At 42.3% G+C, this 270,457-nt stretch overlaps 2 protein-coding genes and 1 pseudogene across 3 annotated transcripts; 2 read left to right on the plus strand and 1 right to left on the minus strand.

The window, feature by feature from the left end:
- The first annotated feature begins 51,540 nt into the window (after positions 1–51,540).
- Positions 51,541–196,116, plus strand: ACER3 (alkaline ceramidase 3). 2 transcript variants are annotated; one of them, XM_068988722.1, is made up of 11 exons: positions 51,541–51,643; positions 107,949–108,059; positions 119,871–119,923; positions 137,982–138,034; positions 141,024–141,105; positions 143,853–143,888; positions 159,106–159,164; positions 179,988–180,089; positions 184,835–184,939; positions 194,173–194,218; positions 194,705–196,116. In XM_068988722.1, exons 1-11 carry the CDS (start codon positions 51,541–51,543, stop codon positions 194,756–194,758), a joined length of 804 nt encoding a protein of 267 aa, XP_068844823.1. In that variant the 3' UTR covers positions 194,759–196,116. The 2 variants fall into 2 exon arrangements, with proteins under 2 accessions (XP_068844823.1, XP_068844824.1); XM_068988723.1 differs by lacking the exon at positions 107,949–108,059.
- Positions 196,117–213,950: 17,834 nt separating this feature from the next.
- LOC138092218 (bcl-2-like protein 1) lies at positions 213,951–214,640 on the minus strand (annotated as a pseudogene).
- Positions 214,641–235,504: 20,864 nt separating this feature from the next.
- B3GNT6 (UDP-GlcNAc:betaGal beta-1,3-N-acetylglucosaminyltransferase 6) lies at positions 235,505–236,644 on the plus strand. The gene has a single exon (XM_068989412.1). The coding sequence runs from the start codon at positions 235,505–235,507 to the stop codon at positions 236,642–236,644; it is 1,140 nt and encodes a 379-aa protein (XP_068845513.1).
- Positions 236,645–270,457: the final 33,813 nt, after the last annotated feature.

Below are 270,457 nucleotides of genomic sequence, written 5' to 3' on the forward strand. Positions count from 1 at the left end.
TGGTGTACATGCGATCCTTTCCTCCTCATAACTGCCCTGGGCCTTACTGTCACCATACACAGCTGAGGAAACTATCCTGTTCCTGGCTTCATCTGTCAGATGGTGAGTCTGGCATTCCTGGCTGTCCCCCCTCAGTGTCCAGGTCAACTGTGCAGGTCACACGTGTCAGAGAGGGCAGAGGTGTTCTGAGAAACCAATAAACACTAGGACTCCATTTTTTTTTCTGCTAGAAGAAAAAGAGGGGGTGGAGTTATGCAACTCTAAGTATCTCCAATCAGACCATGGACTCTAGAGCATGAAAATGTTAGTCACTCCAACTCTTTGCGACCTCATGGACTGTAGCCCACCGGCCTCCTATGTCCATGGGATTCTCTAGGCAAGAATACTGGAGTGGGTAGCCATGCTCTTATCCAGGGAATCTTCCCGACCTAGATATTGAACTTGGGTCTCCTGCACTGCAGAGCATGAAAAGCAAAAGATAAAATCCTTCCCCTCCTGGCCCCATTTTACAGATAGAAAATGGAGGCTCAGAGAGGAGCAGCCCAAGGTTACATGACAGGTGACAGGGCCACCTGGCCAGAATTCTGTGCTTCAGGACTGGCTATATACTTGGTGGCTGCTGCTGCTGCTAAGTTGCTTTCAGTCGTGTCTGACTCTGTGCGACCCCATAAATGGCAGCCCACCAGGCTCCCCCATCTCTGGGATTCTCCAGGCAAGAACACTGGAGTGGGTTGCCATTTCCTCCTCCAATGCATGAAAGTGAAAAGTGAAAGTGAAGTCGCTCAGTCATGTCCAACTCGTCGTGACCCCATGGATTGCAGCCTATCAGGCTCCTCCATCCATGGGATTTTCCAGGCAAGAGTACTGGAGTGGGTTGCCATTGCCTTCTCCATACTTGGTGAAACCTAGGGTAAAATGAAAATGTAGGGTCTTGTGTTCAAAATTATTAAGAATTCAAGATGGCAAGAGCAGAGTCTTAAACCAAGCATGGGGCCCTTCTAAGTTCCCGTTGCCCATTGAAGCCAGTCCTGCTGTGCTTAGATCTTGAAAATCCAGTAATTTCCCTCCATGAGTGTTATCATACCACCACCTGATTTCCCCAAATTGTCATGGCCAAGCGGTTGACCCCTCAGAGAGGGTATGGAGATACCATCACCTGTCAACTGCCTCCAAACCAGCTCATAGGATGTGTCTCTGGACGAGAGTGCCAGGCATGTGGGGAGCAGAGACCTACCTCTGCTTGTTCCTAATGTCCACCAAGACATTAGACATCATCATAGGCTAACAAGGTCTTGCCCACTGATGCTCAATGTTCTATGACAGCTAATTTCACCAGGGGGCAAATGTCCGGTTGATAACTGACATTTATCAGCACCTAATGTTCATCCATGACAGCCCTCACCAGTGGCTGATATTCACAAAGGGCAAATGCCCACTACTGCCCAATATACCCAGTGTCAGTGCTCACAGGTAGCTCACTGCATTGATCATTGCTCTGCATGTCAGTACCTCATGTCGGTCCATAGCTCAACATCTGGCAACAGCAAATAGCCATCTGGTTAAGTCACATGCCCTGTGTTTATTCTTCTATTTATTTAAGTCCCAGTGGTTGTATTTATGGAGATTATTGTGTTTACTGAGCTGGGTGGGAAGTTCTTCCTGTGTTTACAATATAATTCCAGAAGCTATTTATTATTTTATTTGGCATACCCATCAGTCAACATATTTTGAATTAGGAATGCAAGCATACATTTATGTTTCTTGATGCATACACATTCGTATATGTAACATATATATATAGTTATTAAATATAGGAAGGGTACAGAAGGACAGAAAAAGAGAAACTGCTTTAAGGACAGAAGTGTCAAGACAAGAAAAATTTTCTAATTATTTGATTCTTAGAGGCAGCAACTTTTCCAAAACGGAGTTAATAATTCCAGACATCAGCCCCCTTGCTCTGGCAAAGAAGGACACAGAGCCCTACTTTGGGCTGAAAAAAGCTAAGATCTCAAATGAAGTTAAGTCAGTGGCGCAAGTGTTCCTTTGGGCAGCATAACAAGTGGTTACGGCACAGGCTCTAAAAAGAGGCTGCCTGCGATCAAGGACGGCTCTGTTATGTACAGCTAAGTGAGCTGGATCAAGCCACTCAGCTTCTCTCTGAGCCTCAGTTTCCACATTTCCCATATTTCCATAAAATGGAGATAGTAGTCACCTCAAAGGGTTGATATGGGAAATAAGTCAGTCAATGTACATAGAATACTTAGAATAGTGTCTGGCATATAATAAGTTCCATATAATAAGTGATATGAAATGCAATTGACTGCTGTGCTGAGCCATTATACTCTGGAGTGGTTTCTTACATGGCAGGGAAAGTGAAAGTCGCTCAGTCATGTTTGACTCTTTGCCACCCCATGAACTATACAGTGCATGGAATTCTCCAGGCCAGAATACTGGAGTGGGTTGCCATTCCCTTCTCCAGGGGATCTTCCCTACCCAGGGATTGAACCCAGATCTCCTGCATTGCAGGCAGATTCTTTACCAGCTGAGCCACCAGGGAAAACCAAGAATATTGGAGTGGGTAGCCTATCCCTTCTCCAGGGAATCTTCCCAACCCAGGAATCAAACCAGGGTCTCCTGCATTGCAGGCAGAGTCTTTACCAGCTGAGCTTCCAGGGAAGCCCTACATGGCAGTAGATAACCAAAACAAGCAAGTCACAGGCTGGGTTCCACCGCACCGCCCCCCACCCCCCGCCACACATACACACACACACCAGCCCTGTGGTCCCTCCTCCACCCCTCTGGCATTCCTAGTGGAAGAATGGCTAACCTAGCCATGGTACCTGAGCAACCGAAGAGGCAAAGACACCGAATGACAAAGCCAGACATCCAGAGCCTCCTTTAGGGACCAGGCAGAGAGGCACAGCTGAAAGGAAACACGTGTGCCCCCTATTTTAAAGTTCATGAGGCCTGCACATGAGCTCATCATCTCTTGTTATATTTTTGCCTCACAGCCACCCAGCAGGCTTGGCCTGTCTCCCCTCGGCCTTGCACTCCCCTCAGAGCCCATACAAGTGACCTGCAGGTCCCCAGACAGACCTACCGCTCACCCTCATCTCTCCACAGCTGCAGCTGGGAACTGGGACGTAAAGACCTAGACCCACCCTCCTGCAAAGGGACCATCTCCTTCCCTCAGGGCCTTTCCTCCAGACCCAGGGGCTTACAAGCAGGGGACTGAGGAGGCTGGGGGGCGGACAGGCACTGGGTGGGGACAGGTGAGAGCAGTCTGATGAGAACAGGCAAGGGAGAACCCAGTCTGGAACACAGGGGGCCTGGGAAAGGCGAAGCTTTTTAGCGCTTCCCGCAGGCTGTGGACAAAGTATACTTAGCTCAAGCTTTAAAAATAGTCTCCCCACACACAAACACTGTAATTCTCCTGACTGGCCCCACCTGCCGGTAAAATCTGCGTCTGTGCAGACACGTAGGGCGTGGAGACCAAGGGCAGTGCTTGGAGGAGTGTGGTTTAGGTTTGGAACAGACTCCTCAGGAGTGACTATGGAGAACTTCCCTTTGCCTACATGTTCTACAGGAAGACGATGCCTGAAGGAACAGGGGAAGGGGCTTGAATGCTCCCCTGCTTTCACACCTGTCAGCCCGATTTCCTCCCCCTATCCTTCCCCTCTCAGGGTCCCTGCCGCCTCCTCTGGGATGCCTCCCTTGGCCACCTCGCCATCCCACTCTAGGTAAGGTTAGGTGCACCTCCTCCATGCTCACCCCATCTTCCCTCCAGAGTGACACTCAGCGCGTTGATTTTCTGTTTATTTTTCCAGCTTCCACTTTACACTGAGGGCAAGAACTGTGCCTACATTTGCTCTCCAAAGGGTCCCTAGCACCTAAGCTGGGTGCCTGGCACATAACTTGTTACCAACACATATTCAAAAAATAAAAAATATGTCCATTTTATTGATGGTTAAGTGGAGGCTCAGAGAGGTTAAGGGATTTTTTTCCCTAAGGCTGCACAACAAATTCAGCAAGAAACCAACTCTTGAGTCTTTCAGTTGTGAAACAGGACCCTCCCTCCCCCTGCTTCCCTCCCCATCCCTCAAGTGGCAGGTGTGTGCACTGGTAGGCCTGAACGGGCAGGAGTCCACAGTGAGGATCCACCTCTTCCTCTCCGGCACCCTGACAGGGACACACCTGACTTCCACCGGGTGGCTAAGTCTGTGCCCTGCCTCACCCACCCCAACAGCAGCCCCACTGGCTATGGGAGGGCAAGTCCCACCTCTCTGAGCCTGCTTTCCCAGCAGAAACGTGAGTCGGAGATCTGGAGGCTCCTTCTAACTGAGGGTCTGGGAACCTGTAGGAAAGAGGCTGAAGAAGGCTAGCTGGCCAGCTTTCTGTGTGGCATCAGGCACAAACCTTCACCAAGCACCAAAAAGCCCCAGAAATCTTGTTTTTTTCAAACATACCAGAGTTTTGAAGTGAAGAGAAAGTCTTTCACTCGTGTCCTACTCTCTGAGACCCCATGGACTATAGCCCTCCAGGCTCCTCTGTCTTCGGAATTTCTCCAGGCAAGAATACTGGAGTAGTTTGCCATTTCCTTCTCCAGGGGATCTTCATGACCTGGAAGGGGATTGAACCTGGGTCTCTTTACTAGCTGAGCCAGCAGGGAAGGTTCCACAGTTTTACTTTAGTATTTTACATAAGTTTCTAACGTTCACTATATATATATATTGTGTGTGTGTGATGGTAGTTTTCAAGGTTTAAAAACAAACAAACAAAAAATCCAGAGGATTCTACTGCATAATCAGGTCTAGGCAACACTTTAAAGTTTACACAAAACTTTCCTCTCACACCCATACCTCGTGTCCTCTTCACAACCTTCTCGTGAGGAAAGTCTATCAGGAACCCACTTCACAGGTGGGGAAAATGATGCCCAGAGAGTGGGTGGCAGAATCTGGAACTTAAAGTCAAAAGACCTGTTCCAAACTCTCCTCCCACTTCTCCGGAGTGATTGAACCAGAGTGATTCTGGTTCAAACAAAAAAGAAAGAAAGAAAAAGGAAAAAAAAAAAAGAAAGAAGAATTACTTGATAGACCTGCCCAAATAGCTTGCTGAGCCCTGGCAGAGAGCTAAATCATTTGGTAGGAAGCCCATTCTCTAGGAGGTGGGAGTGAGAGATGACAGGAATAATAAAACTCGGGGACAAAGGCAACAGGATGCTGAGAAACTGACTCAAACGATTAGGGCAGCCCAAGGGTTGAGCCCCAGGCCTCAGAGCTCAGAATCCGCCCACGCGCACTTTCAAGCCAGCGTTTGTTAGAAAGAAACCACAGTCCTGGCCACAGGGCACCCAGAGGCGGACCAAACCCAGCCCTGGTCCCGGGGGATCCCTGTCGACTGCAATACAAGGTGGCAAGTGACTAAATAGGCGGGGCTGGAATGTGCATTCCCATCTAGGGAGATCTGCCCACCCCTCTGGTCCCGGCCAGAACTGAGCTGCCGGCCGAGCTCCGGGCTGAGTCCAGTTCTCTGATCCGCCACCAGAGGGCGCTGCCTGGGACTCTCCCCCGCCCTTTCTCCGCGCCTTTTTTCCTGGAGTTGCTGTTGCCCAGGCCTAGGCTGGAAAGGGAGTAGGGGCATTCCTAGAGGGAAGCTGAGTACGGACAGCAGAAATTGAAAGGAACAGTGGTTTTTGGCAGTCTGCAAGGACTCCATTACCTTCACGTCTTCCCCTGGATGAAATAACTTCCAGCCTTGTGTTTTCCAGAATTTTAAAACGAACATGTATTCGGGGGGGGTTATTTATTTATTTTTCCAATTTAACAAATAGTTGATGTTTATATTAACTATTTATATAAGAATCCGCCTGCAGTGCAGGAGACTGCTTGCAGTACAGGAGACATGAGTTCTGTCTCTGGGTGGGGAAGATCCCCTGGAGAAGGAAATGGCAACCCACTCCAGTATTCTTGCCGGGAGAATTCCATGGACAGAGGAGCCTGTTGGGCTACAGTGCATGGGGTCGCAAGAGTTGGACACAACTTAGCAACTAAACCAATGCTTATACATTGACTTATTTTATTCTTACTATACAAAATGGGCTTCCTGGGTGACTCAGTGGTAAAGAACCTACCTGCCAATGCAGGAGACATAAGAGATGCGGGTTCAATCCCTGGGTCAGGAAGATCCCCTGGAGAAGGAAATGGCAAACCACTCCAGTATTCTTGCCTGGAAAATCCCAGGGACAGAGGAGCCTGGTGGGCTATGGTCCATGGGGTCACAAAGAGCTGGCCACCACTGACCACACACATATACACATCATGCAAAAAAGGTGTTTGAGAGTTGAAAACACTGAAGCTCAAAGAGGTTAAATAATTTACCCAAGGTCACACAGCAAGAAAGTGACGGATTACAGATTTTAAAAGTAAATATCTCTGATTCTGGAGCCCAGAAATAAAATAAGTGCATAAAATGCAAAACTAGAATACTAACCTTACATAATCAGGAACAGAGGATCCCAGAGAGTCAGTCTCCTTGGCTCTTTCCTTAACAAAAGCCAAGATGGGCTTGGTGGGGACTTCAGAAGGGACTCTGGGTCCTGCAGGCCAGTGATCCATCTGCTTTGATCCAGGCTCCAGCCCAATGCTACAGCCTCTAAGCAGTGTCAATCGGAAGCAGCATCTGCTCACTGCTGGGTGGTGTTTTCCTGGCCAAGGGCAGTTACTCTGGGAGGCTCCTCAGTTTGCATTCTTCCCCTCCTTAGGTAACCTTCTCAAAGCTGGTCAGCCATGTGGTCATGGATTTGAACCTGAGTCCTCTGACCTTCCTATCCAGGCGGGTCCTCCCTTTCACTCACAGGGCCCTGCTCAGCACAGCGTAAGCCCAAAAACGTCTCGTGGGCCACTGCTCATGGCAGATGAGGACACGGCCTAGTCTCTGTCCTAGTCCATGGCTTTCTAATAGGGACTTTAGAGATTTGCTAAAAATATTTGGTTATGTGAGGATTCTCAGACACTAAGGTAGGTCAACGGGGGAAGGAAATGTTTTGCGTCTCAAATTAGGCTGGCAGGGGGAACTTCCATGGTGTTCAGATGGCTAAGACTCCATGTTCCCAATGCAGAGGGCCCAGGTTCAATCCCTGGTCAGGGAACCAGATCCCAAATGCCACAACTAAGAGCTGGCATGCCGCAGCTAAAGATTCCACGTGCTGCAACTCAGAGGTCCCACATGCACAACTGACGATTGAAGATCCCATGTGCTACAGCTATGACCCAGAGCAGCCAGATAAAATAATTGATATTTTTAAAAACTCAGAGTGGCAGAGAAAGCTGTGGGCACCTTGCATCCCAGTTTCTCCTGCCACTTTTCTAGTTGCATCACCCCAGCCAAGGCATTTTACCCTCTGAGCTCCAGTTACCTGGCAGGAAAGTGGTGACCTTAACAGTGTTTACAGCCCATTCTCACCACGCTCAGAGCCCCATCACATGCCTGACCCACTGAGGGACTTAGGTAGCATCATCTCCTTCCTCTCCTTCCCAAGGCTGAGGTTCAGGGTGAATATCCCAGGACAGGGCCCCACGTCGGTTTTGACTAGTGCCATGTTGAGTAGATACATCCTGTGACTCTCTTCTGCTGCTGTCCTTACATCGTTAGGTCTAATCTGGAAAGTGAGGATTGGGTCATTATCTCATTGACTACTCAATTGGGGGCACGGATAAAACAAATGACACTAATGCAAAGTTTAGCCAGAAAATACTCAGAAAGAAGAACTAAAAGGAACAGTAAAATGAGTAATGCCCTACAGCCTGAACAGCACGTAACATTTCAAAGCCATTGCATGTCCATGACGTATGTTGATCTTAACAAAAATCTGTGAGGAGCTAGGATGGCATTGTGAGCTCCCTTTACAAAAGAGGAGACCAACGGTCAGAGAAGAGAATGGGGTTTGTCCAGGCCATATATCCAATGATAGGAGAGAAAACTCCAGTACTGGTCCCCCGACCTGCTGAGAACACGTACGTAGAAAGACAAGGAAGAAGGAAGCAACACGGGAGCTCAGAATCCCCTATGTCTGCCTCCCAGGTTGCCTTTAGTCATGAAAGAATTACAAACTAAAACGCAGTGGAAAAAAAAAAAAAAAACACAGTGGAGAGCTCATGTGAAGTTTTGGTTTGTTTCCAGGAGGTGGGCCCTCTTGGGAGAAAGGAGGTGGCAGGAAGAGTAGGCTGTCTCATGCCATACTCGAAAGAGACAGCATATTGGCACCAACTTTGCTGAAGAGCAATTTGGTAGTATGCACCCAATACCCTAAAAATTGCCTGGGTGATGCCACTTTAAAAATGTTCTTAGAAAACAATCATGGAGAAGTATACAATTTAGCTACAAGGATATTCATCACCTACTGATAATGGCAAAAATACTGAAAACAATCTGAAGATTCATCCACAGGGTGGCTGTGTAAGTAACTTATGTCTAAGGATAGAACATTGTCCACTCAATGAAAATTAAGCTGTGCATAGACAAACCCGAAAAGTCAACCCTAATCCAAATTTCATACTTTATACAATATTAATTCAAAATGGATCACAGGCCTAAATGAAAAACATAAACATATGCAAACTTCAGGGGGGTGGGGAAGAGAAAAGCTTCAAGCCTAAGATCTAGCCAAAAAGATTTTTAGACTTGATAACAAAAGCATAATCCATAAAATAAAAATGGATAATTTAAACCTCATTAGAATTTTAATTTTTTGCTCCATGAAAGACCCCATGAAGAGGACAAGAAGATAAATTATAGATTGGGAGAAAATAGCTGGACACCACATATCTGACAAAGGACTTGTATTAAGAATACCAAAAAAAATCTCAAATCTCAACAGCAAAAGAACACCCCAAGTAGAAAATGGGCAAAAAAACAAGAACAGAGATTGCACTGAAGATGATGTACAGATGGTAAATAAATGTGAAAAGATGTTCAACTTCATTGGTCATCAGTAAAATGTAGATTAAAACCACAGTCAGATACCTCAACACACCTCTCAGAATAGCTAAAATTAAAAAATAGTGATGATACCAAATACTGACAACGATGTAGAGAAATCGGATCACTTGTGCATTGCTGGTGGGAATGCAAAGGGAATGGTCATTCTGGAAAACAGTTTGTTATAAAACTAAACAACACACTCACCATGTGCCCCAGCAATCACTCTCTTCTGCATTTATCCCAGACAGATGAATGCTCACGTTCACACACAAATATTCATAAAGGTGATTCACAATAGTCGAGAAAGGGAAACAAGTTTTCCGGGCTGTCCATTGGTCTTAACCACTGTAAGGGACACAGGTTCAATCCCTGGTTGGGGAACTAAGATCCTGCATGCCTTGAGATGCAGCTAAATAAATAAATACACACGTAGAAATCTCACACTTTGGGTTGGAACATTCAGTATTTAAAAAAAAAAAAGGAAAGAAATGGGAACAGATGTTCTTCAACAGATAAATGGTTAAACAAATGTGATATATCCACACTATGGAATACTGCATAGCAATATAAAGGAATGAACTATTGGTATATGCAACAACTTGGATGGATTTCAAGGGAATTGTGCTATGTTATGGGCTTCCCTGGTTGGCTCAGCAGTGAAAGAATTCACCTGCTATACAGGAGCTGCAGGAGACTTGGGTTCAGTCCCTGGGTCAGGAAGATCCCCCGGAGGAGGGCATGGCAACCCACTCCAGTATTCTTGGCTGGAGAATCCCATGGACAGAGGAGCCTGGTGGGCTTTGGTCCATAGGGTTGCAAAAAGTCAGACAGGACTCAAGCAATTTAGCACTCATGCACAATGCTGTGTTATAAAAGGTAATCCCAAAGGTTATGTGCTGTATGATTCTATTTATTTAATATTCTTGAAGTAACAAAATTAATGGAGGACACATGAGCAGTTGCCAGGGTTTAGGAATAGGGGAGTGGATATGGTTATAATGGGGAGAGCAGGAGGGAGCCTTGTGGAAATGAGACAATTATGTATTTTTATTGTAATGATGGTTACATGAATCTGTACCAGTGACAACATTGCATAGAAGTAAACACAAAGAATGAGGGCATATAAAACTGGTGAAATGTGAGTACTCAGTAGATGATACCAATGTCTATGTCTTGGTTTTGATATTGTGCTATGCTGCTGCTGCTAAATCACTTCAGTCGTGTCTGACTCTGTGCGACCCCATAGACGGCTGCCCACCAGACTTCCCTGTCCCTGGGATTCTCCAGGCAAGAATACTGGAGTGGGTTGCCATTTCCTTCTCCAATGTATGAAAGTGAAAAGTGAAAGTGAAGTTGCTCAGTCGTGTCCGACTTCTAGCAACCCCATGGACTGCAGCCTACCAGGCTCCTGCACGTGGGATTTTCCAGGCAAGCATACTGGAGTGGGTTGCCATTGCCTTTTTGGATATTGTGCTATGTTGCTGCTAAGTCGCTTCAATCGTGTCCGACTCTGCAACCCCATAGATGGCAGCCCACCAGGCTCCCCCATCCATGAGATTCTCCAGGCAAGAACACTGGAGTGGGTTGCCATTTCCTTCTCCAATTGTGCTATAGTTGTGCAAAAATATTGCCGTTGGAGGAAATTGGGTGAAAGATTCACTGGACCTCCCTGTACATCTCTTCTGCCAACTTCCTCTGAATCTATAATTATTTCAAAATAAAAATGTTGTATGAAGTTACAACCCCAGGAGTGAGAGGTGGTGGCTGGCAGGGAGCCTGAGGGAACCCCCTGGGGAGCTGGTAATATTCTGTTCTCTTGATCTGGGTGCTGGATACACAGATGAGTTTGGCTTGTGAAAATTCAAAGAGCTGTACATTTATAATCCATGAACTTTTCTGTATCTATATTATACTTCAATAAAGTGTTTCCTTAAAAGTTAAACCTACAGAAGAATATTTAAGGATGTGAGAAAATATTCATGTGTATATAGCTATCTTAAGTAGAAATAAAAGCAGAGGACAAAATAGTATCTATTATTTGATATGATATTTAGTTTAAAAATTATATGAATATATACACACAGAGAAAAGTGAATAAAGGAAGACATGTCCAAATGTTCACATTGGTAGTCTCTGGATGGTGGAATAATGACTAATTCTAAATTTTCTTCATTGGTGTTATCCATATTTGCCGTGATAAACATGTTTTACTTTTGAAAAAACACACACAAAAAGTTGTTTTATATGCTAATCTTTGATATTTGTATGGAATTTCTTAGCTTGCAAGTATTATTGTTAATAACCATGTTCTTGCGTTATTCTGGTTTAAGATCAGGCAGGGACTTTCCTGGTGGTACAATGGGTACGAATCCACCTGCCAGTGTGAAGGACACAGGTTGGATCACTGGTCCAGGAAGAGTCCACGTGCCTCTAAGCCCTGGAGCCACAACTCCTGAGCCTGCATGATGCAACAACTGAAGCCTGTGGGCCTAGAATCTGCGCTCCGCAACAAGAGAAGCCACCCCAGTGAGAAGCCTGTGCACTGAAACAAAGACCCCGCATACCTAAAAATTCATTAATTCATTAATTAATTTGAGAAAAGTAAAACTGTAAAGAGATTAAGCAGTTGTAGTGCAGGGCAGAGGAGTCACTTATCCAAAGTCTGCAGACATTTACAAATCTGAATGAAGACTAGCTTTAGTCTGCCAGCGTTGATCCTGAGCTTTCACTTTCACTACCCTGCTGACATGGGTGAAAGACTATGCTGGGCACAAAGGGGACTTCCTAGGGAGACTGAAATCAGAGCTCTCTGAGTCAGACCTCACGTGTCATTCAGTCCGGTACTACCATCCTCTACATCGTGTCCCCAAATTCCCACCTGGTCCCTACTTGCCTACCTCCAGTCAGGGGGGCTGCTTCCATTCTAGAGCTGCTCTAGTGCCCAGTGAATCACCTAGTGTTTCCACTAACCCCAAATCTACACCCACTCCTCCACTTTCCTTCATCCACCTTCATCCTGCCCCTTGGGCTGTACGAAGAAGCACGATCCCCTTTCCTTGTGCAGTCCTATAGAATTTGGGAGATGACAATCTGTCCCTGTCCCTATTTCCTGAGGACAAGGCTCCAAGCTTCTAAATATTCTAGATCCAGACTCTGAGGCCCAGAGACACTGGGTGACTTGCTGAAGGTCACACAGCAATTTTGATAGGTGATTAATCAGTGGCTGTCATGGCACAGCATTCTGTTGACTCAACTGACATGGCTGGAGCTCTCTGGACACTGGGGGGCCATCTGGGATTCCCCTTTGAGGAGCAGGGGGTAGAAAGGGGACCTGGGAGATATCTTGGTGCCAGACCTCATCTGGGGTCCTGTGGGAGCCAGCATCACCCTTCCCCCACAAACACCCCGGGGAGCCTGCATGCACGCCATCCACACACTTCACTGCCCGGAACTACTTCCAGGCCTTTGAAATCCCTCAGGTCTCACGGAACCCGGCTCTGCTCTAGCAGTCCTGAGGGACCGGAATCAGGTGAGAGAAGCTGAGGAAAAGAAGGTGAGGAAGGAAGGAAGCAGTTCCTGGTCTCCCGCAAGGCATTCTGAAGTGACCTTGAACAGTCACTTCTCCCCTTGGACCTCAGCTTCCTTGTTTGCCAACCAGGACACCATCAACCACTTCAGGGCTGCCGTGAGGATCCAGTAAGACCAGGAATAAGGGAGGGAGTCCCTTGGACTGCAAGGAGATCAAACCAGCCAATCTTAAAGGAAATCAACCCTGAATATTCATTGGAAGGACTGATGTTGAAGCTAAAACTTCAATACTTTGGCCACCCAATGTGAAGAGTCGACTCATTGGAAATACCCTGATGCTGGGAAAGACTGAAGGCAAAAGGAAAAGAGGGCTGCAGAGGATGAGATGGTTGGATGGCATCAGTGACTCAGTAGATATGAATTTGAGCAAACTCTGGCAGATAGTGAAGGACAGGGAAGCCTGATGTGCTGCAGTCCATGGGGTCACAAAGAGTCAGACACGACTTACAAGAACAAAAACAATCAGGGACCTGGGATAACAAAGGTGATCCAGGAGCTCTTGCTGTTTAGAGTTCTGGGACCCTCCTTTCTTCCCTTTTCATCCACTCATTCAGGCCTTCTTTCTTGGCCAAGCCCTGGGCCAGGCACTGGTGATAAATGAATCAGCCAGGGTACCACCCTCAGAAGTGTCCATGGTGGCAGGAGGGGCTAGGGGAGAACAGGGATGAATGTAGAAGAGTAAACTAACAATTGCCAATGATAACCAGACACTCGGGGAACTGTGAGAGAATCCAGAGAAAGAACTCAGTCTGTGAGATACAAGGAAGGTGGAAGTGACCTTAGGTTAGGATTTGAAGAAGGAATGGGAGTTTGCCCTGGTGAACAAGATGGGAAAGGACAGAGCCAACTTACAAAGCAAAGGCAAGGACGTGAGAAAGGGCCTCCCCGTCGTGGTCCAAGAAGAGCTTTCTAAAGATCCATGTGAAGACTGAAAAGCCTTCCTTCCTTGGAAGGAAGGGCCTGGAAGGAGCTGGCTGTGTTTGGAATACTCTGGGGAGACAACATTAGTAGGCGACAGAGAGGCTGGAATAAAAGGCCTTTCATGTTTTTCTAAAGTCTGAGATTCCAAGTTGACCCTGATTAAAAGGAGAACATAAGGTTATTTTCCCTCTGCACCCAAGAGGCAGTGTCATGTCTCTGGACTAAAGAAGTGTCTGGAGCCAAAGTTACAGGATTACCCAACTCCCAGTGGGATCTGTATCCCGCAGCAGCCAGCCTTCAACACGCACAGTCTCTCCTGCCCGGAGGGCCTTCATCTTCCCAGAATTGAGTTTTGGCTTCCCCTTAGCTTCTCCAAGGAGGGGCTGGGCGCTCCTGCCAGAGTGAGGACTTATGAAAGCAGAGGGGAAGGGCCCAGAAGGGCTCCAGCCAGCGGCCCAAGGTTGAGCTCCCAGCCAGCACCCTGACTGACCCCAGAGATACCAGAGATTCAGAACTGTCTCCTTCTGACACCCCTTCACCAATTTCTCCCCTGTCCCCTGGAGGCTGGCATCCTCAAAACATGAGTATGGCTATCCCCATTAAACACAGTTCTCTTCTGCCAAGACTAGGAGCTTTTGGCTGCATTCTCTGCCCCCAATGACATTAGATGAGCAAACTGAATATCACCCTGGTTCCAAAATGATTCAGAGTGGGGAGGAGGAGGAATTGAGGGGTGTCTCCAGGAGACCAGAACTTTGTGATAACTCCAGAAAGAACGGACAAGGTCTGAGCTAGGGCTGAGGCCCAACAGTCTCTTCTGGTGACTAATTGGATGCGGGGCGGTGGGGGGGTGGGGGTGAGAGGCAGGGAGGGGATAGGATTGATTCCAGAGTTCTGGCTTGGCTGACAAGCTGGTGGAGGAAACAGAAGGAAAAACCAAGGGAGAGGGATGCATAGTGAGTTATTAATAATAAGAAATGCCCATCATCTCTTTAAAAAATTTATTTTTTGCCCAGTAGGAAAAACACTGTAAATAACTTAGATGTCAATAGAGAGGAAGTTAAATAAACTGTTATATCCATACTAAGCAATATTATGAAATATGAAATATGAGGAAATAGTCGCAATAATTTATGCTTTGGAAGGGAGTTATAAAAAAGTGTTACAGAGTAATTCTGTTTTTGTAAAACTACTGTTAGTGTTTATGTATGAATTTAAAAAACAATTGAAATAGTAAACATCAAAATATTAAAAACAATTATCTCTTAATGATGAGTCACAGGGGATTTTTACCATCTTTATGTATTTCCCTCATTCCTTCTCTAGGAACAAAATCAAAGGTTACTAATCCATGTCCTCTGCTGTAAAGAAACAGAGTCTGAACTGACAGTCCCTTAGAGCCATGCCAAAGGGTCTGAAGGTGCTTCTGCCCCACACCCTGCGTGTTTTGTCACATGGAAAAGCAGCCCCTTGGGCCCAGGCAGCAGCTGGGCGGCTACTTCTCTGGGTTGTGAATGATGCAATCCTTCTGGAGTTTAGACCCTAGTCTAGGTGGGACAGAAGCCACTAATGAATTGCATCAGGATCTCTGGCTTAAGAGGGTGCTGGGGGTGTTCTTTCCAAGTGGATGAGGAGGACAGGGGTAAGATGCTGTTGGGCTGGCCCACAAGTTCATAACAGACATGCAAGAAAACCACATTGAATGAATTGATGAAGGGGCGAGAGCAACTTTGTGAATCTTTTGGATACATTGGAAATTCTTTTTATCAATTGATGAGTGAATTAAACAGAATTATAAAGAGATTAAATCACCAAATACAAGTCACTATATGTTAGCTGCCCCAGATTAGTAGAGCTCAGTGCTAGTAAAATCTAAAGGTGAGAGACACCCCTGAGCCCTCAAGATCCCCCTGAGTTCTGGAGTGAGAAGGCCTGTTCTTCTCTAATGGTGGGGCCCAGCCCACATGGGGTTCAGTTTCATTCCACTAAGTGCAGAGAAGCGGGTAGAACCGGCTGGTGGGGGGGGGGGGGCGGTCTCACTAGCTGTGTCTTGTCACGCCCCGGAGCTCACTAATCTCTCACTATTCCCCCCAAATTTCTACATGCCCAGGATGTCCTTGGATACTTGGCTGAAATTGACAAAAAGCCCCTGACCTTTTTCTAGTAAAAGCATTATCAATGTTCTCTGATTAGAATGACAGCCCATTGTGTTTTTCTTCCTTTCCTGAAAACCTATTCATGGAGGAGCGTGAGGATTTCAGAGTTGGTGATGACCTTGACAGCTTCTCCGACCACCCTGCCTGGGGAGGCCTCAGGCATTCAGTGGTATTTCCTGTGAGCCTCCTAAGAAGCTTCATGATTTCTAGACCCACTTCCGTCTAATCACTCTAGCATCTTCTAAGCAGATGTAATTGCCGTTTCCTGGCAATTACTCTTTATCCTGCCTCCCTCTGCTCTGCATGGCTGTGATTTCTGGCTCCCAGTGTTGGCAGAGGTTTAGAATCAAACACTCAGTCAAGCGCTTGTGAAGGTCAGAGCTGCAGTGGTCCTGGGAGGGCACGGTGTCCAATCCCCTCGCAGGAGAGCTCATTTCAGTTCTTTTCATTTATCATCACCGAGCTGCTCCTCTGCCCTGGGCTCAGTGCCAGGCTCTGGGGGCTCAGAGCTGGCACTTCTCAGTCTCCCCAACAGCCCTTGAAGAGTTTGCTCACAGTCTCAGAGGAAAGACAGACAGTAAACTCACCGAATTCACTCAGTATGATGAGGCTTCAGTAGACAGACAGATAAAGTCCAAGAGCAGGGATCAGAGGACTGAATGGCCAACTGGACATGGTGAGGTCAAAGAAGGCTGCCTAAAGGGAAGTGGTACTTGAAATGTAAAAATTGACATTTTTAAGGATAATAGTTAAGGTATTTTCAAGGAGATGAGGGAGTAACATGTATTTCCAGTAGAAACAGTGGCCTGATGGTGCAGAGCCTGGGCACTGGAGTCAGACTAGCTGGGTTTGAATCCATCTCTAACCAGCCATGTGACCCTGGTCAAATTACCTATTCATCCTCTCTCAGCTCAGCTTCTTATTCTGTACAATTCTTAGACCCCTTAGGCAAGTCTGACCCATGCAATCATGGGGCACGTCAGGGTGCCCTTCCCCACTGAGAGGTGCATGTTTATTGCAACAGTTTTCCAGTAGATAGCAGTCTAGTGCTTGCTCCCTCATAATATTATGTCGGTTTGTCAGATGGAAGTTGAGGGTCCTGAGGGAGGGCCTTTTTTCTAATTTGCACAGAGGTACCAAGTGGGCTACAGGTGGTCCAATACTCATGGTATTTTTCTTTCTCCTTTCAAAAATGAAACCATTTCTAACAAGCAGGGGTCAGAAGCACTTCAGTCTTCTTGCCTCTCTTAAACTGTCCACTCTGGAGCACTCTTGGCAGTTTGGGCCACTATCCACTGGGACCTGGGCTGTAGCCCCTAAGTGAGATGTGAACACCTTTCTCCATAGAAGTCCTGGGGGAGATGGAAAGGAACAAGGCCCCTTTTTCCCCCACTTCCCTGCCCCTTCATTCTCTCTGCAGAGAGAAAGGTTTATGCAGAATAAACCTTTCTGCATAGAAGAATTGGACAATTCTAAAAGGTGCTACAGTATCCAAGGGGAAGGCTAAGGCTCTCCCTCTCTTGACATTTCCCAGCATATGGAAGGGAAACCCTTAGGATTTTTCATAAAAGGAGAGGTCCCCACACAGCATACCCGTTTCTAACCTCCCCTCACTTGCTGGCAACCCACTCCAGTATTCTTGCCATGGACAGAGGAGCCTGGCAGGCTACAGTCCACAGGGTCACAAAGAGTGGGACATGACTGAACAACTAACACACTTGCTCTGAGATCCACACCTCTCTTTCTCCAAAAGCCTCGTCACAAGCCTCTCATCTGCTTCCATTCCAGTCCCACAGAAATCCAGTGCCCACCACAGGAGGGAGGTCTCACTGTTTGGATCTACCCACTCAGCCCACCCTGACCCGAGATGTGCAGAATCAGAATCCTGGGGGTGAGACCAGAAATCTGTGCCTTCAACGTGTCTCTGGGTAGTTTTCAGACCCATCGAGGCTTGCAACTTCTGCCCCTTGGTTCTCTCCCTCAGATGAAGGAGGTGTTCAGATTGATCATTCCCTTTTTAAACATTGATTTAGCTGTGTTGGATCTTAGTTGCATCATGTGGGGTTTTTTGTTGCAGTGCACAGACTCTGGTTGTGGTGCGTGGGCTTAGTAGTTGAGGCACGAGAGCTCAGCTACCCCATGGCCTGTGGGAACTTAGTTCCCTGCCGAGGGATCGAGCCTGCCTCCCCCGCATTGCCTTCTGAACCACTGGACCACTAGGGAAGTCCCCAGACTGACCATTCTAATAAGGATTTTTATCAAATGCTTTAGTTCTCTTCTTGATGTACGTGCAGTGAGCATGTATGTGTGATGTGCATGCATGTGTGTGTTGTGGAGGTGTGTGAGAAGGTGGATATGTGAGTGTGATATACGTGAGTGTGATGCGTGTGTGTTGAGGGCAGCAGGCAAGCCGGGGGAAGGTGGGTCAGTTTTCCACACTACACACCAAAATGATAAAAGTGGGTCATGATAGCTATTTTTCTTTTGCCTCCTCTGTATTTTTCAAATTTTCAACAAGGAAAAGCTTATTATGTAATAATGTGCTAAGTCACTTAAGCTGTCCCTGACTCTTTGCAACCCTGTGGACTGTAGCCCACCAGGCTCCTCTGTCCGTGGGATTCTCCAGGCAATAATACTGGAGTGAGTTGCCGTGTCCTCTTCCAGGAGATCTTCCCAACCCAGGGATCAAACCCATATGTCTTACATCTCCTACTTTGGCAGGTGAGTTCTTTACTGCTAGTGCCCCATGGGAAGTGTTTTTAAGAAATTCACTCTATTTCATTGTCATCCATCTTGAATCTCTTAGTCCCATTAAATCCTTTGTGTACCCTGCTCTCCCAGCCTGATGTGTCAGTGAGAGCTGATCAACTGTTTTCAAAAACCAAGCTGTTCCTAGGCGCCATCTGGAAACACGGCCCTGCCCTGTTCTGTCATCCAGGGTTTGCCCAGATGGCGTCGTAGGGCCTTGGCAGGGTCCTGAGTGAGTCCCAGGGTTCCTGGCAGCTTTGGAGCTGGATTCAGGCCAGGGTTGGGGAAGAAGGTGCAGGCTCTGGAGAGAGGCCTGGTGAGAGTCAGGATGGCCCAAAGCAGTCCCATCCAAGAGTCTTGCTGTAGCTCCTCACCTCCAAGACATGCCTTATTCTCCTTGGATTGTTTTTTTAATTCGTGATGTGTCTGAAAATTTGTATGTACATTTAGTGAAGTGATGTTTCTTGTTTTCCTTAAAGGTTCTGATTAAATCTGGGAGTTATACACAGAATGGAGCACAGTGCCTAGTTCATAATAAAATGTCTGTTAATAACTGAATACATATATGAAACAGAAAAAATAATATCTATCTTCTTATAATAAGAGTAAAATGCCTGCCACTCACTCCAAAGTTAGTGATGATTGTTTTGGGCTTGGTTAGCTTGGCACAGTCTCCCTGGGGGACAGACATTTACCTTCATGTCTTTAAAAAAATTTTTTTATCTATTTATGTTTATTTGGCTTCACCAGGTCTTAGTTGGAGCATGTGGGATCTAGTTACCCAACCAGGGATTGAACCCAGGTTCCCAGCACTGGGAACACAGAGTCATAGCCACTGGACCACCAGGGAAGCCCCTCCATGTTTTTACACAAACAACGATCCTCAGTTATCTCCCCGGAAGCACTGAGGAAGTTCCTGGTACAAAGTAGCAGCTCAGTACTGGGTTCCACCATATCCTGGAACTCCTCCCATCTATGGCATGTGGAATTCCTGTCCAGAGCAGGCCTTTTCCTTCAGAAACATCTTTGCTTACAGAAGGTAAGAGATGGAACTGAGCGGCCACAGTGTAGCCAGATGTCAATTTAAAAGAACAGGCACAAAAATAATGATAATAATTTTTTAAAAGCAACAGGTGGGACTTCCCTGGTGGTCCAGTGGTTAAGACCACGTACCTCCATTGCAGGGGGCACAGGTTTGATCCCTGGATCCCTGGTCGGGGAACTTAGATCCCACATGCTGCAGTGCAGCCCCTCCAAAGAAAGCAGCAGACACTTCCCACTCCTATTCCAGGGCAAAGGAGTGGCAGTGTTTAAAGGGATACTAAAAAAGAAAATGGTGATTTATTCCAGATGTGGAATATTTCATCACTACAAGGAAATGAACTATCTTGAATGATTATCCCTTTGGCTTCAGAAGGAAATGACTGAATCCAATGGTCTCTAAGTCGGTGCCCTTGGTGGGCTGGGTATCTCCACACCCAGCTGTTCTGGCTGCTGTTCACCCCAACCCTCCCGGACACATTCCAACCCCCCCTTAGGTGGAAGTGGAGGGGAGTTGAGATCAGAACAGCCGAAGTCTGAATTTACAGGTGCAGACATAACACTGGACTCTTCTTGAAGGTAGCTGTGTGATCACTGGCATTTGCCTTGTGGAAGGGTGCCTGAGTGCCTCATGGCCCTTCCCCATCCCTAGGGATCTCCCACCTTCGGCACCTTGACATGGTTTTGCCTCTTTTGCCTGAAATCTATGTATTTTCCCTCAGTTCAGCTCCCATTCAGGCCCTCTGGGGGTCACTTGCCCTTCTAGAGGGTCCTCTTAACCCCGCTCCTCTCCATGGAGACACACCTGGCTGTGAGAAACACCCTGCATCCCAAAGCATGCCATGTCATGACTCGGCCACCAGTGGGCGCTCTAGCCAAGGCTGTCACCCATATACATGTTCAGGTGTGGTTCTACACCCATGAAATGTCAAGACACACACACACAAAACATTCTCTGGGTGGTTCCCTGGAAGCTTCCCTCAGTTGGTTTAAGAAAGGAAGAAGCTCCTTTTTACCCTTCTCACATGGGGGTCTGTACAGGCGGGGATGGAGAGGAACAAAACTGTCCACTCTCCAATGAAACCTTCTTTTTCGATCAAAGTCTCAGCTTCCCTGTATCTTCAAGGTGAGGATTTTATCTCTCAGCTTGTCCCATGTAGGTTGTCTTGCCTATGGTCGTTGGTGCCTCCAGAGATTCTTCCAGACACAGGAAGCTCTCAGCCCTGTGAGGCTCCATTGATTCCATCAGCACTTAGATTCACCCGTAGCCAGTAGAATATGGATTCAGATCCCAGCCCCTTCCTCAACAAGCCTTTCAGGCAAATTGCTTAACTCCTGGCTTCAAGTTCCTCACTTGAGAATTGGGTTTTAGAAATCCTTAGTTCACAGGGCTTGGGAGATGTTTAGGCAAAGTATATTGCAAGGCATTTTGCACAGAGCCTGGCTTCTGAGAAATGCTCACTTAAATAGGAGTCGATATTCACACAGTCCTGCTGAGACGTGAGCTTCCTGCTCTCAGCCTGGGAGGCACTCAGGCTTTCAAGAGCTGCTCTGCAGCGGGGGTAGGTATGTATGTGTGTGCGCTCAGTCATGTCCAACTCTTTGCAGCTCTACGGACTGTACCCAATCAGGCTCCTCTGTCCGTGGGATTTTTCAGGCAAGAATACTGGAAATGGCAAATTTCCTCCTCCAGGGGATCTTCCGGACCCAGGGATCAGACCTGCAGCGGGGATAACCTCATCCGTTTTGCTGCCAGTTGCTAGTTTGGCTCCCTGAGATGGTAGGGAAAGACCACAGGGGTTATCTTCATACAAGACCTGGTTCCCATTCTGCCCTGTCACTTCTCAGATGGATGACCTTAATATACCCAGACTCCAGGTTCTTCCCCTGGAAAGTGAAGATGACTTCGAACTGTCTTGGAAGTAAACTCTCCTTGGCCTCACTGGGCTGCCATAAGGACGAAATTAGGTGGCATATGGCAGGTGTCTGGCACAAGGCTTGTAGCCTGCGGGCCCTCAGCAGTGGATAATTCCATCGCCCTTCCCACTGAGAGGGAGCAGTGGGTGTGGTGTGTGTCACCTATGTGTCTTAATCCATGAAACTGTTGTGACTTTTAAAGAAAACAGTGTACGTTATAAAGGGTCGCAGGCATTGTAAAGGATGAGTGGGCTCAGAGGCCCAGAGGGTCTTTGAAACCTTCCTAAAGAAGAAACCACTTTAAATGTCATCCCTCAAGGAAGATTCAAAACTGTCTGTTCTTAGGGACTTCCCTGGTGGTCCAGTGGTTAAGACTTCGCACTTTCAATGCAGGGGGCGCGGGTTCATCCTGAACGCCAGTGTGGCAGAAATAAAACAAAGCAAAAAACCAGTCTGTTCTGCTGAAATGTGTTTCTTTTATAGGAAGAGCGCACACCCGTAAACATGATTGATGGCAGTGGGGAACACTGTCCATACTATGTGGAACTTATACTGATTCCCATGCAGTATATTCCAGCACATGCTTGTTTTGAAGCAGTTAGGAGCAGGCCTTCTCACCACTAAAGAGGAAGCTGTAACGTTTTGTGAAGACCTTACAAAAATGCGGAAAACCCTGCAGAAGTGCTTTGTTCTGGTGCACATCATCACCGGTTTAGTGGCTCCGGGAAATACCATCCTTTCCAATGTGAGACTCTCTGGGGAAGTGGAGAGTGCTGATACTTCCTGTGGTATCTAAGGAAAAAAAAATAGTATTCCTTTTGAAAAAAATCAAAACGTTAGATTTTTCACTCTGGTGATCCTAGTCTCTGTCAGAGACAAATGCCATAAAGATCCTACCTCCGGGGGAAACACAAAACCTGAGGTTCAAGGCTGCTAGGATGAAGTGACCATGAAAAGTGTGTTAGTCGCTCAGTCGTGTCCAACTCTTTGTGACCCTACAGACTGTAGACCTCCAGGCCCCACTATCCAAGGGATTTCCCAGGCAAGAATACTGGAGTGGTTTGCCATTTCTTTCTCCAGCGGATCTTCCTGACCCAGGGATCAAACCCATGTCTCTCACATCTCCTGCACTGGTGCACAGGTTCTTTACCATATCGTCTGAGCCATCAGGGAAGCCCAAAGTGACCATGAGTGGGTGCAAATGCTGGTGGTGATTAGCCCTGCTGATGTTTTATTGGGACCAGTACTGTTTTCGTTAGTGCTCCACTTACAAAGATCCACAGATTTAAATGATCTGCCCCAAACTATTGTGTTTACACCATGTGACTTTGCAAAAGGATTATGTTTTACTTTGTTTTGTTTCAGGCATTATGGCAAAAATGTTCACATCAGGATCCAATCAGCAAATCAGAATTATTTAAACCTCCAAGAAGCAAAAACTAAAGTGTTTCAGGGGTAATTCATTTCTCCTCAACCATACATTTTCCAGGTTTGAGGAAAGCCATGTTACTAGGGCAAGAGAACATTCTTCCCAGAGAAAAAAGTGAAGCTGAGATGTCACCTCCTCCAGGAAGCCCTTCCTATCTACCAAGTTGGTCTAGGGACTCCTCCTCTGGGCTCCCCCAGCTTCCTGTATTTTTCTGTCTCTGCTCAGAGTACATCGTGAGGTCAGTGCCTACGTCCACGCCTGTTCCCACCCCTTGATCTGATGTCATTGGTCTTCCAGGGCTCAGCATGAGGCCAGCCTATGGGGTGATCAGGAAGCATTATGAATTGAGCAGAATGACAGAGAATCACAGCTGAGGGCTGGTGAACATTACTGTGTGACTCTACCTGTACTTACGGTCACTGAGAATTTATTTCAGAGTTTACCACTGCAATCCTATTGGAACACTTTTTATAAAGCTTGTGAAGTATTTCCATTTTGTTCACCAGCTCTGGCACAGGCTTCCTCTGAGCCTAAATAGCCCCCTGGGCTGCAGAGAGCTATGTGGATGCATACAAAACCCAGGACAGGCCCCAGAATGTTGCGTGTGAACAATGAATAAAACCAGAGCAGTGGAGAATGGAGGAAGGGGGGAATAAAAAAGCATTGGGCTCTAAGTTAAGCCGGGCTCTCAGCCACTCTCTGCCGTTCATACCCTGTGTGACAGTCACTCTGCCTCACTGGGCTATAGTTTCCTCCTCTGTGGAATGAGGTTCCACTATTGCACAATCTATACAAGTCTTTAGGACCTGCACAGACGCACAGAGGAGATATTGAAGATAAGACTGCCCTTGGAGGTCACATCCTGCAGAGTGAGATGGGCTTATGCCCACAGGGTCTCCATGGAGGTAGGAGGAATTAACGACTTACTGAGCACCAGCTATGTCCTCGGCACTTTATATCTAATGTCTAATTGAATGCCCCCTCTAAGGTAGGCATTATTACCCCCATTTTATAGCTGGGGAGACTGAGGCTCAGGAGGTTAAGTGACACGTGTGTGCTAGCAAACAACAGATCTGGCATTTGAACCCAGGTCTTCCTGGGCTCCCCTGGTGGCTCAGATGGTAAAGAATCGCCTGCCAGTGCAGGAGACTTGGGTTCAATCCCTAGGTCAGGAAGATCCTTTGGAGGAGGATATGCAAAACCACACCAGCATTCTTGCCTGGAGAATCCCATGGACAGAGCAGCCTGATGGGCCACAGTCCATGGAGTCTCAAAGAGTCAGACACAACTAGCGACTAACACATTCACTTTCACTGCCTGACTCTAAAGATCAAGATAGTTTCCACCCAATTTGAACAGTCTATGATACCACGATTTAAAAAAACCAATTCAGGAGAATGCATATTCACTTCCTTCTTCAAATCCAGACTTTTAATTTTTTAATTCAAAAAAAAAAACTTTTCTGATTCAGGAAATGGATAATATCATGTTTTAGAATATTCGTTACAGAAAGCTGAAAGATGGCTCATTCATTCATTCACTCAGTCATTCAACAAATACTTACCAATTGTTTACTATGTGCCAAATATGTGCTGTTCTAAGCACTGGATATATCCTAATGAGCAAAGACAGACTAGGTCTCTGTTCTCAGGGAACCGATTTTGTATTGAGAAGACAGATGACAAAGATGAAAACAATTAAGGAAGATGATTTTGGTTTGTACTAAGTTCTAGGAGAAATGTAATCTGCTACTGCTACTGCTGCTAAGTCACTTCAGTTGTGTCCGACTCTGTGTGACCCCATAGATGGCAGCGCACCAGGCTCCCCCATCCCTGGGATTCTCCAGGCAAGAACACTGGAGTGGGTTGCCATTTCCTTCTCCAGTGCATGAAAGTGAAAAGTGAAAGTGAAGTCGCTCAGTCGTGTCCACCAGTCCGTGACCCCATGGACCGCAGCCCACCAGGCTCCTCTGTCCATGGGATTTTCCAGGCAAGAGTACTGGAGTGGGGTGCCATCGCCTTCTCCCGAAATGTAATCTAGGAGAATTGATATGGTAAACTGGGATTCCATCTAATTTAAGATGGAAATAGTCTCTTTGAGGAGATGAACTTTGAGCTGAGATCAGGTTGCGAAAGACCTAGCCAGATAATGATCTAGAGAAAGTGCTTCCTAGGCTGAGGGACAGCAGGTGAGAAGCACTGAGGTAGGGCCAAGCGAGACTCCCTGAGGAACAGAAAAGAAGCCGGTGGGGCTGGATTAGATTAATGATAGGGAAAGTGGCAGAAAATGACATGGGAGGGTGATGGGATCATATGGGGCCATGGCATGGAGTTTAGACATCTAGAGAAAGTAAGGTAAGCAGGGTGGTGATATTTAGCCTTAGGAATGGCAGGAATAGTAGAGTCATTCTGACCCAAGCACCTAACCTCACATTGGTCCAGAGGAAGAGACCTGTTCAGAGACCACCAGGGTCCTCAGTGGTGGAGCCAGGAGTTGGTGGGAGATTTCATTCAAGCAGAGCTCTCAGCCAGGCCACTGACACCCAGGCTATAACACAACTGCCCAGCCACCATCCTGGCCCAGGCCACCAATGTGTCTTTCTCTTGATCAATTGCACCAGTCTTCACTGTCTTCTGACTCTCATCCTTACCCTCCTAGCGCTTGTTGTCTACAAAACAGGCAGAATGAACATGGTACACCTTACTTTAGATAGTGTCTTACCTCTGCCCAATCCCTCTGACATCTTCCCTGTTCCTCACTGTACCTGTTCACTTGTCTCTCTGCCAGCCCTGAGAGCAGGCCCTGGTCTTAAATATCCTTGGATTTCCTTGGTGTACTGGAGAGAGGACCTGGCAGATAAAAGGCACTCAATAACTGCTGAATGAATAAATTGTTATTGTTGTTCAGCTACTCAGTCATGTCCTACTCTTTGCAACCCCTGGTGTGGTTGCAAATGAATGGTTACCAACAGAATGACTCTACCATTCCTGTCATCCCTAAGGCTAAATATCACCACCCTGCTTACCTTACTTTCTCTAGATGTCTAAACTCCATGCCATGGCCCCCCATATGATCCCATCACCCTCCCACGTCATTTTCTGCCACTTTCCCTATCATTAATCTAATCCAGCCCCACCAGCTTCCTTTCTGTTCCTCAGGGAGTCTCACTTGGCCCTAGCTCAGTGCTTCTCACTGCAAAGCCTGGTGTGGATTGCAGCACGCCAGGCTTCCCTGTCCTTCACTGTCTCCTGGAGTTTGTTCAAACTCATGTCCACTGAATTGGTGATGCCATCCAATCATCTCATCCTCTGTCATCCCCTTCTCCTCCTGCTTTCAATCCTTCCCAGCATCGGGGTCTTTCCCAATGAGTTGGCTCTCCGCATAGGCTCTTTGAATGAATAAATAAACGTGTAAATATAAAATCTGCAAATGGGCTTCCCTGGTGGTACAGTGGATGGGAATCTGCTAGTCAATGCAGGGGTTCAGTCCCTGGTCGGGGAGGATTCCATATACCTCAGAGCAAGTACTCTTGCCTGGAGGATCCCAGGGACGGGGGAGCCTGATGGGCTGCCATCTCTGGGGTCACACAGAGTCGGACACGACTGAAGCGACTTAGCAGCAGCAGCAGCAACTAAGCCCTTCGCCACAACTACTGAGGCTGTTGCCCTAGGGCCTGCAAGCCACACTGCTGAGCCCTTGTGTCACAACTGCTGAACCTGAGTGCTGCAACTACTGAAGCCTGAGCTCTGAGAGCCCGTGCTTTCAACAGGACAAGTTACCACAATAAGAAGTCCAGGCACCACAACAAAGAGTAGCCCCCGCTCACTGAAACTAGAGAAAGCCTCTGCAGTAACGGAGACCCAGTACAGTCAAAAATAAATAAATAAATAAAATCTGAAAACAAGCACACTAGGTAATTTAATTTACGTCTACATAGGAGAATCTAGCTGGTTATTACTTATGGATAACACATTGATTAAGAGCATGGGCTTTGAACTGGACCCCCTAGGTTCAAATCCTATCTCTTCCATTTACCAGTGGTTTGACCTTGGATAAATCATCAACCTCTTTGAGTTTTAAGAATCCTTGTCTATCTCAAGGGGATAATAATAGTATCCCACTCACAGCACTACTGCAAGTATTAAATTTGTTGATATACATGAGAAACAATTCTTGGTCCCTCTCAACTATTAGTCATCTATATCATCGCTGTTATCTCCATATGCAGTGAAGGACATGTACACCAGAGAGGTCTGGATGGCTTCAGTGGAAGCTCCCAGTATGGGAGACAAGGTGCTGTCTTTGGAAGTTTCTCCTAATTTGCTTCTGCAACCTGGGACAAGTCACTTCATATTTCAGAATCTGTTTCCGCATCTGGAAAAAAAAAATGGAGATAATCTTACTCCTGCTATCGTTTTGAGATTATGTATATCAAGTTCCTGGCACAGCACCTGGCTCCTAATTGCAAGACAATGACTGTTTCCCTTCTCTCTTCTCTCCCCTTGGCCTGTGAGCTCGCCAACCACGGGTTCCTTGTTAACTGTGCTTGAATAACTGCCCACACCCTCATGCCTAGCACAAAGTCTGGCCTTGTGAACTGAGAATAAGCAGTAAGAAGAGAGTTAATACTTGTGGAATCCTGAGTAGGCTGCCTTTGCCTCCTTCACACATCTGTCCCCTCAGTTTCACTATTTCTGCCAGAAATCTGGTCCAGAGAACCTCACGGTGGCTATGCCAACAACCGCCTACTGATCTCCCCATTCAGGGAAGGGCTTGTCCCTCCAGCTTAGTGAACATGGTACCAAATTTGTCATCTTACACTTTTATTAATTTATTTATTTTTGGCTCTTCTGGGTCTTCATTGCTGCGAGGGCTTTTCTCTAGTTGCCGCGAGTGGGGACTACTCTCTACTTGTGGGGCGCGGGCTCCTCATTGCGGTGGCTTCTCTTGGTGCAGAGCACGGGCTCTAGGGCATGTGGGCTCAGGAGTTGCAGTTTGCAGCTCTAGAGCACAAGCTCAGTGGTTGTGGCACATGGACTCAGTAGCTCTGCAGTGTGTGGGATCTTCCCAGACCAGGGATCAAACTCACGCCTCCTACATTGGCAGGTGGATTTTTCTCCACTGAGCCACCAGGGAAGCCCCAGATTTGTCCTTCTTTCTTAAGCCCAGACCACGTCCCTAGTCTTGCACAGAAGCCTCTGTGGCCTCCAGAGTTGCTCCACCCACCCCTGCTCCTTAGGCTGGTGTTTAGCGCTCACCATGGACCACCCCCGGCTGGCCTTGCCATGTCCTGTCTCTTTCCCTGTAGCCACACACACACACACACACACACACCAGACTGAATCATCCTTGGACCTCGGCATCACTGTGCTTTGCTCACATTGTGCCCCCTGCCCAGAGTGGCTTCCCAAAGCATCAAACCCCTATGTCCCAAGGTCCTACTCTACGGCCTCCTCTTCACCTGACCCCACGCATCTGCATGAGCTAGAAGTGACTCTCTGGCACCTAAGTTCCCGCAGGGCTTCAGGGTCTGGCTCCTCGCCCACTTGCCACTGCAGACGGTGTATGGTGTATACTTCTGGTCCTGGGCTAAGCAGGCCCTCAGTCAATGTGATGGATTAATGTGGGTTGGCCTCCCCTCTGTAAGGGGAGAGAAGTGTCTTCTTCATCTCTGCACTTCTCCCCTCTCACACGCGTACATGTTTTCCTGAACACAGCCGGAGTATAATGTATATTTAATAGAGGAGCCACCTGCCCTTACCATTCTGATGAGAAAGGATGTCTTGAATCGGTCTCTTGCTCTTCAGTCTGCTGCCGGCCTTCAGTCAGACCACACCATCTTTCACTTGGATTGTTACAATAGGCTCTAGAAGTCTCTCCTCTTGCCTTCTAGCCCTTGCACAGACTATCAGAGTAATCTTTTGCAAACAGCAATTTCATCATGCCTTTCCCCTGGTAAACATCTTGCTTTAGCCCCCCCAGTGCCACAGGACAAAGCCTCAGTCACCTTTCTCTTCAGCCTAATCTTCTGCTCCCATGCCTGTTCCTCCGAAACGTCTACACTTCCTTGCTCTACTCCAGAACTACTGTAATACCACCGCAATCCTGTGTCATTTCAGGTCTGTGTGTCCGGACCTATGCTATTTCCTCTTCTTCAAATAATCCCCCAACATCTGAGAAACAGCTGCTGCTGCTGCTGCTGCTAAGTCGCTTCAGTCATGTCCGACTCTGTGCGACCTCATAGACGGCAGCCCACCAGGCTCCTCTGTCCCTGGGATTCTCCAGGCAAGAACACTGGAGTGGGTTGCCATGTCCTTCTCCAATGAATGAAGGTGAAGAGTGAAAGTGCCATGCCTCAAAACCCAGTGCTGACGAACACCTTCTCTGTGAGGGAGGAGATGGCTGACTGAATGAACACTCCCCATACTAGCCATACATCCACCCCACAATACTGGGCATTCACTGAGCACCAGAAACTCCCTCTAGGCAGCTGCTGCCCCAGCCAGATTCCTGAGGTTTCAGTCACCACTGTTGACATGCACTGTGTACATACCTTCCTCGTCTCCTAGCCCAGACCCCCCAAGGCCTGGGCTGCTGCTGATTGTCATCACTGAGTGCCCCTTCTCCCGTGCTCACACGTGGGAGCCCTGTAAATAAGCTGTGCTGTGTGCAGGGGAGAAGTCAAGTGAGAAATAGGGCCGGACAAGCGTGAAGGGCCGACCCAAGGCTGCCAGAGCCTCTTGCATCATATTTCAGAGTCCAAGGTCCTGCTGGTTAACAGCAAGAGATGTTTCAGCTTTGGTTATCCTGGGGCTCCTGCTCAGGCTTTGAGCGAGTGGTTCTCAGTGGGAAAGTCCTCAGGAAACTCCCTGCAGCCCCCCCAAATGCTGGGCTAATGAACAGGTCCTCCAGGCTGCTGACCGCCCAGCGCACGCAACATGCAGCTTTGTCATCATCAGAGTGGCAGGAAGTCAGTCAGTGCTGGCCCTGCTGTCAACTGTTCAGACCCTCAGTGTGCCCTTCTTCTCTTTAACAAAGCTTGCCAGTACCCGCTTTGTGCTTGGCACTGAGGAAAGAGAAATTAGTTGGTTCCTGCCCAGGAAAAGTGGCTTGTCTAGGGTAAAGGTAGTGGGCTCTGAGACAGTTCCCAGAACAAGAACATGTGCCTAAGACCCAAAGAACAGGTTCCTAAAGGAAGAAGGAGTCTGGTGCACTTCAGGAACTGAGAAGACAAGTGGGAAGTACTTGGAGATTATTTACAAGATCCCAAGGTGAACCTGGAGAGGCCATGCAAGGTGGAGGTAAGGGGAGGGGCACAGCCTTTTAAGCATAATAACAGCTCTGGTGGCTCAGGGTTAAAGAATTCGCCTGCCAATGCAGGAGAAGTGGGTTAGATCCCAGGGTCGGGCAGGTTTTGCTGGAGAAGGAAATGGCAACCCACTCAGCACTCCTGCCTGGGAAATGCTATGGACAGGGAAGCCTGGAGGCTACAGTCCAGGGCTACATGCAGTAACTCCTTTAATTGTCTCAACCACTTTAATCACTGTGATGATTATCCTGTGAGCCCGTGGAGCCAGGGTGTCTAACAGGGCAAAGAGATCAGATCTATATATGAGACATTGCTCTCTGGATCTGCTTTGGAGCACTGAAGCGGAGGTAGATATCAAGAGTAGATGTCAGAGTAGATATCAAGAGACCCATCAGGAGGCCCACACTGTTGGTCCTGGGGGTGGCTGTCAGGGTGGGGAGAAGGGGGCACACCTGAGAGCTGTTAAGGGGGGGGGACTGGTTAGCACTTACTCATTATCAGGACTCAGCCATGGCCTCCAACAAAGCTCCCCTCTTCCTCTAGGAGGGTTAGGGGCCGCCCCCTCCAGCTGGCCCATGCCTTACTTCCTGCTGATAGTCCCAATCTTAGGCAACACCAGACTCCAGGTCAATTTTACAAGCAGATCACAAATCACCAAACCATCTCGCTGCCACATGGCTAACAAGCCAACAAATTAATTCATCAAAAGCTGGGTCGTTCAAAGTTAATTCTCTAAATTTCCTGGCTTCTTTTAAAAACTATTTGTAGTTTTTATAGCCCTATTTATAGTTTTTAAAAACTATTTATAGTTTTTTTTGTAGCCCTATTTATATCAGTTAGTATTAGGTGGGATACACTTTTTGTTTGTATTAAGGAAAAAAATACTTATAAAATATGCAAAAGGTCTTCAAAAATGATACAACAAAACTTCTACACTCAAAAGCAGTTTTTAAAAATGAACGCTACCAAAAACAATTTTTATGTAAAAAAATGAACAACCCCCTGAGTGCCTCATCCCACCACCTTCCCTTTCATCCAGAGATAATCACATCCCCGAATGTTCTGCCTTTCTCCCTTGCTTTTCTTTACAACTAACTACATAATTGTATTTTTAAGAGTTTTCTTTCTCAGTTTTTTTGTGTGTTTTTTTAACTTTATATAAAAGGAATTAGGGTGCATATGTTTTCCTGTGACTTTTTTCATTCAATATTATGTTCCTGAGATTCATGCTTATTGATCCATAGAGTTCTAACTCATCATTTTCTTGGCTATGTCGCATTCTGTTTTCTGAATACATTATAATGTATGTATCCAGTGCATTGAAGGATACTTAAGATGGTTCCAATGTTTTCCCGATACACACAATGCTGCTAGGAACATCCTTGGGTGTGTCTCCTAGGGCACGTATGCTGTGGAATTGATGGAGTTCATTCTTTACACAATCTTACAAGGCATGTATAATTAGCCTCATTTTATAAAGTCATTGAGGTTCAGAAAATTTAAATGACTAAAGATAGGGCTCTAATAAGAGGTTCGAGGCTTGTACATGGTGACCCTCCTGTCTCTGAGAGGAGAAACCCAACCTCCCATTTCCTTAGCAAAGAGCTCCTCTCTGGTCAGCTTCTACTCCCTGCCCCTTCCCCCCACCCCCACCCCTTTCCTCACAGTATCCAATCAGTCCCTCCCTCCCAGCCTCATTCCTCCTTGTCCCCTTCCTGTCCTCCCCACTACAGTCCAGGTTTCAAACTGATGCTGACCATCCCCTGAATTAGAAACAAGAGCCAAGGACCTTATTTCCCACCTACTCTTCCCACCTTCCCTATCTCTCTGCCTCTTGCCCCCAAGCAGGCATCTCCCCTCCCGTTCTGACCACCCGCACCTCTGCCCTACTCTGAGAACCCTGAATACCCGGCCTAGGATGCAGCAGATTCCTCTACCAGATGGAGCTCTTTGAGTAAGGGCCTGGGTCTTTCATGTCTATTTCCACAGCACCTCCAGAGGATTTCTCTGAGCGATGTTTATTTAGCACCTTCTATTTCATGTTACTAGGGTTTCCCTGGTGGCTCAGACGGTAAAGAGTCTGCCTAAAATGTGGGAGGCCCAGGTTCGATCCCTGGGTCGGAAAGACCCCCTGGAGAAGGAAATGGCAACCCACTCCAGTCCTCTTGCCTGGAAAATCCCATGGGCAGAGGAGCCTGGTAGGCTACAGTCCATGGGGTCTCAAAGAGTCGGACACGACTGAAGGACTTCACTTCATGTTACTAAGGACCTGTTTTATTCTACTTTATCTTCTCTGGACCTTGTACAGAGTGAGAAACAAATATTTAATGAAAGGATTGATTTTCACTCAAAGCACTTCCTGTGCACTGCCTGGATTAATTTCAGTTAATGTTTACCGACCCGTTTTAAAGTACCAAATGCTGTGCAAAGCCCTCCTGCTCTGGGTGAGTCGAGCCATTCTCTTCATCTCATCTTTCCAGGCTCAAGCAGAAGTTCCTACCCTGCATCTGTATCAACCCTGCCTTGCTGGGAACAGTCTCCTCTGAGATATCCTCAAATTCTTTGTTGTTGATTAGTTGCTAAGGCCTGACTCTCTTGCAACACCATGGACTATATCCAACCAGGTTCCTCTGTCCATGGGATTTCCCAGGCAAGAATCCTGGAGTGTTGCCATTTCCTTTTCCAAGGGATCTTCCTGATCCAGGGATCAAACTCACATCTCCTGCTTTGCAGGTGGATCCTTTACCAGCTGAGCCACCTAGAAAGCCCATCCTAAAATTCCAGCCTCTAACCAAAAGCACTAACATTCCCACAACTTTTTCAAGTTTAAGCAGCCCTGTCAGCCCCATTTGGTCTGCTCAGCCATTCAGCGCTACAGGTTTCATGATCTCCATTTTGCAGATAAGAAAACCAAAGTTAAGAAATATCAAGTGACTCATCCTGGTCCACACAGAAAGTCTCCAGAATTGAATCCAGTTTTTCTAACTTGAGAGCCCTTGCCTTTCCACTATATTTAGCCATCTTTGCTATGAAACCTTCATCGAGGCAATGGAAAGTTGACATGATGGAGAGGTGTGATGGAAAAGATGCCAGCGTGGGGTAGGTCAGCCTTCGAGTTTGAGTTTGCGTTTGAGTTCCCTTGGTGGCTCAGCTGGTAAAGAATCTCCCTGCAATGCAGGAGATCTGGGTTGGATACCTGGGTTGGGAAGATCCCCTGGAGGAGGGACCAGCTACTCACTCCAGTATTCTGACTGGAGAATTCCATGGACTTACAGTCCGTGAGGTCACAAAGAGCTGGACATGACTGAGGCCACTTTCACTTTTCCATCATTTAGTAACTGTGTAATCTTAATCAAGTCACCAACCTCCCTAATTCTGACTGCATCATCTGCAAATGGGGCAGTAGCACCTACCTCACAAAATTACAAGGATTCAGTGAAAAAAAATGTGTATAAATTGGCTTACATGTAGCCAGGCTCAGTAAACCTTAGTCCCTTACCCGGCCCTTCCCCCAGTCTCTGTGACAAGTGAGCCAATACTCCAAGTTCTGAGGTCTTTAGTATGACTGCTCACCCACAGAAGATGGGGACACTGAGTTCAACACAAAGGACAAGTGCATATTAACTTCCTCACCCTTAGGTCCAGCTCTTTATGTTCTTCTGGTTGGTTGGTTGCCTTTTGAGACTTTTGAGAGCATACACGTTTGGGTTTGCCCACGGCTTTATGCATTGTGGTTTTGCTACAGTGCACAGTCTTAGCATTCCTCCTCCTATAATGAATACTTCACCCCACCCACCAGCTACCAAGCTACAAAGGAGTCTGTGGTTCCTTGAAGCCCACATCACCTTCAGGGGATTTATTTTGCAGCTGCTTTTCATCTCAGAAATTATTCCCTGCATCAGTCCATTTCTGAAGACTTTATCTAAGTGCCAGTTCATGTACCACACACCAGAAATAATGAGTATAATGAGTGAGGTTGGCAGACTAGGCATTTATATGTATGCAATGGCACTAAGTGCTTTATACACGTGATCTCATCTAATCTTGATAAAATGTTGGATGGGTAGTTACTCCATTTCAAAGATGAGAAAACCAAGGGTTATAAAGCCTTGGTGACCTGCTCAAGACTGCACTAGTTGCAGAACTATGGTTCAAAACCTTGTTTGATTTTGAAGCTCAGAGTTCTTTCCCAGCCTGAAGAATCTCCCAAGTCTCTTAGAAACTCAGAAACAAGCACCTCATTCATTGCAAATGTCCCTTTGGTTTTGATTATAAAAATTACTTCTGGGTGTTTCCCTGGTGGCATTTTGGCTATGGGTTGTTTTAAACTGAAGGCAATCAAGACCCAGCACTTAAGAAAAGCTTTTCACCTCTCCCTTACCTGCATAAAACCCTTTAGAAAGCAGGCATGTACTAAGAAGAGAGCTATTATCAGAGACAAGTATTTCATCTACAAGACATATCTGCATGGTAAAGCAAGCATTTGTTTGTTAAATATTTGCTCTCCTTACCTCTGTGAATTGCTTCTACCTGCCCCCACCACCACTTCTTTGAAGACCCAGATTCCTGTCCCTTTCCTTAGCTCAGGATGGTGGATATACCTCAATTGCCTAACTGCCTTTGAGTCCCATATATTTGCAAACATTTGTTTTTATTCCATTAATCTGCCTTTTTATTGTGGGGTTCTCAGCCAAGAACCTAGAAGGATAGAAGGAAATTTATTTTTCCTCCCCTACACCAGTTTTTTAAACCAATCAAAACGGGTGTTAATTGTTCAGTCATGTCCAACTCTTTGCTACATCCATGGGGTGTAGCCCTCCAGGCTCCTCTGTCCACAGAATTCTCCAGGCAAGAATACTGGAGTGGGTTGCCATTTCCTTCTTTCTCCAGGGAATCTTCCTGACCCAGGGATTGAACCCAGGTCTCCTGGATTGCAGGCGGATTCTTTGCCATCGAGCAACCAGGGAACATAGTGGAACATTTAGAAAATATAGCCAGTCATAAAAATCATTTCTAATCCCACTTTACACAGATACTTGTATCTGCCTTCCCCGCCCCACCTCCCCTGACCCACAGTCTAAGAATGGGCTTTTATTTACACAGACCATTTTTGTAACGTGCTCTTTTTCTCATATTACAATCTTAGGACACATTACTTTTCATGTCTATGAATATAGCTCTGATAATACTGTTTGAAGCTCAGATGGTTTCCAAGCCCTTTATATTTGGAGAATGCTGAGATGAACTTTCCTGAACTAGGATCTGCAGCATCCTGTCACAGCGGGAGGCAGCGACAGTGAAGGGCTCACTGCAGCACATGCTGGGCCCTGGGCTGCGGGCGCTGGGAACCTAGAGGCCAGGGGAGAGCCCCGTGCCGGAGGCGGGCCCGAGGCTGGGCCTGGGCCGGGGAGGCGTTGGTGTCCTCTGGTCTCCCTACCACCAGCAGTCTGGCATGGCTAGAGCTTCGGCGGTTCGTGGCTTGGACGGGTACCTGGTGGGGAATTTTGGTTCTCCTCTGGCTCTAAACTCCGTGGCACCAGCAGGCAGGTGTCCCCACTTGGGAGAGTTGCAAGACTATCCCAAGAGTGACCAGAGCTTGCTAGACTTCAGACGTCGGGCGCCCATGGCGTAGGTTAGTCACTTTGACGCTGAGGCCCCGAGGCTTACCAAGAGGCCTGGGGAGGCAGCCCTCATCAGTGAAGGTGGTGGATTGATCCAAGGGGACAGTTAGGATGTTTTGGACCCCACGGTCTCTATTCTCCGTGTTCTTGATGAAACCTTTAAAAAATATTGTAAAACAAGGCACTCACAAAAATAGAATCATATAACCAAGTACCAGTCACAGCTTAGAACTTTCCTGCATTTGTTTCAGCTGTCTTGTTCTTTAGGCAATGAAGCAATAATATATATAGCTAAATGTCTCTGTTCAATCCTGCCTGATTCCATTCTCTTCTCTCCCAACAGGTCACTGCCATCTTGAATTTGAGACTCACCAATTTATCAGCTCAATGTGTGTTTTTACACTTCTAGTACATATGTATTTATCCACAAAAACAGATGGCTTGTTTTGCATGTTTTAAGCTTTATATAAATGGTATTTTCCTGTAACTATTCCTGAATTTCCGATTTTCCCCCTTCAATTTTATGCTTTGAGATTCATTCAGTAGGACTCATGTATAATATTTCATTTTGTGATAATATTCCAATTCATTTAAATATCCTTCTGTTCAATAAACAATCACACAATGAACATTCTTGAATATGCCTCCTAATACCCAGGTGTGCTAATTTTTTAGGATATAGTCCTAGCAGTGCATTTGCTGAATCATGGTGTATGCACAGCTTCACTTTTGCTCTACCATACTCTCCAAAGTGGTAATAAATCATTTTACATTCTTACTAGCAACTGAACTGAACTAGCAATGTAAAGTTCATATTGTTCTATGTGGTTGCCAAACTTGATTTATTTTAATAAAGTCTTAAAAAGTTTCTTTTTTTTAACCAGGTTCAAATTTCACCTATTCCATTTTCTCTCAATACACCTAGTATGAATTATTTTGCCTCTCTAAGCCTGGATTTTCTTATCTGTAAAATGAGGATAATGATACTCATCTTGTTATAATGAGTAGGAGGACTGAATTAAAAAATGCATACTCAAATGCCTGGCTAAAATTTGATAGGTACTCTGCAAAGAACAGTAGTAGTAATAATAATATATGGTAAATTTGTATTGAGTTCTTGCTATGAATCAGGCATTGTCCTAAGTGCTTGAAGTTCATTATCTCAATTACTTGTAATAGCAACCATATGAGGTTGGTATAAGTACTAGCATAGTTTTTCAAGTGAGGGAGCCAAAGCGTATATAGTTAAAGCAAATATCTCAAAATCACAGAGATAGTAAGAGGCACTGCTGAGAATCACTGAAGGGGAATCATTCATTCATTTGCCTGACAGCAGTTTGTGCTACCCTGTAAATAGTAGTTGCTATTATTATTATTATGGCTTCCCTGGTCATTCAGATGATAAAGAATCTGCCTGCAATACAAGAGACCTGGGTTCAATCCCTGGGTAGGGAAGATCCCCTGGAGGAGGGCATGGCTACCCACTCCAGTATTCTTGCCTAGAGAATTCCATGGACAGAGGAGCCTGGTGGGCTGTAGTCCAGGGGGTTGCAAAGAGTCAGATAAGACTGAGCAACGTGACTAACACATGCGTACATTATATCCGTAAGTCAATGTAGGGGAGACAAAGGAGAAAAGGTTGGAGTGAGGTGACCTGCTTTGTTCCTGGCCCCATGCTCGGCACTAGGGATGCACTTTACTTGAGGTTGCCTGGAATGTGGTTCAGTGTTTCTTAAGATTTGGTTTCTGGACCATTTGTCTAACAATAATGCTTGCTGCTTCTTCAACATGCATATTCCCAGCTCTCTCCTCCTCAGAAATTTTGATTCTCTAAGTTTCTGGAAGAGCATTATGAGCAAAGAATTCTGACTTTCTTGTGAGTTTGAGAGCCACTGATCTTGCTAGTGAAAAAGACAAGTAATAAATGGCTACAATATAGAAAAATAATAGTTAAAAAGGGAGATCCTGCAAGATTTTCTGGAGGAAGTTTGATCTAAGCTGAGATCTCTTAGATAAGAAAAATTTAGTCATGGGCAGAAACGAAAGGGGAGATTCAAGCTGAAAGGAAAATGAGAGAAGTGGCTCTCTTAAAGAGTGCTGTATGCTGTGCTTTGTCATGTCCTACTCTTTGCCACCCCATGGACTATAGCCCGCCAGGCTTCTCTGTCCATGGGGATTCTTCAGGCAAGAATACTGGATTGGGTTGCTATGCCCCCCTCCGGGGGATCTTCCCAACCCAGGGACTGAACCCACGTCTCCCACATTGCAGGTGCATTCTTTACCTCTGAGCCACCAGGCAAGCTCAAGAATACTGGAGTGGGTAGTCCATCCCTTCTCCAAGGGATATTCCCGACCCAGGAACAAACCAGTGTCTCCTGCATTACAGGCAGATTCTTTACCAGCTCATTTAAAGTATTTTAGTGTGAGTGGGGTTCATAATGAAGCAATGAGGCTGCAGAAATGGGTAGAACAGCCCCAAAGGTCACAAAAAACCTTGTTGGTCACATCAGGGAGTTTAGATATTACCCTACAGGTAATGGGAAATTTATTTTTTAAGGAGAGGGCATCCATAGTTTTGAATTTAAGAAAGAACCCTATGGCAGACACCGTGTAAAGAATAGGCTGTGGGACTGGAACAGAGCAAGACTTTGCTCAGGGCAATCAGGAAAGGCACAGGCAGTAATAACTAGGACTGAAATAATGGCAGGGAGAGAAGGTGGGAAGTGGACAGACAGAAGAATCCATATTCTTCTGTCAATCCATCAAAACAAGATTTGATATGTCTGGATGGGGTTAAGAAGGAGTTAAGGGTTAGGAAGGGCTTCCCTTGTGGCTCAGAGGTTAAAGCGTCTGCCTACAATGTGGGAGACCTGGGTTCGATCCCTGGGTCGGGAAGATTCCCTGGAGAAGGAAATGGCAACCCACTCCGGTATTCTTGCCTGGAGGATCCCATTGATGGAGGAGCCTGGTGGGCTGCAGTCCACGGGGTTGCAAAGAGTCGGACACGACTGAGCAACTTCACATTCTTTCACTTTCACTAAGGGTTAGGAAAGAGTTAAGACTTTCTTTAGCAAACTGGGTCAATGGTTGTGAATTTCACCAAAGAAAAAGAAACGACGACAAGAAAAGAAACCAGTGTGGAGGGAAAATGACAAGATGGCTTCAGCACATAACGATTTTGAGATCCTTATGAAATCGTCCAGAAAATAGGTGAAAATCCTGCTAGTTACTCACTCAATATCCTCCTCTCCTTCTTCTCTCCTAACAAAAGCCAGCTTTGTTTGGGACAGTGAAGTGCCCAGTTAAAACATCCACCCTCCTAGACTCTTGCTAGTCTTCCTAGACTCTTTATGGTTGGTCATGTGATTCAGGTTTGACCAAAAAGCTCTAAGTGAACATTGTTGAGTGAAGGTTCTGGAAAAACTATTGTTTTCTTGATAACAGTGTATGGGCCAAGCTGATATTTGCCTTTCACCCTCGTCCTTCCTTCTCCCTGCCTAAACCGACTGTGATGCTTGGACAAGATACAACCACTTTGTGACCACGGTGATGAAGGCTCTGTGCTAAGGGAGACAGAGGAGAAAGACAGGAGGGTTTGGACTTTGTAGAGCTATTGTATGGCCCTGGGCTGTATACCATCTGAGAAAAATAAACCCTAACTTAGTTAAGCCCCCAGGATTGGTTTTTTGTCACCTGCAGCAAAACATGAATCTTAATATGATTCAAGGACTAAGGCTCTGGAGATAGATCTGGGTCAGCATCTGGATGGTAACTGACAGTATTTGGGTAGATACAAGAAAATTAGGCGCCCAGGTAGGCACAAATGTAAAAGAGATTCTTATAAGTTAAAGGACTGAGAGAGCTCAGTTTGTGGGCAATGTTGAAAGGAGGCATTCCTGTTCACAGTTCATACCCTCATTCAAAACAAAACAATCAATTTAGGGCTATTCAATTCTTCTCAATCCAACTACTAAGTATTATCAATACTTCCTGATGGCTCAGAGGTTAAAGTGTCTGCCTGGAATGCGGGAGACCCAGGTTTGATCCCTGGGTCAGGAAGATCCCCTGGAGAAGGAAATGGCAACCCACTCCAGTACTCTTGCCTGGAGAATCCCATGAAGGGAGGAGCCTGGTAGGCTACTAGTCCATGGGGTTGCAAAGAGTTGGACACGACTGAGCAACTTCACTCACTTCACTCACTCACTCAATAATAGTATTAAGAAATTCTATTCTGTAACAACTTTCAAGGTGCTTAAGCAAAGGCTGATGACGCTGGTCATAAGTGTGGTGACTTCCTTCCCTGGGAGTGGCATGTTTGGGGCTCAGGAATGGACTTGGGTAGATACAAGAAACCTCCATTGTCCTGTTTTCCCTGGAGCAAGTCCCCCTGGAATTCCTTCTGGGAAGGTTGGAGCGAGGATGGCTGGCCCAGGGGCTGTGTTGCAATTTAACTGGATTGTCCTATCTTTGGTCAAGATTATTTGCCACAGCCTCCTAATTGATTTTGAGGCCAAACAGGTTAATTTCCTGATTTCTCTCTTCTCCCCACCCTGCCCCAAACAGCAACAGCAAAATCCCCAAACCAAAAATCTATTCTCCCTAATACATGCAAACATGTTATTCTCTCTCTTGAATACTTTTATGGTCTCTAGAATAAAGCCTGAATGTCTTATCACAGCATGCTGCTGCTGCTGCTGCTAAGTCGCTTCAGTCGTGTCCGGCTCTGTGCGACCCCATAGATGGCAGCCCACCAGGCTCCCCCATCCCTGGGATTCTCCAGGCAAGAACACTGGAGTGGGTTGCCATTTCCTTCTCCAATGCATGAAAGTGAAAAGTGAAAGTGAAGTCACTCAGTTGTGTCTGACTCTTTGCGACCCCATGGACTGCAGCCTCGTAGTAAACTCCAATCTCTCCTTCTTCAGTCCATGATAATTGCTTCCACCATTCCTCCATCTCTGCACACATGGGCAGCCACCATGAATGTCACATTCTGCCCACATTCCTCTTGCCCTTTCAAGCCTTGGCAGGCTATTTTCTTGCCCAATAATGCTTTCTCCATCTCCTGCACTCCATCTCCCACACATACTCACTGTAACCAGAATAATTTGCTGGTCTTTCAGCAGCCACAAATGGCCGGAAACCCAGGAGCAGGCTACTTCCTACTTCTCCCTCTATGCCTCCTCCCCAGCCCCAGCTGCTCTTCAAATCCTGTTGATTCTATCCCCTAAACATCTGTAAATTTGTCCTCTCTTCTCTATCACTCCTGCTACTAACCAAATCACTGTAAATCTCTTAGGAGCCTCGGTGTCTTCAGTCTTTCCCAAGTCAATCAATCCATCCTCCCCTTTGCACATTTACTCATGTTGATGTCTTCCTTAAAACCTTCTTGGTCACTAAGGAAATCATCCCTAGAGAACTCTCAATCCTCATTTTCTACATTCCAGGAGCAGAGAGAATTCAAATCCAGTGTTGGCCCATACCCCTCTCTGCTGAGCACCTGCAGGACCAGCCTGGCATGATATTTAAGAACATGGCCTCTGGCACCAGAGTGTCTAGATCCCAGCCTTTCCTCAGGTGATATAGCTGGGTGACCTTGGGTGAAACAAAATTTTCAGATGTTTAGGGGATAGAAGTCACAGATGTTTAGGGGATGGAATCAGTAGGATTTGAAGACAGTGTCCATTTCATTACTGGTGAATGAGAACTAAAAGTTTTCATTCATGGGGTTGTTAGATTTTAGAAGGTAATACTGAAAAGTACTCAGAACAGTGTCAGGGAGAGAATAAACCTTATACGTGTTAACTATTATAACTGTTACACTTCATTTTGATGCTTTAAATGTGTCTGTTTTGTCCTCTTCTGTTGTCTGGAATAGTGCAGGAGATAGGGCAGCAGATGGCTGTGGCTAGGGTATGGGAGCAGGCGACAGACTGTGAGAGGAAATACTGGGAGATTAGGGGCCAAGGGAGTTTAGCTACTCAAGGAGTATGAAACTGACTTTTTGTCCACTGTAATCCAAGTTTTGTTTTAGTGTTATGGGGAAATTGAGCCCAAATGTTCCCATCTCCCCTGTGCATGGTGGGCACTATACTGTGCTTCACCAAGGAGGCGTCTCCCACCCTTCAGAGTAATACGCTGAGATGTATTGATCTCATTCCATTTCCGGATACTGTATTTAACAACTATTTTTTGAATTTAATCTAAATGTGAAGTGGGTACTATTGCCTCTCCATTTGATAGATGAGGAAACTGAGGCTTAGAGGGTTAATAGGACCAAAATCACAGCTTTTTAAGAGATGAGTTTGAGATACAAAATCATGTTTGCCACGTTGCAGAACCAATATCCTTGACAGCTATGCCAGATTGCTTCATAAAAGTGGATTTTTTACTTAATCTGAGACACATCTACAAATTTGCTCACATGCTAGGCCCAGTAATTGAGAATCCCTTGGACTGCAAGGAGATCCAACCTGCCAATCCTAAAGGAAATCAGTCCTGAATATTAATTGGAAGAACTGACGCTGAAGCTGAAACAGCAATAGTTTGGGCACCTGATGAGAAGAACTGACTCATTTGAAAAGACCCTGATGCTGGGAAAGATTGAGGCTGGAGGAGAAGGGGATGACAGAGGATGAGATGATTGGATGGCATCACCGACTCAATGGACATGAGTTTGAGCAAGCTCCAGGAGTTGGTGATAGACAGGAAAGCCTGGTGTGCTGCAGTCCTGGGGTCACAAAGAGCTGACATGACTGAGTGACTGAACTGAACTGATGGCCCAGTAATGGGCACTGGGAACCTAAGTTGAATATAAATGATCCTTTCTTTCCTTTGTTTAGTCGCTAAATCATGTCTGACTCTTTTGCAACCCCATGGACTGTAGCCTGCCAGGCTCCTCTGTCCATGGGACTTCCCAGGCCAGAATACTGGAGTGGGTTGCCATTTCCTCTTCCAGGGTATCATCCCAACCCAGAGATTGGACCCATGTCTCCTGCATTGCAGGTGGATTCTTTCCCACTGAGCCACCTGGGAAGCCCAGGGAACTCACAACTGCCTTGTGGGTACTAACCAATCAATAGGCAAAGAGATCAAGTGTGGGAAATGCACCAGAAGGCAGAAAGCAAGGGAAGCACTAACTTTGCCTGAAGAGTGGGGCCTGGGGTTCCCACAAAAGTGTCAGTTAAGTCTCAGTGTCTAGGATTGGGTGTGATGATTACAGTAATGATGCTCCTGGAAGCATAAGCATCAGCATGTACATAAAGCATTTATTCTTTAACTCTTATCATGTATTGTAACTGACAACAGGAAGCTCCAAAGTTATCTGCATTTTAAAATTCTATTTTGACAAAATATATATATGTCTGTGGTGTAATAAAACATATACACACATGGCCACACAGAGGAAAATGTTTGGTCATTTATATACTAAAATATTATTAGTGGTTGCTACTAAGTGATGAAATTTCAAGTGATTCTTTATATTTTTTGTTATTTACCATTTTTATTGTGGATTTTATTTGTATTTGTATAAAAACATTTTATATTATTAAACATAATTTTATTGTAGAAATGTACATTGGTACAACCACTTTGGTAAACTATTTGGTGTTATCTGAGAAATTTGAAGATGCAAAGACACTTCCATTCATAGGTAATATATTAAAGAAATTTTTGCACACGTGTCAGATTTAGAAAAATGAATGTTCAGGGTAGAATTGATTATAATAGCCAAAATAGGAAACAACTTATATTCATCTCAGGAAAATGGATAAATTCACTGTGTTACTGTCATATAAGAGAAGACTTTAAAATTTTTTTTAAATTTTATTTCTGCTACCCACTAGTCATGTATATTCAGGCAAGTAATTCAACTTTCTTATACTTCAATTTCCCTAACTAAGAAATGAGGGAGAGAATAGTATCTAGAGTTGTATCATAGCATCACAGGGTTGTTGTAAGGTTTCAGTTCAGCTCAGTCTTTAACTAAGTTAATATATATAAGGACTCAACAGAACCTGGCCCATGTAAATGTTTAATAAATGTTACCTTATTATTATAGTTCTTATGCTTTATTATTGTTATGATATTACTATAAATATTCCCTGAACATCAATTTTGTATCAGGCCCAAGTGAGAAATTGGAGACACAGAAATAGAATGAGACAGGTTCTGTCTGGAAGATCAGCTCCTAAGCAGACTACCCTGAAGTGTGAGAAGAGCTATGGTGGAAGGAAACCCAGGGGCTGCAGGAATATAGAGGACCCAACCCAGGCTGGGTGTCTGGGGACTCTTCCCAGGGAAGCCTAGGGCTGTGTCCCCAGGTTGTGGTTTGTTGCACCTGGGCAATGCTCTAATATCCCCTAGAGATGGGGGCTAGGAAGTGTTGGTAGACAGCCATGCCTGCACCTCACTGTAAGAGAGGCTAAGGGGTAACTTGTAGGTCATAAGATCACTTAATCTGGTGAGCCTATACACTCAGTCTTTGTAGATTCAAATTTTCCTTTGCAGTTATGAAGTTATGGCACAAGTTGTATCTCATGTGGAAAAAATGGATTACAGTTGAGATTTCTTTGTCTTAGGAACTAGTATAAAGGTTTCTAGTAGGAATCTGGTTAAAGCTTTCAAAATTAGGATTCTCATTTGCTAGTTGAAAAATAAATATAGGCATTGGAAATAACCTAAATACCCAGTAGTAAGGGACTAGTAACATGGGTATTTAATAATTAAGTAAATTGTGGTATATCAATGAAATTGAATATAACTTTTATATTTGATGAAGGAAATGGCAGTCCACTCCATTATTCTTGCCTGGCAAATCCCATGGACAGAAGAGCTTGGCAGGCTAGAGTCCATGGGGTCTCAAAAGAGACACACAGGATTTAGCGACTGAATGATCATAACATTTACAAGGGTTTTAGTGGCATGAGAAATGCTTTTGAAAAAAATATGATGTATAAAGTCATTGTTAGCACCAAGTGAAAAAAATCCATACATAAAATGCTTAAAGAAAATATACTTCAATGTTGACAATGGTTATTGCTAGTTTATGAGATTATAATGATTTCCTTTTTTTAACACTTTTTTTGTATAGTTTCTAAATTTTTCAACATTAGAATGTATTTTACAGAAAGGTGTATTAACATATAACTCACATATCACACAGTTCAGCTACTTGAAAATTTAGTGTGCAATTTAAAATATACAACTCAACGCTGGTTTTTTTTTGCATATTTACTGAGTCGTGCAACCATTACCACAAACTAATTTTAGGACACTTTCATCATCCCCAAAGAAAACCAATGTGTACCGCTAGCAGTTACTCTGCATTCCGACCCACTCTCTGCCAACAACTAATTTATTTTCTATCACTAATAGATTTGCTTACCCTGGATGTTTTGTATGAACAGAATCATACAATATGGACCCTTTAGTGTTTGACTTCTTTGGTGCAGTGTGTTTTCAAGGCTCATCCACATTGTATCACGTATTAGTGTTTCATTTCTTTTCATTGACAAATAATATTCCACTATATGGAATAATATTCCATTATATGGGTATTCTGTACCCATAGGATAGCTAGCAGTTCCAAGAACCATCCCTTCAAGTTCAATCTGTAGAAAACAAGAGAAATGGGTAGATGTGCCATATATGTTGCTTGTTGTCTCTATGTGAGACAGGCCAGACTTGTGTCCTAAGGGTGCAGATCTGGGTGTGAAACCTTCAGTTCCCTCCTGTCCTCTTACTTTGCTCCTGTATCTGGGGCTCCCAACTGAATAGGCTGAGTCAGAGCACCCTTCCAGGAGGGGTTGCCTCAGTCTTGGTAGAAATTCAAACAGTACTGATTGCAGTTGAGACTATTTAGAGGATCCAAAAAGTACATGAAGCCTTTATGGGACTAACTTTCCTTTATGACCTTACTTGGAGAGATGTAATGTACATCTTTGGACAGACGCTGACTCCTGACTCGAAAACTCTTTAGAGATGAATGGCTTGAACGTGAGACAAGGGGAAAGAGGGAACGTGAAATAGCCCTCCTCCCTACTGAGAGCCAAACAGTTCCCACAACAGAGACACTTTGCCAGATGTATTTTTGAAGGACTCAAGCGAGCGCATGCTAAGACTTTAGACTATACTAAGTTGGCTGACACTGGAGGAGGAAATGGCAACCCACTCCAATATTTTTGCTTGGAGAATCTCATGGACAGAGGAGCCTGGTGGGCTACGGTCCATAGGATCGCAGAGTTGGTCACGACTGAGTGACTGACACACATATGGGTAGTCAACACTTTATTATTTTATTCACCAGTTAATGGAACTTGCTTTGTTCCTACTTTTTGGTTATTGTGAATAATGCTGCTATGAACATCTTTGTACATTTTTTGGACATGTGTTTTCAATTCTCTTGATATATACCTAGAAGTAGAATTGTTAGGTTCATATGGTAACTCTGCTTAGCATTTTAAGGAACTTTTTTTCAAAGTGGCTGCATTATTTTACATAGCAGCAATGCATGACGGTTCCAGTTTCTCTACATCTTTCTTTAATATTGGTTTTCTTAGTGTGTGTAAAGTAGTATCTGATTGTGGTTTTTTTATTTGCATTTCTAGTATGGCAAACATGAACATCTATACATGTGACTATTGGCCACTTGTACTTTCAGTGCACAGACATGGTTGCTCTGTAGCGTGTGGGATCTTCCTGGACCAGGGATCAAATCTGCATCCCCTGCATTGGCAAGGGGATTCTAATCCATTGGGCCACCAGGGAAGTCACAACAAAGATTTACTTTTATGTATATTCCTAAGAGTTTATCATTTTCAGTTCAGTTCAGTCGCTCAGTCATGCCTGACTCTTTGCGACCGCATGGTCTGCAGCGTGCCAGGCTTCTTTTCTATCACCAATTCCCAGAGCTTGCTCAAACTCATGTCCACAGAGTCAGTGATGCCATCCAGCCATCTCATCCTCTGTTGTCCTTTTCTCCTGCCTTTAATCTTTCTCAGTATCAGAGTCTTTTCCAATGAGTCAGTTTTTCACATCATGTGCCCAAACTATTGCAGTTTCAGCTTCAGCATCAGTGCTTCCAATGAATATCCAGGACTGATTTCCTTTAGAATGGACTGGTTGGATCTCCTTGCAGTCCAAGGGACCCTCAAGAGTCTTCTTCAACACCACAGTTTAAAAGCATCAATTCTTTGGTGCTCAGCTTTTTTTTATAGTCCAGCTCTCACATTCATACATGACTACTGGAAAAACCACAGCTTTGACCAGATGGACCTTTCTCTTGTGGCTCAGCTGGTTAAGAATCCGCAGACCTCAGTTCGATCCCTGGGTTGGGAAGATCCCTTGGAGAAGGGAATGGCTACCCACTCCAGTATTCTGGCCTGGAGAATTGATAATCCATTTATAGTTTTAGCTCTTACATGTAAGTCTGTGATCCATTTAAATTAATTTTTAAGGGCATCTATAAAAAAGGATTTTTAAGAAGGAACCTCATTTCATTTAGAAGGAATTAGAAGGAATCTCATTTCATTCTTTTGCATATGGATATCCAGTTGCTGGGCTTCTCTGGTGGCTCAGGGGTAAAGAGTCCGCCTGCCAATGCAGGAGACATGGATTCAATTCCTGGGTGGAGGAAAAGGTAACCTACTCCAGTATTCTTGCCTAGGAAATCCCATGGACAGAGCAGCTTGGTGGGCTACAGTCCATGGGGTCACAAAAAAGTTGGACACAACTTAGGACCAAGCAACAACATCCAGTTGTTACAACACCAGTTGAAAAGACTATTCCTTCCCTTAGCATCCTTGTGAAAATCAACTGACCATAAATTTATAGTTTATTTCTGGAGTCTCAATTCTGTTCCACTGATCTACAGGTTTATCCATATTACAGTACTACACTGTTTTGATTGGCGTAGGTTTGTAGTAAGTGTTGAAATCGGGAAGTGTAAATCCTCCTTCTTCTTTTTCGAGATCGTTTTGGTTGCTCTGCTTCCTTATATTTTCATGCATTGCATTAATACTGGGTTGGGGGTAAAGTTTTTTAGAAAAGAGAGAAAGGAAGACAGATATTGCTGAAGGACCTATGAAATCCACTTTGTGTTTTCTCAGTGATACTACTGTAGTTTACCTTTTCTCTTTATTGATTAGTTAATATTTCTTTTGGGGTTCCCTGGTGGCTCAGCGGTAAAGAATTCTGCAATGCAGGAAACATGGGTTCAATCCCTGGGTCTAGAAGATCCCCTGGAGAAGGAAATGGCAAACTAGTATTCTTGCCTGGGAAATTCCATGGACAGAGGAGCCTGGTGGGCTACAGTCCATTGGGCTGCAAAAGAGTTGGGCAGGATTTATTGACTAAATAGCAACAACAACAAATAATTCTCTTAATTGATTTTTCTCTCCGAAGTTTTATCCTGATCATTGTAGGTCCCCTCTGCCCGCAACTGTTAATGTGCTAGGTATTGATGTAGCCAAGCCCTCATCTTCTGCTTTGGGTCACTTGGCTGAGTTAGAGATTCTTTCCACTTAATGGCTCCCACAACACCCTAATTTTCGCCTTACTTCTAGCAACAAGTATTATCACAGTCTACAGTTGTGGTCTCTACAGTTTTTATTGAAATCTCATCAACAAATCACTTGTAGTATGTATTTTTGCATATTCATTTTGAATATACAAATATATATTCATTTATAAATTATATATACTTATGATTATTATATATATTAAGAACATACCTGAGACAGAAATTTTAAAGGACAAGATAAAACATGACTAGAAATAAAAGTTTTCCCACTCTTCAGTATTATTTCTCTCTTTAGAGACTGCCATCTTGGATGTCTTCTATTTATCTCCATGTGTTCCTGCTGTTGTTAAGTCCTGTCCGACTCTTTACAACTCCATGGACTGTAGTCTATGTGGCTCCTCTATCCGTGGTATTTCCCAGGCAAGAATACTGGAGTGAGTTGCCATTTCCTCCTCGGGGAAATCTTCCTGACCCAGGGATCAAACCTGCGACTCCTGCATTGGCAGGCAGATTCTTTAACATTGAGCCAGGAGGGAAGTTCCCATGTGTTCCTAGCATTCAGCCAAAGGTTGAGTACATAGCAGCTCAATGTCTGCTGTTCAAAAGAAAACTTTTGATATCCTACTATTTCTAGTAAACACTCAGCCTCTATTCCTAGGTTTGTACACTGCCAATAAAGGTTCTGCATCTACTATCTGCTATAGATATTTTGTAGAGAGGCTGTGGGTTGGCTCATCTCTCCTTGTTTTCTCTTTTACCTTTTATTACATCTTACCTGACTTATTTCTTTAGAAAATATTAAATTGCAGTTGTGTCATCCTTAACTATACTCTGTGTTGCAAAGTGCATGGTCAGGCAGAATCCTGGATGTTAGGAGATAAAGATGGAAATGAGACTTTCAGATCAGGATGTATCTTTCACTGGAGGATATGAACAAAGGTCAAAAGAGCTACTCGGGGTAAGAGTCAGGAGGGTTTCAGGAAGCCAGATTCTAAAGGACCAGTGGAAATTAGTCAATGGAGAAGAGAGGAAGGCCAGCAGTCCCAGCTGAAAGGCAGGTGCAAAGGCAGGAAGATGGGAATGGACCCTGTACATTCTGCGCTAGGGAAGAGTTTGATGTAGCTGATCAGACTCTAGGGGCAGGGGGCATGCATTTGTGTTTTTAAAAGATCCCTCCAACAGCTCTGTGAAGTATTAAGGTCTTGAAGCTGGTAGTAGGGGAGGCTGTGGGTTGCCTGAAGAACAGGGCACAATTATAGATTGCTAGACGGTTTTAGAAAAGGCAGAGGAACCAGAGATCAAATTGCCAACATCTGCTGGATCATGGAAAAAGCAAGAGTTCCAGAAAAACATTGATTTCTGCTTTATTGACTATGCCAAAGCCTTTGACTGTGTGGATCACAATAAACTGTGAAAAATTCTGAAAGAGATGGGAACACCAGACCACCTGACCTACCTCCTGAGAAATCTGTATGCAGATCAGGAAGCAACAGTTAGAATTGGACATGGAACAACAGACTGGTTCCAAATAGGAAAAGGAGTACATCAAGGCTGTATATTGTCACCCTGCTTATTTAACTTATATGCAGAGTACATCATGAGAAACGCTGGACTGGAAGAAACACAATCTGGAATCAATATTGCTGGGAGAAATATCAATAACCTCAGATATGCAGATGACACCACTCTTATGGCAGAAAGTGAAGAAGGAACTAAAAAGCCTCTTGATGAAAGTGAAAGTGGAGAGTGAAAAAGTTGGGGTAAAGCTCAACATTCAGAAAACGAAGATTATGGCATCTGGTCCCATCACTTCATGGGAAACAGATGGGGAAACAGTGGAAACAGGGTCAGACTTTATCGTTTTGGGCTCCAAAATCACTGCAGATGGTGACTGCAGCCATGAAATTAGCTTACTCCTTGGAAGAAAAGTTATGACCAACCTAGATAGCATATTCAAGAGCAGAGACATTACTTTGCCGACTAAGGTCCGTCTAGTCAAGGCTATGGTTTTTCCAGTAGTCATGTATGGGTGTGAGAGTTGGACTGTAAAGAAGGCTGAGTGCTGAAGAATTGATGCTTTTGAACTGTGTTGTTGGAGAAGACTCTTGAGAGTCCCTTGGAGTGCAAGGAGATCCAACCAGTCCATTCTGAAGGAGATCAGCCCTGGGATTTCTTTGGAAGGAATGATGCTAAAGCTGAAACTCCAGTACTTTGGCCACCTCATGCGAAGAGTTGACTCATTGGAAAAGACTCTGATGCTAGAAGGGATTGGGGGCAAGAGGAGAAAGGGACGACAGAGGATGAGATGGCTGGATGGCATCACTGACTCGATGGACAGGAGTCTGAGTGAACTCCAGGAGTTGGTGGTGGACAGGGAGGCCTGGCGTGCAGCGATTCATGGGGTCGCAAAGAGTCGGACACGGCTGAGCAACTGAACTGAACTGAGACGGTGGAAACTTCTCGGCTTGGAAGCCCAAAGGGAAGCAGGCTTTAGCGTTCTGACTGCACTGTTGTTTTAGGCTCTCAAAATGCCCTCTCCCCCTTCTTTTTTCTCGGACCAGGATTTGTTGTTCCGCAGTGGCTCAAATGGTAAAGAATCTGCCTGAGATGCAAGAGACCTGGGTTCGATTCCTGGGTGGGGAAGATACCCTGGAGGAGGAAATGGAAACCCACTCCAGTATTCTTGCCTGGGAAATCCCATGGACAGAGGAATCTGGCGGGCGACAGTCCATGGGGTCGCAAAGCGTCGGACACAACTGAGCGACTGAACTGACACTTATACCTTTATCAGAAAATTATTGTTTGTTTCCCAGGAGTTCCCGGCGGGGCTGGAGTAGTCGGTTTCTGGGCTTGTCTGGAGGCCTGTGACCAAGTAAAAACTGAGGCGCATCCGTGCACAGGTTTTATCAAGCCAGGGCTTGATTGCAGCCTTCATCCCACCCCCGCCTCAATAAAATTAACCGCCCCTCCTACAGAAACTCAGAGGTTCAGATAGAAAACTGCCTCGGGGATGTCAGGAACGTCTAACCCACAGCCAAGGGCGTGTCTAGGCGGGGCCGGCGGCCCAGGTCACACCCCTTCCCGAGGAAGGAGGGGGCAGGGCGGTCCCCGGCCCTCGGCCTGGGCTCTGCGCCGGCCGCGGTGGGCGGGGTCTCTGGCCCGGCGGGTCGCTGACGGCGCCGGGCCCCGCCCCTCGGGGACGGAGGGCGGGCGGGACGCTAGACTAGCGCGCCAGCAGGGCCAGAGCCGGCCTGGGAGCCCGCTGAGCCGATCGCAGCCAGTGGAGCGCTTGGGCAGCGGCGGCGCGCGCGATGGCTCCCGCCGGGGACCGCGAGGGCTACTGGGGTCCAACGACCTCCACGCTGGACTGGTGCGAGGAGAACTACGCGGTGACCTGGTACATCGCAGAGTTCTGTGAGTGCGGGTGCCGGCCTGAGGCGGGAGCGAGGGAGGGAGGGCGGGCGCCGGTCTGAGGGCGAGACGCCGCGTGAGGAAGGCAGAGGGCGGACCTGGCCGCCGGGGGAGGCACCGGGCCTGGCCGAGGAAGGTGGCGTAGGGGAGCCCGGGCCAGGGGACTGGAATGGGAATGTTGCGGAGGAAGGCAGCAGCTAGAGCGATCCAAGGTGGCGAGTGAGGAGGGCCAGTCTGGACGCGTTGAGGGGGGCCTTTAGATTGGGGGGCGGAAGAGAAGTGGAGAGCCCCTGCTGGACCCAAGGGGAAAGCCCGAGGGGCAGGGTTGGGAATGGGATTCCGCTGCCTGAGGGGCGAGTGGGGGCAGCCTGAGAAGAGCTCGGGACAGTGGGGACTCTGCTCGTTTGAATGAGGGCCCGGGACACCTGCTCCCACTGTTGCTGTCACCACCTTCGTCATAAGGGCGCAGGAGAAGGGAACAGGTCCTGGCTCAGTCTTCCCCCAAATACGTGAAAATACGGTCTTTCCCTTCCTCTTTCTCTGTTCCTGTGAGACCTCTTCGGTCACTTTACAGGGAACGGTTTTCCCAGTGTCAGATCCCTACCCCTGTCCGTACCCCCAGCCCCCTCCCACCCGGGATATCTTCGGGTACCAGAGATCACCTTCTCTCGGAGTACGATCGTTCGGCTGTGTCTTTGCGTCCGAAGGTAGACGGCAGCATCTAGTCAGTACCTTCCGGCTCGTGCCAGGCCTCAGGGCACAAGGGTTCCAGTCCCTACTCCACCCTGCCTCCTCTCCGACTACCTGACAAAGGTAGAGGTTCTTCTGAGGACAGTACTTGCACTGACTGCACCTAGTGAGGACTTGGGGAAGAAGCCTCTTCCAGTTGCTGCCTCTGACTGGTCCCTTGGGGCTCTGCGTGTGTATTTCCCCAGATGGACGTTCTTGCCAGGCGAGGAGAGCTCAGGAAAAACCTGCCACTTCTTTTTTGTAGTTTACTTTGGTCAAGTTTTAAGAGCACAATATTTGATCCTTCAGGTACCTGCTTCTGGCAAGGTACAGAGGATATTTTTTGGCTCACTATTACTGCCTTCTTTAAATTGGCTCAACTTTCTCAGGACAGGAAGCAAAACCCTTTTTTAGCTAACCTTCCCATTGTTGGGTCTTTTTCCCTCAGACCTGTGTTTGGTTTTGTGCGAAAGAGACAAGACTTTCATGCCTGCTGATCCTCCTTTATTGTGTTCCCCGGTAATTGACTAGGATTTAAAAAAAAAACAACCCAACAAAAACTGGTTGTTTTCAAGACTTTTAGTACCATTTTTTTTTAAATTTTTTAAAATATAAATTATTTTAATTAGAGATTAATTACTTAGTACCATTTTCTTTAAACTGTGATTTAGGCTGAGAGTTACTTTTTCTGAACAACTAGTTAAATTAATAATTTTTACATAGTAATGGATGGATATGGACAAAGGGATATTTGTAGTGTAATTATTTGGCAGCTCAAATGTTGGAAAAGGAAGTGCTTTACATGTTTGTTGTTAGATCACTTTGACAAGCCCATACAAAGGTCCAGAGGAGGTCCATGAGAGAAGGGGCTTAAAATTGTGCTTTCTGAACTAGAAATGTGTAATGTGGAAAAGTGAAGCTCAGGAATCTTCAAATGTTGATTGGGCTGTAGTATAGAATAGATAAACTGTGTTTTTCTAGAATGCGAAATTAGAGCCTATGGGTGGAAACTACTTGTAAGGGGAGAGATTTTGGTTTAACGTAAGGAAAATTAAAAAGTTATAATCATTGAATGGATTGATTCGAGAGGTAGAGGGCTTTCTGTCACTAAAAGTGTTAAAGCAGACCTTGCTAGGCTAACTCACATAGAATAGTTTAGAGGGAATTAATTGTTTGGTGGGCTTTGCTGGTGGCTCAGTGGTAAAGAATTTGCCTGCCAGTGCAGGAGACCTGGGTTTGGTCTATGGGTCAGGAAGATCTAGGGAGGAGAAACTGGCAGCACACTCCACTTTCTTGCCTGGAAAATTCCATGGACAGAGGAGCCTGGTGGGCTACAGTCCATGGGGCCACAGAAGAGTCAGACATGACTTAGCAACTAAACGATTGTTTGATCGAGAAAAGGGATGGCTTCAGTTGGACTTTAGGTCCTTTGCAGCTTTATGGGTCAATATAGGTAATAATGACTGTTAGTTTAGAGTCAAGGATTAGAATCAAAAGAGAAAACTGACAGTTAAGTCATGTGAGATATGAGAGAGCAAGATACTATTGTTCTGACAGATAGCTCTGAGAAATGGGAAATGGCTTTGGTTCTTAATGTCCTCAGAAGAGGAAACTCTGAGCAGACTAGGTATCAGGGAGTGCAAGAAGAGGATGAGTGAGTGTTGGCTGCCCTTGGCACATGTACCGTGGAAGAAAATGATCTTCCATGGTAGAAAAAGAATTTAAGGGCAGCCTTCTTACCCAGTAAGTAGTGTGTGTCTATTCATATCTGAATATGAGACTTTATTTTTGAAAAATAGGCAAATTAATAATGTGTTTGGGCTCCCCAGGTGGTGCAGTGGTAAAGAATCTGCGTGCCAATGCAGGAGACATGAGTTTTGATCCCTGGGATTAGGAAGATCCCATGGAGTAGGAAATAGCAACCCACTTCAGTAGTCTTGCCCTGAGAATCCCATGGACAGAGGAGCCTGGTGGGCTACAGTCCATGGGTTAGGAAAGAGGTGGACATGACTGAAGCAACTAGCATGCGTGCACAATAATGTGCTTAAAGCAAAGCAACTTTATCATGATTAAAAGATTTACAATAATGATAGAAATATTAAGGATAATGATAATGGTGATAATAGCTATATGTAAGTGCTTACTATGTATCACAGTTTGCTAAGCACTTCATATCTTATCTTTTTTGACATTTACTGTAATTCCAAAAAGAAGGCATTATTATCCTTATTTCACAGATTAAGAAATTGAAACCCTAATAAGTAATTTAAGGTTGCAGAAGAGTCGGGTAAAGATAATATTCAAGTTGCGGTCTGACTCTAAAGTTACTATACCATATTATTTCTATCACGTGTTCATTGTTTTGCCCAGCATGCAAGGGATGAGGACAAGCATGAAGTAGTATACTATCACAGATGACAAATTAAATAACTCTTCAGGAAGCCTGTCTCTCAGCATTGGGTGTGTGTATTTTGGGTAATTTAAAAACACTTTTGGGGAATTGCATGTAAAGATGGCAGCAGTTCTCAGTCACCATAAACCTTAAACACAGTCTTCTTAACATCATCCAATTTGAGTTCATATTCCTTTTTTGTTTAAGCAGATTTTAACAAACAAAGGAAAAGGTAGTTTCTTTCTCTTTTTTTTTTAATAGTTTTTTTTTTAAGTGGATTAATTTGGGAGGGCTGGGTCTTAGTTGCTGTATGTGAACTCTTAGTTGAAGCATGTGGAATCTAGTTCCCTGACCTGGGAGCAGACCCAGGCCCCCCACATTGGGAGTGCAGAATCTTAGCCACTGGACCACTAAGGAAGTCTCTTTGATGGTTTCTCTTTAGTTGTGAAATACTAAATACCTTGATGTGTTGGAACATACAAGTACAGACAGTCCTCACTTTGCTTAGTAGGGTGGGACAATACAAATGACTATGCAAGTTAAAACCTAGCTAATCAGTCTTAATACTCAATGAGAAAAGTTATGAGTGTTCTGTGAGTTTTACATGTTTTTGTCAAACATTGTAAATCCTCATTGTTAGTCATAAATATATGAAAAAATTTAAAAATGTTAAAACATACTTTTTTTTCAGTCACTAAATTGTGTCCAACTGTTTGCGATCCCATGGCCTCATGGACTGCAGCACGCAAGGCTTCCCTGTCCTTTACTATCTCCCAGAGTTTGCCCAAACTCATGTCTATTAAGTTATTGATGCCATCCAACCATCTCATCCTGTTTCAGTTCAGTTCAGTCGCTCAGTCATGTCCAAGACTCTTGGCAGATGTGCAGTGACTAAACACCAACAGACTTTGCCTTGGGCTAGGATTGTTCAAGCTAGATAGGTGTTGGCTCTTCTTACAGATTTGCTCCCCTCTCCCCATCCTGTTCACAGGAGTTGGGCAGAAGGGAAGCAGGGCAACCCTCAAGTCTTTCACTGTTATGATGGGATTCTCTTAGATCGGATAAAGGAATAAACTATCCTTTGTTGCCAGTGCAGCAGGAGACTAGAGAGGCTTTAACCAGCTACCTCTGCCATACACATGTGCTACTTGTGTCTTATTGCACACTTTTCCTTCCTTTTTCCAGGCCCTTTCCTACTGTCTTCTCTGAATAGTGGCCTCTAGGAATTGAGCATACTTCAGGCTTCTTTTGGCCCTGGGGTTCTGTGGGCTTGGTGGAGGTGGTATCCCTGTCACCTTAAGGAAGACAGTCTTTTTTCTGAGAGTTACTGACACACAAACAGCATTGCCTCTGACTCATGGCTCAGAAATACCACTGAAGAATGAAGGCCAAATGGAAGGCCAAATTCATGGTACCAAAGGGTTTGGATTTAATGTATACAAGTCAGAGATGGCCAGTAAATTGTTTCAGTTGCTGTGATGAGTATATGCATACATTGGAATACAAGGAAGGGGGGTACTTATTAAAAACTTAATGCATAAGGGCTTTACAGTGTTAGTGCTGGAAGAACAGCTAGCTATTTGTATACTTATTTATTAATCATTGTGGAAAAACACACATAACATAAAATTTACCATTGTAACCATTTTTCACTGTACAGTTCTGTAGTGTTAAGTACATTGACATCATTGCACAACCAATCTCTGTAACTCTTTTCATCTTGCAGAACTGAAACTCCAAATCCATTTAACAACTCCATTTCTCTCCTTCCTCCCTACCCCTAGACCCTGGCAACCAGTCTACTGCTTTCTGTCTTTATGAATTTATATAAGTGGGATCAGCAGTGGGTTTTTTTTTTTTTTTTTTTGCTATTGGCTTATTTCATTTAGCATAATGCCCTTATGTAGCATTTTGTACCATGTATTAGAATTTCCTTCTTTCCAAAGGCTAAATAGTATTTCATTATATGTATACACTGCATTTTGCTTATCCATTCATCTACTGATGGACACATGGGTTACTTCCACCTCTTGGCTCTAGTGAATAGTGAAGCTGTGACATGGGTGTACAAATATCTCTTTGACTCAAAAGTGGAATTTCTGGTTCATATGGTGATATTGCAGCTATTTTAACCTTTTCATTAGGAAAAAAGCATTTTATATTTTATTATTTTCTTTTTTGGGCAATTTATTATTTTTCTTATATAAATTATAACTTAATATTCTACAGAAATTATAATTATTAATATACTTTATCCCTATTTAAAATAATCAAAAGCACATGTGACTGTCGATATGTTACTACACTGTATTGATTCATATGAGATATGTAAGATAATATATTATCTTAATGTATTGATATAATTCTAGTCCAAAGAAAAGCAGCATAATATTTTCTTTGCAGCATTATTTCAGATAAATTTGACTTTTGAGATATTGAAAAATAGCCAATAGAAATAATAAAAGCTAACAGGAATGATGCTAAAGCTGAAACTCCAGTACTTTGGCCACCTCATGCAAAGAGTTGACTCATTGGAAAAGACTTTGATGCTGGGAGGGATTGGGGGCAGGAGGAGAAGAGGACGACCGAGGATGAGATGGCTGGATGGCATTACTGACTCGATGGACACGAGTCTGAGTGAACTCTGGGAATTGGTGATGGACAGGGAGGCCTGGCGTGCTGCGATTCATGGGGTCGCAAAGAGTCGGACACGACTAAGCGACTGAACTGAACTGAACTGAACTGAACATTGTAGGACACTTAATATGCAAAACTCTGTGTGTTTATTATCTTATAAGAATGATTATTATAATCCTTCTAACTCTTTTAAAGTTTAGGAAGGTTAAGTAACTTGCCCTAGGTCACAGACTATTAAATGGCAGAGCTTAAGTGACCCGAGGGCCATCTAATTCTAAAGCTATCCTCTTAACTCATACTATCTTGCCTCTTCCACTACTACTTTGAAAGACTCCAGTGAGTCCAGGGACCTCAGGTTCATAACTAGTGGTCTAACCTCATTTTACATATAAAGAGAAGAACCTTGAGAGTTAACATGATTTGCCCAAGATTATATTGCAAATTAGTTATGAAACCTAGACCAGAATCCACATTCAGTTGTTTCTCAGCATGGGAAATGGTAGAGCTGAGGAGGATGATGTCATATCTTGTTGACGTCATCTTGTTAATGAGTTACCAGGTCATAGGACTTCCTCAGAACAAAAAGCATGCCTAATGAACTATTTTTTTGTGGTGAAAATACCTAACAACTATAGAGTGCTTTACAGTAGTGCTGCTCAGATTTTCATGTGCGTGTGAATTACCTAAAGGTCTTGTTAAAATGCATATTCCAGTGCAGTAAGTCTGGAATGTAGCCTTAGATTCTGCATCTCTTATAAGCTATCAAGTCATTACTATCAAGTCTTATAAGCTATCAAGTCTGGAGATTATACTTGGAGAAGCAAGACTTTATAGTTCACAAAGCACTATTAATTTTTTTTTTTTTCCTATGGGATGTAAGTGTTATCCCTGTTTGTAGGTAAGAAATCAAGTTCAAAAGGACAAATGACTTGTTCAGGATCATAGGGGTGGTACTGGAATCTAGGATTCTAACTTGAAAATCAAGTTAGGTATTGCTCACCACCCTCTTCCGCAACCCTACCCCAAGGAGTAACAGGCCAAAAACACTGCATGTGAAGAAAAGTTTGAAAATGATTGCCCTGGGTCATGAGCCAAATTGAATTTAAAATTGAACGTATTACATTTTCATTTTGGAAACAATTTTCATTTGTTTCTGATACCTAAGCCAAGCTCAAGCCAAACTATCTTTTAGACTTTGGTCTATATTTAGAAAGCCTTCTTAAATGAACAATGCAAAGAAATAGAGGAAAACAACAGAATGAGAAAGACTAGAAATCTCTTCAAGAAAATTGAAGATACCAAGGAAATGCTTCATGCAAGGATGGGCACAATAAAGACAGAAATAAATGGTAAGGACCTAACAGAAACAGTAGAGATTAAGACGAGGTGGCAAGAATACACAGAAGAACAATATAAAAAAAAGTCTTAATGACCCAGATAACCATGATGATGTGGTCACTCACCTAGAGACAAACATCCTGGAGTGTGAAGTCAAGTGGGCCTTAGGAAGCGTTACTACGAACAAAGCTAGTGGAGGTGATGGAATTCCAACTGAGCTATTTCAAATCCTAAAAGATGATGCTATTAAAGTGCTGCAGTCAATATGCCAGCAAGTTGGAAAACTCAACAGTGGCCACTGGACTTGGAAAGGTCAGTTTTCATTCCAATTCCAAAGAAAGATGATGCCAAAGAATGTTCAAACTACCATACAGCTATTCTCATTTCACAAACTATTAAGGTTATGCTCAAAATCCTTCAAGCTAGGCTTCAGCAGTTAGGTGATCCAAGAAATTCCAGAGAAATTCCAAGAAATTCCCAGTACAAGCTAGGTTTTGAAGAGGCAGAGGTACCAGAGATCAAATTGCCAACATTTGTTGTATCATGGAGAAAGCAAGGGAATTCTAGAAAATCATCTACTTCCACTCCATTGACCGGGTGAAAACCTTTGACTGTATGGATCACAACAAACTGTGGAAAATTCTTAAGAGGTGAAAGTACCAGACCACCTTACTTGACTCTTGAGAAACCTATATGCAGGTCAAAAAGCAGCAGTTAGAACCACTCATGGAACAACTGACTGTTCCAAATTGGGAAAGGAGTATGACAAGGCTGTATATTGTCACCCTGCTTATTTAACTTATATGTGGAGTGGTGGTGGTTTAGTCGCTAAGTCATATCTGACTCTTGCGACCCTGTTGACTGTAGCCTGCCAGGCTCCTCTGTCTATGGGATTCTCTAGGCAAGAATACTGGAGTGGGTTGCCATTTCCTTCTTCAGGGGATCTTCCCAACCCAGGGATTGAACCCAGGTCTCCTGCATTGCAGGCAGATTTTTACCAACTGAGCTACAAAGGAAGCTCATATGTGGGGCATGTCATGTGAAATGTCACGTTGGATGAATCACAAGCTGGAATCAAGACTGCTGAAGAATGGCAACAACCTCAGATACACAGATGATACCACTCTAATGGCAGAAAGTGAAGAGGAACTAAAGATCCTCTTGATGAGAGTGAAAGAGGAGAGTGAAAAAGCTGGCTTGAAACTCAACATTCAAAAAACTGAAATCATGGCATCTGGTTCTATCACTTCATGGCAAAATAGAAGGGGAGAAAGTGGAAACAGTGACAGAATTTATTTTCTTGGGCTCTAAAATCACTGTGGACAGTGACTGCAGCCATGAAATTAAAAGATGCTTGCTGCTTGGAAGGAAAGCTATGACAAACCTAGACAAAGTATTAAAAAGCAAAGATATCACTTTGCTGACACAGGTCTGTATAGTCAAAGCTAAGGTATTTCTAGTAGTCTTGTATGGATGTGAAAATTGGACCATAGAGAAGGCTGAATGCCAAAGAATTAATACTTTTGAAGTGCGGTGCTGGAGAAGACTCTTGAGTCCCTTGGACAGCAAGGAGATCAAACCAGTCATTCCTAAAGGAAATCAACTGGTATATTCATTGGAAGGATTGTTGCTGAAGCTGAAGCTCCAATACGGTGGCTATGTGATGCAAAGAGCCAACTTATTGGGAAAGATTCTAATGTTGGGAAAGATTGAAGGCAAAAGCAGAAGGGGATGGCAGAGGATGAGATAGATAGATAGCATCACCAACTCAGTGAACATGAATTTGAGCAAACTCTGGGCAATAGTGGAAGACAGAAGAACCTGGTGTGCTACAGTCCACAGGGTCTCAAAAAGTTGGATACAACTTAGGCACTGGACGACAACTATATTTAGTAATTAGTTGTAATATAGTAGACCTTCCGTATGTTCCAAGACCCTCAAGTAATGCCTGAAATAGCCGTATATGGTAGACCCTTGAACAACCGCAGTCCTCTATATAGTTGAAAATCCACATACTGATTTACAGTTAGCCCTCTATATCCCTGGTTCTGCATCTGTGGTTTCAGCCAACTGTGAAATGTGTAGTATTGTAGTATGTATTTATTGGAAAAAATCCACATATAGTGGATTTGCACCATTCTAGCCTGTTTTTGTTCAAGGGTCAACTGTATGTACTGTTTTTTCTTATACACACTTAAGATAAAATCTAATTTATAAATTAAGCTCAATAAGAGATGAATAACAGCTAATAATAGAACACTTATGACAATATACTGTAATAAAAGTTATGTGACTGTGGTCTCTCAGAATATCTTATTGTACAGTTCAGTTCAGTTCAGTCACTCAGTCGTGTCCAACTCTTTGCGACCCCATGAATCGCAGCACGCCAGGCCTCCCTGTCCATCACCAACTCCTGGAGTTTACCCAAACTCATGTGCATCGAGTCGGCGATGCCATCCACCCATCTCATCCTCTGTCGTCCCCTTCTCCTCCTGCCCCAATCCCTCCCAGCATCGGAGTCTTTTCCAATGAGTCAACTCTTTGCATCAGGTGGCCAAAGTATTGGAGTTTCAGCCTCAGCATCAGTCCTTCCAATGAACACCCAGGGCTGATCTCCTTTAGAATGGACTGGTTGGATCTCCTTACAGTCCAAGGGCCTCTCAAGAGTCTTCTCCAACACCACAGTTCAAAAGCATCAATTCTTCGGCGCTCAGCTTTCTTCACAGTCCAACTCTCACATCCATACATGACCACTGGAAAAACCATAGCCTTGACTAGACAGACCTTTGTTGACAAAGTAATGTCTCTGCTTTTCAATATGCTGTCTAGGTTGGTCATAACTTTCCTTCCAAGGAATAAGCGTCTTTTAATTTCATGGCTTCAGTCACCATCTGCAGTGATTTTGGAGCCCCCCCCAAATAAGTCTGACACTGTTTCCACTGTTTCCCCATCTCGCTACTGTAGGAATGCCCAATTTAGAGCTTGCCAGTTGAAGAGAATTATGACCTTGATAAAGGATGACTATTCTTTGGTTAAGAGCAGCCATAATTAGGTAAACATTTGGCCCTTTTTTGCCCTTCCCTCAGCTTGTCTTCTTTTTCTTCAGAAGTAACCACTATCTTAATTCAGTGTTTCATTTCCTAGCCTTTTACCACTCATGCATTCCTAAAAAACAGTTTGTTTGCTTGTTTTACTTTTTATGTGAGTGAAATTTTGCTTTTATATATGTTCTTCTGCAACTTTTTTTTTCACTCAAATTGTGGTCCTTAGTATCATCCATGTTCCTGAGAATTACTTACATTGGAAGTTAGTTGATTTTTCTCTTAGCTATTGTTTAGAATTTCACTGTATGTGCACAAATCCTTGACTACTTCTCTGTTTAAGAGATAAAATTTAATTATAATACCTTCTCCTGAGTGTGGGCCAAATTTAGTGCCTTGTTTCTAAATAAATTAGAAGTAATGTGATGAAACTTTGCATACTAGATTATAAAAGGCATGACTACTTCCCTTTTGTTCTCTTTCTTGGATCACTCATTCTGGGGGAAGCAAGCCCTCATGTCTTGAAAAGTCTATGTAGTGAGGAGCTGAGGCCTCCAGCCAATAGCCAGGAGAATTAACTGTCTTGAAAGTTGATCTTCCATGTCCATTTAGGCCTTCAGAAGACTTTGGAGCTGGCCAGCATTTTGACTGTGCCCCCAGGAAAGATCCTGAGTCTGAACTGCTTCCATATTTTTGAAGCAAATTATGTGATGTAAAATTGTTTGATGTTTTAAGCTGCTTAGTTTTGAGGTAATCTGTTAAATAAAATAGATAATGCATCAGTTTTTATTTTAAAACCCTACTGGAATTGTGTTATATCTATAAATCAGTTTGGGGAAAACAGACATCTTAAAAATGTGAGTCTTATAATCCACCATCTTTTATTTCTTCATGTATGTAGGTCTCCTTTAATTTCTCTCAATAGTTTACATTGTGGAGGTCTTAAACATCTTGTTAAATTTATTTCTAAGTGTTTTATATTTTTTGATGTTCTTATAAATTATATTTTTGAGATTTTATGTTTCTCATTGTTTGTTGCTGGCATAAAGACTTAAAATTGATTTTTGTTTATCATCCTTCTATCTTCTACCTTGCTGAACTTGCTTATTAATTATTTGTCACTAAGTAAACAATCATGTAATCTGTGAATAGAAAGTTTCACTTCCTTCTTTTCAATCTTTTTGCATTTTTTTCTTGCCTTATTACATGGGCTAGGTCCTTCCAGGACATTGTTGAGTAGAAGTGACATGAGCAGAAAGCTTTGTCTTTCCTCCTTTAAGGAGGAAAGCCTTAAATGTTTCATTATTAGATATGATGGGTTTTTTGTTGTTGTTGTTATTATTAGATAAACTCTAGGTTTTTTTTTAGACCTCTTGTTGAGGAAATTCTTTTCTTTTCCTGACTTGCTTGCTTGAGTTTTATCATGAGTGGGTTTTGAATTTTGTCAAATAGTATTCTATATCTATTGAAGTGATTTTGTCCTTTATGATGATGAATGAAATTGATTTTTTTTTTCACTGATGGACCAACTTTGCATCTCTGGCCCATTTGGATATGATGTATTATCATCTACATCTATGTCTGAGTTTGATTTGCCAGTACAGTTGCCCCTTAAACAACATGGATTTGAACTGTGTGGGTCTACTTTTATGGGGATTTTTTTTCCAGTGAATATGTGTTACAGTACTGCATGGCCTGTGGTTGGTTGAATCTGCCAATATGGAATCCATGGGCACAGAGCCCATCAGTGGAGTGTGACTGTAAAGTTCTCAGATTTTTGACTGCTTGGAGGGTTGGTGCCCCTAACCCTGTGTTGTTCAATGATCAGCTGTGTTTTTGGTAAGGATTTTATGGCTTTGTGAGAGATAATGGTGTATAATTTTGTTTTTTGTTATGCTTCTTTTGTCAGTTTTTTGTAGATTGTATTTTTCAAGAAATTAAGTTTATGTAAATTGTTGAATTTTCTGGTATTCTCATTGCTCTTTTAATGTCTGTAGAATATAAGGTGATCTCTGCTCTTTCATTCTTCATATTGGTAACCTGTATATCCTCTCTTTCTTGTTGATTAATTATCCTAGTGGTTTATTAAATGTTGTTTATCATGGCAGATATACAACCTCTTGCTACTAATATGTTAATTTTCTCCATTTTTAAATTCTGTTCTCTTTTTGCCTTCTTCTTTCTTATTCAGTGGTTTTTTTTTTTTTTTAGTTTCATGAGATATAAGCTTAGAATACTAATTGTCGACCTTATTTTTCAAAACAGAATCATTTATAGTTACAAATTTTTCTTAGTATACTGTAACTGTATATAACACATTTTTATATGCTTCTTTTCTATTCTTCCTATGATTTGTTTTAAGTGACTCATAGGTTAAAGAAGAAATCACATGGGATGTAGAAATAAACTATTGATTATTTTGTCTAATTTCTGAATATTTGAAATTTGCAAGTTTTTTTTTTTGTTACTGATTTCTGGTTTAATTTCATTATGTTCAGAAAACATTATTAAATTATTCTAAACTTTTTGGCTTGTTTTATGGCTCTTCATAGCCCACTCCAGTGTTCTTGCCTGGAGAATCCCAGGGGTGGCGGAGCCTGGTGGGCTGCCATCTGTGGGGTCGCACAGAGTCGGACATGACTGAAGCGACTTAGCAGCAGCAGCAGCAGCAGCACTGGCTCTTCATATTGTATACTTGGTGAATGTTCCACATGAATTTGAAAATAATTTATATTCAGCTCTTTATGCATGTAGTAATTCTATAAATGTCAGGTCAAATTGGTTGATAGTGTTGTTTAAGTCTTCTGTATGAGTTCAGTTCAGTTCAGTCTCTCAGTCGTGTCTGACTCTTTGTGACCTCATGAACTGCAGCACACCAGGCCTCCTTGTCCATCACCAACTCCTGGAGCTTACTCAAACTCATGTCCATTGAGTTGGTGATGCCATCCAACCATCTCATCCTCTGTCATCTCCTTCTCCTTCTGCCCTCAATCTTTCCCAGCATCAGGGTCTTTCCTAATGAGTCAGTTCTTCACATCAGGTGGCCAGAGTATTGGAGATTCAGCTTCAGCATCAGTCCTTCCAGTGAATATTCAGGACTGATTTCCTGTATATTTACTGATATATCTGTGTACCTCTATTAATTATTAAGAATCACAAGTACTATACTACAACTATAGTAGTGTATTTTCCTATATCTCCTTTCTGTTCTTATATGCTTTGATGCTACATTTTTAGGCATATACACTTCAGAATGTATATCTTGAGGTGTACTCACCTTTTATCATTATGTAATGTACTCTTTTTTCTCTGGGAATATTCTAATATTCTGAAGTCTATTTGTCTAATATTAATGTAGCCATTTATCTTTCTTATAACTTGTATTGGTATGGTACTTTTCTATCCTTTTAATTTTATCCTCTCTATCTATTTACTTTAATTAATTAATGTGGCTATGCTGGGTCTTTGTTGCTGTGCTCAGACTTTCTCTAGTTGTGGTAAGTGGGAGCTACTTTCTAGTTGCAGTTGGGCTTCTAATTACAGTGGCTTCTTTTATTGTGGAACATGGGCTCTAGGTGCTCAGTAGTTGTGGCCCACAGGCTTAGTTCCCTCATAGCAGGTGGAAACTTCCTGGATCAGGGATCCAACACATGTTCTTGTATTGGCAGGTGGATTCTTAACCACTGGACCACTAGGGAAGTCCCCTAAAGTGCTTTGCTTATAGTCACTTATAGTTGGCTCTCTCCCTCTCTCCTTTTTTTTTTTTTTGTCTAGTCTGATGTTTTTGTTTGTTTGTTTGCCAGGGCAGGGGAGGGGGACATGCTGTGCAGCTTGCAAAATCTCAGTTTTTTCCACCAATCGGGGGGGCTGAACTCTAACCATTAGGCCACCAGGAAACTCTGATGATTTCTGTTTCTTAATTAGTTCATATAGTTAACTGACATTTAATGTAATCATCACTGTGATTAAGTTAACATCTTGCTATTTATTTTGTATTTTTTCATCTCTGTTTTGGGACTTGTTTTCCCTCACACTTTACCTGACTTCTTTTAAATTAACTTAGGGGAGTGTGTGTGTTTAGTTGTTTTATTTCATCCTGATTGCTAGCTTCTCTGCTACTTCTCTCCTTAATTTCATTGCAGTTTGCTGTGGAGTTTACAGTATATATCTTTATTATAGTTTACCCTCAAATAATATACCACTTAATGTATAATGTAATGTATGCTGCTGCTGCTGCTAAGTCGTTTCAGTCGTGTCCGACTCCTAGCGACCCCATAGACAGCAGCCTACCAGGTTCCTCTGTCCATGGGATTTTCCAGGCAAGAGTACTGGAATGGGTTGCCATTGCCTTCTCTGTTGTAATGTATGAGTTGGCTTAAAACTCAGCATTCAGAAAACTAAGATCATGGCATCTGGTCCCATCACTTCATGGCAAATAGATGGGGAAACAGTGGAAACAGTGACAGACTTTATTTTTTTGGGCTACAAAATCACTGCAGATGGTGACTGCAGCCGTGAAATTAAAAGATGCTTACTCCTTGGAAGAAAAGCTATGACCAACCTAGACAGCTTATTAAAAAGCAGAGACAAAATAAAATAAAATAAAAAGCAGAGACATTACTTTGCCAACAATGGTCCATCTAGTCAAGGCTATAGTTTTTCCAGTAGTCATGTATGGCTGAGAGAGTTAGACTATAAAGAAAGCTGAGCACCGAAGAATTGATGTCTTTGAACTGTGGTGTTGAAGAAGACTCTTGAGAGTCCTTTGGACTGCAAGGAGATCCAACTAGTCCATCCTAAAGGAGACCAGTCCTGGATATTCATTGGAAGGACTGATGCTGAAGCTGAAACTGCAATACTTTGGCCACCTGATGTGAAGAACTGACTCATTGTAAAAGACCCTGATGCTGGGAAAGATTGAGGGCGGGAGGAGAAGGGGATAACAGGGGATGAGATGGTTGGATGGCATCACTGACTCAATGGACATGAGTTTGAGTAAACTCCAAGAGTTGGTGATGGACAGGGAGGCCTGGCATGCTGCAGTTTACTGGGTTGCAAAGAGTTGGACACGGCTGAGCAACTGACCTGAACTGAATGTAGAATGTGATAACCTTAAATTGTATACTTTAACTTGTCATATAGTAGTACACTTCTCTTGGTCATAAATTTTGTCAGTTTACATTTGTCTGAAAATGTCTTTTTTCCACCTTCCTATTTGAAACATTTTTGCTGGGTGTAGAATTCTTGTTGAATAGTTACTTTCTTTCAGCAGCTAACAACTTGTTAGATTGTCTTCTAGTTTGGCTTTTATTTATTTGTTTGTTTAGGGAGTCATCATTTATTACTATCTTTATTCCCTTTGCCATTTTTCTTTATCTGCTTTTGGAGTTTTCTCTTTTTTCTTTGATCTCAGTAGTTTATTGTTATGTTCCTTAGTGATAATGTGGTGATGTTAATGGTGGTTTGTGTGGGGTAATCTTGCTTGAAGTTTATCTTCTTAGGCCTGTGGATTGATTTTTTAAAAAATAAAATTTGGCGTATTTTAAGTCAGTATAGCTTTAATATTTTCCTACTTTGTTTTCTGTTTTCTCCTTTTTCTAGTACTTCAATTATACGTGTGTTTTTTAGTAATCTTTTACAAATTTATTTATTTAAATATTTTAATTTATTTATTTGGCTGCACTGGGTCTTACTTGCAGCATGCAGGATCTCTGGTTGTGGCACATGGGATTGTACCCAGGCCCCCCTGGGTTGGGAGTGTGGTACTGGACCAACAGGCAAGTCCTATACACGTGTTAAATAGTTATTATCTTACTTGTCCTTTGATTCTTTTTTTTTTCTTGCCTGTTTCTCTTTGTGCTTCAATTTGTATAGGTTCTATTTCCTCAGTTTCAGGTTCACTCATCCTTCTGTTAAGCTCATACAATGAATTTTAAAATTTCAGATACTGCATTTTTCAGCTATAAAAGTTCCATTTAATTTTTAAAATAGTTTATGTATTTCTCTTTGTTGTATTCATGTTTGTTTGTTTTTTTTTAATCCTTGAACACATTCATAATAGGTGTTTTAAATCCTCATTTACTAGTTCCACTGTTCATTATTTCTAGGTCTGATGTTTTCCCCCCGGTGTTGGGTCACATTTTCCTGATTCTTTGCATGAAAAATAATTATATAAATATGTTAATCTATAGCTGTATCTGCTTAGGGAAAAAAAAATACCTTGAGAGCAATCTCCAATGTAAAGAATAGTTTCAAATACCGTGCAAATAACTTTTTTTTGAGCCATTTGAAGGTATGTCACCAACATAATCCTCTGTTACCCCTCATACTTTATTGAATATTTCCTTCAAAGGAGGATGTTGTGCTACAATAACCATAATACAGCCATTACAATCAGACAGTGAACATTGATGTATTATTGCCATCTAATCCTATAATCCCATTTAACTTTTATTTTTAGTTTTCCCAAAAACACCCTTACTAGCAAGAGTATCTAGTCCAGAATCACATGTTACATTTAGATCTCACATCTATTTAGTTTCATTCTGTCTGGAATAGTTTCTGAAGTTTTTTTACTTTTAAAGATGATATACCAGTTTCCTTATAGAATGTTTGCTAATTTGCTTACAGTCTAAGAACACCTCCCCTCACCAGCATAGTTGCAATTCTTGCAAAGGAAAAAACTTTCCGCAGATCAGGTTAAGATTTTCACCTGATCAGACTCTCAAAACCAGAACCCTTGAATTCTAGGTAGAAATTAACTCAGCACACATACTATGCATCTTAATAATCAATAGAACCTCAGAGTAACTGCAAGAGGAAAGAAATCCTTACAGTTCTGTTATACAGTTGTCTTGCATGCCTTCTAATAACCTGAAGATTCTCTCAGTATAAACAGTTTGAATTACATAGTTCTGAACAGTGTAGAAACAGGCAGGCTCCTCAGAGGGACCCTGGTGAAGGTCATTTTTACCTTTCTCTGCTTGCTGTTATCTCAGTCCCACCTTGAGCCATTATTATTCTTCAGTTGCTGCTCTCATATTGGTTGATCTAAACACTAATTGTTGAATTAAAAAACAGCAACCCTCAAAACTTTTTAAGTAAGAAATCCATTAGAAATCAGTTTTACTTTTAAGTGTGAAGGGAGAAGGAGAATCCCAAAGCTCTTCTAACAGAGAAATATCGCAAGTATTTCTCTTTTAAAAACAATACTCTGAACAAGTAACAAAAAATATTATCAACAGGACAGCAGACCAGCAGGTTTATCTCTGATGGTTGGTTATGGGTCTACCGTTTTATTATTTTTATGTTAGTTTTCTCTGTTCTTTCTTATTTTAGTTTTTTTTTTCTTTACTTTTTGAGAATTTTATTATAACTTTCCATTTCCTGTTGGCATTTCATCTGTAGTATTTATTTAGTGGTTTCTTGAGGGATACATGAACCGTGAACTTCCAGATGTTCAAGCTGATTTTAGAAAAGGCAGAAGAACCAGAGATCAAATTGCCAACATCCGCTGGATCATGGAAAAAGCAAGAGAGTTCCAGAAAAGCATCTATTTCTGCTTTATTGACTATGCCAAAGCCTTTGACTGTGTGGATCACAATAAACTGTGGAAAATTCTGAAAGAGATGGGAATACCAGACCACCTGACTGGCCTCTTGAGAAACCTGTATGCAGGCCAGGAAGCAACAGTTAGAACTGGACATGGAACAACAGACTGGTTCCAAATAGGAAAAGGAGTATGTAAAGGCTGTATATTGTCACCCTGCTTATTTAACTTATATGCAGAGTACATCATGAGAAACGCTGGACTGGAAGAAACACAAGCTGGCATCAAGATTGCCAGGAGAAATATCAATAAGCTCAGATATGCAGATGACACCACCCTTAAGGCAGAAAGTAAAGAGGAACTAAAAAGCCTCTTGATGAAAGTGAAAGAGGAGACTGAAAAAGTTGGCTTAAAAAAAACAACAAAAAAAGTTGGCTTAAAGCTCAACATTCTGAAAACGAAGATCATGGCATCTGGTCCCATCACTCCGTGGGAAATAGATGGAGAAACAGTGGAAACCGTGTCAGACTTTATTTTTTGGGCTCCAAAATCACTGCAGATAGTGATTGCAGCCATGAAATTAAAAGACGCTTACTCCTTGGAAGAAAAGTTATGACCAACCTAGATAGCATATTCAAGAGCAGAGACATTACTTTGCTGACTAAGGTCCGTCTAGTCAAGGCTATGGTTTTTCCAGTAGTCATGTATGGATGTGAGAGTTGGACTGTAAAGAAGGCTGAGCGCTGAAGAATTGATGCTTTTGAACTGTGGTGTTGGAGAAGACTCTTGAGAGTCCCTTGGACTGCAAGGAGATCCAACCAGTCCATTCTGAAGGAGATCAGCCCTGGGATTTCTTTGGAAGGAATGATGCTAAAGCTGAAGCTCTAGTACTTTGACTACCTCATGCGAAGAGTTGACTCATTGGAAAAGACTTTGATGCTGGGAGGGATTGGGGGCAGGAGGAGAAGGGGACAACAGAGGATGAGATGGCTGGATGGCATCCCTGACTCGATGGAGGTGAGTCTGAGTGAACTCTGGGAGTTGGTGATGGACAGGGAGGCCTGGCGTGCTGCGATTCATGGGGTTGCAAAGAGTCAGATATGACTGAGAGACTGAACTGAACTGAGGGATGCAGTGTATATCCTTAACTTTTCACTGCCCACTTCATGAATAATTTAGAAATGTATAGAATAAACAGTTGTATAGGTCCATATCCTACTTTCCTTGTTTTTATGCTGCAGGTTTTTTTTTTTTAAATATCTGTTGTATTATGGGCTTTGCTTGTGGCTCAGCTGGTAAAGAATCCGCCTTCTATGTGGGAGACCTGGGTTTGACCCCTGGGTTGGGAAGATCCACTGGAGAAGGGAAAGGCTGCCCACTCCAATATTCTGGCTTGGGGAATTCCATGGACTGTGTAGTCCATAGGGTCACAAAGAGTCAGACACGACTGAACGACTTTCACTTTCACGTGTGTTATGAACGTCACAACAACTATATGGTAATAGTAAGAAAGTTACAAGTAAATTGAAAGAAAAAGGCATAATATTAACTTTTGTACTTAGCTAGGGGTTTACCGTTTCTAATGTTTTTCTTTCCTGTCTGAGGATCTGTATTTCCTTCTGGTATCATTTCCCTTCAGCAAGTCTAGCATCTTATGCCTATAAGCTTCTATCTTTAAGCATATTTTAGAAAAGTTTGGTCAGTCTTTACATATTCTCTTCTGCCTCAGTCTCTCTCTCCTACCATTTGTTTCTAGTTCAAGTATGTTGGACTGTTTGATGTCATCTAACAGGCCTTTCAAGGTGAGTTCATTTTACAAAAAATATTGTAAAAAAAGTATTTTTGTCTCTCTATGCATGTGCAGATTGGATAATTTTGATTAATCTGTCTTCAGGTTCACTTTTTTTCCTGTCATTTTTTCAGTGAATAATTTATTTCACATACTGCATTTTTTCAGTTTTAGAACTTCCATTTAGTGCTTTTTAAAATCATTTCTATTTTTCTCCATGAATTCCCTCTTTTTATTGTTGTTAGCATATTTTGTCTTGTCATTGGTTTAATTTATTGAAGATTGGTATTAGGTCTGCTTTAAAGCCATTGTCTGCCTGGGTGATCTGGGGATTCATCAGTTGATACTCTTTTCTCTTAAGAATGGGTTTCATTTTCCTGGTTCTTCCTATGTTAAATAATTTTAGATTTTATTTTGGATAGTAAGAATGTTAAACTGTGGAGATTCTGGTTTTTTTGTTGGTTTTTTTCCTGGTGAGTGTTGTTTCTTTGGTTTTAATTGACAGTTATCCTGACTGACTTGAGTTGAACTGTAAGTTCTCATTTTGGGGCCATTGTCTCTTTTGCCTTTAGCTGAGCTTCTTTCAATCTGTCACGCACATGTGGGGTTCTCTAATGGTACAAATATAAGCAGACAGAATTTGGAGATAGCCTTCTTAGTGTTGTTGCCTTTAAGGATTTCTCCATTCTCTTAGTGGTCATGTTTCTTCTGACTTCAGTTTCTTGGTTTCCCAGGCTAGGAAGCCTGTAGTGTTGTATTCTACTGCTCTTTGTGTGGTGTACTTTGCCCAAGGCCGAAAGCTGGGTAAATAGGAACTGGCTTTGTACAACTCCCCTTCTTCAAGTATATAGTCTCCATTAGAGTCTGCTTCTCTTATACTCTCCAGTGCTTTCATGTAAAGTCTCTCTTAGTATTATTCCAGATTGTGCCATTTTTATGAAGAAGAATTAGACAGTAAGATCTTACTTTGTCATTACTGAAAACAAACTTGTTATTACATTTCTCTCCTCTTTATTTTCGTGTTTTTCTATAGGTTCTTGAACATAGTTATAATAGCTGGTGCAAACTTTTTGCCAGTTTCAAGGGACTTCTCTGGTGGCCCAATGGTTAAGAATCCACCTTGCATTGTAGGGGACGTGGGTTTGGTCCCTGGTTCAATTCAGTTCAGTCGCTCGGTCATGTCTGACTCTTTGCAACCCCATGGACTGCAGCACACCAGGCTTCGCTGTCCATCACCAACTCACGGAGCTTGCTCAACCGCATGTGCATTGAGTTGGATGATCCCTGGTGGGGGAACTAAAATCCCATATGCCATGGGGCAGCTCCTCCTGTGCACTGAAGCTACTGACCCTGTCTGCTCTAGAGTCCGTAACTCAAGCTCATGTGCCGTGACAGAAATTCCTATGTGACCTGATGCAGCCAAATATAAATAAATATTAAAAAAAAAAATCTTTGCCACTTTCGTTATCACTGTCATTTCTAGGTAGTTTCTTTTGACTGATTTTCTTGCTTTTTAAACTTAAATAGCAATTTTTTTTTGGATATTGGAATTGTAATGTGATGTTGAACAACTAGACTGTTTTTGTTGTCTTCTTTAAAAGGGTGTTTGGCTTCTTTTTGGCCAGTGATTAAATTTCTGGTCAGCTTGTCCTTTCATGGCTTGTTTTAAAACATGTTTTGGGGTGGGTTTAGAGCTGTTGTCTTTACTCTTTTGCTAGTTTTGCTTCCTCACTGAAAGCAGGACATTTCTGGGATCCCTGTCACATGCCTTAGGGATTGAATGCCTGCTGTGATCTCTCTTCGGTCTGTCTGCTTTGTTAGCTGTTCTTTACAGCTCTATAGTAGTTTTCCCCCAGTTGTTCTTTCCTCTGCCTAGTGGAGTCTCACTGTGTGCATGTGCTGCGTAGTATTCAACAGTAGACTCAAGAGGATCCCTTGTAGAGTTTTGGACCTCTTGCTCTGCAGAGTTACCTCTCTCCTCTGGTATTCTGTCCTCTAAATCTTAATGTCTCTGTCTTTCTAAAGTCTAATCTCTGTCTCCTCAGTTTAATGAGATGGCTGTACTGTGCTTGAATTTCCTTTTCTTACACCATGTTGTGGAAAGTGTGTCCTCCAAAACATTGGGGTAAGCTTATCACTCACCTCATTTGCTTCTCTTTTCTCAAAGGTCACATTTCTGCACTACCTTGTTGTTCAGTGACTGAAAGAGTTTTTTTCCTATCTTCTGACCTCTTTTCTAGTTGTTGACAGCAAGAGAAAGTCCAGTCCCAGTTACTCTATAATGGCTAGATGTGACAGACCCTCAAATTATTGTCGTGTCCTTACATCAGTTAGTGCTAATGTTTACTTGTTTAAACCACTTGTGGTATTAAAATGTTCTGGAACCCTGCTGATTTGGGGGGTGAGGGTGGTGTGGAGAGTAGGATGAGAAAAATTGTTTTATTTTTCGAACATTGAGATGGGTAGGTTGATGGGTTTGATAATTTCCCCTATATTATTCTGTTAGTTTTTGTTTTAAGTGTTTTGAAGCTATGCAGTTAAATTAGACACATATGTGATTAGGGTTATGATATCTTTCTGGTATACTGGATCCCTATTTTTATAGTACTTTTTATTTTAAAGTTCTATTTGTCTGATATTATGATAGCAATACCAGCTTTTTCTTTCCCTGTAGTAGTTATAAATTATCTTTTTCATCCTTTTATTTATCAACTTTTCTGCATTCTTATTTGAAACTCTTATGGACAGAGCATACCTGATTTTTATTCATCCCTGTATCTTTAGTACTTAACATGATACCTATCTTTTATTGGGCAAAGAATACATGTTTTATAAATGATTCAATTGTTAAAGCGTATTAAAGAATGATGTGAGTAAACTCGGTCATGCTAGGAACTGAAGGGAAACAAAGGAATTTATTCTTAAGGTGATACATTCAACAAATATTTGTCGAGCATGTACTTCATGTCAGATTATTTAAAGGTACACATTTATTTAATTAGGGCTTCCCTGGTAGCTCAGATGGTAAAGAATCTGCCTGTAATGTAGGAGACGTGGGTTTGATCCCTGGGCTGGGAAGATCCCCTGGAGAAGGAAATGGAAACCCACTCCAGTATTCTGCCTGGAGAATTCCATGGACAGAAAAGCCTAGCAGGCTACAGTCCGTGGAGTCGCAGAGTTAGACACAACTGAGCAACTAAGCACAAATAAGGTATTATAAGACACAAACATGAAAATGATTGCCAAGAAGGAGGGATTTTTTTTTATTACTCACAGTCGCCTAGAAGCTGAAGACATAACACATTGTGCAGTACCACATGGGGAAGCACCAGGGTCAGTCAGGGCAAGGGAGGTTGTGGAGGAGGGGTGTGGGTGAGAGCCTTTATTGTGGTTTAATTTTGTTGGAATATTGTGGAAAGGAGCAGGCAAGGTAGGGTAAGCAGGTCTGGGATAGGTAGGTTTGAATAATTTCAATAGGCTCTGGGACTTAGGGACTGTTTTTAGTTGTCTGGTACATGGCCCTGAAGCGATTAAGGCTGGGGAACAGTGGCCTGGAGTCTGATAAAGAAGGTAGTTGGGGTTATGGGCTCTGGATTGTTTGCTTTTCATATAAAAGGTATGCTTACAGGCAAATAGTGTGCCAACTAGCTAGCCCTGTGGAGAAGGCAATGGCAACCTACTCCAGTACTCTTGCCTGGAAAATCCCATGGACGGAGGAGCCTGGTGGGCTGCAGTCCATGGGGTTGCTGAGTCAGACACGACTGAGCGACTCCACTTTTACTTTTCACTTTCATGAGTTGGAGAAGGAAATGGCAACCCACTTCAGTGTTCTTGCCTGGAGAATCCCAGGGACGGGGGAACCTGGTGGGCTGCCGTCTATGGGGTCGCACAGAGTCAGACACGACTGAAGTGACTTAGCAGCAGCAGCAGCAGCTAGCCCTGGGAAGAACAGTCCTACCAAGGTCAGCAAAACCCCACATATCAAAGCAGAAATTACAAAACCCAGAAAACATGGCTATTACAAGTACTAATGTGTTCTAATGAGGGAAGATGACAAATACATAAATGAGTATATTTTAATAAATGGTTTCTAATGGTGATAAATGCTATTAAGAAATAAAACAAGGTGATAGGCATGCTGCAGTCCATGGGGTCGCAGAGTTGGACACAACTGAGCGACTGAACAACAGTATGACAGAGAATGGCTAGAGGACTTCTTTAGAGAGGGTTATTAAGGAAGGGTTCCCTGTGTTGGTAATATTGGACATAATACCTAAAGAATAAGAAGGAATGTGAGGTTGTCTGGGGTAGTGATGTTCAAGGCAGTTTTGTTTATGGCCCTGAGACTGGAATAATAGACTTGGTTTGTTTTGGAAGCTAGGAAGCATTAGGAAGGCTAGTGTTGTTGGAACAGATGGGCAAGAAGAATAATTAGAAGAGGTAGGCAGGGTTTTGACTTTGTACTGCTGACTTTGTAGTCCACAGTAAGGTGTTCAGCTTTTATTCTATTTGTGATCAAAACCCTTCAGAAGGTTTTAGCCAGAGAAGTAAATCTTTCTACACTCAATTCAGAGCAAATCTGTGCAGTACCATGACAATGACAGTGTGACGTGTGGGAGATATATTAACATGTTACAGTTACGTGATTAAAAGTGAAGATGTTATTAAGTTGGGAAGGTTTTCATGAAACAGTTACCTTCTAAAGAGAATATCGATTATGGAGGGGAGACTAAGATTGGTGAAGAATGAGGATGAAATTAGAAAGGAGAAGAATCCAACAAAGCAGGCCTATGTGCTGTGGTACCCCCACTTTTTAAACATAAGACTTGTTGTCAAGAACAATATACAGATAAAGTTTAAATTTTAAGAACAGTCAGAATAAACAATGAGAGAAAGGAGATATAAAATAGCTATAAAAGTCAGAGAAGGTCATTGTCCTCAACTTTCTTTGAAATATTTTCAGTAAGAGATTGGAGGACTAAAGCTAAATTAGTTTTAAGAAAGTATAAACATTATGAGTAGGTGATGAGAAAGCAAAGGAAAACTCAAACTGAGGTACAAAGGTAGCTTGAAATAAATTTATATTCCTTGTATTAGATGCATCAAGAAAATCATAAAAAGTCATATAATTGGTTGCCAACATTGCATTTTTAAATATTTCACATTCTATAGGCAGTATGTGTTTTTGTTGGTTTCTTAAAATTAAATTTCAGTAAAAGAAATGATTTTTAGGATACAGATGGCCACATGTATTTCAGATTAAGCTATTTCTAGGAAAAGATATTCTACTCAGTGCCTTTAAAGACTAAGAGAAAAGTAATAAGCAAATTCAAAGGCATGACAGTAAGCATAAGAATAAATCCTCCTTATATGAAATCCTCTGTGTCTTGTCTCAAAAGCTTTTTAAAGGGTTGAAACCTTTTGATTAGTTGCACACTTAAGAAAAAGAAAGAATTAGTTAATGGGATTTTGAGTCACTTTTTAAGCATTCCGAGTCATTACTCTTCACTAACTTTCATGAAGGGAATTTCCTGGTCGTCCAATGGTTAGGACCCAGTGCTTCCTCTGCAGGGGGCTCAGGTTCCATCCCTGTCATGTATACTGCCTGTCTTGCTTGTTAGTGTCTTCTGTTAGAATGGTCTTTCTTAATTATATGGTAAGCATGCTGTGTAGGTGGTATTTTCATGAAATTTTACTATATCAGCTGTGAGATTGGTACAGTGGTTTGTTTCTTTAAGAGGTAAGATCAAAAGGGTACTAATTCAAGAGATGACTTGAAACTTAAGCTGTATATTGAATTTATGCTTTAGAGAGAGAGAGAGAGAGTTTCTTTTGCCTGGCATATTTTTCCCCCAGGTTTTTACTTTCAGCTGTTCTGTGTGTTTTAGGTGTTTGTAATGTAAATAGCAGGTAACTATTTCTGTTATTTTAAAAATTCAGTCTCATTCTTTTCCTACTGTATTTACTCTGATTACTGATACATTTTTTTATTTTCACCATTTTAATGCTGTTTATTTATCCTACATTTATAAGAATTTTTTCTTCCCTATATTTTTAAACTTATCTTGGCATTGATAGGCTTTTAAAAAAAAATTATTATTCCCTTCTTCCCTCTACTGTTTTGAGAGTTAATGGTTTGTCCTAGTTCTATTCTGAAAAGAAAGAAAGAACAATAGCACTAAGTCATGTCTGACTCTTGCAGCCCTATGGAGTGTAACCTGCCAGGCTCCTCTGTCCAAGAGGGTTTCTCCAGGCATGAATACTGGAGTGGGTTGCCATTTCCTTCTCCAGGGAATCTTCCTGAACCAGGTCTCCAGCATTGCAGGCAGATTCTTTACCAACTGAGCTATGCGGGAAGTTTGTTTTAATGCATATTTGACTTAAAGGCAAACTTATCTCTTCTTTTCAGAGAACCTCCTTTCACTTTCAATATGCTCCTCTTAACTTATAGTCTGTTGTCTTGCAGTATTTAGCTCCACTTTGTATTAGTCTTCTTTGCTGCATAACAAATTACCCACAAGTTAGTAGCTTAAACAAACGCATGTTTATCATCTCACAGTTGCTCTAGGTTAGTTGGGGCTGTAGTCTCACCTGAGGCTTGAATAGGGAGGACTCCATTTAGAATAATCCGCTCCCTGTGGTTTTAGAAATGAAGTATCAGTTTCTTACTGGATTTTGAATAGTGGCTACCCTTAGCTCCTAGAGGCCATCCTCAGTAATTTGTCAGATTGTTGTTGTTCAATTGCTAAGTCATGTCCATCTGTTTGAGACTCCATGGAATGCAGCATGCCAGGCTTCCCTGTCCTTCACCATCTCTCAGAGTTTGCTCAAACTCGTGTCCATTGAGTCAATGATGCCATCCAACCATCTCATCCTCTGCTGTCCCTTTTTCCTCCTGTCTTCAATCTTTCCCAGCATCAAAGTCTTTTCCAGTGAGTTGGTTCTTCACATCAGGTGGCTAAAGTATTGGAGCTTCAGCATCACTCCTTTCAGTGAATATTCAGGGTTGATTTCCTTTATGATTGACTGGTTTTATCTCCTTGCTGTCTTAAGAGTCTTCTCCAGCACCACATGGGACCCCTTAAGATAAGCAACCCCCTAAATAGTATAGTAGCTTGCTTCTTCAAAAGCAGCAAGGGAAAGAGAGCCTCTAGCAAAATGGGTGCTACAATCTTATACAGTGTTATCACATATACATAATCACATCTATCTTGTCACCTTACTGTATTCTGTTGGTTAAAAGCAGTTCACAGTTTCTGTCCACTTGCAGGGTTACACAGGGTATGTATGCCAGGGGTGAGGATCATGGGACTGAGTTTCAAGTGATTGTCACACATCTTGTTTTTATATTTCCAAGTGTGGTAATTCTTTTTATTGTTTTATTTATCTTTTTTCTACGTAGAAGAGCTTTCTTGTTTCTCTATGATAGTGGGTAGTTAATTTTCTACTTCACTTAGCTACTGTGTGGATTGTCTCTCAAGCATCTCAGCTTTACGCAGATGATCTCAGATCCAGTTCCCACACGTGTGTGGTCCAGTGCTTCATCTTTTATTCCTGTGTGATCATTAAATTCAGCCTCCTATGGTATGAGTCAGGCATTTCACTGCCTTACCTTTTTCCCTTGGTAGGAGAGTCATACCCAAATACCATATTGATTTTCAATTTATTCTCATTTTTCCTCCTCTCTGAATTATCTTTTTATCTCTTGGGAGCTCAGCTGTGCATTTAAAAATACCCCTATTAAATATTATTCAGCCTATCTAGGTGTTTGTAAAATTTTGGGGTTGTCTGCCAAATTGCCTAATAGCTATTTATTTTCTTTTAACTAAGGATTTATATATTTAAAAACTGGAAATATTATTTACTGTATATGCATATAAATTTGTATATAAAATAAGAACTTCAGGTATCAGTACAGGCACACATAGACTATAGAGCTGAGAAATATAGAGCATGAAGACTTTCACAGTCTAGCCCTGGATGACTTTTCTGATGTAATCTCTTGCCTTTTTAAACACTTGCACATTATGCTTCAGCAATATAATTCAGCTTTTATTTCCTCAAACACAGAATTCAGCTTCATGGTTTCATGTTTTTGCATACACTGTCTTTTCTGTCTGGAATGTCCTGCTTTATCCCTCTCATCTCTCTTTACTTGGTTAATTCAGCCTTATTTTTTTTTCTTCTAAATTCACTTTTTTTCTTTAATATTTTTAATTGCTATATATTTTCATTTTTAAAGGTTCTCTTATTTCTTTTTCAAATCTGTGTGGCAATTTTTGATGATTTTTTTCCCCTTGGTTCTTTTTGTTGCTTTTATTTCTCTAAACATACTAAATGTACTTATTAAATATTCTATGTCCATTAATTTCAGTATCTTTCATCTCTGCTTATTTGTTTTTGTTGCTTCTTCTTTTACTCATTGATTTCTTTATGGGTACATTCCTTCATGTGTTCTTGTGATATTTGACTATGAGTTTATTTTTCTGGAGACTTGGGAAGTCTTTGAAGCCATGTTAAGTTATAAAGTTTGTGAGAGCAGGGACCCTATAACCTTGTTCATTGCTGTATCCCAGGCCTTGTTACAATGTTTGTTGTATGAGGTTTTCAATAAATATTTATTGAATTATGTGTGTACACTTCACACAGTATTGTGATTATTTATTTATATGTCTATATCCTCTTCTGTTTTGATAATGCCTCAGGTTAAAAAGTTTTTTAACTCTAACCTTGTATCCACAGCACTTAACATAGTGTCTAATATAGATTAAATCTGCAGTAAATGTTTATTAAACAAGTATGGAATTGTTTGGCATATTCTGCCCATTGTAATCTACAGAATAAAAAAGATTTGCTTTGCCCGGTTGTCATTCTGAAGCCATTTTGATAAAATGAAGAATACTAGAGAAATGATAAATCAAGTCAGATAACCAGTAATGTGTCATGATCAATTAAGATAGAACCCTTTTTCAAACTGAATTGCAAAACCGGAACTTTAAGACCAGAGTCACTGACGGCTAAACATATCATCAGCTATTCAGATACTTACTGATTTCAAGGCATTATGAATATACAAGTATTCAACCAACAAATATTTACTAAGTACCTACTATATGTGTATTTCTTTGCAATGTCATATGATGGATTTTTTTCCCAATAGGTTATGTGTTAGCTAGAATATAAGTTTTAAAATGTGAAAAGATAAATAGCAAAAAAGATAAATGATTCGTTACACCAGTGAAGGAATTGTTTTTAAGATAGCATCATTTCTTTATTTTTATGGAGTACAAATGAATAAATTCTATACAGGTTCAGATGAATCTAAGATAGTTGCCAGAATTAATGTGGTTTGCTTCCCTCTTAAAAATTGTTCGAGTAGACCAGTGCTCATGATTGTGTCTTATTTAAATCTTTTTCCTTCTCTTTTTCTTTTTGCATGATGTGGTAGGAGAAACAGCTTTTGTTAAAGAGAAATGCCAGGAGATTTAATCTAGATATTCCTATTTAGGAATACACTGGGCGAGTTCTTATTCTTACTGTGTCGCAGTTTTCTGATATGTAAAATAAGAATGATAACACCCAGCTCACAAGGTGATAGTTTATATTAAAAGAGATTATGTAAAATCACCAGGATAATTCTGGACATACAAGTTCAATAGATTTTGGTACGCTGTTTTATTCTTTTTCTTTTATTACCTAATTTGTGTGAATTTTTTTCACTATTTCATTATCTTTTTTTCATATAAAATCAAAACCAAGTTTAAAAAAATTAGTGTTTAGATTAAAGGTTATTGGGAAAAACCTTAGAAATATTACAGTTATATGTGTGTATGGGTATAACAGCACTGCTATTTTAGTTGGATCACAGAGAAACCTCTATTTGCTACATGGCACACTTGTCTTGGCTGACCTATCTCATTTTCTCTGGTTTTCTTTAAAGCAGGTTTTTTCAGACCTTTAAAAGCTGACACTTGGGCAGTGAATACCCTGGAAAAAAGTCTAGTTTCAGTGGAACTTGGCCCAAAGGATTCAGATAGAACTAGAACAGTTCATTTGCGAGATTTGGGATTTAAAAAAGTTTTGAAAGTTGTGTTTTACAGTGTTTATAATTTTTTCCTTACTGCTTAGGAATTTAGCTCAAACACTGAGAATTTAAGTTAAATGAATTGAATTCATAAACTTACACTTTTAATGTATTCTTTAAAAATTTGTATTTTATTTATTTTTGGCTGTGCTGGGTCTTTGTTGCTGCTTGGGCTTTTCTCTAGTTGCAGCAGGCGAGGGCTACTCTCTAGTTGTGATGTGCAGGCTTCTCATTGCTTCTTTTTGTTGCAGAGACAAGCTCTAGGTCCCCTGGAGGAGGAAATGGCAACCCACTCCAGTATTCTTGCCAGAAAAATCGCACGGACAGAGGAGCCCGGTGGGCTATAGTCCATGGAGTCGCAAAGAGTCGAACATTGCTGAGTGACTGAACGTGCATGCATGCACAGGCTCTAGGGCGTTGGACTTCAGTAGTTGTGCTGGTGCTGCTGCTGCTAAGTCGCTTCAGTCGTATCCGACTCTGTGCGACCCCATAGACGGCAGCTCACCAGGCTCCCCGTCCCTGGGATTCTCCAGGCAAGAATACTGGAGTAGGTTGCCATTTCCTTCTCCAATGCATGAAAGTGAAAAGTGAAAGTGGAGTTGCTCAGTCGTGTCAGACTCTTAGCGACCCCATGGACTGCAGCCCACCAGGCTCCTCCGCCCATGGGATTTTCCAGGCAAGAGTGCTGGAGTGGGGTGCCATTGCCTTCTCTGCAGTTGTTGTGCTACATGGGCTCAGTAGTTGTGGCTCCTTGGGCTCTAGAGCGCAGGCTCAATAGTTGTGTTGCAGGAGCTTAATTACGCCAGGCATGTGAGATCTTCCTGGATCAGAGATCCAGGAAGCAACCTGTGTCTCCTCCATTGGCAGGTAGATTCCTTATCACTGAGCCACCAGGGAAGCCCTACGTACTGTATTCTTTTGGGGGAAAAAAAAGTTTGTTACACTGTTCGTGATTGAGATGCTGTGAAACATTAACAACTAATTATACATTTTCAAAAAATTCCACAACTCAGATAGCTTTTCATGTTTAGAAAATACTAAGTTTAATTACTTGTTTCCATTATATTGATCCACAAGCTGACTGAAAGAAATGAATGATTTTTGTTTCATTTGCCCAAAAACTGTTTAAAATTACCCAGAGGTTAAAGATATGTCATTCAATAAATATTTAAGAATATTTATTTATAACCATCAGTTAGGAAGAGAAGTAGATCAACTATATTTCAATTTTAAAAAGAGAGAGGGAGAAAAGACAAAACCTAGGACATTTAAATTATTTTACTTTAAGTGATAATTATTAATAATTATTATGATACCCAAATAATTATTATGATACCCAAATATCAAATAATTATTATGATACCTTTATGTAATGATTTTCATCTTGTGGATTTTTAAAACAAAAGGTGAAATAGCATGTGTAAATCCAAATCAATATAAGAATAAGAAAAATATAAAGTAGAAAGAAAATAAGTTACTAGTACCCTTGCATTTAGTACTGACTGCCTTATTATACAAGCTGCATGATTTTATACACATATTAGGACAAATTACTTAATTAAAATTTTTACTTTCCTAAGCTGGAATCAAGATTGTGGGGAGAAATATCAATAACCTCAGATATGCAGGTGACACCAACCTTATGGCAGAAAGTGAAGAGGAACTAAAAAGCCTCTTGATGAAAGTGAAAGAGGAGACTGAAAAAGTTGGCTTAAAGCTCAACATTCAGAAAACGAAGATCGTGGCATCTGGCCCCATCACTTCATGGCAAATAGATGGGGAAACAGTGTCAGACTTTACTTTTTGGGGCTCCAAAATCACTGCAGATGGTGACTGCAGCCATGAAATTAAAAGACGCTTATACCTTGGAAGGAAAGTTATGACCAACCTAGATAGCATATTCAAAAGCAGAGACATTACTTTGCCAACAAAGGTCCATCTAGTCAAGGCTATGGTTTTTCCAGTGGTCGTGTATGGATGTGAGAGTTGGACTGTAAAGAAAGCTGAGTGTCGAAGAATTGATGCTTTTGAACTGTGTTGTTGGAGAAGACTCTTGAGAGTCCCTTGAACTGCAAGGAGGTCCAACCAGTCCATCCTAAAGGAGATCAGTCCTGGGTGTTCATTGGAAGGACTGATGCTGAGGCTGAAACTCCAATACTTTGGCCACCTCATGCGGAGAGTTGATTCATTGGAAAAGACCCTGATACTGGGAGGGATTGGGGGCAGGAGGAGAAGGGGATGACAGAGGATGAGATGGCTGGATGGCATCACTGACTTGATGGACATGAGTTTGGGTGAACTCCGGGAGTTGGTGATGGATAGGGAGGCCTGGCGTGGTGCGGTTCGTGGGATTGCAAAGAGCTGGACACAACTGAGCGACTGAACTTAACTAGCTGTCAAACTGAATTACGAATATCTCATAACTTTGTTTTGAGGATCAGATTAGGCAAAGTAATAAATGACTTTATACATGCTAAAGTACTATTTAAACACTGTTTAATGGCTTTCTTAAGAATTTAGAATATCAAATTATGCACTTATTCAAGCTTTCTTTTAATCCATGAACTGAAAAAGTATTCATTTCTCTCCTTTAAAATGTGTCACTTTTTCACTAAAACTGTAAACTCTACCTAACACAGTGCCTAAGCCCTATAATAGGTGCTCATATATTTATGGAATGAAGGGGTAAATATGTTCAACTTCTTGTTATCAACATTGTTTGTTACTATTAGCCTCTTTAATAAATTAATGCTGATGTCTTTGTGACTTGTTTCAGGAAACTTTTATCAGGATACAGAGATATTACCTTAAATCCTCAAGTTACAGCATCATTCATGTACAATTGACCCTTGAACAACATAGGGGTTAGGGCTGCTGAGCCCAGCATAGTTGAAAATCCCTGTATAACTTTACATGTGACCCTCCTTATGCAGAGTTCCTCATCCACAGATTCAAATGACCATGCATTATATAATACTGTTCAGTTCAGTCACTCAGTTTTGTCCAACTCTTTGCGACCCCATGAATCGCAGCACATCAAGCCTCCCTGTCCATCACCAACTCCCGGAGTTCACTCAGACTCATGTCCATCGAGTCAGTGATGCTATCCAGCCATCTTATCCTCTGTCATCCCCTTCTCCTCCTGCCCCCAACCCCTCCCAGCATCAGAGTCTTTTCCAATGAGTCAATTCTTTGCATGAGGTGGCCAAAATACTGGAGTTTCAGCTTTAGCATCATTCCCTCCAAAGAAATCTCAGGGCTGATCCACACCTCTATAGGGTCTCTTTGGGAATTTAGTGTTAGTGGATGTGAAAGTATTTATAAAATGTAGAAATTTTTGTTTTATAATATGTTGACATGGATATAAGCTGGGTCCTGTGGCTTGTTTTTATATACACAAAAGTGTGTAGAAAGTATTATTGCAGAATTTCACAAGTTTGGATAGCTGAAGGGGTCACAGGCCTCCATAGAGCATATTTACCTAAGGCTTTTATTTAAAGGCAATGGATATGGTGCAGCAAGAGAAAGACAGCAGACAAGCACTGAAGATGTAGGGAATATCAAAGGAAAACTCAAGATCCTGATTTATACACATGTCTATTTCATCTCTGGATTGAACCACCAAGATCTGTGTGATAAGTTTTGGGTTCAGGAGCACTCAAGGTAGAAGATCCCAGTGGGATATTTTTATGTCACTCTGATCATATAGTCAAGGTAGGCAGACTAATGAGTTCTATCAGGTAAAAACCATCAGTGAACACTGATTCAGAGGCCACCAGGGCAGTTTTAGACTCTAAGCAGCACATCATTAAATCCAACTGATCTTACCTTGTCCAAGATCCAAACATCCAGGTGTTTCCAGCGATAAGGACAGAGCTTTCCTAGTCCTGCTATAAATGACTCTGCCCTACACAGTTATGTTGGAGCACCTACTGTGCACAAGGCATACGCTTTGGCGCACCAGGAAGAGTAAGACGACTAGAGAGGTCAGAGATTAGTGAAGGAAACAAAAAAATCAACAAAGTGATACTGGCATTTAGAGGAACAAGCAGCTGATGCTGTTAGGGTGTCTGGTGAAGATGTATTGAAGGCTTCACAAAGGAAATAACAATTTAGATAGTTTTAAATGATGAATAGGATTTTTTACCCAAAAATGAATAATCATAGTTTACCTGTCAGTTCTTTTTTTTTTTTTTAATTTTTACTTTATTTTACTTTACAATGCTGTATTGGTTTTGCCATACATTGAGATGAATCCACCACGGGTGTACATGCGTTCCCAAACATGAACCCCCCTCCCACCTCCCTCCCCATAACATCTCTCTGGGTCATCACCGTGCACCAGCCCCAAGCATGCTGTATCCTGCATCAGACATAGACTGGCGAACCTGTCAGTTCTTATAAATAGACGTTTCATGGAAAAATTAATATCACAACTCAAAATAGTGACACATATTTTTTCTTGAAATGACCATCATGCTTTAAAATCTTTAGTTCTTTATGCAGATTCCCATTTCACTACAGAGAATATTAAAAATTGCATGTTAGATTTAATGCAATTAGTAATTTTTCTTATTTTTATCAAAGTAAAAAGCATTAAAGTCTTCATCTAAATGAAAGTCTTCATCAAAGACATTGCTGATTGAAACTGCTTTTTTAACACTCACCCCCCTGATTTATTGAGGTATACTCGACAGATTGTATATATTTAAAGAAGTTCCTGATTCAAATCTGGGTTCCCCGTTGCCTACTTTTGGCCTTCCCAGATGGCTCAGTGGTAAAGAATTCCCCTGCTAATGTAGGAGACCCAGGAAACATGGGTTGGATCCCTGGGTTGGGAAGATCCGCAGGAGAAGGAAATGGCAACCCGCTCCTGTATTCTTGCCTAGGAAATCCCATGAACAGAGGAGCCTGGTGGGCTACAGTCCATGGGATTGCGAAGAGTCAGACATGACTGAGCATGCACACATATATTTAAAGTTCAACATGATGATTTGATTCCCATGTATATTGTGAAATGGTTACTGTGGTCAAGTTAATTAACACAGTCATTACTTCACATGAAACTGCCTGTTTTGCAAAACTGAATGTTCAGTGGTGGGAAAGAATACATATGTGGTTGGGAAGAACATATAGTTTGGTTGCTACTGCCCTGAATTGAGCAAAGGTGCCAGCAGGTGTACCAAGCATTGCCTTTGTGCCATCAGTGCAAATGTCAATACAGTGAATAAAGTAAATAACTCTCAGTATTATGAAAACATTCATGATCACTTATTTAGACTATTGCTAAAGTGTCCTCTTTGTCCCCTTCCAGTCTGTCAGGCGTCTCTTAAACTTACTTGTCTTTTTGTCATTCTTCTTCATCATTTGTTCTCCATTTGCCCCCTCTGGGATACAGTTCAAATTTTTAACAGTTCTATACAGAGATCACAAACATGTTACCTGTGTTTATATTATGCTGTGCTTAGTCACTCAGTCATGTCTGATTCTTTGCGACCCCATGGACTGCAGCCCGCCAGGCTCCTCTGTCCATGGGGATTCTCCAGGCAAGAATACTGGAGTGGGTTGCCATGCCGTCCTAGTAGCTTTTTCTCCTTACCCAACTTGCTCCCTGAACATAAGTTATTTTTCATGGTTTCGTAGACGTACTGTGTTCTTTCTTCCTTTTGCACATCCCTATATTTCTGCCCTGAATACTGTTTTCTGCATGTGTCTAACTCTTATTCACCCTTTAAGGCACACTCAAATGTTTCTTCCTTGAATTTTTCATCAATTATACCAGGTCAAGGTTTAAGTGATAGCATTCTTATCAACCTCCATTATGGTATGTTACATTTTAAAAATTGATGCTTTGTTCATATGAATTTTCTTTATGAAAACAACTTTTCTTGTTTTTCTTATTAGAAGAAATTATTTTCCTATTTTACTTTGCCAACAAAGGTCCATCTAGTCAAGGCTATGGTTTTTCCAGTGGTCATGTATGGATGTGAGAGTTGGACTGTGAAGAAAGCTGAGTGCCGAAGAATTGATGCTTTTGAATTGTGGTGTTATAGAAGACTCTTGAGAGTCCCTTGGACTGCAAGGAGATCCAACCAGTCCATTCTGAAGGAGATCGACCCTGGGATTTCTTTGGAGGGAATGATGCTGAAACTGAAACTCCAGTACTTTGGCCACCTCATGTGAAGAGTTGACTCATTGGAAAAGACTCTGATGCTGGGAGGGATTGGGGGCAGGAGAAGAAGGGGACGACAGAGGATGAGATGGCTGGATGGACTCACCGACTTGATGGACGTGAGTCTGAGTGAACTCTGGGAGTTGGTGATGGACAGGGAGGCCTGGTATGCTGCATTTCATGGGATTGCAAAGAGTCGGACACAACTGAGTGACTGAATTGAACTGAGAACATTTTTAATAGGTCAGTAGATATTAATTGATTACTTTCAATATGCCCTACACAATGCTAAGCCTGAGAGAAACAATAGTAAAGTCTTTTTTAAAAATTATTTACTTATTTATTTATTTGTGTTGGGTCTTAGTTGTCACACTTGGGGTCTTCGATCTTCATTACAGTATATGGGATCTTTGGTTGCAGCATGCAAACTCTTAGTTGCAACATGTGGGATCTAGTTCCCTGACCGAGATTGCATCTGGGCCCCTGCATTGGGAGCTCGGAGTCTTAGCCAGTGAACCACCAGAGAAGCTCCCAGCAGTGGTAAAGTCTTTGTGGAGCTCATAGTAGACATGGGGAAGTATTCAAACACATTAACTCTTCAAAATATTGTGAAGGAAAAAATAAAATACAAAGAAGCTGAAAAAAGAAAATGAAAAGCACCAGTAATCATTGTAACCAGCATCATGTTATAAAATGCAATTCAGGGCTTTTCTGGTGGTTCAGTGGTTGAGCATCCCTGCTCCTGCTCCCAATGCAGTGGGCCTGGATTTAATTGCTGGTCAGGGAACTGATAAATTCTGCTGCAACTAAGAGCCCACATGCTGCAACTAAAGATTCTGCATGCCATAACTAAGTAAGACCAGGCACAGCCAGATAAATTAATTAAAAAAAAAAAAGAAATTGGTAAAAATGAGACCTTACTCAAGCAGGTCTATGATGCACAATTTCACTGCACAAGCAGGTGGCTTACATTCCATGGTACTAGCTCCTGCTGCTTCCCCACATCACCCTCACCCCATACCTGTGGCCTTAGAGAAAGTTTAAGACCAGTCAATTATTCGTTATATATTCTCCAGACTGTTCTATTTCTGTATGTGTGTGCATATATATATATATATATATATATATGTACACATTTTAAAAATAAAAATGTGAATATACATGATGTAATATTTTTGATGTGATTATCTCACTTAACGAATTTATTGAATACTTCTTGTCATCGCTCAGTCGTGTCCGAATCTTTGTGACCCCGTGGATTGTAACACAGCAGGCTTCCCTGTCCTTCACTGTCTCCTGGAGTTTGTTCAAACTTGTGTCCATTGAGTCGGTGATGCCATCCAACCATCTGATCCTTTGTCATCCCCTTCTCCTGCCTTCAGTCCTTCCCAGCATCAGGGTCTTTTCTGATGAGTTGGCTCTTCACATCTGGTGGCTGAAGTATTGGAGCTTCAGCTTCAGCATCAGTCCTTCCAATGAATATACAGGATTGATTTCCTTTAGGATTGACTGGTTGGATCTCCTTGCAGTCCAAGGGACTCTCAAGAGTCTTCAACACCACAGTTAGAAAGCATCAGTTCTTCGACACTCAGCCTTCTTTATGGTCTAACTCTCATATCTGCGCATGACTACTGGAAAAACCATAGCTGGACACTTACATGTCTTTAAAAAGTAATTTAGAAGATACACTTTTCTCATTCTATAGGAGCTTACCTTTAAATTAAAAAAAAATGTTGAACCTGCATTTCTCTATCAAAAGTGAAACAGTATCTATTGACTTACTGCTTATGAAATTGGAGAAGGAAATGGTAACCCACTCTAGTGTTCTTGCCTGGAGAATCCCAGGGACGGGGGAGCCTGGAGGGCTGCCATCTATAGGGTTGCACAGAGTTGGACACAACCGAAGCAACTTAGCAGCAGCTTGTGAAATAATACTCTCAGCATGCATTGCTCTTTAACTTTTCACTTAATATACTTTTAATCATACAAGTCAAGGTAAGAGCCTGAAATCTGGCAGTGATAGTGAGGATGGATGTAAGGGAACTGTACTCCAGTGAGCATTCCCATTCTTTGTCCATTGGCCTTCTGCTTCTGTGATAGCTAGGATGCTTCTCCACCCCTTTCATCTTTTCCTTTCCTTCTACCCCAACTAGAAAGACTCTTTTATATATATGAAGCATGTATACAAACACCTGTATCAGTTCAGTTCAGTTCAGTTGCTCAGTCGTGTCCAACTCTTTGCGACCCCATGAATCGCAGCACGCCAGGCCTCCCTGTCCATCACCAACTCCCAGAGTTCACTCAGACTCACGTCCATCGAGTCAGTGATGCCATCCAGCCATCTCATCCACTGTTGTCCCCTTCTCCTCCTGCCCACAATCCCTCCCAGCATCAGAGTCTTTTCCAATGAGTCAACTCTTCGCATGAGGTGGCCAAAGTACTGGAGTTTCAGTTTCAGCATCATTCCTTCCAAAGAAATTCCAGGGCTGATCTCCTTCAGAATGGACTGGTTGGATCTCCTTGCAGTCCAAGGGACTCTCAAGAGTCTTCTCGAACACCACAGTTCAAAAGCATCAATTCTTTGGCGTTCAGCCTTCTTCACAGTCCAACTCTCACACCCATACATGACCACAGGAAAAACCATAGCCTTGACTAGACGGAGCTTAGTTGGCAAAGTAATGTCTCTGCTCTTGAATATGCTATCTAGGTTGGTCATAACTTTTCTTCCAAGGAGTAAGCGTCTTTTAATTTCATGGCTGCACTCACTATTTGCAGTGATTTTGGAGCCCCCCAAAATAAAGTCTGACATTGTTTCCACTGTTTCCCCATCTATTTCCCATGAAGTGATGGGACCAGATGCCATGATCTTCGTTTTCTGAATGTTGACCTTTAGGCCAACTTTTTCACTCTCCACTTTCACTTTCATCAAGGCTTTTTAGTTCCTCTTCACTTTCTGCCATAAGGGTGGTGTCATCTGCTTATCTGAGGTTATTGATATTTCTCCCAGCAATCTTGATGCCAGCTTGTGTTTCTTCCAGTTCAGCGTTTCTCATGATGTACTCTGCATATAAGTTAAATAAGCAGGGTGACAGTATACAGCCTTGACGTACTCCTTTTCCTATTTGGAACCAGTCTGTTGTTCCATGTCCAGTTCTAACTGTTGCTTCCTGACCTGCATACAGATTTCTCAAGAGGCAGGTCAGGTGGTCTGGTATTCCCAACTCTTGAAGAATTTTTCAGTTTATTGTGATCAACACAGTCAAAGGCTTTAGCATAGTCATTAAAGCAGAAATAGATGTTTTTCTGGAACTCTCTTGCTTTTTCCATGATCCAGCAGATGTTGGCAATTTGATCTCTGGTTCCTCTGCCTTTTCTAAAACCAGCTTGAACACCTGTATACATGTACATAAATAAGGATTTCACTGAAACACTGTTTAATAGAAAAAATAAGAAACAGCCTAGAATGTCCCTTAAAATGAGAATAGCTATGTAAAATTTAGTATATTCCTACAATAGCATACTATACAGTAATTTAAAGAAATGAACTAGAGCATCCTTCAAACTATCTAATGGATCTCTCAATTATAATTTTTATTAATAAAAACTATTGGTGGGAGGCTTCCCTGTTGCTTCAGCAGTAAAAAATCTGCTGCCAATACAGGAGACACTGGTTTGACCTCTGATCCAGGAAGATCCCACATGCAGCAGAGCAACACAACTCCTGAGCCTGTGCTCTAGAGCCCGTGCTCTGCATCGAGAGGAGCGCTACAGTGAGAAGCCCACACGCTGCAACTGGAGAGCAGCCTCTGCTCACCACAGTAGAGTAAAGCCCGTCAGCAGCAAAGACCCAGCGCAGCCAGAAATAACGGACTAACTAAAAACTGTGTAAAGCAAAACAAAAGCTATTGGTGGAATGATATATACAGAGTTATTCTATTTAGGTAAATGTCAAAAACACAAAGCTAAACTGTATGTTTATGGACACATGTAAAATAATTTTAAAATGAATTTCAATAATGCATACCAAAGTAAGACCAGTCATTACCTCTGGAAGTCTGTAAAGGGAAATTGAACTGGAGAGATGGGTGACTTTGACTTTATCTGTAATATTAATAGTTTATCCCCTTTATTAAAATAAAAACCTTGAGGCATTCAAGACAAAATATGAGCAGCGATCAGCTCTAGGCAGTAGATGTGTTGGTGCCATTATTCTTTTTTCTACATTTTAAAGTTTCTGAAATTAAAGTTCATGTTGTGTAGCATGACTCCTTTTCTTCACCCATCCCTAGAGAAGGAGTGGATCAGTAATAATGTTTTTTATGATATAGATTGGGCCAGGAACCAGTTCTTATAAGAAATACCAGTACTTGCTGTTTAGCAATTTTTATGCTTTTACCCAGTGATTGCTTCTGCATTTGAAAGTCTTCTATAAACTACAACTCACCAGATATGATTTCAAATGAATCTATTGTGAAACCTGTGGTATTTATCTGCTGCTGCTACTGCTAAGTCGCTTCAGTCGTGTCCGACTCTGTGCGACCCCATGGACTGCAGCCTACCAGGCTCCTCCGTCCATGGGATTTTCCAGGCAAGAGTACTGGAGTGGGGTTGCCATTGCCTTCTCGGAGAAAGAGGCACAGAGTTGTTGGTTTAACACAATGAGGTGCGGGTGAACTTTTAGGATCTAATACATAGGGTAAAGGAGTGACCTAATGATATGCAAGTTAAAAAGTTCACTCTTAAAGTCTGAGAAATTGACAGAAGCAGCCCGTGTGTGCATCTGCTGTTGTCGCGTCAGTTGTATCTGACTCTGTGCAACCCCATAGACGGCAGCCCACCAGGCTCCTCTGTCCCTGGGATTCTCCAGGCAAGAATACTGGAGTGGGTTGCCATTTCCTTCTCCAGGTATTTATCTAACTTGTTCTTAGTGGACTTGCTGCTGGTATGATTTTATCTGTTTCTGTGGTTACGTCTTTCATATTGTTGGCAACAAGGATAACAATCTCATGTGGTGACTTTGAGTGCTTTCATGTTTTTTTTTCCTTCTTCCTTTTTAACTGTTCAGATTTACAAGACTATTTTCAAAGAAAATAAGCCAACAGTGTCCAGGTTTATGAAATTATTGTTGCTTGTCATGATACTGTTGTTGTTTAGTAACAAAGTCCAACTGTTTTGTAACCTCATGGACTGTAGCCCACCAGGCTCCTCTGATCATGGGATTTCCCAGGCAGGAAGACTGGAGTGGGTTGCCATTTCCTTTTCCAGGGGATCTTCCTGACCCAGGGATTGAACCCGAGTCTCTTGTGTCTCTGCATTGGCAGGCAGATTCTTTATCATGCATCATCAAGGAAGCCTTTAACCATGATATACCAACTATAATTTTTGCAATAAATATTAGAATAACCATTTCTTATTCTTTTTTTTTTAAAGATTATATATAGATTCCAAGGAATCTATTACTGTTTTTTCTAAGAAATGATTATAGGTGTATATTTTTCTAAATTTTTTCACATTATTAGAATAAAACTGTTATATCTTATTATAAAATAAAATCTTAGGAGAAGAGGTAACATTTGTTGTGTACCAACTCAGTGTATTTTTGCAGCATTTTATCATAACGATAGGTATTATGCCTAATGTACATATGAGGAGATTAAGCCTTAAGGTTGTTAGATGGCCTGAATAAGCTTTTCATAAAATATACTATTAATAAACAAAAAGAAAAATGTATACACAAAAATAGTTCAGTAATCCAAAGAAATAAATGATATATAGTTTTTCATCTCTTAAATAAGACATTGTATTGTTCAGTTTTAGGGTTATAGTGTGATCACTCATCCTTACATACTACTAATAGGAGAATACTTGTTCCAGTCATTCTGGAAAGCGGCTTGGATTTACTCTGTTAACAACATATATAACATACAACAGTGCTAATTATGTTTATCATATATATATTATGTTCCTATATGATCTCGTGCTAGTGGTAAAGAACCTGCCTGCCAACGCAAGAGACGTAAGAGACTCAGGTTGATTCCCTGGGCTGGGAAGATCCCCTGGAGAAGGGCAGGGCAACCGACTCCAGTATTCTTGCCTGGAGCATCCCATGGACAGAGGAGCCTGGTGGGCTACAGTCCATGGGTTCTCACAGCATTGGAGATGACTGAAGCAACTTAGCACACACATTGTAGAACAGTCATCTTATAATGAAGTTTGTACCTTTTCCATTAATTTATTTTTATTTATTTTTCCATTAATTTATTTTTAAACTATAATTGATCTACAATGCTGTGTTAGTTCCTGGTATACGAACAACATAGTGATTTGATTACTTCTAGACATTTCAAAATGATAAATCTAGTTACCATCTGTTACCATACAAAGATATTAAGTAATTACTGGCTATAATAATCACCACACTGTACATTTCATACCTGTCACCTATTTATTTTGTAACTGGAACTTTGGACCTCTTGATCTCCCTCACCTATCCACTCCCCACCCTGCCCCATCCTTATTCCTTCTGCCAACCAACTGTTCTTTTATCTATGAGTCTGTTTTTGTTCCGTTATGTTTATTCATTTGTTTTGTTTTTTCAGATTCCACATATAAGTGAAATCATATAGTATTTGTCTTTCTCTCTCTGACATATTTCACTTAGCATAGTACCCTCCAAGTCCATCCTTGTTGCACATGTCAAAATTGCAGTTCTTAATTACTGTGTAGCAGTTCATTGTGTTTTTGTGTATGCGAGCATATGTGTATTTCACGTCTTTTTCTTTTTTTTTTAACTTTTATTTATTTTGGCCACATCATTCAGCTTGCCAGGATCTCAGTTCTCCACCCAGAGACTGAACCTGGGCTACAAAAGTCAGAGCCAAGAATCTTAACCACCAGCCACCAGAGAACTCCCACATCTTTTTATTCATTTGTTGATAGACACTCAGGTTGTTTCCATATCTTTTCTGTTGTAAATAAGGCTTCTATGAACACTGGGGTGCCTGTATCTTTTTGAATTAGTGTTTCATTTTTTCAGATATATACCCAGGAGTGGAATTGCTGGGTCATAAGGTGGGTTCTATTTTTAGTTTTTTGAAGAACCACCATAATGTTTTCCACAGTGGCTGCACCGATTTACATTTCCACCAACAGTGTATGGGGGTTACCTTTTTTCCACATCCTTGATAACATTTGTTTTTTTTTTGTGTGTGTGTGTTTTTAATAATTGTAGCCATTCTGCTGGTGTGGGGTGATATCTCCTTTTTGTTGGTTTTAATTTGCACTTCTCTGATGATTAAGGATGTTCAGCATCTTTTTCTGTGCCTATTGGCATCTGTATGTTTTCCTTGGATAAATGTCTGATCAGGTCGTCTTTCCACCTTTTAAATGGGTTTTTTGGTTTTTAATATTTTATTTATTTTTTTGACTACATTTGGTGTTAGTTGTGGCATGTAAGATCTTTGTTGCAGCATGCAGAATCTTTCTTTGCAGTGCTAGGCTCCAGAGTTCTTGGGCTCAGTAGCTGTGGCTCACTGGCTTAGTTGCCCTATGGTGTGTAGGATCTTAGTTCCCTAACCAAGGCTTGAACCCACTTCCTCTGTATTGAAAGGCATATTCTTAACCACTGGACCACCATGGAATTCCCTGTTTGTTTCTTATGTTGAGTTGTATGAACTGTTTACGTATTTTTTGTGTTAACCCTTTATCAGTCATATTGTGTGTTAATATCTTCTTCCATTTGGTAGGTGCCCCTTTCTTTTGTTGATGATTTATTTCACTGTGCAAAAGCTTTTTAGTTTGATATTGTCCCATTTGTTTATTTTTTTTCTTTTTGTTATCCTTGCCTGAAGAGACACATCCAAAAAATATTGCTAAGACTAATGTCAAAGAGTAAAGAGCGTGCTGCCTATCATTTTTTCTAGAAGTTTTATGGTTTCAGATCTTACATTTAAGTCTTTAATCCATTTTGAGTTTATTTTTATATGGTTTGATTGTTTTGCATGTATTAATAGCAGTCCAGTTTTCCCCAATACCATTTGAGAGGCTGTCTTTTCCCCATTATATAGTTTTGCCTCCTTGTCATAGATGGGTTGTCTACATAAGTAAGGATTCATTTCTGGGCTCTGTTCTGTCCCGTTGGTCTATGTGCCTGTTTTTGTGCTAGTACCATGCTGACTTGATTACTGTAGCTTTGTAATATAGTTTAAATCAGGGAGCATGATAGTTCCAGCTTTGTTCTTCTTTCTGAAGATTGTTTTGGCTATTCAGAGTTTTTGTGTTTCCATACAAATTTTAGAATTATGTGTTCTAGCTTTGCGACAGATGCCATTATTATTTTGATGGGTGTTGCCCTACATCTGTAGATTGCCTTAAGCAGAATGGTTACTTTAACAATATTAATTCTTCCAACCCATGAGCATGGTGTATCTTTCCATCTATGTTGTCTTTAATTTCTTTCATCAGTATCTTATAGTTTTCCAAGTACAGTTCTTCCTTAGTTAGATTTATTCCCAGGTATTTTATTCTTTTTGATCTGGTTGTAAATGAGATTGTTTTCTTAATTTAACTTTCTGGTAGTTCATTGTTAGTGTATAGAAATGCAACAAATTTCTATTTATTAAGTTTGTATCCTACAACTTTATCAAATTCATTAATGAATTCCAGTAGTTTTCTGGTGCTGTCATTAGGATTTTGTGTATGGTATTATGTCATTTGCTAACAGTGACAGTTTTACTTCTTCTTTTTCAGCTTTGATTCTTTTTATTTCCTTTTCTTGTCTTGATTGCTGTGGTTAGGACTTTAAAAACTATGTTGAATAAAAATGGTGAGAGTGGGCATCCTTGTCTTGTTCTTGATCTCAAAGGAAATGCTTTCAGATTTTCACCCTTAAGTAAGATGTTAGCTGTGGGCTAATCATATATGGCCTTTATCACTTTCCTTTAGGGCAGTTAAAGAAAAAGGTTATAGAACCCTAATCACTCAAATTTGGTGGAAGAAATCCCTGAGTCTTGTTCAGAGTAACTTGGAGGTAGTGTAACAGCCATTTTTTCCCCTTGTGCCTAATATAAATGAGAATAAGTTATTTTAAAAACAATTGTTTGCATGTTTTAAGTCAGCTTAGGAAATTTTTATACCATTGTAAAAAATTTAATGAAAATAAATCATAAAATATGGATGGGTGTCCTTGGTGAGATTTTAATAGTAATAAGTAGCTTGCATTTTAATTAAGTTAGTCTAAAGTTTTAATTGCATTTTATAGGACTTGTACATTCATGATTTTTAAGAGATGCATTTCAACTCTAAGTAAATGAAAAATTATAGTGAAATTAGCCATGAAGAATGAATGTTAAATTAATTTGCGGGTAAAGAATGGCTCCATTATATCATAATTGAATTGCATCTAAAATAATGTCACTTTGGTTTTAAGCACCTTTACTATTTTGTGAATTTGTTACTAGTTTGATCTGTGTGAGGGCAGTCTATCTGGTTTTCCTTTGTATTCTCTTACAGTGCCTTTCAGAGTAGATGCTCAGTAAGTATTTGCTATTGAATGAATGGGTAAATGTAAGGCAACTGCTCTTAAGAAATTTAACTTAAAGAGATAATACATAAATATCTGTATTCTGATTTAGTGAAAAGAGCTATCTGTGGAAGACAGTCTATGCTAAGTGCCAGATGAGAGATTAGAACAGTAAGTGCTGTAAGAAGAGAACGATCATTTTCAGTAGGATGATTAGGTAGGCAAAACCGACTCTATTGAGTTGAGCCCTGCAAAGAAACTTTTAATCAAAATGGAGAGGAAGTGGGGATTATAAAAAATCTTGATTTCATCAAATGTTTCTCCAATGAGTTTAAGACTGTCTTATTTCCCTTGTTTTCCTGACTCTCTTCTTCTCCACCATGCTTATCTGTTAACTATTAATTCTCACTGTTTGGCTCTCATCTTTGATCCTTCTTGAAAGCAGTTATTATATACAGGTAAGCCTCTTTTTGAGCTTCCCTCATGGCTTAGTGGGCTTCCCAGGTGGTGCTAATGGTAAAGAACCCACCTGCCAATACAAGAGACGTAAGAGACACAGTTTTGATCCTTGGGCCGGGAAGATTCCCCTGGAGGAGGACACGGCAACCCACTCTAGTATTCATACTTGGAGAATCCCATGGACAGAGCAGCCTGGTGGGCTATATATAGTCTATAGCGTCACAAAGAGTCAGAGAGACTGAAGCAATTTAGTATGCACTCACGGTGGCTTAGTGGTAAAAAATCTGCTTGCAGTGCAGGGGACATGGGTTCAATCCCTGAGTTTGAAGAGCCCCTGCAGAAGGAAATGGCAACCCACTCGAGTGTTTTTGTTTGGGAAATCCCATGGACAGAGGAGTATAGTGGGTGACAGTCCATGGGGTCACAAGAGTTGAGCACAACTTGCCGACTAAACTACCACCAGTGCTCCTTTTGCTATTCTTTCCCACCCTACTACCTCTGTCTTGTTAGGCAAGAGTTTACCTGAGCTATAATTGATAGGAGCTCCCCAGTTCTCTCATGTCTTTACCCCTATGTTTTTGGCCTTTCTTCCCAAATCTAAAATGTACTTCTTCTTGAATTTAATGTGATTATTTCCATTTTTACGATATGTAATTTTAAAATATTTTTGTTATAACTTAAATGCAGTAAAGTGAAAGTGTAACTGAGATGTTTTTAAAAAATAATGTGAAAAAACAGTTTTCATAAATTAAATAATGTTTTGAAGCTATTGTATGTGCTGCAGAGAAAATAAGGTGCTTCTTGTATTGATAGTGATAGATACTTACCTTTCCTTGTTTCAAGACAGGTCAAGTGCTACCTCCTTACTGAAGCCCTTCTTGGGTTCCCTCTGTATACTGTTTGTGCTGTTTCATCCTGCCGTTCTCCGTTATTGGTTGCTTATCTGTTTGTCTTTCCTACTAAATTGTGTGTGTATGTATATGTATGTGTGTGTGTGTATATATATATATACATTTTCTCAGGACAGGAACCAGGGTTGTTAACCTTTCTTCCTATCTCCTGATTCAGTGCTTTGCCCATAAAAAATTCTTAGTGAATGTTTGTCAAATTGAACTTGCTTTGTGTTTATCACTTTTTAAAGTAAGACAGACCTGTATTGGTTTTTTGTTTTTATTCTGATATTTGTCTTAATTAAAAGCTGCTAAGGAGGGACTTCTGGTGCTCCAGTGGTTAAGACTTCACCTTCCAATGCAGGAGGTACAGGTTCTATCCCTGGTCAGGGAGCTAAGATCCCATATACCTTGTGGCCAAAAAACCAAAACATAAAACAGAAGCAGTACTGTAACAAATTTAGCAAAGACTTAAAAAAAAAAAAGCTGCTAAGGAGTACCTGTAACACACACACACACACACACACACATATACATATATGTATATTTTAAACTTGGTGAATCAGAGTACTCAACTTTCCTTGTCTGGATTGGAAGACAGACTTTCTCCCTTGTGACAACTGTTCTGGAGCTGAGTTAAGTACTAAGACAATTCCCAGGCAGCACTTAATTTTTAGCACAGCAAGATTGTAGAAGATCCTACATAATGTTCCATGGATCTTTCTCATATCAGAAATAATCTTTATAATGTGTTATTTGGCTGTATTTATTTTCATTATTTTAATTATTTAAATAGTATTTTCCTGTGTTTTATAGGTCAAGAAACTAAGACTTAAGCATAAATAAATTGCCAAGTTCACACAGAAAGTGGTAATAAGTATGAACAGAATGTTGCCTTCCTTAATTGAGATTAAATGAGTTGATCTCCCCTTTCCCAGCTCCAAAGACTCTGAAGCTCTGAGAGTCTTTAATATTATTTGAACACTTGGATAGGCAGTAAAATATTTGACAAAATGAACTTGCTTTGAGGAAGGTACCAGGTTGCTTTCAGGCTCAAACCGGTACCTGATTTCATCTAGCTCATTTGCTGACTGCTTGGGAGGGCTCCTTGGCAGTGGCAGTGAAGCAGTATAGATCACTTTTTCAGCTTCACCAGGTTTTAATGGTTCTATTTTTTCACCCTTAGCTCTGGGTGGTGGTTATACAATTGTAAATAAAGCTGAGCTCTAAATTGTCTACTCTGTTGTCCCAGGACTCATGTCTTTTGCCCAGTTTAGGAGCCGTTTTAAGACTGCTGAGCACACTGCAGGCTCCACCTGCGGTCATGCTGAAGCTACTGCATCTTTGTTCAGCATTATTCCAAACTTAACTCTTTCGCACATTTCCTATTTCCCCTGACCTTCTTTCTTATGCTTTAGATACTTGAGTTTTCTTATCATTTGCTAAAAGATGACTTTACCAATTAATAAATTTTGAAATTACTGAAATGTTGTCAGCCTCACCCATAATTTGTATTGAGAGGAGAATTCAAAGATACTGTGTTTCAGAGTATAAAAATACCATAGTTTTAGAGTTTAAAAAATCCCTTTTGTCCATATCCAAACAGGATTCCCTCTAGAAAAAAAAAGATTTTTCTTACTTTAATGTTTTAGTACACTATTGTGTGGTATATGAATGAATCTCTGTTTTTATTTCTGGGGGAAAAACCCTGTTTTAATTGAATTTTCTGGAAGCAGCTCAAGCTCAATTAAACTCTTAGTAGAAGAAATTTAGTCTTTATTTTCTATCATTTATTTATATTATTAATATTTTAATTTTAAATTATAAAAACAGGATAACCACATTGTAGAAAAAAAAAAAAAAACATTGCTTTACTATCTTAAAACTCTCTTACTTTGGTGCTTGGGGAACCATCACCAAGCATAGTTTGGCCCAGCAATAATAAACATATGTTTCGGTAAAAACATAGTTTTATAATTGTTATCAATAATAATTATCAGTATATTACCTCTTAGATCTAAATTCATCATTCATTGCGTGCTCTGTGGAAATGGACCTGTGCTGTTTAAATTTGTTTCCTTTGCCGACTAGCCAGATGTTAAATTTTGTCAGTAGAGGGCGCTGGAGAGATATTGCAAGAGGAAGAGTTTCCCTTCCTGGTTCTGGTGTGCTGGCTTGGTGGCTTCTGAAGTGCCTGACCCTTGCAGTGTAAGTGTTCATCCGTGCAGTGCCCAGATCCTGAAGCTTCCGTGGCTTCTCCAGTGCCAGCTCATTCACTACTGCAGTCAGCAGCTCCAGTGGCCATTAGTTTCCCACTCCAGGTGATCACTTTTCCCTGGCATCCTAGAGGGCAGATTAAGGACAAGTTCCTAAGGGTGTTTGATATTTACTCTTGCCATCTCCTGTTTGACCACTTCCAATTTACCTTGATTCATGGCCCTAACATTCCAGTTTCCTATGCAAAATTCAGACTTAAATTGAGGAAAGGAGGGAAAACCACTAGACCATTTAGGTGTGACCGAAATCAAATCCCTTACTATTATACAGTAGAAGTGACAGAATCAGAGGATTAGATCTGATAGACAAAGTGCCTGAAGAACTATGGATAGAGGTTCCTAACATTGTATAGGAGGTTGTGATCAGAACCATCCCCAAGAAGAAGATATGCAAAAAGGCAAAATGGTTGTCTCAGGAGGCCTTACAAATAGCTGAGAAAAGAAGAGAAGTGAAAGACAAAGGAGAAAAAGAAAGATATATCCATCTGAAGAATAGCAAGGAGAGATAAGAAGGCCTTCCTAAGTGATCAGTGCAAAGAAATAGAGGAAAACAATAGAATGGGAAAGACTAGAGATCTCTTCAAGATAATTAGAGATACCAAGGAAAAAAGATAGGCATGATAAAGGACAGAAATGGTATGGACCTAACAGAAGCAGAAGATATTAAGAAGAGTTGGCAAGAATATACAGAAGAACAATACAAAAAAAGATCTTAATGACCCAGATAACTACAATGTGATCACTCACCTAGAGCCAGACATCCTGGAATGTGAAGTCAAGTGGGCCTTAGGAAGCATCACTATGAACAAAGCTAGTGGAGGTGATAGAATTCCAGTTGAGCTATTTCAAATCCTAAAAGATGATGCTGTGAAAGTGCTGCACTCAATATGCCAGCAAATTTGGAAAACTCAGCAGTGGCCACAGGACTGGAAAAGGTCCGTTTTCATTCCAATCCCAAAGAAAGGCAATGTCAAAGAAAGCTCAAACTGCTGCACAGTTGCATTCATCTCACACTCTAGTTAAGTAATGCTCAAAATTCTCCAAGCTAGGCTTCAACAGTACGTTAACCAAGAACCTCCAGATGTTCAAGCTAGATTTAGAAAAGGCAGAGGAACCAGAGGTCAGATTGCTAACGTCCATTGAATCATTGAAAAAGGAAGAGAGTTGTGGAAAAACATCTACTTCTGCTTTATTGGCTACACTAAAGCCTTTGATTGTATGGATCACAACAGACTGTGGAAAATTCTTCAAGAGATGGGGAATACCAGACCACCTTACCTGCCTTCTGAGAAACTTGTATTGCAGGTCAAGAAGTAGCAGAACCAGACATGGAACAGCAAACTGGTTCCAAACTGGGAAAGGAGTATATTAAGGCGTATATTGTCACCATGTTAACTTACATGTAGAGTGCATCATGCAGAATCCTGGGCTGGATGAAGCACAAGCTGGGATCAAGATTGTTGGGAGAAATATCAATAACCTCAGATATGGAGATGGCATTGCCCTTACAGCAGAAAGTGAAGAGCAACTGAAGAGTCTCCTGATGAAAGTGAAAGCAGAGAGTGAAAAAGCTGGTTTAAAACTCAACATTCAAAAAGCACAGATCACAGCATCTGGTCCCATCACTTTGTGGCGAATAGATGGGTAAACAATGGAAACAGTGACAGACTTTATTTTTTTGGAGCTCCAAAATCACTGCAGTTGGTGACTGCAGCCATGAAATTAAAAGACGGTTGCTCCTTGGAAGAAAAGCTATAACCAACCTAGACAGCATATTAAAAAGCATAGATATTACTTTGCTGACCAAGGTCCATCTAGTCAAAGCTATGGTTTTTCCAGTAGTTGTGTATGGATTTGAGAGTTGGACTGTAAAGAAAGCTGAGTGTTGAATAATTGATGCTTTTGAACTGTGGTGTTGGAGATGACTCTTAAGCATCCCTTGGACTGCAAGGAGATCAAACCAGTCAATCCTAAAGAAAATCAATCCTGAATATTCACTGGAAGGATTGATGCTGAAGCTGAATCTTTGGCCACCTGATGCAAAGAGCTGACTCATTAGGGAAGACCTTGATGCTGGAAAAGATTGAAGGCAGGAGGAAAAGGGAATGATAGAGGATGAGATGGTTGAATGGCATCACTGACTCAATGGACATGAATTTGAGAAAGCTCCAGGAGTTGCTGATGGACAGGGAAGTCTGGCATGCTGTAGTCCATGGGGTCGCAAAGAGCTGGACACAGCTGAGTGATTGAACTGAACTGAGCCAATCTTTTGGGCTTCTCAGGTGGGACTAGTGGTAAAGAACCTGCTTGCTGATGCAAGAAACACAGGCTCAATCCCTGGGTCAGGAAGATCCCCTGGAGAACTGCATGGCAACCCGCTTCAATATTCTTGGCCTAGAGAATCCCATGGACAGAGGATCCTGGTGGGCTACATTCCATAGCATTGCAAAGAGTCGGATGACTGAAGTGACTTAGTACTTAGTATATCTCTCATTACTACAATTCCCTCTTATAGTTAATGACTCTTTATAGTAAACTTTTCCTATTCAAATAATTGTGACTTGTCTCTCCTGATTGGACCCAGACTAATAGCATTTTTAACCAAACATTTGCAGCCTGAGATAAGTTTTTGAACATTCTTTTTGTTCAGTAAATTTAAATTAGCTAGTATGTATTTATCCTCTTGTTTACAAAGTCATTTCATATCTCTTATTTTTTAAATTATCTTTTTAAAAGCAATCTTTTATTCTTTATTTAAAGTCTTAGCTTCTTGACTGTTTAATCTTTTTGGTTTTGTGGTTAATTGTTTTTGTGTCCTATTGAAAAACTCTTCGCTACTCCAAGGTCATGAGATGTTCTCCTATGTTTTCTTCTAAAAATTATACTGTTCTGCCTTTCACATTTAGATCTGCAGTACATCTGGAATTTATTTTTTGTATAAGAAGTGTGAGGTTGGGGTCAAGGTTCATTTTTTTTCCCATAGATTAAATATCCAGTTGATCCATTTACCTTTATTGAAAAGACTGTCTTTTTCATACTGTATTCAGGGTCGTGTTTGTCATAAATCAAGTGGCTAAATGTTAGTTTGTTCTTAGAATCTTATTTGTTCTACTTCTTTATCTTCTTCTTAATAGGCCTTGATATCTAGTTGTATAAATATTTTAGTTTTGTTGGTACACAAGATGTCTTGACTCTTTTTGGCCTTTTAAATTTTCATATAAAGTTTAGAATCAGGTTATCAATTTGTCCCCAGAAAACCTGCTGGGAGTTTTGTTAGTATTATATCTTGCACACCTTTTGTTAGATTTGTACCTAGGTATATGACATGTGCTGAGGTTATTGTAAGTTATATCTGTAGCACCACAGCTGTAGTTAGATTGTCAGTCTAACTAGAGTCAACAATGTCTTTAATACTGTATTTACTTAGCTGTATATAGAGATAGGGTAGGTATAAAATCTGTCTTCTCTAGATGCCCTGTTCGGTTCAGTCGCTCAGTTGTGTCCAACTCTTTGCAACCCCATGAATAGCAGCATGTCAGGCCTCCCTGTCCATCACCAACTCCCAGAGTTCACTCAGACTCACCTCCATCAAGTCAGTGATGCCATCCAGCCATATCATCCTCAGTCGTCCCCTTCTCCTCCTGCCCCCAGTCCCTCCCAGCATCAGAGTCTTTTCCAATGAGTCACCTCTTCACATGAGGTGGCCAAAGTACTGGAGTTTCAGCTTTAGCATCATTCCTTCCAAAGAAATCTGCTGATCTGCTGATTTCCTTCAGAATGGACTGGTTGGATCTCCTTGCAGTTCAAGGGACTCTCAAGAGTCTTCTCCAACAACACAGTTCAAAAGCATCAATTCTTCGGCGCTCAGCCTTCTTCACAGTCCAACTCTCACATCCATACATGACCACAGGAAAAACCATAGCCTTGACTAGACGGACCTTAGTCGGCAAAGTAATGCCTCTGCTTTTGAATATGCTATCTAGGTTGGTCATAACTTTTCTTCCAAGGGGTAAGCGTCTTTTAATTTCATGGCTGCACTCACCATCTGCAGTGATTTTGGAGCCCAGAAAAATAAAGTCTGACACTGTTTCCACTGTTTCCCCATCTATTTCCCATGAAGTGATGGGACCGGATGCCATGATCTCCGTTTTCTGAATGTTGACATTTAGGCCAACTTTTTCACTGTCCACTTTCACTTTCATCAAGAGGCTTTTTAGTTCCTCTTCACTTTCTGCCATAAGGGTGGTGTCATCTGCATATCTGAGGTTATTGATATTTCTCCCGGCAATCTTGATACCAGCTTGTGTTTCTTCCAGTCCAGCATTTCTCATGATGTACTCTGCATATAAGTTAAATAAGCAGGGTGACAATGTACAGCCTTGACGTACTCCTTTTCCTAATTGGAACCAGTCTCTTGTTCCATGTCCAGTTCTAACTGCTTCTTCCTGACCTGCATACAGATTTCTTAAGAGGCAGGTTAGGTGGTCTGGTATTCCCATCTCTTGAAGAATTCTCCACAGTTTATTGTGATCCACACAGTCAAAGGCTTTGGCATAGTCAATAAAGCAGAAATAGATGTTTTTCTGGAACTCTCTTGCTTTTTCCATGATCCAGCGGATGTTGGCAATTGGTTCCTCTGCCTTTTCTAAAACCAACTTGAACGTCAGGGAGTTCACGGTTCACGTATTGCTGAAGCCTGGCTTGGAGAATTTTGAGCATTACTTTACTAGCATGTGAGATGAGTGCAATTGTGCAGTAGTTTGAGCATTCTTTGGCATTGCCTTTCTTTGAAATTGGAATGAAAACTGACCTTTTCCAGTCCTGTGGCCACTGCTGAGTCTTCCAAATTTGCTGGCATATTGAGTGCAGCACTTTCACAGCATCATCTTTCAGGATTTGAAATAGCTCAACTGGAATTCCATCACCTCCACTAGCTTTGTTCATAGTGATGCTTCCTAAGGCCCACTTGACTTCACATTCCAGGATGTCTGGCTCTAGATTAGTGATCACACCATCATGATTATCTGTGTCGTGAAGATCTTTTTTGTACAGTTCTTCCATGTATTCTTGCCATCTCTTCTTAATATCTTCTGCTTCTGTTAGGTCCAGACCATTTCTGTCCTTTATTGAGCCCATCTTTGCATGAAATGTTCCCTTGGTATCTCTAATTTTCTTGAAGAGATCTCTAGTCTTTCCCATTCTGTTCTTTTCCTCTATCTCTTTGCATTGATCGCTGAAGGCTTTCTTATCTCTTCTTGCTATTCTTTGGAACTCTGCATTCAGATGCTTATACCTTTCCTTTTCTCCTTTGCTTTTCACCTCTCTTCTTTTCACAGCTATTTGTAAGGCCTCCCCAGACAGCCATTTTGCTTTTTTGCATTTCTTTTCCATGGGGATGGTCTTGATCCCTGTCTCCCGTACAGTGTCACGAACCTCATTCCATAGTTCATCAGCCACTCTATCTATCAGATCTAGTCCCTTAAACCTATTTCTCACTTCCACTGTATAATCATAAGGGATTTGATTTAGGTCATACCTGAATGGTCTAGCGGTTTTCCCTACTTTCTTCAATTTGAGTCTGATTTTGGCAGTAAGGAGTTCATGATCTGAGCCACAGTCAGCTCCTGGTCTTGTTTTTGTTGACTGTATAGAGCTTCTCCATCTTTGGCTGCAAAGAATATAATCAATCTGATTTCGGTGTTGACCATCCATGTGTAGAGTCTTCTCTTGTGTTGTTGGAAGGTGTTTGCTCTGACCAGTGCATTTTGTTGGCAAAACTCTGTATTAGTCTTTGCCCTGCTTCATTCCGCATTCCAAGGCCAAGTTTGCCTGTTACTCCAGGTGTTTCTTGACTTCCTACTTTTGCATTCCAGTCCTCTATAATGAAAAGGACATCTTTTTTGGGTGTTAGTTCTAAAAGGTCTTGTAGGTCTTCATAAAACCGTTCAACTTCAGTTTCTTCAGCGTTACTGGTTGGGGCATAGACTTGGATAACTGTGATATTGAATGGTTTGCCTTGGAGACGAACAGAGATCATTCTGTCATTTTTGAGATTGCATCCAAGTACTGCATTTTGGACTCTTTTGTTGACCATGATGGCTACTCCATTTCTTCTGAGGGATTCCTGCCCGCAGTAGTAGATATAATGGTCATCTGAGTTAAATTCACCCATTCCAGTCCATTTTAGTTCTCTGATTCCTAGAATGTCGACGTTCACTCTTGCCATCTCTTGTTTGACCACTTCCAATTTGCCTTGATTCATGGACCTGACATTCCAGGTTCCTGTGCAATATTGCTCTTTACAGCATCGGATCTTGCTTCTATCACCAGTCACATCCACAGCTGGGTATTGTTTTTGCTTTGGCTCCATCCCTTCATTCTTTCTGGAGTTATTTCTCCACTGATCTCCAGTAGCATATTGGGCACCTACTGACCTGGGGAACTCCTCTTTCAGTATCCTATCGTTTTGCCTTTTCATACTGTTCATGGGGTTCTCAAGGCAAGAATACTGGATGCCCAGTTGTACTCAAATACACAGTCAAGTAGAAAGAAAGAATTCATCAGGAGTACAGACAAAAAAGGAAGTCACATAGAAAAAATTCAGACTAGCTTTAAACTTCTTCATAGTAATATTCAGTCTGGAAGACAGTATAATAGTACTTCCAACTTTTGAAAAAAAGACCCCAAAAGTTTATAACTAAGTTATCTTTTGAGTATAAAGGCAAAAGACAATATTCTCAAGCACTTAGGAAGTCAAGGAATACAGTACCTATAAATCCTTGAAGAAACTTCATGAAGATGAATGATGAAATCTAAACAAGTAAAATGTTTTTTTTTATAAAGGCAAATGGAGCACTCTTTCAGAAGCATTGGTATAAGCTGCTTTTTCCAACTCAATTTTTGCTGTTATCTTTGAGGTTTATTCTGAGGTACTTTTGCTTTTTACCTTGAGAATTTAGATCCTCTAGTGGATGTTCTGGTTGAAAATTTCTTAGTTTCATTTGTTTGAAAGTATCTTTATTTTGCTTCAATTTCTGTAAGAATTTTTTGTTGAGAAAATTATTTTCCTTTAGCACCTTTTAAGTATCTCTCCATCATCTTTCTAAGAAGTCACCTGCTTTATTTTTGCTAAAGGCTAACTGTGTATCTTTAAGTGCATGTCTGTGCTTGCTCACTCAGTGGTGTCCAGCTCTTTGTGACCCCACCGACTGTAGCCCACCGGGCTCCTCTGCCCCTGGGAGTTTCTAAACAAGGGTACTGCAGTGACTTGCCATTTCCTTCTCCAGAGGATCTTCCCAACCGAGGGACCGAACCCATGTCTCTTGCGTCTTCTGCATTGGCAGGCAAAATCTGTAGCACTGAGCCACCTCCTTTTAATTTAAATTAATATTGATTAATCTCATTATCTTCTTGTGCTTTTCTTTTCCTATAGGGAATACAGTGAGTAACCTGATTATGATTTTACCTCCAATTTTTGGTGCGATGCAGAGTGTTAGAAGTGGACTGGAAAAGCGGTACACTGCTTCCTATTTAGCACTCACAGGTATGTACAACACTTCATCTAAGAATGATGTAAAAAAATGTACAGTATTCAGACAGTCGGTTTTTCTTATTCATTCCTAAAATTGTTTCTTGATTTTGTGTTGTTTATTATACAACCTGAGGATATTCTGAAAGTTCTGAATTAAATTACACAAATCTTGCCAGTATTTGAACTATATTTTGAGTAAATTAAAAAAAAAATGACAAGATATTTCAAGCATCCAGAAAAGAACAAGGATAATATAGCAAATATACCTATGTATCCTACCATCCTGCTTTGTCAGATCTTAATATTTTGCAATATTTGTTTCAGATTTTACTTTTTCCTTTTTAAAGAAATAAACTTACAGAGTTAATGCTCCGTTTGTACTCCTGCCTGATTTTATTCCCGTCTTCCTCCCTGCTCACCCTGCTAGAGTTATAAAACTTTTTCTAAAGACTATTCTATTGTATCTAACTTTTTACAGCTTATTGCTGTTCTTCTACTTGTCTATGAGACAGGGACTGCATCTTAATTATATTTGTATACTGATTGTCTGGCAAGTTAGTGGTCCTCAATAAATGTGACATGGAAGATAAGTCAACTTTATCAGAGTCTAAGATGGGAAAATCATTCTTTCATGTTGTTGCATTATCATCATAAAAACAAAACTAGCAAAGAAAGTAGGTTCTAGTCTGTTTTTTATATAACTTTCTAAGCTAAACAGTTTCTTTTGTTTTAATTCAAGGTGGATGTTATTTACACAATAATATTTATCTAATTACCACAAAACTGTAAGATATAGTGTATCATATCTGATTCTATATAATTATATTTGTCACTGTGTATGAGAGAGTTTTTCCAATAGTCATGTATGGATGTGAGAGATGGACTTTAAAGAAAGCTGAGAGCCGAAGAATCGATGCTTTTGAATTGTGGTGTTGGGAGAAGACTCTTGAGAGTCCCTTGGACTGCAAGAAGATCCAACCAGTCCATCCTAAAGGAAATCAGTCCTGACTTTTCACTGGAAGGACTGATGCTGAAGCTGAAATTCCAATACTTTGGCCACCTCATGAGAAGAACTGACTCATTGGAAAAGACCCTGATGCTGGGAAAGATTGAAGGTGGGAGAAGGGGATGACAGAGGATGAGACAGTTGGATGGCATCATCAACTCAATGGACATGAATTTGGGTAAACTCCTGGAGTTGGTGATGGACAGGGAATCCTGGTGTGCTGCAGTCCATGGGGTCACAAAGAGTGGACACAACTGAGCAACTGAACTGAACTGATGAGAGAGTTTAATTTTTGTATCTCATATATGTGGTGTTTTGAGAAAGTTACTTGATTGATCTTCAGTAGGAAGACTTATTCACAAACTTAACCCTTTGCTTTATTTCCTGGGGTGTTTTAAGAATGTTTGTAAAATACTGACAAATCACAATCGGTAATAACAGAATAAAAAGATTTGAGGGACTTCCAAGTTGCCCTAGAATAATACTGACCTTCTCAGAATTTGTCCTCTCATCCTTGTAGACAACTATACAGATTAAGAAGGAAAGTAAATAAGCCACTCTTAGCTCACACTTTCGGAGAAGGCAATGGCACCCTACTCCAGTACTCTTGCCTGGAAAATCCCATGGACAGAGGAGCCTGGTAGGCTGCAGTCCTTGGGGTCGCTGAGAGTTGGACATGACTCAGTGACTTCACTTTCACGCATTGGAGAAGGAAATGGCAACCCATTCCAGTGTTCTTCCCTGGAGAATCCCAGGGACGGCAGAGCCTGGTGGGCTGCCATCTATGGGGTCGCACGGAGTCAGACATGACTAAAGAAGTGACTTAGCAGCAGCAGCAGCTCACACTTTCAGTCTTCCTACTGCTAAGTCACTTCAGTCATGTCCAACTCTGTGCGACCCCATAGACAGCAGCCTACCAGGCTCCCCCATCCCTGTGATTCTCCAGGCAAGAACACTAGAGTGGGTTGCCATTTCCTTCTCCAATACGTGAAATTGAAAAGTGAAAGTGAAGTCACTCAGTTGTGTCTGACACTCCGTGACCCCATGGACTGCAGCCTACCAGGCTCCTCTGCCCATGGGATTTTCCAGGCAAGAGTACTGGAGTGGGGTGCCAAAGAATACTATGAGCTTCAAATAATTTTTAAACAAGAAATAAATATCAAATTCTAACAGAACTGTCTTTAATGTTTTAGACTTTGGGAGGTTTGAAAAACTATGTGGAAAAGAGGAGAGAAGAGTTGAGGACTTAATCTGACAAAACACCAAGAGAAAGGGAAAGCTTCATGATAAATGCAAAACTTCTGAAAACATTCTAAGACCTGGTAAATCATAGTAGTGGCAAGTACACAGTAAAAGACTTGAAAGTATGCAAGGTCTCATGTGGCAGTTTTGAAAAGGTATTGCTTCTGGGAAAGAAGTAACTAGAAAGAGGGAAGATAGCCTTTGGAGATGTGTTGGAAAAGAATGAAGTTAGAGGCAGGAATTAAGATCCTACTGAAACAAAACAGCTAAAATATAGTAGACCCTTCTCCCTGCTTGGCCCTCCCCCCCTGCCCCCAAAACAAACAAATATATATGGAAAGGGAATGTAACCTTCTTTATTCAGAAGGGGGCAGTCTCAAACTAGGAATCTTTTAAGCCACCCCAAACCTTCACTCTTTCCACAAAATAGACCCCACCAAAGTCAGTCTGCATCTATGCAGTTACTGTAATAAGAAAACAGGAAATGAGAATCAATATCTTTTGATTCGTGGTTATTCTTTTCCCACTGCTGCTGCTGCTGCTGCTGCTAAGTCACTTCAGTTGTGTCCGACTCTGTGCGACCCCATAGACGGCAGCCCACCAGGCTCCGCCGCCCCTGGGATTCTCCAGGCAAGAACACTGGAATGGGTTCCCATTTCCTTCTCCAATGCATGAAAGTGAAAAGTGAAAGGAAAGTCGCTCAGTCGTGTCCAACTCTCAGCGACCCCATGGACTGCAGTCTACTAGGCTCCTCCGTCCATGGGATTTTCCAGGCAAGAGTACCGGAGTGGGGTGCCGTACTAATTATAAAGCAGAAAGAAACTGCAGCACAATATTCCTAACTGAATTAGCCTCAAACCAAAAAATAGATAAAAATTTAAAAACTAATAACACCAATAAAAATTAATTAAAAAATATTAACAGAAATAGCTTCCTCTCCTCCCAAAAGAAATAAAATTAAATTGATTAAACTTAGGAAAGAAATGAATCCTGAATTACAATGTGTTGAGTATTTAATAAAGACTGTTTAAGAAAGGAAAAAGAAAGAGACACACAGCAAGAGAATGAAAATGAGATAAAGAAATAAAGAGTGAGAGAAAAAGTGATTGAAATGGAAGACAGGCAAAGAAGATTCAATATAATTGTAATTAAAGTTCCTGAAAAAGGAAAATAAAACAATGATACAGATCTTATATTTAAAACTATAGTTTTAAAATTAATTAGAAAAATGACTTTTTGAAAATGGAAGAAGACCTGACTCTAGATTTTGAAAGGTGCATTTTTGTATTGTAAAACTGACTCGGAATGGTCACTCTGAAAAAGACTAGTAAAATTACTGGATTTTAAAAATGAAAAAAAAAAAATAATTCTCACAGCTCTAGGGAAAAAGACCAGATTACTCATAAGGGCAAGAAAATTAGGCTGGCACTAGACCTCAGCAACATAAAAAAGAAAAGCATCAGTGTGACTGCATTTTTAGGGCAAACCAAGGATTTTATATTCTAACCAAATTGTTTTTCAGATATCCAGGTTGTGGAAAAACAGTTTTAAACATACAAGTACTCATTGAAAACTACACACGTGACTCCTTCCAGATGAATCCATGAGTATTGCTCTGTCTAATTTAGTAGCTGCTAGCCACATGTGGCAGTTTAAATTTAAATAAATGAAAGTTAAATAAAATGTAAATTTCAGTTCCTCCATCACATTAGCCATGTTTCAAGTGCTCAGTACCCAAATGTGGCTTATGGCTGCCACGTTGGGCAGTGCAGACATAGAACATCACCTTCAGTACAGAAAGCTCTACTGACTGCATTGTCTGGAGAATTATGTTCATTCAACTAGGAGAAAACTAGGCAGACTTGGGCAAATGTCTGATAATGAACTTTTAATACATTTAACTATAAATCTAAGATTAAAACAATGATAGGATAAGGACTGAAGAATAGTGTATGGACATTATATGGTCTAGTTAAATAGAATAACAGAAGATTTTAATATGCCGCAATTAGGTACAAGACAAATGGGGTGAACAAAATATATCAACCAATATCTGGAAGACCTAAAGAGCATAACCAATAAAATAGATCTTATGGCTTTATTGACTATGCCAAAGCCTTTGACTGTGTGGATCACATAAACTGTGGAAAATTCTGAAAGATGTGGGAATACCAGACCGCCTGACCTGCCTCTTGAGAAATCTGTGTGCAGGTCAGGAAGCAACAGTTAGAACTGGACATGGAACAACAGACTGGTTTCAAATAGGAAAAGGAGTACGTCAAGGCTGTATATTGTCACCCTGCTTATTTAACTTATATGCAGAATACATCATGAGAAATGCTGGACTGGAAGAAACACAAGCTGGTATCAAGATTGCCGGGAGAAATGTCAATAACCTCAGATATGCAGATGACACCACCCTTATGGCAGAAAGTGAAGAGGAACTAAAAAGCCTCTTGATGAAAGTGAAAGAGGAGAGTGAAAAAGTTGGCTTAAAGCTCAACATTCAGAAAACGAAGATCATGGGATCCAGTCCCATCACTTCATGGGAAATAGATGGGGAAACTGGAAACAGTGTCAGACTTTATTTTTCTGGGCTCCAAAATCACTGCAGATGGTGACTGCAGCCATGAAATTAAAAGATGCTTACTCCTTGGAAGGAAAGTTATGACCCAGCTAGATAGCATATTCAAAAGCAGAGACATTACTTTGCCAACTAAGGTCCACCACAGAGACATTACTTTGCCGACTAAGGTCCGTCTAGTCAAGGCTATGGTTTTTCCAGTGGTCATGTATGGATGTGAGAGTTGGACTGTGAAGAAAGCTGAGCGCCGAAGAATTGATGCTTTTGAACTGTGGTGTTGGAGAAGACTCTTGAGAGTCCCTTGAACTGCAAGGAGATCCAACCAGTCCATTCTGAAGGAGATCAGCCCTGGGATTTCTTTGGAAGGAATGATGCTAAAGCTGAAACTCCAGTACTTTGGCCACCTCATGCGAAGAGGCGACTCATTGGAAAAGACTCTGATGCTGGGAGGGATTAGGGGCAGGAGGAGAAGGGGATGACAGAGGATGAGATGGCTGGATGGCATCATTGACTTGATGGACGTGAGTCTGAGTGAACTCTGGGAGATGGTGATGGACAGGGAGGCCTGGCGTGCTGCGATTCATGGGGTTGCAAAGAGTTGGACACGACTGAGCAACTGAACTGAACTGAGTATCTTAACATAGCAGTGTGTATACAATTTATAAATAAATACACATATATGGAGTTCCTAAACAATTTTTTTTGCTATCAAAGTTAGGAAACTACTCCTGTAAACATTTTCCTGCCTTGTAACCACAGTGATATTTTTTTAATACAAAAGTTAGTCCTGTTAATCTGTGTGTACTTATGTATTCATGTATGTGAATGTAGTTTTTCAACAACTTTGTGTTTAGAATGAAGTTCAAATCATAGCATGACTTTAAAAGCTCTTCTCAGTTTACTGCCTGCAAATCATGGCAATCTTCTCACTTGATGCAACAATGTTTATAGTTGAAGCCAAGCTCTTTTACTTCTTTAAGTGCATTGTCATTCCTTTATGTTGAATGATCCTTCTACATAGAATGATCTCATTTTAAAAAGTTCTTTTCACCTATTTAACTCCATGTGTTACTTCCCCTGGTATCCCTCTTCTGACTCACTAGACAAGGTAGTAACCCCCTGCGTAGACTCCCTTAGCTTTGAAATGGCCTCTCTCATATTTTTAGTGGCTTCCTAACAGTTCTTAGGACAGGAAACATATATCTCTTATTCACTCCTTTATCCCAATGGAAATGCTTGGTATGTTGGTAAGTGTTAGTTGCTCAGTCGTGCCCAACTCTTTGTGACCCCATGGACTGCAGCCCACCAGGCTGCTCTGTCCATGAGATTTTCCAGGCAAGGATACTGGAGTGGGTTGCCATCTCCTTCTCCAGGGGATCTTCCCAACCCAGGGATCGAACCCAGGTCTCCTGCACTGCAGGCAGATTTCTTTACTAACTGAGCTACAACTGCCATTGAATGTTGGTAGTTCAGTTTAATTGAGTTCAGTCGCTCATTCATGTCCGACCCTTTGTGACCCCATGGGCTGCAATATGCCAGGCTTTCCCTGTCCATCACCAACTGCCAGAGCTTGCTGAAACTCATGTCCATTGAGTCAGTGGTGCCATCCAGCCATCTCATCCTCTTGTCCCCTTCTCCGCCTGCCTTCAATCTTTCCCAGCATTAGGGTCTTTTCCAGTGAGTCAGTTCTTCCCATCAGGTGGCCAACGTATGGAGCTTCAGCTTCAGCATCCGTCCTTTCAGTGAATATTCAGGGTTGATTTCCTTTAGGATTGACTGGTTTGATCTCCTTGCAAGGGACTCTCAAGAGTCTTCTCCAACACCACAGTTCAAAATCAGTTCTTCAGCTCTCAGCTTTCTTAATGTTCCAACTCTCACATCCATACATGACTATTGGAAAAACCATAGCTTTGACTGGATGGACCTGTGTTGGCAAAGTAATGTCTCTGCTTTTTCGTATGGTCTCTAGGTTGGTCATAACTTTTCTTCCAAGGAGCAAATGTCTTTTAATTTCATGGTTGCAGTCACCATCTTCAGTGATTTTGGAGCCCAAGAAAAGAAAGTCTGTCATTGTTTCAACTGTTTCCCCATCTATTTGCCATGAAGTGCTAGGGCCAGATGCCATGATCTTAGTTTTCTGAATTTTCTGAGATTTAAGCCAACTTTTTTACTCTCCGCTTTTACTTTCATCAAGAGGCTCTTTAGTTCCTCTTCATTTTCTGCCATAAGGGTGGTGTCATCTGCATATATGAAGTTATTGATATTTCTCCTGGCAATCTTGATTCCAACTTGTGCTTCATCTAGCCCTGGCATTTCACATGATGTACTCTGCATATAAGTTAAATAAGCAGGGTGACAATATACAGCCTTGATGTGCTACTCCTTTCCCAGTTTGGAACCAGTCCATTGTTCCATGTCCTGTTCTAATTGTTGCTTCTTGACCTGCATACAGATTTCTCAGGAGGCAGGTAAGGTGGTCTGGTATTCACATCTCCTCTACTAGCTTTGGTCGTAGTGATGCTTCCTAAGACCCACTGATTTTGCACTCCAAGATGTCTGATTTTGGTATTGTCCATCTGGTGATGTCTATATGTAGAGTTGTCTCTTGTGTTGTTGAGAAAGGGTGTTTGCTATGACCAGTGTGTTCTCTTGGCAAAAATCTGTTAGCCTTTGCCCTGCTTCCTTTTGTACTCCAAGGCTAAACTTGCCTGTTATTCCAGGTACCTCTTGACTTCCTACTTTTGCATTCCAGCCCCCTTATGTCAGGATATCTTTTTTGGTGTTCTGGAAGGTCTTGTAGAACTGTTCCACGTCAGCTTCTTTGGCATTAGTGGTTGGGGCATACACTTGGATTACTGTGATATTGAATGGTTTGCCTTGGAAACAAACAGAGATCATTCTGTTATTTTTGAGATTGCACCCAAGAACTGCATTTCGGACTGTTTTGTTGACTATGAGGGCTACTCCATTTCTTCTAAGGGATTCTTGCCTACAGTAGTAAATATAATGGTCATCTGAATTAAATATGCCCATTCTGGTCCATTTTAGTTCATTGATTCCTAAAATATCAATGTTCACTCTTGCCATCTCCTTTTTGACCACTTCCAATTTACCTTGACTCATGGACCTAACATTCCAGGTTCCTATACAATATTGTTCTTTACAACATTGGACTTTACTTCCATTACCAGTCACATCCACATCTGGGTGTTGTTTTCACTTTGGCTCCATCTCTTTATTTTTTCTGGAGTTATTTCTCCACTGATCTCCAGGAGCATATTGGGCACCTACCGACCTGGGAAGTTCATTTTTCAGTGTCCTATCTTTTTGCCTTTTGATGCTGTTCATGGGGTTCTCAAGGCAAGAATACTGAAGTGGTTTGCCATTCCCTTCTCCAGTGGCCCACGTTTTGTCAGAACTCTCCACCGTGACCCATTCATTTTGGCTGGCCCTACCAGCATGGCACCTAGTTTCACTGAGTTAGATAAGGCTGTGATCCATGGAACATTAAGTGCCCAGTAAATATTTGTTGAAAAGGAACTGAGGTTTTGAAGCAACGGGAACTTTCATTCATTGCTGGTAGGGATGCAGAATGGCACAGCCACTTTGAAGCAGTTTGGCAGTTTCTCACAAGAAATACTCTCACCATATAATCGAATTTTCCCTGGCATTTACCCGATAGAGATGAAAACTGTTGTTTACACAGAAACCTGCACACAGATAGCAGGTTTATTCATAAAGCCATACCTGAAAGGAGCTAATCTGCCCTTTAATAGGTGAATGGAGAAATAAACTGCGGGACCTCCAGACAATGGAATATTATTCAGCGCTAGAAAGAACTGTGCTATATAAATAAGGCCATGGACAGCCATGGAAGAACCATAAATGCATATTACTAAGTGAAAAGCCAGTCTGAAAAGGCTACTTACTGTATGAGTCCAACTGTATGACAGTTTGGAAAAGGCAAAACTGTAGACAGTAGAGAGATCAGTGGAGTAGAGATCAGTAGAAAGATCTCTTGCCTGGAGAGACCCATGGGCAGAGGGGCCTGGCGGACTATAGTCCATGGGGTTGCAAAGAGTCAGACATGACTGAGCATGCACACACACATGTGAATTGCATCTCAATAAAGCCAATACATTTTAGCAAAAATTGGTGGTTTGCTTTATAGTGGCAAAATACAAAATATTGTAAGGAGAAAGGTGATATTCTATTTCTTTGCACTCTAAATGGAGTTTCGAAAGGGAATAAACTGTAGCAGTTTTTTAAAAGATCAGGCTTTAATGTGATATAGTAAACAGTGACAAGAGAATATTTGGAAACGTTTGGATAAAAACAGCCCTTGAGTGAGACATAGATTAAGTGGCCAGTCTGCCTTTCAGGATAAACAGTCATTCACCTCATTTTTATCTTTTTACTTTATAATATATTGTATGAGTTTAAATAGCTCACAAGGTTTGGTTTTTTTCTCCTGCCATTAATTTATCTAATTTTCTGGTTTCTCCTTTGAAAAAGGACAGCCACCATCCCACTTCCTCATTTCCTTAGTAAGATGAGTTCAGTAACTCTTTACTTCTCTCATCTTCTTTTGAGCACTAAAAAAATGTGATAATATCAGTACTGATTTTTTTTTAACCAAGAGTAACAAAGGGTTTGAAATCTTTCTCTCATGGCTTTGTTCAAATGATTTGATAACATCCACATTTACTGTGTTTGTTGGGCTAACTGTTATATCCTTGAGACAGACTCCTCTGGCATCATTCTTGCCTTCTCTGGCTTCCTTCGTAAGTCTCATCTTCTGTGCTCCTATGGTAGAGTGTGTGTGTGTGTGTGTGTGTGTGTGTGTTACTCTCAGTCGTGTCCAACTCTTCCCAAGGACTGTGCTCCTATGGCAGTGTGTAGTGTGTGTATTGCTCTCAGTCATGTCCGACTCTTCCCAAGGACTGTGCTCCTATGGCAGTGTGTAGTGTGTGTGTGTGTGTGTGTGTTGCTCTCAGTCATGTCCAGCTATTCCCAAGGACCGTGCTCCTATGGTAGTGTGTAGTGTGTGTGTGTATGTGTGTTGCTCTCAGTTGTGTCCAACTCTTCCCAAGGACCGTGCTTCTACAGTAGTGTAGTGTGTGTGTTGCTCTCAGTTGTGTCCAACTCTTCCCAAGGACCGTGCTTCTACAGTAGTGTCGTGTGTGTGTTGCTCTCAGTCATGTCCAACTATTCCCAAGGACCGTGCTCCTATGGTAGTGTGTAGTGTGTGTGTGTATGTGTATGTGTGTTGCTCTCAGTCGTGTCCAACTCTTCCCAAGGACCGTGCTCCTATGGTAGTGTGTAGTGTGTGTGTGTGTGTGTGTGTCTGTATGTGTGTGTGTTGCTCTCAGTCATGTCCAACTCTTCCCAAGGACCGTGTTTCTACGGTAGTGTGTAGCGTGTGTGTTGTTCTCAGTCATGTCCAACTCTTCCCAAGGACTGTGCTTCTATGGTAGTGTGTAGTGTGTGTGTGTGTGTGTGTGTGTGTGTGTGTGTTTGTTGCTCTCAGTCGTGTCCAACTCTTCCCAAGGACCGTGCTCCTATGGTAGTGTGTAGTGTGTGTGTGTGTCTGTAGTGTGTGTGTGTGTGTGTGTCTGTCTGTGTGTGTGTTGCTCTCAGTCGTGTCCAACTCTTCCCAAGGGCTGTGCTTCTATGGTAGTGTGTGTGTAGTGTGTGTGTGCATGTGCATGCGTGCGCTCTCGGTCATGTCCACTCCCATGGACTGTAGCTCCTCTGTCAGTGAAATTTTCCAGGCAAGAATACTGGAGCAGGTTGCCTTTTCTATCTTAAGGGGATCTTCCCTACCCAGGGATCAAATCCATGTCTCCTGCATCAAGAGGCGGGTTCTTTACTAGCAGAACCACCAAGGAAGTTCACTCTATGCATATCTTTTTTTTTCTCCCCGTTTCTCCATGTACTGGTATCTTCTGTTTATTGGCCTGTCTCTTCGATTAGTCTGTATGCTTCATAAAGGCCAATGACTGGATCTTATCTTTGTACCTCAGCATCTGTAGTTAAATTTGGCAAATAGGAAGTACTCAATAAAGGCTTATTGAACTGAGCTTCATCACAGTAGAAGCTGTATTATCAGATGTGATTGGGAGTGATATTTATTCTGTTAATTTTTAAAGAGTCAAAGCTATAATTATTGAAAAATATATATAGCCATCTTTAAGTTTTATTTTAATTGAAGCATAGTGGTATAATCTTTGACAATGATTTGATGCAGAGCATGGCCTTTGAATATAGTACCCTAATTATAGTTCTGATTAGTCTTTTTTGCATTGAAAAACAAACAGAAAATTTTAAACCTTAGAATAAAAACGATTTATTTAAAATAGAAGCACTTGGAAAGAACTTCAAGACATGAATACAGAATTTTCCCTAATTTGTAACATATATATACAGATATCAAGAGCAATTTTTATTAGCAACTCAATTTTATTAAGTGTGTTTTAAACATTTCTTGAAATATTTTAAGTAGTTTTTATAGAAACAGTAGCTGTCTTTTTGCAGTCATATTTCTGTTAACTAAATGCAGTGGCATTAACAACTTTGGGAACAAACAAACATAACTGATTGGTTCTTATTAAGCATATACTTCAACTATTTGGATTAGAAACACAAAGAAGTACTGAAGAGTAGCTAGCCAGCTCTGAGCATTAAAGCTTACCCCTAGCATCCATAATACATTTTATGCAAAAAAATGGAGAATATTGATTAATCTAGTAAATCACTTAGTGGAGGGAATTTACGAGAATTTATGCTTTTTTTTTTTCTGTTCCAAAATTTCATCAATTATAGATAGAGCTTAGGCAGGGTCTGGTATATCTTGCCACAATTTCACAAATTTGTTCTTAAAACTCAGTGCTTTTAAAATGTCTTATTGTTTTTTCAAATCACTCTGGCCCCCTACAAAGAATTTCATGCTAATTGTTTTTTTTTGTTTGTTTTTTTGTTTTAATTTCAGTGGTAGGAATGGGATCCTGGTGCTTCCACATGACTCTGAAATATGAAATGCAGGTCAGTAATGACAAAATTTACTAAATGCTTATTTCTCTTAATCCAGAGACGCTTCATATTTGAGGAAAGAGCAAATTTCTAGAGGCTGATATTGAGACAAGAGAAAAAAGATGAGATCTATAATCCCTGGAGTTTTTACTTCAGGCCAAAGGATTCAGGTTGAATAAGTGAAGTAAAGAGGCAAGCAAAGAAGTGGTCCAGAGAGAAACTAAACAAGAGCAGTATGAGTTTTTGACCACCTCTCTTAAGGCATGTATGGCTTTAGAGCAGGATTAGAAAGTGAAATGCCATACAGACATCCTGGTAAGATAAAATCAGTTCACCGAAACAATGTATTCTTATTCTTAGCTGCTATATTCCTTTATGTCTCTTTTATGGTGTCCAGTTGAATGGTCTGGTTCCTTTAACTAGCAGGGTTTTAGAGCTATGCTAGGATTTATATTTACTGTCCTTGCTCTAAGGGGGTCATATAGGTTGTCCTGAATCTTTTAACCTCTTTGTTCCCCATTTCTAACCCAGAATCTTCTAGAATGACACCGTCCGATAGAAATATAATGTTGAGGTTCGTGTTGAGGTTTGACAGAAAACAAAACAATTCTGTAAAGCAATTATCCTTCAATTAAAAAATAGATTTGAAAAAAAATATAATGTGAACTACTTGTATAATTTCCAGTAGTCTCCAGTAGTCACATTTTAAAAAGCCACATTAAAAAGAAATAGGTGTAATTAATTTTAATAATATATTTTAACTCAGTATATCCAAAGTATTGCTATTATTTCAACATATAAATATAAAAATCTATAAATGAAATGTCTCACAGCCTAAAATTGGGTATATATTTCACACTTGCCGTGTATTTCAGTTTAGATTACTCCAAATGCTCAATAACCACATACGCCTAGTGCCTACTGTATTGGATAGCGCTAATCTGGAAGGATCTGTTTATATAACAGTCTATGAATTATAAGTTACAGCTATATTAAAATGTAAGAGTGACATTCTATAAAACAAGTGGCCTGTAATCTTCAAAAGTGTCCATGATCATAAAGTGAAAAGACCAAGGAACTGTTCAAGATTGAAGGAGACTAAAAAGACATGAGAAGTAAATACACTGTATAATTCTGGACTGGGTCCTGTGAATGTATATGTGTGTGCATGTATGTGTGTGTGTGCATGTGCTTATACTTATGATATTATTGGGACACTTAGAAAAATTTAATGGGGTCGGAGGATTATGTAGTAGTAATTAATCTATGTTAATTTCTTGATTTTGTTGGTGGTATTGTGGATATGTAGGTTCTTTCCCCACCGAAATATCATGGTACCTCTATAGAAATCAATCAATTATAAATTTATGAGTTTATTTCTTGACTCTTGATTCAACTCTTGATTCAATTCCACTGACCTCTATGTACCTTGATTCAGGTAGGTTTGTAGTAAATTTTGAAATTGGGAGCTGTGAATCCTCCAAATTTATTCTTCTTTTTAAAAATTGTTTAATCTATTTTGAGTCCCTGGCATTTATCAATTTCTGCAACGTTAGTTGGGATCTTGAAAGTCAGTCAGTCAGTTCAGTCGTTCAGTCGTGTCTGACTCTTTGCAACCCCATGGACTGCAGCACACCAAGCCTCCCTGTCTTGTCACTAACTCCCAGAGTTTACTCAAACTCATGTCCATTGAGTCAGTAATGCCATCCAACCATCTCATCCTCTGTTGTTCCCTTCTCCTGTTGTCCTCAATGTTTCCCAGCGTTAGGGTCTTTTTCAATGAGTCAGTTCTTAGCATCAAGTTGCCAAAGTATTGGAGTTTCAGCTTTAGCATCAGTCCTTCCAATGAATATTCAGGACTGATTTCCTTTAGGATGGACTGGTTGGATCTCCTTGCAGTCCAGGGGACTCTCAAAGGTCTTCTCCAACACCACAGTTCAAAAGCATCAATTCTTCTGCACTCAGCTTTCTTTATAGTGCAACTCTCACATCCATACATGACTACTAGAAAAACCATAGCTTTGACTAGATGGACCTTTGTTGGCAAAGTAATGTCTCTGGTTTTTAATATGCTGTCTAGATTGCTCATAGCTTTTCTTCCAAGGAGCAAGTGTCTTTTAATTACATGGCTGCAGTCACCATCTGCAATGATTTTGGAGCCCCCCAAAATAAAGTCTGTCACTGTTTCCACTGTTTCCCCATCTATTTGCCATGAAGTGATAGGACTGGATGCCATGATCTTAGTTTTCTGAATGCTGAATTTTAAGCCAACTTTTTCATTCTCCTCTTTGACTTTCATCAAGAGGCTCTTTAGTTCTTCTTCACTGTCTCTGGTGGAGGTGTGGGTTGTTGATGGCCTCCTGCTTTGTTGGGGGCACTGAGTGTAGCAGTATGTGCATGGGACCTTTTGAAGGAGGTTGCCATTATCTTCTTTACCTCCACCATAGTTTGGCCCCAGGTAAATAACAGGGAGGGAACACAGCCCCACCTATCAACAGAAAATTGGATTAAAGATTTACTGAGCATGGGGGCCATCAGAACAAGACCCAGTATCCCTCTCAGTCAGTCTCTCCCATCAGGAAGCTTCCATAAGCCTCTTATCCTTCTCCATCAGAGGACAGACAGACTGAAAACCACAATCACAGAAAACTAACCAATCTGATCACATGGACCACAGCCTTGTCTAATTCAATGAAACTATGCACCATGCCATGTAGGGCCACCCAAGATGGACGGGTCATGGTGGAGAGTTCTGACAAAACGTGGTCCACTGGAGAAGGGAATGGCAAACCACTTCAGTATTCTTGCCTAGAGAACCCCATGAACAGTATGAAAAGGGATTTTGAAAGAGATTGCATTAAATCCATACTTTGGAAAGTATTGCCATCTCTATATTAGGGCTTCCAGTATTTGAACACAGGATGTCTTCCCAATTGTTTAAGTCTTTTAAATTTCTTTCAACGATGTTTCATAGTTTATGTGCAAGTCTTGACTTCTTTTGTATAGGTATTATATTCTTTTTGATGCTATAAATGAAATTGTTTTCTTAATTTCATTTTCTGATTTCTGATCCCTATTGTATAGAAATAAAATTATTTTTGCCTATTGCTCCTATTCCTGCAGCCTTCTTGAACTTGTTTTTACCTCTTATAGTTTTATGTGTGTATGTATATGGATTCGTTAGGGTTTTTTGTATGTATAAGATCATGTCATATGTAAATAGAGATCCTTTTACCTCTTCTTTAGCAATTAAATGCCTTTCACTTATTTTTCTTGCCTAACTGCCCTGACTAGGACTTCTTGCACAGTGTTTTATTTTTGATTGAAATATAGTTAATTTACATTATTGTATTAGTTTCAAATGTACAACATAATGATTTCCATATTTTTACAGATTATATTCCATTATAAATTACTACAAGATAATGGCTGTGGTATGCTATGTATCTTTGTTGCTTATCTATTTTATATGTAGTAATTTGTATCTATTAATTCCACACTCTAATTGTCCTTCCCCTCTTCCTCTTCTCTTTGGTAACCACAAGTTTGTTTTCTGTATTTGCGAATATGTTTCTGTTTTGCGTATATATTCATTTGTATCCTAGACACTGTTGAATAGAAGTGGAGAGAACAGACATCCTTGTTTTCTTCCTGATCTTAAGAAGAAAGCTTTCAGGTTTTCACCACTAATTATAGTATTAACTTTATTAGGCTGACAAAGTTCCCTTCTATTCCTCGTTTGTGTCTTTTTATCAAGAAAAAGTGTTGGAATTTTCAGATTTTTTTCTGTATCTCTTGAAATAATTGTGTGGTTTTTCTTCTTTATTATATTAGTATGGTCTAGTATGTTGATTTATTTTCACATATCTAACCAACCTTGCATTCCTGTGCTAAATTTCACTTAATCAAGGCATATAATCTTGAGTGAATATCCTTGTAGGAAATGTGCACTAAACTACTTTGGAGTTCTGGAACCTCATGTCACTGGCTGACTCAAATGGTTCAGGGAGAAGAAAATTACTTTTATTGTACTTTAAACAGAAAAACAATGGACATATACTTTGATCCAGTAATTGCATTCCTAGGATTGCTTCCTAAGAAAGTAATCAGAGATACAGAAAAGATGTTTCACAAAGATATTTATCACAGCATCATGTGTGATAAAGAATTTTAAATGATCTAAATGTTTAACAGTAGGAAGATTTTTTGGAATTCCCTGGCGGCCCAGTGGTTATAGGGCTCAGCACTTTCACTGCTGACACCTGGGTTAATCCCTGGTTGGGGAACTAAGACCCCGCAGGCTATGAGATGTAGCCAAACAAAAAGAAAACAACAATTTAACAGTTGCTAAATATGCTGTGATATACCTAAACTAAAGTAATATTTTTGAAGACTGTTTACATGGGAAAATATTATAAAGATGTAAAACTTTGTGTAATATGATATCAATTTTATAAATAATAATGAAAAGACTAGGAGGAAGTACATTTTGCCTCTCTTCTTTCCCCTTTTTACAAAGTTTATAAACTGTGGTCCTCAATTATAATAATTCTCACCCATCCATATAGATACCCTTAAAGCCCTTACCTGTTGCTTTTTGAGTAATATTTAGCCCAGATCAAGCTCAGTTACCTGCCTACTATGTGCCTGAACTGAGTAGCTAAGTATTTCTCATAGAAGTCACATCCCTTTGTTGAGTGACCTCACTTTTAAGTTATTAAACAGAAATTGCAAATAAGCACTGAATGCCACAAAGCAGTGCAATTACATTTCCCTCATAATTTCACTTCCCAGAACCATTATTTTACACCTGTTTCTTTTTTCAGATTTCTTTTTATATCTCTTTTGGCCTCATACCCTGTGCTCCTTGCTGATATCTTCTTCAGTATTTCATTGAGAATATAGACAGAATCAGTCAAGAATTCCCTCATCTTTCTATCATCACCTTCTTCCTCCTATTACTATGGAAGAACTATACCAAACCTGTTAAAGGCCAGTGTCACCTTCCTGGGGCTCTGAATTTATCCCCTCCCACTCAAAGACTTCACTCCTGTAGTTCCATACCCTACCCCAGTCTCTTGCTCTGCCACAGTCTTTAGAAAGTCACTACATTCAGTCACTGCCATCTGCATCAAACATGCTCAAATAGTTCCTGTGTTTTTAAAAATTACTCCTCCATTGACCGTGTGTAAAACTCAAGATTTTAGCTACTGAGTCAGTGTTCAGTTCCTTATCACATCAACACCACTTGATTTTCTCCTCTGTCTACTCAGTTCAGTTCAGTCGCTCAGTCATGTCTGACTCTTTGCGACCCCATGGACTGCAGCAAACCAGGCTTCCCTCTCCATCACCAACTCCCAGAGTTTAGGCAAACTCATGTCCATCAAGTCAGTGATGCCATCAAACCATCTCATCCTCTGTCATCCTCTTCTCCTGCCTTCAAATTTCCCCAGCATCAGGATCTTTTTTTCTCTCTACTCACCTCTCTCTATTTCCCTCCCATCCCAGTTAGGCATCTCTTCCCTTCACTTCACAGAAATTGCTGTTGCCAAGGTCAACAATGACCTTCATCTTGCCAGATTCAATATACATTTTTATCACCTTATTTGACCTCTCAGTAGCATTCTATACAGGAGATGGTAATCAAAGCCATCCCCAAGAAGAAGAAATGCAAAAGAGCAAAATTGTTGTTTGAGGAGGCCACACAAATAGCTGAGGAAAGAGAAGAAGCTAAAGGCAAAGGAGAAAAGTAAAGATATACCCATCTGAGTGCAGAGTTCCAGAGAATAGCATGGAGAGGTAAGAAAGCCTTCTTCAGTGATCAGTGCAAAGAAAACAACGATAGAATGGGAAAGCCTAGAGATCTCTTCAAGGAAATTAGAGATACCAAGGGAACATTTCATGCAAAGATTGGTACAATAAAGGACAGAAATGGTATGCACCTAACAGAAGCAGAAGATATTAAGTAGAGGTGGCAAGAATATACAGAAGAACCATACAAAAATGATCTTCATGACCCAGATAACCACAATGGTGTGATCACTCACTTAGAGCCAGACATGCTGGAGTGTGAAGGCAAGTGGGCCTTAGGAATCATCACTATGAACAAAGCCAGCGGAGGTGATGGAATTCCAGCTGAGCTATTTCAAATCCTAAAAGATTATGCTATGAAAGTACTGCACTTAGTATGCCAGCAAATTTGGAAAACTCAGCAGTGGCCACAGGACTGGAAAAGATCAGTTTTCATTCTGATCCCAAGGAAAGGCAATGCCAAAGATTGTTCAAACTACTACACAATTGCACTCATCTCACATGCTAACAAAGTATTGTTCAAAATTCTCCAAACTAGGCTTCAACAGCATGTGAACTGAGAACTTTCAGATGTTCAAGCTAGATTTAGAAAGGGGAGAGGAACCAGAGATCAAATTCCCATCATCCGTTGGATCATCAAAAAAGCAAGAGAGTTCCTGAAAAACATCTACTTCTGTTTCATTAACTACTCTAAAGCCTTTGACTGTGTGGATCACAACAAACTGTGGAAAATTCTTCAAGAGATGGGAATACCAGACCACCTTACCTGCCTCCTGAGAAATCTGTATGCAGGTCAAGAAGCCACAGTTAGAACCGGACGTGGAATAACGGACTGGTTCCAAATCGGGAAAGGAGTCCATCAAGGCTGTATATTCTCACCCTGCTTATTTAACTTAAATGTAGAGTACATCATGTGAAATGCCAGACTGGATGAAACACAAGCTGGAATCAAGATTACAGGAGGAAATATCAATAACCTCAGATATACAGATGACACTACCCTTATGGCAGAAAGAGAAGAGGAACTAAAGAGCCTCTTGATGAGAGTGAAGGAGTAGAGTGGAAAAGTTGGCTTAAAGCTTAACATTCAAAAAACAGATCATGTCATCCGGTCCCATCACTTGATGGCAAATAGATGGGGAAACAATGGAAACAGTGACAGACTTTCTTTCCTTGGGCTCCAAAATCACTGCAGATGGTGACTGCAGCCATGAAATTAAAAGACACTTGCTCCTTGGTAGAAAAGCTATGACAAACCTAGACAGCATACGAAAAAGCAGAGACATTACTTTGCCTACAGAGGTCCATCTAGTCAAAGCTATAGTTTTTCCAGTAGTCACGTATGAATGTGAGAGCTGGACTGTAAAGAAAGCTGAGTGCCAAAGAACTGATCCTTTTGAACTGTGTGGAGAAGACTCTTGAGCATCCCTTGGACAGCAAGGAGATCAAACCAGTCAGTCCTAAAGGAAATCATTGGAAGGACTGATGCTGAAGCTCCAATACTTTGGCCACCTCGTGGGAAGTACTGGCTCATTGGAAAAGACCCTGATGCTGGGGAAAATTGAAGGTAGGAGGAGAAGGGGCGACAGAGGATGAGATGGTTGGATGGCATCACTGACTCAATGGACATGAATTTGAGCAAGCTCTGGGAGTTGGTGACCGACAGGGAAGCCTAGCGTGCTGCAGTCCACGGTGTTGCAGTGCGAGTCAGATACGACTGAGCGGCTGAACTGAACTGAACTGAGCATTCCATACAGTGTTTACTTTTTCTTCGTGAAACAGTTATCTTGACTTCCTGGTTTTCCTTGTCTAATGGAAAATGAAATTCACCCAGGTTTCTTCCTTACTCTACTGGCCACTCTTTTGCCCAGAGCCACTTTGCCGACTAAGGTCCGTCTAGTCAAGGCTAGGGTTTTTCCTGTGGTCATGTATGGGTGTGAGAGTTGGACTGTGAAAAAGGCTGAGCGCCAAAGAATTGATGCTTTTGAACTGTGGTGTTGGAGAAGACTCTTGAGAGTCCCTTGGACTGCAAGGAGATCCAACCAATCCATTCTGAAGGAGATCAGCCCTGGGATTTCTTTGGAGGGAATGATGCTGAAGCTGAAACTCTAGTACTTGGGCCACCTCATGCAAAGAGTTGACTCATTGGAAAAGACTCTGATGCTGGGAGGGATTGTGGGCAGGAGGAGAAGGGGACGACCAAGGATGAGATGGCTGGATGGCATCACTGACTCGATGGAGGTGAGTCTGAGTGAACTCCAGGAGTTGGTGATGGACAGGGAAGTTGGTGTGCTGCGATTCATGGGGTCACAAAGAGTTGGACACGACTGAGCTACTGAACTGAACTGAACGTTCTCTGTGGGCTTCCCTGGTGTTTCAGAATTAAAGAATCTGCCTGCAATGCAGGAGACGTGGGTTCGATCCCTGGTTTGGAAAAATGCCCAGGAGAAGGAAATAGCAACCCAGTCCAGCATTCTTGCCTGGTAAATCCCATGGACAGAGGAGTCTGGAATGCTACAGTCTATGGGGTCACAAAGAGTTGGACATTACTCAGCAACTGAACAGCAGCAATCTTCTCTGTATTCCCTCCTAGGTGATCTTATATAATCTCATAACTTTGAATGTGACCTATACAGTGATGATTCAAAACATCTCTATTCAGTTTTGATCTTACCTCTTAGCTATAGATTTGTGTATCCAAGCATGTTTGACATATCATAGTTATTTCAACCTTTAACATGAGCAATACATAATTCTTTATTTCTTTTCCCATAACTGTTCCTCCCTGGTGTTCCCCTGTGATGCCCTCACCCACCCATCTGCTGAATGGAAATGGGAATGGAAACATCCAAAAACCTGGAGCCATCCCTGATTTCTTTCTTTTCCTAATCCCTCATATTTAATTTGTCCTTCTGATTTTATTTTTAACATATATCTAGGTCTACCTACTCTCCCTGTTTTACTGCTTCTACCTTAGTTTAAGAAATCACCATCCCATTTAGTTAATCACACAAGTGAATGATAAAAGAGTTATATTGAAATATTAAATTATAGAAACTCCTGGTCTGTGGGTTTACATGCAGCTATATTTCTTTCTGCATTTCTGCATTTAGCAAATTTCCTGCAGTAAATATGAAGTACTTTTGTGATAAGAAAAATTCATGTTTATGTTTGTTTTAAAGAAGAGACTTTAAAGACGCCAGAGGTGCTTTGGTGGAATAATAAAACTAACAAACCAGTCAGAATACCTTTCATCCTAAAGCAGACTGCCTCCTAATATTAGGGATATTTAACTCAGCATTGAGTTTTATTTACGTGGTAAGATTATCATATTTTCTAAGGATGTTCACACCCACATATCCCATCCCACCTGCTTTTCTTGCAAGGTAACATTGACTCTCCTCAAGAGATGGAATATTTGTTGCCCTTGAATACTGGGCAAGACTGTGGCTATAGCAGATTCAAAGCTGTGTGACATCCAAATCTGAATCACAGAAAGCAATACAGCTTCTGCCTAGTCTTCCTGGGATGCTTACTCTTAGAAACCAGCATCATATTGTAAAGAAACCACTTGCAAGGGCCAAACATAGATGTCTTTGCTGTACCTCACGCGTAATCCCCAGACTTTAGCCCACATTAACTGCCAGAAAATTGAGTGAGCAAGTCTTTGGGTGATTCCAGCTCCCAGCCTTTCGGCTATCCCAGCTCACACTGAGTGAAGTAGAGATGGACTGTCCTCTCTCAACTCTGCTTTCAATGGGTATGAATGAGCAAAGTAAACACTGCTATTTTAAGCTGCTGAGTTTTGAGGTGTTTTTTTAATACAGTGACATATGACCAGAACAATGTAAAAACTTAGAGTCTAAATCTTTGCATGCAGTATTCTCTGACATTTCCTTAACACATGTTTTCTAAGACTTAGATAACTTTTAAAATTTCAAGGATCATTCCTGCTGTCCACTGTTCCTAAAATGTTTACCCTGGAAGTTAGTGTGTGTGTCTTCCACACATGAGGAAACTGGGCCAGTGTGCTTAGACAGGATATCAGACAGGACTAGGTATTTGAGCTGGGGTGGTGATGTAGAGGCTCCCCAGCTGCAACCTGGCTGTGTATTCAAATGAGAGACCTCAGAATGGTGAACGAACTGAAAATCTAGTCATGATGCCTGAGGAAGGAACTGGGAATGTTTAGCCTGAAGAAGAGAAGATATGCTCAGTTACCCCCTCTCAGCTGTATGCACCAGGCTTTCTCTTTGCATTTGTTTATGTCTGGCCTCTCTCTTGTGGACTATTCCAGTTTGTCTTTTAAACTCTCAGGTGAAGTGGTAGCTCCTCTAGGAAGCCTTCCATGGCCTCAGGGTGAGATTTGTACCCCTCATATGTTCTTTCATAACACGCTTTATGCATCTGTATTATTGCCCTTATCCATGTTATTTTATTTATATTTATGTGTCTGACTTCTGTATCAGAATGTGAGTTACCGAGGACCAAGGATTGTCTAGTTGACCTTGGTATACTTATCCCTTGGGTCTTGCATGTACCACAACATAAATGTTTTACAAATCAGTATTTAAGGTTGACACCAGGAGGACCAGGTTTATTCTACGTGGTTCTAGTGGGGTTAAAGATTGAGCCATCTTGCTCAACATAAGGAAGAATTTTCTTAGCCAGTAGATAGTAAGGGCTACCTTAGAAGATCTTGAGTCCTCTGTCTTTAGAGGTTCTCAAGCATAGGCTGGACAGATATTTTCATTAGTTAAAAAAATTTTTTTTGATACCTAGCTAATAGGTATGCACAGGTAAAGATTATATATAATCCCTCTTTCAAGAAATCTGTGTTCTAGGATTGAAGATAATATGCTAGTGAATTCAATGATGGAGGTATATACAGAGTGCTATAGAAAGCAATTGTTAGGGTAGGGAGGTCAGAAAAGGGATTTCACACAAATTCACATTTGTTTGAGTTAAATTGTCAAAGATGAACAGGAATTTGCCTGGCCAACTGGAACCCACATTTGTGAGTAGGTAGGTTTGGCCTCTTGGGGCACTGACAGCAGTACTGATACATTATGGTTGTAGCTGTACAGCGGGAGGATGGATGTGGTGACAACGGTGACAGCGCTACCAGTAATAACAGCTAGCATTTGTTACATTATTGAGCACCTGCTCAGAGCAGGCATTGAACGAAGTGGAAGGAGATGTGGTTTAGGGAACTAACCACAGGCCCGTTAAAGCCTCAGGGACTTTATCCTCTTTGAGCCATTATTTTAACTTGCATTTTGAGTAGAGGTGGGACACACTTTGATTTGCTGATAAACTTAGTTGTTAGCAAGATTGTCACCAAGATAACATCACATTTGGATGGACAAAATGGCCTTTGATCCTGAGATCTTTGGCACTATGTTTTTGTCATTATTATTGTACTGTTTTATCAACTTTGTGGACACATTTTACATATGCCTTATTTCATTTTCCCTTTTTCTACACTATTGTGATTTTATGTGCTTGTGTAACTGGACAGAAATGAAATATGACCCATTTTACCAATGATTGAGGAGGAAGGAGGAGTCATCAATATTGAAGGATTTGTTTTAATAGCTTCTCCATTTTCTTAATGTAAACATAAAATGATCATAAATATTCACTGCAAGTTCTCCCTGTCTTGTCTCCTTCCAGGATAAATTTGGCTCCACAGTGATAGGCTGTTATTTGTTAGGCACAATCGCTGAAGCAAAGTGAAAAATGGCAGAGTTGCCACATATCTGCCTCTGGTGGTCAGCAAACCATTTCACCAGCCTGAACTTAGTTTGTTGTAGCTATAGAGAAAGTGGAGGCCTGTTTTTTTTCCTGCCCACACTGAGCACAAGCAATTATTGACTGTTCTGTATTAAGAATGATTTAGAGCTAGAGTGCAGAGAAGGCAATGGCACCCCACTCCAGTACTCTTGCCTGGAAAATCCCATGGACGGAGAACCCTGCTAGGCTGCAGTCCATGGGGTTGCTAAGAGTCAGACACGACTGAGCGACTTCACTTTCACTTTTCACTTTCATGCATTGGAGAAGGAAATGGCAACCCGCTCCAGTGTTCTTGCCTGAAGAATCCCAGGGATGGGGGAGCCTGATGGGCTGCCGTCTGTGGGGTCGCACAGGGTCGGACACGACTGAAGTGACTTAGCAGCAGCAGCAGCAGAGCTACAGTGATATTTTCTTTAGATTTATTGTTCCTAGGTAGCTGCTACATGAGTTCCAGTTCTGATTCAACCATTTTATTGGCTATTTAAGCGTAGTCATGCCACTTAATCTTGCTGAGCCTTAATTTTTTCATTTATCTAATAAGTCTAATAATACCTGTAGGAGTATTATGAGGATCAGTTGATTGATATATGAAAGGACCATCATAGGATCTGTTAATTAAGTGTCTAATAAATGTTAATTTCCTTCCTTTTTCTTCAGTCAGTCAGAATGTTTGAACCACCATTACTGATCCATGGTTAGTGATTCATTCCTGTAAATAGTATTGAGTTGTGTGTGCCCTTATGGAGGCTTTTCCTGACTCCTTCCTCGTGATCATTGTGTCACGTTTTTGTGGCAGCCAGTCAGGAGCAGTACATTTGGGAGTAGGATTAAGGACACAGCATTATAGAGATAATTGGTGTGGGCAGATGGCCTTCACATAAGGGGTGAAAAGTACCAACCAAAGGACAATTTAGAATCATAGAACCTTAATATTAAAAGAGATTTTTAAAATTTAGTCCAAATTAGTAAATTTTAGAAATGGAAGAATAGCCCAAGAGAGGGAAAGTTATCTGACTGGAGGTTAGGGACAAGATTAGGATGCACATTTGTTTTGTTTTGTTTCATTTTAGGACTTTATCTTGCATTGATGATTATAGGAGCTTTAAGTTTTTAGGAGACTTCGCCCAGATTTTCTTTTCATCTATTCACTCATTCAGTTCATTCTTTTATGCATTCACTAACTGATATATACAGTTACTGATAATCCTGGGAGGGTAAAAATTGAAGAAATTTTTTTTCTTTGTGTTCTTCTGCTATTTCTATGTATTCTGTAATGAGAATGAAATATGTTTGATGTTAGTGGAAAAATGCTAGTAAAAGAATATTCATGTATTTCAACTAAGTAAAAATAATTATATTTATCCTAGAAACTAAAACCAAAGAAAAATGTTTGTTCACTTATAACTTTGTTTATAATACAAAAATAAAAATAGCTTAAATGTTAGGTAGTAATATAAGCAATATCAGACTTTATAATGTCAACAGCAGATGTTCTGGTTATAAATAAATACTACCCTTATTTCTCCTTTGCTCCCTATCTCAGTGAATGAAACCACCTTACATCCAAAACCCAAACCAAAACCTGTGATCCATTTCTAATTTTTCCTGCTTTTCTCACTTCTAGAAACTCTAAAACCTCTTGATTGAACTTCTGTATAATAACTCTTGAGTGCATCTACCTCTGGCGCTCTCCATCTGCCTCTGCCTTAATACATTATCTCCAACCCAGACTCCTATAACTGGTTCCTAACTGATGTCCCTGCCTCCCCCATCAGCCTTTTGTCACTGAAATAGAACTACTCTTATCTTTTTCCCTTCAGAGCATTCTCCACACATATCTGACCGGACACCACATATTTACTACTGTACTAGGCATCTCAGGCTGTATATTGTCACCCTGCTTATTTAACTTCTATGCAGAGAACATCATGAGAAACGCTGGGCTGGAAGAAGCATAAGCTGGAATCAAGATTGCCGGGAGAAATATCAATAACCTCAGATATGCACATGACACCACCCTTATGGCAGAAAGTGAAGAGGAACTAAAAAGCCTCTTGATGAAAGTGAAAGAGGAGAGCGAAAAAGTTGGCTTAAAGCTCAACATTCAGAAAATGAAGATCATGGCCTCTGGTCCCATCACTTCATGGGAAATAGATGGGGAAACAGTGGAAACACTGGCTGACTTTATTTTTTGGGGCTCCAGAATCACTGCAGATGGTGATTGCAGCCATGAAATTAAAAGACACTTACTCTTTGGAAGGAAAGTTATGACCAACATAGATATCATATTCAAAAGCAGAGACATTACTTTGCCAACAAAGGTCCGTCTAGTCAAGGCTAGGGTTTTTCCAGTGGTCATGTATGGATGTGAGAGTTGGACTGTGAAGAAGGCTGAGTGCTGAAGAATTGATGCTTTTGAACTGTGGTGTTGGAGAAGACTCTTGAGAGTCCCTTGGACTGCAAGGAGATCCAACCAGTCCATCCTAAAGGAGATCAGTCCCTGGTGTTCATTGGAAGGACTGATGCTAAAGCTGAAACTCCAATACTTTGCCTACCTGACGCGAAGAGTTGACTCATTGGAAAAGACTCTGATGCTGGGAGGGATTGGGGGCAGGAGGAGAAGGGGATGACAGAGGATGAGATGGCTGGATGGTGTCACCGACTCGATGGACATGAGTTTGAGTGAACTCTGGGAGTTGGTGATGGACAGGGAGGCCTGGCGTGCTGCAATTCATGGGGTCGCAGAGAGTCGGACACAACTGAGCGACTGAACTGGACTGAGTCATCTCAGGCTGCCATTACAAAATACCATAGACTAGATGGTTTAAACAATCGATTTTTATCAGGGTATCACCATTATCAGATCTGGTGAGACAGCTTTCTTGCTGGCTTGGAGTCAGCCACCTTCTTGCTAGTTTTCTAGTGTCTCTTCTTAGAATGGCATTAATTCCATCATGAGGGCCCTGCCCTCATGACCTCATCTCAACCTGATTACCTCCCAAAAGACTCATCTCCAAATACCATCAGATTGGAGGTTAGACCTTCAGCATATGAATTTGTGTTTGACACAAACATTCAGTTTGTAACAACTCTATTATCTTCTGAATTCTTGACGCTCTGGCACATAAATATATGAGGGATAGCCAGTTCTTAGATATAGCAACACTACTCAGCCTGAACTGTGCCTTTTATATGTAAACTAACCAATTCAGAACCCATTCTCTAAACTACCTCTTACACTCCAGGAGGCTGTATTTCTCTGCCCTAATCATTTTAGTGCCAGATACCTGGTAGTCCCAGCCATGAAATCAGAAGACAGTTGCTTCTTGGCAGGAAAGTGATGACAAACCTAGACATTGTGTTGAAAAGCAGAGACATTACTCTGCTGAGAAAGGTCCATGTAGTCTTTACAGTGGTTGCATACGGTTGTGAGAGCTGGACTGTAAGGAAGGCAGAACACCAAAGAATTGATGCCTTCCAACTGGTGTGGGAGAAGACTCCTGAAAGTCCCTTGGACAGCAGGGAGATCAAACCAGTCAATCTTAAGGGAGATCAACCCTGAATATTCACTGGAAGGACTGATGCTGAAGCTGAAGCTCCAGTATTTTGGTTATCTGGGCACACAGCCGACTCATTGGAAAAGTCCCTGATGCTGGGAAAGATTGAGGGCAGAAGGAGAAGAGGGTGTCAGAGGATGAGATGGCTGGATGATATCACTGATGTAATGAACATGAACTTGGGCAAACTCTGGTAGATGGTGAGGTACAGGGAGGCCTGGTATGCTGCAGTCCTTGGTGTTGGAAAGAGTTGGACTAGGCGCTTGAACAGTAGTAGCAACAACCAGATAATTAGAGATAACGCCTATATCCTAGAGCCCCTTGAAGTTATTCAAATTAGTCAATTCTAAACCTGCTTACCTTCCCTTGCCTTGCATTTCTTAGGGAAACAGCTATAAAGGCTCTTGCCCATACCTTCCTCTTGCTCTTTCTGCCTCCTGACTGACCCTGGTGCTTTCCTGTGCTGTTCTGCATGGCAAGTTCTTCCTTGGGAACTGTGAATAGCAAACTATCTTTTCCTTCTTTTTCTTTTTGAAGGGGGAAAGTTCCCCCTTAATTTTCACCTCCTATTTTGTTTGTTTGCTTGTTTTTGACCTTGCCACAGAGCTTGCAGAATCTTAGCTCCCCAACCAGGGAGTTAACTCGGGCCCCAGCACTGGTAGTGCAGAGTCGTAACCAGTGGACCACCAGGGAATTCCTTTTCACTGGCAGTCATCTCCTGATCTATTGGCTTCACCATAGCTGAATAATATTAAAATTTATATTACAAAACATACTACTACAGTGCTGTGAACTGAATTGTGTCCCCTTAAAAATCACATGTTGACTGTTTGCAGATAATAGGATACTTACATAGAAAATCCTAAAGCAACATCAGGAAACTCTCAGAGCTCATCAATGAGTCTGATAAAGTTGCAGGATACAGAATTAATATATATAAGTCTGCTGCATTTCTGTGCACTAACAAAGAAATACCAGAAAGAGAAATTGAGATAATCCCATTTACTATCACAACAAAAAGAATAAAATACCTAGGAATAAACCTACCTATGGAGGCAAAGCTTCCCTGGTGACTCAGCTGGTAAAGAATCTGCCTGCAATGCTGGAGACCTGGGTTCGATCCCTGGGTTGGGGAGATCCTCTAGAGAAGGGAATGGTTACCCACTCCAGTGTTCTGGCCTGGAGGACTCTATGGACCATATAGTCCGTGGGGTTGCAAAGAGTCGGACACGACCGAGTGACTTTCACTTGACTTCACAGAGGCAAAAGACCTGTACTCGAAAACTATAAAACCATGATGAAAGAAACTGAAGATGACTCAAGCATGTAGAAAAATATGTCATGTTCTTAGATTGGAAGAAACAGTATTGTTAAAATGACCATACTGCCCAAGGTGACCTATATATTCAGTGCAATCCCTAATAATACATTTTTCACAGACTTGGAATGAAAAGTTTAACATTTTAAATGGAAATACAAAAGACCCATTTAGATGTTTAATGTAAAGTCAGTAGATCCTGGTACAAAACTTTAAATAAAGGAATCTTCATAAAACTGGTGGTTGATTTACCTGCAGCTTGTCGTTGTGTTATACCAGTGGTTTTGAACATTTAAAGGTGACTCAAGTGAAAGGTTTTGGAGGCAACATAATATAAAAGAGTCCCTTCACAATCTGGCTCTGTTACTTATTAGCATTGTGATCTTCGAAATGTTACTTAAACCATCTAAGCTTCAGTGTTTTTATCTTGGAATGTAGATAATAGTTCCTACCTTAGGATTGTGCAGATTAAATGAGATAATGAATGTGAAACATTTAATCATAATACCTTGCACGAATGCTGTCATTTTCATTATTCCAGTAATTTACTAGACTATATCGCTTTGCATAAATTCTCTTCCTTCTCCCTAGAATGCCTTTCTTTGCCATCTCACTTCATTTCCTGCCACTACCTTTTCTGGCTTCTTTTGCTTCTTTTTTGGGAATACTTGCTGTGTATTTAATCACTTATTTTTCATTCCCTCTACCTCAATAGACTGAATTCCCTGAGGGCAATTGTGTGATTATGTCTTGTTTTCTTCATATCCTCAGCTCCTAACATGTTGCCTAGCATATAATATTATTAAAGAATTCATTAAATGCATATCTAGTGAATAAACTCTATAGGATTGGTTTAAGGATTAGAAATATACCGTCCCCCCCAAAAAAAGAAATAACTATCATAACACTTAGCTGGACACTGTCCAGCTTGTCGTTTAATATATAGTAGCTATAGTTGTTATTATTGCTAATAATAATATTATTTTTCAGAGACATACTTTGACATCACTTACATTAACTGACTTCCCCAGCTATTACTATCTCTTCTTATATATATGAGTGGTTGTTCAGTTGCTCAGTCTTGTCTGACTCTTTGCAACACTGTGGACTGTAGTACACCAGGCTTCCCTGTCCTTCACCATCTCCTGGAGCTTGCTCAAACTCATATCCATTGAGTCAGTGATGCCATCCAACCATTTTATTTATCTTAGGTGCTATAGGATGAAGAAAAAAATGCAAAAGAATACTAATAGGACCTATTGCCTATATACAGTGGACATCATTCCTTGATGGAGGCATGTTATCATAGTTTATGATGCTGAATGATCCAAGCTGAGCAGTGAGTCAGGCATCCTACTTAAATATGTACATTAAGACAGATAGATGGCTAGAAAAGTTCATTGTTCAAAAACAATAATCTAAATATACACACTGAGAATAAATTAGATGATATATATATATGAGAATTAGTAAAATGTATTAGATAATAAGAGGTGACACTCTTAGTCATTCTGATTTTTTTTTTGGATTTGAATAATAATTGCAGCTCTACAGTATTCAAGTCCTATTACCTGTCTGTTTCTTTTAGCTATTGGATGAACTCCCAATGATCTACAGCTGTTGTATATTTGTATACTGCATGTAAGTATTTACATTTAAAATTCATTTACTTGATATATTTTAAAATTCGTGTTTCATAGGGAATTAACTAATGCAGTTATAGTAGTGGGAGATTAAAACAGTGTAGAAGATTGTAACTTTTGTGATTTTAATACAGAGTATAATCTTTTGGAAGTTATACTAACAATGTTTATGAATTTGTGTGATCTCAAATATATTATCCAAAATCCATAACATTTTTCTACTTTGTACCTTGAATTATGCAGGGCAGCAAGTCATCTCTAAATTTTCACAGTTGTACAAGATAAATGGATATTGTCCCCATTTTATCTAAGAATACAAGCAGAGCTTATGCTGAGATGACTTGCTTAAGGTCATACAGTTAATAACCTACAAGTTTAATAAACTTAACTTTTAAACTATACCTTCTGTTCCCTAGTATTAATACTTCAAACTTGTCTGAACTTCTTATGTGATGGTTATCTGATTCTTTTCAACCAGATCATCATTGCTAGCTCAAGAATATCTTCTTCTAAAGATATATAAAAATAAAAAGAGTTTTCATATGTATACTATGGTTAATTCATGTTGACATTTGACAGAATACAGCAAAATTCTGTAAAGCAACTATGACCAACCTAGACAGCATATTAAAAAGCACAGACATGACTTTGCTGACAAAGGTCTGTCTAGTCAAAGCTATGGTTTTTCCAGTAGTCATGTATGGATGTGAGAGTTGGACTGTAAAGAAAGCTGAGCACGAGGAACTGATGCTTTTGAACTGTGGTGTTGGAAAAGACTCTTGAGCATCACTTGGATTGCAAGGAGATCCAGCCAGTCAATCCTAAAGGGAATCAGCCCTGAATATTCACTGGAAGGACTGATGCTAAAGCTGAAGCGCCAATACTTTGGCCACCTGATGTGAAGAACTGACTCATTGGAAAAGACCCTGATGCTGGGAAAGATTGAAGGCAGGGGAAGAAGGGAACAACAGAGGATGAGATGGCTGGATGGCATCACTGACTTGATGGACATGAGTTTGAGCCAGCTCCAGGACTTGGTGATGGACAGGGAAGCCTGGCGTGTTGCAGTCAATGGGGTCACAAAGAGTCGGACATGACTGAGTGACTGAAATGAACTGAAAAAATAAATAACTTTTAAAAAAATTAAAAATAATTTGAAAAAATATATTATTAGAAAGAACTCATCAGAAACTGTTTCTGTAAATAACCAGAAGTAATTATTTTAGGCTCTCTGGGCCTGTGGTCTCTGTTGCAAGTCTTCAGCCTCTGTTGCTCCTGCTGCTGCTGCTAAGTCGCTTCAGTCGTGTCCGACTCTGTGTGACCCCATAGAAGGCAGCCCACCAGGCTCCCCTGTCCCTGGGATTCTCCAGGCAAGAACACTGGAGCAGGTTGCCATTTCTTTCTCCAGTGCATGAAAGTGAAAAGTGAAAGTGAAGTTGCTCAGTTGTGTCCAACTCTTCATGACCCCATGGACTGCAGCCCACTAGGCTCCTCCGTCCATGGGATTTTCCAGGTAAGAGTACTGGAGTGGGGTGCCATTGCCTTCTCCTCTGCTATTATAGCATAAAAGCAGCCACAGATAAGCTATAAACCAATGGGTGTGACAGTGTTCCAGTACATTTTATTTACAAAGTCAGGCTTAGGTTGAGAAACTGGTTTTTGTGCTGTGGCTTAAATATCAATAACCTTAGATATGCAGATGACACCACCCTTATGGCAGAAAGTGAAGAGGAACACAGAAGTGATGAAAATGAAAGCAGAGAGTGAAAAAGTTGGCTTAAAGCTCAACATTCAGAAAACGAAGATCATGGCCTCTAGTCCCATCACTTCATGGGAAATAGATGGGGAAACAGTGGCTGACTATTTTGGGGGGCTCCAAAATCACTGCAGATGGTGATTGCAGCCATGAAATTAAAAGATGCTTACTCCTTGGAAGGAAAGTTATGACCAACCTAGATAGCATATTCAAAAGCAGAGACATTACTTTGCCAACAAAGGTCCGTCTAGTCAAGGCTATGGTTTTCCAGTGGTCATGTATGGATGTGAGAGTTGGACTGGGAAGAAAGCTGAGCGCCGAAGAATTGATGCTTTTGAACTGTGGTGTTGGAGAAGACTCTTGAGAGTCCCTTGGACTGCAAGGAGATCCAACCAGTCTGTTCTAAAAGAGATCAGTCCTGTTCATTGGAAGGACTGATGCTGAAGCTGAAACTCCAGTACTTTGGCCACCTCATGCGAAGAGTTGACTCCTTGGAAAAGACTCTGATGCTGAAAGGGGTTGAGGGCAGGAGGAGAAGGGGACGACAGACCATGAGATGGCTGGATGGCATCACGGACTCGATGGACATGAGTTTGAGTGAACTCCAGGAGCTGGTGATGGACAGGGAGGCCTGGTGTGCTGCAGTTCATGGGGTTGCAAAGAGTCAGACACAACTGAGCAACTGAACTGAACCCCAATCTAGAAAAATAGCCCATCTGTGACAGTGCAGATTTGGGCACTTAGAAAACCTAAGATCAAAAACAAGGAAATTCTAGCTACTGTTTTCTGAAACCTATTCTTAAGATTGAGACTAGGGTCTGTGCCCTCCTTGACATTGTTTGTTGATCTATATTTTCTGTCAAAAATATATTTATTGAAAGAAAAAGTAACAGTGAGCATTGATAAAACTAATATCCTGATACAACTGTACCTGCGTGAGACAAAGTTGAGAGCAGATAATTTAAAGTATCCAGATGAAGTACTGTAAGAAAGGGAGAGCTTAAGATGACTGCTTTCTTCCCTTATTTGAAATCAGGTATCTACTCCTGATCCCCACAGCCTGCTGAAGGCTGTCAGCAGTGTGGGTTTTCTAAGATGAGTGTGTGGTTGCAAGGAAATGATGGGCACTGGTGTATACAGGGCATGTATACACATGGCAAAACAGCATTGTTTGTTTTCCTAGTTTTATATTCTAAAACAAGTTTCTCTCTTTTTTTTTTTTCTTTTTAAGGTTTGAATGTTTTAAGATGAAGAACTCTGTAAACTACCATCTGCTTTTTACCTTAGTTCTTTTCAGTTTAATAGTAACCATGGTAAGTCATATTTTATTTCTAACAAATTAAGCATGTGAACTGCCATTTATGGAGTTTGGTACATTTTGCTTCTAGTGTTTGCTTCATGCTGTTGAAACTGAAATATTTCTAAAGGAAACTCCCTTATAGATATTGCTTCTTTGTTTTCTATTTAGGTGTTATTTCTCTGCAAAAAGTTAAAACAATTTTTTTAAACCTGTTTTTTTTTTTTTAAACAGGAAGTGGAAAAAGTCAAAAGGCAGATACTCAGTAGCAAAAGAAAGCAATTAACGATTAACTTTTCCTCATGGATGAACATATTACCTCCTATTTGTTAAAAAAAGAAATTGGCTCTAATCTTTAGGGCCTCCTGTGACTATTTTAATGCCTAAACTTTTCCAAATAGGTTGAGATAGCTGATCACTTCTGTGTGCCAGTTCATTTGTTCCCACATTTCTAGTACTACCTATGACCTGACAACTACCAAATCCGCATCTTAAGCCTTCAATATCACTAATATCAGGAACCTCAATCTCAGCACATTCCAAGTTGAACTTATTTACCCCTGCCCTGTGATACAAACCTACTCATTATCTTTCCTACAAAATCTGCTTATGCTCTAAGTTGCTTGTCTTGGTTAAGGACCTACTAAATACTCTGTTACTTAATAACTATGGGACTTTGGGCAAGTTACTTAACCTCTTGAAATTTCCTCATTCGTAAAATGAAAATAGTAGTAAACATACATTTAATATTAGTTGTAAAAATTAATCCCTGGTACACAGTAAGGACTCCATAATTCTTTTGCCTTAAAAAAAAAAAAAAAAAGCCTTTTAAGAGCCTTGCCCTTCTGTATTTCTTCTGTTAACTAGCAAATTAGGTAAAGGGAAATTAGTATTTTGAAATAGCAAATTTTGGAGTTTAAAAACATTCTGCCTTATTGAATTTAGAGTTATACATATATAAATATTTCGTATACATCTTACTATTAAAGCTTTCTGGTTGCTTGAAGGAAATGATCTACTCTTGTAATGCAGGAACTTCCTCCAGGAATAAGAAGTTCTGTAGCAAATTTTAAAATTCACTAAATGAGGCTATAGAGATGTATGAAAATGGTCCTTTCTGCCGAAAAGATAATTGCCTTGGAGGGGAGAGAAGCAAATTAATAAATGCCATAACGTTTATACATTGACAGTCTGGTAGAAAGAGGAAGTGGTGAATTCTGCTAAGCAGGAAAAAAACCTCAGAAAAGACTTCAAGAAAGAAGTATATTTTGAGCTGAATCTTAAAAGATGAGTGTTTACCAGCAGGGGCATTTGCTAACATAGTGAAGCATGGCATGTTTAAAGATACAGAAGCATGAAACTAGCCTCTTTGGGGTAGCAGTATACTTTTTGGAGCCTAGGATGAGAGACAGGAAGATACGAATAAGGCCAAACAGAAAGGCTAGAGCAATGTCATGGGAAGGCTTTGAAATTTGGACTTTGTCTTGTAAGTGATAGAAGTCATTTCAGATTTGTGATTTAACTTTTGACTCCTCTCTACCATGTCTTTTTAAAGGTATACTCTTTCAGGGCAATAAATGCATGTAATAAGTGGGCATTGAACTTAATCACCCACATGACATTGGAGCCTGAAACTAGAGTTTGTGTAACTGAAAATGTTTCTCAGTGAATGCATTAGAGATTTTTGGAAGCAGAAGAAAGAACAAGAAATTTATTTTAAATGTTTTCACTTATTAGCATACATTATGTGCTAGAGACTTGCGCATATTTTGGCTAATTATTGCTAACTATTATTATTCCCATTATCCAGATAAGGAAAAATGAGTCTTTTGGTTAAATGACTTGCTCAGACATGTAGCAAGTAAGTGGCAGTTTGAAATTTTACTGCTAAGCCCAGTGTTCTTGCTATTGTGAAACAGATCTGCTGCAGGGATTGTCAGCGTAACCTCTTCAGCTCTGATGAGTATTCACGCATCTGTGCTTCTCCCTGATGCTCATGCATCAAGGAGAGGCCAAGAGGCCAGGGTAATCCACAACAGCTGTGAAACATTTAGTTTACCTTGAAGAAGCTCGGTCTTCCCTAGTGACTCAGCAGTAAAGAATCTGCCTGAGGTGCAGGAGACATAGGTTCAGTCCCTGAGTCGGAAAGATCCCTTGGAGAAGGAAATGGCAACCCACTCCAGTATTCTTGCCTGAGAAATCTCATAGACAGAGGAGCCTGGCAGGCTACAGTTCCTGGGGTCGCAACAGTCAGACACAACTTAGCAACTAAATGACAACAACATGATGAAGCTAGCACTGGCGCAGACACACCTTAGGTAGTAGCCCTTTTGTGGCAAGCCATGTAATCTGATTGGTTTTACATGGCTGGAGTCAGTTCTAGGAAGCAAGATGAGGGAAGCTGGAGACCTATGAGATTTGCAAGGTAGTAAGTATAGGTTTTGGAGAAGGCAGTGGCACCCCACTCCAGTACTCTTGCCTGGAAAATCCCATGGCTGGAGGAGCCTGGTAGGCTGAAGTCCACAGGGTCGCTAACGACTTCACTTTCACTTTCATGCATTGGAGAAGGAAATGGCAACCCACTCCAGTGTTCTTGCCTGGAGAATCCCAGGGACGGCGGAGCCTGGTGGACTGCCGTCTATGGGGTTGCACAGAGTCGGACACAACTGAAGCAACGCAGCAGCAGCTGCAGCAGCAGGTATAGGTTTTCTTCCCCCTTCATAAGGCACTTCTTTCACATCTATTTCTTTTAATCTTTTTTAGGTTTACCTTAAGGTAAAGGAGCCTATATTCCATCAGGTAATTTTTGAAAATTATTACACATTTTATTACTTAACCTGCTTTGTATTTTCCTTTTCTAGTATATTTTATGCATATACAACTTATGAAAATGAAATGGTGGATGCTCTAGGAAAGAACAGCATTTAAGACAGATTGCAGACAAGTTCCTATAGGAGGTGTAAGCAAAACAGAAATACCAAGAACATTCAATGCCAAGGGTCTACTAGCTGTTGGTAGACAATTATGCAGGTGCAGCATTGCTCTTATAAGTGCAAAAAAACAGGACATATTATTCACATGTACATGTAAACAGTCTTTTTTATGACATTATCTTTTTAAAAAGATATAGGGAAAATACTCAAGAAATTTTCAGTGTAACATATATGAGTTGGGAGGTTATATATATCAAAAGAAACAAACATAAGAAACTTTGGTATAAGAAATAGTAACTTATGTGCATCCTAGAAAGAAACTAGAGTAAAATGAATATGAGACCCTTAATAAAGAGAGCTATTGTTTTTTGAGTGGTGTGATGTGCCTGTCACTATGCTCATTACTACATAGACTTTAATCTCCACAGCAGTCCTAAAAATTATGGATTATTGTCTACATTTTAAGGGAAATGAGCTCAGAGATATTAGGTAATTTGGCCCATGGTTACACAGTTATTAAGGGGCAGAGCCAGGATTCTAACTAAATTTGTTTGACTCCTTGTCACTGTTCTTTTAACAAAGCAGGATAGATAGAAATACATACATAAGCGAGGAAACACATATTCCAGGAGGATTAGAGGTCTTATACTCTTAGAATATTTTGTGTTTATATTAAAAAGTAAATGTTCCTGTAGCCTTTTAAACTAAAACTAGACAATAATCATCTGAAATATGTTTTTTAAAGAAATAAATTCCATATCCACATTATTGTGCCTAGGTTTTTTCCATAGGCCAGCTGAAAGTAGATGTACTAAATAACATAGAGACTATTGGGAGGGGGCATTCTCACTTTCCTGTTTGTTATAACTTGAAGTGATGTCATTGTGTATTTATCCTTTTATTAGAAATATTTATTAACACAGTATAAAAATAAAGTAAGTTTATGTGAAGAATACTTCAGTTTTTATAAACTTCTTACTTGAAAAATTTGAGTGGATTTTTCTAAGTTTATGACCACTCAGTTTTCTCTTTTGTGTTTTTTACTTATTTGGTACTGTGTTTTGTAATAAAAGGTACAAACTATTCATGTCACTTTCCATGCTGTAATTTCCTGCGTTTTTCCAATAATATTTTCTTCTCTGTGTATAGGGAAGATAAATAGATATCTGTGTATGCTGATAGGGGGGATGAAAACTTATAATTATTACTAATATCCTAGGCTTCAGTTCAGTTCAGTTGCTCAGTCGTGTCCAACTCTTTGCGATCCCATGAACTGCAGCACGCCAGGCCTCCCTGTCCATCACCAACTCCCGGAGTCCACCCAAACCCATGTCCATCAAGTCGGTGATGCCATCCAACCATCTCACCCTCTGTCGTCCACTTCTTCTCCTGCCCTCAATCTTTCCCAGCATCAGGGTCTTTTCAAAAGAGTCAGCTCTTTGCATCTAGGCTTAGAGATTAAAAGTCAGGATAGGGAAATGAAGAAGTAGAGGAATGCTAGATGAAGTGGATAAGCAATCTGAAGGTAGGGATTTGTTCATTCGTTTATTTGTTAGATGTTTGCTGTATACTTTCTAAGTACCAAATTCTGAGCCTGATGTTGAAAATAAAGAGGCAATAGAGCACAGACTTAAGATCTAAAGTCAGGCATAACTGAATTCAAGCTAGTCTTTCCACTTACTGTATAAGTTACTTTTTTGAGCTTTGGTTTCCTTATTATTCAACAAACACTTTTAAAAGTACCTTTAGTATACCAGGTCCTGTACTAGGCACAGGAGATATACTCAATTCAGTTCAGTTCAGTCGCTCAGTTGTGTCTGACTCTCTGCGACCCCATGAATCACAGCATGCCAGGCCTCCCTGTCCATCACCAGCTCCTGGAGTTCACTCACACTCATGTCCCTCGAGTCGGTGATGCCATCCAGCCATCTCACCCTCTGTCGTCCCCTTTTCCTCCTGCCCCCAATCCCTCCCAGCATCAGCGTCTTTTCGAATGAGTTAACTCTTCACATCAGGTGGCCAAAGTATTAGAGTTTCAGCTTTAGCATCAGTCCTTCCAATGAACACCCAGGACTGATCTCCTTTAGGATGGACTGGTTGGACCTCCTTGCAATCCAAGGGACTCTCAAGAATATTCTCCAACACCACGGTTCAAAAGCATCAATTCTTCAGTGCTCAGCCTTCTTCACAGTCCAAATCTCACATCCATACATGACCACTGGAAAAACCAGTCTTGACTAGACAGACCTTTGTTGGCAAAGTAATGTCTCTGCTTTTGAATATAATATCTAGGTTGGTCATAACTTTTCCTCCAAGGAGTAAGCATCTTTTAATTTCATGGCTGCAGTCACCATCTGCCGTGATTTTGGAGCCCCCAAAAATAAAGTCTGACACTGTTTCCCCATCTATTTCCCATGAAGTGATGGGGCCAGCGGCCATGATCTTCATTTTCTGAATGTTGAGCTTTAAGCCAACTTTTTCAGTCTCCTCTTTCACTTTCATCAAGAGGCTTTTTAGTTCCTCTTCACTTTCTGCCATAAGGGTGGTGTCACCTGCATATCTGAGGTTATTGATATTTCTCCCGGTGATCTTGATTCCAGCTTGTGCTTCTTCAAGCCCAGCGTTTCTCATGATGTACTCTGCGTAAAGCGTCTGCCTACAATATGGGAGACCCAGGTTCAATCCCTGGGTTGGGAAGATCTCCTGGAAAAGGGAATGGCAACCCACTCCAGTGTTCTTACCACTCTCCCCAAGAAAAGCAGAGATATACTAGTGAGTGAAATAATGAGGTCTCTGCTCTTATAGAGCTCAATAGACTGCATCTTTAAAGTTGGTGTAATAATCTCCTAAAGTTGTCTAAGTTTAAATGAAATAATGCATTTAAACCTAGCATGTAAAGAAAGTAAAAGAAAGTGAAGTCATTCAGTCGTGCCCGACCCTTTGCGATCCCATGGATAGTAGCCTGCACCAAGCTCCTCCGTCCATGGGATTTTGAAGACAAGAGTACTGGAGTGGGTTGCCGTTTCCTTCTCCAGGGAATCTTCCCAACCCAGGGATCGAACCCAAGTCTCTCAGATTGTAGAGAGACGCTTTACTGTCTGAGCCACAAGGGAAGTCCAGAGTAAATGTTAACTATTATTAATATACTACATGGCTGTTGGTCTCAGAACTCACTATCTGATCAGGATGATTAACTTGTAAAAATGTATTTGTAGTATATGCATTTTATAATAAACATCTAAAAGAAGTACTAGTGCAGGCAAGGACACAGTCTATCTACCTAGATGACTCAAAATGCAATTAAAAATATACTTATTGTATGTAGCTGAATAATTGCTTTCTTTGGTACAGAAGAGCAATAGTAAGGAAAATGGCTCACTGTTTTGATACAGTAGTATTCCTTGCTACTTTGTTAAGTTTTATTTAAAGAGAATTTAGCCTTAGATGTCTGATCTAGAGTATCCTATGCTGATCTGTTAAGTAATTATAATTGATACTTTCTATTTATGGCTTAAAAAAAAAACCTATCCCTAATTATCTTCTGAGTATCATTTTTAAGAAAAGAGACCTTATTCTGAGAATCTTCTAATTGTCAAAGTTTAGAGTATTTTTCTTTTGTATAACTGTTGATGTTTTTATTTGTAGAAACTTAGAAAAATTGCTTTGGAATTTGTAAGTGGAAAAATTGTTTTGGAGTTTGTGACAAGATTTTTCAAAATCTTAAAAATAATGAAAAAGGAAAGCAGAGCAATGTGGTTTAATCTAAAGGAACTCTGACTTAAGGCTGGAATCTTTATTTCTTACCGCTTTGATTTCTTAAAGTTCAGAGTCTCAGTATCTTGCTATTTTATTATCCATCAACAAATTTCTTGCTGTACTCTCCAATATTGTATTCTCCAATATCTTTATCTGTAAAATGTTCAAAACAAGGATATGTACTATTTTATAAAGATTATATAAAAATAATTAATATAAGATAATGCAAAGCACAAGGCAATAAGCATAATAATACTGTGTAATGCTAAAATTACTTATTAAGGTGTAAGACAACATGCATAAATTTCTGCCTATGATGATCATGGAAAGCTTCTGAAAGAGATATTTGAGTTGAGCTAGAGAAGAAGTAATGATAGTAGTGATGTGTGTTTCCTTATTCGCTCAGTCGTGTCCGACTCTTACGACCCCATAGACTGTAGCCCACTAGGCTCTTCTGTCCATGGGATTCTCCAGCCAAGAATCCTGGGGTGGGTTGCCATTTCCCTCTCCAGGGGATTTCCCTGACCCAGGAATCAAACCCAGGTCTCCTGCATTGCAGGCAGATTCATTACCTACTGAGTTACAAGGGAAGCCCCTAGAGTAGTGATAGTAGAATTAAAAGTACCTGTCACAACAAGGATGATTGTCTTGCTAACCAGATTAGCTTCCCTGAGGAAGAATATACTGATAACAGTTCTACTTTATTGAGTCCAAGATGATCCAGACATCTGAAAGGGAGCCAAATGCTATTTATTTAACTTGATGGCCTTGCAAAAGATAATATTCAAATCACATAGCTGTCACATTGAATAGAAACACCAACAGGTCTTAAGCAGGAAAACAAAAACAAAAGCATACATGAGAATAGATTAAATGGACATTTAAGAAATAATTTAACCCTATTAAAGAAGCTAATTGAACAATCAGTAGTTGAGTATCTCAGATGAGATCTCATCTAATGTCTCAAAGAGTACTGTTGCTTAAAATCTTGCCAAAGTAGATGTCTCCTAAAGATTGTTTCTAGACATGGCATATCAGTATTTTATTACTGTGCCTTCTAATTTGACACTCAAGGTTTGCAGGAAAGGACACACTATGTAAACAATTTGAAAAACAAAAACTTGGATTTTTAACACTTAAAAATTTTTATTCTATCATGTTTAGTTTGTACCATTTTATTACAAATTAGAGTAGAAGGATATATAAGCACACTGGAAAAGAAGCTGACTTTTTTAGTGTCTACTAAATATTGTGCTAAATATTATATATTCTTTCATATAGTTTATATAGATTGACTCACTCATTATCTTATTAAAATATCAGCAAATCTGTTTAGGAATTGGGATTATCTTCATTTTATAGATGAGATAACCGAGAGTCAGAAAGGTTAAATAATTTGCCCAGTGTTCAACTCGTTGCTTGCAGAACTGGAAATTGAACCCAGATCCTTTTTTTCCCCAAAACCCATATTACTTTTATGATACGTCCCTATAGCTAATTACTTTGGAATCTATTATCCAAAAGATCTGTTTTTCAAAAGAATGAAAAGTACTATTTACATTTTTGTGCAATAGTGAACTTGGAAGAATGTGAAGACCAAATATATAAAACTTATGATAACTGTGCTTTACTTTAAGCCTCAGTTTAGTTATCAATATAAAAAACTGCTCAAAGTCAAATATAAGTGAAGTACTTTGGGAATAAAAAGAGATTAAGTAATTTTTATAGAAGGATATTAGGAAGACTTCACACAGGAAATGACATTTGAGGAGGATTTATTTGACCATAGAACTCTTTTTTTTTTCTTTTTATTGAATATCTCTTAATATCCCTCAGCACAGTGGTATTCTGGGGTCTTATTTGGGAAATCTTACGCTAAATACAAGATCATGTAGAACATGAGAAGAGAAAGAAGAATGGAACCGAATTGTGAATCATTGACTGTCATGCTAGAGTTTAGAACTTACTTTGCCATTAACAGAGACATAACATTATAAGATCTGTTTCAGATAATTCTGGCAGTTGTATGTAGGCTGGATTAGAAGGCTGTATAGTTTGGGCAGAATTAAGATTTTAAACTAGTTCTGAATACCTACAAAAACTATGTTTTTACAAAGTCTCATTGCCTTATGAGTCTTATGAAATTATGTTACAATTAAAAAGTAGCATCTGCATTTAGCTTTCTACTATTTAAACTATCATCTAATTATGTAGGAAGCACCAGCCTTTTAGCCTTATCATATGAGAATTGTTGTTCAGTCACTAAGTCATGTCCTACTCTTTGCAACCTCATGAACTGCAACACGCCAGAGAATAATTTATACTATTAACTCCCAAAATAAAATGCCTCTTACATCAGTATTTTGACTATGATTATAAAAATATGAAACAACAGTCACCTAGTTCAGTGTCTTCATTTTACAAATGGGAATCCAAGAGTAAGATGGGTGAACTGACTTATTCAAGTGACTTACGTATTGAAACAGTAATCAGGTGGTAGAAAAATCTGGATTCCCCTCACTGTAGCCCTTGGCTTTTTCTGTTAGAGGTTCTCTTTACTGTGTTTGGGCAATTGAGTGAGTTCATTACAAACTGCAAATGCCTAAATCCCATTACCTGTTACCACCATCTGTTCCCACTCACTGGTACTTTATCCACAAATCCCTACTGATCTCCCACCCTTATAAATGTTTCTTGACCACAGATGAGCTGAATGCCTTTCTCCGAGAGTGAAAGACTTGAACCCACTCTGGGCATTTAATGTGATAATGTGTTCATTATTCCAGTGGGTTAGTATGGAATTCTTTATTGTCTAAATGTCTTTTACTTTTAAGCAATATCAGAATTACAGAAAAGCTGCAAGGAAGATAAAAAGAACTTTTTCCCCAAACCATGTTGAAAGTTTATTGTCAACACGTTGGAACATGATGACTTATGATAGTGTCTACTAGATATCTCCATTGTGTAATTGTTCTCTGTCCTTTCATAATTAATAAGAACTTGGTAGTAGAGTACTTTGAGATTTATGAAAATACTCTTAATTATTAAACTTTGAATTTATTTATTTTTATCTGTTTGGACTCTATATTCCTACTTTATGCAGTATTCACTGATTTGTAACTATCATGATTTATTTTGGTATATCATGATTTCTTTGATATGAAGAAAAGGTGGCAAGGATACACAGAAAAAATGTACAAAAAAGATCTTCATGATCCAGATAATCATGATGGTGTGATCACTCACCTAGAGCCAGACATCCTGGAGTACGAAGTCAAGTGGGCCTTAGGAAGCATCACTACAAACAAAGCTAGTGGAGGTGATGGCGTTCCAGTTGAGCTATTTCAAATCCTAAAAGATGATGCTGTGAAAGTGCTGTACTCAATATACCAGCAAATTTGGAAAATTCAGCAGTGGCCACAGGACTGGAAAAGGTCAGTTTTCATTCTAGTCCCAAAGAAGGGCAATGCCAAAGAATGTTCAAACTATCACACAATTGCACTCATCTCACACGCTAGCAAAGCAATGCTCAAAATTCTCCAATCCAGGCTTCAACAGTATGTGAACTGTGAACTTCCAGGTGTTCAAGCTGGATTTAGAAAGGGCAGAGGAACCAGAGACCAAATTGCCAACATCCGCTGGATCATCAAAAAAGCAAGAGAGTTCCAGAAAAACAACTACTTCTACTTTATTGACTATGCCAAAGCCTTTGATGGTGGGGATCACAACAATCGGTGGAAAATTCTGAAAGAGATGGGAATACCAGGTCACCTGACTTGCCTCCTGAGAAATCTGTAAGCAGGTCAGGAAGCAACAGTGAGAACTGGACATGAAACAATAGACTGGTACCAAATTGGGAAAGGAGTATGTCAAGGCTGTATATTGTCACCTTGCTTATTTAGCTTATATATAGAGTACAGTATGTGAAATACCAGACTGGATGAAACAAGCTGGAATCAAGATTGCTGGGAGAAATATCAATAATCTGAGATATGCAGATGACACCACCTTTATGGCAAAAAGCTAAGAAGAACTAAAGAACCTCTTGATGAAAGTAAAACAGTAGAGTGAAAGGCTGGCTAAAAACTCAACATTCAGAAAACTAAGATCATGACATCCAGTCCCATCATTCCATGGCAAATAGATGGGGTAACAATGGAAACAGTAGCAGACTTTATTTTGGGGGGCTCCAAAATCACTGAAGATGGTGACTGCAGCCTTGAAATTAAAAGATGCTTGCTCCTTGGAAGAAAAGCTCTGACCAACCTAGACAGCCTATTAAAAAGCAGAGACAAGGTCCCTCTAGTCAAAGCTGTGGTTTTTCTAGTAGTCATATATAGATGTGAAAGTTGGGCTATAAAGAAAGCTAAGCTCTGAAGAATTGATGCTTTTGAACTGTGTTTTTGGAGAAGACTCTTGAGAGTCCCTTGAACTGCAAAGAGATCCAATCAGTCCATCCTAAAGGAAGTCAGTCCTGAATATTCACTCGAAGGACTGATGCTGAAGCTGAATCTCTAATACTTTGGGCCACCTGATGCGAAGAACTGACTCATTGGAAAAGACCCTGATGTTGGGAAAGATTGAAGGCAGGAGGAGAAAGGTAAGACAGAGGATGAGATGGTTGGATGGCATCATTGACTTGATGGACATGAGTTTGAGCCAGCTCCAGGAGTTGGCGATGGACAGGGAAGCCTGGTGTGCTGCAGTCCATGGGGTTGCAAAGAGTCAGACACGACTGAGCAACCAGACTGAACTGAACTATCACATATTTTGGTATACAAATTGTCTCAGATTTCACCAGTGGAGCACTTTCAGGCTGGTATCTGTGTCCTTTTGACCTGTTGCCGTCACTCTTTGAATATGTTTTACTTTTTGGCACAAGAAGATGTTCTTGACTCATCTTGTTCTTTCCCTGCTCCAGGCCTGATCTCCATGGAGCCTTGGTTTCTTTTATTGGAGAATGGAATTTAGAAACCAGATCCAAGTGCTAGATATGTGGTTACATATGTCTCTCCTCTTATTAGACTGAGCTGTTTGAGGTCGGAAATAGGGTATCTTTCCATCTTTGAATGATGAATGCCTAGTCCAATGTCTGTCACAGTCTGTGTTCAATAACTTGTGGTTGTTTAGTTGCTCAGTTGTGTCTGATTCTTTTGTGGACTATAGCTCACCAGGCTCCTCTGTCCATGGGATTTCACAGGCAAGAATACTGGAGTGGGTTGCCAGTTCCTTCTTCAGGAGATCTTCCTGACCCAGGAGTAAAACCTGTGTCTCTTGCATCCCAGGCAGTTTCTTTACTGCTGAGTCACTCAGAATTCTCATTCAGTAAGTACTTGGTAGAAAATAAAGTGGCCAGTTATTTGGAACTCCTCTCCATGTTTTTGCTTGATCCACGGAATAGACCATCATGAATAAGTCATGGAGAATGTAGCTCTGAAGAAATATTGAAAGTCAGTCTCCCTCATTATCAAACTAATTACTGTATAACTACAGTTTTTTACTTCCCTGGTGGCTCAGATGGTAAAGCATCTGCCTGCATTGTGGGGACCTGGGTTCAATCCCTGAGTTGGAAAGATCCCCTGGAGAAGTAAATGGCAACCCACTCCAGTACTCATGCTTGGAAAATCCCATGGATGGAGGAGCCTGGTAGGCTACAGTCTACAGGGTCACAAAGAGTCAGACATGACTGAGTAACTTCACTTCATTTCACTTCACTTCACAGTTTTTAAGGTCCCACACTACAGCCTCAGCCTACTTAATTTGCCCTCTTTTACCTCTCTGTTTCATCTGTCTTCAAATCTTTCCACATAGGCATCTTAATGCCAAATCACAGAAGAAAAAAATTGTTTTTCTGCCTTGCTCAAGAAATCTTTCTTTTTACTGATAAGCAAAATCACAACATGCTTTTTTCCTAGGCTTCTTAGGGATAAGTACCAGGTCTCAGCTTACACACAGTATATTTCTATGATGCTTTAGCAGTGAGAAAATGGAAATATTATTTTTATTATATTCTTTGGAGTTTGGAGATTGAAAAAATTATTAAATATGGAGAGATATGAAAATTCCTTATAGAAATCTTTTTAAAAGAATATTGTAGAGAATGGAGAATTATGTTCTGTTATCTTTTTATTTAAAAATGAATAATTTTAGAAGACTCTTGAGAGTCCCTTGGACAGCAAGGAGATCAAGCCAGTCAATCCTAAAGGAAGTCAACCCTGACTATTCATTGGAAGGACTGTGGCTAGAGCTGCAGCTCCAATACTTTGGTCACCTGATGCAAAGAGCCAACTCATTGGGAAAGAGCCTGATGCTGGGGAAAATTGAGGGCAAGAGGAGAATGGGTTGACAGAGGTTGAGATGGTTGGATAACATCCCTGACTCAATGGACATGAGTTTGAGCAAACTCTGGGAGATAAGTGAAGGATAGGGAAGCCTGGCGTGCTGCAGGTCATGGGGTTGCAAAGAGTCAGACATGACTTAGTAACTGAACAACAACAACAGTCTTTGAATATGCATAAAAAGAAACGTTATGTGGACACTCCTAGCTCTAGGAAAGCCTAGGAAATCAAGCTTTTATAGCTGGACATATAACCATCCTAATAAAATCAGTCTTTTATAAAGACAGAGGCAGCAGTAGGTACTGAGTAGGCCACTTCAGGGTCTGCCTCAGGTTCCTAGGGGAGAATAAAAATATATAGGATAGCCAGGCCATGGAAGCAACCTAGATGTCCATCTGCAGATGAATGGATAAGAAAGCTGTGGTACATATACACAATGGAGTATTACTCAGCTATTAAAAAGAATGCATTTGAATCAGTTCTAATGAGATGGATGAAACTGGAGCCTATTATACAGAGTGAAGTAAGTCAGAAAGAAAAACACCAATGCAGTATATTAACACATATATATGGAATTTAGAAAGATGGTAATGATGACCCTATATGCGAGACAGCGAAAGAGACAGAGGTAAAGAACAGACTTTTGGACTCTGTGGGTGAAGGCAAGGGTAGGATGATTTGAGAGAATAGCACTGAATCATGTATATTATCATATGTGAAATAGATCACCAGTCCAGGTTCGATGCATGAGACAGGGTGCTCAGAGCTGGTGCACCGGGATGACCCTGAGGAATGGAATGAGGAGGGAGGTGGGGAGGGGTTCAGAGTGGGAAACACATGTACACCCATGGCTGATTCATGTCAGTGTATGGCAAAAACCACTACAATATTGTAAAGTAATTAGCCTCCAACTAAAATAAATAAATTAAAATTATGTATATAGGATAGAGATGTTTGTGAAGAAAAGAAAATTTATTTGGAAAATCCCCATTGTATTTCCAGGGTATGGGTTTTTATCCACCATTAGATATGTTTAACATGCTCTCTGAATAATCCATTTCTTTTGACTTCTCTATGCTAATGATTTGTAAATCTGTTAATTATGCTCAGTTTTTTCTTCTAAGGTTTAGATCCAAATATCCAACTCCTGTTACAGATCTCCACTTGGCTATCTAACTGACGCCTCAAAGTCTGAACATAACACAAAAATAAAATAAACATTTTCATCCCTTGTCTTTGTTTTCATATTATTCTTTAACCCAATAAACAGTTTAACTGTGCACTCAACTGCCCAAGTCATAAACCAGGCCATCATAGATGTTCCCAACTTTTACTTACTCCCATATCAAATTGATTATCAGTCAGTTTGACACTTTTAGTAATTTTGATAAACCTTAAACAATTTATACCATACCTTAAAGTTGTTCTAAACCTTATTTATCTCCCTAATCTATCCATTTTTTTTCCTTTCCCATTGATACTACCCTAATTCAGGCCCCGTGTCTCACCTAGGCCACTACAATATCTTGTCAATGGTCAGTTTTCCATTAGTCTCACCTCCTAATTCATTCTCTGTCTAACATGACAGGGACATCTTTCTAATACATGAGTGATCATACTGAGCTACTGCTGAAACTTTTATTGACTTTGCATTCTTCTTTACATAAAGTCCCAACTCCTTAACATGACTTGTAAAACAGATTTGATTTCTGCTTACCTTCTGACTTCATTTTCCTTGCTCTTCTCTCCAATAAGTATGTCCTAGACAGTATTACTTTTTTCTAGTCCCCACAGTGTAAGCTATGCCATTTACTCTCTTCCACCTTTTTAAAATAATGTTTGTGATTACTAATAATTCTTATCTTACTAATACTTCTGTTATAAAAGTAAACATAGTATCCTCCAAAAAGTCTTTCTTTTCTTTCAGTTTTATTGAGACATAAATTACATACAACACTGTATAATTTTAAAGTGTATAACATAATGATTTGACTTACATCATGAAATGATTGTGACAGTAGGTTTAATGAACATCTATCATCTCATAGAGATACAGTATATTAATGAAATTAAAATCATTTTTCCTTGTGATAAGAATTCTTAGAATTTACTCTTACCAACTTTTATATATAACATATAGCAATGTTAATTACATCTCATGTTATACATTACATCCCTAGTCCATGGAAGAATCTTTGATCTGCATAAGTTTAGATTAGGTGGCCTTCCTATGTGCTTACAAAATGCTCTGTTCAGCCCCTGTCACAGAGTTAAAATACTACATTTTAACTGCATGGTTACTTATCCCTCTCCTCACCAGGTTGTAATTTCAGGGATCATGACTTTTCTATTCACTGTTATAGCAGCATAGCTGCAATTACTGATTCAGGTGGGCAATCAGTCTCTGAAATGAAAAGAAGTGAAAGTTGCTCAGTCGTGTCCAACTCTTTGCAACCCCATATACAGTCCATGGAATTCTCCAGGCCAGAATACTGGAATGGGTAGCCTTTCCCTTCTCCAGGGGATCTTCCCAACCCAGGGATCAAACCCAAGTCTCCCACATTGCAGGCAGATTCTTTACCAGCTGAGCCACAAGGAAAGCCCAAGAACACGGAGCAGGTAGCCTATCCCTTCTCCAGAAGATCTTCCCGACCGAAGAATTGAACTGGGGTCTCCTGCATTGCAGGCAGATTCTTTACCTACTGAGCTGTCAGGGAAGCCCAGGAATCAGTCTGTAATAGACTTTAATCTAATACTGTGTTTATTTATTTTTATTGTAAAATACATGGTAGAGGATACAACAAGTATAACATTTTCATCTTATCAAGAAATTCAGAGCTAGCCTTATACACATACGTTGTGTATAAGATACACACTTTGCCCTCTCATTCATGTATGTGTGTACATCTGCCAGGTTTGAAAGCTAAGAGTAATGGAAGTCACTGTAATGTGTAGAAGCAACAGCCGCTTTTTTCTTTCTTCCCCCACCCCCACCATTCTTTATCAGGGGCATCTTTTATACTGTTCTCGTGTAGGCACCAAGCCTGCAACATGTGCAGTCCTTGACAACGACAAAAGCAGACACAACACTCCTCATTTATCTTACCTGTTGTTTTCAAGGCTGGGAGACTTGAGGTCATTCTCAACCAAGCCCACACCATCCCAGACTGTTTATTAACCCTTGACTCATACCATTATCTCCCCAGGGACTAGTGCAATGCTCAGTAGATACAGTTGGATTCTATGTAGTAAAACACAACTAATAGGCAAGAATCATAGCAGGGCCTTATAAGAGAGTCCAAAATAGAAAGGTTGAAAGTGAAAGTGGAAAATATATATCATGCAAATGCTAAGCAAAAGAATATCATATAGTTATAATATCAGACAAAACAGGCTTTAAGAGGGGAAAATATTTCTGTTGATAGAAAAGGATTACTTTGTAGTAGTAAAAGTGTTCAATTTGGAAAACTATAATTTAAAATTTGTATGTACCTTTAATATGTGTAATACCTCAAAATATATAATGAAAAAATGGACTAAACTAGAAGAAAAACTAGAGAAATCTATAATCTTAGGTTACTTTAGTACACAATTATCAGTACCTTATAGAAGATACAGAAGACAATATGATTAAAAAATTTGACCTATAGAGCAAATATAAAATATTGCACCCAACAATTGCAGAAACACTTTTTGTTCCACATTTACAGAAATTGACCATATACTTGCTCATACAGTAAGTCTTAACAAAAGCAGTTATATTAGAATTTAAGTAATATAGTTTTAAATAACATGGATCAAAGAAATCCTAGAAATTGGAATTGAATTGAATCAATGGAAAACAGTTTGACACTTACAGTAATTTTGATAATAATATGCCCTCTGATCCAGCAACTACATCCCTAGGTACATACTCTGGAGAAATTTTTGTATGTGTGCAGTAGAATGTGTGAATAAGAATATTCGTAGCGTTGAAAACTAGAAATAACCCAAAAATGTCCATCAGCACAGCAATGGGTAAATAAGTTGTGATATTTATTTATGTAATGTCAAAAGTGATTGAACCATGGCAACATATAACTTTATCTTAAAAGACAAAAACAAAGGTATGTAATGTTATTCAACTGTAAATTAAAATTAAAAATTTAAAAACCTATTATTTAGGAGTGCATATTTAGGAGACCAGTTTAATTTAGTAAATATGTAAGGAAAAGCAGGAAAATGTTTATTTAAAAAGTCAGAGTGGTTTTCTCTAAGGAGTAGGGGAGAGAGTTGGACTGGGAAGATACAACATATGTCTTGACCTGAATGGTACCCATCTATAAAGTTTTCTTGTATTTAATAATTCACACTTTTAAAAGTTAAATTTTCCCACTAGTTTCAGGTTTCTAGTTGGTAATACCTATCCAGTGCTCAGCGTAGAAGAGAAAGGTTAGTTGTTGGAGCCAAGTCTGAGAAGATGTGGGAACATATAGAGTAAAGAATACAGGGAAGTGGACTAACCTCAGTCAAGAAGAAATGGGCATCTCTTTCTTTGAAAACTAGGAATGGGAGAAAGAATACAGGGAGAGGATGCAGAAGCACTTAGGAGGAGAGTTTAAAAGAGTTCAGATACATTAGATAGGAAACAGAAGCATTTGCTAAAAGTGAACCTAACAAAAAGGGAGGGGCATCAAGGGAGTATGAAGCAGAAATACAGCATTTGCTCAGGTTTCAGCAGATATTTAAAATTTCATTCAGAATTAAAATTAAACCATTCAGAATTAAAATTAATGCAGGACTTCTGATGTTGGTTATTCACAAGCAGGATCTTTCCGCAAAGGTTAGAATGACTCTTAATTATTTAATTATATTAATACATAAGTTCTTTAAAATGTAATGAAAGATAATGTTTACATTTAACTGGGAGGGCTGTTTTTGTAGGCAAAATATACTTCCATTACCAAAGAATAAGGATCTTACGAACTTCATTTTTCCTTTCTTCTTCAGGTTATGTATGGAATGTTGGTCTTCACTTTAGTGGTTCGATCTATTTATATTGTTACATGGTAAGTAGTTTGGATCATCAAAAGAGTATATACTTAGGTGGTAAATCTATAGCCTAAATTGAAATAACTCATAAAATCCAACTCCAGAAGGGATATTGATAGAAAAATTATAACCCAACATTTATTATGGTATATTGCAAGGAATACTAATTCTTTAAGCAAGTTGTTAATAGGCATCATGTGAAAACAAGAATTTTAAATTAAAGAAATTCGAGGAAAGCTGTGTATGATGGCCTCCTTTTGACTATTTATAATGTACATGAGTATATTAAAAGCCTTGAAAACTCCTACAGTAGAAAGGAAAATAATTGTTTTTATGTTTCTCAAACTATTTAACTAAGAAACCTTTTTTGCAGAATATGTCTCAAGAAAGGCTGTGTCACAGAGAAACAGTGTTCCAGAATGATCATTTAGGAAGTAGGCATAAACTTTATAGAGTTTGTGAAAAATAAATATCTCATGTGAGTACCTGACATAGGGCCTCACCATATAGCAGATGCTCAGTAAGTAAATAGTATATGGTTTATGGGGGTTTTTTTTCTCTCTTTTATTTAAACTTTTAATTTTGAGATAATTGTAGAAACAAATGCATTTATAAGAAATTAAATAGAGATCATCTATACTCTTTACCAATTTCCTCAAGTGATAATGTCTTACAAAACTATTCTGCAATATCATAACAGGATTTGATGTTGACAGAGTCAAGATACAGAACAATTCTATCACCTGGTGTTGTCTTTCTGTAGCCACATCCACTTTTGCTCCTACCCCATCCCCTCACTACCTATCCTTAAACCTCTAGCAACCACTAATCTGCCCTTCGTTTCTCTAATTTTTTCATTTTAAGAGTGTTATATAAATGGAATCATATAGTATATATAACCAGTGGAATTGACCTTTTGCATTCAGCATAATTCACTGGAGATTGATACAAGTGATTGAATATATCAGTAGTTCGTCCCTTTTTATTGTGGATAATATTTCATGATATGGGTGTACCACAGGTTAATCATTCACCTGTTGAATGACATCTGAGTTTATAGTTTTTTATTTCTAGTCTCTTACTATTACAAATAAGTCTGCTATGAAAACTTGTTTACAGATAAGTTTTCATTTCTCTGGAATAAATGCCCAGAATGCAATTACTTGGTTGTATGATAGTTGTATATTTAATTCTTTTTAAACCTCCCAGACTGTTTTCCAGAGTGGCTGTTCCATTTTGCATTCCCACCAGCACTGTATGTGTGACCCATTTTCTCTGCATCCTTGCCAACGTTTGGTATTGTCACTATTTTTAATTTTAGCCATTCTTATAGATACGTACTGATATCTTATTGTGGTTTTAATTTTCATTTCCTTAGTGGGTATTGATGTTGAACATATTTTCATGTGCCTACTTGCCATCTATATATCCTTTTTGGTGAAATGTCTGTTCATGTCTTTGTCTATTTTCTAATGAGATTGTTTCTCTCTTTTTCCAGTTGAGTTTTGAGCATTCTTTGTATATTGTAGATACTAATCCTTCCTCAAATATGTGGCTCACAAATATTTTCTCACAATCTGTACTTACTCTTTCCATGCTCTTCACGTGGTCTTTCACAGAGCAAAAGTTTTTAATTTTTATGAAGTCAGTTTATCAATTTTCCTTTTATATATGACACTTGGGTGTCCAGTCTAAGGACTCTATGCCTAACCCTAGGTTTTCCCTTGTCTTTTGCTAAAAGTTTTGTATGGTTTTACATTTTACATGTTACTTTATATTTATTTTGAGTTAATTTTTATATAAGGGTAAGGATTAGGTTGAGGTCCATTTTTTAGCCTTTAGATATCCAACTACTCCAGGACCACTGGTTGAAATGGCCATTTTTTCAATGAATTGCTTTTGCACCTTCCTCAAAAATTATTTGAATATATTTATGTGGATGTATTTCTGAGTTTTTAAATTCTATTCTACTGATTTTGGTGTCTATTCTTCTACCAATCCTACACTCTATTGATTACTGTACCTGTAGAATAACTCTTCAAATCATATATTGATATCTCTCACTTTTCTTTCAAAATTGTTTTTGCTATTTGGATTTCTTTGCCTTTACATACAAGTTATAGAATAATAATGTCTATATTTAAAATCTTATTGGGATTTTGATAGGAATTGCATATTGCATTAAACCATCATATCAATTTATGAAGAACTGACATCTTTACTATGTTGCGTCTTCCAGTCTATGAACACTATGTATCTTATGTGTCTCTTCATTTATTTGGATAATCTTTGATTTCTTCCATCAGCATTTTGGAGTTTTGATTTTTTTTTTAACAATGGTATTGTATTTTAAAATGTTACTGTCCAAACATTTATTATGTATAAATGCAGCATATTAATAATAGTACCAGAGAGATCAAGATGGCAGAATAGAAGGACATGGAGCTCACCTCCTCCCATAGATACATCTCACAGAACAGTTCTCATAATGACTACTGAACACTGCAAAAGATCTCATACAACAGCTGCAAGAAAGTTCACCATGTAACTGCATAAAACAAAAGAAAAAAAAATACAGAATTGGGCTTTGACCTACACCCTGGGAGGGAACTATGAAATAGGAAAGATTCCCTCATCCTGGGAATGCCCTTCATCAGCTGGGAGATCAGTCAGGACAGAAAGGGAGCATCAGAGCTTCAAAGGAGTGTACAACAATTGGCTTGTGGCAGGCAAAGCAGAGAGAGACCAGTACAGAAGATCTGACCACCGTGCTGCACTCCCTAGCCTGAGTCATGCATCTGCTGTTACATGCAGGGGCTGAGTGCTGAAATTCGGGCTTCAGCAGACAAACCTGGGGAGAGGACTGGACTGGGGGTGTGTACAAGATGGAGCCCATGTCCACCATAGAAGCCCCATTGTTAATGCACACACAAACAGAGGGGAGGGGCCCTGCCATAGAAAACTTATTTTCCTCCTTGCTCACAGCAGTCACAGCTCCCCTTCTATGAGCTCTGGGAGCTTGCAAGCCCTGGCAGTTGGCCATACACTGAGTCAGGGCTGAAATCTGGGCTTGCAGCTTTGTGACTGATGGATTTACAACACTGGTGCCTTTGTAAGTTCAGTGCCTGCTGGACATCTCAGTGGATTACTTGTGCTCCTGAGCCTGGAGTGGGTCCAGATTTAGTAGCTATTGGCTTTGCGGGCATGTAAATGCAGAGATGGGCCAGGATCTACACGGATTCCATAGCTCCCATGGCAGTTCCAGGGGAGCATTACGGCAAGTCCCAGTGCCTGACTTTGGCAGATCTGGGCCAGTGGCTTTTGAGCACAGCAGCTGAGGGACATTCATACTGATTGCCTGCATTCCCATGACTGAAGGGGGGCCGAGGGTACTGCCAACAATGGAGTACTTTGTGAGCCCACACAGTGAGTGGCAGATGACACCACAGAGCTCACATTCTGGTGGACAGCTCCTGCGGAAGAATACTCAGTGGTTCCTCTCCCAGCAGAAGCATGCCAGTTCCATGTACCCCACACTGAGTTTTGGATTGGATCTGGAGGTTTCTACTGCAACAACTGGGAAGCAGATCCTGTCCTTGACAGGGCTGTGACAGCCACAGAGTAAAGAGGAGGCCCCAGTCAACATACAGTGCAGGCTCTGGTCATCACAGCACCAACCCCTATGAAGGGAATAAGAGCCAGCATATACTGAGGAAAGACATGGCTGGCATCCATACTAAAAAACAAACTTTGCAACAAAAATATTAGTCTCATACAGGCTCCACAGGAGTGTGAAAGTTGCTCAGTTGTGTGTGACTCTTTGTGACCCCATGGACTATATAGTCTATGGAATTCTCCAAACCAGAATACTGGAGTGGGTAGCCTTTCCCTTGTCCAGGGGATCTTCCCAACCCAGGGTTTGAACCCAGGTCTTCTGCATTGCAGATGGATTCTTGACCAGCTGAGCCACAAGGGAAGCCCAAGAATACTGGAGTGAGTAGCCTATCCCTTCTTCAGTGGATCTTCCCAACCCAGGAATCAAATCAGAGTCTCCTGCATTGCGGGTTGATTCTTTACCAACCTAGCTATCAGGGAAGCCCCTCCACAGGAATGTTCCACATAAAAACAGCCCTTAAAGACTACAGTAGATAACTGCTCCTCCTAAATTCATAGAGAAATAGAGGTAAAAAGGAGCAGAGGAAACACTGCCAATTAAAAGAGCGAGAGAAGTCCCCTGAAAGAACAATAAAACAGACCTCTCCTGTCTACTAGATCCAGAGTTCAAAAAGGAGGTAGTAAAAATACTGAAGGAATTAAGAAAGGCTATCAACAGAAATGTACATCACTGTGACATGGAACTAGAAACTATTAAGGGGAATCAATTAAAACTAGAAAACTCATTTGCTGAAGATGGAAGCCAAGCTGAAGGCAGTGAATAGCAAACTAAATAATGCAGAAGATCAAATAAGTGATCTGGAAGATAGAATAATGGAAATTACCCAATCAAAACAGCAGACAGAAAGACACACACACAAAATCAATATATAAGACCTTTTGGATAATATGAAGTGAGCCAGTCTGTGGAATAGGGATCCTAGAAGCAGACAAAGGAAAGAGGGTTGAAATTATAGTTGAAGAAATTATGCCTGAAAACTTCCCAAACTTCAAGAAGGAAACAGATAGCCAGGCACAGGAAGCCCAGATAAGGAGAACCCAAACAAACCTACACCAAGACATGGTATAATTAAAATGGTGAAGATTAAAGATTATGAAGATTTTAAAGGCAGCTAGAGAAAAACAAAGAGTTAGTTATAAGGGAATCCCCATAAGGCTCTCAGCTGATTTCTCTACAGAAACATTCCAGTCAGAAGGGAGTGGCAATATATATTCAAAGTTCTGAAAATGAAAGCCTGCAATCTGAGATACTCTACACACCAAGATTATCATTCAGAATAGAAGGATAAAGAATTTCTCAGACAAACAAAACCTAAAGGAATATAGTAGTACTGCTGTTGCTGCTGCTGCTGCTAAGTTGCTTCAGTCATGTCCGACTCTGTGCAACCCTAGAGACGGCAGCCCACCAGGCTCCCCTGTCCCTGGAATTCTCCAGGCAAGAACACTGGAATGGGTTGCCATTTCCTTCTCCAATGCATGAAAGTGAAAAGTGAAAGTGAAGTCGCTCAGTCTTATCTGACTCCTAGCGACTCCATGGACTTCAGCCTACCAGGCTCCTCCATCCATGGGATTTTCCAGGCAGGAGTACTGGAGTGGGGTGCCATTGCCTTCTCCTAAACCTAACCTAAAAGAAATATTGAAAGGTTGTCTGTAAATAGAAAAGAAATAGGGAATTCCCTAGCAGTCCAGTGGTTAGGACTCAACACTTTCAGGGCCGGTCCCAGCGTCAATTCCTGGTTGTGGAACTAAGATCCTGCAAGCCATGCAGCATGGCATAATTAAATACATACATACATAGAAAAGAAGCAACAATCTATAGGAAAGAGAAAATCATGATTGGAAAATTGCTCAAATAAGGCAGTACAGAGTTTAAAAAAACAAACAAAACAAAACTTTGTGAGAATAGTGATAACTGCACTGAACAGCAAAAGAATAAACATTAAGATGTTAGAGAAGACATCAAAATCATAAAATGTGGGAGAGGGGAGTAAGAAAACATAGGATTTTTTTTTAAAGCTCATATGACTTCCAGTCTTAGGCAGGTAGATACATTAATGGGTTAATATACTTGAAAAACAGAGTAACCACAAGTAAAAAACATAGTTGATACACAAACAATAAAAAGAACTCAAGCATGATACAAAAGAATGTCATCAAACTACAAAAGGAAAAGGGAAAAAAGGAATAAAGAAGAAATACAAAATCTACTGGGAAGCAAGGTTTTAAATGGCAATAAATACATACATATCAATAATTACCTTAAATGTCAATGGACTAAAGACTCCAATCAAATACATGAAGCAGCAGATTGGATAAAAAAAACAAGAGCCTACAATATATATGCTGCCTACAAGAGACCCTTTGTAGCGTGAAGGACACACATAGATTGAAAAGTGAGGGAATGAAAAAAATATGCACTCAGAAATGACAAGAAAGTGGGAATTGCAATACTCAATATCAGACAAAATAAACTTTAAGTCAAAGGCTAGAAAGAAAGATAAGGAAGGACACTAATGTTAAAAGGATCAACAAGGGAAGAGGATTTTATACTTTTATGTATTTACTATAGAAGAACCCAAATACTAACAGACAAAAAAGGAGAAATTGATGAGAATACTATAATAGTAGGATTTAACACCCCACTGACATCAGTGGGCATGTCTTTCAGACAGAAACTCAGTAAGGCAACAAAGATCCTAAATGGCACAATAGAGCAGTTAGACTTAATTGGTTTTTTAAATTTGGTACATCTTGATATGGTGACATGACACAAAAACAACACCCCCCCCCCCAAAAAAAAAAAAAAAACCAGGATTACACATTCTTTTCAAGTGCACATGGAACATGATCTAGGATAGACCACATACTAGGACACAGAACAAGTCTCACCAAATTTAAGAGGATAGAAATTACGTCAAGCATTTTTTTCTGATCTCAGCAGCATGAAACTAGAAATCAGCCTTAGATAGAGAAACAAGGGGGGGGAAGTTACTAAGGAACATGTTGCTAAAAAAACCAGTAGGTCAACTTGAAGAGGAAATTTAAAAATACCTTGAGACCAATGTCAGTGAAAACACAACCATACAAAATTAAAAATGGGATGCAGCAAAAATCAGTCTTAAGAGGAAGTTTATAGCAATATAGGCCTTCTTCAAAAAAGAAAAGAAAAATCTCAAACAACCTAACCTATCGTTGAAAAGAATTAGGTGAAGAAACCTAAAGTTAGTGAAGGAAGGAAATAGTAAAGGTAAGAGAGGAAATAAATAGATATTAAAAAACAATAGAAAAAAATCAGTAAAACCTAGTAAAGATGAGAGGAAATGGAGATTCAAAAACAATAGAAAAAAATCTGTAAAACCATGAGCTGTTTTTTTGAAAGGATAAACACAATTGACAAACCTCTAGCCAGTTCACTGAAAAGAAGAGATTTCCAAAGAAACAAAATAAAAAATGAAAAAGGAGAAATTATATCTCATACTACCACAGAAATACAAAAAAACATAAGAGAATACTATGAACATTACATGCCAGCAAATTGGACAACCTAGAAGAAATGGATAAATTCCTAGAATCATGCAACCCACTAAAACTGAATCAAGAAGGAATAGATAATTTGAATAGACTTACTACTCGAAGTGAAATAGAATCTGTAAAACAAAAAATATATACTTCCCTGCAAACAGAAATTCAGGACTGGATGGCTTCACTAGGGAATTCTAGGACCAAGCATACAAAGACAAACTTGTACTAGTATGTCTCAAAGTCTTCCAAAACAGTGAAGAAGAAAGAAGACACCTAAAGTCAGTCTTTGAAGCCACCACCACCCTAATACCAAAACCAGACAAGGACACTACCAAAAAAGAAAGTTATAGGCCAACATCACTAATTAACAGCAGCACAGAAATCCTGAACAAAATATTAACAAATGGAATCTAACAGAATCCAAAAAAGATCAGACACCATTATAAAACTGGATTTCATCCCAGGTTACAAGGATGGTTCAATATAGGCAAATCAATCAATGTGATACACCACATCAAAAGACAGAACTCACCTCAATAGATGCAGAAGAAGCATTTGATAAAATTCAACATCCATTCATGATAAAATTTCTCATGAAAGTGGGTATAGAGGGAACATACCTGAACAGAATAGAAGTTAGTTATGACAGATGTACAGCCAATATAATACTCTGATAAAAAGCTGAAAGCTTTCCTGTTAAAATCTGGAACAAGAGAAGGATGACCATTCGTACCACTTCTATTCAACATAGTATTGGAAGTCCTCACCACAGCAATCAAATGGGAAAAAGGAAATAAAGGTATCCAAATTGGAACAGAAGAGGTTAAACTGTTATTATATGCAGATGATTGGTATTATATATTGTTGTTCAGTTGCTCAGTCATGTCTGACTCCTTGCAACCCCATGGACTGCAGCTTGCCAGGCTTCCCTGTCCTTCACCATCCCCTGGAGCTTGCCCAAACTCATGTCCATTGAGTTGGTGATGCCAATCAACCATCTCATCCTCTGTCGTCCCCTTCTGCCTTCTGTCTTTTCCGATGAGTTGGCTCTTCACATCAGGTGGCCAAAGTATTGGAACTTCAGCTTCAGCATCAGTCTTTCCATTGAAGATTCAGGGTTGATATTATATATAGAAAAGCTAAAGACTTCACACAAATTGATAAACAAGCAAGATTTAGTAGCAGACTACAAGACTAACATACGTAGATCTGTTGCATTTCTTTACACTAACAATGAATTATTAGAAAGGGAAAGTAAAATAGCGGTCTCTTTTACAAGCACATTGAAAAATCAAATACTTAGGAATAAACCTGATGAAGAGGGTCAGAGACTTTATATGCTGAGAACTATAAAATGTAGTTAAAGGGAACTGAAGATGATTCAAAGAAATGGAATACATCCCATGATCTCACTTTGGAAGAATTGATATTGTTAAAATGACCCTATTACCCAAAGCAATTTACAAATTTAATGTGATTCCTATCAAACTACCCATGAAAATTTCCCCAGAACTAGAACAAATAATCCTGAAATTTATGTGGAAAGATAAAAGACCCAGAATTGCTAGAGCAGTTTTGAGGAAACAGAGCTGGAGGCATAGCCCTTTTCGACTTTAGACAATGCCTCAAAGGTACAGTAATCGAAGCAGCATGATGTTGGCCCAAAACAGACCTATGGATCAGTAGAACAGAAGAGAGAGCTGAGAAATAAGCCCATGCACCTATGATCAATTAATCTTTGAGAAATGAGGCAAGAAGACACAATGGAGGAAAGATAGTCCCTTTGGCAAGTGATGCTAGGAAAACTGGACACACACATGTAAATCAGTGAAGTTAGAGTACTCCTCACACCATACCCAAAAATAAACTCAAAATGGATTATAGACATGACTTTATAAGACATGACACCATGAAACACCTAGAAAACAAGATAGGCAAAACATTCTCTGACATAAATCATGCCAATATTTTCTTAGGTCAGTCTTTCAGGTCAGTACAAATAAAGACAAGTAAATGGGACTTAATCAAACTCATAAGCTTTTGCACAGCAAAGGAAACCATAAACAAAGTGAAAATACAACCTGTGGACTAGGAGAAATATTTGCAAACAATGCAACCAACAGGCTTAATTTCTAAAATCTACAAGCAGCTTATACATTTAAATAACAAAAAAACAAACAACCCATTCAGAACATGAGCAGAGGACCTAAATAGATATTTCTCTAAAGAAGACATCCAGATGGCCAGTAAGATATGAAAAGATGGTTCAGTTCAGTTCAGTCACTCAGTCGTGTCTGACTCTGCGACACCATGAATCGCAGCACGCCAGGCCTCTCTGTCCATCACCAACTCCCAGAGTTCACTCAAACTCAGGTCCATCGAGTCGGTGATGCCATCCAGTCATCTCATCCTCTGTCGTCCCCTTCTCCTCCTGCCTCCAATCCCTCCCAGCATCAGAGTCTTTTCCAATGAGTCAACTCTTTGCATGAGGTGGCCAAAGTACTGGAGTTTCAGCTTTAGCATCATTCCTTCCAAAGAACACCAAGGGCTGATCTCCTTCAGAATGGACTGGTTGGATCTCCTTGCAGTCCAAGGGACTCTCAAGAGTCTTCTCCAACACCACAGTTCAAAAGCATCAATTCTTCGGCGCTCAGCTTTCTTCACAGTCCAACTCTCACATCCATACATGACCACAGGAAAAACCCTACCCTTGACTAGACGGACCTTTGTTGGCAAAGCAATGTCTCTGCTTTTGAATATGCTATCTAGGTTGGTCATAACTTTTCTTCCAAGAAGTAAGCGTCTTTTAATTTCATGGCTGCAATCACCATCTGCCGTGATTTTGGAGCCTCCCAAAATAAAGTTTGACACTGTTTCCACCATTTCCCCATCTATTTCCCATGAAGTGATGGGACCGGATGCCATGATCTTTGTTTTCTGAATGTTGAGCTTTAAGCCAACTTTTTCACTCTCCTCTTTCACTTTCATCAAGAGGCTTTTTAGTTCCTCTTCACTTTCTGCCATAAGGGTGGTGTCATCTGCATATCTGAGGTTATTGATATTTCTCCCGGCAATCTTGATTCCAGCTTGTGCTTCTTCCATCCCAGCGTTTCTCATGATGTACTCTGCACATAAGTTAAATAAGCAGGGTGACAATATACAGCCTTGATGTACTCCTTTTCCTATTTGGAACCAGTCTGTTGTTAACTGTTGCTTCCTGTCTTGCATATAGGTTTCTCAAGAGGCAGGTCAGGTGGTCTGGTATTCCCATCTCTTTCAGAATTTTCCACAGTTTATTGTGATCCACACAGTCAAAGCCTTTGGTAGAGTCAATAAAGCAGAAATACATATTGCTAATTTTTAGAGAAGCCCAGATGAAAACTACAATGAGGTATATCACCTCACATCTGACAGAATGGCCATCATTATAAAGTCTAGAAATAATAAATTCTGGAGAAGATTTGGAGAAAAGAGAACCCTAAAAAGAGAACCCTCTCACACTGTTGGTAGGAATGTAAATTGGTACAGCCACTATGGAAAACAGTATGGAGGTTCCTTAAAAAACTAAAAATTGAGTTACCATAGGATCCAGCAATCCCATGTCTGGGCATATATCTAGAGAAGACTCTTAATTCCAAAAGCTACATGCCCTTTGATTTTCATGGCAACACGGTTTACAGTAGCCAAGGCATGAAAGCTACCTGAATGTCCATCAACAGATGAATGGATAAAGATGTGATATATATATATATATATGCACACACACACATATATATAATATTCTACTACATATATATGTATATACAAAGAGAGAGGAATATTAAACAAGTATATAAAAAATGAAATAATGCCATTTTCCATAACATGTATAGACCTAGAGATTATCACACTGAGTGAAGTAAGTCAGAAAGAGAAAGACAAATACATGGTATTACTTATATATGGAGTCTAAAATAGGACATAAATAAAAAAGGACTTATTTACAAAACAGAAACAGACACACAAACATAGAAAGCAAATTTGTGGTTGCCAAACAAGGGGGGAAGAAGGATAAATTAGAAGTTTGGGATTAGCAGATATAAACTACTATATATAAAATAGATAAACAGCAAGGTCCTACTTTATAGCACAGGAAACTATATTCAGTATCTTACAGTAAACTATAGTTGCCTCATATATCAGTTGGAGAGTGTCTCTTTTTCTATTCACTATGAGAATTTGTAAGACTGCAATTTATTTTAATGTGTGGTAAACATTCTAGCAATGTCATATTTGCATACAGATTTCTGACTACTGACACGATTTAATTGTTGTTAAGTCACTAAGTCATGTCCAACTCTTTGCAACCCCATGGACTGCTTCCCTGTCCTTCATTATCTCATGAAGTTTGCTCAAACTCATGTCCATTGATTCGTGATGCCATCCATACCATCTCATTCTCTCCTGCCCTCAGTCTTTCCTAGCATAAGGATCTTTTCCAATAAGTCAGCTCTTTACATTAGGTGGCCAAAGTGTTGTAGCTTCAGCATCAGTCTTTCCAGTGAATGTTGATTTCCTTTAGGATTGATTGGTTTGATCTCCTTGCTGTCCAAGGGACTCTCAAGAGTCTTCTCCAACACACTGTTCAAAAGCATCAATTCTTGGGTGCTCAGCTTTCTGTATGGTCCAATTCTCACATCCATACATGACTACTGGAAAAACAATAAAACTTTGACTAGACAGACCTTTGTCAGCAAAGTGATGTCTCTACTTTTAAATATGCTGTCTAGGTTGTTGACTCATTGGAAAAGACTTTGATGCTGGGAGGGATTGGGGGCAGGAGGAGAAGGGGACGACAGAGGATGAGATGGCTGGATGGCATCACTAACTCAATGGATGTGAATCTGAGTGAACTCCGGGAGTTGGTGCTAGACAGGGAAGCCTGGCGTGCTGCGATTCATGGGGTCGCAAAGAGTCGGACACGACTGAGAGACTGAACTGAACTAGGTTGTTCATAGCTTTTCTTCCAAGGAGCAAGCATCTTTTAATTTCATGTCTGCAGTCACCGTCCACAGTGATTTTGAGCCCAAGAAAATAAAATCTGCCACAGTTTCCATTTTTTCCCCATCTGTTTACCATGAAGTGATGGGCCAGATGCCGTGTTCTTAGTCTTTTGAATGTTGAGTTTTAAGCCAGCTCTTTCATACTCCTCTTTTACCTTCATCAAGAGGCTCTTAAGTTGCTGTTTGCTTTCTGCAGTAAGGGAGGTATCATTTGCATATCTGAGGTTGTTGATATGACCTTGTTACCTCTGGCCATTGGCAGAAATTCTGACACCCCTGTAGGTCTACTCTGATACTACCACAGTGAGGAGAGAGAGCACCTGGTTTTACCACATGAAGATGGAAGTCCAGGCTCCCCACATGGTCTCAACTGATACTGCAGGAAATGGAGAGCTTGTTACTTCTCAGTGGGGAAAGTTCCAGCCCCTCACTGCTTCCTATTAGTATAGCAGGAGATTGGGGTACCTTCTTTGGGCCTGATTAGAAATGAAGTCTAGGCTTCCCATTCAGGCTTTGAGGATGAATGGAGGGTGAGGCTATCGTTTTTTCTGTGGTGTTAGGCTGTAGAATAGTGATTATTGTAAGCTTTCTATCTTGCTAGATTGCCTTTTTCTTGTTTCTTTGGAGACAGAGCAGTCTGTTGTTTTATTGTGCCTAGTGGTATTCATGGCTTGCTAGCTTCTTCAGTTCAACTCTCAAGTGTCTGAGGCAGAAAGAAAACACATGTAACTTACCACAGCAGCATTTAAATGGTATACATGATCTTATTGCAAAACAGAAAGAGACACAGACCTAGAGAACAAGCATATAGACACATGTCTATAAAGAGGGGAAGGATTGGGTGGGATGAATTGGAAGGTAGGGATTGACCATGTATATACTATTGACGTATATACACTATGGTATAAAATAGACAACTAATGAGAACCGACTGTATGGCTCAGGAAACTACTCAGTGCTCTGAGGTGATCTAAATGGGAGAGAAATCCAAAAAAGAGGGGACATATGTATGTATATAGCTGATTCACTTTGTGGTACAGTAGAAACTTAACACAATATTGTAGCAAATATACTTCAATAAAAATTAATTAAAAAAAAACAAAACTATTGAAATAAACTCAATGGATAAGTTAAAAATAAATTAGACATTTGAAGAGAGAACTAATTAAGTGGAAAGACACATCTAAAGAAATAAGCCAGAAAGCATCACAGAGAAATAACATGTCTAACTGCAGTTCCAAAGGGAGAGAATAGAAAAAATGGAGAAGGAAGAGATATTCAAAGAGATAATAGGTGAGGATTTTCTAGTATCCTTAAAAGATGACTCCTCAGCTTCAAAAACAATAATTCCCAAGCAAGATAAATGAAAGAAAGTCTTTATCAGGTAAAGCAGGTATAATAGATTAGTTCATTCAATATTGTTTCAGCCTCCATCAAGTGAGCTTTCCTGTAATGTAGATGCTAAAAAGCTAAAATGTATATCTTTCATATTTCCTTTATAGGTAAGTTTTCAAGTACTTTTAGATTTTGCTAATCACATGTATTCACACGAGACTTGAATTCAGAACCAAGTTAAACAGGGAGGAGATGTAGTAGTATGTAAGGAATCCATTTACTTATATGAATCTAGGTTGTGCATTGTAGCTCTGGAGCAAATGTGTGAAAGCAACTTCCTGAGCTGTGATTTATAGCTAAGGTGGTGTGATGCTGGATGAAACGGTTGGTCCAGAGGCTTTCCAATTCTCCAGGTTTGTAAATGTGAAAAAGAAAAAAAAATTCCTTTGGCAAAATAATTCTGTAGTAGTGTTCAGAAGTCATTTCTGGAGTGTCTAAATCTATTCAGTATTTCTTTTGGAATTGAAACAATATATTTTCTGCTTTAGATAGAGGTATTATCTGCAGTTGAACCCTGATGGATACCTGTTTTTTAAAAGCATGCTATAAATACTGAAATGCAGTGACAAAGATCCTAAAAAAAATCCAGAGATAGAAAACATTACCAGTAAAGGAATAACGTATAGTCTGCAGTAGACTTATCAACAGCAATACACATGGTAGACTATTATCTTCAAAGAGTTGAGAGAAATTAACCATCAAGTTAGAATTGTAAATCCAGATATCTTTCAAGAACCAGGGTAATATAAAAACATTTTGAGATAGATAGAAAGGAAGAAATTTTACTAGTATACCTTCTTAAAGATGCTTTTTAGAAGGAAGAGCTGAGATACAAGAAAGAACAGTGAAGAAGAAAAAGTGAAAAATATATGGGACTATCTAAACAAAATATTGTGACTTTAGTGATATCTAGTTTGAAAGATTTTTTAAAAGGAATTAAAATGATGATAAAATAACATGTGAGATACAGGAGAATACTCTTAGTCACATAGTTCCCAAGGTCTTTATTTGAGGATACAATACAGCCAGTGATTAATTTTGGATTTTACATGTCCTTTCTTGGTAACTACTAAAAACAGTAATTGATTTCATAATTTCAGTTACAAAAGGATGAAGGAGTAAATGGGATTATAAAAACTGAATCCAAAGAAAATGAGAAGGGGAAAAAGGGAAGCAGAGAAAAGTGAGGAAAAATACAAAGCAGAAAATGAAGGGGTAGAAATAATTTAAAATATATCAATAATCCCAGTAAATATAAATGGACAGAGCTAAACAATTAAAAGACAAAGACTCCAAAACAGGGAAAAATCCAGGTATCTGCTATTCATAAGAAATTTGGTTAAACATAAATACATAGTAATTTTGAAAGGAAAGGATATAAAAAATACATACCATACCAATATTGACTAAAAGAAGCCGGGACTAGCTATTTTAACAACAAAGAAATTTAAAGCATTATTCACAACAGATGTGTTCATTACACTGTTATTAAAAGGTCCTATTTACCACATTCCAAAAAGTGGCAACTCTAAACTCGTATGGAAAATTTTGAACAAAAATTGGCAGGATTACAAAGGAGAAATAGGTAACCATTCTACCATGATGAGATATTTTAGCCCAGTTCTTAGACCAAAAAATATGAATAGGCAAAATTTGAGTAACATTGCAAAATGATTTTATATACTCAACAAGTAAAGGATGCATGATCTTTTCATTCATGGAGTAATTATTAAATCTATTAATACTAGCATTAAAGCAAAGTTCAATAGATTATAAAGAATCGTCATGCATAGCATGTTCTCTGACAATTAGTTAAAACAAAACAGAATTAGTCAAAATAGCACATATATTTGGAAACTTATAAGTACACTTGTAAATCTGAGTTTAAAAAATCATAAAATATTGAAATACTTAGGATGTAATCAAAATGAAAATACTATAAACCAAAATAGGATGTAGCTAAAGTGGTTCTTAGAAGGACATGTTTACATTAAGTATTTACATTAGAAACAGGGAGTGTGAAGAATAATGAGCTAGTATTTGAGTAATTAGAAAATAGATCTATAGAATAAACCCAAAGAGAAATGAAGAATGATACTGATAAAAGAAATTAATGGAGGGAAAAAAGCTACTATATTGAAGATCAGTAGGTATCTAATTTTGTTCCTTTCTGAAACACTACTAAAACTATAACAAAAGAATTTATTTATAAAACATAAACCCACAAGTTGACTCAATAAAATTTTAGAAGCTAGAAAGTAAATGGATTACTGCTAATTGCCGTAACTAACCCAAGAAAGCCAAATTCTAAGCCAAGAAGCACCAGTTTACATCAGAGAATTTTCTCAAGTATCAAGCCGTAGCAGCAACAGACAGTTTGGTGAAGGAGATAGAGGAGGAGTCTAAAGTAAAGGGCATTGATTAAAAGCTTTAAGAAGTGGTTATATGCGTAGGTTCCCTCACCCAACTTCATGCCATGAAGTAACTGCAGAAGTCTACAGATTTAATCTCTGGAAAGGGTGAACAGTGTGTCTACACTGGGTTTTGTCAGGCACAGTTGAGCATACAAATACCATCCTGAAAGCAGATAAGTTAGGTGACCTTGTGCTTTATGAATGCTAAATGCAAAAAAGTCTAGACAGAATATTGAAAGAATCTTCCTATTGAGTATATGAGTAGCCTAAAAGGCCTTATTGTTATTGGTATTGAGGGTTCCCTAACAATTGACCCAGGAAAATAGCCCTACAATAAAGGTTACTAACTAGGGAGAATAGCCCTACAGTAAAGGTTAGCAACTGAATACTTGCTTGGGACCACCTTTTTAATTTCTTACTCTTAAGAATGAGGAGACAGTGCCAGATGTATGATGAATACATTCAATATGAAAGAGGCCAAAACAAATAAGAGAGGAAAAAATCAGCTTATTATAAACAACTTATACATGAAGAAACTTTAAAAACAACAAAATGACAACAAATATTATAATTCATTAATATTCTTAGGAGTAATATCTATGAATCAAGAGTGCAATGCTATAAAAAAGAACATTCAGAGAATCCCCAAAAAATGGACGTTAAAAATGTAGTAAAAAGCTGAAATGAATATTTTGAAAGATACAGTTAACGAAGACATTGGAATTCTTTCTCCTGAACACACATTGTGATTGTTTTATGGTCCATGAGCCCCCATACCCATTCATCAACAAGCATCTACCACAGGAGAGGCACTGAGCTCATGTTATGGTCTAGAGTGAACAGGACAACATGGGGCCTCTTGGCCTCAGGACCCTTGGACCCACTCACAACCACTGCTATGGACAAATAGCAAGTGTTTCCTCAAGTCCATGGTCCCTGGGTTCCATCAGAACGGTGTGAAAGAAATGGAGAATAGAAGGAACTCAATAGGTGTTCTGATTTCAGGACTAGCATATAAAAATGCATATTTCCTCTACCAGTACTGTGTAGAGGAAAGGGAACGGAGGAAACTATCGCCAAAACAATTTAAGAAAATATCCGGTAATTGAAAAATAAGAGTTAATAGCACAGTGGGTAGAAATAGACCCATGCCAGTTTCAGAATTCTAGATAAGGGCAGTTCTACAAGTTTAGAATCAGGAGGTAGATACGCTACATAGAAAGGATCAGGGATCAGAATGGTTTTGGACTTGCCAAAGGAAAACTGGAAGCCAGTTGTAGGATAATACCTAGCCAAACTATTGATAAAATATGGTGACAGAATACATTTTCATACATTCACGTTCTCAAAAAAAAAGAAAAAGAAAAAACTTATATAACATAAATTAGTGCTCAGAAACCTGTGGAAAGATGTGTTTGACCAAAATGAGAAAACCAAAAAGGAGCAAGACATAGGAAACAAGACATAGAAAATTCAACACAAAGAGGTGAAGGCATTTCCCAAAGTGAAGGCAAAGGGAAGGGATTTTTCAGAGAATGGCTGTCCACTAGACAGGCAACCAGTCTAGAGTGAAGCAGTGTGACTCCAGATACAGATGTTGAGGGTCTTCTGTGTTACACACTCGACCTGATAATATACAAGTAGTCTGTCCTCAGAATCTTACCTGTACTTAGCTTGCCTGGACCATGTGCTGATGAAGTTCTTGCTCTCTCTTACGTGCCCTGCTACCTGGATAACCAGAGACATTCATTTCACCCCACAGAAGAATTTTGCTTTGAATTACTTCTGAGAGCTGAAGATTGGCCCTGGTAAGTAAGCTTAGAAGCAGAAAATAGAGAGTATCTCACCCCTAGTGGTCACTTTCTTGTCATATCTCAGCACCTGGCCCATCCTGCAGTTCTGCCAAATGCCTTTACTCTGTGCTTTCTAGGACTCATTCTTACTTCCCTCAAATGGGAGGGTGATAAACTCTGAAAAGCTGAAGGCATACTATGACTCTTTTAAACTCATCTTTTCCAAGAATCTTCATCAAACTATGGCAATAATGTCCCTTCCATGCGCAACGAGATTTGTGTTTTTCTGATGATTTTTTTTTTTCTTTTGGCCGCACTGGGTCTTTGTTGCTATGCGCGGACTTTCGCTAGTTGCAGTGTGTGGGCTTAGTTGCTCCACAGCATGTGGAATCTTCCTGGACCAGGAATGAAATCCGTGTCTCCTGCATGGCAGGCAGATTCTTAACTACTGGACCACCAGGGAAGTCCTTGATGATTTTTAAGTTAATAACACAATTCATTTGTTTATATGCAAACCCTGGAGGAGGGCATGGCAACCCATTCCAGTATTCTTGCCTGGAGAATCACATGAACAGAAGCGATCCCAGTCCATGGACTCGCAAAGAGTGGGACACAACTGAGCAACTAAGCACAAATAAATAACACAATATTTCAGAAAATCTATTCTCGTCATTCACCATGTTAAAAAATAAAGGAGAAAAACTACATGATGATAGCAATGCACTCAGATAAAGCATTCCGTACCATTCAGCTGTTTATGATCCAAAACAAACAAAACAAAACCCTTTACAAACTCAATAGAAGGAAAGTTTCTTAACCTGTAAACTACAGCATCTACCACATTTCCATAAAATGTTTTAAAAAGTTACCTTTAAAATCAAGACTAAAACAAGGATATACATCGTCACCACTTCTATTCAACACTGTATTGGTGGAAGTCCTATCCAATGTAGTGTTTGCAGATGACACAATCACATACAGAAAATACCACAAGGTGTGTACCGCAAGATCACTAGAAGCAATAAGTGGAATTCAGCAAGGTCATGAGGTTCAAGTCCTTATTCAAAAATCTTATTTCTATGTACTAGCACCAAACAAGTGCATAGTAGTAAGTGAAATTTTTGAAAGTATAGTTTACAGTAGCATTGAAAAACATCAAATATTTAAGCATTAAATTTAGCAAATATATGCAAGCTGTATATATTGGAAACTGTGGTGAATAAGTTTTTGCTGAGCCAAATTAAAGAAGACCTAAGTAAATAGATGTATCATTTTCATAGATTAGAAAACTTCAATGTTATTAAGATGTCAGTTCTCTCCAAATTGATCTATAGGTTCAAGGCAGTCACAACAAAATCTCTGCAGGCTTTTTGGTAAAAATTGGGAAACAGTTTCTGAAATTTACATGGGACTGCAAAGGATCTAAAAGGGCCAAAACAGTTTTAAAAAAGAACAACAGAGAGGCTTATCGACAGAACAGAAACAGACTCACAGATGGAGAGAACAGACTTGTGGTTGCCAAAGGCAAGATTAGGGTGGGGAATGGATTGAGAGTTTGGGGTTAGCAAATGCAAGCCATTATATACAGAATGAATTACAGGTCCTACTGTAAAGCACAGGGAACTATATTCAATATCCTGCAATAAACTGTAATGGAAAAGAATATATGTATGTAACTGAATCACTTTGCTATACACCAGAAACTAACAGAACATGTACATCAGCTGTATTTCAATTAAAAAAAATTTTTTTTAAGAATTAAAAAAAAAAAAAAGGACGTGAAAGGCAACTCACAAACTTGGAGAAAATGTTTGCAAAATATATATCCAACAAAGAACTTATATTTAGAATATATAAAGAACTCTTGAAACTTAATAATAAGTAACAGTTTTTTTTAATGGGCAGGATTCAAAACAAACTATCAAAGAAGATATAGGAATGGCAAATAAGTACAAGAAATGATCCCCATTTATCATTGACAAATAAAAATTAAAACCACAGTGAGATACCTCTGTATACCTATAGGGCAACTAAAATGAAGAAGACTTATAGCAAGTGTTGGTGAGGTTGTAGAACAAAAAACTCTTCTACCCTGCTGATGGGAATGTAAAATGGTAGAACCCCTTAGTACTGATTAAACAGTTTAGCTGTCTTAAAAAGTAACATTTACCTGCCAGACAATTTAACTATTCTCCTATCTTTTTTACCCAAGAGAAATGAAAGCATATATCCATACAAAGACTTATTTATGAATGTTCATAGCTTCTTTTATTTGTTAGAGCAAAAAAACTTGGAAAACAACAGAAGTATCCAACAACATTTGAACAGATAAACCATGGTATATCCATATAGTGGAGTACTACTCAACAGTAAGAGGAAATGAGTATTGGTATACAACAGCAAGGATGAATTTCAGAATAATTATGGCAACTGAAAGAAGCCATATAACAAAGAGAATATACTGTTCCATTTATATAACATTCTAAAATATATATAAGTTTTTGGAGGTAAAGGGTAAAGCTATAAAAAAAAAACTACATTAGCTACACCTGTTGTTTTGGATAACTCACCAAATTTCAGTTTCCTCATCAGCAAAGTTAAAGAAGTGTTTATTTGAAGATTGTGTTCATATGTGTATGTTTATTTGAAAGTTATATTCATATATGTGTGTTTATTTATATATATTGTATGTATCTAATATACTGTAGTGCCTGACACAGAACTGGTGACTCCATTAGTGTTTTTTCTATTCCACCTGCCCTCTACCTTTTCCAAGGAGCTGATAAAGTTACTGGGTGCTTTCAGATTACCTTCTTGATACATTTAGCAAACTCTTAGTGGCACTTTTCTTCCTCAGTAACTGTTAATGGCTAAATGTAATAGGCAGATGTATTAGAGAATTTAATAGTTAGGTTTGTTTTTAATACTTATGAAAACATTTCCCTCTCATGACATGACTTGACAAAATTTCATTTTGCTCTTTTTTTTCCTCCACACAGGGTTTATCCATGGCTTAGAGGGCTGGGTTACACATCCTTGGGTGTATTTTTATTAGGATTTTTATTCTGGAACATAGATAACATCTTTTGTGATTCACTGAGGTAAGATATATTTTCAATATTTAAAAAGTATTTTTGGAATTTGTTAAGCAGAGCATTTCATAGGCATATAGAATTATTAGTGCACTGAAGTGAATTTTTCCCATCATTGAAATTACAAAGATGTGTATAGCAGAATGAAGCAGGGCAAAGGCTAATAGAATTTTGCCAAGAGAATGCATTTGTCATAGCAAACACCCTCTTCCAAAAACACAAGAGAACACTCTACACATGGACATCACCAGATGGTCAACACTGAAATTAGACTGATTATATTCTTTGCAGCCAAAGATGGAGAAGCTCTGTACAGTCAACAAAAACAAGACCGGGAGCTGACTGTGGCTCAGATCATGAACTCCTTATTGCCAAACTCAGACATTTAAATTGAAGAAAGTAGGGAAAACTACTAGACCATTCAGGTATGACCTAAATCAAATCCCTTATGATTATACAGTGGAAGTGAGAAATAGATTTAAGGGACTGATCTTGCCTGATGAACTGTGGACGGAGGTTCGTGACATTGTACAGGAGAGAGGGAACAAGACTGTCCCCAAGAAAAAGAAATGCAAAAAAGCAAAATGGCTGTTGGAGGAGGCCTCACAAATAGCTGTGAAAAGAAGAGAAGCAAAAATCAAAAGAGAAAAGGAAAGATATACCCATTTGAATGCAGAGTTCCAAAGAATAGCAAGGAGAGACAAGAAAGCCTTCCTCAATGATCAGTGCAAAGAAATAGAGGAAAATAATAGAATGGGAAAGACTAGAGATCACTTCGGAGAAGACAGTGGCACCCCACTCCAGTACTCTTGACTGGAAAATTCCATGGACAGAGGAGCCTGGTAGGCTGCAGTCCATGAAGTCGCTAAGAGTGGGACATGACTGAGCGACTTCACTTTCACTTTTCACTTTCATGCACTGGAGAAGGAAATGGCAACCCACTCCAGTGTTCTTGCCTGGAGAATCCCAGGGACAGAGGAGCCTAGTAGGAGGCCGTCTGTGGGGTCGCACAGAGTCGGACACGACTGAAGCGACTTAGCAGCAGAGATCACTTCAAGAAAATTAGAGATATCAAGGGAATGTTTCATGTAAAAATAGGCACAATAAAGGACAGAAATGGTATGGACCAAACAGAAGCAGAAGATATTAAGAAGAGGTGACAAGGATACACAGAAGAACTATAGAAAAAAGATCTTCATGACCCAGATAATCACAATGGTGTGATCACTCACCTAGAGCCAGACATCCTGGAATGTGAAGTCAAGTGGGCCTTAGGAAGCATCACTATGAACAAAGCTAGTGGAGCTGATGGAATTCCAGTTGAGCTATTTCAAATCCTGAAAGATGATGCTGTGAAAGTGCTGCACTCAGTAAGCCAGCAAATTTGGAAAACTCAACAGTGGTCACAGGACTGGGAAAGGTCAGTTTTCATTCCAATCCCAAAAGAAGGCAGTGCCAAAGAATGCTCAAACTACCAAACAATTGCACTCATCTCACACACTAGAAAGTAATGCTCCAAATTCTCCAAGCCAGGCTTCAACAGTATATGAACCATGAACTTCCAGATGTTCAAGCTGGTTTTAGAAAAGGCACAGGAACCAGAGATCAAATTGCCAGCATTCACTGGATCATCAAAAAAGCAAGAGAGTTCCAGAAAAACATCTATTTCTGCTTTATTGACTATACCAAAGCCTTTGACTATGTGGATCACAAAAAACTGTGGAAAATTCTGAAAGAGATGGGCATACCAGACCACCTGACCTGCCTCTTGAGAAATCTGTATGCAGGTCAGGAAGCAACAGTTAGAACTGGACATGGAACAACAGACTGGTTCCAAATAGGAAAAGGAGTACGTCACGGCTGTATATTGTCACTCTGCTTATTTAACTTATATGCAGAGTACATCATGAGAAACACTGGGCTGGATGAAGCACAAGCTGGAATCAAGATTGTCGGGAGAAATATCAATAACCTCAGATATGCAGATGATACCACCCTTATGGCAGAAAGTGAAGAGGAACTAAAGAGCCTCTTGATGAAAGTGAAAGAGGAGAATGAAAAAGTTGGCTTAAAGCTCAACATTCAGAAAACTAAGATCATGGCATCCAGTCCCATCACTTCATGGCAAATAGATGGGGAAACAATGGAAACAGTGTCAGACTTTATTTTTGGGGGCTCCAAAATCACTGCAGATGGTGACTGAAGCCTGAAATTAAGACATTTGCTTCTTGGAAGAAAAGCTATGACCAACCTAGACAGCATATTCAAAAGCAGAGACGTTACTTTACCAACAAAGGTCTGTCTAGTCAAGGTTATGGTTTTTCCAGTAGTCATGTATGGATGTGAGAGTTGGACTATAAAGAAAGCTAAGCACCGAAGAATTGATGCTTTTGAACTGTGGTGTTGGAGAAGACTCTTAAGAATCCCTTGGACTGCAAGGAGATCCAACCAGTCCATCCTAAAGGAGATCAGTCGTGAGTGTTCATTGAAAGGACTGATATTGAAGCTGAAACTCCAGTACTTTGGCCACCTAATGCGAAGAGCTGACTCATTGAAAAAGATGCTGATACTGGGAAAGATTGAAGGCAGGAGGAGAAGGTGTTGACAGAAGATGAGATGGTTGGATGGCATCACCGATTTAATGGAGATGAGTTTGGGTAAACTCCGGGAGTTGGTGATGGACAGGGAGGCCTGGTGTGCTGCATTCCATGGGGTCGCAGAGTGGGACATGACTGAGCGACTGAACTGAACTCAACTAATAGCACAATAAAGTTAAATTATGGGGACACTTGTTTAAATTACCTAAAAATTTGAACCTAAAAATATTCCATAACATCTATAGGGATTTTTGTGCATATATCACAGTAGTATACAGTTAATCAAATATTAATATTGGCTGTGCTCAGTTGCTTTAGTCATATCTGACCTTTCAACCCCATGGACTGTAGCCTGCCAGGCTTCTCTGTCTAGGTCTTTAAAATCTGCCTAATCTGCTTTATTGAATAAATATTTACTGAAATTTGAGTCATAGGTCTTGGACTCTAGTTGTCACCTTAGACACCTTCTGTCTGGACCTCAATTTTCATAAAATGAACATGTTAAGTAGGTTAAACTAGTTTCCTTCCAACTCAAAATTAGCTGATTTAATGGTATTGTGTAATATTGAATAACAACACAGAGAGGCAATCAGCAAAATTCAAACTGGGAAATCTATAGAATGAATAACTTAGCCTCTTAAGTAAATAAATTGCAGGAAGGAGGAGTGGGGAAATGGAGGAGGAGTGTATAGATTAAAAGAGACTTGGAGACTTCCCTGGTGGTCCAATGGTTAAGAATCCACCTGCCAATGTAGGGAACATGGATTCAATCCCTAGTCCAGGAAGATCCCGTGTGCCATGGGGTTAGTAAGCCCATACCCACAACTACTGAGTCAGCACTCGCCTGCGCACCCTAGAGCCTGTGCTCTGCAAGAAGAGAAGCCACCACAATGAGAAGCCTGTGCACCACAACTAGAGAGTAGCCCCTGCTCGCTGCAGCTAGAAAAACCCCAAGCACAGCAACAAAGACCCAGTGCAGCCATAAATAAATAACTTTTTTTAAAAAGAGAGAGAGACTTGTGGCTTCCCTGGTGATCCAGCATTTAGACTCTCTGTTTTCAATGTACGTGCACAGGCTTCTATCCCTGGTTTGGGAATTAAGATTCCACATGCCACCTGATGCAGCCACGAAATGAAAAAATAAAATAAAAGAGACGTAAGAGATATATCAACCAAACTCCAAAGTAATGTAATTACTTTTTTTGGATCTTGATTGAAACAGACTTGTGTTTTAAAAAATCTGTGTGATTTTTATGATCGGTAATTGAATATCAAATATGATTAGTAATTGAATGTCTGATTAAATTAAGGGATTAGAGATATATACTGAGATATTTAGAGATAAAATGATACACTATCTGGGATTTGCTTCAAAATAAATAATATGGGAGGAAAGAAGTAGATGAGAGCTTAGATGATACGAGATTGGCCATAAATTATAATTGTTAAAAATAAATAATTTATAATTGTTGAAGCTGGGTAATGAGTACATTATTATTTTGCCTATTTTTGCACGTTTGAAATGTAGACTTTAAATGCACACAAATAATACATCTTGTGTTTCACACTGAATTTCTCTGCTCTGATAGATGAGAATATTAATATAATACACACTTAATCACAAGGTCTAGAATTTGAGGCTCAGCTGTGCCCCTAGCTGAGTACTTGGGCAACTCAGTAATCTCTGAATTTTAGGCTGCTAATCTGCAAAGCACAGCTTTTAACAACCACCTCAAAGACTCACTATGAAGTGAGACTTTGCAGGAAATACTTGGTCCATAAGATGTTAATAAATATTACCTGAAAGAAGGGTTCCATGGACTAGTAGTTTACCTGAAAAAACTGATGATAAACTGTTTAGTTATGGTAGGACTTTTTACAGCTGTTAATCTGTTAATATGCATTACAAATCTCCAAAAGGGCAACAAACTATGTACTGTTTCCTACATTTATCTTGACCACAGAGTCATTTCTTCATGGAACGTCTATTAGGAATACTGTTCCTCAAAATATACTTTGGAAAACAATACAGCAGACAAAAGGAAATGAAATAATTGCCATGTTTGAGAATAATGTTTCAAAATGCTTTGATACTATCAACATTAATTGTTAAATATGAAAAATAATTTAATGCTTATTTTCCCCCCCTTCACACAGGAACTTTCGAAAGAAGGTACCACCTGTCATAGGGGTTACCACACAGTTTCATGCCTGGTGGCATATTTTAACTGGCCTTGGTTCTTATCTTCACATCCTTTTCAGGTAGGAAATAGAGACTTTAATCCTACTATTGGAGTGTTTCTTTCTTTACTCTTCAAATAGAATGTGTAAATATGAAACGTCAGAGACCGAATCAGAGTGATCTTAAGCAAGTCCCTTCCTCTCCCTGAAGCTGTTTTCTCATCCTGAAAGGGTGACAGCTGTATAACTGACCTCTGGCACATGATCTACATTTTAAGTAGATCATTCATCTCCTTTTTTAGTGCAGTAGGATATAAACATTTCCAATTCTTGTTGAACAGCATATCTTTGTTTATAGAGAACAAATTTAAGAGGGAAAAAGCAGCCAGATCCCCTGAGCAGCGACTGAGAAAGCATAAGTACATATCTGAAGTCACCAACTTACTTTGTCTCCTTCCCTGAAACAAATTGGTTGCCACTGTTTCCCTTATAAAGAGGTCAGCCACTTACAGCAAAAATGGAACCAGAATTGTCTCTGTTCATCCTACTCACATAATATGTCTGTATCACTCTCTCTCCCCTTACCAGAATTTATTTTTCTTCACAGCCATTTACAAACAGTTATATAAGGGTTTACTGGTTTACCTTCCTCAACTAGACTGTAAGTTCCTTGAGACCAAGGGCTTTATTTTAGTCACTGCTACTCTCCCAAGTGCTTAAAATAGTGCCTGTCACATAGTAAGAACTCAGTATATGTTGCTAAATGATTTAATGAATAAATGTTATCATAATGATCTCTTTACCAGAGGATGTTCAGTTGCTTAGTTGTGTCTGACTCTTTGCAACCCCATGGACTGCAGCACGCCAGGTTTCCCTGTCCATCACCAACTCCTGGAGCTTACTCAAACTCATGTCCCTTGAGTCAGTGATGCCATCCAGCCATCTCATCCTCTGTCATTACCTTCTCCCTCTTTCAATCTTTCCCAGCATCAGGGTCTTTCAGATGAGTCAGTTCTTCACATAAGGTAGCCAAAGTATTGGAGTTTCACCTTCAGCATCAGTCCTTCCAATGAATGTTCAGGACCGATTTTCTTTAGAATGGACTGGTTGGATCTCCTTGCAGTCCACGAGACTCCCAAGAGTATTCTTCAACACCACAGTTCAAATGCATCAATTCTTTGGTGCTTAGCTTTCTTTATGGTCCAACTCTCACATCCATACATGACTACTGGAAAAACCATAGCCTTGACTAGACGGACCTTTGTCAAGAAATTAATGCCTTTCCTTTTGAATATGCTGTCTAGGTTGGTCATAGCTTTTCTTCCAAGGAGCAAGCGTCTTTTAATTTCATGGCTGCAGTCACCATCTGCACTGATTTTGGAGCCCAAGAAAATAAAGCCTCTCACTGTTTCCACTGTTTCCCCATCTATTTGCCACAAAGTGATGGGACCGGATGCCATGATGTTTTCTGAATGTTGAGTTTTAAGCCAACTTTTTCACTCTCCTCTTTGACTTTCATCAAGAGGCTCTTTAGTTCTTCGCTTTCTACCATAAGAGTGGAGGTTATTAATATTTATCTTGGCAATCTTGATTCCAGATTATGCTTCATCCAGTCTGTCATTTCTCATGATGTACTCTGCATATAAGTTAAATAAGCAGGCTGACAGTGTACAGCCTTGACGTACTCATTTCCCAATTTGGAAGAAGTCTGCTGTTCCATGTCCAGTTCTAACTGTTGCTTCTTGACCTGCATACAGATTTCTCAGGAGGCAAGTCAGGTGGTCTGGTATTCGCATCTCTTTCAGAATTTTCCACAATTTGTTGTGATCCACATAGTCAAAGACTTTGGCATAGTCAATAAAGCAGAAGTAGATGTTTTTCTGGAACTCTATTGCTTTTTTGATGATCCAGTGAATGCTGGCAATTTGATCTCTGGTTCCTGTGCCTTTTCTAAAACCAGCTTGAACATCTGGAAGTTCATGGTTCATATACTGTTGAAGCCTGGCTTGGAGAATTTGGAGCATTACTTTCTAGTGTGTGAGATGAGTGCAATTGTGTGGTAGTTTGAACATTCTTTGACATTGCCTTTCCTTGGGATTGGAATGAAAACTGACCTTTCCCAGTCCTGTGGCCACTGTTGAGTTTTCCAAATTTGCTGGCATATTGAGTGCAGCACTTTCACAGCATCATCTTTTAGGATTTGAAATAGCTCAACTGGAATGCCATCAGCTCCACTAGCTTTGTTTGTAGTGATGCTTCCTAAGGCCCTCTTGACTTCACATTCCAGAATGTCTGGCTCTAGATGAGTGATCACCACCATCGTGGTTATCTGGATCTTGAAGATCTTTTTTGTATAATTCTTCTGTATATTCTTGCCACCTCTTCTTAATATCTTCTGCTTCTGTTAGGTCCATACCATTTCTATCCTTTATTGTGCCCATCTTTACATGAAATGTTCCCTTGGTATCTCTAATGTTTAATCTCAAATTCATCTCAAGAATTGGGAGAGCTTAAATATTTGTAGAAAGGGGAAGAAAATTTTCCTTTGAACCAATGTGAAAATTTATTCAAATGAAATTTTAGAGTACCATCTCAAAATAACATTTGCATCCCACCTATCTGGAGATAATCTATTTAGGCAACCTGAATTATCTAAAATTTAACTACTTGAGAATTACATAAAAAGAACTTCTGGGCAGCTAAATAAGAATCAGTGAATTCATACCTTGAAGAGCTCAAGGTTATTAAATATGGAAGAGCTTTAAAAACTCTGGCTGTATGTATACTTATTCTAGTTTGCTACTCTTACTGAATTAATTGTTTGGATTCTTAGCCCATATCATATTAGAAATGTCTATTTAAGAAGAAAGGTTATGGCAGGAAATGTTCGGGAAAACTGGCAAATGATAGAAAAGGAGAACCAAAAGTAACTAGAACAGACCCAAGAATTAAAAACTTGGTTCTGTAACACTCCCCAAGAAACCCCAAGTACATTACTGCAGTGTAATATAATATACCAATGAATTTTTCTAGTAAGTACTCAAAGGGATGAACTTATACTCAATATATCCTATTTTGAAAGACTAGGGATGCTTTTGAACTGTGGTGTTGGAGAAGACTCTTGAGAGTCCCTTGGACTGCAAGGAGTCCAACCAGTCCATTCTAAAGGAGATCATCCCTGGGTGTTCTTTGGAAGGAATGATGCTAAAGCTGAAACTCCAGTACGTTGGCCACCTCATGCAGAGAGTTGACTCATTGGAAAAGACTCTGATGCTGGGAGGGATTGGAGGGAGGAGGAAAAGGGGATGACAGAGGATGAGATGGCTGAATGGCATCACCGACTCGATGAACGTGAGTTTGAGTGAACTCTGGGAGTTGGTGATGGACAGGGAGGCCTGGCGTGCTGCAATTCATGGTGTCGCAAAGAGTTGGACACGACTGAGCGACTGAACTGAACTGAACTGAGGGTTTCCCACTCCCACCTCCCTTTTGCTACATTTTCCTATCTTTTTTTTTTTTTGCACTTTTCTGTCTTCCTGGTGTGGAAACCTTTCAAGGAAATAAGGCAGTGAGGGAGAAGAAGTGCTGTGCAGAGGTACCAGCATTCAATGTCCAAGGAATAGGGAGTGAGGAAAAGGGGTCAGTGGTAGTAGCTTGCTGAATTACTCTAAGAAAATCAAGGTGATGAGGATGGGGCTTCTGTGTGGGACTGGAAACAGGATGGTGAGAGGAAGGGATGGATGGAGGAGGTAGCTGGAGTTGGGAAATAGGTTACATTGGACAAATAAATTAACTGATTAAACAATAAGTAAATATATTGAGAGGTTAACAAGAGCCTGATTACTCTGCTGTAGTACAAGGGATTTAAAAATATGGAAAGAGGGAAAGATAGAAGGAACTCTGAGGGGGTTAGATTGGAATTGAAAGGTTTTGTATAGGGCATTCCCTGATGGTTCACTTGTTAGGACTCTGCACCTTCATTGCTGTGTCCCAGGTTCAGTCCCTCGTTGGAGAACTAAGGTCCCACAAGCTGTACAGTGATGCTGCCAAAATCCCCAAAAACACACTCAAGAATGTGTGACACACACACACACACTTACATATGTACATACACTCAGATATAGGACACATTAGGTGTATTCAAATTGCAATCTATTGAATAAAATAAGAATCTGTGACTGCATACTAATATAAATAAATGAGAAGAGAAAGCTCTTCCTTACAAAAGAATGCCGACTGATAAATGCAGAAGGAAGAGTAGAAACAAATAATTACCATTTGAGAACTATCTATTGGATATATGATAGATATTAGTTAACAGTTGATCTCTGGCTGATAGGTAGAAGTTTGATGAGGAACACAGATTGACATAATTGAGAATTACTGAACACTCTCTTGAGTATTATGAAATACTCCCTTGAGTCTCCCCTACTAAAACACTAATACAGAGGGGAAAATGGTGAATTTACAGTAAGGAAAACTAGTAGCAACCAAGTTTCCTGCATCTAAGGTTGGCATTGCCCATGATGGGGCTGGTCACTATAGTGTGACTCCTGATACAGTGCACTGGAATGAGTTCATCATCCTTTCTGTGGTATTCCTGCCAGAGTTGCAAGGCCTGTATCTGGCTGTGAAAACATTGATGAAATCATGCTGAAGGTATTTCCACAGAGTGAAAGTCTTGTAAGACCATCAGGTTATGGGAGACAGAGCTGAAGAATTATTGAGTTAGGAAATAATGGTTAAGACATGACCTGGAAACTAAATGCAGTGCATGTTTCTGGATAAGACCCTGAATCAGGATGGAGAAGAGAAATTGTTGGGACATTCAGCAAAATTTGAATTGTTTTAACTTGGATGGAGTACTTTATTAATACTAATTTTCTGGTTGGAACAGTTATATTATAATAATTTAGGAGAGTGTTCTTGTTTTGTGGTGATACACAATGAAGTATTTAGGGATGATGGCCATCATGTCATTAAATGACCCTGTAGGAAACAGATAAATAGACATACACATACACATACATTATGTGTTTTTGTGTATGGGTATAAATATAAAACAGATGTGGTTCAATGGTAACAATTGGGGATCTGGAATAAGGGGATACAAGAATTCTTAATCTTGCAACCTTTCTGTAAGTTTCAAACTGATATTAAATTTAAAAAAAAGAGAGAGAGAGAGGAAGGCCAGGCCTATTTTTGTGAAGAGGAGGCTGAGTACACATATATGCTGAGAAATGTGAAAACTCTTTGTAAGGTTACACATAAGCTGTTAAACAACAGCAGTTAGCTCTGAGCTGAGGGTTAGGAATAGGAGACAGACCTTCTTTTTCCTGTATACCTTTTCATACTGTTTGAATTTTTAACCAAATGCTTGTATTAGCCTTTCAAAAAATAATTTAGAAATAAAACAGTGGGATAGTTTATAAAACCCTTAAGTGAGCTACAGTAGTATTTGTAAACTCTCTTCTTTATTCTTTAGTTATAGTGAAGATGGTATTATCATACATTACTTGTCAGTGTAAATTGGTACAATCCATTTGGAAAGAAATTTGATGCTACATATGTTGATGAAACTGAAATGTTTATATTTTTATCACAATTATTAGCTTTCTCACAATTTATCCTAAAGAAAAAAACCTTGAAAAATGAAAATGTGTGTAGACACAGAAAGTTTTATCACTGTTATTTAATTTAGCAAAAGAAAAACAATAATCCCTAGATGTCCATCAGCAGATGAACGGATAAGAAAGCTGTGGTACATATATACAATGGAGTATTACTCAGCCATTAAAAAGAATTCATTTGAATCAGCTCTAATGAGGTGGATGAAACTGGAGCCTATTATACACAGTGAAGTAAGCCAGAAACACATATATATGGAATTTAGAAAGATGGTAACGATAACCCTGTATGCGAGACAGCAAAAGAGACACAGATATATAGAACAGACTTTTGGACTCTGTGGGAGAGGGAGAGGGTGGGGTTATTTGGGAGAGTGGCATTGAAACATGTATAATATCATATATGAAATGAATCGCCAGTCCAGGTTCAATGCATGATATAGCATGCTTGGGGCTGGTGCACTGGGATGACCCAGAGGGATGGTATGGGGAGGGAGGTGGGAGGGGGGTTCAGGATGGGGAACATGTGTACACCTGTGGCGGATTCGTGTTGATATATGGCAAAACCAATACAATATTGTAAAGTAATTAGCCTCCAATTAAAACAAATAAATTTATATTAATAAAAAGAAAAAGAAAATATCCAACAGTTAGGGAAAAAATCATAAACCATAGTATCTCCTTTATTCAGCCATTTAAAATTATAAATATGAAAATTTTATGGCAACATAGACATTTTTATTTTTAAGTGAATCAAAGTCATATATATAAAATTATTAAACCAGTGTAAAAATTTATTTGAATGGTGACACAGTTTAAAGTAAATATACAAAAATTGAAGCATTTTGATGAGATTTGGTGGTGATTTTGAGTTAATTTTATTGTTTTCTAGTAATGTTAAAATGTCTTCCTTTTTTTTAAGGAGACAGGGAAGAATAGAATATATTTTAGATATATTTCACCCTAAATAACTGAAATAAAAGAAACTTCAATGTTAAAAGTTTTAATTATATGGAAATTTTGATTCTGTAGGTCCCTCATTGAAGGGAACATGTGAATACCGATATTTCAGAGGGACAGTTTGAGAATTTAGTAACATGATGTACTCTAAAACTTAGGTCCTGTACAGATGTTTGAAACAAAGAGTAACACAGTAGAGTAAAACATATCTGAGTTCAGATCTTTACTCCTTTACTTCATAACTGGGTAACAATCTTGTGCCAAGTTATTTACTTAGCACTAAGTCTCCATTTCCTGATCTGTTAAAATAAGGAGAATAGTCTTTTATTCCATAGATTGTTGAAATGTTTAAATTGACCAGGACTTTGATTTGCAATGATGCCAGCCTAGGATATTCAGACAGATTTCCTGCTAAAACAACGAAGAGTGTCGGATAAAATATTTAAAGCATCAAATGTTGGCAATATTAAAATAAATATTACAGTCTAAAAGAAAACAGGTACCTAAAAATGAGCACCACAGCTGCTTTGGGCTGGAAGAATTTTTGTCAGTCCATCAATTCTAAGCTCTGATTCTGTGGCCTCATGGAACAAAGGAGACAGAAGTCAAGACCTAGAGCTAACCAAAGAAAAGGAGCCGGTCCAAAGAAGGGAGTCTAATGGAAGACTTTTCTGCATCAAGTTGGATGAATCAGAAGCTCACTCTATACTCCACCCCCAAAAGACTAAAAAGTAAGTTGCTTTGAAACTGAGCAGAGGAAAAAAAAATAGTAAGTTAGGAGAGAGGAATGTTTCACAGAAGTAGCCATCAGACTTTACTCACACAAATTTACAGCCATCTACCAATCAAGACCTTAGAAATAACCTAATATAACTTCCTCATTTGATGGTGAACAAAACTGGGGCCCAGAGAGAAGTGACTTGATCACTGGCCAGTTCCAGGACAACATACTGGATAATCATTAGATGGCAGCTGACTTCAAATCTTGCTTCTAGCATTTAATAGCTATACCACCTTGAATGAAATATTTGACCTTTTTTGAGACTTTCTCATATGCAAAACAAGAATAATACCTATCTAGTAGGGTAATTTAAGAATGAAGTGTATATAAAACTCTGGGTCCAGTGCTTGCCCACATGTTGTAGGTACTTAATAAATAGTTGAGAGTGGTAGAGGGAACAGCATGGACTGGAATCCAGGGCTTCTCTGCCCCAGTCCAGGACTCTTCACTAAAGAGAAGAGAGAATATGGTAGCTTCATTTTAGAGATTAACATCTGAAAAACTGTCAGAGTAAGTTTATTTTATCATAATCTTGGACAGCAAGGAGATCAAACCAGTCGATTCTAAAGGAAATCAACCCTGAATATTCTTCAGAAGGACCGATACTGAAGCTGAAGCTCCAACACTTCGCCCACCTCATGCAAAGAGCCTACTCTTTGGAAAAGACTCTGATGCTGGGAAAGACTGAGTGCAAGAGAAGCGGGCAACAGAGGACGAGATGGTTGGATTGCATCACTGACTCAATGGACATGAGTTTGAGCAAACTTAGGGAGAGAGTGAAGGACAAGGAAGCCTGGTGTGCAGCAGTCCAAGGGGCTGCAGAGAGTTGGACACAACTTATTGACTGAATAACAACAAAGGTTATATTCTAAGATAGTGCAGTAGTTTTAGTATATGATGCCTCTCTTCACAATTCCAGTTTGAGATACAGTAGGATGGTATAGCCACACAAAGTTACCATGCTCTTTTTCATTCTCTTATTTAAAGTAGGACATTTTTCATACTACAAAATTATGTTTTACATATGTACTCATGCTGTATATTACTATTCAAATACAATTAAATAGTGTACATAAACTGTATGTTGTAAGTTATATATAGTTTAATAAATTTTTCAGGAATAAATTTAACTTTTTGCTGTATGGACTGATATTAAAATCTTATCTTTAGAGGTGATTCATTTTAAAGAATTCTCTGAAGAAGTGATACCTTTCTGGTTATTTCACACCTATATTATAATCCTTATAGAGTTGATATAACCATTTCTAAAATGTTCTAGGAATACTCTGTCTTAATTCTTACTACCATATAACTTCAGGGATGAAACTGGCAATCATGACATGAATAAAAGCAAGCATGAGTGGAATGCTCCCTACTACAAATATCCTGAGTGTCCAGTGCAAGAGTTGTTCATTTCTCCATCTTTCTTAGTACTTTGCCAAGTATTCTGCACAGAGTAGATTCTCAAAAATGGTTACTAAAGTTCATTTATCAATGCTACTTTTTCTTTGTATATACAGAGGCAGTGTGGTTGAATATGTCAATTAGCCAGTTTACATGAATTAAAAATTTATCTGAACTTATTTACAAAACAGACATAGACTCACAGACATAGAAAGCAAATTTATGGTTGCCAAAGGGAAAAGGGGGTGGGGAAGGAGGGATAAATTAGAGCTTTGGCGTTAACAGATACACACTACTATATATAAAATAAACAGCAAGGATCTACTATATAGCACAGGGAACTATATTCAATATCTTGTAATAACCTTTAATGGAAAGTAATCTGAAAAAGAATACATATATATGTGTATGTGTATATACATACATATATACATATAATCCCTTTGCTGTGCACCTGAAGTTAATACAATACTGTAAGTCAACTATAATTTAAAAGAAAAAAAATTGTCTGAAAAGCTCTTCCCTCTCGCCTTTTCTTTCAGTTTATATACAAGAACACTTTATTTGAGATACAGGCCAAAGGTGAAGGTAAGTCTCCTTCCTAGGGAGTTGTGTGTATGTGTGTGTTGGAGGAGGAGGTAATGGGAAAATGGGATGGAGGTAGAAGAAGGGGATGGGATGGAAAGAGTACAGGCTTTGGAACCAGATGCTCTTGAATCTTCTGTCTTTGACTTACTGCTTTATGACCCTAGGCAAGTCTCCTTTCTTCAAGCCTTAGTTTCTTCAGCAATAAAATGGAGCTGTTAATAGCTAAGTTGAAGAGCTGTTTAAGCATCTGAGAGAATTTAAATGCCCAGCTCCATGCTTGAAAAAGTAGATGCTTAATATATTTAAATAAATAAAAATTGTTTCTGAGATATGGTACAGACCTGGAAAGAATATGCTGTGCTCTGATTATTAATACCAGGGCAACCAATAACAAACCACTGTAGACATAGCCTATGACTTCTTTTTCAGGGATAACATGGAACAATTTTATCTTCTTTCATTTTGTCCTAACTTGTTTCCAAACAGTTTCTCTTCGGAATCTGGCCAGTGATCCTGTTTGAGCCTCTCAGGAAGCAGTGATGAATTGTTACACCAAGAAAATAAAATAACACGTACCCTAGGCCTAGCCAAACGAACAAGGAAATAAAGATCTACATGTTCAGATGTATTACGACCATCACAGCGAAGGAGTGACTTTGTGACATGCTGCCAGCCACACAGAGAATGAGGAATGGGACTTGTTGGATGTTTAGCTTGTGTCTTTATCTCATTTGTCTTCCTTCTCCTCACCTTCACTCTAAGATGTTTAAAAAGAAACAGACATGATGTGTATGTATATACCCGAATGCTAGAAGTATTGGGCTTCTCTTAACACGTTAACAGTTTATGCTGATCATAGGAAGTTAACTTTTGTTTGCCAAGGCTTGCATATGAACTTTTCTTAATATTTGATTGAATAATGAAAACAGTCAGCTAAGGACTAGCAAAACCCCATACCCAGTTGGCCTGCTATGAGCCAGCACTTAGCTGCATCAGCCTTGATTTATATTTTTGTCATTATCTGCCTCTGTGATGGTCAGAGTGTTGTAAGCAAGCTCAGACCTGCCTCTGGGTTCTATACTTGTCACATTCCAGACTTATGGTGGGCACTGGAGTGTCTCTCTGTGGTCACAGCCCAGTGGAGTGGGTGAGTCAGTCATCTTCTACCCTTTATGAAGGCTGCCAGGACACCTGTAGAATGTCCCACCTCCAGCCAGTTAAAGGTTGTTGCCCTGTTTCCTTTGATCTTTGCAGATCTTTAAGTTGTGACTGTTTTCATGGCTAGGCAAACATGATTGGTGGACTCACCTACTCACATTTCATCCTCCTAGAATAACTTATTTGAGGTTACCAGTAAATGTTGTTGTACTCTGACTTTAAAATTATGCAATATTTTCCAGTTTTCAGAGAGTCAATAGTTATGCCCAGGGAAATGCATGGAGTTAATTAGAGCTAAAATGATCAGGATTCTATTTACATAAAGCTTATTAGAATACCTGCTCCTTCATGTTTTTAGAAGGAAATAGACATAAGGGTTGAAAACAGCTCTAACTTACTTGAACTTGTAACAGAACTACCAAAAATTAAAATGCTACGATACGGCAGTGAAATCTCATTGTAAGGCAGCTAATTCTATTGGAGTTGAATGTATAACAAATTGAGTCACTTGTCATAAACACAACACCTACCTAGAGTGAAAACTTGATTTGACCCCTTTGCTCATATATCACCATATTTGTAGCTCTGTACGTTAGCATTTTTACAACTTTTCTGTGCTTATACATTATTGTAAAATCCATATTGTTTTTATTACGTTATCATTACCCCAGATTAAATTCTGAGCTACAGCTTCCAAAGGAAAGTCATTTTTTTCTTATGCAAAGGTGTAAGACACTTCTGTTGTTTTTCTGTTCTTCAGTAGGAAACTTCGGTACTAATTTAAAACCAATACAAATTTTGTTGTTTTTTTTCACCTGCTGACCTTAGTTTTAGTCCAAGTCCTGTTTTCCTTACTTTAGCATGCCAATTGGCTGTTACTTCCACCTGCTTTTATGATCCTCCAGCAAGAAAAACACTTACCAGAGTATAAATCTAAAAGAACTTTGGTTGTGCCTTAGGAAAATGGAAACTAAACAGAACCAACACAAGCCTGTAAGACTGTTCTTTCTTCTGCCTCAAGATTCTGGCGTCTGGCTGCATTTCACGTGCAACTACCTAGGCTGTCAGCCATCTGACATTTTTTGAATAAGTAATTTGTTTCATATCATTGTCTTGTTTGTGTCAGGAAGACACTGTGAGACTAAGGTTCTACAGTATTAAGGTCAGATTAAGGGTACAGAGAACTTACCCTGACACTGAGGTCCTTTTGAGCAGCTTGTTTTGTTTCAACCACAGCCACGTATAATTTCTTGTTGAATAAAGTTGTCCAGCAGCTTGGAGACTATAACACTGTGGCCAGTTTTTCAAACACCCTTGTTTCTGCTGTGAAAACAATAGCATGAAAGCTCAGCAGAAGACATTTTAGAAGGGTTGGACAGAAAGCAGAGACTAAATCAGGCTCTTTAATTTTCTAAGTTAGTTTTTGTCTCACACCTGGCTCCCTTTTTAGCAATCTGTGTATTAGCACACAAAACTTTGTATCTGTGCCCAAGTATCAGTATTACAAAAATACTGATGACCTTTGTGATACTGCTGAATCATCTTTATTTCAATGTGGCTTAATTTTTTTTATCCCTTCTAGGACTTTGGGTTATATTATTACAGGGTTGGGATATTACTACTTCTCTTCCCTTTATTAACATTGTCTGTTCATTTCCTATTCCCTTTCCTGTTAACTAGGGAGTGCCAAAAGAGACCTGTTTTCTTCTGAGTAAAGAATGTTTTGTGAATATATCACTTAATGTGAAAGGTGCTCATCTATGAGCCCTACAGCAAATTGTATTTTAGAAAAATGAGTCCTTTCAGTTCAGTTCAGTCGCTCAGTCTTCTCCGACTCTTTGTGACCCCATGAACCGCAGTATGCCAGGCCTCCCTGTCCATCACCAACTTCCAGAGTTTACCCAAATCCATGTCCATTGAGTCGGTGATGCCATCCAACCATCTCATCCTCTGTCGTCTCCTTCTCCTGCCCTCAGTCTTTCCCAGCATTAGGGTCTTTTCCAGTGAGTCAGCTCTTTGCATGAGGTGGCCAAAGTATTGGAGCTTCAGCATCAGTCCTTCCAATGAATACTTAAGAGTTGATTTCTTTTAGAATTGACTGGTTTGATCTCCTTACAGTCCAGGGGACTCTCAAGTCTTCTGCACCACAGTTCGAAAGCATCAGTTCTTCAGTGCTCAGTCTTCTTTATGGTCCAGCTTTCACATCTGTACATGACTACTGGAAAAACCATAGCTTTGACTATATGGACCTTTGTCAGCAAAGTGATGCCTCTGCTTTGAGAGGTGGGTAATTAAGTTTTTCTTATGAGTCCTATGGGTTGCGTATTATTTTGCTCTTGAAAAAATCATCTGTTGCTAAGTTTAACAGTTTTAGCTCTCAACTCCACATTTACAGGAGAGAAACAAATTATTCTAGCCCTGTGGTTTATGATGTGCTACTGGACAAGCATTTATGTAAAACTGATGTTTCAAAAAGCACCAGTTCTAAATGGAATTTGCAATTAAGTACCAATTTGCTGATCTACCTCTGTCTTCAAGTTGCTTCATATCAGTGAAAGTGAAAGTCTGTCAGTCCTGTCCGACTCTTTGCGACCCCATAGACTATACAGTCCATGAATGCTGCAGGCCAGAATACTAGAGTGGGTAGCCTTTCCCTTCTCCAGGGGATCTTCCCAACCCAGGGATCGAACCCAGGTCTCCTGCATTGCAGGTGGATTCTTTACCAGCTGAGCCACAAGGTTAAGCCCAAGAATACTGGAGTGGGTAGCCTATCCCTTCTTCAGGTGATCTTCCCAACCCAGAAATTGAACCTGGGGCTCCTGCATTGCAGGTGGATTCTTTACCAACTGAGCTGTCAGGGAAGCTCACTTCATATCAGTACCATGTTTGATCACTTTGTGTCGTGGCAGGTGCATGGGTTGGAAAAGAATTTCCAGACATGAGGCAGAATGAGAGGAGAATAAAGTTTATTAGAGTGCAAGATGCTGTTAGAACAGTGGGTCAGCTCAAGAGAGCCCTTTTGCATGCTAGTGGCCAAATTTTTATAACCTCAAGACAGAATTCCTACTGGAACGGTGGCATTAGGTGATTGGTTAGGATGCTATAGGGAATATGAAGTCAGGGAGCTGGCTGATTTAGATCTGGACACCCATGGCAATAGTTGCTATGGGGGCTTGATCAGTTCCAGAGATTTTTATTCCGTGACCTTGGTACAGGGCTCCACAGCTGTCACCTTGGTATAGGGCTCCACACTTTGTCTTATTTTTCATGGTCTAAAATTTCAGCTTATTCATCATGCTGTAAATATTTGGAAGTGAAGTGAAGTCACTCAGTCATGTCCAACTCTTTGCAACCCCGTGGACTGTAGCCCACCACGCTCCTCCATCCATGGGATTCTCCAAGCAAGAATACTGGAGTAGGTTGCCATTTCCTTCTCCAGGGGAATCTTACCAACCCAGGGATCGAACCCCGGTCTCCCACATTGCAGGCAGATGCTTTAACCTCTGAGCCACCAGGGAAGCCCCTAAATATTTGGAAATAATGACTAAAAATTGGCTAGAAGTCCATTGTGGAGAGGGCTAGAAGTGAACAGTCAAAACCCACCTGAATGAAAACTTCAATGCTATTTTTGAAACAGCTGCACTCTCTTTAAGGAAACTTATGTCTAATTGTAGTTACTAGATAGGGAGAAGCTGCCAGTATTGATGAGGTTTATGAGAGCATACCCCTGGACTTGGTTTCTCCAGTAGTGAGGGAAAGCCTCTCCTCTGTCTACCCTCTTAGATTCAGTTGGTATTGAAATTGAAATTGAAGTCACTCAGTCATGTCTGACTCTTTGCGACCCCGTGGTCTGTAGCCCACCAGGCTCCTCCATCCATGGGATTCTCCAGGCAAGAATACTGGAGTGGGTTGCCATTTCCTTCTCCAGGGGATCTTCCCAACCCTGGGATCGAACCCAGGTCTCTCGCGTTGCAGGCAGATGCTTTAAACTGACAAAGGACTGATTAGCAAGAGAAATGGCAAGTTTTACATATGTAAATTGGGGTTCAGAGTAAAATATGTCTTGAAGAATTTGCAATTTACCGTCTTAATAAGAGAAGGGTACTGCAGAAAAGGGCACTTAGGAGAAAACAAATGATGTTTAGGGAAAGATAAATAGGCCCTTGGGAGAATAGATGGGAGATATGCTAGTTCTATGACAATGTGGTTTTAGATGTGGCACTGAAACTCCCAGGAGAGGATTTAAGAATTGTGTTAAGTTTTACTGGGGGCAAAATGAGGACTACAGCCTAGGAGACAGCATTTTAGATAGCTCTGAGAAACTAGTCCAAAGAGATGGAGGGGAAGGTCAGTATATGTGTGATTTTGGTGAAGGGAGAGTACTTGTGTTATGCCCAGAGTCTGAGTCCCCAAAACTGAGAGAATAAGACGTCCACAGCAATGAAAAAGCATAAAGGGGTTTATTACCAGCTCAAGCCAGGACCCATGTTTCATCCAGCACAGTGGAATCAGACAAAGGCCCTGAGCTCTGAATCACATATACTTTTTTTTTTTAATTTTTTTTTATTTAATTTTAAAATCTTTAATTCTTACATGTGTTCCCAAACATGAACCCCCCTCCCACCTCCCTCCCCATAACATCTCTGTGGGTCATCCCCATGCACCAGCCCCAAGCATGCTGTATCCTGCGTCAGACATAGACTGGTGATTCAATTCTTACATAATAGTATACATGATAGAATGCCATTCTCCCAAATCATCCCACCCTCTCCCTCTCCCTCTGAGTCCAAAAGTCCGTTACACACCGCTGTGTCTTTTTTCCTGTCTTGCATACAGGGTCATCATTGCTATCTTTCTAAATTCCATATATATGTGTTAATATACTGTATTGGTGTTTTTCTTTCTGGCTTACTTCACTCTGTATAATCGGCTCCAGTTTCACCCATCTCATCAGAACTGATTCAAATGAATTCTTTTTAACGGCTGAGTAATACTCCATTGTGTACATGTACCACAGCTTTCTTATCCATTCATCTGCTGATGGACATCTAGGTTGTTTCCATGTCCTGGCTATTATAAACAGTGTTCATCACATATACTTTTATACACATGGTTCTTTGTTTCTGTAACAGCATAGCTGATTGGTTAAACCGTAGGCGCGTGCGGGACTTTTAAACCTCACATCCCTATCCGGATTGGCTCAGGTCTGGCACGGGCGGGGGGCTACGGGGATTTTTTCTGATTGGTCGAGCTACACTGCCTGCGGGAATTCGCAGAGCCTCAGCTTTTCTCAGGCCTAGCCCGCCCCTTAGATCCTGTCCTGGCTTCAGTTTGGTCCTAACACTTGGAACCAAGCACTTTCCACCCTCCTAGGTTTCTGCTACTCACAAGAAGCAGATGTCACCATGAAGGATTTTAGTGCTTTTCTAGATATGAGGAATACAAGAATTGGGCGCATAAAATTGGCTCCTGAAAATATCTAACTATCTGAAGATCTGCTCTGCCAGTTTTTCCCAGAGCACAGAGTCCCTCATTTCTGTTCTCCACCCTGAGCTCCTTTCAGGGAGCTTTGAAAGTCAGCAATTACAGGAATACACGATTTAATTCTATAATCCCCCCATTTCTATCATAGATAATCAAGGTAAGACTGTTTTTGTTTGCAGGATGAGTCTAGCCTTATCAAACTTGGCCTGATTATTTATAGAAGTGTATAAGGAATGGTAATTGAAGACATAGACCTTTTGAACTTTTGTTAGAAATCCCAGCTGGGACTTTTGGAAGCCTTGAGATGAAATCCAAGGTAAGAACTTGCTATTAGACTTCTCTTGCATATCTGCACATGTAGATGAATACCTCCTTCTTCAGGTACCTCGAATATCCTAAGCTTCCACGGCCTGCCAGGAAGTGGCTTTCTGTTTTCACCTGTAAAGCTGAGACTCCTGTAAACCAGGTCCTGGGCCAGTTTTCCAAGAAGCACTGGCTACTTGAAGTCAACCTTAGTTCCTTAAAACTAGTCATATTTATGTACACCATCCTCAAATATGACATTCCAGTCAAAACCTTGGTAATATAATTAGTGTTTCTAATTGTGTCCTGTTACAAGGAGAACAAATTCTTGTTGAATTTATTCAAATAACTATATTACCATGAAAATAAGTATTCAATAAGCATTTTCTCCAAATTTCTGAGGATTCAGTCAGAGAGAAAAGAGAAATGTTTTATTTCTGCTTACAAAGATATAATCTACTAAATTGCTTTAAACTCTAGATAGCTCAAGAGAAAAGGGGTCCCTTAAATCTAGAAGATAGAACATTAAATAACCAGTAATATTCTAAGCAAAAGTCATAGAAGGAATCATTCTTCATCAGTCTATTTAGTTCCATGTGATAAATTCGGTCTTCCTTGATTTCTGTTAGCAATTTCATGAACCCATGAGCTTCCCCATTAGTTCTGGAAATCTTTATTCAGTACAGTGGTATGATCTTAAAGTAATATAACCCTGTATATAAAGTTATATAAGCCAGAGTACCTGTTATAGTCTTTTTCCACAGATTTCTGAGAAGGTATTGTTGAAAGTGAGTCCTATAGCTGATTACCAGTGTTTTTAGGAAGGCATCAGAGTAAAACAGTATCTGTGACTGACAAAAGGTTTAAAATGGCTGTGGTTGAAAGTCTGATAAAAGTTCATTATAATGCATTTGAGAAGGAAATTTGGCTGTCTCTGTGACATTGAATATTTTAAGATAAGTGGAGTTATGATAGGACATAACATGGATAGCTATGACATTAACAAATTTCTAGAAAATTTGTACAGTTGCCAAAATTCTTATATTAATAACACATAGCCATAGAATTATAATCTAGGGAAAGTATAATCTAGAAAGCATTATCACTTATTTGCTAATGCTTGCCATGCAAAGCATTTATTTAACATATCAAATAAATCTAATTAGTTTAATACTTCTCATTTTACAAGGTGAGAGAATAAATCCTTTTAAGAGTTTCCAGGAGCCCTCTGGGAAATCTGAGTCAGAGGTCAAGAAGACTTAATTTAGAATTTGATTTGAAGAAGTTGTTAAAAGTTTTAAATGTTTAATTAAATAGGTCACTGTGAAAAATTACTTAACCATGTGACCAAAGTGACAGTAATTATATTGTCTCATTCAATACAGACCGATAATCTAGGAAACTTTGTCTTTTTAACAGGGAGGGAATTTCAACCTCTAGTTTTACATTTATACACTATGGAAGTCTGTGTGTGTGTGTGTGTGTGTGTGTGTGTGTGTGTGTGAACTTAAGAAATATACTTACCTGAAATATACCTGAAAGTAGAGAGTTGTTTTATTCAGTGGGAATGTTCAGGACTTCAAGCCTGGGAGAGAGCATCTTGATTAGAGAAACTGCCCTGAGGAGGCAAGGGAAGGAGTCAGGTTATTTAGAAGTTTGCAACAAAGGGGAGGGGAGCAGGTGGTCTGAACATGAAAGATTATTGTTGATTAAGGAAAACCAGATATCTCAAGGAATTTAGTGCTTTTCTATGTATGGGGAAACAGAAGCAGCAGATAAGAAGAAAAGATGGCAAGAATACACAGAAGAGCTATACAAAAAAGATCTTAATGACCCAGATAACCATGATGGTGTGGTCACTCCCCTAGAGCCAGACATCCTGGAGTACGAAGTCAAGTGGGCCTTAGGAAGCATCACTATGAACAAAGCTAGTGGAGGTGATGGCATTCCAGCTGAGCTATTTCAAATCCTGAAAGATGATGCTGTGAAAGTGCTGCACTCAATATGCCAGCAAATTTGGAAAACTCATCGGTGGTCACAGGACTGGAAAAGGTCAGTTTTCATTCCAATCCCAAAGAAAGGCAATGCCAAAGAATGTTCAAACTACTGCAGAATTGCACTCATCTCACACACCAGTAAAGTAATGCTCAAAATTCTCCAAGCCAGGCTTCAACAGGACATTAACCAAGAACCTCCCGATGTTCAAGCTAGATTTTGGAAAGGCAGAGGAACCAGAGATCAAATTAACAACATCTGTTGGACCATAGAAAAAGCAAGAGAATTCCAGAAGAACATCTGCTTCATTGACTATGTCAAAGTCTTTGACTGCATGGATCACAACAAACTGTGGAAAATTCTTCAAGAGATGGGAATACCAGACCACTTGACCTGCCTCTTGAGAAATCTGTATGCAAGTCAAGAAGCAACAGTTGCAACCAGACATGGAACAATGGGCTGGTTCCAAATTAGGAAAGTAGTACGTCAAGGCTGTATATTGTCACCCTACTTATTTAACTTTTTTGCAGAATACATCATGCGAAATGCCAGACTGGATGAAGCACAAGATGCAGTCAAGATTGCAGGGAGAAATAACAGTAACTAAGATATGGCATCTAGTCGCATCACTTCATGGCAAATAAACGGGTAAACAATGGAAACAGTGAGGGACTTTATATATATTTTTATATTTATATATATATATTATATTTATATTTTCTTGGGCTCCAAAATCACTGCAGATGGTGACTGCACCCATAAAATTAAAAGATTCTTGCTCCTTGAGAGAATTACAAACCTAGACAGTGTATTAAAAAGTTAAGACATTACTGACAAAAGGTCCATCTAGTCAAAGCTATGGTTTTTCCAATAGTTATGTATAGATGTGAGAGTTGGACCATAAAGAAAGCTGAGTGCCAAAGAATTGATGCTTTCAAACCATGGTGTTGAAGAAGACTCTTGAGAGTTCCTTCCACTGAAAAGAGATCAAACCAGTCAAACCTAAAGGAAATCAGTCCTGAAAATATTCATTGGAAGGACTGATGCTGAAGCTGAAGCTCTAGTACCTTGATGTGAAGAACTGACTCCTTGGAAAAGTCCCTGATGCTGGGAAAGATTGAACACAGGAGGAGAAAGGAACAAGAGAGGATGGAATGGTTGGATGGCACTGACTCGATGGACATGGGTTTGGGCAAGCTCCAGGTGTTGGTGATGGACAGGGAGGCCGGGTGTGCAGCTTGGAGTTGTAAAGAGTCAGAGACAACTGAGCAACTGAACTGAACTAAAGGAAAACCCTATATCCTAAGGAATTTAGTGCTTTTCTGTGTATGGGAAGATGCAAGCTTCTGGGCTTATTACTGAAATCATTTCTTTCATATGTAGCTCACTTATCTGGGGCCAGCATCCTGTTTCTTGGTTTTATTCAATCCTTAGTTCCTCACTCATCATGGGGAAAGGCATGTCCCACCCCCCCTGCCCTGCAGTCAGTAAATCTAGGGCCTGACCATTTTGTAGGACCGTTGCAGCTAGGGAGTCTAACTGGGATTATAGACATTGGAGGGTCCTCACAGTTTTTTCTATGGATACAGTAGTGTTGGTCAAAAGCTGCTGAGATTTATGGAAAGAAGTTCCCTCAGTGCAGTGCCTATCAAACCAGCTGTCATTCCTAATGCCAGAGAAATGGGGGTAAGTACTACCACATGACATATCCTCTGGTGGGATGATACTGGTAAGGGCAAGGAAGTGTTACTCCAGACCAGATCTATGTGAGGCATGACCTACCCTAGGGAGCAAGTTCCTGATCAAAAAGGTGACAGGGATAACAAATAAAATGAGTTTGCCAAAGTGGAACAGGATATCCATCTGCCTTACAAGTGGAACATGGTATAATGGAACAGGGGCAGTCCTTCAGCAGCTGGGAAGAGATCATCACCCCACTTGCTGCAAAACCAGCAGCAATGAGGGCATTTTGTTCAGTTTCCCACCATAGGTTAGGTTTTCAGGGGTGGGGATCCCTGCAACGGAATAACAGAGGTCAGAGTTGCTTGTCCAGTTTAGAAACTAGGATGATCAGATGTGGTTTTTTGGTCATCCAGAACAGAACATGGATTTTCCAAACTGGTTAACAGCATTCGAAGAGAGCCTCATGCTCAGGGATAGGTATAGCATGTCAGTTCTGCCAGAACTTCTAGTTCCCAGATTTTGGGCTAAATCGTAATACCCCAGAGCAATTTCTAGATCCAGGTTTTCTCCATCAGTTCTAACAGTGAAGGTTACCCCACATCAAGAGTTGTCTAGATTTCTCATAGACACCCCTGTTCAGGAGTCACTTTTGAGACAGATAGGGAAGGTCGCTTGGGGGTTGTTAGTCAAGAGAGAAAATAAGGGCTTGGCTGGGATTGCAGACGTTATCATGGGAGTAAATACACACAGCTGTTGCTGATACCAAAACATGACGTTTTCTTACCCTTTTACCCAAAGGGCCAAACCATGACCTGATGCAGTGCATTGGGTGATAGCATGTAGCTGGGCTGGAAGGGTGGGCCATTGCACATTGCACATAGTCCCCAACTTCTGCTGCTAAGGCAGATCCAGCAAGGGGTGGTTAGGTTGATTAAGAAGCAGTGTGGTTTCCAAGCATATAAGCATCTTTAAGGGAGGGATTAATAGCTGTGCAGGGAGGCATGATCAGGAAGAGGAGGAACATCATAGGATGATTTACTTATCTGAGGGAGATTTGATGGGTTCTGCCTGAACAAGAGTCTGAGGTCTTCAGCAGGTTCACAGGAATAGTTGTCCTCTGGTTTTAGAGTCTCAGTCCCCATTTCCCCCTCCTGTAAGCCATAGGGTTTTATTCTAGAATTGTGGACCCAGGCAGATAGACCCTTTACTTTTATAGCAGTTGAGGTTACTAGAACAACCTGATATGGTCCTGTCCATTTCTCAGACAGCTTGCTTGGACTCCCTTTCTCTTGCCAAGTCTTTACTAATACTTGGTCCCCTGGCTCTGCTTGGGGGTTTTTCAAGTCCTCCTGTGGTCTAGGGAGGATCTGTTCTCCATATCATCGGAGTTCTTGTTGAAACCTTCCCAGGTCAATTATATGCTTTAGGAGTGCATTGATGTCCAAAAAATCAGAAGTTAAGAATGGACGTACATATTTCATAAGGGCTCAATAATAGTGGTCATTTGGGGGCTTCCTGTAACCTCATGAGAGCAATGGGTAGCATATGGATCCATTTATAAGTGTTTCTTGACATAGTTTGGCCAGAGCCCTATTAAGAGTCTGGTTGGCTCTCTCCACCTTCCTTGAGGCTTGAGGCCACCAGGATGAGTGGAGGTGGTATTTGATTCCTAAGCCTGTGGCCAGGTTCTGGGATATCATGGCTATAAATGAGGGCCCATTGTTTCTCTGAAGTGATTGAGGCAGCCCAAACCTAGGTACTATCTCCTTCAGCAGAGCTTTACAGCCTTCGGTAGATCTCTGTGTCCTAGTAGGGAATACTTCAGTCCATCCTGTGAGTGTGTCAACAAAGACTAGCAAGTAAGAGAACCCGGGGGTCTTTGGCATGGATGTGAAATCCACCTGCCAGTCCTCCCCTGCGTATGATCCCCGATGTTGGACAAGTTTATTTAGAGAGGGTGGCAAGGATCTGGTTTTGGGATTATTTCTTAGGCAGGTATCACGATTCTGTGTGACATGCTGAACAACTTTAGCCAACTGAGGGTGGTAGAGAATGAGCTTGAGCAAGGTTTCCAGGTTATCTCTTCCAAAATGGGTACTTTTATGTAGGCAGTTAGTAATTTTCCAAACCTGAGAATCAGGGAGTATTATTGGGCCTGATCAGTCTGGAACCACCCATGTGACCAAAGCTCCCAGCCCCACTCAGGATATTGGGAATGTTCCTCTTGGGTATAATTTGGAGTCAGGGTTTCCTTCGGGGAAAAGGGGCAGATAGCAGTGACGGGTAGCTTCCCTAGTGGCTCATTTTGCCTCCTGATCAGCTTTCCTGTTTACCTGGGCCTCCTTTTCTTGTCCCTTTTGGGGACCCTTGTAGTGGATGACAGCTAATGTAGCAGGAAGTTTGCCCACCTCCTGGAGCCTAAGAATGAGCTCTTTGTGTTTAATAGAGTTTTGAGTACTGAGCATCCCTCTTTCCTTCCAAATTGCTGCATGGGCATGCAGGATGAGGAAAGCATACTTAGAGTCTGTACACACATTAATCCTGTTTCCTTCCCCTAATTCCAAAGCTCTTGTCAGGGCAAAAAGTTAAGCTTTCTGAGCTGAGGTGCCTGGGGGAAAAGACTTATTTTCTCTAGTTTCTTCTAGGCTCACTACAACATATCCTGCTTACCTCTCTCATTTTTCTACAAAACTGCCGCCCTCTGTGTACCATTCTTCCTCTGGGTCAGATAAAGATGTCTCAGATAGGTCAGGGCGAGAAGAGTATAAATTGTCTATGATTTGCATGCATTGGTAATCAAGGGGGAAGCCTGGGGATCTGGCATTAAAGTGGCCGAATTTAAAGTCTGACAGACCCTTAATTTTATTTCTGTAGTGTCAAGGAGGAGGGCTTGGTATTGAGGGATCCTTCCCCCTGTCATCCATCTATCCCCTTTAGTTTCCAAGACTGCTTGCACCTGGTGACCTTGCATATACACTGTGGTGGGCTGACCCAGGGTCAGCTTTGATGCCTCTTTAACCATGAGAGCTGTGGCCGCTACTGCCTGGAGGCCTTGTCTAGTTGTTTTGAGAGGTAAGCCATGGGTTGTAATACAGCCCCCATCATTTGCCCTAACATCCCAAGAGTAGTTCCTACCCTTTCAGAGACATACAACCTGAAAGGCTTTTCCAGGTTCAAGAGGCCTAAAGCTGGGTTTAGGCCAGTGTGATAGATTCTTTCAGGGCATTAAAGGCAACCTTGCAGGTCTCATCCCAGTCAAGCGGCTCTTCCTCTTTCCCTCTTAATTTTTCATATAGAGGTCGGGCCAGATTCCCATAACCAGGAATCCAGATCTGACAAAACCCAGTCATTCCTAAAAATCCCCTAAGCTGTTTTTTGTTTCGGGTTATGGGATATTTATGATGAGGGATTTCCTCTGGGGGTTGACCATTCTTTTCCCCTCTTCTGTAATTATAAATCCAAGTTATCTTACTTGTGTCAAACTAATTGAGCTTTTTGGGGGATACTCAATAACCCTTTTCACAGAGGAAATTTAAAGTTTTAATAGTATCCATTTGAGAGCTGGTAAAATCTGGGCTAGCTATGAGAAAGTCATCTACATACTGTATTAGATTACTGTTTGTTAAGGTTAATTCTCTTAGTTCTCTCCCCAGGGAAGTCCCCAAAATATGAGGGCTGTCCCTAAACCCTTGTGGTAGTCGAGTCCAGCAAAGTTGTATGACCTCCCTTGTTCCCAGGCCCCGCCACTCAAAGGCAAAGGGCTTTTGGGATTTGGAATGGAGAGGGATGCAAAAAAAAAAAAAAAAGCATTCTTAAGATCCAAGACTGAGAAGTACTTAGCATTTCCTGGGACTTGGGATAGGAGGGTATACGGGTTCAGGACTATGGGGTGGATGGGGACCACAGCTTCGTTAACCACTCTTAGATCCTGGACGAATCGATGAGATCCATCCAGTTTCTTAACAGGCAAGATTGGAGTGTTGCAGGGAGACTCACAGGTGATTAGAATTCCAGTATTCCGGTATTTGTTAACTAATGGTCTAAGACCCTCAAGAGCTTCTGGTTTTAAGGGATATTGTCTTTTCCAGGGGTAGGGAGCATTTGGCCTCAGGAGAATCTTCACTGGTGGAACATTTATGGCTAGACCAGGGCTGGAGATATCCCACACCTGGGGAATGACCTCATCTAAGAAAGGAAAGGACTCCTCCTTTTCTGTGTCTGACTGCATATATTCAGATACCAGACAAAGGAAACTATCAGTTTCTAGCTTTCCCCAAGTCACTCTTGTCTGGAGGCGGCAAAGAAGGTCTCTCCCCAGTAGGGAAGCGGGGCAACCGGGGATGCATAATGTCCGATGCAGGATACAGCATGCTTGGGGCTGGTGCACGGGGATGACCCAGAGGGATGTTGTGGGGAGGGAGGTGGGAGGGGGGTTCATGTTTGGGATTGCATGTACACCCGTGGTGGAGTCATGTCAATGTATGGCAAAACCAAACAGTATTGTAAAGTAAAATAAAGTAAAAATAAAAATTAAAAAAAAAAAAAAGTGGATCCCTTGCCAGTTGACCACCTTACAATGGAGGGGCTTAGTAAAATTTTTGCTTTGGGGTTTTCCATCTACCCCTGTCACCATTTTAGTCAGGGAGTCTAAAGGTCCTAATCAGAAAGAGAGGACAGAGAAGGCAGCCCCCCATGTTCAAGAGAAAGTTCACATCCTTACCTCCTATTTATAGAGTCACCCAAGGGTCAAGAGAAGTGATTTGGATCTCACCATTCATGGAGGTTTCTTGAGCTTCTAGGCATCATCAGTCCCAGTCACCCAGGACTAACACAAAGGGAGCAGGTGTAGGGGTCTTCATACGCCTTCCCTTAGGGCAATATGGACACTCCCCTTTCCAATCCCCATCCTCTCTGCAGTAGGCACACTGGGTACGTCTCAGCCGCAGTGGATTTCTAAGATCCTTTTTTCTTCATTGCTCTCCCTGTGGCTCTCACATAGTGGTAGGATGAATCAAAGCCAAGATTTTAGCCTGTTGTCAGGCCAAGGTTTGGGTCTGCCTCTCTATCCTGCTAGCCTTTCAGGCTTCCTTTTGCTCCCTTTTGATTTCCTCCTCCCAGTCTCTATTCAAAAACACCCTATTTGCCTCCTCCACCAAATCAGATTGAGGTCTCTGGTCATTTTCCTAGTTTTTGCAATTTTGCCCTTATGTCTGGGACTGCCTGGGTTATGAAGGAATGGGCCAACAGAACTCTTCCTTCCATACTTTTTAGATCTGCCCGGATAAAGTTTTTAAAGGCCTCTGTGAGTCTTCCCAAAAAAAGAGCTGGATTTTCATTCTCTCCCTGTATAACCTCTTGTATCTTATTATAATTAATGACCTTCGGGACACCCCAGGTCCTTCCCTATAGTAGGCAAGTAGTGAGGTGTCTTAAGAATTCCTTTCCTGTCCTTGTATTGAGATCCAAATTTGGCTCTGCAAAGGGAACTGCCTCTTCTGCAGGGGGCCAGATTGACCACCTGCTGTTTAATCAGACACATTTCTAGCCTGATTTAGGATTCTAGCTTTTTCCTCGTTATTACAACACTGGGTGAGGATGACCATTATATCCTTCCAGGTGAGGGAGAAGTTAAGGCTAAGATGCTCAAATTCATCTTAAGCCTTTGGGGGTTCTCACAATATGAACCCAATTGTTTCCTACATTGGGTAATGTCTTGCATAGAAAAAGGAACATGAACATGCATAGTTCTCCCCTCCCTATCTGGTACCTCTCTGCAGATGGTGGCTGCAGCCATGAAATTAAAAAATGCTTATTCCTTGGAAGGAAAGTTATGACCAACCTAGAAAGCATATTAAAAAGCAGAGACATTACTTTGCCAATGAAGGTCTGTCTAGTCAAAGCTATGGTTTCTCCAGTAGTCATGTATGGATGTGAGAGTTGGACTATAAAGAAAGCTGAGCACAGAAGAACTGATGCTTTTGAACTGTGATTTTGGAGAAGACTCTTGAGAGTCCCTGGGACTGCAAGGAGATCTAACCAGTCCGTCCTAAAGGAAAGGCAGAGGGGGCAGATTTTGCCTGAGGGTGACCTTTCCTTCTGTAGAGGACAAAGCTTACTTCCTGATCATAATTCCACGGGGGAAGCTACATATGGAGGTGGAGCTGAGGCAACTGTAAGTGACTTTCTTTCAGGTTCTGTGACTTCTGGCCTTGTCTGAACTTCCTTTCCCCATGTCCTCTCTGCCCAAGCTGAGGGGGTCAAGAGAAGGTCAAGGAGATCTTCTGCTTCAGACCTTGCCAAAAGGAATTTGCAAGAGCATTTATTAGGGTCTTCAAGCTTACATTTTCTCCTTTTCTCAGAGTTCTGGTAGAGGGCCATCAAGGCCTGGACATAGGGAACCTCCTTGTATTTATTCTCACATTTGCAGTATAGACTGAGCTGCAAAATGGTGTTGAATCCAAGTGACCCAGACAGGGAACATTTTTCCCCTTCTCCCAGGGAGTAAGTAGGCCAGTATTGAGTACAGTATTTGATAAGTTTTTTCCTTTTTAGTCCTTCCAGTTGGTATCTCTCCCACTGAGTCAAAAGACGACCCAGCGGGGTGTCTAAAGGGAAGCTAGGCTTATTTCCCATTTTGACAGTGATATAGATTATATCCCATTGCCAGTGGACCAGTACTGGGGTCAGTTCAGTTCAGTGGCTCAGTTTTGTCCAACTCTTTATGCCCCCATGAACTGCAGCATGCCAGGTCTCCCTGCCCATCACCAACTCTCGGAGTTTAGCCAAACTCATGTCCATTGAGTCGGTGATGCCATCCAACCATCTCATCCTTTGTCGTCCCCTTCTCCTGCCCTCAATCTTTCCCAACATCAAGGTCTTTACCAATGAGTCAGCTCTTTGCATCAGGTGGCCAAAGTATCTTCAGCTTCAACATCAGTCCTTCCAATGAACACCCAGGACTGATTTCCTTTAGGATGGACTGGTTAGATCTCCTTGCAGTCCCAGGGACTCTCAAGAGTCTTCTCCAAAATCACAGTTCAAAAGCATCAATTCTTCTGCACTCAACTTTCTTTATAGTCCAACTCTCACATCCATACATGACTACTGGAGAAACCATAGCTTTGACTAGACAGACCTTTGTTGGCAAAGTAATGTCTCTGCTTTTGAATATGCTATCTAGTTTGCTCATAACTTTTCTTCCAAGGAATAAGCGTCTTTTAATTTCATGGCTGCAATCACCATCTGCAGTGATTTTGGAGCCCAAAAAAATAAAGTCTGACACTGTTTCCACTGTTTCTCCATCTATTTCCCAAGAAGTGATGGGACTGGATGCCATGATCTTCAGCTTTAAGCCAACTTTTTCACTCTCTTCTTTCACTTTCACCAAGAGGCTTTTTAGTTCCTCTTCACTTTCTGCCATAAGAGTGGTGTCATCTGCATATCTGAGTTTACTGATATTTCTCCCGACAGTCTTGATTCCAGCTTGTGTTTCTTCCAGTCCAGCGTTTCTCATGATGTACTCTGCATATAAGTTAAATAAGCAGGGTGACAATATACAGCCTTGACGTACTCCTTTTCCTATTTGGAACCAGTCTGTTGTTCCATGTCCAGTTCTAACTTTGCTTCCTGACCTGCATACAGATTTCTCAAGAGGCAGGTCAGGTGGTCTGGTATTCCCATCTCTTTCAGAATTTTCCACAGTTTATGTGATCCACACAGTCAAAGGCTTTGGCATAGTCAGTAAGGCAGAAATAGATATTTTTCTGGAACTCTCTTGCTTTTTTGATGATCCAGAGGATGTTGGCCATTTGATCTCTGTTTCTTCTGCCTTTTCTAAATCCAGCTTGAACATCTGGAGTTCATGGTTCACGTATTGCTGAAGCCTGGCTTGGAGAATTTTGAGCATTACTTTACTAGCATGTGAGATGAGTGCGATTGTGCAGTAGTTTGAGCATTCTTTGGCATTGCGTAGGGCCATAACAACAGTAACTAGGGGAATAATCGTCACATGGCCAGAAGGTAAGTAGTTTTACAGAAAAGTAAAAGGTTACTGAAAGGAATCCATGTATGCGTTCTGCCTCATGACCTCAGTCCTGAGAAATGCGTGCAGCTCTGCTCGTTCCTGTTTTCCAAAAACTGATAAGGAACAGAGGGCCTTTGAGAAACAGAAAACAATATATAGGATTTCTTAAAATTAAAAGTTCCCTGACAATTCTCCCTTTTTATTATTTTTATGAAAAAGGCCCTGACCAATTGACCAGTTTGTTTACTGTGAACAATTTATGTTGAAAGGCATTGGTATACAACAAATATAATTACCAGGACAAGTACCAATGTTACAGCATCAGACCCAATACTATGAGTAATACTTTGGAACCATCTTTGAGGATCTAGCCCAGATAATTGATCAGGTAGCTCTTCAGCTAAAGTTTCCAAACTATTGGAAGAGAGCAGACTTTTAGAGAAGGTTTCAAAGATTTTCTTTTGCAATAATTGTACAATTAGGGAAGCATTATCATGTATGTCTTGTAAGTGAAATTTAATTTGTTCTCAATTATAAGCACTATAGTTGAACTGAACAGGAGTGATACAAAATTATGTAGAATTCCAATCACATTTTATTATTACTTGTTTTTGTAACTCTATTAATTGATCTCTGACTCATTGGATGGCTGTTTTTAGTTCCTGTATTTTATCTTGAATTTCCTCATCTGAGCCTGATTGGCCCATATAATATGAGCATCTTTGGCCCAATTTTGAATAAAATTTTGTGTTTGAATTTAGGTTGGTAAAACAGTGCCTGGGACAGCAGCAGTAGTGCAAATGGCTATTAATCCCAAAATGCCAAGAATTAACCATCCAATGAATCGTTTAAATCACTGGAGTAATTTAGTGAGTAGCCGAGAGGCAAGTCCTGCCATGGGACCTTCTTTCCAGGGATTCATTTTTCAAAGAAACAGAGGAATTAAGACGAGTATACATTTTGTAATCTATACAAGTCACAAAACGTAGAGTCTTATTAAATTGTAAGTTCTCTATAGCTATAACAAAAGGAAGAGGAACACAAGCTTGTATAAAATATGAACGATTATAATGAAAGGAATAGTTACTATGAGCTGAAGAGCGAGCCCAGCAGAGCTATACCAGCCAAAGTCATGCCCATCAGGGACCAGCGGTTGAAGCGCCCCTGGCCCTTTTGGCTCGTGGCTGCTGTATTGTTTCCATAGAGTTTCACAAAAGTGTCCCAGCCGCCGTTCTCCTGGATCCAAGGCTCTAGGTGGTCATTTAGGTAAGTGGCCATCCAAGTTGTGATCTGACTCACCAATACCTGCATCTCCTTGTCTATGCTTTCTATGCAGTGTCCCACCGAAAGAAAAAAAGGCCATGAGTCCCAGTTCACCCCATCCCAGAAGAGTTCATACATTACCTGTTCAAAGCTCTGATATGCTGTCCCTGGGGTGATGTGGAGCTGGGACGTCAGGTCGCTGAATGTCTGTTGGTACCTCAGTTTGAACTCATTGTCTGTCTCCCTCAGGATTTGCTTTACTGTTGTCATGGGGATCACTTTCCAGGCGTCCAAGCTTCTGCTGTGGCCAGTGGCTCCACTCACCACAGGCCATCTGCCAGGTGCCAAGATGGGTTGTCATTGATGGTATTTGGGGTTTCCATATCTGATATTGTCCCTCCTGAGCTCTCAGTTCTGTTCTCTTCCACATCATTAAATTGACTCCAGTTGTATCCTTTCTGGGAAAGCTTGTAAGAGAAAGTCAACCACCAGCTCTCAGTTGCTCTGAGACATTTTTATAATAAGGATGAGTTCCATCAGTCTATTGTCTAAAATACCTGTAGTAAAAAGGGGGTTATGTATATAGGTCCAATAAGTATGATTAATTAATTCAGCTTGAGCGGGGTCGGGGGGGGGGGTGGGGGGTGGGGGGTGGGGATGGGTGGGAAGCAAGCAAAGCAAGCATAGCAATAAAAATATTTTCCAGATTCCAAGGCATTCCCTGTTGAGAAACCAGATTTTTAGCTTGATTAGAAAGGGTTTTTGTTTATCCCTAGGTAAGGAGATCATAAGGTCGATGACGTTGAGGGCGGTGTTTCTTGGAGATTTTTAGAATCGCCATGGATTGTATTGGAATTTTTTCTTCCTGGGAATTTGGCCTTTTTTTTTTTTTTCTATTTTGAACATCCGATGCTCCCCTGAGGTGGATCTTTCAAAGAGGAAGCCAGTTGATTTCATTGGATCTCTCTGGAGAAATACAAGCATACCCCTTTCCCTGTAAGATTAATTTCCTAGATTTCCAATGTTTAGTTAGCCTGTCTTGATACCAAATGGGCAGAGGAAGAGAAATGTCTTTCAATTCTTAGAAATGTTTTTCTGCTTATGTCAAGATAACTCCTTGTGGTAAGTTTTTAAAAATTCATAACAAATAAAGCTGTATTAACAATAGTTATAGGATTAAAGAATATCTTGCATTTGGAATCTAGTAAAGTTTGCTCTGGATAGAGAAGATAGAATTGTTCCTGTGTATTCCTCCTTTTTAAATTTTTTTATTTGTAGTTTCAGTGTGTGAAATGGGGGAAGTGTGGTCCCTAATAATAGATTGTAATTCAAGAAAAAGTTGTTGAATAATAGATTGATTAGAATTTATGGTAGAAGTTTTTATATTTTTTAATACAAAAACTGAATATGAGGAGTTAGAAATTATATTGATAGGGTAAGGATGTAGGTGAATAACCTGAATAAGAGCATATAATTCATTTTGTTGAACAGAATGAAATTTAGTATAAAAGACTTTATATTCTTTGAGACACCAAAATGAGGCTTTGGTGTTTTTGTCCCATCTATATAGAAAACATCAGCTTGAGGTATAGGTTGTGATATAACAATAAATTCAATATTTTTCAGTTGAGATAATAAATTCAGTATTTTTAAAGAAATTTTAAAGTTTATTAGCTGGATAATGAAATTTCTCTAAAATAGTCTGAGAAGGCTATTTGGAAATCGGTAGAAGTTTGTAATGCATTTTCAAATTGAGCTTTATTAATAGGCAATATAATTTGGTGAGGATCAGAGCCAATTAAAGTCTTAGTTTTTTTATTGATAATTATAAGAGCGATCAGATCAAGATAGTGTGGAAGGGACTTTGTCTCTTTAAAATGGGTATATATCCATTTTATTGGGTGTTCTTGTTGGGCAAGAAGTCTTGTGGGAGAATGGAGAGAGGGGAGTATAAACAACTCTAAAGGCAATTCAAGTCTAATATGAGTAAGAAATTGTTTTTATATAATTCGTTTTGTATTTAACAGAGTCTTTTGTGTGTGTGTCTCTTGTGAAAATGAATGAGGGCTATTTAAATCAGAATCTCCTTTTAAAGTATTAAATAGATTAGTCAGTTGATAATTTGCAATATTTGCTCCTGCTGCTGCTAAGTCACGTCAGTCGTGTCTGACTCTGTGCGACCCCATAGACGGCAGCCCACCAGGCTCCTCCATCCCTGGGATTCTCCAGGCAAGAACACTGGAGTGGGTTGCCATTTCCTTCTCCAATGCAGGAAAATGAAAAGTGAAAGTGAAGTCGCTCAGTCGTGTCCGACTCCTAGCGACCCCATGGACTGCAGCCTACCAGGAAGTCGCTCAGTCATGTCCGACTCCTAGCAACCCCATGGACTGCAGCCTACCAGGCTCCTCTGTCCGTGGCATTTTCCAGGCAAGAGTACTGGAGTGGGTTGCTGTTTCCTTCTTCAGGGGATCTTCCCGATCCAGGGATCGAACCTGGGTCTTCCACATTGCAGGCAGACGCTTTAACCTCTGAGCCACCAGGGAAGCCCCTAAGTAATGGTAAGGTCTAGATGTTTGATTCTTTTCAGGGGCAATGATTAATCTAGAGTCTTTTAAGCATTGTTGAGCTATGTCAACATTTCTTGAGTTTTTAAAACAGATGGAGCCAAAGACAATATATGATCTATATAATGAATAACAGGAAAGTCAGGAAATTGTTTTCTCACAGGTTCAAAGGCTTTGGCCACATAATATTGACATATGGTGGGAGAATTTATCATTTTTGAGGCAATACAGTCTATTGATATCGATTATGAGGCCCAACATGATTAGGAAAAGGAAGAGAGATGGCAAATCTTTCTCGGTCTAGAGGGTGTAAAGGTATAGTATAAAATCAATTTTATAAATCTATAATAATAATATGTCAGTTTTTAGGAATAATGGTAGGTGATGGAATTTTTGGTTGCAATGTACCCATAGGTTTTATAGATATATTAACTTTTTGAAGGTTTGTTAAAAGATGCCAGTGTCAGATTTTTTTTTTTACAAAAATGGGAGAATTTCAAGGAGAACAAGATTCTTTAATATGTTTTAATTTCAAATGTGTATTGATAAGTTTTTTTAGTAGCCTCTAGTTTTTATTTTGTAAGGGGCCATTGTTCTGTCCAAATAGGCTTGTCATCTTTTCAAGTTATTTTAATAATTGCATTGTTTGTTAAGTGAGCAGTACAGTGGCCCCTCGGAAAAATGTTGAATACATATTTGAGTTTGTCATTGCATAAGGAAATCTTTTATTACATTAAGAGGTGCATCTATCATGTAGGGTCGTAATGTTGTAGGCTGGCCTTCTGGTCCCTCGTATGGATATATTTGGACATTTTGATAAACCTCTTATATTTTGGTTTGAGAAACTCCTGCAATTTGGCAAGAAATTTTCTGTATAGGCCAAGATTTGGGCCATAGATGTTTGTAAATAATAGTAATATCAGATCTAGTATCAAGGAGGCCAGAAAAAATTTTGCCATTAATTTTGATATTTATATTTGGTTGGGTATATTCAGATATTATTGATGTCCATAAGGATTGTTTTTTATCTGAATTGTCAAATACATCTGTCTGTACATCATTAGAGGAGTTAATAGAAATGTAAGATAAAGGAATTAATTGAGCAATATTGTTTCCCTTTTTGAATTGCCATAATATCTGAGATGACATCATAATTGGAATTTCTCTCTTATAATTTGAATCAATTACTCTAGGGTGAACAGTATTGGCCAAATAAAAGACTGAAGTTTTGTGGGGGTAGGGGTCCAAAAAAGTCTGGTAGGTATTTTAGAAGGGAAAAAGGAGAAAATCATTTAGGGCTGGCATGTCGACAGTAGCATTGCCAGATGTTGAGGGTTTGAGGGAAAAGATGGAGTTTGCCCCTGGTTTTTTTTGATAGGGGCATGGGGAGTCCCCAGCTTGGAGTTTCCCAAAATAGGCTTTCCTATAATATATTTAGATTGACATTCTCTGGCCCAGTGTATCCTCTTATGGCAATGAGGGCAAATTTTTGGAGGTTTTTTAACAGTTTTAATTTTTTCTGTGTGCTTTTTAGCAGAATCCTTTTTTACATGAGTTTTATCCCCATATGTGAAACATCTTTCATATCCCTTTTTAAAAGGTAGCAACCATTGTTTCAGTTAACATATGTATTTTTTCAGTTTCTGATCCTAAATTGTGATAAGCCTTTAAATAATCAATAAGAGTCTCAACCTCACTCTTTAACATTTTTGGTTTGCATTTTTATAAGCAAGCAGTTTTTCTAGCTGTATTTTGGCCTCTTCTCTGATAACATTATGGAAATAGCAACTTTGAATCTAGCTAAAAAATCAGCATAGGCTTCATTAGGTCCTTGAAGTATTTCTGTGTAGCTATCTTTAGGTTTCACTGACTTCTAGCTTTCCAGCAGGGGAACACAAGGTTGGGGTTTACCCATATCCATATGTTGGGCTCAAAATCTGGACCATCTTTATTAGGGTCGGATGGCTCAACTATTTGGAGTTTATATCTGGCAAGGTTTTGTTCGGCTAAGGGCAGGTGTGACATAGTAAAGGCTAGAAAGGACTCGTTTTTTATGTCCCAGTCTAGTAATCTAGAAAGCCTTCCTCATGAAGGAGATTGAGTAGATAGTGCTTTCTCATAAATATGAGTATGTGTTAAAGTCTTATCATTGTCATTAAGGAAAGTATTGTTATCTTTGAAGAGTCATTGTTAGAGTCATTCTGTCTTTGAGTTGAGAGGACTTCCGGTTTGGCGTCCGTTGTAAGAGGAGGAGGAGCACTTGGGGCAGCCGGAGTGGGCCTGGTGGGATAATTTTGAAATATTTTATGTTGTTTTAATTGGGCCTTTTATAAAGTATTATCATCTAATTTATATTCATGTAACAAGTGTTCTGCCTGTTGTTGAATATCGGGGGCGGGGGGGCAGCTAGAATTTTCTTGAAATGGCAAAATCATGGCTTCAGTGAGGGCCCATAAGGGCCAGAAATCTATTGGAATATTTTTTCCCCATCTTGTGGTTCATTTAACATTCTTTCTAACTTGGTTCCAAATCTTTAAATCAAAATTGCTTTCATCAAGGAACCAGGGATTATGTTCAATTACCATTTGGAGACAAGCCTCTAATCGCTGACGTGAAACCGAAAGTCCTTGAACCTTAAATAAACGATGAAGCAAAGTAGAAAAGTGATGGGGCTTTCCTGCCGTTTGTCCCATAACCCTGCACTTACCGACCTCAGTAGGTCCACAGTCACTCTGTCTGCTTGCCAAGGGCGTACTCCAGGTCCCTGTTTGGATGCCACTTGATATGGTCTTCTTGACAGACTAGAACCTGGGGACAGGAGTCGAGGAAAAGAAGGCGAAGAAAAGAAGGACACAGGGGACCCAAGTCTCTAGTGGAAAAAGGGTGCTTTATTCATGGCAGTGTGTGCTTATATATTGTAACACAAGGAAGCTTTAGGCAAAAAATAAAGTAAAAAACACTGAAAACAGAAGCATAACAACAGTAACTAAGGGAATAACAATAGTCACAGGGCCATGACAACAGTAACTAGGGGAATAACAATCGTCACAGGGCCAGAAGACAATCCATGTATTGGAAATAGGAACATGACTAAGTAGTTTTACAGAAAAGTAAAAGATTACTGAAAGGAATCCATGTATGCATTCTCCCTCATGACCTCAGTCCTGAGAACTGCGTGCAGCTCTGCTCATTCCTGTTTTCCAGGAACTGATAAGGAACAGAGGGCCCTTGAGAAACAGAAAACAACATGTAGGATTCCTTAAAATTAAACATTCCTTGACACAGGTGAATATGGCAGATGAGGCACAACCTTGTGCCCAATGTGTTTAACTTTTGAAGCGTTAGTTGTGTGATATGTAGTCAGGCATTGTCACAGAGAATTGGGCCTTTTCTGTTGACCAGCACCAGTTGCATGCATGGCAGTTCTCAGTGCATCTTATTGATTTGCTGAGCATACTTCTCAGATGTAATGGTTTCATCAGGATTCAGAAAGCTGTCGTGGATCAGACTAGCAGGAGACCATCAGATAGTGACCATGACCTTTTTTGGTGCAAGTTTGGCTTTGGGAAGTGCTTCAGAGCTGCATCTCAGTCCAACCACTGAGCTGGTCATTGCCAGCTGTCATATAAAAGTCACTTTTTGTGACATGTCACAATCCAATTGAGAAACAATTTGTTGTGTAGAATAAGAGAAGATGCCACTTCAAAATGATGATTTTTTTGATTTGCGGTCAGCTCATTAGGCACCCAGCTCTTTCAACTTTCCAATTTGCTTCAAATGCCAAACAACCATAGAATGGTTGACACTGAGTTCTTGGGCAACTTCTCGTGTAGTTGTAAAAGGATCAGCTTCAGCTGTAAAAGGCAGCTTCACTGCCCTCAACTGATCGTCAACTTCCAATGGCTGGCCACTTCATTCCTCATCTTCAAGGTTCTCATCTCCTTTGCAAAACTTCTTGAACCACCACTGTACTGTATGTTCACGAGCAGTTCCTAGGCCAAATGCCTTGTTGGTGTTGCAAGTTGTCTCTGCTGATTTACAACCCATTTTGAACTTGAATAAGAAAATTGTTTGAATTTGCTTTTCATCTATCATTTTCCTAATCTAAAAAATACCCAGCAATAAGTCATCAGCAAAAAAAAAGGAAGAAATGAACATTAAAATGACATATAACATAACATTTATTTAAGAATGTATTCCAATAGCAAATGGCAAAGTTGAACAATGCAAAACCGTAATTACTTTTGCACCAACCTAACAGTATCAATAAATTCTATTTAATGTATTATAAGAGTTCCAAAGAATAGCAAGGAGAGATAAGAAAGGCTTCCTCAGTGATCAATGGAAGGAAATAGAGGAAAACAACAGAAAGGGAAAGACTAGCGATCTCTTCAAGAAAATTAGAGATACTAAGGGAACATTTCATGCAAAGATGGGCTCGATAAAGGACAGAAATGGTATGGACCTAACAGAAGCAGAAGATATTAAGAAGAGGTGGCAAGAATACAAAGAAGAACTGTACAAAAAAGATCTTCACGGCCCAGATAATCACAATGGTGTGATCACTCACCTAGAGCCAGACATCCTGGGATGTGAAGTCAAGTGGGCCTTAGAAAGCATCACTACGAACAAAGCTAGTGGAGGTGATAGAAATCCAGTTGAGCTATTTCAAACCCTGAAAGATGATGCTGTGAAAGTGCTGCATTCAATATGCCAGCAAATTTGGAAAACTCAGCAGTGGCCACAGGACTGGAAAAGGTCAGTTTTCATTCCAATCCCAAAGAAAGGCAATGCTAAAGAATGCTTAAACTACCACACAATTGCACTCATCTCACACACTAGTAAGGTAATGCTCAAAATTCACCAAGCCAGGCTTCAGCAATACATGAACCATGAACTTCTAGATGTTCAAGCTGGATTTAGAAAAGGCAGAGGAAACAAAGATCAAATTGCCAACATCCTCTGAATCACTGAAAAAGCAAAAGAGTTCCAGAAAAACATCTATTTCTGCTTTATTTGGAAGGAATGATGCTAAAGCTAAAACTCCAGTACTTTGGCCACCTCATGTGAAGAGTTGACTCATTGGGAAAGACTCTGATGCTGGGAGGGATTGGGGGCAGGAGGAGAAGGGGACGACAGAGGATGAGATGGCTGGATGGAATCACTGACTCGATGGACATGAGTCTGAGTGAACTCCGGGAGTTGGTGATGGACAGGTAGGCATGGTGTGCTGCGATTCATGGGGTCACAAAGAGTCAGACACGACTGAGCGACTGAACTGAACTGCTTTATTGACTATGCCAAAGCCTTTGACTGTGTGGATCACAATAAACTGTGGAAAATTATGAAAGAGATGGGAATACCAGACCACCTGACCTGCCTCTTGAGAAATCTGTATGCAGGTCAGGAAGCAACAGTTAGAACTGGACATGGAACAACAGACTGGTTCCAAATAAGAAAAGGAGTACGTCAAGGCTGTATATTGTCATCCTGCTTATTTAACTTCTATGCAGAGCACATCATGAGAAACGCTGGGCTGGATGAAGCACAAGCTGGAATCAAGATTGCCGGGAGAAATATCAATAACCTCAAATATGCAGATGATATACCACCCTTATGGCAGAAAGTGAAGAGGAACTAAAAAGCCTCTCAATGAAAATGAAAGAGGAGAGTGAAAAAGTTGGCTTAAAGCTCAACACTCAGAAAACTAAGATCATGACATCCGGTCCCATCACTTCTTGGGAAATAGATGGGGAAACAGTGGAAACAGTGTAAGACTTTATTTTTTGGGGCTCCAAAATCACTGCAGATGGTGATTGCAGCCATGAAATTAAAAGACACTTACTCCTTGGAAGGAAAGTTATGACCAACCTAGACAGCATATTAAAAAGCTGAGACATTACTTTGCCAACAAAGGTCCATCTAGTCAAGGCTATGGTTTTTCCAGTGGTCATGTATGGATGTGAAAGTTGGACTGTGAAGAAAGCTGAGCGCCAAAGAATTGATGCTTTTGAACTGTGGTGTTGGAGAAGACTCTTGAGAGTCCCTTGGACTGCAAGGAGATTAAACCAGTCAATCCTAAAGGAGATCAGTTCTGGGTGTTCATTGGAAGGGCTGATACTGAAGCTGAAAGTCCAATACTTGGCCACTTCATGGGAAGAGTTGACTCATTGGAAAAGACCCTGATGCTGGGAGGGATTGGGGGCAGGAGGAGAAGGGGACGGCCAAGGATGAGATGGCTGGATGGCATCACTGACTTGATGGACATGTGTTTGGGTACACTCTGGGAGTTGGTGATGGATAGGGAGGCCTGGCGTGCTGAGATTCACGGGGTCACAAAGAGTTGGACACGACTGAGCAACTGAACTGAACTGAACTGAAGGCACTGTTTACTATCAAGCATTTCCATACTTCAGGTATTTCAGTGTGACCATTCATTCATCAGTGTGACCATTAGGTAAACTTTCCAAGCTAATATATGGTTTCCTAGTTTCATCTTGGTACAGATATTTGTTCTACTAGCAATTATTTAATAAACATAGGTTGTGAATCTATATGAGGAGCTCACCATTTTCAAGTGATCTCAGACTTCCTTACTCACTTTTTCTATTTGATTTGTCAAAGCCAGTTATTTTTTTAGGAGATGTATATTTGTATCTAATCTGCTATAATCTAGGCTGTATTTCAGTGTTGGTTGGGCTTCCTTGATGGCTCAGATGGTAAAGAATCTGCATGCAATGCAGCAAGCCCAGGTTCAATCCCCAGATTGGGAAGATCTTTTAGAAAAGATAATGGCTACCCACTCCAGTATTCTTGCCTGGGAAATCCCATAAACAGAGGAACCTGGCAGGCTACAGTCCATGGGGGTCACAAAGAGTTGGATACAACTGAGCAACTAAGCAGGCACGCACACATAGGTGAAAGTATTAAATGATACAGTTTTGAATAAGACTTCTGGTGACATTTTATCCCTGGTTTATGTTTAAGGTATCTATACATTTATATGGGGCTTCCCTGGTTGCTCAGAGGTTAAAGCGTCTGCCTGCAATGCAGGAGACCCGGGTTTGATCTGTTGGTTGGGAAGCTCCCCTGGAGAAGGAAATGGCAACCCACTCCAGTATTCTTGCCTGGAGAATCCCATGGACAGAGGAGCCTGGCAGGCTACAGTCCATGGGGTCACAAGAGTCGGAGATGACTTAGCGACTAAACCGCCACCCACCACCATACATTTATATAAAAGCAGGCCCACACGTTTAGTTGTACGGTTTGTGCACTGCACAATGATACCCAGTTGGGGAGGAGGTTAGTACAGCCTCAGCCTGTCACTGTATTGCCTTAGAAGGGTTGCATCTCTCACAACACATTTTTTTCCAATTTCTGAGTGAAAGGGGCTGTATAGGTCAGCAGAAATCCTGTTCATGAGAAGGAAGTTTAGCAAAGCTGGGACTTCTTTTGTCATTAGTCTTAAATGATAGTGCAGTAAATTCCTACTCCAAATCTGGGTAGTTTACAAGCGTAAAAGCTAATAGTTTTTCTTTTCTTTTTTCAAGAATCTATTTTTATCTACTTCCTTGGCTTCTTCAGGTTCCAGTTGTGGTGCGTGGGATCTTTGTTGCATCACATGGGATCTTCTGTTACAGCACACGGGCTCTCGGGTTGGGGAGCATGGGCTCAATAGTGGTGGCGTGGGGGCTTAGTTGCCCCATGGCATGTGGGATCATCGCTCCCCAACCAGGGACCAAACCCATATCCCCTGCATTGCAAGGTGGATTCCTAACACTGGACCACCAGGAAAGTCCCTGCTTTTCAATTAAACACTCATGATCCATAAATACACAGCTTTCTTAACTTTAGGAGCTCTAGAGTAAACGCATGAACCTTCCAGCTTCACACAATGTAGGGGGACATACATATGTCTAGGGTCCTATCTTTGGCAATGACCAAAGTACCTTATAAGATATAAAACAAATTAGAATTTCCTATAACTCACCTAGTGTTCCAAATCACAGCTTTTCAAAATAGGCTTTCCTAGCCAAGTATGCATGAATTGATAGTTTCAGTTGCTGCTGACCATAGGGTGTTCTTCAGGTAGTCCCATCTAGTGTGTCAGGAAGGGGCAGCCTTGCCTGGATCAACAGACAGATGCTGGCCAGAGGCAAACCAGGACCCTTACCTGCCAGAACACAATTTGGACTGTACTTTGTAAAAGGATGATGGAAAAGGAATTAAGATTGCTTCAATCCCACCTCTGAAGAGTACATGCTTTTCTACAGCCACCTGGCCACACACACCCCCTACACAGATGCATCGTCATTTGATTTACTGGATTCTTATTACACTTACTCTGGGCTCAGTTCTGGGATGTTTGAGATTTTTTTTCCACTTTTTTTTTTTTTTGCTTCAACCCTTGACTAAGATACAGAATGGATCTATTTGAATGACAGAGAAGTCAGAACCAGCCTAACTGGTTGGGTGACCTAGTCCCAAAATAAGGCTTGATTCTCAAAGGAAAATGTGGAGAAAGCATAAAAAGAGAAAAAGGATTCATTTCTTTTTTTATAGATTATTTTTTTCATATTTATTTTTGGCTGTGTTGGGTCTTAGTTGCAGCATATGGGCTTCTCTCCAGTTGTGTGCAAGCTTAGTCCCCCCGAGGCACGCAGGATCTTAGTTCCCTGAGCAGGGACCAAACCAGAATTCCCTGCACTGGATGGTGGATTTTTTTTTTTTTTTTTTTTTTTGGCGGCACTGGTTCTTCATTGCTGCAAGTGGGCTCTCTAGTTGTGGGGTGAACAGGGGCTACTTTCTAGCTGCAGTGGCTTCTCGTACTGCAGGGCACAGTCTCTAGGGTGCATGGGCTTAGCTGCCCTGTGGCATGTGGAATCTTCCCAGACCAGGGATCAAACCCGTGTCCCCTGCGTTGGCAGGCAGATTCTTTACCATTGGACCACCAAGGAATTCCCTGATGATTTGCTTCTTGAGCCCTACTATGTGGGGACCATATGACCCTGTGCAACCCAGTCAACAAACTTTGAAAAGCTGTGTCATGTTAGGTGCTAGGAGTACAGTGAATAAAACAGACACCTTGCCCTATGACACTTACGATCTAGTGTCTAATAAATAATCGTGCCAGTCATATTTGGGATGAGTGTCACAGAGGAAGGGTATAGAGAGCTCTGGGAGTGTGCCCTAGGAAACTGGAGAAGGGAAGACTTCCCTGAAGAAAGGGTGGAGAATGGACTAAAGGGAGCCATTGTGGATGAAGGGGCACCAGGTAGAAAGAGAATGTAGCAGTCTGAGCCAGAGATAATGGTGGGTGGGGTGCTAGAGATAGAAAAAAATCAAATATATCTGCATCATACAGAAAGAAGCAGATTTGGGGGCAGTTACCATCAAGTAAGTTTCCGATGTGTTGAGTTTGAAGTCCATGTGAGATGCATATCCTGTTGGAGAGCTTCAGTCAGTCAGTCAGTCAGTTCAGTTACTCAGTCATGTCCGACTCTTTGCGACCCCATGAATCGCAGCACACCAGGCCTCCCTGTCCATCGCCAACTCCCGGAGTTCACTCAGACTCATGTCCATCAAGTCGGTGATGCTATCCAGCCATCTCATCCTCTGTCATCCCCTTCTCCTCCTGCCTCCAATCCCTCCCAGCATCAGAGTCTTTTCCAATGAGTCAACTCTTTGCATGAGGTGGCCAAAGTATTGGAGTTTCAGCTTCAGCATCATTCCTTCCAAAGAAATCCCAGGGCTGATCTCCTTTAGAATGGACTGGTTGGATCTCCTTGCAGTCCAAGGGACTCTCAAGAGTCTTCTCCAACACCACAGTTCAAAAGCATCAATTCTTCGGCGCTCAGCTTTCTTCCCAGTTCAACTCTCACATCCATATGTGAAGGAACTTAAGGATGGTGAAAAATGTGGATCTGGAGCTCAGCTGAGAGATTTGGGATGAAGACATGAATTTGAGAATCAAAAGCGCACATGGCATTTTGTTGTTGTTTTTTGGTTGCTCTGGGTCTTCACTGCTGTGCGTAGGCTTTCTCAAATTGTGGTGAGTGAGGGCTACTCCTTTTTGCAGAGCATGGGCTTAGGCGTACAAGTTACAGTAGTTGCAGTTTCCTATGTCACCAACCTATGAAGACACATCCCTGCCCAGTTCAGACCTGGGTCTCACCTCTCTCATATACAGTAGTTGCAGCACGCAGGCTCAGCAGCTGTGGCACACCGGCTTTAGCTGCTCCACAGCATGTGGAATCTTCCTGGACCAGGGATTGAGCCCATGTCCCCTGCACTGGCAGGTGGATTCTTATTCACTGTGCCACCAGGGAATCCTACTATACATGGTATTTGAAGCTATGTGAGTGGATTACTCATGGAAGAGGGTCTCTGACTGAGTCCTAGAAACCAACCTATTTAAGGACTAGTTAGAGGAATTTTGAACAACAAAGTCACCTCCAACCAAAGAGAATAATCAGTCACCTGAAAAGGAAGCCTAGGGTAAGCGTCTATGGTTCCCAGCAGCTGGGCTGGGTTCAGCTGTGGCTGTTGGCAGGGCTGGCGATGTGGTCCTTCCTGGGGAGTGGAGTGAAGTAACTGACCCAGCACTGCACTGAGGCAGCAGGCTCCCTATTGAAGCCCATTGGCATTAGTCCCCACGGAGTGCTGTTACATATTTCATGCCCTTGTTGGTGTCTAACAGCCTAGCTTAGGATCCCAGTCCTCCACTGAAAAGATGTCTGATTGTGTCCAAGTCACTTAAAACTAAATGTTGGATTATACATCTGTAAAATGTAGGACTGTCTTAAGGATTAGGACCATGCTGTAGTATGAATCTTAATTATATTGGATTTCCTTAATAGGATCATTCCTGTAAGAGTGCCTGGCCCAGGCCTGCCAGGGGTACCTTAAAGCTTCTGGACAGACCTGAGGAGTTAACCTCTCTTCTGGATCCCTCTCCCACTGGCCAGTTCAACGTGGAACAAGGGATCATCCAACTTTCCTCCCCTTCCTGGTCATCTGGCCCGGAGAACCTGTTTGTCTTGGAGGTGGGTGCCTTATGCCACCTCAGTTTTTCAGACTAGGTGTGGCAGAACAAGCAATGGACCAAGACCTGTTATCCTAGATGAAAACAACCACCCATTGTAAAAGTGAGAGCTGAAAAGGAGTTCAGATTGCTTTAATTCTACCTCTGAACAATACTCCTCTCAGAAACCACTCTGCCACCACGCCCAGTACATGTCTGTCATGAAGTTCCTCCCTGGCCCCTGGAGAACCTTCCTAGAAAGGTCATCACTGCCTGTCCTAAAGTCTGTCCACTTTATTCCAATAAACTTACCCTCATTTAACTTTCTCCCCACTGCAATTCGTCTCCAAACTTCTCAAAGGACATTTCTGCTAGAGAGAAAAGATGAGTTTTTAGGGAGCTTGGAGAAAATGAGTTAAAACTAAGTCATTGGGCCAACCTAGATGGCCAGTAAGTCACCAACCTATGAAGATACATCCCTGCCCAGTTCAGACCTGGGTCTCACCTCTCTCTCATGGATCACTGTACCCCATCTCTGGGTTCCCCTCCTCCACTGCTACCCTCTCCAGCATCCATATCACACGGGGCTGCTGCAATGGACTCTTGAAAACAGGTATGCACTTGTTAAAACTTCCAAAGGATCAAGTTAAAACTTGAGGTTCAAGGCCCCATCTCAGGAATCTCTAATTTATCTTTGCATCCTCAGCTCCAGGATGCAAAGCCAACCACATTAAACTTGGAATGTTCCTCAGCCATGTCCTGTTTATCCCCACCTCTGTACCTCTGCCCAGACTGCCCTCTCCCTCTCCACTGCTCCTTATCTGCTGGAAAAACTCCTTATCACCCCAAAACCCATGTGGTAGGTTAAATATGGTCACACACTTTTGGAACTTACATCTGGGCTGGTGTTGTGACTTGCTTTGACCAACAGAGTGTGGTGAAAATGACATGATGCAAGTTCTGATGCCCAGGCCTCAGGAGGCCTGTAGCTTCCACTGTGACCATCTTGGAACCCCGAGACCAACGTGCCATGACAATGCCCAGGACAAAAGAGTGCAGGAGAGCAAGGCCCAGTGCCCCAGTTTCCAGCTTACACGTTAGCTGAACAGAGACATGTGAAAGACAGCCCAGGTGGGTCCAACAAAAGAACCTCCCAGGTAATGCACAGAATCTTGAGAAATAAAAATACTGGTTGTTTTAAGCATTTGTTTAATGCTTGGGATAATTTGTTACCTAGCAGTAGATACAAAAACAGATACAATGCAGTCCTAATGTGAAGTAACCTCTGTCAAGTTTCCCAGTCAAGGACCTCTTCAAGTGTCCCAGTGTGTTTTCTACAGGTCACATCACTTTATAGTCATTCACTATCTGGCTCTCCCCAGATACACTGAGCTCTGAGGATGAGGTCCAAATCTGACCCAACCTCCCTCCTAACCACTCATGGTGCCAAGCTCAGTACTCTCAGATGAATGTGTCTACAAGATATGCCTAGATGAACATTTTACATGCTGCTGCTGCTGCTGCTAAATCACTTCAGTCGTGTCCAACTCTGGGCGACCCCATAGACGGCAGCCCACCAGGCTCCCCCTTCCCTGGGATTCGCCATGCAAGAACACTGGAGTGGGGTGCCATTTCCTTCTCCAATGCGTGGAAGTGAAGTTGCTTAGTCGTGTCTGACTATTAGTGAACCCATGGACTGCAACCTACCAGGCTCCTCCGTCCATGGGATTTTCCAGGCAAGGGTACTGGAGTGGGGTGCCACTGACTTCTCTGATTTTACATGCAAATTACTCAACAAAGATTTTTAAAGCACATCCTATATTAACAGAACAGGTCCTAGGCCCTGGAATTCCTCTCAGTCTAGCAGGAAAACTGCTCATTATAATACAGCTTTGAAGTGTTGCAGGCAAGTGTATTGCTGGGAGTGTACAAGGCCACTGGTGTGTGGGGGCGTCAAGAAAACCTCTAGAAGAAATGACGTTTAGCCTCATCATAAAGGGTAAGCAAGCTATTACTGTTGGAAGGAAGCTTGTAGGCATGTCCCCACCCTCTACCCACCTTATCCAAAGGAGGAGGGATGCATGGATTGGTCAGGTTCACAAACACAATCCGGGGGGTGGGGCCTCAGCTTGTGAATGAAAAAACGGGGTTTAAGGTAGGTCCCAGTCTGGGGATGACTCCTGTCTATTTCTTCTCTCTCAGACATTCAAGGTAAGATGGGGACTTGGACTTTTTCCTATTAACAAGGAGGTGCATTTTCTCCCCCGCCTCCCCCACCCCACTCTCCTTAGAATGCTAACCAGAGGGGGACCAAGGGAACAGGAACCAGGGCAAAGCCCCAGGGTTAGGGCTCCATGTTGGGTGCTGGGGCCAAAAGTAATAAAAGGTGTGTTCACCTGTTATATCTGTGGTCCGTATTCGGGAATACCTTGGGGTAGGGGGCTGAAGGAATCTATGTTCCAGCCATCTGTCACTTGGCATCAAACCAGAAGAGAGAAAAACCAAAAGGAACTTTTCCTGTTCCCGGGAAAGTAAGGCAGAGAATCCCAGAAGAGGGAAAAACCAACAGAAACTTTTCTTGTTCCTGGGAAAATATGGGAGAGAATCCCAGGTGGAGGGGAGAGAATCCCAGGTGGAATGAAGAGAATTAAACGTGTGGAGCGATAAGTGGAGTGAGAAAGGAGCACAGAAAGAGGCTCACAAAGGAATGCTATACAGTCCTGCATGAGAAGGCTGGACCTAATTCACAAAAGATAACCTGCTTTGCCCCATAAACATTCCTGTGTTAGCCAACTGCTGACATTCCTAGGGTACTCACTACATGCCAGGTATGGTTCTAAGTGCCTTACACCAATCAACTCATAATACCCTGGGAGGATTTATATCTCTTATATCTTCTGTGACAAACAACTTGCCCAAAGTCCCCAAACGAGGAACCTGAGGTTCAAAAATTTCAGCTAAGTGGCAGGTCTGTCCTCTTCGACCAGCTCTGCTACTCAGAATCTGCGGTATCTATCAACATTGATAGGACTGCCCTGGCGGTTCAGTAGTTAAGACTCTGCACTTCCAATGCAGGGGTGCAGCTTCAATTCCTGGTTGGGAAACTAAGATCCCACATGCCTCATGGCAAGGCCAGAAAATTTAAAAATGAAAGAACAACACCTAAAAAACTGTGATATAGGTTCTGTTGAGATAGACTTACCAGGAGGCTTCCTGCAGGAGGTGGTATTTGAAGGACAAGGGATCAGGGCCGGCAGAGGCTATGACAGCTTAAAGTGTGGGGACTTCATGGTGCCTAGAAAAGTGGATAGGGAGTAAGGAGGAATGCAGGAAAAAGAATCACAGAGAACATCCCCGGAGCTTCACAATGTCAGTATCCAAGGGCAGAGCTCAGTAAACCAGGGCCACCCTTAGGAACAGGAACCGGCTCAATCTTTTCCCTAGTTTCTCATCAAAAAGTGGCTGAGATCCAGGTTCCTGAATCAACTTTATCAAAGTAAATGCAGGTTAAGTGAGCCAAGAATTACTGTTCATAGTCTACTATGTGAGACTATCCTCATTCTAGAAACAACTGTGGACAGGAAGAGGAGATAGAGAATGCTTTTTAATTATTTTCTAAAACACATTTGTATGGTACTCTAGCACTGACAGTATTATTTTCTTGCTCTAAATTTTACTGAGAGATGAATGTTAACTCTTTAATTTTTCAGAGGAGAAAACTGAAACCTAGAAGGTTAACACATTCATACAAAGTCACGTAGCTAATGAAAGCTGGGATTCACACCCAAGTTATTCAGACTCCAAATTCTATCCTCATTCATTCTTTTACTCTTTTGTTCATTGGGGGAAAATGTATTGCATGCCCCAAATATGCCAAGTACAGGACTAGGCACTGAGTGCATTTTCATGATAAAATAGCTTATTTTCTGTTTCTCTTTTTTCAGTGCATTAAACACTGAAGTAGGAATCCATTAAGAGGGAACTACATCTAGTATTTCTCATGAGAGTCAGTGATTACAGTTTCTTCAAGGTTCTCCTGCTTTTATCTGTAGCTAACTCGTGCCACTATTTCATGGAACACCTGCTTTGTGCCCATCTTGGGCTGGACATTGTGTAGGGACTGTAACAACCAGGCATGAGACTCCACTTTGATCCAGTAACATCTACTATGTGCAAACAACTCAATCTGAAAATATTTACTGAGCACATTATCTGGGCAAAGTATCTATTCAACAATATTTACTGGTACCTCTGATAATCATTATAGCTAATATTTACTGAATACTTGAATCCTGTGGACGGAGGAGCCTGGTGGGCTGCTGTCCATAGCATCACACAGAGTCAGACATGACTGAAGCAACTTAGCATGCAAGCATGCATTGGAGAAGGAAATGGCAACCCACTCCAGTGTTCTTGCCTGGAGAATCCCAGGGACAGGGGAGCCTGGTGGGCTGCCGTCTCTGGGGTCACACAGAGTCGGACATGACTGAAGTGACTTAGCAGCAGCAGCAGCAACTGAACACTTACTATCTGCCAAGTACTATGCTAAGTGCTTCACAGACATTATCAATTAAATATCTCAATAATTTTTAAAATATTTATTTTTATTTGGTCGCATTGGGTCTTAGTTGGGGCATGTGGGATCTTCAATCTTCATTGCAGCACATAGGATCTAGTTCCCCGACCAGGGACTGAACCCAAACCCCTGCAATGGAAGCACAGAGTTTTCCACTTCCAGTCTTAACCACTGGACCAACAGGGCAGTCCCAGTAACTCGTGCTGGTGCTGCTGCTGCTGCTAAGTCGCTTCAGCCCTGTCCGACTCTGTGTGACCCCATAGATGGCAGCCCACCAGGCTTTCCTGTCCCTGGGATTCTCCAGGCAAGAACACTGGAATGGGTTTCCATTTCCTTCTCCAATGCATGAAAATAAAAAGTGAATGTGAAGTTGTTCAGTCGTGTCTGACTGTTAGTGACCCCATGTTCTGCATGCAACCTACCAGGCTCCTCCGTCCGTGGATTTTCCAGGCAAGAGTACTGGAGTGGGGTGCCATTGCCTTAAGAGGTAGCAATTTGACAGCTTAAATCAACTGGCTCAGCACATGCAGTTAGAAAGTGGCAGAGGAACCAATACAGTATTTTAAAGTAAAATAAAGTAAAAATAAAAATTTTTTTTTAAATTAAAAAAAAAAAAAGAAAGTGGCAGAGGCAGAATTTGAACCAGGCAGCCAGTATTTTCCATCAGTATACTGTCAAACTCCCACCCTGGGCAGGGCATGAGGGAGACAGTAGTGAACGACACAGATGCCATCCCTGCCCTCAGGATGCTTACAGACTAGGAGAAAAAAATAAACTTTAAACAAATAACCTCCCCCAAGGACATATCTATTCAAGTGGAAGTAGAGGGTGAAGAGGCCATTAAACAGGTGAAGGAGAGGAAGGGAGGTCCATCCCAGCAGTGGAACAGCATGAGGGAAAGCTCCAAGGTAGAAAGAGGATGGCAGTCCCAAGCTGTGACTCGACTACAGCCAGGGCAGGTGGATGACAGTGGGAAGCTGTAGAAAAGAGCATGAGGAGTGGCCTGTAAACATACATTGTTCAGAGTTATCCCAGCTGCTCTAGAGGACAGATCAACTGAGAGCAAGCAAGTGTGTGGCGAGACCAAGCAGAAGGTTCATCTGAGCAGCAGATGCTAGCTTAGGTTAGCCTGTTGATAGTGGGAATGGAAGGGGACAGACTGATCAAATATTTGGGAGTTAGGATTTACCAGGCTTAGAGGGGTAGGGGCAAGGTGAGCAAAAGGATGGGGATAAATTACAATTTGGGGCTTGAACAACTCAGTGGGGGTGGAACTCTGGGAAGGAAAACTAGAGTTCAGGTTGCATCTAAGGTGGCTGTGGACCACCATACGGAGCTGGTAAGTAATAGGTGGTTGGTTGGACATATGGTTCTGGAGCTTGGAGGTGCTAAAAGCAAAGGAAATCACCTTGCACAAAGGTGAAAAGAGTGTCTAGGACAGAGCCCTGGAGGAGTCCCCCCAGCCCCACACCATTGAAAGATATAGAAAGGAAGAAAGGAGCCAAGACAACTGAGAGACACGCTTAAAGAGGGAGGGGAAAGCCAGGAGAGCGGTGATCCCGAAATACTGAGCGGTGTGTTCAACAAGGGCAGGACCTGGTGCAACTGAAGTTAGCAGGCAGTAAACACAGGTATTCTTGCCTGCAAAATTCCATAAACAGAGGAGCAGAGTCAGACACGACTGAGCACAAAAATACAAAGATACAAATACCACTATATAGATGACCTCTGGTTATTATCTTATACTTCACTGATCTTTCATTTCTTCACTGTTATCTTTTCCTCATCCTGTTCCTTACAAGAGTGTATTTCTTAAATATTGTGCTGGCATTTTCTTTTATGAAGTGTCTGCGAATTTTTCATCTACTTTGAGAAATTTGGTTTACTTTTGCATGGTTTCTAAATCTTCCTTCAACATTGCCTTATAAATGTCATACCTGATTGTCCTTCCAGCATCTTGAGATTTGCTTCAAATCAAATTCTTCCTGTTATTTTCTCAGGTTGACTCTCTTGAACTTTTTTCTCTGTTTCTTCTTTTCTACCAGGAGCTCAAACTCGAAAACTTTTGGCACCAATGATTTTTAAGTTATTCTCTCCTAGTGTCATTTATATTTGTCCTGCTTTTCCATTCTTTTTTATTACCATCCTGATGGGGCTTCCCTGGTAGCTCAGATGGTAAAGTGTCTGCCTAGAATGCCAGAGACCCAGGTTCGGTCCCTGGGTCGGGAAGATCCCCTGGAGAAGGAAATGGCAACCCACTCCAGTATTCTTGCCTGGAAAATCCCATGGAGAGAGGGGCCTGGTGGGCTACAGTCCATGGGGTTGCAAAGAGTCGAACATGACTGAGCGACTTCACTTCACTTCAAATACAGGTAAGGCTGTTGTGATCTGGGATTTGTCCTGAGGTGTCCCCATGAAGGCAGGGGTTGAGGTTCACTCAGGCAGGGCAGGGGATTTGGATACACAGAGGAGAGGGCCTGACCTGGCATGTGTGGGGTAAAGAAAATAACACCAGCAGGTAGAAATAGAAAGAGGTGGAGCCGGAGGCTGAAGAGGGCAAAGAATAGGTGCCACTCACTGACTGGCTATTTCATGCTCACATAAGGCTCTAAATTACCCTGCAAGGGAGGAGCTACCAGCCCTTTGCTAGAGAGCAGAACACTCAGCGCTAGAGATCTGAAATGACTTGTTCAAGATGATACATGTAGGTGGTAATGACTGAATTCTAACCTGAGTCTGAGTCCAGGACTGTCACCTCATGCCTCCTTGACTCTGGTGGCAAGGAGGGAAATAGATCACTGAGGGTCAGGGCTCAACAACGGTAGAGAGGAGGGGCTAGGCCTGGAGAGATCTGGATGCAGTGTGAACAAGGTGTGAAAAGTAGCTGTAAGCTGAGGGTGGGGAAGACACTCAGGGTATTTAGTTGGAGCAACTGAACAGAAAGAGGTTCCAGTGACTGAAGCGGATTCATGGGGAAGACAAAGGCTTTGACGACTTGATGAGTCCGCCGGGCCCACACGAGTGACAACCAGAGGTAGATGTCAGGAGGTAAAAAGATACCCAGATTTGAACGTCAGAAAACTCTAGGCTGTGGGTTCTTAACAACAAAGTTGAGAAGGGGCTGGGGTTCTGGGAGAGATGTGACAGGGGAAGGGTATCATTCTGCTGATTCAAAGACGACTCCAGGCTCACTTTGACTCGGTTCCCCCCACAGATGGCTTTTCCCTGCCGCAGGTCCCTGAAACCCAAGATCCTGACCTGCCTTCTAGCGGGTTTGAGTTTCTCGATCCTGCATCACTGGTTCCTCGGAGACCTCAGGTTTCAACAGACGCAGAGGTCGGATGGGTCCCTGCAGGTGACCCACGTGGCCCCTGCTGCCACGTCGCCGTCCAGCCCAGGGCCTCCGTGCGTGGCCAACGCCTCAGCGAACGCCACGGCAGACTTCGAGAAGCTGCCTGCGCGCATCCAAGACTTCCTGCGGTACCGCCACTGCCGCCACTTCCCGCTGCTCTGGGACGCGCCGGCCAAGTGTAGGGGCAGCCGCGGGCCCTTCCTGCTGCTGGCCGTGAAGTCGGCGCCGGCCAACTTCGAGCGGCGCGAGCTCATCCGCCGCACGTGGGGGCAGGAGCGCAGCTACGGCGGGCGGCAGGTGCGCCGCCTCTTCCTGCTGGGCACCCCCGCACCCGAGGACGCGGAGCGCGCAGAGCAGCTGGCGGAGCTGGCCGCGCTGGAGGCGCGCGAGCACGGCGACGTGCTGCAGTGGGCCTTCACTGACACCTTCCTCAACCTCACGCTCAAGCACGTGCACCTGCTCGACTGGCTGGAGGCCCGCTGCCCACACGCGAGCTTCCTTCTCAGCGGCGACGACGACGTCTTCGTGCACACGGCCAACGTGCTCCGCTTCCTGGAGGCCAAGTCCCCCGACCGCCATCTCTTCGCCGGGCAGCTCATGAGCGGCTCCTTGCCCATCCGCGAGAGGTGGAGCAAGTACTTCGTGCCCCCACAGCTCTTCTCCGGGTCGGTCTACCCGGTGTACTGCAGCGGCGGCGGCTTCCTCCTGTCCCGCCACACGGTCCAGGCCCTGCGCCAGGCCGCCCGCCACACCCCGCTCTTCCCCATCGACGACGCCTTCATGGGCATGTGTCTGGAGCGAGTCGGCCTGAAGCCCAGCGGCCACGAGGGCATCCGGCCTTTTGGCGTGCAGCTGCCCGGCGCCCGGCAGCCCTCCTTCGACCCCTGCATGTACCGCGAGCTGCTGCTGGTGCACCGGTTCGCGCCCTATGAGATGCTGCTCATGTGGAAGGCGCTGCACAACCCAGGGCTGAGCTGTCACCGGGGCCACAGGGTCTCTTGAGGCTGGGAGGTCAGTGTGGGGGTGCCGTGGGGGTCAGTCATGAGGAAACTAGGAAAGGCAGTGACGGGGGAATCTGGGAAGACAGTATTGAGACAGCCTTTGGAAGGTCAATGTTAAGGGGCTGTGTTTGGGGGATGGGGCGTCTGATTAGTAAGCCTGAAGGACAGTGATTAGGGAGTGACCTGGTACAGACCCGGGTTCCATTCCTGGGTCGGGAGGATCCCCTGGAGGAGGACATGGCAACCTACTTCAGTATTCTTGCCTAGAGAATCCCATGGACTAAGGAGCCTGGTGGGTCATGGTCTATACAGTCGCAAAGAATCGAACACGACTGAAGTCACACACAGGCACACAAGGGCAACTAGAGTCCGTTGTGAACCGAACCTCCATGGGGGGGTGGGGGGTATGGGTGGGTGCGGGTCAGCAACCAGACTCTGAGGATCAGGCTGTGGTCCTGACTTCCAGGAGCTGCCAGTTGTTGGCCAAGTACAAAAATCAAGAAAACAGCTTGAGAATGAGGCAGAAATGTGTGCTGTCAAGGTCCCAACTATGTAAGATGAACAAGAAGGGCTGAGCTTCAAGGAAGAAAGCCTGGATGAGAAGCCAGGAGCCTGACCTGATGCCTTCCCTGCCCTCTGGAGGCGGTCCAGTCTTCCCTGCTGGTGGACTTCCCCTGGCATAACCATGTACTTTGTCAGGTGGTTGCACCCTCTCCTGGCCCTGCATCTTTGCAAGCTTTGATCCCTTTACTGGAAATGTCCACCAGCCATCACTGTCCAGGTCTCTTGTATGGATGAGGAGGCCTGGAAGGGGCGGTGGAGCTGTCCACCAAACTCTGTTACCCCTTCCTCCTGGGCACACACCTAGACTATACTTCCCAGACTCCCTTGAAGTGAGTTGTGGGCATGTGACCAGCCTGTCTTCATGGCTGTGTATAGTTGTGAAGAAGATGCCCCCTGAACCCTGGCCTAACCTCTGCTCACTTTCTCCTTCCCCCGGATTGGCACATGGATGAGCCTATAACCTTGCAGATGCGTGGGTCCCTCAACCTTGGCACAATTGCCATTTTGAGTTATTTGCTGTAAAGGGCTGTACTGTGCATTGGAGAACATTTAGTCATATCTCTGTCCTCTGCCTACTAGATGCCAGCATCATACCCCAAGTTATAACAACCAAAAATATCTCTGAATTTTGCCACATGTACCCTGGTGAGTGGGGCTTCTCTGGTGGCTCAGATGGTAAAGTATCTGCCTGCAATGTCTGTGTTCAATCCTTGGGATGGGAAGATCCTCTGGAGAAGGAAATGGCTACCCACTCCAGTATTCTGGCCTGGAGATTTCCATGGACAGGGGAGCCTGGCAGGCTACAGTCCATGGGGTTGCAAAGAACTGGACATGGCTGAGCGACTTTCACTTTCACCGTGGTGAGCAAAATCACCTCTAGTGTGAACCGCTGACCTAGAGGAAGGCAGGGAAACAAGAGGGCTTCCCAATTCACTGCAGGGAGCAGGGCTGCTTGTGGACTAACCTGGAATACTCACCTCAAACTGCTGAGATGAACTAAAGAAACTTTTATGTTTTCTGAGCCTCCTGGGTTTTGTTGACACTTTGTTAGGGCAACCTTGGTAATGTGTCCTCTCTGATTCCTGTTTCTACCCAACCAGACTGGCTGCCCCCAGAGGGAGGGACCATGTCAGAATCATGTCTGGTGATAACCAATGGAGGGAGGCCTGGCATCCTGCAGGCTCACTCTTAGCTTGGGAGGTGGAAGGAGCAGGAGAAAGAGGCACCATCCAAGCAGCCTTTCTGCAGTCCTGGACATGGATCCCCAGGAGCCACGTGTCCCTTGCCAGCTTGCTCCTCAGCAGGGTCTGGCTCATAGTAAGTACTTCCTAAATGCTTTAGGGGTGAAAAAATGAATGGATGGTACCCATCTGTCCCAATGGTATGAACTGTATCCATTGGGACAGTGTATTAGTTTCCTATCATGGCTGTAACAAATTGCCATGGATGTGGGGGCTTAAAGATACACACATAGTTATTATCTTATAGTCCTACATATCAGAAACCCAAAATGAGTCTTGCTGGGCTAAAAGTCAAGGTGTCAGGCCTGCATTCCTTCTGGAAGGTTCCAGGGCAGAATTTGTTCCCCTGCCTCTTCCAACTTCTAGAGACTGCCCACATTCCTTGGTTTGGGGCTTCCTTCCATCTCCAGAGGCAGCAGTCACATCACTCTGCTTGCCTTGCACCCATGTCCTCTGACTCTCCTGCCTCCCCTTTCATTTATAAGGACTCTTGTGATCACACTGGGTCTGCCTGGATAATCCAAAATTATCTTTCTGTCTTAAAGTCCACCAATCAGCAACCTTCATTAATTCCTTTTTTTCCATATAACCTAACATATCCATAGGTTTCAGGGATTAGGGCCTAGACATTTTTTTTGGCAGGGACATTATTTCACTTACCATCAGTCAGTCAGTCGGTCAGTTCAGTTGCTCAGTCGTGTCTGACTCTTTGCGACCCCAAGGACTGCAGGACGCCAGGCCTCCCTGTCCAACACCAACTCCCAGAGTTTACTCAAACTCCTGTCCATTGAGTCGGTGATGCCATCCAACCATTTCATCCTCTGTCAGCCCCTTCTTCTCCTGCCTTCAATCTTTCCCGGCATCAGGGTCTTTTCAGATGAGTCAGTTCTTCCAATCAGGTGGCCAAAGTATTGGAGTTTCAGTTTCAGCATCAGTCCTTCCAATGAATATTCAGAACTGATTTCCTTGAGGATGGATTAGTTGGATTCCCTTGCAGTCCAAGGGACTCTCAAGAGTCTTCTCCAACACCACAGTTGAAAAGCACCAATTCTTCAGTGCTTAGCTTTCTTTATAGTCCAACTCTCACATCCATACATGACTACTGGAGAAACCATAGCCTTGACTAGACAGACCTTTGTTGACAAAGTAATGTCTCTGCTTTTTAATATGCTATCTAGGTTGGTCATAACTTTTCTTCCAAGGAGCAAGCGTCTTTTAATTTCATGGCTGCAGCCACCATCTGCAGTGATTTTGGAGGACTCCCCCCCCAAATAAAGTCTGTCACTGTTTCTACTGTTTCCCCATTTATTTTCCAGGAAGTGATGGGACCAGATGCCATGATCTTAGTTTTCTGAATGTTGAGTTTTAAGCCAACTTTTTTCACTCTCCTCTTACTTTCATCAAGAGGCTCTTTAGTTCTTCTTCACTTTCTGCCATAAAGGTTGTGTCATCTGCATAGCTGAGGTTGTCACTTATCATGGTGTCCAATAAATATTTGTTGAAAAAATGAACAATGATGAAATAATGAACAAAAATTAATAAGTTAACAAATATGCTTCCTTCACACAGACCTCCCTAATATGAACTCTCATTCTGGTCAGTTGAGTATCATTAACACTGAATTCTCTTCCCACTTATCAAGTGCTTTCAGTTCGGTTTAGTTCAGTTGCTCAGTTGTGTCCAACTCTTTGCAACCCCTTGACCTGCAGCATGCCAGGCCTTCCTGACCATCACCAACTCTCAGAGTCCACCCAAACCCATGTCCATTGAGTCGGTGATGTTATCCACCATCTCATCCTCTGTCGGCCCCTTCTCCTCCTGCCCTCAATCTTTCCCAGCATCAGGGTCTTTTCCAGTGAGTCAGTTCTTCGTATCAGGTGGCCAGAGTATTGGAGCTTCAGCTTCAACATCAATCCTTCCAATGAACAGCCAGGACTGATTTCCTTTAGGATGGGTTGGTTGGATCTTCTTGCAGTCCAAGGGACTCTCAAAGGTCTTCTCCAACACCACAATTCAAAAGCATCAATTCTTCTGTGCTCAACTTTCTTTATAGTCCAACTCTTACATCCGTACATGACCACTGGAAAAACCATAGATGGACCTTTGTTGACAAAGTAATGTCTCTGCTTTTCATTATGCTGTCTAGGTTGGTCATAACTTTCCTTCCAAGGGGTAAGTGTCTTTTAATTTCATGGCTGCGATCACCATCTGCAGTGATTTTGGAGCCATCAGTCAGTCGGTCAGCCACTGTTTCCACTGTTTCCCCATCTATTTGCCATGAAGTGATGGGACCGGATGCCATGATTTAATTTTCTGAATGTTGAGCTTTAAGCCAACTTTTTCACTCTCCTCTTTCACTTTCATCAAGAGGCTCTTTAACAGACTAGAAAAAAAAAAAAAAAAAGAATCCTGAGGCCAGGAGAGGACACATCTGCATCTTTGGAAAAGTCTGAATTCTGTGCTTTGACAACTTCCTCCCATTTCCCTGACAGTCAGATTGATTATCTCCACTTGATGGATAGAGATTAAGAGTCCAGGACCTCACAGGTCAGAAGGATCAGAACGCCTCATTTATAGGCCTACTTTGTCACTCTGGGTCTTGGTCACCCCCTCTCGGAAGCTGAGCTGCTCACACACCAGGCCCAGCGAAGGCCCAGGGCACACACAGCCCTGGTACCTCTTGATGTCACCTGGTTCCCTCCCCTCACCCGGCCCTGATCACCCTGTCCCCGCAAAGCCTGCCTGGCTCATAGGGCTCTTTTGAGATCCGCAGCCGCCAGGGGGCGCGCCCTGCACACGATTTCCTCGCGGTGGTGGCGGCTGGTCCTTGGATCGGGTAACTCTGAGCCCCGGGAGACCGCGTTCCCACCTCCCTTCACTAGGCTAGCCTAGCTGACAAGAACCCCGCGAGTAAGGAAAATGATACCCCTGCCTCACTAACAAACACAGATGCAAAATTCTACACGAAATGCTAGTACACAGTGTGGCAATAGGTAAAACGGATGACATAGCACCTAGACGGATTTATCCCAGAAATGTGAGGTGGGCCTAGCATTAGAAAAGGAATCAGAATATATGGATAAAAAAGGAATATCCATCAATGTGGTACATCACATCAAGATTAATAGTAATCTCTCAGATGTTGGGAGGGTAGGGGGGATTTTTTGATAAAATTCAGCATCCTTTTGTGATTTAAAGAAAATCTTAGTGAAAGGTGGAAGCATTTCCTTTGAGTCTGAAAAGACTGCATGTGCCCATCATCACCACTGTTCAACTGTCCAAGGCTTGAGAGCACAGCAAGCTAAGGTAAAGGCTTAAAATGATAATGAGGTAATTCCCTGGCGGTCCACTGATTAGGCTTCTGTCCTTTCACTGCAGAGGAGTGGACCAAAAAAAATTTTTTTTTAATGATAATGACTTGAAAAAAATGTATCAAAACTTCAGAGGTTTGTAACCCTGTTAGATCTCCCATTTCCCCATAAAATTAATGCTGTACATCCTATCCTGAAATGAAATTCTTTTATAATATTTTCAAAAAATGAATATAATTCTTTCATTGTAATATAAAATGTTAATAAACTAAATAATATGTATTATGATGTATAAATTATTGGTCACAACAATTCCCTTACAAATTTTCCAATCTCCCTCTAGGGGGCAGTACACCTCATTGAGAAAACACATCAAAACACACAAATCCTATAGTTAATAGATTAAAATAATTTTCAAATGTGGCAATTGTTCCAGTACAAAATCAATGTACAAAAATCAATTTAATTTCTATATAGTAACAAGCAATCAGGGAAATTCATTTTGTAAAAGTGCCATTTATAGTAGAAATAAAAATACGAAAGTGAAAGTGAAAGTCACCCAGCCATATCCAGCTCTTTGCGACCCCATGGACTGTCCATGGAATCTCCAGGCCAGAATACTTGAGTGCGTAGCCTTTCCCTTCTCCAAGGGATCTTCCCAACCCAGGGATGGAACCCAGATCTCCCACATTGCAGATGTATTATTTACCAGCTGAGCCACAAGGGAAGCCCCAATAAGCAATCAGGAAAAGTCATTTTGTAAAAGTACCATTTATAGTAAAAATAAAAATATACCTAGGACTGAATCTAAAATTGATGCTGTTAGGATATTTTTAAAATATATATGTCAAGGCTGTATACTGTCACCCTGCTTACTTAACTTATATGCAGAGTACATCATGCAAAATGCCGGGCTGGATGAAACACAAGATGGAATCAAGATTGCCCTGAGAAATATCAATAACCTCAGATATGCAGATGACATCACACTTATGGCTGAAAGTGAAGAGGAACTAGAGAGTCTCTTAATTAAGGTGAAAGAGGAGAGTGAAAAAGCTGGCTTAAAACTCAATATTCAAAAAATCATGGCATCTGGTCCCTGGCTAATAGACAGGGGAACAATGGAAACAGTGAGGCTTCATTTTCTTGGGCTCCAAAATCACTGCAGATGGTGGCTACAGCCATGAAATTAAAAGACGCTTGCTCCTGGGAACAAAAGCTATGACCAACCTAGATAGCATATTAAAAAGCAGAGACATTACTTTGCCAACAAATGTCCATCTAGTCAAAGCTATGATTTTTGCAGTAGTCATGTAAGCATGTGAGAGTTGGATTATAAAGAAAGCTGAGTGCAGAAGAATTGATGCTTTCAAACTGTGGTGTTGGAGAAGACTCTTGAAGAGTCCCTTGGACAGCAAGAAGATCAAATCAGTCAATCCTAAAGAAAATCAGTCTTGAATATTCATTGGAAGGACTGATACTGAAGCTGAAACTCCAATGCTTTGGCTACCTGATTGGAAGAACTGACTCATCTGAAAAGACCCTGATGCTGGGAAAGATTGAAGGCAGGAAGAGAAGGGGAAGAAAGAGGATGAAATGGTTGGATGGCATCACTGACTTGATACTAACTTGATGGAAAAGAGTTTGAGCGAGCTCCGGGAGCTGGTGATGGAGAGGGAAGCCTGGCGTGCTGCAGTCCATGGGGTCGCAAAGAGTCAGACCCGACTGAGCGACTGAAATGAACTGCCTGAATTTATTTATTTATTTTTGGTTGCACTAGGTCTTCTTTGCTGCGAGAGGGCTTTCTCTAGTTGCAGAGAGCAAGGGCTACTCTTCATTGCTTTGCATGAGTTTCTTGTTGTGATGGCTTGTTTTGTTGCGGAGCATAGACTCTAGGCACAAGCTTCAGTAGTTGCAGAATGTGGGCTCAGTAGTTGGGGCACAAGAGCCTAGTTGCTTCTTGCCATGTGGAATCTTCCCAGACCTGGGATCAAACCCATGTCCCCTGCATTAGCAGGCAGATTCTTATCCACCAGGTAAGTCCTAAACATCTTAATTAACATACAGAGATAGCATGTTACAAAGCACCTCCAAGCCCCTGAATTCCTTGTATCTTCACCCCGTCCAGGGAACAGGGATTATTATCATTCCCATTGGGCAGATGTGGAGACTGAGGCCCAGGTAAATGAATATCCTGCCCAAAGTCACTAAGTCTGCTGGGCCCTGACTACTGCCACAGGCACCATGCTGGACAGCCACCAAACTCAGAGCTGAAGCAGTTGCCTAAAGAGGCAAACAGCACCACCGTCCCCTCACCCTGCCACAACTATAACATCATTCGTGTAAAATCTCCTCAGCCTTACCCATCTCTGCTGCACTTGGGAACAGGAGGTGAAGGTTGAACTCAAAGGGAAGGCCCCACCTCAGTTTTCCCCACCCAATGCCACACCTGCCCCATCCCTCAAACCTGGAAGAAAAGAGCAAACAGTGATTCGGGGGAGAAAGGAGTCCGAGCCTGAGAGCCCTCCCTGCCCCCACCCCCAGTGGGAAGGAAAGGGACTGGGAAGGAGCAGTGGCTGCAGCATCGCTCAGCAGGTCTGAGGTGGTGAGGGCTCCAGGCCCAGTCCCAGCTCAGAGTCAGTTCAGTCCTGCGGCAGGGACGCCCTGCGGTCTGCACCGTAGGTGCCCTTTGTCTGCCCTGGGCCCTAAGGGGAGCCCCTCCCCTCGCTGCCTTAGCGGAGTGAAGACTCCGCCCCTGAAGGCTGGGCTCTGCGCGGAGCGTGGAGCCAGGAGAGGAGAACCAAGGGCTTTGAAGGGGCCGCCTGCTGCTCACCAGGCGGCGTTCCGCTTCCCTGCCTTGAGGAGGGGTGGAGGTGGGGAGGGGCCCGTGGGGGGGGGGGGGCGCGGTGGGGTGAGGGGGGCGAGAGGGGTTTGGGGGCTACCAATCTCTTAGCCTTGGATCAGTTATGACAATTTTTAAAGCTGGCCTGTCTCCACCCTGGGCCGGGTCATTTACAGGATGGTTCTGTAGTGATGATGACCGTCTTCTCCCCTCCAGCCAGACTCAGCCTGGCCTGGAGTAACAAACAGGCCCACTGACCTGTTTTCCCAGTAGAAGAGCAGTCTGTCCAGAAGGTTAGTTCTCATGCTCCCAAGAACACAGAAACGATGTCAGTTTTTAAAATGTCATTTTGTTTTTTTGTTTTTCCTTTATTCCTGGTGTCAAGTGTTTGGAGCTACAGGTAAGAGATTGGATGTGTGTTCTAGAAAGCTCATTTGGCTGTGGGACAAGGGATCTGAGGGGCAGGAGGGGTCCTGGGGGGAGTGAGGAGGTGATGAGTAAGGGGTCTGGGAGAGAAGAAAAAGTGGGGGGAGTCCAGAGGTCTGGGGAGATGGAATGGGCAGGGCGTGAACTCAGGCAGGGGCTGTGGGAAGGGAGGGGCATGCTTGTCAGGACTGACAGGAAGGCTGGCTCAGGCCTGGCCCTTTGGGTAGGGTGACGGGGCACGGAGGGGTCCAGCATGGAAAAGCTCTGTGGGCACTGCCCGTGGAGAGTGAGTTGTCCTGGGAGTCTAGGGGGCATGCAGGGCCCCTCACACCACACACCAACCGCCTGGGGCCCTCCCTCACTCACCCCACAGCTCCCCAGCACACAGCAGAGGACAGGAAGCCCCGAGTGTCTTCAGAATGTTCCACACTGGGTGTCAGCTCCACTCCCCTGCACCTCACCAACCTTGCCCCTGACCCTCTCCACGGCAGCCACGTGAGGGCTGGAGGCTCTGCCACAGGGCAGGACCCAGCTGACGGCTTCTGAAGGACTCCACCCCACCCCTGCGTGAGCAGTGCCGGGCTCTGCACAGTGGGGAGAAGGGAGCCCCCCAAACTCTCAGAGATGGGAGACAGCTACCTGCATGGTCTGAGACTCCTGACACAGCCCCCCCCCACCCATTCCTGGCTCACATGGGCGTCCAGGAGGCCTGCCACAGTGGGGCACATGCTCCCTCTCACCCCTCAGGGCCCTCCCAGGTGCCAGAGTACCCAAAACCTTCAACGAAATCTGGAAACTTCCTAAGCAAATGAGCGCCTGTCCCCAGCTGCCCCAGGGGAAACCACCTTTTCCTGGCTGCCCTCTGGACCTCAGTGTCTCTTAAGCCCCAACCAGGACCCTCTGGGCACCCAGTTCAGCAGTATAGCCCTCCCTATTCCTCACCTCCCCCTCCCAGCCTCAGTGCTGAGCTGGAAGCCTAGAGCCACTTTGGGAGTCCACATTCTGCCCCAGGGAGGGCCAAGGGCAGGTGCCACCTCCTCTGGGTCCCAGATGGTCCAGGAAAGACCCACACATCTTTATTCCCCGACCCCACCCACCGGTACTGGCCTAGGCAGGACACTGGAGAGTCCAGGAACCACTGGATCCAGCTGCCCCTCCTTGGCAGGGGCTTTGGGCACCAGAGCCACTTCAGCAGCATCCGTCTGCTGAGGCCGTGGGCAGGGTATTCCCACCAAGACGAGCTCCAGGATCTGCCATTCGCAGGGCTCGATGTGGGAGGATTGAGAGCCTCGTGCGTGTGCACTGCGCTCTGGAAAACTCGTAGTTTCATGTGGCTTTACTCCATGACCCAGTAATTCCATTCCTAGGTGTTTACGCAAGAGAATTAAGAACATGTGTCACACAAAAGCTTGCAGTAGAATGTTCCTAACAGCATTATCCAGAATAGGCCCAAGGCGGAAAAATTCCAAATGTCCATCAAAGGATGAAGAGATAAGCAAAACGTGGTAAATACAGAGCAACATGATCCAGCCATGAAAAGAAATGAAGTGCTGATTCATGCTGCTGCTGCTAAGTCGCTTCAGTCGCGTCCGACTCTGTGCGACTCCATAGACAGCAGCCCACGAAGCTCCCCCGTCCCTGGGATTCTCCAGGCAAGAACACTGGAGCGGGTGGCCATTTCCTTCTCCACTGCATGAAAGTGAAAAGTGAAAATGGAGTCGCTCAGTCGTGGCCGACTCTTAGCGACCCCATGGACTGCCGCCTACCAGGCTCCTCCGTCCATGGGATTCTGATTCATGCTACCATGTCAATAAACCATGAAAACAGTATGCTAGGTGAAAGAAGCTGGATTCTATTTATATGAAATGTCTAGATAGTCAAATCCATAAGGATAGAAAGCAGATGAGTGGATTTCTTTTCTATTTTTTTTTGGTCGCTCTACATGTAGGATCTTAGTTTCCGGACCAGGGGTCGAATGCAGCGGCCCCTGCAGTGGAAGCGCAGAATCTTACCCACAACTTCGTGAATAAACTAAAATCCACTGAGTTTGGTACTTTAAGATGGTGACTTTTTGTGGTATATAAATCATCTCCATAATAGCATTTTAAAAGATACAGTCAGAAGACAGACACTCCTTCCTCCCCTCCCTGCCCTGTTGCTGCACCTTTCCACCCCCTCAGCCTTCTAGCCTGCTTCCATCACGCCACTGTCTCGTCTGTTCCCGTCCCATTTCCTTTGTACACAAGAGCGAAAATTATATATATTCTTACAGGCTCCTCCTTTGGAGAAGGCAATGGCAATCCACTCCAGTACTCTTGCCTGGAAAATCCCATGGATGGAGGAGCCTGGTGGGCTGCAGTCCATGGGGTCACTAAGAGTCTGACACGACTGAGCGACTTCACTTTCACTTTTCACTTTCATGCATTGGAGAAGGAAATGGCAACCCGCTCCAGTGTTCTTGCCTGGAGAATCCCAGGGACGGGGGAGCCTGGTGGGCTGTTGTCTATGGGGTTGCACAGAATCGGACACGACTGAAGCAACTTAGCAGCAGCAGCAGCAGGCTCTTATATGAAGAGGAGCATAGTGTATAGATGATCTTGGCTTTTGCTTTTTTTCACTTAATAGTCCCTGCTGAAATTCATGCCGTGCAAATCCAGAGATCTTGCTCATTCTCTTTCTCCACCCCCCCCCTTTTTTTTTTACAGCTGTGTAATGCTCCTTCGTCTAGATACGCTACGCTGCTGCTGCTAAGTTGCTTCAGTCGTGTCCGACTCTGTGCGGTCCCATAGATGGAAGCCAACCAGGCTCCCCCATCCCGGGGATTCTCCAGGCAAGAGTACTGGAGTGGGGTGCCATTGCCTTCTCCGAGATATGCTATAGTTTATCTAGCCACTCTCCATGTAGGAGTACATTGTTCCCAGTATTATTTTTGGCTGTGCTAGGTCTTTGCTGCTGTGTGGGCTTTCCTCTAGTTGCGGTGAGCAGGGGCTACTCTCTAGTTCTGAGGCAGAGGCTTCTTGCTGTGGTGGCTTCTCTTGTTGCAGAGCATGGGCTCTAGGGCGTGGGCTTCAGTAGTTTCAGCGTGTGGGCTCAGCAGTCATGGCTCCCGGGCTCTAGAGCACAGGCTCAATAGTTGTGGTGCAGGGACTTGGTTGCTCCTTGGTATGTGGGATCTTCTCAGATCACAGATCACGCCTTGTCTCCTACATTGGCAGGTAGATACTTTACCACTGAGCTACCTGGGAAGCCCATATTGTTCCCAGTATTTTGCAATTAAGAAGTAATGCTTCAGTGAAAAACCTTTTGCATATGTATTTTCACATTGTTGGAGGTCTAGCTTCAGGATAAATTCCTAGAAGTGGAGTTGCTGGGTTCAAGGGTGAGCATGTATTTAATTTCATTCGGTATTAACAAATTTTCCTGGAGAGAATTGCACCAATTTGCATTCCCATCAGCCATGTATTCCAGCACCTGTTTCCCTTCAACCTGGACAGCAGAATGTGTTGTGATTTTTTTTTTTTTTGCCAGTCTGAATAGGTGAGAAATGGTACCTATCTCAGCATTATTTTCAGTTGCCTTTCTCTAATTGTGTCCTTGAGCATTTTTTCCCCATATGTTTGAGGACCATTTTTCTATCTTTTCTGGTAAACTTTCTATTCATGCCTTTACTCTTATTTTATTACTGGAATTTTTAGTTTTGTTTTCAGTTTTTAAGAGTTACTTATATATTAGGGATATCTGCCCTTTGTGGTATTATGTTGAGACTATTTTCTTTCAGTTTGTCAGTTACCTGTGGACTTTATGTGTCATGCAAAGTTTTAAAATTTTCATGTGTGTGTATTAGTTGTTTAGTCATGTCTGACTCTTTGTGATCCCATAGGCTGTAGTCCGCCAGGCTCTTCTGTCCATGGAATTCTCCAGGCAAGACTGCTGGAGTGGGTAGCCATTCTCTTCTCCAGGGAATTTTCCCAACCCAGAGCTTGAACTCAGGTCTCCTGCATTGCAGACATATTCTTTACTGTCTGAGCCACCAGGGATAAATTTTCACATGGTCAGATTTACTGGTCTTTTCTTTACATCCTCTGGGTTTTGAGTCATAGTTAGAAAGCCTTACCCAACATCAGAGTTAAAGAGGAAGTCCCCCATGTTTTCTTCTGGTCTTTGTGTTGTTTTAGCTTTTACACTTAGAGCCCTAATTCATGTCGTTTATTCTTTTGCTGGGTATGACATATGGATTTAATTTTATCTTTTTCCAAATGGCTACCCAATTGTCCCCAGTACCATTTATAACAAAGTCCATTTTTAGAATGCATCAAAGATGGCATCTCAAATCACTGGAGTAAAGATGTATTTGTGTCTGTTTCTAAATTTCTGGTCTATTGCAATTTGTCTATTTATGTCCCAGTGCCACCCATTTCTAATGACAGAAGCTTTCAGTTTTTTAATCTCTGCTAAAGCTATTTCCTCCTCATAGTTTTTCTTTTCCAGTGTTTTCCTACCTGTTCTTTCATGTTTATCTTTCCAGATGGACTTTTCAGCTCATATATCTTCATAAAACAGCTTGCTGGTATTTTTATTTGGATTGTATTGAATTTTCAAATTAAGTTAGGGAGAACTGACATCTTTGTAATGTTGACTTATCCTGTCCAAGAATAGGAGATGTCTTTCTATTTGTTCTTAGTGTCTTTCAAGAAGGTTTTAAAATTTTCCTCATGTAGTTTTATGCATTTCTCGTTAAATTTGTTCCTAAACATTTAATTTTTTTTAATTGTGAAAAGGCTTTTCTCCACCTTTCTGACCTCTCTTTATTGTTTGTATATATAGCATATTCAAAAACAGGGACATTACTTTGCCGACTAAGGTCCGTCTAGTCAAGGCTATGATTTTTCCTGTGGTCATGTATGGGTGTGAGAGTTGGACTGTGAAGAAGGCTGAGCGCCGAAGAATTGATGCTTTTGAGCTGTGGTGTTGGAGAAGACTCTTGAGAGTCCCTTGGACTACAAGGAGATCCAACCAGTCCATTCTGAAGATCAGTCCATTTTGAAGCCCTGGGATTTCTTTGGAAGGAATGATGCTAAAGCTGAAACTCCAGTACTTTGGCCACCTCATGCAGAGTTGACTCATTGGAAAAGACTTTGATGCTGGGAGGGATTGGGGATAGGAGGAGAAGGGGACGACAGAGGATGAGATGGCTGGATGGCATCCCTGACTCGATGGACGTGAATCTGAGTGAACTCCGGGAGTTGGTGATGGACAGGGAGGCCTGGCGTGCTGTGATTCATGGGGTCGCAAAGAGTCGGACATGACTGAGCGACTGAACTGAACTGAACTGAACTGATGAAGGCCATTGAGTTTTGTATTTTAATTTTGTATCCTGCTATTTCGGCGAACTCTCTTACTATTTGAATTAGTTTTATCACTGGTTCTCTGGGTTGGTTTGTTTGTTTGTTTTCAGGTATAACATTATGTGATCTGCAAATAGATATATGTATTTCTTCTTTACTCAGTCTCAGGCCTTAAACTGATTTATTTGTCTAGTTGTATTGGCTAATATCTCTGGCACAATGTAGAATAGTGGTGTAGACAGTCTATTTTTGCCCTGTTCCCGATCTTCCAGTGTTTCTTGGTTAAATAAGATGTTGGCTTTAGGGCTACCTTTTACCATGTTGAGAACATATCCCTCACTTCCTATTTCACTGAGAGATTTTATTATGAATTGGTGTTGAATTTTGTTAAAGACTATCTTGGCATCTATAGAAAAATATCATTGGTTGTCCCTGGTGGTCCAGTGGTTAAGACTCCATGCTTCCACTGCAGGGGGCATGGATTTGATCCCTGGTTGGAGAGTTAAGATCCCACACGCCACGGGGCAACTAAGCCTGCATGCCACAACTACAGAGCATGCCCCCTCCCCCCAAAGTCATTATTTTCCCCTTAGGTTCATTAGTATGGTGCATGCTTGTTATGGGTTGAATTGTGTCCACCCCCCAAAGAAGTTGAAGTCTAACTCCTAGTGCCTCATAATGAAATTTGGAAATAAGTTCTTTTCAGAGGGGTCATTAGGTAGACCCTAATCCAACATGACTGGTGTCCTTATAAATGGGAACTTTGGACATGAGATAGATACATAGGGAGAACACATATGAACACAAAGGTGTGGATCATGGTGTTGTTATAAGCCAAGGAATGTCAAAGATTGCCAGCAAACCACCTGAAGCTAAGGAGAAAGGCGCAAGGCAGATTCTCCCTCACAACCCTCAGAAGGACCCAGCCCTGATGACACATTGCTCTTGGACATCTAGCCTCCAGATCTGTGAGACAGTAAATTTCTGTGTTTAAGCTGCCCAGCTTGTGGTGGTTTGTTACGGCAGTCCTAGCAAACATATGCTATTAATGGATTTCCTAATGTTAAACCAACTTCATATTCCTGGAAACAAAACAATCCCACTTGGTTTTGGCTGGCTCCTAATAATATCCAGGATACTAACCAAATATAAATAGTGTTTCAGAGCAGCATGGAATTGAGAACAAGTCAGAGTTCGTGTCTGTCCTTCATATTCCTGTTTTCCATGGTGTCTGCTCTCCCCCCGAGTTCAACATGGCTCTCCCATTTCCTGAGCTCTCAGGAGGATACTGTTAGTTCTGTGTGTCCAGCTCCACTCCTCTCTCTCGAGACCCCATCTCCTTGGCTAGATGGGCGTGGGGGGACTGGTTAATGAGGTTGCCTGCGTACTCCACCCTAAGACACCAAGCTCCCTATCGAGCCATTCCCCTTGCCAGCAGGTTTGCTTTGAAAGTAAAAACGTTAGTTGTTCCGTCTCTGACTCTTTGCAACCCAGTGGGTGGTAGCCCACCAGGCTCCTCTGTCCATGGAATTCTCCAGGCAAGAATACTTGAGTGGCTAGCCATTCCCTTCTCCAAGGGATCTTCCTGACTCGGGGATTGAACCTGGATCTCCCACATTGCAGGCAGATTGTTTACCATCTGAGCCACCAGGGAAGCCCATGGGATCTTTAAAAGAAATTACTGTTTATAAGAATTTCACTTGGGGGACCTCCCTGGTGGTCCAGTGGCTAAAATTTCACTCTCCCAATGCAGGGGGCTGGGGTTCAACCCCTGGTCAGGGAGTAGATCCCTCACACCACAACTAAAAAACCACGCATGCTGCAATGAAGGTCGAGGGTCTAGCATGCCGCAGATAAGACCGGCACAGCTAAATAAGTATTAACATGAAGGAGAAATTTCACTTGGGAAACTGTGTTACATACAGGAGCAGTGAAGATAGGGGTCTGCTGTCCTGCAGTACAAAAGCTTCTCTCCAGGGCTCTGGTGGGGAGGAGGCTATGAAGTCCTGCAGAACTAGGAGGAGGGAACGAGCTCAGCTCTGGGTGACAGACACTCTCTCAAGAGAAGTGGAAAGGGCTGCCTTGGGAGGGAGTGAGGTGCCCATTTACGGGAGGATGTAGCAGAGGTGGGGCAGTCAGTCAGAGAGCCATCGGAGGTGAAGAGGAGGGCAGAGAGAAGAGGAGGGGAAGGGCACAAGAGTGGAGTCAGACAGGGAGCATAGGATCCCAGGTCTGCCATTTCCTAATTGTGTGACTGGGGCATCTCCCTGAGGCTCAGTTCTGTCATCTGTAAAATGGGGCTGATGAGAGCTTCTGCCAAGGGTGGTTGTGAGAATTAAATGGGAAAAGCGCCTACACTGCAGGCCCCGTGATGGCACCACTTGGTGAATCAGTTTCTAACAACCAACCAGCAGGGACCTGGAGCCAGAGCATCATCAGAGCCCATCATCATCCTCCCACTTTTTTGGGGAGACCAGGCTCTTCCTGGCTTGTCTGGAAACCTCCCTCCCAACCCCCAACAAGAGCAAGGCCAATGCCTCTCCCACTCCACCAGACTGGGTGCCCTGGACAGGTCACTGTCTCTCTCTAGGTCTCTTTCCTCATCTGCTAGAGAAGGTGGGAGCTGCCAGAGATGGGCTCTGGGGCGGGTCCTTCCAGTTCTAACATCCCAGGATGCCTGGGCTTCTGAGTAGCCATGTGTACATGTCTCTGCTCCTGGGGACCCAGTGTCTTCACAAAATGAGGGGTCTGGGCTAGATGAAAATAGTATCAGTTAAGCCCTGCTGAACGCTAACTCTCAGCCAGGGCCCACTCTAGGAGCTTTATGTGACTTAGTCCATTTAATCTCCACAGCAACCCCGGGGGGTGGTGCTACTATCATCATTTTATAGAGGTGACTGGGGCACAGAGAGTGTGGGTCACTTGCCCAAGATCACACAGCTAACATGAACCCAGGCGGTGAGTCCAGAACACATTCTTGCAACCACCACGGAACTTTGTATTTCAGAGTGTTGTGGCTCTAACACCATGAAATACATAAGGGAGGCTAAGCATCCTGCGAACTCTACCCTTGTGAGGGCTGAAGCAGCCACATTTTCTCAGCCAGGACCCCAGCTTCACTTATGAACATGTAGGAGTTGCCCAGCCCAGAGGCAGTGCTGCTCAACACCCTGCATGAGGGGCCCACCTCTTACCTATACCTGATCATCACTCACTTCTGCTAGAAGCCCATTTTACAGACAGAAAAATGAGGCTCTGAAAGGATGGTGGACTTGTTTGGATCACACAGTCAGTAACTGGAAGAGTGAGGACCCGAGCCCAGAGCTCCCTGGCTTCACCAAGTACTGTCTTTCCTAGAACAAGCCTCAGCCTCACCTGCCTGAAGACTCCACCACTAACCCTAGAGAGGCAGCATGAGTTTAGGCCCCTGGAAGAGACACAAGTGGCCAGGTGGGGATGCTGAAGATGGGGGTAGGGCTTTGTGGTGGAGACATGGCATTAGGGCCAAGCCTGATACCAAGATGTGCCGTGTACAGAGGCAAGGAAGAGCCTTTTAGACTGTGCAGGTCCCCATTAGACAAGGTCTGAGTGTAGGGAAGCTGGGAGCCCTTGAGAAGGGCACTGGGAACCCTTGAGAGGGGCACGGAGGACCTGGGGAGGCTGCATCCCAGGGCAGGGGCAGTGGAGTGGGATCTGCCTGGGACAGTCAGGCAAGGGCATAATCCTGGAACATGTTCTGTGGCAGTGGGTCATGGCTACACATTTGCAAGGCTCTGTAAAGGAATGGAGCTACACCTCGGAGCGGGGGGATGTCTGGGAGGCCTGGGACAGAGGCTATGAAGAGGCTGGGTTAGAGTGACTTAGAGGTAGATGACATTACCCAAGACTGGGAACACTGGGCTTCCCAGGTGGTGCTAGTGGTAAAGAACCCACCTGCCAATGCAGGTAGATGTAAGAGATGCAGGTTTTAATCCCCGGGTTGGGGAGATCCCCTGGAGAAGGAAATGGCAACCCATTCCAGTATTCTTGCCTGGAGACTCCCACGGACAGAGGAGCCTGGTGGGCTACAGTCCATAGAGTCGCAGGGTCCTACACCACTGAAACGACTCAGTGTGCAGGGGAACACAGGAGGGGAACACTTCTCCATCTTCAAAGTGGGCTGACCTAGGCCTCCGATGAGCATAACAAACACGTCTGTCCTGCCATCCCAGAGTCCCTACTGTGTACCAGGACTGGTCACTCACAAACCTTCTCTATTTTATTCGGGAAATATGCCACTCCTTCTGTCCTCCCATCATTGCACAAGTAAATAAATACTCGATATGGGTCTGGAAGTTTCCAGCTTACCCCATTTGACAAGAGCCCTCTTTGCACCTCCAGGGGTCTGGGTCTGGCTCCTCCATCCCGAATTTTGGGGATGGATATGGACATGAAAAGGGGCTTTCCTGGTGGCTCCCACTGGGAAAAAATCTGTCTGCAATGCAGGAGACCCAGGCTGGTTACCTGGGTCTGGAAGATCCCCTGGAGGAGGAAATGGCAACCAACTCCAGCAGTCTTGCCTGGAGAAAAACGTGGACAGAGGAGCCTGGCCGGCTACAGTCCGTGAGGTCGAAAGAGGTGGGACACGACCGAGTGACTAACACACACACAAACACGGACATGGAGCTGGGGAAGAGATGGGTGCTCGCCTCTTCGTGTCCTTTTCCCAGCCCCCTGCCTCAGTGCCAGCCTCGGCTGGGCCCTGGCGGACTCCTGGAGATGTAGGGAGGAAGGGACGGGAGAACACGGGCCCGATCAAGCGGTCAGGGGCCGGGTTGAGCCGCGCGGGCCCCCAAATCCTCTCCTACTTTCCAGCGGGAACTCTGCAGCCACCTCACGCCCGGGTCGCCTCGGTGCTCAGCACCAGTTCGCATGCGCATCAATCCTGTCCCTCCAGCTTCGCTGGAAACCACGCCCCCGTCCCCAGCTGGGCGGAGGCCGCGGGGCGGGGCGGGCCGCCCGGGGAGTCCTAGCTCGAGCCCCCGCCCCAGGCCAGCCCCAGCCGATCGCCGGCCCGACCCGGAGGCCAGTAAGTGGGGGGAGGTCCAGCCCCTGTTCCGGTGCCGGCGCCGAGCGCTGCATCCCCGAATCCGCTGGACCCGCGGCGGCGCGGCAGGTAGGAGACGCTGCGCAGAAGGAGGCGTGTGCGAGCGCGCGGGTGTTCGTGTGTGTTTCGGGGGTGTGTGTATGCGGGTGCATTGCGGGGCACCGCGAGCCCTGTGAGCACGAATCGGTGGGTGTGCGGGTGCACACCCCGCCGCCGGGAAGAAAAGAGGTGAGCGCTGGCTTTGAGGCCCCGGGACGGGGGGCGAGGACCGCCTGGATCCGCCCCGGCCCCCGGGGCTCTCCCCACCCCCACCCGCGGCGAGGGGCGTCTTCCCACTCCACCTGGGTGTTCCGGAGCTGTTTTCCTAGTTCATACCGGCTAAGGGGTTAGCTCCCGGGGCTTGACTGGCTCTTCCCCTCCTCTTCCTCAGAATTCCCCTTTCCTGTGCCTTCCCAGACCTCCACCCTTTCAACTCGACCACCCCTCCGGGGTGCCTCCACATCCCCCGTCCCTGGCGGCTTGGGAAAAGGGGCAAGGCCAAAGCCGGTTCCCTTCCTGACCCTCTTGTCAGGTTGAATAGGGGCCTTTTCCCTGGGCTGCAGGGCTTGGGTGTATGTGTGAGGGGCCAGGGAGGCAGGCAGAACTGGGGGAGAATGGGTCTTGCGCTTCTCCGATCATGCCTCCCTCCTTCAGGGTTAGGAGTCGGAGGAGACCCACCAGGGTTCCAGAGGTGAAGCAGGATGGATGATTAACAGGTGCCAAGTTCTCTCCAGGCTTCATTTCCTGTGGTGGGAGTCAACCCAGACCCCACGGGGTTGAGGAGAGTGGGGCTCAGAGGGTGGAGGCTACTCTTGCTCTCAGGACTGCTAAACCAGAATTTTGTACCTGAGTTGGCCTGGCTCTCAAATCAGAATCCTTTCCCTGCACCGGCAGCTAGAGAGAAGTGCCAGGGCAATTATTTTTAGGATTCTAGGGAGGGAGAAATCTGGGCAGACTTCCTGGAAGAGGGAGTTTGAGAGTGGGCTCAGCCTACCCATACTTGTGTGAGGACCCCTGAGGGAACTATTGTTCTGCTGCAAGGATTGAGACCCTCCTATCCAGGGTCTTTGGGCCTGGCCTTTGCTGCTGTCTGGACTCCTGGGGTGGGGGTGGGGAGGCTTGGCTGCTTTCACTGCTGAGGGCGGGGCATGGTGGACCCAGCTGTTGCTGCTTCAGGCCAGAGCTGGAAGCCAGGACATTGAGGTGCTTAGGCGGGGTCATTACCCTGAGGAACCTCTCTTCTGACTGATGACCCGGAAGCCCCTGCCCAGAGTTATACCCAGTGCTGGGAGCCAGCCCCTGCCCAGGAGCTGGGCAAGGTTTCACTGTGAAGGATACATCAGGGCTGGGTGCTGAAGGATGAAAAGTTCACCAAGCAGAAAAGAAAGGGCAGGGCACTGCAGGCCTGGGGATAGATGAGTGAAGGCCTGGAAGCATGCCGCTGCATGTGGTCCAAGGGTAGGGGCAGGAATGACAGCAAAGCGTGGCGTGCCGCAGTGGATGGGGTCTCAAAGAATTGGACATGAGTTAGGGACTGAAAACGACAAAAAAGGGCATTAGATCATCAGATGTGTGGCTCTGTGGTGGGTGAGTTGCTCTGGAGGCCAGTGAGCAGAGGGCCAGAGCAAGGAGAAGCCCCCTTCTCTTTCCCCTTGCCTCTCCCCTTCCCAGCTCCCCACCTAGGCTTGGCTTGGCACCCAGGGAGGGGATCTGATAGGGCTTCCCATGGAAGAGGGTGGAGCATGGGGAAGGGTGTCTGGGGAAGCCCTTTCTGAATTGGGGCCACCACTGGGGTGGAGCAGGTTTGGAGAAGTTGATGAGGTGTGAGAGGCCTGTGGGTTTTGGGGGGTGTGGGGGGGTGACGTCCAGAACACTGATCCCAGAGCAGTGTTGTCTCTGGCTGCTTCTGCCCTTGACTTCCCTGCAGGCTCCCAGGACAGCCCTGAAGCCCTGGTCCCTGAATGGGAGGACCTCTTGGAGCCCCCAGCGGGTACTGCAAAACCTGCCTCCGTGACCTCTCCTACCTGCAGGGCCTGACACTGTGTCAGTATTCCTCTGGGCCAAGACTGGCTCTGCATGTGACCTTGAGGCAGGGAACTTCCCCTGTGAGTCTCAGTTTCTTCATGAGTGAAATGGGGATAAATGCTGCCTAAACAGGGATTCAGGGGTTGATGATGAAGTTAATTTGTATCACTGAAAGTGCATTACAAAGTACATGGTGTTTAGTCGTCATTATAACTAATAATAACTAACCACATCACTTAGTCCTTTCTTCCCTGGGGCAGGAACAGCCCAGAGGAAGGAGGGGCCAACTTTGGGAGAAGGGTGAAAGGAAAGAGGAAGCCCCTCTTGGCTTCTGTGGTTGGAAACTGTGGCCCTCTCACCCCACTCCCGCAGGTGGGCTCGCTCTCCAGGGCCAGGCAGGCGGGAGGTCTGTCTGCTGCTCATCTTCTCGCCTCACCCCGGCCTTCCTCTGCCCTCCCATGTACTCTAGTGTTCTGAGTGCCTTTAAAAACCCCTCTACTCCACTCCTCTAGCCCCTCCAGAGACCTCTTCTGCCCCTTCATGCCTTCCCTTTCTACTCAAAACATTCCTTGACTGGCAGTAGCCTCCCCCCTACCCTCCGGGCCTTATCTTCAGGGCCCCCCACTCTGTAGCATCTCCTCCTCCCTGGGTTGATGGTGATGCCTTGGGATTGCCTCACTTGCTTTGGCCTCAGCCCTTGCCTTTCCCTGCTAACTGCAAATGGGCCAAGTCCCTTTGGGGTTCTAATCCAGGATGTTTTAGGAAGCCAGCCTTCAGGCTTGGATGTAGGAAATTGCGCAATGTGAGTGTTTGCTTGCCTGTAATGGCCTGAGTTCCTGCTCCCCGTTCTAATTGCTCAGGGATGTGTTTCCAAGGGCTCTGGCTTTCCCGAGGCTGTGGGTGTGAGGGAGGGCGCCACTGGCTGAGGCATGGTGGCCTATGGGTGTGGACTGTGGTTTTTTGCCACAGTGGTGGCTGTAGTCAGCTCTGGGACAAGGGGGCTGGTGGCCAGAGCAGACCGAGCCCATCCATTGGTACCCAGCTGGCCAGCACTGTCAGGGTGTGCCCCGAAGACCTCAGGACCTTGCAGCCCAGGGGACAAAAGGCAGACTGTCTGCTGGCCTGATCAGCCAGCCCTAGCCTCAGAGCCCCCTGCTGGGTACTTCTGCCAACAGGGTGAGGTGGTGGCAATCAACTGGTTTGTTACTAATAATAGTAACTAAGATACTGAAGTTTGGGGTGAATTTATTTTCCATGGGAGCAGTTCAAGGAGTAACAGCTTCATCCTCACTCAGTTCCTCCAGCAGGAGAGAGGTATGAGGCTGCATACCTATAGGAGCTGTATTCATCGTATTCATTGCCTGTCACTGCTGTGATAAATTAACACAAGTTTAGTGGCTTAAATGGAGTAGGAAATGGCAACCCACTCCAGTGGGTTGCCTGGAAAACCCCATGGACAGAGGAGCCTGGTGGCTGACAGTCCATGGGGTCGCAAGGAGTCGGACATGACTGAGACACACACACATACACACAGTGGCTTAAAACAACACAGATTTATTCTCTTACTGTTTTGGAGGTGAAATGTCTGAAAAGAGTCTTAGAGGCTAAAGTCAAGGTGTCAGGCTAGTTCCTTCTGGAGGCCCCAGGGCTGCCTCTGTTCCTTGTGGCTGTCTGTGTTCCTCTTGACCCCGTCACCCCATCTCTCTACTTCCCTAGTCCCATTGCCTTTTCCACTTTTGGAGTCAAATCTCCCTCTGCCCTCTTCTTAAGGACACCTGTGATTACATTTAGGATCTCCCCAGATAATCCAGGATAATCTCTCCATCTCAAGTTCTTTAATCACATCTGCAGAATCTTTTCTGCCATAGAAGGTAACATTTGCAGGTTCCAGGGATTATGGAGTCAGTATTTGGGGGACCTGTCATTCATCCTACCACAGGAGCCATCTGCAGTGTCTTTGCAGGTCCCACTCTCAGAGATCCCCTTCCTGGGCACCCATAGCCACTAGGTTCCCCCTGGGGGTCACCCTCAGCGTCTGTCACCCCCTCAGCCTAGAGGCTTCAGCTGGCAGAGCCTGGGCTGCAGCACCTCTGGGGCAGTGTGCTGGTGTGTCCCCAGGGGTTGCCCCAGTGACCAGGCCCCATCCTGGGATCCTTAACATACCAGCAGTTTAAGCCTTCCAGCATGATTGCTTGTGTGCTGAGTCGCTGCACTCTGTGCGACCCTATGGACTGTAGTCCCCCAAGCTCCTTGGTCCATGGGATTCTCCAGGCAGGAGCACTGGAGTGGGTTGCCATGCCCTCCTCCAGGAAATCTTCCTGACCCAGGGATCAAGCCCGCGTCTCTTACGTCTCCTACGTCGGCAGACAGGTTCTTTACTGCTGGCATGCCCTGGGAAGCCCCTTCCAGGGTGGAGAGTATCTCAGACATTCATTCACTAACCCTAGTGTTGTGAGGGTCACTTGACCCCCATCATCACCGGCAGGGCCAGGCTGGGAGCTCATTTTGCAGATGAGTGCGGCTGGGGCTAAGTCCTGCTTACAGGAGAGAGGCGTGAGGGGAGCCGGAGTCAGGGCAGGTTGGGCCGGGGAGCAGGAGATTGCATGTTACAGATGAACGAGAGCCCTGAGGCACAAGGAAGGTGACCATTGTCCCCACCCCCGGGTCTCTGTCTCCCCATCTGAGGATGAGCATGCGGACGGGACATTCTGAGGCTCTGATTATCCCTTTGGGCACAGGGAGGAGGAGGCGCTAGCATTGGGTTCAAGGCTGCCTTGGGCGAGAATGTGACGTGGGGCAGAGCAGAACGTGGAGCCCAGAGGTGCCGCCAACAGTTTCCTCGCCCCGGAAGGAGATGAGTTTGTCATCTGGGAGGTGGGCAGCCTCCTGGTGCCTCCAAGGAAGGACTCGCAGCCAGCCTCCCAGAGAGTGCCTGGCTGTGTGCTGTGGACCCTGCCCCCGTGGTGGGTCTCCGTTTGGTCTCTCCAGCCAAGGCCGTGCTCTGGGGGCTGTTTCTGAAGCCCGGTCTCCCTGCCTGCCTCCTGGCCTCCTTTCCATCCAGCCGTCTTGTAAATTGCTTCCTGGCACCCTTGCTGGTCTTTCAGGGCCCCCACGACCCTGCTGTGGCAGTGTGGCCTGCAAGCCCCTTCTTTCTTCCTTTCCCCCACGCCCTGTCCTCCAGCCTTGCCTAAAGGTTTGTCTCCTCCCAGAAGATTCCATCTTCCTCCAAACCTTCCACTTCTGTCTGGAAAAATGGCAGCCCACCCTTGGAACTCCTGCTTTGCTGCTGCCTCCTTCCTGAGGCTTTCTAGCCCCATCTGAATGAACCACTGTCCTCTTATTTTTTTTTACTTTATTTTACTTTACAATACTGTATTGGTTTTGCCATACATTGACATGAATCCACCACGGGTGTACATGCGTTCCCAAACATGAACCCCCCACCCACCTCCCTCCCCATAACGTCTCTCTGGGTCATCACCGTGCACCAGCCCCAAGCATGCTGTATCCTGCGTCGGACATAGACTGGCGATTCGATTCTTACATGATAGTATACATGTTACAATGCCAACCACTGTCCTCTTAGAGAGCTGTCTCCCCTGAGTGCTGGGGTCACTGTCTGCCACCAGGCTGACTTCCCAGACGGAGCCTTGTCTGACTCCTCCCTGCCGCCTTGGCCAGAGCAGAGCAGATGTGTGAAGGGTGAATGGGGGCACGCAGCTGACTGGGACTCCCTGGAGCTGATGAGTGGGTCACTGTCTTTGCTTGAAGGAGGGGGTGCTGGGCCAGGCAAAGCAGAGCTCTGGTGTGAGACGGGCCCCTGACTGTCCTGAATGCATTTCTTCTGTCTTGGAGCTCATCTGTGTGATGAGAAGAGTAGAGCTCATTTCTGAGGGTGTGCAGGAGCTTGACTCAGGAACTGAGCCTCAGTTTCCCTGTCTGAGAAATGGGCACCATCCCCACCGGGTTTCCAGCCTTGAGCTTTGGAGGCAGGTGGTGCCAGGGGCTGAGACTGCCTATGCAGGAAGCAGGAAGCAGGAAAAGAGGCTGCTCTGGTGACAGACAACATAGCTCATTGGAGAAAAGCAAGAAGCGTCCCCTCTCCCCCATTCAACAGTGAGAGCCTGCAGGCCAGCGAGGGCAGGGCTGACCTGAGGTCACACAGTGCTGGAGAGCTGAGGCAGCTTCAGTGACCCGATCAAGTCTCATTATTGTCAGGTTGCTACCTCGTGTGGAGTGAGCAGCACCTGTGACCTGCAGCCCCAGGGGTCTCCCGACCCCACCTCCTTTCTCCAGTAGAAGAGAGAAGGAAGGGCAGCAGCGCAGGTGCTCAGCTGCACCCCCCCCCCACCCCCCCTCCCCAGCATCTTCTCGCCAGGATGTGGTGGTGGCCTGGGTTTCAGACCCAGTGACTTTAAGCACCCAAACCAGCTGCTTGCCCTGCCAGAGGCTGAACCTTGGCCCACCTGCTGCCCGGGAAGGTTTCCAGCTCGTCCTGGCCCTGCCCACGCCCGGCAGATCCAGCTGGATCTCAACCTGCTTGCCGAGGCTTCCCAGCCCTGTCTGCACAACACCCGGGTCTCAGTGGGACTGCCCAGGGTCAGAGGCCCAGGGGCTCAGCCAGAGCCACACAGCGAGCCAGCCCCGAGGCTGACTTTCCCCCCAGATGTACTGCAGAGGACGTCAGTGCCCCAGGACCACTGTCCTCCAGGACCAGCGCGAGAGGTTCTGTGCCCCCAGCATGCCTGGCCCTGCCCTCCAGGCCATCTCATCCCTTAGCACAGGGCATTTGGTTCGGTTTATGTATTAGAAAGATCACTGCAGTTGGGTGGAGACTGGATTAGACAGAGACACGATAAGGGGAGGGCAGTGGAGAAGAAAGACAGGATTTCCCAGCCCCAATGCCGCCTGCTCAGCTAGCCTTGGCTGGAGTGACTCATGGAACCTGGCCCCCTCCCCGCACCCGGCTCTGCTGCCGAAGCCCGGCTCACCCTCCTCCTGGGCTCTCCCCGCTGCCCTGCCATTGTTCCTCGGCCCGTGGTGAAGGGAGGGAGGCGATCCTGGAGGCCAAGTTCAATCACAGTAGGACGGAGGGATGTGTTGATGGTGGCTTGTGGGGCAGAAGGGAAACAGGAGTGGCTGTCGGATAAATGGGTGTGAACAGTTGATAAAACCCAATCCATGCCAAGAGCCAGGCAGTCAACAGGCTCTGGGGCTCCTGGCCCCCTCCCTGGCTGCTGGCCTTCCCCACCCTGGCTCCCAAGAGTCTCTCCCTGGCTCGCATTACTGCTTCAGCATCTGATGCTCAATATCTCCCCTCCACGCCCCCTTGGCTTTCCCAGAGAAGGCTCATGTCCTGCAGAGCTGGTCCTGCTAGTTTTCCCCACTTTGAGGATCTGCTTCCGCAACGCCCCCCACCCCCACCCCCTTCTGGCTGTTACCTGGGGCTCTTCTGCCCTCCCTCTACCTGGAGTGTATCCTGCCCCTCTCCCCTGCCCATCCCTGCCTAGCCTTCCAGCCCAGAGACACCACCATCCTTCCCTCCCCTACTGCATGACTCCTGGGTGCCCTGACCACAGTGTTTCCTGCTTAGTCTTGGTCTACGTCTGTCCCTTGTGCCCCTCCTGCTGGGGACTGGAGTATCTGGGGGATCTGATCCCCTCCTGTGAGCTCAGGAGGATAAAGCGTCTGCCTGCAATGCAGGAGACCCGGGTTCGATCCCTGGGTTGGGAAGATCCCCTGGAGAAGGAAATGGCAACCCACTCCAGTATTCTTGCCTGGAGAATCCCATGGACAGAGGAGCCTGGCAGGCTACAGTCCACAGGGTTGCAAAGAGTTGGACACGACTGAGCAACTTCACTTCACTTGTGAGCTCAGGACCAGCCCAGCAGGATGCCAGTGAAGATGAGAACATTCATTGACTGTCCCCGGAATTGTAAGACGCAGCTCTTTGGCCCTTCCCTGGTCAGATGGCAAAGGGTCCGGGGCTCTGGGTCCTGGAGTGGGATGTGGTGGGAGGTTGAGGAAGGGTGGGTGTGCTTAGCCTGTTGGGCATCCTTGGCTCCTTCAGCTGGCCCTGGATCACTCCTGTTCTGCTGAGCCACGCTGCAGCATGGGCACCCACAGACGGGTGTGGGGATGGGGGCCCAGAGGAGGGACGCCTTCCCCCGCCCCCGAGAGCCCTCTTGCAGTCTCCCTTTCACTCCCACAACTGGCTGGTCCCCAAGGACGAGTGGGTCTGCCTCCCACCCAGCTCTGGAACGTGTCTGCTCTCATTCACACATGAGCACACAAGCTCTCTGACCTGCTTTCTGGTTTTTCTGCCCCAGTCTCGTCCTTCCCCAGTGCCTTCTCCTTGTGGCAGCAGGTGGATCTCAAGTCCCTCCCCTGCTCAGCACCCTTCCCAGCTCTCCATCAGCTCTGGATGAAGCCCGATCCTCTTCTAGGACCTCTGGCTGGGATCCTGAGCAGCCTCGCCTGTGGTCTCCTCCCACACCCCCACTGGCGCTCTGCCTCAGCTCAGTGCCTGCCCTCGGGGCCCAGAGCAGCTCCTGAGCACGGTGCCTGGCTGGCTGGTGCCCCCTTCTCAGAGAGGGAGCTTTGGAGTTGTGTGTCCAGTGGGGTGTGGCGCTGCCACCCCCACCTTCTGGGTCCTCTCTTAGGGTTGAGCACTCCAAGGGTCAAAGCCACAAGTGACCTGTGAGATGGAGAAGAAGGCTCACAGGAGGTCACAGCCTGTGCATGAAAAGGCCAGAGGCCGGGACTCTGACCCAGCCTGGGCTCTTTCCCTTCTCCATACCCCCTGGGTCATCTTGGGTGCCAGGCAGGACCCTACACATATGTAATGTCCAGTCTGTCAGGCTGGGCTGCAAGGGACCCAGAACTGGTGAGATCTGGGTCACTAGATTCAGCGAGCCCTTCTTCCTGGGGTATTGTGCTGAATTTTTCTGTTTATGATTTTTATTAAATCACAACGGACCTACAGAACGATGCATAAGTCATAGACATACAGCTCTGTGACCCTTCCACGTGGCCACCACCCAGATCAAGGAGCAGTGTTACTGGAATCCCAGAAGCCCCCTCTTGCCGCTTCCAGTCACTACCCCTAAAGGCAGCCGCCATCCTGCCTTATACTCACCATAGGTGACTTAGGGCTACTTTCCAATTTTCCATCAGTGGAATCACAGCATTGCTTAATAATTTGCCCGCTTTCACTGTGTGTTATATTCCATTAAGCACCACGTTCATTCTTTCTTCTGGTGATAGGCATTTGAGTTGTTTCTAATTTTCGACTATAAGAAATACTTCTGCGCTAAACATTCTTTTCTTTTTTGTTGCTGGTGAATATGTGCATGTGTTTCTGTTCAGTGTATACTTATGAGTAGAATTACTGAGTGATTAAGTATGCATTTGTTCAGCCTTAATTAATATGGTCAAACGGTTTTGCAAAGTGGTTTTACCAGCTGATACTCGCACCAGCAATGTGGATGAGCTGGACTTGGGAGAGAGAGCGTATGTATAGGTGTATGTCCCTTCCTGCAGCCGTTCTGGTCAGGGTATAATGGTATCTTCCTGTGCTTTTAATTTGTTTTTCCTTGACGATTAGTGAAGTTGAGCACTTTCCTTTTTGTCTGTTCACCGTGTGGATATGCTTTTTCTAATGTTTTCTTCAAAAAGCTTTGTTGTTTCACCTTTCAGTCAGATTTGCAGTCTGTGTAAAATTGCTTTTGTGTATGGTGTGAGGTTGGGGTCACAATGAAGCTTTTTCCACAAGGATAGCTAGTCTACTGAGCATGATGAGTTGAAAAGATCATCCTTTCACTAAGGCCCTGTGATGTCACCTTTTGTCAAAATCAGAGGAACTTTCTAGTCTGTTCTCTTGGTGCCAGCCTGTGTCAGTTGCTAGAGCTTTTGAAAGGTCTTGTTAACCGTGACTGTGGGTCCTCCAGCTTGCTCTTCTCCAAATGGCCTTGGCCCTCCGAGTGCTGGCTCTGTTATCCCACCTCTCAGAGGAAGCCCCACGGCTCAGAGAGGTAGTGTGACTTTCCCCTGCCACACAGCTCTGGAATGCAGTCTCCAGGCGTGGTGTAATTCTGAGGTTCCCACCTACACCACCGGGAACTTAGATTTCTTAAAATCAATTTCCTTCTTCCTTGATACTCTTTAAAGGAAACCGTGTGTTTACTGTAAATGGAAAGTCAGTATTATTCTCCATAAATACAAGGTAACTGGAAGGATCTTAACAAATAAATTAAAACAACAGAAAAATCCTTTCAGTTCCAGCCTGGTGCTGTTTGTTGCTCTGAGCCTGGGCCTGGCTCCTCTTTTAAGTAAATGAGCAAGGGCTGTGAGGGAATCAAGATTCGCTGGACCAAACTGAGTTCTCCTTGCAGGGAATGACTTTCTTACTGACAGTTATTGCCACATGGGCTTCCCTGGTGTCTCAGATGGTAAAGAATGTGCCTGCAATGCGGGAGACTGGGTTTGACCCCTGGGTTGGGAAGATTCCCCTGGAGGAGGGAATGGCAACCCACTCCAGGGAATTCTTGCCTGGAGAATCCCCATGGATAGAGGAGCCTGGCGGGCTGCAGTCCATGGGGTCTCAGAGTCAGACACAGTTGAGTGAGTAAGCACAGCACAAAGCATTTTAGAGCGCCCCCTGAAATGATCCCAGTGCTAAGCCAGCGCGTGCTTGGGGAAAGGCTGGAGGCTTGGGGTCCAGCTGACGGGCTGCAGGTTTTGTACATGCTCCTTGATGTCCTCATCTAAAAAATGAGACTAAAACTCTCCTGTTTCTCCCCTGGCTGCAGTGGCTGAACTGTCCAGGGAAGGCTCAGTGGTATTGGGTCCCCGCCCCCAGCTGGCTCTGTGTGGCCTGCTGCAAGATGAGCCCTTACTCTGCCCAAGTACCGCTGGCCTGTCCCCACCACCTCCAGCAGGCCCAGGGACAGCAGATCTTGCCAGCCCTCCCGGAAGGTAGTACACACTGTTTCCAAGGTGAAGCTAGACAGAGCTCCTGGAGGGCCGATGCCACCCTAGAGACTGGAACCAGGAAGGACTGACAGCAGCAGCTCAGAGGGGTTAGCAACTTGCCCAAGGATACACAGAGCTAAGTCGTGCAGCTGGGATTCAAACTCAGGAGTGGCTGCCGGATAAATGACCTACTGGAAGACTGTGTGCTCTGAGCTCCCTGGCAGGTGGTCCCGTGCCCTTGTTCTGACCCAGGTCAGCGCCCCTGGTCTCCATCCACAGGACTCCACTGTGCCAGGCTGCATCTGAGTTGCCTGGTACTTCTCTGCCTCTGAGACTTCGCTTGAGCGGTTCCCTCTGCCTGGAGTGGCCTTTCTCTCCCGAAGCACAGCTGACTTCTGGGCCCAGGCCTTGTGAAGGCCTCTTTGTGTTCCTCTTGCTGGAACCTCTGAAATGACGCATATTCTATTCTGCCTGTGTCTGTGGGCTGCACTAGACCATGACATTCCGTGGGGACAGGAACCCTGAACTGTTGTGACCTTCCTGTCTGGGGAGGCACGTAGTATAAGAGCCACAGACAGCCATGCTGACACCCCTGGGGGCACAGCACACAATGGACAGAAAGTGATGTTCCTGTTTCATGCGGCCCTGTCTCATTTGATCCTCCCAGAGGCCTTGGTGCGTTATCTCTTCCTCCCAGACAAGGGCCATGAAGACCAGAGAGGCGACATGGCTTGTCCAGCTTTCACAGCTTAGGGGGACCAGCCAAGAGCACCAGGGCTTTAGCCATATCTTCCCCGGACAGTCAGGAGCAGGAGGGGAGAGAGAGAGATAGAGGCCCCATCTAGTGAACCTTGGCCTTCAGGAGACCTAGAGCTGGTGCAGCTCTGAAGTGGCAAGCTGGTCTCCCTTGGGAGTCCTGGCCCCTCTTTGAACCTGTTTTTCCCATCTGCGAAGGAATTCCTCCTGCATCACCTGTGTTGGCGCATTCAGCCCAAATTCACTGAACCTGCTCCCTAAGGTTGGACGTTAGGGACACAGAGAGGAGCTGGACGTGGGCTGTGTCCTGGAGGGCTGCAGGCTGGGAGGCAGATAAGTCATGTGCAGATGGGGTAGGCAGCAGGTGCTGTCACGGGGGTCCCAGGACTGTGGAGGTGGAAGGAGGGACAGTGTCAGGCATGTGGGAGGCACTTGGGCCAAGTCTTGACAGGCAACCAGGAGCTCTCCAGGTGTGCCCGTGTGGATGGAACAGTGTGTCCAGAGGCCCTGAGTGGTCTGCGAGGAGCTTGTGGGAGCTTAGGCTCCAAGTGGAGAACTGGGAGGGGCAGGGCTCGGGGAGACGGGCAGGGGCAGAGGGAAGAGGGCAGGCTAGCAGGCAGCTAGGAGGCTCAGGCTGTCTGGGTAGTGCCTCCAACACAGTGTAATAGTGCAGAAGACAGGACGTGCCCCCGGCTCAGACCCAGAGAGCAGAGGCCGGGGTTTGGAAGCTCGTTTTCCTGGTGGCTGGTTTATCTGTGCCATCAGTGGTTATGCCTCGAACTACAGGGAGGAAGCAAAGCGCACAGCTCAGAGGCTTGGGGTGTTGACCCAGTGGATGGAGTGGGAGGTGACCCTGGGGCAGGTGAAGGGTGCAGGAGGGCAGTCGGCTGGAAGTGTGGCCTGTGCGGAGGCCAGGGCCAGAGAGGCTGGCCTAAGGAGGCCAGGGTCAGCCTGGCGGGCAGGGGTGAGGCTGGAGAGATGGCTGAACTGGGTCAGACCCTCTGCCAGCCAGGCCTGGCCCCTGATCTTCTGGCCCTGGGCCCGGCCGAGCTTTCCTCCTCTCGGCCTGCACCTCCCTTCTATCCTCAGGAGCAAACCTTCCCAGCGTGTTGGCCGCTGCGAGGCCTGGAGGGCGGCCAGAACCCTCACTCTCCACCGCCCGGCTGTGTGACCTCGGCCAGCTCGCTCCTCCTCCCTGGGTTCTCTGGGCTGTGAACACTGGAATTGCTGGAGCTGATTTCTGGGCTCCTCCTGCTTTCAGCTTCTTTGATCTAATTCTTGCAGCTTAAATTGCTTCCTGAGCAGGTCCTACCGGAAACTGGGATGCTAATGGCGCTCCTGGTGGCTGTGTGCCAGAGCCCAGGGGCTGGCTCTCCAGGCTCACGTCTCTTTCCTGCAGGCCTCCGACGCTGGGAGGGTGGGTGAGAAGGGGCAGGGTAGAGGAATGGCCAGAGAGGGCGAGAGGTTGGCCTGAGGTCACACAGCAGTGGGACAAGCGGGCCTAGTACGATGTACGGGCGGAAGATGAAGTGGCTGCGGGTCCAGAGCAGAAGACGAGACAGCCCTCGACCCTCGGCAGCAGGGACCATCAGCCCTGCTCTCCCTGCCCACCTGTGTTCCGCCCTCACTGCCCAGTCTCACCTCCTTCCTTTCCTGTCTCTCCTCTCCATTGAATCCCCTCATCTTTCCCTTCCCACGGGCCTGGCTAAGCCAGAGTATGTGTGGGGTGAGCCCTGCCTGGCCCGGCACTCACCCCCTTTCTCCTGCACTTTGGGATCACCAAGCTAAGGTGGAGGCTCCAAAGTCAGAGGATAGGGGTTCAAGTCCAGACTCTGCTGTGGAACTTGGGCACGTCGCCTCCCTGCACTGAGCCTTAGTTCTCTTTTCTGAAAGATGGCAACAGTGAAAGGCCTACCCAGCGGATCTTAAACGTAGACCTCTAGCCAGGTGCTTTGCACAGGGCAGGTGCCAGAGACACGAGGGTCTCTCCTGAGAATGAGAGGGGGCTTGTCTCCTTCTTCCTCTTCTCTCTGGCCTGCTAATCAGTCTCCTCAGCCTTTGGTGAATTATACTGGCATCTTCCAGTTACTGAGGCAATATTGTTCCTAATATGGAGGTGAGAAAATGGGGAATCAGAGAGGCTGAGTGACTTGTTCAAGGCCTCACGGTGGGTGAAGGGTACAGCTGGGACTGACACCCACATCAGTCGTGCTCTCGAACTCATGCCCTAGAAGCCAGCCTGCCTCGCCTCGGCCTCCCTCAGCCGTGCTGGGAAGTCGGGGCCTGTGTCTTTGGGGAGTGGGGCTTACAGTGCTGCCCTGAGCAGGCTGCCTGGTAAGTAGGTTCCAGGGGCCGTGGAGCTGCCAGATGGGGTCTGAGCTACATGGGCGGAGATGGGGTTGTCCGTCTAGGCACCTGGCTGTCTCAGCATCTGTCAGGGCACTTGCTGCTGCTCCCTCCCCTCCTGGAGCCCTTTCCTGGCCATGTCAGTCCAGTCTCTGTCTCCTGTGTTTGGTCAGCACACGGCTGCAAGGTTAGGGTGCTGGACTGCGGGCGCTGAAGGGAGGATGCTCGTGGTGCAGTGTCCTCTGCGTTGGGGCCGCATGTGGCCTCAAGCCCAGACTCTGCTGTGGGATTTGGCCCTCATAAGAAATGGACCCGCTGGTCCTCATCTAGTGGGGCCTAGGTGAAGGGTCTAAGCTAAACACAGGGATATCAGGGTCATTAGCCAGAGGGGGTGAGCATGGTGTAGCCCTGGGCTTGGTGTAGCCCTTAGGGAACCCCCTGAGGGGGCTTCCATGGTGGCTCAGACAGTAAAGAATCTGCCTGCAATGCGGGAGACCCAAGTCCAATCCCTGGGTCGGGAAGATCCCCTGGAGGGAGGGCATGGCAACCCTCTTGTCTGGAGAATTCCTTGGACAGAGGAGACTGGCAGGCTACAGTCCATGGTGTTGCAAAGAGTCAGACACGACTGATGACTTAACACTTTCTTTGAGAGGGAGGGGAGGTCAGAGAGGGAGATGGGTCAGGACCAGTGCTAGACACCCTCGAATTCCAGAAAAGGAGACTGACTCTTCAGATGTGTGAGGTGCTACAGGGTCTGGGAGACTGTGTGGGAGTCTGGCTTTGGAATTGGAAGGTCACAAGGTGAGATTGAGGGTCATCAGGGGAGGTAAGGTCACCAGGATTAAGGAGAGCGCTCCCTG

Source organism: Capricornis sumatraensis, chromosome 16 (genome assembly GCF_032405125.1).
Source record: "Capricornis sumatraensis isolate serow.1 chromosome 16, serow.2, whole genome shotgun sequence".
Taxonomy (NCBI): Eukaryota; Metazoa; Chordata; class Mammalia; order Artiodactyla; family Bovidae; genus Capricornis; species Capricornis sumatraensis.

Bases quoted from the DNA above. Each gene is read 5' to 3' on its own strand.
- ACER3 (XM_068988722.1), top strand. From the start codon at position 51,541: ATGGCTCCCGCCGGGGACCGCGAGGGCTACTGGGGTCCAACGACCTCC. The intron at 119,924-137,981 runs GTCAGTAATGAC...TGTTTCTTTTAG, and splicing joins CTCTGAAATATGAAATGCAG to CTATTGGATGAACTCCCAAT. The intron at 141,106-143,852 runs GTAAGTCATATT...AATCTTTTTTAG, and splicing joins TCAGTTTAATAGTAACCATG to GTTTACCTTAAGGTAAAGGA.
- B3GNT6 (XM_068989412.1), top strand. From the start codon at position 235,505: ATGGCTTTTCCCTGCCGCAGGTCCCTGAAACCCAAGATCCTGACCTGC.